General features: G+C 44.1%; 3 protein-coding genes and 1 pseudogene across 4 annotated transcripts; 1 reads left to right on the top strand and 3 right to left on the bottom strand.

Moving 5' to 3' along the window:
• Positions 1-28844: 28844 nt before the first annotated feature.
• Positions 28845-35927, bottom strand: LOC137095446 (AFG2-interacting ribosome maturation factor-like). Its single transcript, XM_067462124.1, has 3 exons — positions 35809-35927; positions 30847-31110; positions 28845-29431 (listed from the first exon to the last, which is right to left on the bottom strand). The coding sequence occupies exons 1-3, from the start codon at positions 35925-35927 to the stop codon at positions 29338-29340; spliced, it is 477 nt and encodes a 158-aa protein (XP_067318225.1). The 3' UTR covers positions 28845-29337.
• Positions 35928-86513: 50586 nt separating this feature from the next.
• LOC137095599 (threonylcarbamoyl-AMP synthase-like) lies at positions 86514-89086 on the bottom strand. Its single transcript, XM_067462373.1, has 2 exons — positions 88716-89086; positions 86514-87202 (listed from the first exon to the last, which is right to left on the bottom strand). Exons 1-2 carry the CDS (start codon positions 89084-89086, stop codon positions 87046-87048), a joined length of 528 nt encoding a protein of 175 aa, XP_067318474.1. The 3' UTR covers positions 86514-87045.
• Positions 89087-90486: 1400 nt separating this feature from the next.
• Positions 90487-116975, bottom strand: LOC137095132 (metal regulatory transcription factor 1-like). 2 transcript variants are annotated; one of them, XM_067461430.1, is made up of 11 exons: positions 116845-116975; positions 115225-115676; positions 101699-101937; positions 101083-101214; positions 100420-100493; positions 99885-100018; positions 98147-98224; positions 96605-96701; positions 95876-96420; positions 94747-94810; positions 90487-94440 (listed from the first exon to the last, which is right to left on the bottom strand). In XM_067461430.1, exons 2-11 carry the CDS (start codon positions 115636-115638, stop codon positions 93980-93982), a joined length of 2238 nt encoding a protein of 745 aa, XP_067317531.1. In that variant the 5' UTR covers positions 115639-115676; positions 116845-116975; the 3' UTR covers positions 90487-93979. The 2 variants fall into 2 exon arrangements, with proteins under 2 accessions (XP_067317531.1, XP_067317532.1); XM_067461431.1 differs by lacking the exon at positions 98147-98224.
• Positions 116976-144073: 27098 nt separating this feature from the next.
• On the top strand, positions 144074-243256 carry LOC137095600 (MAP7 domain-containing protein 1-like; annotated as a pseudogene).
• Positions 243257-274532: the final 31276 nt, after the last annotated feature.

The following is a 274532-nucleotide window of genomic DNA, read 5'->3' on the forward strand; positions in this document are numbered from 1 at the left end:
AGCTCCGTTTTTCTTTACCCAGCACATAAAGCAAACTTCTCTTATCAGATCGGAGACAGGAAAACTCTTCTTAAGTCAATCAATTTTTTCATCAGCAAGACAATAACTCAATGCCCCAGCTGGCTGATTCCCCCGGACATAGGAACACATAGTTTCAGGAATGTCATAATCCCATTACTCTCCATTGTCCCTGATAGTCCCGCCTCCTCTTCCCTGATTCGTCAATCCCCAGAAGCGGGGAAAGCGTCCTGATAGGCTCCCCAGAAGCGGGGAAGCCTTGTGATTGACCCAGGTTGAGGGCAGGCTGCCAAGCCTCCTCCCAGCTGTTCAAGCCACCAGCCAATCACCATCAAGCCGGGTGGGGAAGGGCGGGCGGGAAATTTGAAATCACTGTACATGTTTTGGCTATAAAAATGCTTGCAAACTTTGTAACGGCACGCTTGTGGGTGAGCTATCCCTGCAATTGCATCCGACTCAGCTGAATCGCTCAATAAAAAGCCTCAGTCACCATCTTCTTCCGCTTTGGTGAGACCTTTATTATTTTTGCTATTTTTATCGCTGGAATTCGTCTTCTCTGTCCTCGCCAAGGTTGTGGGCCCTCTTTGGTGCGGTGATATACCTCATTCAACATAGACAGATAGAACTAAACACTAAACATTTTGTGGGGTTTCATGAGAAGTGGCAGAGGGGGAAAAAAAGAAAGGGCTTGGCTGTTAGGAATTGTGGGAGTTGAAGTCCCAAACACCTGGAGCGCCCAAGTTTACTCATGCCTGCTCTATAAGCTCTGTGTACCAAATAATTCTTGAATCCAAAGGGTTTGTCCCCCTTGTTGCCAGTTTTAGGGACAGGGCACTCTTGGCATTGCTTTTACAACTCACCAGCCCTGATATCCCACCTTGCAAGGAGGCCATTTGTATTCTTGCCCTATTTGTCCCCTACTCCTCCTCCTAAGGCCCCCCACCCCACCCCAGGACCAGTTCATAGATACAGCAAAGCTCTGGCCCACATTCCCTCCGAAGTGGCTGTTGGGGGGGGGGATTCCATTGCCAGCTTCCTCATTGGGGAGGTGGCCCGCTGATTCCACATGATTCTGCACATTTCCGGGATAGCATAATAGGGGGCCTGGCTGCCATCCAGACACACTAATCCTGCCCCATTGTGTGCCATTCCAGGGGAGTTAGTGGCTCTGCAACCATAGCAGAAATGGTAATCTGGCCAAAGGAAATGAGGCACAGAGTTCACCTGGGGTTGGAGTGTGTGTTGCAGCCGGTGGGATCTTGCTTACCAACTGGTCATCATAGGAATTTTTTTTTAATCTGAGAGAAATAAGAAACAGGAAGAAAAGGGAGTGATTTGGGTCTAGTGAAACTCATCCCCACAAGCCAGCTTTCATTTCCCAGAATGGATGCTATTACCACAATTTGAGCATGGATACTGCATACATCACACTCTCCTTCTCCCTAGTGGCACAGCAGATTAAAATATTGAGCTGCTGAACTTGCTGACCGTAAGTTTCGTGCTTCAAATCCGGGGAGCAGGGGTGAGCTCCTGCTGTTAGCCCCAGCTTCTACCAACATAGCAGTTTGAAAACATACAAATTTGAGTAGCACTTCAGCGGGAAGATAATGGTGCGCCATGCAGTCATGCTGGCCACATGACCTTGGAGGTGTCTACAGACAATGCCAGCTCTTTGGCTTAGAAATGGAAATGAGCATCAATCCTCAGAGTTGGACACAACTGGACTTAATGTCAGGGGAATACCTTTACCTTTACTACTTTTAGCTTTATATTACAATTTGGGATACTGGATAGATTTAGAAATTTCACAATAAAGCACCTAGCAGAGTGCCGCCCAAATTGGGCCCTTGGGATCCCTTCCAAGAGTCAGACACGACTAGATTTAATGTCAAGGGAAAACTTTTACCTTTACCTTTTCTCCCTTTGACAAGGAAAATAAATATTTAATGAATATTCAAATGACTTCATTAAATAATTAACTCATTTGAAATATGGGTCTGGATGAAAGTGGGCTATGAAAAAGAGCAAATCACACCTGATATTGCCTTAGAAGCCCAAATGCTGAACTGAGGCTGTTGTACATTGAACATATAATGAGAAGACAGGTATCATGAGACAGAATGATAATGTTGCACAAGATAGATGGCTGCAGTAAAAGGGAGAGAGTGGATTGAAGATAGAGTGACTCGACCTAGAAAGCAATGGCTGGGTCTGCAAGACCTAAGCCAGGCAGGTGAGGATAAGAAGACATGGAGGTCTCTCATGTAACTTTCTGTTGTTGTCATGTGCCTTCAAGGCATTTCCAACTTAGACAGACCCCAAGACAGTTTCTTGGGGTTTTCCTAGCGAGATCTAGCTAGAGCAGCATTTTGCAACCTGGGGGTCTGGACCCCTGGATGACTCACAAGGGAGGAGTCAGAGGGGACACCAAAGACCATCAGAAAACAAAGTATTTTCTGTTAGTCATGGGGTTCTGTGTGGGAAGTGGAGCTGATGGGAACTTTAGAAGGGTCTTCCCCAGGGGGAGGGACCCTGGGACCCCACCAAAGAGGATTGCTACTTTGGCGAGCTAGAGAAGCCTGATTTCAGCAATTTTATTAAATTAAAAATTTGAAATAAACCTCACCAAAGTTGAAGAAGCGGCACCGAGGTGTTTTTATTAGCGATTCAGCTGAAAAGGATGCAATGTAGCAATCATTCTGTGTGGGAAGTGGAGCTGATGGGAACTTTAGAAGGGTCTTCTCCAGGAGGAGGGACCCTGGGACCCCACCAAAGAGGATTGCTACTTTGGCGAGCTAGAGAAGCCTGATTTCAGCAATTTTATTAAATTAAAAATTTGAAATAAACCTCACCAAAGTTGAAGAAGCGGCACCGAGGTGTTTTTATTAGCGATTCAGCTGAAAAGGATGCAATGTAGCAATCATTCGCCTACAGAGCATGTGGTTACAGAGATCAGAGGCATTTTTATAGGAATTTACAGGTTTGAAAGTTTCAACTCCCGCTTCCCGACTCCCGCCCAGCTCACTGATGATTGGCTGGCCGGATAAAAGCTGGGAGGAGGCTCGGCCGTCCTCCCCTCGCCAGGACCAATCACAGGGCTCCTCTGCTGTGCGGGAGCCTATCAGGAAGCTCCCACCACTCTGGCACTTCAGTGAAACAAGAAGAGGGAGGCGGGACGGAAAAGAAACAAAGTATCTATGATAGGATTATGGAATTCCAATGTTTCCTGCGTCCGGGAAATCGGCCAGCTAGAGAACCAACTTTTATTGTTATGTGATGGGTGGGTGATTGGTGTTGATTACTTGAGCCGAGTTTTCCTGCTATGATCAGATAAGGCACAAGATGAGGCTTGGGGTGGATGTTTGCTCTGAAGAGTTTTGAAAGAAGTAACAAAGTTGGGGAAGGCGACCTCCCGGGAGTCGTCTCACTCCCATTGTGAAATGATAAAAAAATTTGCCAAAGGAAATTCCAGTTTGACCGTCCCAACTCCGAAATCAAATAGGAATTTCAAGTTCTATTGTCTATGCAAGAGTTCCAAGATATGGGGTTCTTGTGATCACTGATTACCCTTTTCAGAGCCAAAGGGCAACTTCCTCATTGGCTCCCCCTTCTCAAAGAGGGGAAGGGGTTGGGTGCCAGGGCAAAATTAAGGAAAAATACATGGGGAAATATAGGAAAACCAAAGAAATTCATATCAAGCATACCTTCCCAACCCCTGCCCGCCAGAGAAATTGATTAAAATAATAATTTAAATAAAACATGTGTCCATAGTTCATACTGGGGAAGTTCAGATGTGAAAATGAGTTCTTTAGAGCCAAAAAGAAATTGAAGAAAGTCTAGCAGTCACAAAAGCTTGCTTGATGATCTCCACTGAGCCAAGGAATGGATTCTTGCAATGCCAAGATCAAGTTAGTACTTAGTCCTTGGGAAACTATAACTTCCTCCAAGGACTGGGACCCCAAGGCCAGGGTCTTCCCTGAAAGCCTCGTAGGGTCCTTGTTGTTGCTAGTGTTTTGGCAAATTGACCAAAACTTAACCCCTTTGTGCAGTCTGGTACCCTTGCCCTTTGCAGAACTATAAGTTACCATCCCTTATTTGGGGGGGGGGGGCATGCTCGACTTCAGAAGTTGGCCCAATTCTATTGTTGGTGGGGTTCACAATGCTGTTTGATTGTAGGTGAACTATAAATCCCAGCAACTACAACTCCCAACTGTCAAAGTCTATTTTCCCCAAACTCCACCAGTGTTCACATTGGGGCATATTGGGTTTTCGTGCCAAGTTTAGTTCAGATCCATCTTTGTTTGAGTCCACAGTGCTCTCTGGATGTAGGTGAACTGCAACTCCAAAACTCAAACCCATCAAACCCTTCCATTATTTTCTGTCTGTCATAGGAGTTCTGTGTGCCAAGTTTGGTTCAATTCCATTGTTGGTGGAGTTCAGAATGCTCTTTGATTGTAGGGGAACTATAAATCCCAGCAACAACAGCTCCCCAATGTCAAGGTTTATTTTCCCCAAACTCCACCAGTATTGAAATTAGGATGTATCAGGTATTTGTGCCAAATTTGGTCCAGTGAATGTATATCAGATATTTACATTATGATCTATAACAGTAGCAAAATTACAGTTCTGAAGTAACAACAGAAATAATGTTATGGTTGGGGGTTACCACAACACGAGGAACTGTATTAAGGGGTTGCAACATTAGGAAGGTTGAGAACCACTAGATCAGGAGTCCTCAAACTAAGGCCCGGGGGCTGGATGCAGCCCTCCAAGGTCATTTACTCGGCACTCACTCAGGGTCAACCAAAGTCTGAAATGACTTGAAAGCACACAACAAAAACAACAATCCTATCTCATCAGCCAAGAGCAGGCCAACACTTCCCATTGACATACTAATGTATATCTATATATATCTATATATATCTATATCTATCTATATAATAAAAGTGAAAGTTTTGTATGTGGCAGACACAAGTGTGGCGGTGTATGTGCCAGCTTTCTGATTGGCTGCCACCGTGGTGATATTTGCATGTGCTCTCTGATTGGCCAGTTTCAACAGGTCCCCTGGTGGAGAAAAGAATTCATGACAGAAATGGGGACATGAAAGAAGGAAATCTGAATGTGGTCTCTGATTGGCCAGCCTCAATTCCAAGATTCCGAGATGACAAAGAGAGGAAAGGAAAAGGCCAGATGCTGTGTCAGAAAATTACCAATACAGACCAAACTTGGCACACAGAGCCCCCATGACCTACTCTACATCCTACTGCAGTTTGGAGGAGGATGAACCATGGATGATGGGACTTGCAGTACCATCACTCACATTCTGAGACTGCTGTGAACCTCATCCAATGACTGATCAAGACCAAACTTGGCACATAGACCTCTCATGACCCAACTTATGTCCTGGTGTGGTTTGGCCGGGGATGGACCATGGATTATGGGACTTGCAGTACCTTTGCTCAATTCTTGAGACCACTGCAACCCTCATCCAATTAGCAATAAAGACCAAAGTTGGCACACTTAGTTTCCATGATGCACTCTACATCCTGGTGCAGTTTGGAGGAGGATGCACCATAGATGAACCCTCCTCCAATGCAACTGTCATCCAATGACCAATAAAGACCAAACTTGGCATACAGAACTGCCATTTCCCACTTTCTTTAATAATCCGGGCAGCGCCGGTTCCTCAAGCTAGTCTATATCTATATCTATATCTATAAAAATGGAAAGAGCGTTCAACGGGACAGCGAAACGCGAAAACCCCCTGATGAAAACTCACCAAATATGCCGTGCACATACCTTAACCCACAAGGTATGCACAACTTGAATCAAAATTGCAAACAACATTTCAATAAACTCACAATTATAAAAAGGAACTGAGCATGCGCAAAGGCTCCCCGCCGCAAGTCGCCCGGCATGTGCACATGGCCGGCCAACGCACCCTCTGCACAAGCCACGCCCCATCCTCCGTTGCCCTGCCCCTACCCTCCCATATGCCCTCTTTCCAACACACCCTCCTTCTTCTTCCCCTGCCCACGCCCCCCACGTTCGTGCCATGCCCCCACCCTCCCCCGCCCTGCCCCTAAAGGGGCAAAGCATAATTCATATAAAGAGATACATTCATACAATTCATAGGCATTACATAGCAATAGACCCCATCCCTACCCTACATTCCAAATATATTTAATAAAAGATTGCTTCCATAAGGAAACTTTTGAGTCCAGAGTCTTTGAAGAAAGTTCATGGGGAAATCGTGTTTTCTGAAGTTCAAGACAGGCAGCAGAGAGTCCTTGATCTTTGTGAAGGCTGGCAGATGGAACCCCAGCAGGGTTGCAGCCGATTCAGTCTTCGGTCCTTGGGAAACTAGAATCTCCACCCAAGGTCTGGAACACCTTGGCCAGGCTCTTCCCCGAAGTCCCATGGGGTAACCGCATCGAGTCCCCAGGTCCGGAGCTTGGCAAAGGCAAGTGGCAGCGAGTTGTAATGGAGCAGCAGCAATGGACCTGGCACTTTTGACAATCATCAGTTTCTAATAAAATATATTCTCAAAACTTGAGAGGTTATTTCTTGAGTGCAGGGACCCAAAATAAGAAAAGCGGGATGGCAGATAGGGTTAGAATTTAGCACAGAAAAATAAGTCATTAAAATGGAGCCGATCCGGCATTTTGTGGATACGGAGATCTGAAAGGAGAGATTCCGTATCCGCGGTTTGAAGCAACGTGGAAGCATTCCGGGCAGACTCGCAGTCTCCCGCGGCCTGGAAAAGGTTGAATTCATGCATTTTGATAGTTCAGGCAAGAAGTGACCCAAAGTATCAAGCTAGAGAGTTAAGAAGTTGCAATTTCAAGTACCTTTATTAGGGGAATGGTTACAAAGTGAGGGCTTGGGGGAAAGTGATAGAAAGGCATAGAGGCTGTGTGCAGTCCCTGTTTGAGCTGTCTGTTGGGGCACATTTCATCAGTTTGTCCCAATTATGGCTCCCAGGAACTGCGGAACTCTCCGCTGCGGGTCAGACCAACTTGAAAGCGGGGGCCTCCAATGCCCTCGATGACACTACAAAGGGAGGAAATGTGCCTGGCACCTGTGTGCTTTGGGTCATGTCCAGAAAAGCAAGTGACAAAGCCCTATTTCTCTGGAACCCCACCCGCCAATTAAGACATGGGGGAATTGCTGAGGAGCTGTGAGTGAGGGGAGCTGAGGCTCCTGTGGTCTGGAGTGGCCTTCGCTTGACCACACTTGGCGCATGGCTCCTCTATCAAGCTATGTCTTTGGGGGGAGGAGCCCCTCCCTCAGAGCCCCATCTTCATCCAGAGCCATCCTTTCACCTCCCAGCTGCTGCTGCATGAAGGATACAAATCTGCCAGTTGTGCTTAGCTCTAACAAATAATGGAAACCACACAATCTAGTTCCAGGGAAACTACTCTGCCACAATTTATTTTAGTGCTTTCAACCTCATGCCAAACTCTGTAGCCGCATTGCTAAATCAATGCGGGCTGCCTTTTAAATAGCCCTCTTCAGATCCCAAGCATGTTATTGGGGGGGGGGGGAGGACGGTTCCCTTTGAAACGTTTCCCACAGCTTTTCGGGCTGCACAGAGAAGGAGAAGGAGAAGGAGAAGGAGAAGGAGAAGGAGAAGGAGAAGGAGAAGGAGAAGGAGAAGGAGAAGGAGAAGGAGAAGGAGAAGGAGAAGGAGAAGGAGAAGGAGAAGGAGAAGGAGAAGGAGAAGGAGAAGGAGAAGGAGAAGGAGAAGGAGAAGGAGAAGGAGAAGAATGTGCCCAGCATCCCACCACTGCCAACATGTGGATTCCACATTTCCCATCTCCTTTGGGGAGGTGCTCAATGGGCAGAGGATCTTCAAGCAGCCTCAACCCCCCCCCCCAGGGGGAAATAGGGCTGGGGGGGCAAGGGGGCAGGAGGAACCCAATTGCTGTGGATGCCCCAGAGAGACAATACCAGAGCAGGGGGACAGGTGGGTCCAAGCAAGAAGGCCAGAAGTGGGCACCGTGGCCACACAAAAGGCCAAGAAGCCAGAAAGGGCAGCCGACATAGCCCCACTACTGGGGCTCAAGTTGAGTCAGAGGAGTATCATGGCATAGCCATGCATTCATGTCACGATATCATAGAATATGACTCTTGGAAGGGAGCCCAAGGGTCCAGTTGGGTGGCACTCTGCCAAGTGCTTTAGTTTGAAATTTTGTGAACTAGATTCTTTCCCTCCTGTATCCCAAATCAAAATATAAAGCTAAAGTTAGTAAAGGTAAAAGTTTTCCCCTGACATTAAGTCTAGTTTTTTAAAAAATATATTTTTATTGAATTTTCTGTGACATAGTTAAAAGAAACGGGCTGGTGAGGGGAAAGGTGGAGAGAAAATAAAATAAAAAAAATAAAAAATTGAGTGCAAGTGTAGGAAAGAGCGGTAGAAGAAAGAGAGAGAGAAAATGTGTAGCAGAGGGGAGAAAACAAGAGATTTAAAAAATTACACAAAATACAAAATAAAAAAAATTGAAGATCTTCGTGACTTCCTGAGTATCTTGGTGGAAGTGTCGTCCTTTTCTTTGTCTTCTGTCCTACGTTGTTTTTCTTTCCATATACTTCTCTCTTTCCTTCTTTCTAGGGTTGTCTTCTCTTATTTAAATAATTGTTCTGTGTTTTATCTGTTTTAAATAATCAGTAATTTTCTCCCAGTTTGTCTCTTGCATCGGATTGTCCTTGTTTCTGGATAATAAGAATGTAAGCTGGTCCATATTTCTAATGTCATACACTTTTTGTAGCCAATCTTCTATATCTGGTATTTCTTCTTTCTTCCATAGTTTTGCGTAGCACATCCTCGCCGCTGTTGTTAGCAAAAATAGTAGTTTGTCGGTGTTTTTTGTTTTTCCATTTTTGGTGTTATCATTCCCAACAGAAATAATTCCGGTTTTAATTGTATATTCATGTCTAGCATTTTCTGCATTATCTCGTGTATTCTTTTCCAATAACTTTGCTTTTTCACATGTCCACCACATGTGATACAGGGTGCCTTCCTTCTTTCTACATTTCCAGCAATTTGTGTTAGCATTACTATAACATTTGCCTAATTTATATGGTGTCATATACCATCTATGTGCCATCTTTAACCAATTTTCCTTTAGATCTGTTGCATACGTATATTTTAATTTCTTCGTCCAGATTTCCTTCCACTCCTCTATTCTAATATTCCTTTCAATATTTTCTTTCCATCTCTTCATATATTCCTTTTCCTCCTTCAGAACCTTGTTCCAGTCTCTTAGTTTCTTGTATATCTTTGTTATTATTATTTTTTCCGTCTGGCTTATGATATCCCAGAATGTTGTTTGTTCTTTGAAGCCCATCTTTTCATCTTTTTTAAAGCTTTCTCTTATCTGCCAGAATTGCAACCACGTGATTTTCCCATTGATTTCCTTCATCTCTTGCTGGGATTTTAGGGTTATTTTTCCATTTTCTTTTTTCACCAATTCTTTATATTTCAGCCAATCAGTCCATCCTAACTCCCTTCTTTGTACTGCCTCCAACGGTGATATCCACATTGGGGTTTTCACACAGATTTTTTCTTTGTATTTTTCCCAGACTTTATATATCGCCGATCGTATAAAATGGTTCCCAAACTTTTTTTCTTTTTTGACTCCCTCATACCATAAATATTTGTGCCATCCCAATCTTAAGTCTATTCCTTCTAGATTCAATATTTTCTCATTTTCTAATTTTGTCCATTCCCTTCTCCACATTAATGCACATGCTTCGAAGTATGTCTTAAGTTCTGGTACTCCCATGCCACCTCTTTTTCTTTCCTCAATCATATTCTTGAAGTTTATTCTTGGTTTTTTCTTTAGCCATATGAAATTCATCATATCTTTATTCCATTCTTTCAGCAATTTTTGATTTCTTATTATTGGCAAGTTTTGGAAGAGAAAGACCATTTTTGGTAATAATTTCATCTTCACTGTCGCAATTCTCCCAGTAAGCTTAAATTTAAACTTTTCCAATTTTCCATATCTTTTCTTATTTTCTTCCATGTATCTATATAATTATTTTGTAGCAGGTGTAGATTTTTGTTGTCAATATAATCCCTAAGTATTTTAGTTTTTTCACGATTTTTATCTTCCATATTTCCTCTATCTTCTTCTGTTCTTTAGTTGATATATTTTTCACTAATGCTTTCATCTTTTCTATGTTTATTTTGAATCCTGCTACTGTTCCGAATTCTATTGTTGCTAACCAATTTCCTAAATTTTCCAAAGGTTCCTCTATGATGCAGATTAAATCATCGGCGAGTGCTTTAATCTTGTATTCTTTTCCTTGACTTTTCGTACCCTTTCATTCTTTCTCCTCTCTTATTTTATCCATTAATACTTCCAGGATTAGAATGAATAGCAGAGGTGACAATGGGCAGCCCTGTCTCGTTCTTTTTTGGATTTCCAGGCTTTCTGTTTCGTGTCCATTTATCCAGATTTTTGCTTCTTGTTTTTCGTAGATGGCATTAATTATATTTTGGAAGTGAAACCCAATATCCATTTCTTCATTAAAATTTTAAGGAAATTCCAATTGACGTTGTCGAAGGCCTTTTACGTGTCTATGGCCAATAGCATCACTTTCTTTTGGTTTTTAATTTTGTAATATTCAATTAGATCCACAATTGTTCTCACTTTTTGATTTTGATTTCTCTTGGGTAAAAAGCCTGCTTGGTCCACATTTATTGTCTTACTTAATAATTTCTTTAATCTTTCTGCAATTATGAGGCTGAATATTTTATAATCTAGATTTAAGAGAGAAATAGGTCTATACTTTTTTTACATTATCAGGATGTGTATTTTCTCTGTGAATTAAACATATGGTTGCTTGCCTCCATGTTTCTGGAATTTTTTTGGTTTGTCTTATTTCATTCATGATTATTATTTTTTTAGGTAGGGTGTTAGCTCATTTTGGAAGACTTTATAATATATCGCTGTTAGTCCATCTGGGCCTGGCGCTTTGTTTGCCTTCAAACTTCTTATTGCCTCTTTTATTTCTTGTTCTTTTATTTCTTTGTTTAGCTCTTCTCTCTGTTTATCTGATATTTTTTTGATTTTTTTGTTTGCCCGGGTATTCTGTTATATCCTCTTCTTTTATCTTTTCTTCTTGGTATAAGTTTTTATAGAAATTCCTAAATTGGTTTCTTATTTCCTCCTCTTTAAGTCTAGTTTTGTCTAACTCTGGGGTTGGTGCTTATCCCCATTTCTAAGCCAAGAGCCGGCATTGTTTTTAGACACCTCCTAGGTCATGTGGCTGACATGACTGCATGGAGTGCCATTACCTTTCCATTGGAGCAAAACCTATTGTTCTACTCACATTTGCATGGCTAGTGTGACTGCATGGAGTGCCATTACCTTCCCACAGATTTTGTACCTATTGATCTACTCACATTGGCATGTTTTTGAACTGCCAGGTTGGCAGAAGCTGGACCTATCAGCGAGAGCTCACCCCACTTCCCCAGATTCAAACCGCCAAGCTTTTGGTCATTAAGTTCAGCAGCTCAGCAGTTTAACCTGCTGTGCCACCAGGAGTCCTTATTATTTATACTGTTGCTTTACATTAGGAGCCCCCAGTGGCGCAGTGGGTTAAACCACTGACCTGCTGAACTTGCAGACCGAAAGGTCGCCAGTTCGAATCTGGGGAGCAGGGTGAACTCTCCCTGATAGGTCCAGCTTCTGCCAACCTAGCAGTTCAAAAACAAGCAAATGTGAGTAGATCAATAGCTACCACTTCTGTGGGAAGGTAATGGCACTACATGCAGTCACACTGGCTATATGACCTAGGAGGTGTCTACAGACAACACCGGCTCTTCAGCTTAGAAATGGAGATGAGCACTATCCCCAGAGTTGGACATGACTTGACTTAATGTCAGGGAAACCTTTACCTTTTTATAAAAAACTAGTATCAATTTGTCCAGTGGTTTTTGAGTTCTGTTAATCCCACAAATTAACATTACATTTTCATTTATATAGATATACTATCCATCCCCTGCCACATGTTGCTGTGGCCCAGTCTGTGTATATGTGTTTTGTGTGTATATATATTTGTGTATATGTGTATATATGTGTGTTTGTATGTATATATGTGGTTTTGCACATGCATTATAATTTTTTTGGTTTTTTGGCTTTTTAATTCTCTTCTGCTGTGTTTTTCAGGTTTTTTTATGAGTAATGGTCAATTGTTAGCCTGATAGGTGAATTGGGTCCAAATTTGATGTCAATTCGTCCACTGGTTTTTGAGTGATGTTAATCCCACAAACGAACATTACATTTTTATTTATATGGATATGGAAATTCTATGTCAACAGGGAGGTAGTTGGACTAGATGGCCACTGGTGTCCCTTTAATCCTTTGTTGTTCTTCCCACCGCACTCCATGCACCACGGAGGCAGCGGGCCTTTCCTGCTGCACCCTCAGCACTCCCTCGCCTACGGAGGCTCCCAGGAACACAGAGCCTGTATTTCGTGTGTGTTCATGGGCACCTTTCTCTGGCGAGATAGCAATGCGCATAGCTATCATCACTACAGCACTCCCCTCTTTAACTTTCCCTTTTTGTCTCTTCTTCATCCCACAGTTCCTGGCTCTGCTTCCTCCTCCCCTCCTGTGATGGACAGCAGCCCACAGTTGAAGCCCCCCCCCCAAGCAGTGCTTCCCCCGCTTCCCACCTCCCACCTCCTTGAAGAGAATGAAATGTTATAAGTGTGAATTTTATAAGACTGAAGTTTTGAGAAAGTTAAAAAGGAAGATTGAGATAGGAGAGAGGAGGGAATTGGGGGATTTGAGAAGAGGATCTAAAGCTCACTCTGCCAGTCTCTGCTAGACAAAACAGAGCACTCAGGAGCCTTAGGTAGGTTAAGTTGTCATGGCTTGGGCGATCAAGAAAAGATTTGGTTCTAAACTCGTTTCGTATCTAGGGAACTCCCGCATTTCTAATCTGATAGGATTTCCAAAATTTCCAATTTTAAAATTTCAATATTTATGAAATTTTGTTAATATATACAAATCGATTCGTTAATGGTGGACACGATGCGCAATACACGAAAAAAACCTCCAAATGGGACAGGAGGAACTTCTGAAGCTTCCCTCTCCTTCTGTTGTTGACTGTTGGTGATAAAACTAACAACTAACCAAAACCAAACTCCAGTCTTTAAAAAGCTTTAAAATGGCTTGTAATAATACTACTACTACTAATAATAATAGTTTTAACCTTGGAGAAGGAGAGAGGAGAGAGAGAGAGGAGGGGGAAATCTCTATTCCGATTTGAAAATGCTTCTCAATAACAACAACAACAAACCCCCTTCTGCCTTCATGCAGGTAGTACACAATTAAAGCACTCCTAAAAGATGGCCATCCATTCTTAATAATAATAATAATAATAATAATAATAATAATAATAATAGTTTTAACCTCGGAGAAGGAGAGAGGAGAGAGAGAGAGGAGGGGGAAATCTCTATTTCGGTTTGAAAATGCTTCTCAATAATAATTATAATTATAATAACAAACCCCCTTCTGCCTTCATTCAGGTAGTGCACAATTAAAGCACTCCTAAAAGATGGCCATCCATTCTTAATAATAATAATAATAATAATAATAATAATAATTTTAACCTCGGAGAAGGAGAGAGGAGAGAGAGAGAGAGAGGAGGGGGGAAATCTCTATTCCGGTTTGACAATGCTTCTCAATAATAATAATAATAATAATAATAATAATAATAATAATAATAGTTTTAACCCCTGCCCAGGAAGGCAGGAGGTTAGGCAGGCACCAGGCAGGTCTCTGTGAGTGCTGGACTGCTGTGTCCTCTTTGCCCAATGCAGGCCAGAGTGAGGAACGAGGTGAGATGACCAGCAGGAGGAGAGGGGAAATTGATCCGCTTAAGCGGAGGCCAGGGACCCAGAAGTGGGGTAAATGCCGACTGCTTGCAACCAGGGAGAGGGGAGGGAAACTGTGAGTTTTTAAAACTTGCACCAGACATCTGAAATAATTACGAAAAATGGGGAAATTGTTTCAATTCTTAATTACTCCTCACACTATTCCTGCATGGCTTGATACTGGATCGTAAGCTAATTTAAGTATGAATGCATAACGAGTAACAAAAATAATGATCTGGATCACCCAAGCCTAGTCATGTCCTTTTGTGTGAAGCCAGGAAATTAGACCATGCCTTAGACCTGTCCTGTTCATGTTGGAAACAAGAGAGAGGGTTTCCATGAAAATGGGAGCAATGAGGGGCCAGGGTGAGGGATAGAAGCTGTGAAAGAAATAAACTGTCAGTTGGAATTTTGTTTTTGTACCACAATGTATGCTTTTCAAAATAAAGCCTTCCAACTTTCTTCGTAAGGCAATTTCTTTGTCGAAAATTACAGATCCGGACAAAAGTAGGTAAAAGGGTTCGAAAGGACTTTATGACCGGAAGAGAAAGGAAGGGGAGCTCAGAAAAGGGGAAGAGAGGGGGAAGTAGTTGTGGATAAGAGGCACCCAAGAGAAGTGTGAATGAGAAAAGGGCTTGCGCACAATCATATAAAAGCACAATCATGTTTTAGAAACATAAGAAACCTCTACTATAAAAGGGCTAAGTTGGTCACTGTCAGTTTTACCCTGGCCTGGCCCTTGAGTGCTCTAGCTGGAGGTCAGCTGTGACCAGTAGTGCTGTAGAATTTGAAGAGGCACGAATGGAGGGCGAAAGAGAGAAACATGTCAAGAGGAAGGCACATCAAGCCAAACCTGATCGGGACTGCCTTCCACCTGGAAACTAATGCCCACACTGCAGGAGGACATGCAGGTCAAGAATAGAGCTCTACAGTTATCTACATGCCCACCGCCAGGACACTACACTTGGAGGACAATCTTACTCGGACAATGAGGGATCGTCTAAGTAATTAAGTAAAAGTGTCTCATTGGAAGAAAGGATACCAGGGGCTCACCAGGCCCCAACATCTTGACAAAGTGAAAGAAAACTGAATTGTTGCATAATGGACTGCAGGGGCCTGAGCCACGGAGGCCCTGGGGCCCAAGGGCACTGATGTGGCTAGTCAAATTCTACAGCTGAAGCACTGCAGGGCCTTTTCTCCAGTGTTTCCCTTGCAGTCCAGTGTTTCCCTTGCAGTCATCAAGAGTGGGGTCTACAAGGAGAAGCCTTTGCTCCAGCCTGCCGCCCCAGTTCTGGAGCACCAGGACTTGGTCTTCACCTTCTTTGGCTCAAGCGCCGCAATCAGCCCATTTCCCATGCTCTGAGTCTCCCACAGGAGTTGGCCTCCTTGGCCAGGAGGGCTATTTTTTCATGTCAGAAGCAATTTGAGAAACTGCAAGTTGCTTCTGGTATGAGAGAATTGGCCATCTGCAACGACATTGCCCAGGGGATGCCCGGATGTTTTACCATCCCATGGGAGACTTCTCTCATGCCCCCAAATGAGAAGCTGGAGCTGACAGATGGGAGCTCACCTCATCTTGTGGATTCGAACCACTGACCTTCAGGTCAGCAGTTCAGCTGGCACAAGGGTTTAACCCAGTGTTTCTCAACCTTCCTAATGCCATGACCCCTTAATACAGTCCCTCATGTTATGTTGACCCCCAACTATAACATTTTTTTTCGTTGCTACTTCATAACTGTAATTTTGCTACCGTTGTGAAATTTAATGTAAATATCTGATGTGCAGGTTGCATTTTCATTCACTGACCCAAATTTGGCACAAATACCTGATACGCCCAAATCTGAATTCTGGTGGGGTTCGGAGCAGGTGGGGGTTGATGTTGTCATTTGGGAGTTTTAATTGCTGGGATAGTTCACCTACCATCAAAGATGATAGTTCACCTACCATCAAAGAGCATTCTGAACTCCACCAACGATGGAACTGAACCAAACTTGGCACACAGAACTCCCATGATCAACAGAAAATACTGGAAGGGTTGGTGGACATTGACCTTGAGCTTGGGAGTAGTAGTTTGCTTACATCCAGAGAGAACTATGAACTCAAACAATGATGAATCTGGACCAAACTTGGCATGAATACTCAATATGCCCAAATGTCAATACTGGTGGAGTTTGGAGAAACTAGAGGTTGACATTTGGGAGTTGTAGTTGCTGGGATTTATAGTTCACCTCCAATCAAAGAGCATTCTGAACCCCACCTACGATAGAATTGGATCAAACTTCCCACACAGAACCCCCATGACCAACAGAAAATACTGTGGTTTCTGATGGTCTTTGGTGACCCCTCTTACACCACCTTGAGACCCCCCCCAGGGGTCCTGACTCCCATGTTGAGAAACATTGCTTTAACCCATTGCATCACCGCTAACACTAGCCCTTCTCTCCCTTTGGCTTTTCCCTGGCCAGAGATGGAGGGAGGGAGAAGGCAGCATAGGAGCCCCAGTTCTAAATGTTGGGTGAAAATGGTGGCAAACGCTCCATAGGGAGGGGCATATGGACCCCTTCTTGCCTGGCGCACCCCTCTGTTCTTCTCATAGGATTAAAGGGCTGGACTTGGGGGTCAGAGAGGGGAGGGTTGGAGGTGGCTGGGGCTCGGCCCTTTGCTCCCGGACATCTGGCTCCGCTGATGGGGAACATACTATTTTTCAAATCAGCAGTTCGGCTGGTTCCAAATGTGAAACAGATCTTTCTGGTCCTGCTTAACATTTTTAACAAGTTTCAGTTTCAATGTTTTCATTGGAATTATTGACTTGTTTATTTAAGGAAAGAAAGAAAAACTCCTTTTTGTGGTTATTTTTTGGCATCTATGTACTCCCAAGATAAAATTTACAGTTCATCAAAACACACACATACTAAAACCTGGATTCTTGGGAAACGTGAAAGGTCAGCCTGAAGAAGAGGGGGCCCCAAGAGGTCTCTGAGATGGCAGTGCCACTGCTGCCTTTGGGGAAAACATCTATATTTCCTTCCCAGAGGTCAGGGGCCCTTCCCCAGTCCTCCAAGCATCCCACCTGCCCATTTGCAGCAATAGACGACTTTCTGATTAGAGCAGTGGTTCTCAACTTTCCTAATGCCGTGTCCCCTTAACAGAGCTCCTCATGTTGTGGTGACTCCCAAACATAAAATTATTTGTGTTGCTACTTCATAACTGTAATTTTGCTACTGTTATGAATCGTAATGTAAATATCTGATATGTAGGATGTATTTTCCTTCACTGGACCGAATTTGGCACAAATACCCAATATGCTCATATTCGAATACTGGTGGGGTTGGTGGAGGGATACATTTTATCATTTGGGATTTGTAGTTGCTGGGATTTATAGTTCACCTACAATCAAAGAGCGTTCTGAATTCCACCAACGATGAAATTAAAACAAACTTGGCACACAGAACTCCCATAACCAACAGAAAAAACTGGAAGGGTTTGGTGGGCATTGACCTTGAGTTTTGGAGTTATAGTTCACCTACATTCAGAGAGCACTGTGGACTCAAACAATGATGGATCTGGACCAGACTTGACACAGATACTCAATATGCCCAAATGTGAACACTGGTGGAGTTTAGGGAAAATAGACCTTGACATTTGGGAATTGTAGTTAATGAGATTTATATCTCACCTACAATCAAAGAACATTCTGAGCTCCACCAACAATGAAATTGAACCAAACCTGGCACACAGAACTCCAATGACCAACAGAAAATACTGAAAGAATTTGGTGAACATTTACTTTGAGTTTTGGAGTTGTAGTTCACCTACATCCAGAGAGCACTGTGATAAATCTGGACCAAACTTGGCATGAATACTCAACATGCCCAAATGTGAACACTGGTGGAGTTTGGGGGAAATAGACCTTGACATTTGGGAGTTGTAGTTGCTGAGATTTACCAGTGATATAATTGGGCTAAACTTCCCACACAGAATTCCCATGACCAACAGAAAATACTGTGTTTTCTGATAGTCTTTGGTGACCTCCCTGGCACCCTCTCGTGACCCCCCAGGGGTCCTTACCCCTAGGCTGAGAAATGCTGGATTAGAGGAAACATCATCCACATCTCCAAATTAAGCCTTTTCTGATCCAACCAGGAACAGATGTCCAAAGCAGATTGGAAACCTCTGGAACAACAACACAATGGAGGAAAGGTAAGTGTCTCTTTCATCGCTGTCCCTGTAAGGCCACCCCCCCCCCCTTGAGAGGGGTCCACAAGAAATACTCAGCCCCCCATCTGGATATGAAGGGGACCCTGCTCCGCTCTCTGGCTGCCCTTTTCAGACCCCCCTCCCAGGCCTTTGGTGGGAGGTGGGGGGCCCTGCCCGTTGCAAGGGCTACTGCAGTGCTGGCGAGCCTCCATTGGGAGCCACTCTTTCTCCCCTTTCCTTCCTAAGCCTCTTCCCATCTGCCTGTCCAGCTTCCGAAAGAATGTCCAACTGGATCCACCTTAACCTTCTCACTTGCCAGAAAATGTTTTGGAAGCCACGCTCCTTCTCTCTCCCTCTTTGCCAAGGCGGTTAGGGTTTCATAAAGGCTCCGTGGTAATAGGTTGCAAATGTACCTATAATTGTGGTGTTTCTTTCCAGCAGGATCCCTGAAGTCTCTTCTGAAGGGAAGGATAGGGGAAAGTCAACCTCACACTTCCCCCCTCTTCCATTCCAGAGAGCTTCAGGCCAAGAAGCTGACAGTTTAGTGGGGTTTTTTTTCTTCATCACATTAGGCAGGGAAGTATGTGGCAGAGGAGTGCAGAGAAGAGCTCAGTCTTACCCAGTTTTAGTGAAAGGAATATGTTACCTACCTTCTATCACACTGTTAAATGTCTCCGTTTCCCTTCAGTATTCTTTCACGCTGCAGAGATGTGGCCTTGCAACCATCCCCTCTCCCCACTCTCTTTCTTGGCTGCACGACAGAGAAGGTGTGGGTCTAGGAAAACTATAATTCCCAGGACTACATAGTATGGAGCTATGGTATTTAAAGTGGGGTCCAAAAGCATTCATTCCATAGTGTAAATGCATCAAGGGAAGGGTATGGACCTTGGGAAACTATAACTCCCAGGACCACATAGTATGGAGCTATGATATTTAAAATGGGGTCTGTAACACCAGGGAGGGAGGACACCAGTTTGTGTAAAGAAGCATGCACCTATGTGCAGTCTTCTGTCAACAATATCTGAATTGCTATGAGTGTTATAAAGCAGAAGCCTCTTGGCTTGGAAACACAGGCTTGAGTCTCTCTTGTATGAAACAAAGTATCAATGTTTATTCAAACATTCCAAGCTCCAAACGATTGTGGTTACAATTACTATTTTTGTTGCAAACTTGAGTTTCAGTCACGTATAATATACTTGTTGCACTTTCCTGAAATAGGCTTTCAATGTTTCTCATTTATCAAGATGGTATTTGCTTTACACATGTTGTTGTTGTTCATTCGTTCAGTCGTCTCCGACTCTTCGTGACCTCATGGACCAGCCTACGCCAGAGCTCCCTGTCGGCCGTTACCACCCCCAGCTCCCTCAAGGTCAGTCCAGTCACTTCAAGGATGCCATCCATCCATCTTGCCCTTGGTCGGCCCCTCTTCCTTTTGCCTTCCACTTTCCCCAGCATAATTGTCTTCTCTAGGCTTTCCTGTCTCCTCATGATGTGGCCAAAGTACTTCAGCTTTGTCTCTAGTATCTTTCCCTCCAGTGAGCAGTCGGGCTTTATTTCCTGGAGGATGGACTGGTTGGATCTTCTCGCAGTCCAAGGCACTCTCAGCACTTTCCTCCAACACCATAGCTCAAAAGCATCGATCTTCCTTCGCTCAGCCTTCCCTAAGGTCCAGCTCTCACATCCGTAGGTGACTACAGGGAATACCATGGCTTTGACTAGGCGGATCTTTGTTGCAAGTCTGATGTCTCTACTCTTCACTATTTTATCGAGACTGGACATTGCTCTCCTCCCAAGAAGTAAGCGTCTTCTGATTTCCTGGCTACAGTCTGCATCTGCAGTAATCTTTGCACCTAGAAATACAAAGTCTGTCACGGCCTCCACGGTTTCTCCCTCTATTTTCCAGTTGTCAATCATTCTTGTTGCCATAATCTTGGTTTTTTTGACGTTTAGCTGCAACCCGGCTTTTGCGCTTTCTTCTTTCACCTTGATTAGAAGGCTCCTCAGCTCCTCCTCGCTTTCGGCCATCAGAGTGGTGTCATCTGCATATCTGAGGTTGTTAATGTTTCTTCCAGCAATTTTCACCCCAGCTTTGCATTCATCCAGCCCCGCACATCGCATGATGTGTTCTGCATACAAGTTAAAAAGGTTGGGTGAGAGTATGCAGCCTTGCCGTACGCCTTTCCCAATCTTGAACCAGTCTGTTGTTCCGTGGTCAGTTCTTACTGTTGCTACTTGGTCCTTGTACAGATTCCTCAGGAGAGAGACAAGGTGGCTTGGTATGCCCATCCCACCAAGAACTTGCCACAATTTATTATGATCCACACAGTCAAAGGCTTTAGAATAGTCAATGAAGCAGAAGTAGATGTTTTTCTGAAACTCCCTGCCTTTCTCCATTATCCAGCGGATATTGGCAATCTGGTCTCTCGTTCCTCTGCCTTTTCTAAACCCAGCTTGAACATCTGGCAACTCTCGCTCCATGTATTGCTGGAGTCTTCCTTGCAGGATCTTGAGCATTACCTTACTGGCATGAGAAATAAGGGCAACTGTACGGAAGTTTGAGCAGTCTTTCGCATTTCCCTTTTTTGGTATGGGGATATAAGTTGATTTTTTCCAGTCTGATGGCCATTCTTGTGTTTTCCATATTTGCTGGCAAATGGCATGCATCACCTTGACAGCATCATCTTTTAAGATTTTAAACAGTTCAGCTGGGATCCCATCATCTCCTGCTGCCTTGTTGTTAGAAATGCTTCTTAAGGCCCATTCAACCTCACTCCTCAGGATGTCTGGTTCTAATTCATTCACCACACCGTCAAAGCTATCCTCGATATTGTTATCCTTCCTATACAGATCTTCTGTATAGTCTTGCCACCTTCTCTTGATCTCTTCAGCTTCTGTTAGGTCCCTGCCATCTTTGTTTCTTATCATACCAATTTTTGCCTGAAATTTACCTCCAATGTTTCTAATTTTCTGGAAGAGGTCTCTTGTCCGTCCTATTCTGTTGTCTTCTTCCACTTCCATGCATTGCTTATTTAAAAATAGTTCCTTATCTCTTCTGGCTAACCTCTGGAATTGCGCATTTAACTGGGCATATCTCCCCTTTTCACTGTTTCCTTTTGCTTTCCTCCTTTCTTGGGCTACTTCCAGTGTCTCAGCAGACAACCATTTTGCCTTCTTGGTTTTCTTTTTCTTTGGGACGTACTTTGTTGCCGCCTCCTGAACAATGTCGCGGACTTCTGTCCATAGTTCTTCTGGGACTCTGTTTACTAAATCTAGTCCTTCAAATCTGTTCTTCACTTCCACTGTATATTTGCTAGGAATGTTAGTGAGATCATATCTAACTGGTCTGTGTATTTTCCCTGATCTCTTTAGTTTTATTCTAAATTGGGCAATAAGAAGTTCGTGATCTGAGCTACAGTCAGCCCCAGGTCTTGTTTTCATCGACTGGATGGATGTCCGCCACCTTTGGCTGCAAAGGATGTAGTCAATCTGATTTCGGTGTTGACCGTCTGGTGAGGTCCATGTGTAAAGCCGTCTTTTAGGTTGTTGGAAGAGAGTATTCGTTATACACAGCGAGTTTTCCTGGCAGAATTCTATCAGCCTGCGTCCCGCTTCATTTTGTTCTCCCAGACCATGCTTGCCTGTGATCCCAGTTGTCATTTGACTTCCCACCTTGGCATTCCAGTCTCCTGTAATGAAAATAATGTCTCTTTTTGGTGTATTATCCAGTAGGTCCTGCAGATCCTCATAGAACTGATCTACTTCTGCTTCTTCAGCAGCTGTGATTGGGGCGTATATTTGGATCACTGTGATGTTGAAAGGCTTTCCTTGCACTCGAATTGAGATCATTCTGTCATTTTTTGGGTTGTATCCAAGCACCGCTTTAGCGAATTTCTTATTAATTATGAAGGCTACTCCATTTCTTCGATGTTCCTCTTGTCCGCAGTAGTAGATCTGGTGGTCATCTGATGTGAAGTGGCCCATTCCAGTCCATTTCAGTTCGCTGACCCCCAGAATGTCTATCTTTAGTCTTGACATCTCACCAATAACAACATCCAATTTGCCCTGGCTCATAGATCTTACATTCCAGGTTCCTATGGTGTGTTGATCTTTAGAGCATCGGATTCGTCGTTCGCCTCCAGTACCGTCGGCCGCTAGCCTTTCTTTCGGCTTTGAGCTAGCTGCGTCATCACATCTGGGGCTAGTTGAACTTATCCTCTGCTCCTCCCCAGTAGCATTTTGGCCATCTTCCGACCTGGGAGTCCCATCTTCCAATGGCATACCGACATATCTCTGGTTGTACTGGTCCATTTAGTTTTCTTGGCAAGGATACTGGAGTGGTTTGCCATTGCCTTCCCCAGGGATCACGCTTGGTCTGACCTCTCTGCCACAACCGTCCCGTCTTGGGTGGCCCTTCACGGTTTCGCTCATGACATCATACAGGGCTAAAATTACTTTCCGATTCACATACAGGGCTAAAATTACTTTCCGATTCAAGCACCACTGGCTTTTCTTTAGGTTCTCAAAACTTGTACTCTATTTGACTAGCGGCTTACTTTTCTAACAGGATTTATTAATTACCATTCATGAACAGGAATCCCTAACTCTCTGTCCTTCACAAACTGCAATCCCTACTCAACTAACTCTCTTTTTAAAACTCTCTCTCTAACTCCCCTCCTTTTTGAACTTAACTCCGCCCCTTTAGAATGTTTGGCCTTGCTCTTCCCAACTGTCATTTTGTCTCCCAACCTTTTGAAATCCTGGGGCTATGCTAATCTGCATATGACCAATCAGCCTCCATATGCAAATAAATCCGGTCCCTCTGTTGCTATCCTCTCTTGTCTCTAATCTTCCTTATCTGCCCCCTGCGAACATAGATCTATGCACTAAAATTTCATATAGAGTAACAAATTCGCTACATACGCCCCTTCCCTATAAAAATATTGCTGGAGATGAGTGTTTTTAACCTCATTGAAAGCAATATTGTTAACTTATACCTTATCTAACAATCCTATATTCAATTCACATTTAAAACCATATATTTAAATACTTACATTTTTATCATATACCACATGAAAACATTCTTTAATAATGATACTATACAGTTACTCTACCAATACAATTTTATATAAACATACACATTATATATCTTAACAACATATATCACTAATATACATTACCAATAGTCATCTTCTTGCACCCGGTTATTCTTCTGTCTCCTGTTCCTCATCCTTTCCTGGAATTCTAGAGAGCGCATCCGTCACAATGTTTTCTTTTCCCTTAATATGTCTTACATCAAACTGATAATCTTGCAGCATTAGGCTCCACCTTATCAGTTTGCTATTGGTGTTTTTTACCTGATTCAACCACCTCAGTGGAGAATGGTCTGTATATATTAGGAACTCTCTTCCCCAAAGATAAGGTCTCAATTTGTCAATAGCCCAAATTATGGCTAGACACTCCCTCTCAATCACTGCTAAATGTTGCTCTCGTTCTAATAACTTTCTACTTAGATATAATACAGGCCTTAAGTCTCCATTTATATCTACTTGACTCAACACCGCTCCCAGTCCTATCCTTGATGCATCTGTGGTGAGTATGAACTGTTTATCAAACTCAGGGACCTTTAATATGGGTTCATTTACCAATGCATTCTTTAACTCATCATAGGCTTTTTGACACCCTTCATTCCATTTAATTATATTAGGTTTGTCTTTTTGTAGACACTCAAATAAAGGAGAAGCAATAGCGCTAAAATTAGGAATAAACTTCCTATAAAAGCCTACCACTCCTACAAATGCTCTAATTTCTTTTTTAGTTCTAGGCCTTGCCCAATTCCTAATAGTTTCTACTTTGTTCCATTCAGGTATTATTTCTCCACTACCAACTACGTGTCCTAAATATTTAACCTTTGTTTTTGCTAATTGGCATTTTGCAGCTTTTACTGTTAACCCAGTTTCTTTAATTCTTCGTAACACTTTAGAAATATGTCCTAAGTGCATTTCCCAATCGGTACTGTAAATTGCAATGTCATCAGTATAAGCCTGAGCAAACTCTCTTAAACCTACCAACATTTTGTCAATTACTCTTTGGAAACTCGCTGCGCTATTTTTTAATCCAAAAGGTAAACGTGTGAACTCATGTAATCCCTCTTTTGTCACGAAAGCTGTTTTACACTGATCCTTAGGATCCATCCCCACTTGCCAATATCCTTTGGTTAAATCTAAAGTTGTTATAAATTTCGCTGCCCCAATGGTCTCCAATAATTCATCAATTCTGGGCATCGGGTATACGTCAGACACAGTTACTTCATTTACTTTCCGATAGTCCACACAAAATCTCATGGTGCCATCCTGTTTCGGTACTAACACTACAGGGGAGGACCATGGACTTTCTGATGGTACTATCAATCCTAACTCTAACATTTCTCCAATTTCTTTTGAGATGATTCGAGCTTGTTCTCCTGTTGCTCTATACGGGTGTGAAGTTACAGGTTTTGCATCACCTGTATTGATCTTATGAGTTACCAGCTCCGTTTTTCCTGACACATCCCTAAATACATCCTGATGCTTTATCAATACATCTCTCAGTTGACATCTTTGACTTTCTGACAATTCTAAACACTTAGACACATCAGGTATGATACTTTGTTCCCTTAATTCTCCCCATTCTGTTACTGAATATGCTTTTGCTTCTTTTGTTACTACCCTAAAAATCAAATTTGTTCTCACATAATAGGGTTTTATCCTATTAACATGCACACGCTTATATTTTCCTTCCTCCCCTACTTTCATTACCAGATAGTTCACATCAGACAGTTTCTCAAATATTACATAGGGACCTTCCCATGCCATGTCCATTTTCTTATGGGATTTAGGCTTGAGTAACAGCACTCTGTCTCCTTCTTTAAAATTCCGATGTTTGGCCTTCGCATCTCGACTTTCTTTCTGTTTTTGTTGAGCTGACTCCAGATTTCTCGATGCCTCACCCCGTACAATGTCTATATGTTCCTTTAGTTTCTCTATATAGTCCATAATATCTTCCTCCTGGATCTCCTCATCACCAGTCCAACTTGCACTTATGATGTCCATGGGTCCTCGCACTTTTCTATCAAACAGAAGTTCAAAAGAGCTATATCCCGTGCTCTCCTGTGGGACTTCTCGATATGCAAATAAAAGATGTTGTAACTGTCTATCCCAGTCATTAGGGTTTTTGTTGACATATGTCTTGATCATATGTTTTACTGTCATTAAAGTTTTCAATTAATCCATTGCTCTGCGGATGATATGCCGTTGTGTTGTGATGTACAATGCCACAGCCTTTAAATAATTCTTTGATCAGCTTGGACATAAAATAAGTTCCTAGATCTGTCACAATTTCCTTGGGAAATCCCACTCTGGCAAAAATATTAAGTAGTCCATCAGCTATCGTTTTAGCTTATAAGTCTCTTAAAGGTATTGCCTCTGGATACCTCGTAGCATAGTCAATGGCTGTTAAGATGTACTTATTTCCTTCTTTAGTGGCTTTGGATATGGGACCTATGATGTCAATTCCCATCTTCTCAAAGGGCGTTGTTATCACAGGCACCGATTGTATAAGTCCTTTAGTTTTATCGTTGGCTTTCCCAATTAGCTGGCACACTTGGCAGGACTGACAATATGCTTTGACCTCCTTTCCAATATTAGGCCAATAAAATTTTTCTTGAATTCTTGCCTTCGTCTTTTTAATTCCCAGATGTCCTCCGAATGTTGTGTCATGGGCCATCTTTAATATTCTTAATCTGTACTTCTCCGGTACTACTAGCTGTTTGTTCACTTCAACACTATCACCACTCTTCCTCCTTCTGACAGCTCTATACAATCTTTCATTTATAACTTGGAAAGAACTAGACTTTTCAGCTAATGGTCCACCAGCCTCACTTCTGGCTTGTTCCCATGACTCTCCTAAAGATTTATCTTTCTTCTGTTCCTTTAAGAACACTTCAGTCTGCTTATCTGAGAATTTCATTTGCATAAGTTCACCACTCTCTTCTCTGTCTTGTGAAGTACTTGCTTCAGCAGAATCACCATCCATCTCCTCTGTTTCTGATTTTCTAGTAATTACATTGACTCTTTGACTTTCTTCATATAGGTCATTTCCTATAATGAATGGAACTTCCAATTCCTTCATCACTCCCACTCGCCAAATTCCTTTGTATTTTTTATAAGTTACAGGGATTTCTGCTACCGAGGTCTTGAATGCTGGCCCATAGATTCCTTTTAATAGATATTTCTTACCAGGCACTATCTGCTCCAGGTTTATTAGTAGACTTTGGATTAGGGACACTTGAGCTCCTGAGTCTCTTAATCCCAATATTTTTCTTCCATTTATTATTATCTCCTCTCTATAGTCATACTCTTCAACCTCTCTCACTTTCCACACTCGGAATACTTTACTGGTCTCATCTGTGGATTTCATTTCACTCTTAACCTCCTCTGTATAGTGACCAGTCCCTTTATCTTTCTGTACCAGACAAATGTTTCTTGGAGGTGAAGTAACACTCTTCTCATTCCTCAACCTAGGGCACCTTGCTCTTATATGCCCTGGCTCTTGGCAATGGTAGCATGTGATCTTCACATCACCCGGTCTTGTTACTTCCTTATTATAGTAATTACTCTTTCTCCCATATTGTTGGTCTGCCTTGTCGCTCCCTTCTTGGTCTTTACTTTTCCATAATGGCTGTGAGGGACTTGTAGCATTTTTGTATATATATTTGTTTCCTTTTTCCTCATACGATCTCTTATACGCCATGCCCAAGTTTTTCATTTCGTAATCAGTTTCCAGTTCATCAAGGACAACAGCCACTTGAGACACACTCTCAATTTTTTTTATCTTTGACATACCAGCGCATGTTTAAGGGCACCATTTTATAAAACTGTTCCAACGCTACCAGATGTTTTAGCTGTTGGAATGTGCTAACCCGACTTCCTTCTATCCACTGGTCAAGGGCTTTGTCCAATCGAGCTCCCAACTGGACATACGTTTCGCCATTTCTTCTTTTTATCTCTCTAAAGTTCTTCCTGCACTGTTCAGGAGTGATCCCAAATCTAACTTTAACTCTTGCCTTAAACAATCTATAATCATTTATCTCATCATCCCTCATATCAGCCAATATCTGATTTAGCTCGCCAGATATTAAAGGCTTTAGATATGACATTTTATTTTCTTCTGGGATATCTAGTTCCAAAGAGGTTCGCTCAAATGCCAGAAGGAATGCTTCCATGTCGTCTCCCTTTTGGTACTTAGCAAATCTCTTCACTTTGGCAGAGAAGTCATTGTAACTATGCACACTAGTATTTTCACTAGTTCTATCTCGTTCCTGCATTCTTAACTGCATCATCAATCTTTCATGTTCTCTGGCCTTCTCTCTTTCCTCAGCCGCTCTCTCTCTCTCTCTTTCTTCAGCCTCCAACTTAGCTAACTGTAACCTTTCCTGTGATTCCATTCTGTTTATTTCAAACTGAATTTGTAATCTTTGCAGTTCTACCGATGAAACTGTCTGCTCCTGACTCTCCTCACGTTCTTGTGCTCCCTCCTCTACCACCTCTTCTTCAGTTCCAGCTTTCTTGCCCTTGGGAGGAGCCATTTTCTCTTACTTGTATTCTTTATGAGGTAAATTTTGCCTCTTTCTGATGCACTGGACCAGATATATTCTACTTATCCCTCAGCTTTCTGAGGCACTAGATTAGATGTATTCTACGCATCCCACAGCTGCCTCCATATGCAAATAAATCCGGTCCCTCTGTTGCTATCCTCTCTTGTCTCTAATCTTCCTTATCTGCCCCCTGCGAACATAGATCTATGCACTAAAATTTCATATAGAGTAACAAATTCGCTACAGGGTCCAAAAGCATTCATTCCATAGTGTAAATGTGCCAAGAGAAGGGTGTGGACCTTGGAAAACTATAACTCCCAGGACTACATAGTATGGAGCTGTGGTATTTAAAGTGGGCTCTCAGAGAATTCATTCCATAGTTTAACTACATCAAGGGAAGGGTATAGATCTTGGGAAACTATAACTCCCAGGACCATATAGCATGGAGCTATTGTATTTAAAGTGGGCTCCAAGAGCATTCATTACATAGTGTAAATGCACCAAGAGAAGGGTATGGACCTTGGGAAACTATAACTCCCAGGGCTGCACAGTATGGAGACATGGCATAATAATAATAATCATAATCATCATCATCATCATCATCCTTCTCTCCCAGCTTTCCCATGCAACACAAGGCACAGACATATCACAGAAGGAAGGGAAGGGAAGGACCCAGAAAAGCTATTTTCAAAAAAGAAATTGCTCTGGCAAAGTAAAAGCTCAATGAGCAAAATGTAATGCTTTCTCTAACAAGGGTAGTTTGGGCTCCTCCCACAATTTCCCCTTCCACAAATTGGGGAAATTTTTCATTGTAAACCTGGGAGCAACTAATGCCATCACATTACAGAAATGGCCAAAAATCCAGATGATTTCAAAAAATCCACTTCCCCACCACCTCATAAAACATTTTTAAAGAATGCTAGCCCTTATGTTTAAAATATGCAAAGAATGCTTTATCCTTTATTTGTGTCATCACACTAGAGAAAAAATCCACTTAAAATCCGGTCTCTGCCTCCTGCAGAATTCTGGGGTTTGTAGTTTAGTGGGGCTGTTAAAGGCTCCTCCCTAAACTACCAACCTCAGAATTCTGCATGAGGCAGAAACCAGATTTTAAGGGGATTTTTTCTTTAGTGTGATGAAGTGGTTGAAGTCAAACTAATGTGATGACAAGACTGGCTTCCTGGATTTTAAGTGTTGCACTCAGTGGAATTTAGTACATGTGATGAAATAATAAGAGGCACAGCAGAACTCCCCAAGATGGATCGGCAAAAGTTGGTCCCCTTGTCCCTGGGTTTTGGAGACACTGCCTGGGAACTTTTTAGGTTTGTTTCAAGGACAAGGGAGGAAAAGAAATTTGGGAGTGATTCTGGATTCATCGCAGCTTGGAAATGATCCTGGACTCATTGCTGAGCCTGGAACCCCAGGCCTCGGCAGTGGCTGGGAGAGCTTTTGCACAATTAAAACTTGTGCGCCTGCTGCGCCCGTACCTTGGGAAGTCGGATCTGGCCACGGTGGTCCATGCTCTTGTTACATCCCGAATAGATTACTGCAACGCGCTCTACGTAGGGTTGCCTTTGAAGACTGTTCAGAAACTTCAATTAGTCCAGCGGGAGGCAGCCAGAGTACTCACCGGAGCGTCATACAGGGAGGATACCACCCCTCTGAGAATTGGATTTTGGAAAATTTGGCTGTGGAAACAAGGACTGGGGATAAAACTTTAGCTGAGACACCTTTTTCCCATGATCATAACTCTTCCAGGAGTGAACTTCCCTTCTGAGGAGCAGATTCCTATCACTTCCTCCATTGTCATCACACCATTCTCAACGAGGAGTCTGATGTAAGTCAAATGTTTGTAACTTGAGGACTGTCTGTATAAACAACTAGTCAATTTCCAACCATGAAATTGGTGATTCCCATCACTTCCTCCATTGTCACCACACCATTCTCAGTGAGGAGTCTGATGTAAGTCAAATGTTTGTAACTTGAGGACTGTCTGTATAAACAACTAGTCCAGTGTTTCTCAACCTTCCTAATGCCGCGACCCCTTAGTACAGGTCCTCATGTTGTGGTGACCCCCAACCATAATGTTATTTTTATTGCTACTTCATAACTTTAATTTTGGCTACTGTTTTGAATCATAGAATCATAGAGTTGGAAAAGACCTCATGGGCCATCCAGTCCAACCCCCTGCCAAGAAGCAGGAAAATTGCATTCAAAGCATCCCTGACAGATGGCCATCCAGCCTCTGTTTAAAATGTAATGTAAATATCTGATATTCAGAATGTATTTTCATTCACCGGATCAAATTTGGCACAAATACCCTATATATCCAAATCTGAATAATGGTGGTGTTGGGGGCTGGATTGATTTTATCATTTGGGAGTTATAGTTGCTGGGATTTATAGTTAACCTGCAATCAAAGAGCATTCTGACCTCCACCAATGATGGAATTGAACCAGAATTGAACCAAACCCAGAATTCCCATGACCAAGAAAATACTGGAAGGGTTTGGTGGACATTGACCTTGAGTTTTTTGGAGTTGTAGTTCACCTACATCCAGAGAACACTGTGGATTCAAGTAACGATGGATCTAGATCAAACTTGGCACAAATACTCAATATGCCCAAATGTGAACACTGGTAGAGTTTGGAGAAACTAGACCTTGCTATTTGGGAGTTGTAATTGTTGGGATTTATAGTTCACCCACAATGAAATAGCATTCTGAATCCCACTGATAAAATTGGACCAAACCTTCCACACAGAACCCCCATGACCAACAGAAAATACTATGTTTTCTGATGGTTTTTGGCGACCCCTCTGACACCCCCTCGCAACCCCCACGGGGGTCCCAACCCCCAGGTTGAGAAACACTGAACTAATCAATTTCCAACATGAAACCTTCAAACTGCATCTTATTAGGGATGCAGCTGGAAAAAAAACACTCCCCTGCAGTGCAGACCACTACCACCACCACCACCATGGATGGACCTGCTTCTTGACAGGGGGTTGGACTGGGTGGCCCATGTGGTCTCTTCCAACTCTATGATAGAGGGCAAGTGATGCCCAGTCCAAGCAACATGTCCCTCCCACACACACTCCTTACAGCATCTTCTGGTGGAGCTGTCCCAGCAAGGCCTTTGCAGCTGCCCGGTGCTTGGCCTGTAGCCACTCCTGGCGTCCGGGGAAGGAGTGCAGGGGGCTCTGGTCCAGGTCTGCTACTTGCAGGGCCTGCGCCTGCTCCGCCAGACTGCCCAAGGAAGCCAGCACCAGGGCCACAGCAGCCAGGTCGCCCTCCCAGGCCCTATGCTGCTCCTGGACCCCTTGGAAGGCCTTCTGCAGGGCAGAGCACAGGGACTTGCAGGGCATCCTGGAGAAGGAAAGGGAATGAAAGGACAGAGGAATGAACTGTGACTTTTTAAACATATTATGTGTTTACTTTTGTTTTAACATTTGCCTCGTACCTTTGAATACGTGTATGTTTTAATATAGGGTATGCTGTGGTGCAGCGGATTAAACAGCTAAGCTGCAGAACTTGCTGATCGGATAGGTCGGAAGAAGAATATGCTCACTATTTCAACCTGCATGACTGTTATCTCAAGTACATTAACCTGAAGTCCTCGGAGGTGGGCTAGATGCCTACAGTTCCCTGGATGTGGGTAGGGAGCAGGGCATTGTTTGGCTTTTATTCCTTTCTTTCCGGCCCTACACTATCACTCACCTTGAACTAACAGTCTAGTGCTTTAGAGAAAGAAGTCCTACCTTGTCAATAATAATAATAATAATAATAATAATAACTGTAATCGTAGTAATAGTACCCCCTGGTGGTACAGGGGGTTAAACAGCTGTGCTGCTGAACTTGCGGACCAAAAGGTTTATTGTTTGAACCTGGAGAGTGGGGTAAGCTCCCGCTGTTAGCCCCAGCTTCTGCCGACCTAGCTGTTCGAAAACATGCAAATATAAGTAGATCAGTAAGTACCACTTCAGCAGGAAGGTAACAGCACTCCATGCAGTCATGTGGCCACATGACCTAAGAGGTGTCTACAGACAACGCTGGCTCTTCGGCTTAGAAATGGAGATAAGCACCATGCTCCAGAGTTGGACTTGACTAGATTTAATGTCAAGGGAAAACCTTTACCTTTTTATGTTTTAATATATGCTTTTGTGACTGCATTTTAACTATGTTTCAATATGGGATTTGATAGATCTGCCTGTGTTGTGCCTCAGACCAAAAGGAGAGACAGAAAATACAGTAGAGTCTTGCTTATCTAACATAAATGGGCTAGTAAAACATTGGATAAGAGATTAAGGAAAAGCCTATTAAATGTCAAATTACATTATAATTTTACAAATGATGCACCTAAACATTATGCTTTACAACAAATCAACAGAAAAAGCAGTTCAATACAGAGTAACGTTATGTAGTAATTACTGCGGTTGGTGGGGACGAGAGACAGGGCCTTCTCGGCAGTGGCCCCCTGTCTGTGGAACTCTCTCCCTAAGGATATCAGGTTGGCCACCTCCCTTTAGAAAACAACTGAAGACCTGGCTCTGGGGCCAGGCATTCGATTAGAGGCCAGCAACATGGATTCTACTGGCTCGGCTTGGTTTTACTGGCACATTAATCTATTAATTTATTTTTAAATTTTATTGATGATGTACAATGCTTTAAATGATTTTATTGTTAGTTGTAGTTTTTATGGTATTTATGTTGTTGGCATCCTCTGATGCTTATGTGAGGCCGCGCTGAGTCCCCTTTGTGGGGAGAAGGGTGGGATATAAATATATGAAATAAATAAATAAATAGCATGATTTTTATTTCTAAATTATGTCATTTTCTAATTGGTTCTATCATTTTTTAAAAATGGAAAAAATAATTTATTAAACTTTTTTGTTTCTGCAGGAGGGTCATCCTGCTATAGCACATTTGGCTCTAATTTTTCAGTGACTATCATCATAAGAGTCTCAACCAATTTCAACCTATTTATTTATTTATTTATTTTCTGTATTTGTATACCACCCTTCTCAGCCCTCAGGCGACTCAGGGCCGTTTACAGTGGCAACAATTCAATGCTCAAAACACCATAAAACATTTAAAAACATTAACACATAATATAAAACTATAACAAGAGTATTAAAAACATAGATTTGCGTCTCTTAAAAAAAATGTCCAATCTCGTCGTCCTAATTCCTATATCTTTTTCAAATGATTGCTCAAACAACCAAGTCTTGACTATTTTCCAAAATGTTAAGAGGGAGGGTGATCTAATGTCCCAGGAAGGGCATTCTAAAGCCAGGGGGGCACCATTAAGGCCCTGTCTCTTGTCCCCACCAAACATGTTTGTGACGCAGGCGGGATCAAGAGCAGGACCTCCCCAGACAATCTTAAAGTCCTGGCAGCCACAAAAATGAAGTTTCCAAAGTAGAACAACTCCTTTGAAAATAAGGATTGCACAATGAAACAGGAAATACCACTTTTGAAGCAGGAATAGACAATGGGTTGTTGTAGGTTTTTCCGGGCTACATGGCCATGTTCTGGAGGCAATTTTTCTCCTGATGTTTCGCCTGCATCTATGGCAAGCATCCTAGTAGGAAAAATGGGTTTATATATCTGTGGAATGCCCAGGGTGAGACAAAGGACTTTTGTCTGCTGGGGCTAGATGTGAATGTTTCAGCTGATCACCTTGATTAGCATTCAATGGCTTGTAAGTGCCCGGGGGGAATCCCTTGTTGAGAGTGATTTTATGTGCCTGTTTGTTTCCCCTCTGTTGTGATTTTTGAGTCCTTTAATACTGGTAGCCAGATTTTGTTCATTTTCATGGTTTCTTCTTTTCTGTTGAAATTGTCCACATGCTTGTAGATTTCAATGGCTTCTCTGTGTAGTCTGACATGGTGGTTGTGAGAATGGTCCAGCACTTCTGTGTTCTAAAATAATATGCTGTATACAGATTGGTTCATCAGGTGCTCTCCTATGGCTGACTTCTCTGGTTGAAGTAGTCTGGAGTGCCTTTTATGTTCCTTGATTTGTGTTCAGGCAATGCTGCATTTGGTGGTCCCTCTGTAGACTTGTCCATGGTTGCATGGTATATGGGAGATTTGTAAAGAGTAAAGATGAAGATCCACCCAGAGGAAAAGTGTTCTTGCCATACATCAAGGGAACCACTGACCGCATAGGAAAACTGATGAGGAAACACAACATACAAACCACTTACAGGCCCACCAAGAAAATCCAACAAATGCTACATTCAGCAAAGGACAAGAGGGATCCTCCCACCTCTGCAGGAGTCTACTGTGTACCATTCAGCTGTGGACAAGTCTACATAGGGACCACCAAACGCAGCGCCCAGACACGCATCAAGGAACATGAAATTTCAACAAAAAGGAAGAAACCATGAAAATGAACAAAATCTGGCTATCAGTATTAAAGGACTCAAAAATCACAACAGCAAAACAACAGAGGGGAAACAAACAGGCTAATCAAGGTGATCAGCTGAAACATGCACATCTAGCCCCAGCAGACAAAAGTCCTTGGTCTCACCCTGGGCATTCCACAGATATATAAACCCATTTTTCCTACTTCCAACAGACCTCACTACCTCTGAGGATGCTTACCATAGATGCGGGCGAAACGTCAGGAGAAAAATTGCCTCCAGAACATGGCCATATAGCCCAGAAAAACCTACAACAACCCAGTGATTCCGGCCATGAAAGCCTTCGACAATACAAGGAATAGACAATATTTCATTTTTTGTTACATAGTGTTATCATCATCATCATGCTCTGACCTACAAGAAGCACTGCCTGAACATCAAGCAAAAAATGGACGCTAGAAACAATATCATACGAAAGCTGACTGGCACAACCTGCGCATCACAACCAGACACAGTGAAGACATCTGCCCTTGCGCTATGTTACTCTGCTGCTGAGTACGCATGTCCAGTGTGGAACACATCTCACCACACTAAAACAGCGGATGTGGCTCTTAATGAGACATGCCGCATTATCACGGGGTGTCTGCACCCTACACCACTGGAGAAATTACACTGCTTAGCTGGTATTGCACCACCTGACATCCGCTGGGAAGTAGCAGCCAATAGTGAAAGGACCAAGGCAGAGACATCTCCAGCTCATCCCGTTTGGGTATAAGCCAGCACGTCAATTACTTAAATCAAGAAATAGTTTTCTTAGATCTACAGAGACACTCACTGGAACACCTCAGCAAGCGAGAGTCCAAAAGTGGCAGGCTCAAACCCAGCACCTCAGTCCGTGGGTGATACCAGATGTGAGACTCCCTCCTGGGCACACAGAAGACTGGGCGACTTGGAAGGCGCTGAACAGACACCACAAGATGCAGAGCCAATCTTAAGAAATGGGGCTACAAAGTTGAATCCACGACATGTGAGTGTGGAGAAGAGCAAACCACAGACCACCTGCTGCAATGCAACCTGAGCCCCGCCACATGCACAATGGAAGATCTTCTTGTGGCAACACCAGAGGCACTCCAAGTGGCTAGATACTGGTCAAAGGACATTTACTCTACTACCAAGTTTGCAAAATTTGTGGGTTTTTTTATCTGTTTGTTTTGTTCTGTTAGAAATGTAATACAATGGTATGGTTGCTGGTGACACAATAAATAAATAAATAAAAATCATCATCATCATCATCATTATTGGAAAAGTGCAGCAGAGGCCCCTTCTATACTGCCTTATAAAATCCAATTATTTGCTTTAAATTGGATTATATGGCAGTGTAGACCAGTATGGGTAAACTTGGGCCCTCTGGGTGTTTTGGACTCCAACTCCCACCAGTTCTAACAGCCTCAGGCCCCTTCCTTTTCCCCTCAGCCACTTAAGGAAAGAACCTGAGGCTGTTAGTAATGTGGGGAGTTGAAGTCCAAAACACTTGAAGAGCTGAGGGGGGAAAGGAAGGGTCTGAGGCTGTTAGGAATGGTGGGATTTGAAGTCCAAACACCTGGAGGGCCCAAGTTTACCCATACCTGGTCTACACTGCCATACAATCAATTTCAAAGAAAATAATGTGCCTAGATAGGCTCCCTTGACTGACTCACCTGCCTTCCGCCTTCTTCCCTTTCTCTAGCCGCCGCGGGGCCTGACGGGAAATGGAGTCCCACCGCCCTCCCGCATCCTCCGATGGGCGTAGCTTGCCCTGGAGTGACGTCACAGGCATCTGCAGGCGAGGCCACCCTTCCCTCTGTGGCCAGGCTCATAAAAGATCCACATTGCTTGAACTTCAAAAGCTTGGATCCAACATTGTCCTTCCATTCAGGCAAAGGGAAGGAAAGCTGTATTCTCTTGTCTCTCCCTGCAGCTTCCTGAACCAGATTTGAACACATTTGCAAAAAATAAAATAATAAAAATCACCCAATCCCATTTCATGGAGCATCCTAGGCTGCAAATGTGAGAAGACAGGAAAGCTGAATTTTGGGAATGTGAGCGTTGTTCAGTTTGTGGAAAGAGCCTTCAAGGCCATTGGAAAGGCAGGCCTGAGGAAGCCAGATAGTGCACTTCCCAGCATCCCCTGCCCTGCACTGGGCCCAGCTGGGATTCCCAGGGCAGCTTAAGAGTCCCACTGGGAAAACAGGCCAGGATTTCAAATGAAAATAATGTACATTATACACATATAATACATAATAATAATAATAATAATAATAAGTATATAATACAAATAATGAAATATAATACTTATATATTTATATTACACTAGCTGTCCCCTGCCACGCGTTGCTGTGGCCTAGTCTTTGTATATGTTTTGTGTGTGTATATATATATGTATATATGATAGCACAGTAGGTTAAACCACTGAGCTGCTAAACTTGTTGGCCGAAAGGTTGCAAGTTCGAATCCGGGGAGTGGCGCGAGCTTCCGCTGTTAGTCCCAGCTCCTGCCATCCTAGCAGTTCAAAACCATGCAAATATGAGTAGATCAATAGGTACCGCTCCAGTGGGAAGGTAAAGGCAGTCCATGCAGTCATGCTGGCCACATGACCTTGGAGGTGTCTACAGACAACACTGGCTTTTCGGCTTAGAAATGGAGATGAGCACCAATCCCCAGAGTCAGACACAACTGGGCTTAACGTCAGGGGAAAACCTTTACCTTTATGTGTGTTGCACTGTGTATATGTGTGCGTTTGTGATATATATATATATATATAGAAAGTGAGTGAGGTTACTGCAAGTTCCATCATCCATCTCCATTTTTTTCCAAATGACACCAGGACGTAAAGTGGGTCATGAGAGGTCTATGTGCCAAGTTTGGTCTTGATCAGTCATTGCATGAGGTTTTCAGAGGTTTCAGAATGTGAGTGAAGGTACTGGAAGTCACATCATCCATCGTCCGTCCTCCTCCAAAATTGCAGCAGGATGTAGAGTGGGTCATGGGGGCTCTGTGTGCTAAGTTTGGTCTTGATCGGACATTAGATGAGGGTTGCAGCAGTATTGGGGAATGGAGGTACTTGGAGTCCCATCATCCATGGTCTGTCCTCCTCGAAAGTGCACCAGGATGTAGAGTGGGTCATGGGGACTCTGTGTGCCAATTTTGGTCTTGATCAGTCAGTGGTCTCAGGAAGTGAGTGAAGTGACTGCAAGTCCCATCATCCATTGGCAAATTCTTCCCAACCACACCAGGATGTAGAGTGGGTCATGCGGACTCTCTGTGTAAATTGTGGTCCTGATCCATCATTGTTGGCAGTTGTAATGGTCTTAGGAAGGGAGTGCAGGTATTGCAAATCCATTCGTCCATGGTGCATCCTCCTCCAAACTGCACCAGGATGTAGAGTGCATCATGGAGACTCAGTGTGTCAAGTTTGGTCTTTATCGGTAATTGGATGAGGGTTGCAGTGGTCTGAGGAATTGAGCAAAGGTACTGCAAGTCCCATAATCCATGGTCCATCCCAGCCAAACCACACCAGGACATAAGGTGGGTCTTGAGAGGTCTATGTGCCAAGTTTGGTCCTGATCAGTCATTGGATGAGGTTAACAGCGGTCTCAGAATGTGAGTGATGGTACTGCAAGTCCCATCATCCATGGTTGCAGTAGGATGTTGAGTCGTTCTTGCAGGCTCTGTGTGCCAAGTTTGGTCTGTATTGGTAATTTTCTGACTCAGCCCCTGGCCTTTTCCTTTCCTCTCTTTGTCATCTCGGAATCTTGGAATTGAGGCTGGCCAATCAGAGACCATATGCAAATTTCCTTCTCATGTCCCCGTTTCTGTCATGAACTCTTTTCTCCACCAGGGGCTCCTCTTGAAGCTGGCCAATCAGAGACTATATGCAAATAGCACCACAGTGGCAGCCAATCAGAATCTTGTAACTTTCAGGCTGACCAATCAAAATGCTGGCACATACACCACCACACCGCACACTTTTGTCCTCTGCATACAAACTTTGACTTTTATTATATACTAGCTTGTGGACCCGACGCTGTTTGGGTTATTAGAGAAAGTGGGAAATGGCAGTTCTGTGTGCCAAGTTTGGTCTTTATTGGTCATTGGATAATGGCTGCATTGTTTTCAGGAAGTGAGTGAAGGTACTTGAAGTGCCATCATCCATGGTCCACCCTCCTCCAAACAGCAGCAGGATATAGAGTGGGTCATGTGTGCCAAGTTTGGTCTTTATCAGCCATTGGATGAGGGTGGTAGTGGTTTCAGTAAGTAAGTGAAGGTAATGCAAGTCCCATCATCCAAAGTCCATCCTCCTTCAAACTGCAGCAGGATGTAGAGTGGGTCATGGGGGCTCTGTGTGCCAAGTTTGGAATCTTCCGGTTAAGATGGCGGCATGCTAGCAGCAACCTTTCCACTTGGCTGGGACGAGAAACCTGAATCCGAGGTAAACCGAAGCCATCCACCCTCATTCTGACCTCCCTTCATCGGCTCTTCGATCGGCAACACCTCAGGACCCCGAAGGGGGCCTTGGGGAGTTGACTGGACCGGAGACCAGGGAGGAAGGTGGAAAAGAGGGAGAGGAAGGAGGTAGAGCGAAGACCGCCACCACTACCATCATCCCGGCCTGAGAACGCTTCCTTCTAATTCGCTTCGCGGACCATTCGGATTGCTGGACTTACCCAAATTACCAACCGCTAACTAGCTGCTGCAGCCCTCAGAGGGAGACCAGAACGACTGCACTGCTGCGCTCGGTGAGTGTGGACTCTCGAACTGCCCCCGCCCCAAGCGTGGCCTGGTCGACCCAGAGGCGGACCACGGGGCTGCCGGCGCCGGACCGCATCGCCAGTGTTCCAACTGCTTACTAGACCGCGCAGTTGCGGCTGCTAGCTGGCAACGGCTAGACTGCTGAGGCCACGAATTGCTGGGTTACCACCTCCTATCCCATCTTCTACCCAGCGTGTCCTTCGGCAGCACTACGGCGGCCACATGGGATTCTTCTGCGCGGCCTGAGCCACGATCCTTCCGCGGTTAGGCTGGGAGCTGCCTCTGCGCCTGGCGCTTCCATTCTTCTCCATTCTCAGTGGGGGCTCAGTGGGGGCTCCGGGAGCGACTCGGTTGGATTCCACGTGAGCCCGGTGCTGCGATTCCTCCGTGCCTCTAAGTGGCGCTACCTCTGCGTTTCCATCATTGGCGGAGGCCCCGGAAGTGACCTGGCTGAGCTCCCCAGCGCATCCTGGATAACGACACCTCTGCGCCTCTAAGTAACGCCACCGCAGCATTCTTACACCTGGTGGAGGCCCTAGGAGTGGCCTGGCTGGATTCCTCCCTGCCTCCACTGCCGCCTGAGAGAGCCGACAGATCCTGATCATCCTTTATCCCAGCTGCGATCTGTCATTAAAGAGCATTGTTACCACAGGGCTACTAGTCCATCTCCTGGTTAGCTGGAACTTTTGACACTACTGCTGTTACAGGATTGTCATCAGCCGCCATCACTGAATTGCCATCAATGAATTGCCATCTATTATGTTACCGCCTCCATTTCCGGAAAGAAACATCAACTAATTCAATACCAGATCTTGGATCATTGTGGCAATCCTTAGCTTGCATACCACTGATTCCCACAAGATCTGCCCCTACCCCCGGGAGCGATGTATTGGGGGGAGGGGGGCTAAATGGGAATTAAGATAGACCAACAAGACTGAAGACTGACTGAATAACTGCACTGTTGTTTCACTATTATTGCACTGTTAATACGACTGTCTTGGCCAAAGCTGCTAATCTCTCCATTTGCCAGCACTTTAACCATCAAGTATAACTGCACTTTAACTCCAAGCACTTTATTGCTACTAAGCCTCCATCATAGCACTTTAGTTAATGCTAGTTAACGTGATAGTCTAGTGCACTTTAATAACTTCAACTTTAACAACTAGCACTTTAATACCTGCTGTCACTTTGTATTATAGCGACCTGTACTAATGCTGTACCAACGCTGCCCACCCATGTCGGCTCTCATCCCTTGGTACCTACTAACAGTACTGTCAGTATTACTGGTGGATTGGGAAGGGGATGGAAGGTGGAGCGGGTGGGAGGGGAAGGATTGGAATGAAGCAGCATGGCACAAGGGAAAATCAATACAGCGAACAATCTGGAATAAATCATGGGATGAAGCTATGAAATTGAAGTGCAATATGGAAGAAGAGAGGTATTCCACTAGCCGAGGGGTCCCCATAGAAACCATAACGGGGAGGGGGAGATGCAGGAAAGGGAGACCACCAATTTCTGCCAGGGATGGGAGAAAGGTGGCGGTGTTGAGGAGTTGTCCATCTCTCCGTTGCCATGGACCAACCACTATCTGGTCAGATTTAGACTCACTGCACCTCCTAACCTCTGCAGAGGTGGGGGACCCATTAAGTTGGTCCGCCCCAGGAGGCTAATGGATCCGAATGGATTCCTGACGGCTCTTGGGGATTTTTCCGCCACCTCGGTTGGTGATTCTATTGATGCCCTGGTGTCCCTCTGGAATGAGGGAATGACTAGGGCAATAAACACGATTGCTCTGGAACATCCCCTAAACCAGCACCTTGGTTCAATGAGGAGCTGGCAGCGATGAAGCGAAGTAAGAGGAGACTAGAGCGCGTGTGGCGTTCGGATCCGAGCGAGTTAAATCGAACACGGTTTACTGCCCTTCTAAGGGCATATGCCGCGGCAATAAAGGCAGCTAAGAAATCTTTCTTTGTGGCCAATATTGTGTCCGCAAAGAACCGTCCGGCTGAGCTGTTTCGAGTTGTCAGAGGTCTATTAAATCCCACAACTCCGGATGGGAACCCTGACAACTCAAAGGCCCGCTGTGAAGCATTTGCTCGGTTCTTTGCAGACAAAGTCGCTTTGATCCGTTTTGACCTGGACACCATGTTAACGGCAGTCTCAGAGGATGTAACACGAGCACCTGCTTGTCCGATTTTGATGGATTCATTTCAATTGGTGAAACCTGAGGATCTGGACAAGATACTTGGAGGAATGAGGGCAACCACATGCATCCTAGACCCCTGCCCATCCTGGCTTCTAAAGGAGGCCAGAGGGGGATTGGCCGCGTGGGTGAAGTTGGTGGTTAATGCCTCCCTTCAGGAAGGCAAAATTCCAGCCAGCTTAAAACAAGCTGTGATAAGACCGCTGTTGAAAAAACCATCACTGGACCCCACTCAATTCGTCAACTATCGGCCTGTTTCCAATCTCCCCTTTTTGGGCAAAGTCCTGGAACGTGTGGTGGCCTCACAACTCCAGGTATTCTTGGTAGACACGGATTATCTGGATCCGGCACAGTCTGGCTTCAGGCCAGGACATGGTACCGAGACAGCCTTGGTCACCTTAGTGGATGATCTGCGCAGGGAGCTAGACAGGGGGACTGTGTCCCTGTTGGTTCTGCTGGACCTCTCAGCGGCCTTTGATACCGTCGACCACGGTATCCTTCTGAGACGCCTCGCAGGAATGGGCCTTGATGCCATTGCTTTGCAGTGGCTCAGGTCCTTCCTAGAGGATCGTACTCAGAAGGTGTTGCTGGGGGACAACTGCTCTACCTCACAACCATTGTCTTGTGGGGTCCCGCAGGGTTCTATATTGTCCCCCATGTTATTTAACATCTACATGAAACCGCTGGGAGAGATCATCCGGAGTTTCGGGGTGCGGTGTTATCTGTATGCAGATGATGTCCAACTCTGTCACTCCTTTCCACCTACTACTAAGGAGGTTGTTCAAGTCCTGAACCGGTGCTTGGCCGCTGTGTCAGACTGGATGAGGGCGAACAAATTGAAACTGAATCCAGACAAGACAGAGGTACTCCTGGTCAGTCGAAAGGCCGAACAGGGTATAGGGTTACAGCCTGTGTCAGACGGGGTTACACTCCCCCTGAAGACACAGTTTCGCAGCTTGGGTGTGACCCTGGATTCTTCGCTAAGCCTGGAACCCCAGGTTTCGGTGGTGTCCAGGGGAGCATTTGCACAATTAAAACTTGTGCGCCAGCTGCGCACGTACCTTGGGAAGTCTGATTTGGCCACGGTGGTCCATGCTCTGGTTACATCCCGCATAGATTACTGCAACGCGCTCTACGTGGGGTTGCCCTTGAAGACTGCCCGGAAGCTTCAGATGGTCCAGCGCTCGGCAGCCAGGTTGCTAACGGGAGCGGCACTCAGGGAGCACACCACTCCTCTGTTGAGCCAGCTCCACTGGCTGCCAATCTGCTACCGGGCATAATTCAAGGTGCTGGCGTTAGCCTATAAAGCCCTAAACGGTTCCGGGCCCACTTACCTCTCTGAACGCATCTCCTCCTATGAACTGACTAGGACATTAAGATCGTCTGGGGAGGCCCTGCTCTCGGTCCCACCTGCGTCACAGGCGCGTCTGGCGGGGACGAGGGACAGGGCCTTCTCGGTGGTGGCCCCTCGGCTATGGAATGCCTTACCTGTAGACATCAGACAGGCCCCTTCGTTGTTGGCATTTTGGAGAAAGATTAAGACTTGGTTTATGAACAAGCGTTTGGCTAAACAGTACGACTGAACACACAAAGACAGTAAAATTGAACATAGGAATGGCACAAGGATTATGAGAATGGATCTGATTTCATTGAGGCGTTATGATATGAGTTGATAATTGTTGATTTTGTCTGCTGTATATGATGTGTTTTAATTGCCTATGACATTGTTGTAATAACCTGTATTGTGTAAACCGCATTGAGTCTCCTGACTGGGCTGAAAAATGCGGTATAGAAATAAAGCAAATAAATAAATAAAGCAAATAGATTGGTCATTAGATGAGGGTTGAGCAATCTTGGGAAGGGAGTGGAGGTAGATGAAGTCCCATCATCCATGGTCTGTCCTCCTTCTAACTGCAGCAGGATGTAGAGTGGGTCATGGGGGCTCTGTATGCTAAGTTTGGTCTTGATCAGTCATTGGATTAGGGTTGCAGTGGTTTCAGTAAGTGAATAAACGTACTGCAAGTCCCATAATCCATGGTCAACACTCCTCCATAACTGCAGAGGGATGTAGAGTGGGTCATGGGGGCTCTGTGTGCCAAGTTTGCTCTAGATTGGTCATTAGATGAGGGTTGCAGCAATCTTGGGAAGGGAGTGGAGGTACTTGAAGTCCCATCATCCATGGTCTGTCCTCCTCGAAAGTGCACCAGGATGTAGGGTGGGTCATGGGGACTCTGTGTGCCAAGTTTGGTCTTGATCAGTCATTGGCGAGGGTCTCAGTGGTCTCAGGAAGTGAGTGAAGTGACTGCAAGTCCCATCATCCATTGACAAATTCTTCCAAACCGCACCAGGATGTAGAATGGGTCATGCAGGCTCTCTGTGTAAATTGTGGTCCTGACCCATCATTGTTGGCAGTTGTAGTGGTCCTAGGGAGGCAGTGCAGGTATTGCAAGTCCCATCGTCCATGGTGCATCCTCCTCCAAAGTGCACCAGGATGTGGAGTGCATCATGGAGACTCAGTGTGCCAAGTTTGATCTTTATCGCTAATTGGATGAGGGTTGCAGTGGTCTCAAGAATTAAGCAAAGGTACTGCAAGTCCCATAATCCATGGTCCATCCCCAGCCAAACCACACCAGGACATAAATTGGGTCATGAGAGGTCTATGTGCCAAGTTTGGTCCTGATAAGTCATTGGATGAGGTTAACAGCGGTCTCAGAATGTGAGTGATGGTACTGCAAGTCCCACCATCCATGGTTCATCCTCCCCCAAACTGCAGTAGGACGTAGAGTGGGTCATGGGGGCTCTGTGTGCCAAGTTTGGTCTGTATTGGTAATTTTCTGACAGAGCCCCCTCTGGCCGTTTCCTTTCCTCTCTTTGTCATCTCGGAATCTTGGAATTGAGGCTGGCCAATCAGAGACCATATCCAAATTTCCTTCTGTCATGTCCCTGTTTCTGTCATGAACTCTTTTTTCCACCAGGGGCTCCTGTTGAAGCAGGCCAATCAGGGATCATATGCAAATAGCACCACAGCAGCAGCCAGTCAGAATCTTGGAACTTTAAGCCTGGGCAATCAGAAAGCCGGCACATACACCACCACACATCCGCCGCATACAAACTTTGACTTTTATTATATACTAGCTTGGGGACCCGGCGCTGCCCGGGTTATTAGAGAAAGTGGGTAATGGCGGTTCTGTATTATTATTATTATTATTATTATTTATTTATTTCCTGCATTTATTAACCGCCGCTCTCAGCCCTAGGGCGACTCGCGGCGGTGTACAGCACACACAAGACAATTTACAATGAGCCAAGATGACAAAACCAACATATCACTACTACACATCATCTAATTACACTAAAATAATCCGCTCCGTTTTATCGTAGAATCATAATCCATCTCGTAGTCGTAGTCCGTTCCAGTTGTCATTTCCAGTTACTATAGCACTCAGTTAAATGCCTTCTCGAATAGCCATGTCTTCAGGCTCTTACGGAAGGCCATAAGGGAGGGCGCCTGTCTGATGTCAGCAGGGAGGGTGTTCCACAGCCGGGGGGCCACCACCGAGAAGGCCCTCTCTCTCGTCCCCACCAGACGTGCCTGTGAGGCAGGCGGGATCGAGAGAAGGGCCTCCCCAGATGATCTCAAGGTCCTCGTGGGCTCATAGGCCAAGATGCGGTCCGAGAGGTACTTTGGGCCGGAACCGTTTAGGGCTTTGTAGGATAGCACCAGCACCTTAAATTGGGCCCGGTAGCAGATCGGCAGCCAATGGAGCTGGAACAGCAAGGGCGTTGTATGCTCCCTTCGTCCTGCTCCTGTTAGTAACATGGCTGCCGTGCGCTGGACTAGCTGAAGCTTCCGGGCCGTCTTCAAGGGCAGCCCCACATAGAGAGCGTTGCAGTAGTCGAGGCGGGATGTGACCAGAGCATGTACCACCGTGGCCAAGTCAGACTTCCCAAGGTACGGGCGCAGCTGGCGCACGAGCCTAAGCTGTGCAAATGCTCCCCTGGTCACCGCCGAGACCTGGGGATCCAGGCTCAACGATGAATCCAGGATCACACCCAAGCTGCGAAGCTGCGCCTTCAAGGGGAGTGCGACCCCATACAGCACAGGCTGTAACCCTATACCCTGCTCGGCCTTGCGACTGACCAGGAGTACCTCTGTCTTGTCTGGATTTAATTTCAGTTTGTTCGCCCTCTTCCAGACCATTACAGCGGCCAGGCACCGGTTCAGGACCTCGACAGCCTCCTTAGTAGCAGGTGGAAAGGAGTGACAGAGTTGGACATCATCTGCGTACAGATGACAACGCACCCCGAAACTCCGGATGATCTCACCCAGCGGCTTCATGTAGATATTAAACAGCATGGGGGACAGTATAGAGCCCTGTGGAACCCCACAGGTCAAAGGCTGTGGTGTTGAACAGGAGTCCCCCAATAACACCTTCTGGGTACGGCCCTCCAGAAATGACTGGAGCCACTGCAAAGCAGTGCCCCCAAGACCCATTTCCGCAAGACGCCCCAGAAGGATACCGTGGTCGACGGTATCGAAGGCCGCTGAGAGGTCCAGGAGCACCAACAGGGACACACTCCCCCTGTCTAGCTCCCGGCGCAGATCATCCACTAAGGCGACCAAGACCGTCTCGGTACCATGTCCCGGTCTGAAACCAGACTGTGCCGGATCCAGATAATCCGTGTCTCTCAAGAATACCTGGAGTTGTGAGGCCACCACGCTTTCCATGACTTTGCCCAAAAAGGGAAGATTGGAAACAGGCCGAAAGTTGTCAAATTTGGTGGGGTCTAGTGATGGTTTCTTCAACAGCGGTTTTATAATAGCCTGTTTTAGGCTCGCTGGAATCTTGCCTTCCCGAAGGGAGGCATTAACCACCACCGTTACCCACTCAGCCAATCCCCCTCTGGCCTCCTTCAGAAGCCAGGATGGGCAGGGGTCTAGGATGGACGTGGTGGGTCTCATTCCTCCAAGTATCTTGTCCACATCCTCGGGCTTCACAAACTGAAAAGAATCCATCAAAATAGGACAAGCAGGTGCTCATGTCACATCCTCAGAGACTGCATTTAACATGGTGTCCAGCCCAGAACGGATCAAAGCGACTTTGTCTGCAAAGAACCGAGCAAATGCTTCACAGCGCGTGACCGAATTGTCAGGGCTCCCGCCTAAAGTGGCGGGAGTTAAAAGACCTCTGACAATCCGAAACAACTTCGCCGGACGGTTTTTTGCAGACGCAATAGTGGCTGCAAAGAAAGTTTTCTTTGCGGCTTTTATTGCCGCGGCATATGCCCTTAGAAAGGACACAAACCGTGCTCGATTTGGCTCGCTTGGGTCCGAGCGCCACACGCTCTCTAGTTCCCTCTTCCTTCGCTTCATCACTGCCAGCTCCTCAGTAAACCAAGGGGCTGGTTTAGCTCGGCTACTTGAGAGGGGACGTTCCGGAGCGATCATGTCAATTGCCCTGGTCATCTCCCCATTCCAGAGAGCGACCAAGGCCTCGACATGGTCAACTACCGAGGTGGCGGGAAAATCCCCAAGAGCCGTCAGGAATCAATTCGGATCCATAAGCCTCCTGGGCGGACCATCTTAATGGGTCTTCCACCTTTGCGGAGGTTAGGGGGCGCAGTGAGCCTAAATCTGATCAGGAAGTGGTCGGTCCATGGCAACGGAGAGATGGACAACTCCTCCACACCGCCACCCTGCTCCCATCCCTGACAGAAAACCAAGTCCAATGTATGTCCAGCACAGTGGGTGGGGCCAGTTATTTGTTGGGACAGCCCCATGGTTGCCATGGCAGACATGAAGTCCTGAGCCGCTCTTGTGAGGGTCGCCTCGGCATGGATGTTGAAGTCCCCCAGCACAAGAAGCCGTTGAGACTCCAACGCCAGGCTCGAGACCACCCCCGCTAGCTCAGGTAGGGAGACTGTAGTGCAGCGAGGTGGACGGTACACTAGCAGAATCCCTATTCTGTCCCGGTCACCCACCCTCAGGTGGACGCATTCGAAATTTGTGGTCTGCGGGATGGGACTCCTGGTCAGATGGATGGAATCTCTATAGACCACTGCGACCCCACCTCCCCGTCCTCCGGATCTCGGTTGGTGCTGTATGGAGAAGCCTGGAGGACAAAGCTGGGTAAGATTTACGCCTCCAGCTTCATCCAACCAGGTCTCCGTGATGCACGCCAGATCTGCCCGCTCATCCAGGATTAGATCCTGGATCCAGGTCGTTTTTCCGTTGACAGATCTGGAGTTCAACAGCACCACCTTCAATCCAGAGGGCCCGCTCACCTGGTTATACCAATTTACCTTAGGAGACCGGTTGGGGATTGTTAATGTAGATAAGCGGTCTGAATTAGGCCAAATTTGGGGTCTCCTTTTTCTGCATCTCCCCCTCCCCACCACGACCTCTATGGGGGCCCCTCGGCTAGTGGAACACCTCCCCTCCTCCATGCCGCAATCCAAAACCAAGGTCTTAATTTCTGCTTCGCTAGTTGTTTGGTCTGTTGGCCCTTGCCAACACCCTTGCTCTCCCTCCTCTCTCACCCTTGCTCTCCCTGTATGCCAAATTTGGTCTTTATTGGTAATTGGATAACGGCTGCATTGTTTTCAGGAATTGAGTGAAGGAACTTGAAGTCCCATCATCCATTTTCCATCCTCCTCCAAACAGCATCGGGATGTAGAGTGGGTCAAAGGGGCTCTGTGTGCCAAGTTTGGTCTTGATCGGACATTAGTAAGGGTTGCAGCAGTCTTGGGAAGGGAGTGGAGGTACTTTAAGTCCCATCATCCATGGTCTGTCCTCCCAAAAGTGCACCAGGATGTAGGGTGGGTCATGGGGACTCTGTGTGCTAAGTTTCGTCTTGATCAGTCATTGGCAAGGGTCTCAGTGGTCTCAGGAAGTGAGTGAAGTGACTGCAAGTCCCATCATCCATTGTCAAATTCTTCCAATCCGCACCAGGATATAGAGTGGGTCTGTGTGCCAAGTTTGGTCTTGATCAGTCATTGGCAAGGGTCTCAGTGGTCTCAGGAAGTGAGTGAAGTGACTGCAAGTCCCATTATCCATTGACAAATTTTTCCTAACCGCATATGGGGGCCCCTCGGCTAATGGAACACCTCCCCCCCTCCATGCCGCAGTCTAAAGTCAAGATCTTGCTTTCTGCTTTGCTCGTTGTTTGATTTAGTCTTGATGAGTCATTGGCGAGGGTCTCAGTGGTCTCAGGAAGTGAGTGAAGTGACTGCAAGTCCCATCATCCATTGTCAAATTCTTCCAAACCGCACCAGGATGTAGAGTGAGTTATGCGGGCTCTCTGTGTAAATTGTGGTCCTGATCCATCATTGTTGGCAGTTATAATGGTCTTAGGAAGGGAGTGCAGGTATTGCAAGTCCCATCGTCCATGGTGCATCCTCCTTCAAACTGCACCTGGATGTAGAGTGCGTCATGGAGACTCAGTATGCCAAGTTTGGTATTTATTGGTAATTGGATGAGGGTTGCAGTGGTCTCAAGAATTGAGCAATGGTACTGCAAGTCCCATAATCCACGGTCCATCCCCAGCCAAACCACAGCAGGACGTAAAGTGGGTCATGAGAGGTCTCTGTGCGAAGTTTGGTCCTGATCAGTCATTGGATAAGGTTAACAGCAGTCTCAGAATGTGAGTGGTGGTACTGCAAGTCCCATCATCCATGGTTCATAGTCCTCCAAACTGCAGTAGGATGTAGAGTGGGTGATGGGGGCTCTGTGTGCCAAGTCTGCTCTGTATTGGTAGTGTTCTGACCCAGCCCCCGGCCTTTCCTTTCCTCTCTTTGTCATCTTGGAATGTTGGATTTGAGGCTGGCCAATCAGAGAGCATATGCAAATTTCCTTCTGTCATGCCCCGTTTCTGCCATGAACCCTCTTCTCCACCAGGGGCTCCTATTGAAGCTGCCCAATCAGAGACCATATGCAAATAGCACCACAGCGGCAGCCAATCAGAACGCTGGCACATACACTTCCGCCCTCCCGCCCTCCACAATTCCTCTGTCCGATACAAACACTCTTCTTTATTATATACTAGCTTGGGGACCCGGCGTTGCCCGGGTTATTAAAGAAAGTGGGTAATGGTGGTTCTGTATGCCAAGTTTGGTCTTTATTGGTCTTTGGATAACGGCTGCATTATTTTCAGGAAGTGAGTGAAGGTACTTGAAGTCCCATCATCCATTGTCCACCCTCCTACAAACAGCAGCAGGATATAGAGTGGGTCATGGGGGCTCTGTGTGCCAAGTTTGGTCTTTATCAGTCATTAGATGAGGGTGGCAGTGGTGTCAGTAAGTGAGTGAAGGTACTGCAAGTCCCATCATCCAAAGTCCATTCCCTTTCAAATTGCAGCAGGCTGTAGAGTGGATCATGGGGGCTCTGTGTGCCAAGTGTGGTCTTGATTGGTCATTAGAAGAGGGTTGCAGCAATCTTTGGAAGGGAGTGGAGGAACTTGAAGTCCCATCATCCATGGTCTGTCCTCCTCCAAACTGCACCAGGATGTAGAGTGGGTCATTGGTGCTCCATGTGCCAAGTTTAGTCTTCATTAGTCATTGGCGAGGGTCTCAGTGGTCTCAGGAAGTGAGCAAAGGTACTGCAAGTCCCATCATCCATCTCCAAAGTTTTGCAAATAACACCAGGACGTAAAGTGGGTCATGAGAGGTCTATGTGCCAAGTTTGGTGTTGATCCGTCATTGGATGAGGTTTGCAGAGGTCTCAGAATGTGAGTGAAGGTACTGGAAGTTCCATCATCCATGGTCCACCCTTCTCCAAAGCTGCAGCAGGATGTAGAGTGGGTCATGGGGGCTCTGTGTGCCAACTTTGGTCTTGATTGGTCATTAGATGAGTTTTGCAGCAGTCTTGGGTAGTGGAGGTACTTGAAGTCCCATCATCCATGGTCTGTCGTCCTCCAAACTGCACCAGGATGTAGAGTGGGTCATTGAAGCTCCATGTGCCAAGTTTAGTCTTGATGAGTCATTGGCGAGGGTCTCAGTGGTCTCAGGAAGTGAATGAAGTGACTGCAAGTCCCATCATCCATTGTCAAATTCTTCCAAACCGCACCAGGATGTAGAGTGAGTTATGCGGGCTCTCTGTGTAAATTGTGGTCCTGATCCATCATTGTTGGCTGTTATAATGGTCTTAGGAAGGGAGTGCAGGTATTGCCCCGTTTCTGCCATGAACCCTCTTCTCCACCAGGGGCTCCTACTGAAGCTGGCCAATCAGAGACCATATGCAAATAGCACCACAGCGGTAGCCAATCAGAACACTGCCACATACACCGCCCTCCCTCCACAATTCCTCTGTCCGATACAAACACTCTCTTTTATTATAGATATAGATATAGATATAGATAGATATAGATATAGATAGATATAGATATAGATAGATAGATAGATAGATAGATAGATATAGATAGATAGATATAGATAGATATAATATTACTAATATAACAGTGTACTGGTATAGTACAATATACCAATATATAACACTAATATTGTGCTGTGCTAATATATTGTACTAGCTGTGCCCTGCCACGCGTTGCTGTGGCCTATAGTAAAACTTATCAAAGTTGAGGTAAATATCTGGACTATTATGAAAGAGAGGTACTTACCTATTCCTTCCCCCTTTCTCTCCTTTCTTCCTTCTCTACCTCTTTCTTTCTTTCCTTCTTTCACTACTTGGTTTCATCCTTCTCTCTTTCCTTCATTCCCTCCCCCTTTCTTCCTTTGCCTTTCTTCCCTCCCTGTTTGCTTCTATCTTTCGCTTTTTATTTCCTTTTATTTCACCACCATCATAACAATAACAATAATGCAATGCATTGCTTCTGGGACCTGACACCACTCCCATTCCCCCTAAAAGGGTCTCATAGGAATAATAGCATCATAATAATCATAGAAATAACAACCTTTACCCGCCACGCATTGCTGTGACCAACCTTCCCTCTTTCTCTCCTTCTTTCCCTCCTTCCTTCCTTCCCTCCCATCTTTCCTTCTCCTCTTCCTTCTCTATCTCCTTCCTTCCCCCTTTTTCTTTCTCTTCTGGCCTCTTTCCTTCCTTCTCTCTTTCCTTCTTTCCTTCCCTCCCTCTTTCTCTACATCTTCCCCCTTCCTTCACTCCCTCTTTCCTTCCTTCATTCCCTTTTTTTCTTTCCTTCTCTCCTTCCTTCCTTCCCCCTTTTTCTTTCTCTTCTGGTCTCTTTTCTTCCTTCTCTCTTTCGTTCTTTTCTTCCCTCCCTCTTTCTCTACATCTTCCCCCTTCCTTCACTCCCTCTTTCCTTCTTTCATTCCCTTTTTTCTTTCCTTCTCTCCTTCCTTCCTTCCCCCTTTTTCTTTCCCTCCCTCTGTCTCTCATTTCTTCCTTCTCTACCTCTTTCCTTCCTTCCCCCTTTTTCTTTCTCTTCTGCTGTCTCTCTTTTCTTTCCTTCCATCTTTCCTTTTCTTTCCTTTTCTTCTTCCTTCTTTCTCTAACTTTCCTTCCTTCCCCCTTTTCTTTATCTCCCTTTCTCTTTCTTCCTTCTTTCCTTCCTTCCTGTCTTTCCTAGATTTTGACAGGGCGGGAAGGGGTGCGGTGGGGTTTGGAGGTGGCGTGAAGTAAAAGGAGGTAAGATTGGGGCAGGCGAGTGATGGAGCGTGAGGTTGTGTGTGTGTGTGCGGCAGCGGGGGGAGTGATGGAGCGTGGGGTTGTGTGTGTGTGTGCGGCAGCGGGGGGAGTGGGGTTGCGCGTGTGTGTGTGGCGGTGGGGGAGTGATGGAGCGTGGAGTTGCGTGTGTGTGTGCGGCGGGGGGAGTGATGGAGCGTGGGGTTGTGTGTGTGCGTGCGGCGGGGTGTGTGTGTGTGCGGGAAGCGGCGCGGCGGGGCTTGGAGTGGGCATGGCTTCTGCAGAGGGAACTGTGTGCGCGCGCCAGGGAACTTGCGGCTGGGCACCAATGCGCATGCTCAGTTGTTTTGCCGTTTTGTGAGTGTGTTGTTGTGTTGTTTTTCATTTTGAGTAGATATGTTTGTACCTTATGGGTTGTGTTATGGGCATGGGAATTTTGGTTAAGTTTCGTTGGGGGGTTTGTGAGTTTTGTTGATTTGCCGTTTTGTGAGTGTGTTGTTGTATTGTTTTTCATTTTGAGTAGATATGTTTGTACCTTGTGGGTTGTGTTATGGGCATGGCAATTTTGGTTAAGTTTTGTTGGGTTTTTTTGAGTTTTGTTGTTTTGCCGTTTTGTGAGTGTGTTGTTGTGTTGTTTTTCATTTTGAGTAGATATGTTTGTACCTTGTGGGTTGTGTTATGGGCATGGCAATTTTGGTCAAGTTTCGTTGGGGTTTTTTGAGTTTTGTTGTTTTGCCGTTTTGTGAGTGTGTTGTTGTCTTGTTTTTCATTTTGAGTAGATATGTTTGTACCTTGTGGGTTGTGTTATGGGCATGGCAATTTTGGTTAAGTTTCATTGGTTTTTTTTAGTTTTGTTGTTTTGCCGTTTTGTGAGTGTGTTGTTGTGTTGTTTTTCATTTTGAGTAGATATGTTTGTACCTTGTGGGTTGTGTTATAGGCATGGCAATTTTGGTTAAGTTTCGTTGGGGTTTTTTGAGTTTTGTTGTTTTGCCATTTTGTGAGTGTGTTGTTGTGTTGTTTTTCATTTTGAGTAGATATGTTTGTACCTTGTGGGTTGTGTTATGGGCATGGCAATTTTGGTACAGTTTCGTTGGGGGGTTTTTGAGTTTTGTTTCCTCGTTGGATGCCCCTAACAAATTTATATATATAGATACATATATAATATTGATAGTAATATTATAATGTAACACAATATAATACTAATAATAATATATAATAATTATATATTTATATTACATGCAATATTACTAATAATAAACCACTATACTGTAATATTATTAGTAATATTACATGTAATATAAATACAATATAGTAATATACTAATATTGTGCTGTGCTAATATATTGTATAGGTAAAGGTTGTCCCCTGACATTAAGTCCAGTCATGTCTGACTCTGGGGTGTGGTGCTCATCTCCATTTCTAAGCCGAAGAGCCGACATTGTCCATAGACACCTCCAAGGTCATGTGGCCGGCATGACTGCATGGAGCATCGTTACCTTCCCACCGGAGCGGTACCTATTGATCTACTCACATTTGCGTTTTTTCGAACTGCTAGGTTGGCAGAAGCTAGTGCTGACAGTGGAAGCTCACGCCGCTCCCCGGAATCGAACCTGCGACCTTTCGGTTAATAAGCTCAGCAGCTCAGCGCTTTAACCCACTGCGCCACCGGGGGCACCTAATATATTGTATACACATATAAAATTGATAAAAATATAATGTAATACAATATAATACTAGTAATACACTATAATAATTATATATTTATATTACATGTAATATTACTAATAATATTACAGTGTAGTTTTATAGTACAACATAGAAATACATAATACTAATATTGTGCTAGGCTAATAATATCATATATTATATGTACAAATAACTTGTAAGCTTCTCTGAGTCCCCTTCGGGATGAGAAGGGTGGCATATAAATGTTGTAAATAAATAAATGACTATGTATTTTGAATTGAAATCAACAAGCATGTGGACAGTTTCAACAGAAAGGAGGAAACGATGAAAATGGAACAAAATCTGGCTAGCAGTATTTTAAAAAGTCTAAAATCAGGACAGTAAATAAAGAGCAACACTCAAAAACAAAGGAATTCCAGATAAGAATCAATCAGGGCCAGCTAACACATCCCAACAAAGGATCCCTCAGGCAGCAACCAGCCAGGCTTTGAAGCCGCAACGCCAATCAATGCTGATCAAGGTGGCCAATTGCAATACAATTCACACTTGCCTCTAGCAGACAAGTGTTCTTTTTCCCACCTTGGGCATTCCACAGATCTGTAAATCTCACTTGCCTAGTTTCCAACTGACATCACGACCTCTGAGGTGTCTGCCGTAGATGTGGGTGAAACGTTAGGAGAGAATGCTTCTGGAACATGGCCATACAGCCTGGAAAGCTCACAGCAACCCTATATCATCATACTCAGAAAGAAGGAGCTCCGGTGACGCAATGGGTTAAACCCTTGTACTGGCAGGACTGCTGACCAATAGGTCAGAGGTTCAAATCTGGAGAAAGCAGGTTGGGCTCCCTCTGTCAGCTCCAGCTCCCCATGCGGGACATGAGAGAAGCCTTCCACAAGGATGGTAAAGCATCAAACATCCGGACATCCCCTGTGCAATGTCCTTACAGAAAGCCAATTCTCTCACACCAGAAGCGACTTGCAGTTTCTCTAGTCACTCCTGACACACACACACACACACACACAACCCTCGGGAACTAACTGCAGAGTCAGAATGACAAGTTTCAGAGGATGATGAAACTAGAGTGCAATGCCTGATGTCTAGTGCAACCACGGTGCACTGTTGGGATACCATGGATGATGCAATAGAATATGTGATTGGTCAGATCTAGGATAACAGTGGGACAGCTAGCATGATGACTGTGGATGAGTGTTTATGCTGGTGTTGCTGAACGTTACAATGTTGGAAATAACAACCTTCAAGCCTCCACTAGGAATTTGTTTGTATATGATTCCATTTGCTTACTATGTTGTATATATATGTTTTGGTATGCAGCTTTCTCTTTACTGTTTCTTGAGGTTATGGGAGGGGCTGCAGACCACATGATCATATTTGAGAGTGCTCAGACCTCAGAATCCATTACACTCTCAGACTGTTAAGACTGACTCTTACCTGCTTGACTTTGGACTATTAAGAGCAAACTCATGTTGCTGTTGATTGTAAGACCCGTCGCAAACTAGGCTCCTGCGGGAGCAAACCTTACCAGCACGTCCCTGACGTCATGAGACTCCGCCTCTCGCCCCGCCCCTTTCTCCGTGCCAGCGTGGTTTTTCCTTTGCTAGGGCAGCATTGCCAGCGTACTCTCTCAGTTGGCAGAATTCAACTGAGAGAGAACGCTGGCAATGCTGCCCTAGCAAAGGAAAAACCAGTGGTTTTCTTCTCTAGCACGGAGAAAGGGGTGGAGAAAGGGGCGGAGAGAGAGGCGCAGTCTCATGACGTCAAGGACGTGCTCGCAAGGTTTGCTCCCGCAGGAGCCTAGTTTGCGGCGGCTCTAAGAAAGATGCCCTGTTATCTGCACAGAGTAACTACTTCAAACTTATCTGTAACTTGACAAGTTATGTACCTATATACTGAATACATGAAGGTTGTGAGTAAACTTTTAACAAAGTCTGCTTTATTTTTGTCTCTTGAGGGCATGATATAGAAACAAGATATTTTGTGGGAGATTAGATTTTCAGGCACTTATTTGTCGTGTCAGGGCAATCAGTCAATTATATTACATTTCTAACAGAACAAAGCAAACAAACAAACAGACAAAATACAAAATTTGTGAGTTTGGTAGTTGATTAAATGTCCTTTGACCAGTATCTGGCCACTTGGAGTGCTTCCGGTGTTGCTGCAAGAGGGTCCTCCATTGTGCATGTAGCAGGGCTCAGGTTGCATTGCAGCAGTTGGTCAGTGGTTTGCTCCTTTCCACACTCGCATGTCGCGGATTCCACTTTGTAGCCCCATTTCTGAAGGCTGGCTCTTAGGCCTGGGTAACAACGCAAAAATTTGTTTCTAAAATCGATTTGTAATTGGGGTTTTTTTTTGTTTCGATATTTAAAATAATTACAAAACTTTCCCAAAAAAAGTTTCGGTATTTACGAAATTTCGTAAATATTAACAAAACATTTTGTAAAGATGGCGCCCTTTTTTTTTCAATATTTTTAAAATATTTTTTAAATTTAATTATTAATTTAGTAGAATAGGGATTAATTATTATTAATTATTATTAAGGAGGGAAGGCAGGCACTCACTCTGGCGGGCCCTCTCGCTCGCCGCTCGCTCGCCCCTCTCGCTCCAGCAGACAAGAGTTCTTCCTCCCACCCTGAACATTATTCCACAGATATATCAACCCCACTTGCCTAGTTTCCAACAGACCTCACAACCTCTGAGGATGCCTGCCATAGATGTGGGTGAAATGTCAGGAGAGAGTGCTTCCGCCCCTCTCGCTCGCCGCTCGCTCGCCCCTCTCGCTCGCCCCTCTCAGCAAGCATCGGCAGGCGGCCATCTTACGTATTTCCGAAATGGACGGAAATACAAAATTTTTTGGCGCCTGCCGTTTCGATATTTAAAAACACTTCCAGGTTAAAAAAAATGTTTTGTAATCGTTTCGTAATTCAAAAAATAACGAATTTTTTAACGAATTACGAATTAACGAAACGAATTGACCAGCCCTACTGGCTCTGCATCTCGTGGTGCCAGAGCGCAGTCTGTTCAGCGCCTTCCAAGTCGCCCAGTCTTCTGTGTGCCCAGGGGGAGTCTCTCATTTGGTATCAGCCATTGGTTGAGGTTCTGGGTTTGAGCCTGCCACTTTTGGACTCTCGCTTGCTGAGGTGTTCCTTCGAGTGTCTCTGTAGATTTTAGAAAACTATTTCGAGATTTAAGTAGTTGACTGGCTGATACCCAAACAGGGGATGAGCTGGAGATGTCTCTGCCTTGGTCCTTTCACTATTGGCTGCTACTTCCAGGCAGATGTCAGGTGGTGCAATACCGACTAAGCAGTGTAATTTCTCCAGTGGTCTAGGGTGCAGACACCCCGTGATAATTCGGCATGTCTCATTAGGCACTGAAAAGAATACTTCTGAAGAATTGCTATATTTTATGCATTGGCGTTGTTTCTGTTCCTAACAGATAAAACAAAACCAGGCTATCAGCCTAATAACCAAATTGCTTTGCATAAGTACATGTGGTTATATCCCACACAAGAGAAGATTTTACTCAAATGATATATATTTTTTGTTCTTCTCTGTAAGATCATACTTTCCCAAAAGGTTATAATTTGAAAAATTGTTGTGAATGCCATTTATCTCCAAAAGGTCAGGGAGATTCTGGTTTTCCCAAAATAAGAGAGATCTACGTGAGAGAATTGCTGTGAAGATTGCTGAGAGGGGAGAGTGAGAAGATTTGGCTTTATACAGAGCTTTGCGCATATACATTGCTGGAACTGCAAGATAAATGACTTTCTGGTTGTGGAAAGAAACTTCTGCTGTCCTTGCCTGGGATTTCTGTTCGAATCAGGTACTAACAGATCACTAGAATATTTAGAGAACTCCCATCGCTCATAGATTGAGCTTAACACTCCAAACAAGACAGGCCTCTGGCAGCAAGGCCCAGGCAGAGGATAAGAGCGTGGCACCAGTAACTCCGGGCCACCAGCCACCTTTCCTTCCTTGTGGATGAGAAGTGTGTGGGAAGGGGGGGGAGGGGCTAGTGCTCATCACCTAGAATCAGAGTAGGAAGAAACCTCGTGGGCCATCCAGTCCAACCCCCCTGCCAAGAAGCAGGAAAATTGCATTTAAAGCACCCCGACAGATGGCCATCCAACCTCTGTTTCAAAGCCTCCAACGAAAGAGCCTCCACCACACTCCAGGGCAGAGTTCCACTGAAAAGCTCTCTCCATTGGGAAGTTCTTCCTAATATTCAGCTGGATTCTTCTTTCCTGTAGTTTGAAGCTATTGTTCCGTGTCCTAGTTTCCAGGGCAGCAGAAAACAAGCCTGGTCCCTCCTATGACTTCCCTTCACATATTTATACATGGACTTCATCATGTCTCCTCTCAGCCTTCAGGCTAAACAAGCTCAGCTCTTTAAGCTACTCCTCATAGGGCTTGTTTTCCAGACCCTTAATCATTTTAGTCGTCCTCCTCTGGGCACATTACAACTTGTCAACATCTCCCTTCAATTACAGTGCCCAGAATTGGACACAGTGTGATTACAGGTGTGATCTGAACATGGCAGAATAGAGGGGTAGCATGATTTCCCTGGATGTAGATACTATACACATATTTATGCAGGCAAACATCTCATTATTTGTTTGTTTGTTTTGCCACCACCGCTGCAAAACATAGTTGGCCCATATTCACTTTCCAACCCACGAGGACTCCAAGATCTTGTTCACACGTACTACTGTCAAGCCAGGCATCGTCCCCCATTCTGTATCTTTGCATTTCAGTTTTTCTGCCTAAGTGGATTATCTTGCATTTGGTTCTTGTGGGTTTTTTCGGGCTATATGGCCATGTTCTAGAAGCATTTCTCCTGACGTTTCGCCTGCATCTATGGCAAGCATCTTGCATTTGTCCCTGCTGAACTTTATTTTGTTAGATTTGGCCCATCTCTCTAATCCAGGGGTCCTCAAACTTTTTGAACAGAGGGCCCGGTCACAGTCCCCCAAACTGTTGGAGGGCCGGATTATAATTTGAAAAAAAAAAAGAATGAATTCCTACGCACAGTGCACATATCTTATTTGCAGTGCAAAAAAAAAAAAAAAACCAACCAAAAAACCCACACTTCTGTATAAATAAAAATGTAATGTTCATTTGTGGAATTAACAGAACTCAAAAACCACTGGATGAATTGAACCAATTTTGGACACAAGACACCTAACAACCCAATGTACATCCTTCACTCAAAAAAATGATTTTGTCATTTGGGAGTTGTACTTGCTGGGATTTATAGTTCACCTACACTCAAGGACCATTCTAAACCCCACCAACAATGGAATTAAACCAAACTTGACACACAGTTCTCCCATGACCAACTGAAAATACTGGAAGGGTTTGGTGGGCAGTGTCCTTTGGTTTTGGAGTTGTAGTTCACCTACATCCAGAGATCAGTGTGGGCTCAAACAATGTTGGATCTGGATCAAACTTGGCACAAATACTCAATATGCCCAAATGTGAACACTGGTGGAGTTTGGAAAGCGCTGGGGGAGGCAGAGGCCGAAGTGACTTGGGTGCCACTTCGGCCCCTGCCTCCCCCCTTCCCTAGCCTTCGGGATAAGGGCAGGCCATATCCCGGAGGCTAGGAAAGCGCTAGGGGAGGCCGAGGCCGAAGCGGCTTGGGCGCCTCTTCAGCCCCCGCCTCCCCCCTTCCCTAGCCTTCGGGATAAGGGCAGGCCGTATCCCGGAGGCTAGGAAAGCGCTGGGGGAGGCGGAGGCCGAAGCGGCTTGGGCGCCGCTTCAGCCCCCGCCTCCCCCCTTCCCTAGCCTTCGGGATAAGGGCAGGCCTTATCCCGGAGGCTAGGAAAGCGCTGGCGGAGGCTGAAGCGGCTTGGGCACCGCTTCGGTCCCCGCTTCTCAACCTTCTCCACAGCCTGCGGGCCGGATAAATGCCCTCGGCGGGCCGGTTCCGGACCGTGGGTCGTACTTTGGGGACCCCTGCTCTAATCTGTTAGATTGTTTTGAATTCTCAACCTTGTACACAACCCTGTTGCCCGTTACTTTCCTGGCCCCTTTCTCTTGCACAGGCCTCTTTCCACATTCAGGTCTTCAACAGACACAACTCCTTCTGCAGCAATGTCCACCCTACACACTCCCTCTCTGTAAAAGAAAGGACAGAGCCAGCAGTAGCACACGCAGCAGTCTGCAGAAAGTTTCTGTTTACTGAGATTGGTCCCAATACTGCCCCATGTCTTTGGGTTTCCACAGAGGCCTCAGAAGTTCAAAGGCCATTGGATGCCCCACCATCGTAGATAAGAGGTTGCTTACCTGTAACCATAGTTTCCTGAGTAGTCACCTGTGAATTCGCACATTGTGGTATTTCTGCGCAGGCCAGCTTCAGAACCTTCTAGAAACTTAAAAACATTGAATCCCCCTCATGACTCCACCCCCCCCCCACTCGGGTATATAAGGCCCAAGGGCAGAGCCAGCCATCAGTCCTCTTCCGCCACAATGCAGCCAGAAGGTGTGGCATGACACTCAAGGGGAGGTAGGGAGGGTATGTGCGAATTCACAGGTGACTACTCAGGAAACTACATTTACAGGTAAGCAACCTCTCATTTCCTGTCGTAGTCAACTGTGAATCGCACATTGTGGTAGATTAGCAAGCTTTCGCCTTGGCTGGTGGGGTCATGCCACCACCGAAAACAAAACTGCTCTACCAAAAGCAGCCTCTCTCCTTGATACACAATCTAATTTGTAATGGGAGACAAAAGTAGTAGGAGAGGCCCAAATAGCTGCCCTACAAACTGCATCCAAGGGAACACCCTTCATGAACGCAGTAGAAGCAGCTATAGCCCTTGTTGAATGTCTCCTAACGTGTTGGGGCAAGTCCTTCCCAGCCAACCTATAACAGGTCTTGATCGTAGAAACGATCCACACCGAAAATCTTTGCGATGACACTGGGAAACCTCTAGTATCCTTTCAATACTTTACAATCTCGGAGACTTCAGAAAACTAGAAGTTCTTTCCACATAAAATGCTAACGCCCTTCTTACATCCAGGGAATGCAAGCCCTTTTCCAAAGGTGTTTCTGGATTCTGAAAGAATGCAGGCAAAACCAAATCTTGGGATGTATGAAATCTGGTAGCTACCTTAGGTAAAAAAGCAACATCCGTGCATAAAACCACCTTATCCTTGTGAAACTTCAGATAAGGAGGGTCTACTCTCCGGGCACAAAGTTCACTAGCTCTCCTAGCCGACGTTATAGCTACAAGGAAAGCCACCTTTCAAGTTAAAGGCCCCAAATCTGATGTAGCCATTGGCTCAAAAGGAGGCTTCATTAAAGCTGAGAGTACTATTTCCAAACTCCATGAAGGAGCAATAGGGGCTACAGGTGGTCTGATATCTCCCAGACCTCTCAGGAAGCATTTAACCAGGGGGTCTGCAAAGCAAGAAGGAAGGCCAGATTTTCTTCTAAACCATGAAATGGCTGCTAGATAATACTTCAGGGAGGAGTTCGAAAAACCAGAGTCATAGAGTGTTGCTAAGAATTCTAACACTGTGGAAATAGGAGCAGTTTCAGGCTCCAAACCCTTTGATCTTGCAAATCCACTGAAACGATTCCATTTGAAAATATATGAGTGTTTCGTGGATGGTCTGTGAGCAGCTTCAATGATGGACACAACTGTTTGTGGAAGGATCATCCTCTGTCCTCCTACCAAGGTCAAATCAGCCGAGCTGTCAACTTGAGTAGATGCACATCAGGGTAAAGAACTTGTCCCCCCTGTGACGTCAGGAGGTCTGACCTGCACATGAGTCTCATGAAGTTCCCTCCCAATAGTTGTAATAGAGGGGCAAACCACGGTTGGCGTGGCCACCACGGGGTTATTAGGATACAGTGTGAGTGCATACATCAAGACTCCTCCTCAACTCCAGAGGAACGCATCTCCTAGGCAGCCCTCCACTTCGGGAGTCCGTGTCCTCGAGCAGAACTTTTCACATTTTGTGTTCTCCTTGGTGACGAACAGATTGACCACGGGGAGGCCCCATAACTGGAAGAGTCGAACTGCCTCCCTCTGATTGAGGGACCAGTCGTGATGTCCTAGAGGATTCCTGCTCAGAGCGTCTACTAAGGAATTCTCCTTCCCAGGGAGATGTGTGGCCTGTAGGTAAATCCCTCTCTGAATACACCATTCCCAAATCCGAATTGTGAGGTGCAACAATTGGTGGGAGTGCATACCTCCCTGTTTGTTCAGATAATACATGACGGTAGTGTTGTCTATTAGAATCTGAAAGACCTGTCCCTGCACTAACCTCTCGAATAATTTTAGTGCTCTTTCTACGGCTAGCAGTTCTAGAATGTTTATGTGGGATTTGGTCTCGCTTGGGGACCATTTGCCATGAGCGATCAGACCCTGCGTATGCACGCCCCATCCTGTCAGGGAGGAATCTGTCGTGATCACCCTGGTGGGGTAAGGCAACTAGAAGGGAAGGCCTGAACATATAAACTGGGCCTGCATCCACCATCCCAGGGATAAACGGACCTCCTCGGGTAACCCTGAGGGGGTTGAAGACCGAACCAAACCAGGACTGGAGGGGCCGCATACATAGCCGTGAAAAAGGGGTCACCGAGGTGGTAGACGCCATATAGCCTAGAAGAGTCTGAATCTGCAGGGCCGAAACTCGGGTTGCCTCGAGAATTGCCTTGACCTGCGTTTGTAGATTGGTGAATCGACCGGGAGGTAAGCCTTCCGTGAGGCTGCATCCAGGAATACTCCAATGAAGAGGATACCACGGGTTGGCTGTAGCGAAGATTTCTCCATGTTGACCACTAGGCCTAGAGACTGGAGGAGACATAAGACAACATAGACATGTTCCTGTAGTTGGGTGGATGACCGTGAGACAATAGACAATCATCTATATATGGATAAACCATGATTCCCTGGGTCTGCAATTGGGCTACCACCACTGCCATACATTTTGTGAATACTCAGGGAGTTGTGCTTAGGCCAAATGGAAGCACATTATAACAGAAAGCCCTGTGGCCTACCAGGAAAGTGAGGAACCGGTGATGGTGTGGCATTATAGACAAATGAAAATACGCGTATTTTAAATCAATAGTAGCAAACCATGCACCCTCCGGTAGTAGGGGCATGATTGATTAAAGAGTCACCATACGAAATTTCTTGGTCAAAATTGATTTATTTAGGGCCCTCAAATCAAGAATGGCTCTAAACCCACCTCCTTTCTTGTTTACAACAAAGTATCTCGAGAAGAAACAACTTGAAAACATTTCAGAACAAACCGGCGAAATTGCCCCCTTTTCCAGGAGAGTGTCTATTTCCTGTAGTAAAATTTGTGAAGGAGGTGTAGCCTTGACCATTTCCACTGAATGGGTTGTTTCAAACTCAATGGCGAAGACTTTTTTGATTATGGCCAACACCCATCTATCCGTGGTGATCTCAGCCCAACTGTTGTAAAAGGCCTCTAGCCTGTTTCCAAATAAAGGAGGCGTCACCGGGTCGCAACCTGGGGGTTGAAAAGTATAACTAAGGGCAACAGGCCACACAGAAACTTTTTTCCCTCGGGAGGTTGTTTTTCCTTCCTTCAACGAAAAACCTACAGTAGGGGCATCAAAGACGCTTCCTTGAGGCACCCTGAGGTTTTGGTTTTCCCTGGTATGAATAGTAAGAACTCCTTCTACTATTCTGGAATCTAGGGGACGATGAGCCCCTTCCCCGGGTAGGCCCTGAGTAGGAATTATTGAAAGTTTTACGATATTGATTGGATGCCGCCTGCCACCTAGGTATAATCTGGTAGTATGGTAGTGTAACCGAACTTGCCTGCAGCCTGGCGTACCTGCTGTTTTTCCTTCAGTGTCACATCAGTTTCAGGATTAAACAGACCTTCCTCGTGAAGAGGAAGGTCCTCCGCCAGGGCCTTCCCCTCCTCTGAGAGGTTGGCAGATCGCAACCACGCATGTCTGCATATGGAGGTTGCAGTGACGAAAAGATGACCTGCAGATTCCACTAAATGTTTAGCGAAGTTTTTCTGGACCTTAAATAAAAGCAGGGCTTCAGGCTGCAGCACTCTAGGGAAGTGCTGCTTCTCCAGTGGAAGCTTCTCTAAGGGAGTATTTTCGACCAGAGGAACGTCTGATAGCCGCTCATATACGTAGAGTAATGAGCCATGCAGGTAAATAGGTCTGCGGCCAGGTGTGCCTTCTTTCCCAGGAAATCTATTTTCTTTCCTTGTCTGGTGGAGCGGTCAGACATCCCTTAAGCTTTTTCGATTTCACGACTTCCTTCACTACTGTGTTGGGCCTTGGCGGGTTCGCAACCCATTTTGCAATTGCAAGGTCAATCCTGTAGAGAGAAACGACCTTCTTAGGAGTCACGGGCACGTTGGCGGGTGATACATCCAGAATTTTGACTAATTTTAGTAATTAGGAGAGCATGGGCAGAGACGTGGTCGGGACGTTCTGCTCCTCTGAAGGGAACATCGGGTCCTCGACGTGCTCTGGGGCCTTCGGGGCCGGTATGTCTAATGCCTTAATCATCCTGTCTATCAGAGATGAAAATTTATTGAAATCTGGGGGTAGAGGCGCTGTGTCCTGTGTCCCCTGGGCCTGAGGTGAGTCAGACCCCTCGGCCGAGGAGTCTGAGTCCTCGAGTTCTACCACATTCTGATCCTCTGTTGATAATGCCACCTCCTGATCCCTCTGGGGCGTGCAAGGTGGTTCAGGATTGACAGTAGTAACATTAGCAGCATCACAAACAGTATGATCAACACATATTATTATTATTATTATTATTATTATTAAACTTTATTTGTACCCCACTAGCATCTCCCAAAGAACTCGATGCGGCTTACAAAGGCCAAGGCCTCAAACAACAGACAATAACAATATAATACAAGCAAATTAAAAACATAAGCAATAACAACAACATTACACTATTATGCAATAAAACCAGGGCCGGGCCAATGAAGGGTACAGGTTAAAAAGTGCTGGGTGGAGGCGTCATGGCGGCAGCAGCAGGCTTCTGAGGCTCGGCGAGCCAGTGGAAGACCTGAGCATCCCCCAGTTGGGTTAGAGGGGTCAGGAACCCCACAAACCGACGGACCGAGGCCGGTTTGCATGCCAAGCCTTGGAGAATTGCGGGGGCGGGTGGAACTGCCCCCCCTCAAGGGGAGCGGATAAACCTGCCTGCCAATCCCAAGGCCGGCACCCAGGGGGACAGCACGGTTCGAAAACGCAGCCTGCCTCCACTAAAGCAACAAGTCAAGAAACACGAAGACAGAAGAAGAAAGGAAGAAAGAAATAGAGAAACGGAGCACCGGGTTCACTACCATATATTTACCAGGATGGAGGACAACAATAGCAAAACAGGAATTGAAGGCAGCAGAAGTTTGACAAAGAAATAAAACGTAGAAAGTGAAGAATTATTCTACCCTTCCTACCCACGCGTCATAGAGCACAGGGGAATAGAATAGGAGTGAATGAACGCAAGGTGAAAACGGGAAAAAACGTGAGTAGATATCTTTAACCTCACCCCGCTCCATATCCCGAGCTTAATAGCAGCATTTACATCAGCATCTCAGTCTGACGGTTTAGTCAGCTATATCTCTCAATGAATTGCAGAACCCCGTAACTAACTGCAATTTCTCCCCTCTACCGGCTATCCTCTCCCACCCCCCACCCATCATAAGACCCCCTTCCCAACCCGTCAGCCTCGCCTCCCCGCGCTTACCCACGAGCAAAAAGACAAAACAAACCTAAAGTAAACCTACCCATCGTGGCAAACTCCTCCCGCCTTCTCACGAGTAGGACTACCCCACCCGTCCAGCGGCGCCAGCAGCCGGTTGGGCGATGCACAGGACGCACAGAACGCGCCTTGCATCGCGCCGGCCGGCGCAGGCGCAAACCCCTCCCCAAATCTCGCGAAGTCGCTGAAACCAACGCGAGAGGTGCGGGGGAAAGGGGAAGGGGAAGGGATGGAGCGGAAGAGCTCCACACGGAGGAAACGAGAAGGACCTTCCCTACAGGAGGCAAGATAGAAAAGCGGGAAAGAGACAAGCAGCCGGCCCGACACAAGAGAAAAGCAGACGACCAGCCGGGAGGACAAGGTTGGACACCAAAATTAAACAAGAGTTGCAAGCGCGGCGAGGCCGCAGCGGGGAGGGGTCTGGGGGAGTGTGGAACAGAGCGCATGAAAGAGAGGCCCGAAAGAAATCGGATATCTGAGGCTTAGGGGGAGTGAGGGGAAGAGACCGGCGAAAGCGGAAAAGAAAGAACTGTGGAGTACAGAGGACAAAGAAGCCCAAAAGAAGACAGGGACTAGCAGAGCAAGCAGGGGACAACGCAGAAAGGACACAACAAGGACAAGGACAACTATGTATGTATATGTATGTATTTTTATATTTTATTTTATATTTTTAAAGTGAATATTGTATTTTTAAATATGTTGTAAACCGCAATGAGTCGCCGCACAGGCTGAGATATTAGCGGTATACAAGTGTACTAAATAAATAAATAAATAAATAAACCCATAAAAGAGACAAGTCGGGGAAGGAAGACGGAGTAGAACTAAGGTCCAGGAGAAGAACAACTTAAGTAACGTAGAAGACCAGGGAAACACAGAGAGACAAAGCATCCCAGGCATCAGCGGAACAGATCTGCTGGGAATCAAAACCACTCTTAATCTCGAAACGTCAGCTACCCCAAAGGAAGGGGAAGGAGCAGGATGGCGGAGAAAGCATCAACAGGAGGAAAACAAAACAAAATAATAAGCTCTACAACAGGCTCCACAACGAGTCACTTAACCACAACCATACCTGCCATGTCAACACCAGGCCCCACGCCCACCCCTGCTAGACGACTCTCAACACAACCGGAAACGATCCCGAAAGAAATAACCTTCAAAGACCTATTGCAGGAAATGATAAAGATGCAAGACAAAATAGAAAAAAAAATAGAAGACAGCCAGGAAAAAGTACAACAGAACATGGAGAAGCTATTTCAAAAAGAAATGGGAAAGTTAAGACAAGAAATGAAGGAAGACATGGCGCAATTACAAAAAGAGATAGGTGGCGCACAGGACGAAATAAAAGCCTTAAAGAAAGAAAATCTAAGCTTAAAGAAAGGTCAAGACAAATCAGAAGCCAAAATAAAGAAACTAGAGGAAGCGAAAGACAAACTTGAAAAACAACAAGAACTTTGGGCGTGTAAAGAGACTGACTACCAACTTAGATTTAGAAATATTGAAGAGAAAGAAGGAGAAAACCTAAGAGAAATAATAACGGAAATTTCCGCACGTATAATCAACATCACACCCGAGGAAATAAATAAGGAGATAGACACGATACAGAGAATCAATTCCAACTATGCCAAGAGGAATAAGGTCCCAAGAGACATTCTGGTTAACTTCTGCAGAAAAAGTGTACGAGACGAGATAATCAAGATGAAAATAAGAGATCAGAGCACATATAAGGGGGAAAAAGTGATAATACTCAAAGAATTCACGACGGCATCAATGAATAAGAGGAAGAAGTATTATTTCTTGACAGACGAACTCAAAAAACATAAGATCAAATTTAGATGGGAACGTCTAGAGGGAATCCAAGTGACATATAGAGAAAGTAAATTCTGGCTTACATCCGAGGAAAAAGCGAAAGAATTCCACAGGAGACTCCAAAAGGATTTGGACTTAACACCAAATGACGCAGGAGTAGCAGAACCGAACAAGACGAGTTGCGACACGATAAAGATCAAGAGCAAGGACGAGGAACGGAGGAAAAAAGACAAGAAGAGACCGAGACCAGAATCGCTGGACGACGAGGAGGGGGGGAAGGACATGGGACCTTCAGCCGGAGAGATTCAACTACCCAATGACGAGTAAAATAAAAATATATTCCAACAATGTCAACAGAATGAACACCACCAACAAAAGAAGACTAATATTCAATCTACTCAAAAAAGGCAATTATGACCTGATCGCCCTTCAGGAAACGCACATCATAGCGAAACACAGCACATATCTGACACAACCTCAACTGGGAAAGGAATTTCACTCACTAGCATCCCAAAAAAAAAAGAGGAGTAGTTATCTACGCAAGAAGCTCATTAAATGCAACAATGGCTTTCAAGGACGAAGAAGGAAGGATGGTGGGGATCAAAATCAGAAGTAACGGACAAGAGATCCTGTTTTGCAACATCTACGCTCCAATGGGTCCCAAAACAAACTTTGTAAAGGAACTTCGGAAAAAAATCACAGAACAGACCCAAGCAGATCTCATTATAGTTGGAGATTTCAATGGCGTAATAGACTGCAATATGGACAGAACAAGGAAAAACAGGAAGGACATCAACGGAGGGAAACTACCAACAAGCTTCCTCGAATTAAGAAAAGATCTATTCCTCCAAGATGCATGGAGAGCCAGGAATCCAGAAGGAAGGGACTACACCTTCTATTCGGACAGGCACTCATCATGGTCCAGAATAGACGCCTGCTGGGCCTCAAACACTCTAATGACCAAGCTGAACAAAATTCAGATCCTGCCCAGAACTATGTCCGATCACTGCCCTATTTTAGTAGAAATCCAAGGGCCCAAGCGACAACGGAAATGGAAGTTAAACGAATTCCTCTTAGGAAAGGAAGAAGACATAGATACTTTCTGAAAACACATCCAAGAATTCTTCGAACTTAACAAAAGTGAGGTAATAAAACCGGAGGTGATCTGGGACGCCAGCAAGGCAGTCCTAAGGGGGCTCTTTATTCAGAAAGGGGCAATTAGGAACAGGTACAGACAAGAAGAGCTAACCACTCTAACAGAAAAAGTAAAGGCAAAAGAAGCGGAATTCAAAAAAAAAAAGCCCAGAAATAAACGAATCAAGCTGGAGTTAGAAATTCTGAAGAAACAGCTAAACTCATTCCAACTTGAAAAACTCGCAAAAAATCTAAAATACATGAAAGCCAACTATTATGCCAACGCAAACAAACCGGGTAAATGGTTAGTCAGGAAACTGATGAAGAAAAAACAACAACAGCATATCACCAAAATTATAAGAAACGGGAAGACCTATCACACAGAAGAAGAGATCTTAAATCAATTCAAAGAATTTTACAACGAATTATATCAGAAAGATAAAATCAGAGCGGAAGAGATAGCAGAATACCTAGCTATGCACAAATTAGAAAAAATCAAAGATGAGCAAAGAGAACTCCTCAACAATCCAATAGCAGAACCGGAAATTAAGAAAGCAATAAACGATCTACCGAATAACAAAGCACCGGGCCCTGACGGATTCACTGCAAAATATTACAAAACATTCCAGGAAGATCTAATACCACATTTAAAAGTAATATTCAACAACATCCTACTGGAAGCTAGAATGCCCGACTCGTGGCAGGAAGCAACCATCACACTCATCCAGAAAGACACAACGGGGACAGAAAACATGAAAAACTACCGACCAATATCGTTGCTTAATACGGATTATAAGATTTTCACTAGCATAATCGCAAGCAGACTAAAAAAATTCCTAAGCAACACTATCAACGAAGATCAAACGGGATTTCTGCCATCAAGATATATGAGTGAAAATCTAAGAACGATTCTAGATATAATAGAATATTACGCAATAAATTCACAAAGAGAGCTAGGTCTGCTATTTCTCGATGCCGAGAAAGCCTTCGATCGAGTCAGTTGGGACTTTATGCTTCAAATAATTAGAGAAAAAGACATGGGATTTCAATTCACGAATGTGATTAAAACAATATACTCAAGACAAAGAGCAAAAGTCAGGGTCAACGGACAGGAAACAGAAGACATCAATATTGAAAGGGGCACCAGGCAGGGATGCCCGTTATCACCCTTGTTATTCGTTATGACACTGGAAATCCTGTTGGAGGAAATAAGAGCAGATAACAACCTGAAGGGAACAAGAATTAGAAAAGATGAATTCAAAATAAAGGCCTACGCGGACGACATCGTCTGTATAATTGAAAACCATCTCGACACGATCACAAAATGGATTGACAAAATAGACAGCTATGGGAAGGTCTCAGGGTTAAAGATAAACAAGGAAAAAACCAAAATCTTGACAAAAAATATGACTACAGCGAAAAAGGAAAAACTGCAAAAAATATCGCAATTCGAGATCGTTAATAAAATAAAATATCTAGGAATATATGTTACAGCACACAATGCGCAGCTGGTTAAAAATAACTATGAAACCACGTGGAGAGACATTACTAAAAAGATAGAGAGCTGGAAACAATTAAATCTGAGCCTACTGGGCAGAATAGCCATTATAAAGATGAGTCTACTCCCTAAAATGATCTTCCTGTTTAGAATGATCCCGATATTAAGAACTAACCACTGCTTCACACAATGGAAGAGAGACATACTAAGATTTGTCTGGAACAACAAAAAAGCGAGGATCAAATACAAATCGCTGACAGATGCAAGAGAAAGAGGAGGGCTAAACCTGCCAAACTTACAACTATACTACCAAGCCAGCATTCTGACCTGGGTGAAGGAATGGGCCACCCTCTCGAAAACAAGGCTGCTCAATCTAGAAGGTTTCGACGTTAGGAGAGGCTGGCACGCCTATTTATGGCATGACAAAGCAAAGATCGAAAAAAGCTTCACCAATCACTTTGTCAGGGCAGCCCTCCTTAAAGTCTGGGAAAAACACAAGAGAAACTTCTATCATAAAACGCCTCTGTGGCTTTCTCCCATCGAGGCCAATCACAAGAGAGAGTTCCCAAGCAACAGGTGGCACACTTATAAAACTGATTGAAAAGAAGGACAACCAGTGGAAGTTAAAATCGATAGAATCGCTCAGGAGGATTGACGAGAATCTGTCATGGTTCCATTATTACCAAGTGGCAGATGCATTCAAGGAAGACAAGAAAACGGATTTTGCCTCGCAAGACAACTTCTGGGAGTCAGTCATGGTTAAGGAGAAAAAACTGATAAAAATGATTTACAAAAAACTTCTGGAATGGGACACTGAAACGGAGCTAGTCAAAGAAAATATGATCGCTTGGGCTAAAGATTTTGAACATACCATCCTACTTCAAGAATGGGAAGACATCTGGAAGAAAAAGATCAGATATGCCAGTTCAGCCGCGGTCACAGAAAACTGGTACAAGATGACCTACAGGTGGCATCTCACTCCACAAAAAATATCAAGGTTTTACAAAGGAATAAACAGCAATTGCTGGAAATGTGGATCCCAATTAGGAACATACCTGCACACCTGGTGGCAGTGTAAGAAAGTGAAGAGATTCTGGGCGGAGATCCACAAACAGAGCCAACTAATAATTCAGATAAAATTCGATCTAAAACCTGAATATTATCTACTTCACTTACTAGACTTCAACCTGGACACCAACAAAGACAGAATTTTCTATCACCTCACAGTGGCCGCAAGAACGGTTCTAGCGAGCAAGTGGAAACAAAAAGAGCTCCCCACGGCAGAAGACTGGCTATTAAAAGCCAGGGACCTAATAGAAATGGACTCCCTTGCCAATCTAGTATACGAAAAAAATAAGAAAAGAAGGATAGATTGGGAACCAATAAGGTCATATCTAAGAGAAAAGAGAAATATAGCACAAGACTGATGGGCCTAAGGTAGTGGAAGTAAACAAGACGAGAATATGACACGAGACAACTCAATCTGAATTTCCTCCGCGGACTATTTTGGAAGTCAAGCTTTTTTTAACAATCAGTATTTTCCCTTCCCCTATATCTACCACCCTACTATTCCTACCCCCAGCCCACCCTTCTGTTCCACCACCCCTTTACCTCCCCTTTTCTCCACCCCATCTTTCCTCTTCCTACCTACCCCAACACCCATTACCTCTTGATGTTTTTGTATATGTCTCCAACCAAAAACGCAAATAAAGAATATTTTTTAAAAAAAGTGCTGGGTGTAAGAGGTGATATGTTAGGGTTCTGGGCAAGTGCAATGTGCAGAGAGTCTTAAGCTTTAATAAAGTACTTCTGGGATGTAGTGTTGGAGGTTATCCTATTCCGGAAAGGCACATCGGAATAGCCAGGTCTTCAAGTTCTTCCTAAAGACCGCCAACGTGAGTGTCTTTGGGGAGGGCATTCCAAAGTCGGGGGGCAACCACATAGAGAACGGTCTGTACAAGCATTTCGTTTAACACCATCAAGGCTTCTATCATTATGAACAGTTTGGTCAACACAATCTAACTGTCCATGTACATGGAGGAAACAGTCATTGGGGGCTGGACAGAAGAAGCAGAAGGAAACAGTATGGTGGAAGTACCACAACCCTCTGCTGTATGCCTGGAATAGCATCCATGTTGGCAAGGGGGGGCGAAGGGAGGAGTCAGATGCTGATTGTACATAAAATGACCTGGAGGGCCGATCTGCCATAGGCCAGGGAAAGGATATGGTCCAGTTCCATAGGAGCCCCATTGAGGAGCCCTGGAGTGAGACCTCCGTGAACGTCAGGACCTTCTCGAGCCTCTGGTCGAGGAGGAGGAGGACGATGAGGAAGAAGATGATCCTGACGAGGAGGAAGAGGAACAAGACGTGGATTGGCTCCCACCAATACCGGGAGGTCCTGTGCCGCTGGCTGCGGCGCAACGGGGATTGGGACCTTCTCCTCCTGCTCTCCCACATCCTGCGGCCCTCGGTAGCTGCACTGCAAGAGCAGGGAAGACAGCCCTGACAGCTGGTCGGGGAGAAAGGATTGCTGCTGCACTTGCTCCTTCCTCCTCCCCTCTGGTGGGAGGGGCATCCGGCTCCTGCGCAGAAGCTCCGCCTTCTGGGGAGGGCGGTCCTTCAGTCAGGGAGGCATCGCGGTTGGCCGAGATCGCGGCGGAGGCAGGCGTTGTTTCCCGGGCCTGAACCTCGACCTCTGGTTCTCTGGAGAAGGAGATCGAGGTCGGGGATGAGAGCGCCACTGTTGGGCCCTAAGCGGCTGCTGGCGAGGTCTGGCGCGGGGTCGACGAGGAAGGGCTAGCCTGCGTCACTCGATCTCCTGACGGTAGGGGGAGCATCACTTCTTTCTGGCGCTGAGAGGCGGCTGAGGTAGCAGTCGCTGGAGGCTTTCCCGCCCTTTTGGCGAGATTCTTTGCCTGCGCGCCGATGGCACGGCCATCTTTGGCCTTATCCTTTGCTTTCTTGGCCTTCTTCTGGCCCGAAGGGTCAGGTCTGGGCCGAACAGGTAAGGTCACAGCCTCCCCCACCACAGGAGTGGTGCTGGGAATTGCAGGCAACAAAGCTCTTCCATAAAGAGCCGCCTTTAAACGCGACTCTCGGTTCTTTCTTGTTTGCGGCGTAAAGGCCGCGCAGATGGTACAGGGTTGCGCCAGGTGCCCTTCTCCCAAGCAGGCTAGACATAAGATATGGCCGTTCGTGTCTGGGAGGACGTTAGGACAGGCTGAACACTTTTTAAAAGAAGTGGTCGCCATAGCCTGAGTAGAGCTCCAGGAAAAGAGAAGAGTAGTCCAACGTAGTCCGAATTGAGGGGGAATAGAGTATCTTGGAAATCCGTAAATCAGTCCAAGTCAAATACCAAAAGATCCAATAGAGTAAGATAGCAAGGTTCGCTACCTGATATGCTGACGGCGGAAAAAAAGAGGACTGATAGCTGGATCCACCCTTGGGCCTTATATACTCGAGTGGGGGGGGGGGGTGGAATCATGAGGGGATTCAATGTTTTTAAGTTTCTAGAAGGTTCCGAAGCTGGCCTGCGCAGGCACAGGAATACCACAATGTGCGATTCACAGTTGACTACGATAGGAAAGCAGCTCCCCTTTACTCCAGGATTAATGCTACCCCAATGTTCTCAGACCCAGACATCCCAGTGCCTCCTTGCAGGATCTGCCTGCCTTCCACACACAAGAGTCAGCTGCTCCAAGGAAGCAAAAACCAGCTCCTTCACAGTAAATGGTCAAGTGAGCCAGAGAGTGGGAGCCATTTGAGCAGGGAAGAGAAAGACAGGAGAAGAGGGTCTTCTGCACCAAAGGAGGGAGGTTCTGCAAAGTCCTTCCTAAAACAACAGCTGCTGAGAACAACACCACCAGCCCAAACCAGAGAGAGTCAGAGGGATAATTTTAGGGGCCAGGCGGTTCCAGAGTCAGGCCGTACTTGACTACCAAGATCTCTAGAGTCTGTGAAAGTACACTGCAGAAAAAGAGAAGAGATGAAGTGGGCAAGAGAAGCCCCCTTGCCAAGCCCCCTTGCCTTGCCTCGGTCTCAAGGGAGAGCACTTACTCATCAGGTGGCATGAAAGGCCTGCAGGGAGAGCCAAGCACTGTTGCTGCAGGCGGGTGGGGGGATTAACACAGCTGCCCCCCTGCCATCAAGGATATCAGCCCCACATACAGATGCTCTGGGGTCACAGAGTGCCCCCCCCCCCCCCGCATTTTCTCGTCAAACCAACAATCCTGGCCGGATGACTCTGAATTTGCCTGGGATGGTCGACGACCGTGGAGCCCAGGCGACTCTCTGGGCTGTGCATCCACCACCAGTGAGAGATGAGGCCACAGCTCCTGGAACTCCTTTGAAGCGAGAGGAAAGGTGCCATAAGGAGAGGTAGGGAAAAATAAATTATTATTTTTATTATTTCTACTACTACTACTACTACTACTACTAGCTGTCCCCTGCAACACGCTGTGGCCCAGTCTTTGTATATGCGCTTTGCGTGTGTATATATTTGTGTATATGTGTGTTTGCATACATGCGTGCGTGTGTATATATGTATATGTGTGTGTGTGTGTGCTATGTGCATAATGAGTACCTTAAAAACAAAAGAACCAATGAAAGAAATCACACCAAATTTGGAAACAAAACATCTCACTACCCAAGGAGTGACCATAACTCAAAAAAAAATTATGATTTTGTCATTTGGGAGTTATAGTTGCTGGGATTTATAGTTCACCTATAATCAAAGAGCATTCCGAACTCCAACAACGATGGAATTGAACCTAACTTGGCCCACAGAATTCCCATGACCACCAGAAAATACTGAAAGGGTTTGGTGGGCATTGATCTTGAATTTTGAAATTGTAGTTCACCTACATTTAGATGGCACTGTGGACTCAAACAATGATGGGTCTGGACCAAACGTGGCACAAATACTCAGTATGCCCTATTATAAACACAGATGGAATTTGGGGGAAATAAACCTTGACATTTGGGAGTTGTAGTTACTGAGATTTATAGTTCACCTACAATCGAAGAGCATTCTGAACCCCACTAACGACAGAATTGGGACAAACCTCCCACACAGAACCCCCATGACCAACATAAAATACTTAAGGCCATCCAGCCCAACTCCCTTTACCAGGGCAAGAAAATGTAATCAAAGCCCTCCTGACAAAGAGCCATCGAGCCATAGATATAGAGAGATATATATGACTCAAACACACACAGATATAGTATCATAGATTTGAAAGGGAGCTCTAAACAAGAACAATTCTATGTTGCGTACTCCAAAGTAGGCCAACCAGACAATCTCTACATCAACACAAACATAAAGAAATTAAATATATTAGAAACCAACACTTTCTCATTACTTTATTTTCCAGATCAGACTGGGCCACAGCAATGCATGGAAGGGGGAAGCTAGTATATATATATGGCTTTGAACATGCGTTGTGATGTATTTTTTCTTTTTTGGCTTTTTAAGTCTTTTCTGCTGTTTTAGTGTTTTATGAGTGATGGTTACTCGTTGGTCTGATATGTGTATTGTGTCCAAATTTGGTGTCAATTCGTCCAGTGGTTATTGAGTTATGGTAATCCCACAAACGAACATTTCATTTTTATTTATATAGACTAGCTTGGGGACCCGGCGTTGCCCGGGTTATTAGAGAAAGTGAGTAATGGCGGTTCTGTATGCCAAGTTTGGTCTTTATTGGTCTTTGGATAATGGCAGCATTATTTTCAGGAAGTGAGTGAAGGTACTTGAAGTCCCATCATCCATGGGCCATCCTCCTACAAACAGCAGCAGGATATAGAGTGGTTCATGGGGGTTCTGTGTGCCAAGTTTGGTCTTTATCAGTCATTAGATGAGGATGGCAGTGGTGTCAGTAAGTGAGTGAAGGTACTGCAAGTCCCATCATCCAAAGTCCATCCCCTTTCAAACTGCAGCAGGATGTAGAGTGGATCATGGGGGCTCTGTGTGCCAAGTGTGGTCTTGATTGGTCATTAGAAGAGGGTTGCAGCAATCTTTGGAAGGGAGTGGAGGAACTTGAAGTCCCATCATCCATGGTCTGTCCTCCTCCAAACTGCAGCAGGATGTAGAGTGGGTCATTGGAGCCCCATGTGGCAAGTTTAGTCTTGATTAGTTATTGGCGAGGGTCTCAGTGGTTTCAGGAAGTGAGCAAAGGTACTGCAAGTCCCATCATGCATCTCCAAATTTTTCCAAACAACACCAGGGCGTAAAGTGGGTCATGAGAGGTCTATGTGCCAAGTTTGGTCTTGATCAGTCATTGGATGAGGTTTGCAGAGGTCTCAGAATGTGAGTGAAGGTACTGGAAGTTCCATCATCCATGGTCCACCCTTCTCCAAAGCTGCAGCAGGATGTAGAGTGGGTCATGGGGGCTCTGTGTGCCAACGTTCGTCTTGAGTGGTCATTAGATGAGTTTTGCAGCAAGTCTTGGGTAGTGGAGGTACTTGAAGTCCCATCATCCATGGTCTGTCGTCCTCCAAACTGCTCCAGGATGTAGAGTGGGTCATTGAAGCTCCATGTGCCAAGTTTAGTCTTGAGTCATTGGCGAGGGTCTCAGTGGTCTCAGGAAGTGAGTGAAGTGACTGAAAGTCCCATCATCCATTGTCAAATTCTTCCAAACTGCACCAGGATGTAGAGTGAGTTATGCAGGCTCTCTGTGTAAATTGTGGTCCTGATCCATCATCGCTGGCAGTTGTAATGGTCTTAGGAAGGGAGTGCAGGTATAGCAAGTCCCATCGTCCATGGTGCATCCTCCTTCAAACTGCACCTGGATGTAGAGTGTGTCATGGAGACTCAGTGTGCCAAGTTTGGTATTTATTGGTAATTGGATGAGGGTTGCAGTGGTCTGAAGAATTGAGCAATGGTACTGCAAGTCCCATAATGCATGGTCCATCCCCGGCCAAACCACACCAGGACGTAAAGTGGGTCATGAGAGGTCTATGTGCGAAGTTTGGTCCTGATCAGTCATTGGATAAGGTTAACAGCGGTCTCAGAATGTGAGTGGTGGTACTGCAAGTCCCATCATCCATGGTTCATACTCCTCCAAACTGCAATAGGATGTCGAGTGGGTGATGGGGGCTCTGTGTGCCAATTTCAGTCTGTATTGGGAGTGTTCTGACCCAGCCCCCGGCCTTTCCTTTCCTCTCTTTGTCATCTCGAAATGTCGGATTTGAGGCTGGCCAATCAGAGACCATATGCAAATTTCCTTCTGTCATGCCCCGTTTCTGCCATGAACACTCTTCTCCACCAGGGGCTCCTGTTGAAGCTGGCCAATCAGAGACCATATGCAAATAGCACCACAGTGGCAGCCAATCAGAAAGCTGCCACAAACTCTTCTGCCCTACGTCCTCCCTCCGTCCTCCCTCTGTCCTCCCACACATACAAACTTTGACTTTTATTATATATATAGACATAGATGTAACACGGTTTTTGTTCCTGGGTTATATATATAATTTCCTAATTGGTTCTATCATAAAAACGTGGAAAATGCTAATTAAAGTTTGTTTTTGCAGGAGGGCTATCCTGCAGCACATTTTGCAATTGTTTTAAATGACTATCTCAGAGACACTCAACCAATTCAACATTAGGTTCTTGTGGGTTTTTTCGGGCTATAGGGCCATGTTCTAGAGGCATTTCTCCTGATGTTTCGCCTGCATCTATGGCAAGCATCCTCAGAGGTAGTGAGGTCTGTTGGAAATAGGACAATGGGTTTATACAGGGTTAGTCAAAATGAATAGGCCAATAAGAAAATTAATTGTACCCGAATGTATGTTTACTGTAACCAAACCACAGCTACGTAGCGACAGATAAACTATCAAAGTTTTTTTTGAGCAACACACATGTACGTTAATGCCGCTAGGCGTCGCTAGGAGTCGCTGTTTTCAAAATGGCGGAATCAGGCAAAGAGAAGGCGTTTTGTGTGATGACATTTGCTAAAACAATGTCAGTAATTACGGTCCAGCGAGAATTTCGAGCCAAGTATGGCAAGGAACCACCTCGTCGACATTCCATTGCGAGGTGGGTAAAGCAATTTGAGGAGACGGGCTGCTTATGCAAGGGTAAAACCACAGGACGACCGCGTGTCTCCGAAGACACAGTGGAATCCATTCGTGCCTCCTTTCAACGAAGTCCCCAGAAGTCGACAAATCGTGTTTCCATGGAATTGAACGTTCCGCAAAAAACTGTGTGGCGCGTGTTACGCAAACGTTTGCAGTTCAAGCCGTATAAATTGCAAATGGTGCAGGCTTTGAAAAAAGGTGACTATTCGAAACGACACGATTTTTGCGAATCAATGCAGCGAAGACTAGAGGAGGAAGGCTTTGCCAACAGACTGGTCTTCAGTGACGAGGCAACGTTTCACCTGTGCGGGAAGGTCAATAGGCATAATCTCCGCTTTTGGGGATCTGAAAATCCTCATGCCGTATTGGAACATGTAAGGGATTCGCCGAAGGTAAACGTTTTCTGTGCAATAACCAACCGTCACGTATTTGGCCCATTCTTTTTCGCGGAGAAAACTGTAACAGGCATAGTGTACGCTGACATGTTGTCTGAATGGTTGATGCCACAGTTAGAAGAGAAAGTGCCCGATTTCATATTCCAACAGGACAGTGCCCTTCCGCATTGGCACAACAGTGTACGCGAGTACCTCAACGAACACCTTCCCAGACGTTGGATTGGCCGTGCTGGAGTGACTGATCTTCCATTCCTCCTGTGGCCCCCCAGGTCCCCCGACCTCACACCATGCGACTTTTCTCTCTGGGGGTATGTGAAAGACACTGTGTTCCGACCTCCATTACCGCTGACCTTGGACGACTTAAAACAGCGCATATGTGCTGCATTCGATGCCATTACGTCGGATGTGCTGCAACGGATGTGGAATGAACTGGACTATCGCTTGGACGTCTGCCGTGTCACACGGGGCGCCCATATCGAACATCTCTGAAGGTGAGACAAAACTTTGATAATTTATCTGTCGATACGTAGCTGTAGTTTGGTTACAATAAAATACATTCGCCTAAAATTAATTTTCTTATTGGCCTATTCATTTTGACTAACCCTGTATATCTGTGGAATGGCTGGGGTGGGGCAAAGAGCTCTTCTCTGCTAGAGCTAGGTGTGAATGTTTCAACTGACCACCTTCATTAGCATTAAAAAGGCCTGCCTGAGCCTGGGAAAATCTCTTGCTGAGAGGTGTTAAGATGTGCCTGGTTGTTTCCTCTCTGTTGTTTTGCTGTTGTAATTTTAGAGTTTTTAAATACTGGTAGCCAAATTTTGTTCATTTTCATGGTCTCTTCCTTTCTGTTGAAATCCACATGCTTGTGGATTTCAATGGCTTCTCTGTGTAGTCTGACATGGTGGTTGTTGGTGTGGTTCAGCATTTCTGTGTTCTCAAATAATATGCTGTGTCCAGGTTGGTTCATCAGGTGCTATGCTATGGCTGACTTCTCTGGTTGAAGTAGTCCGCAGTGCCTTTCATGTTCCTTGATGCGTGTCTGGGCGCTGTGTTTGGTGGTCCCTATGTAGACGTCCACAGCTGCATGGTATACGGTAGACTCCTGCAGAAGTGAGAGGATCCCTCTTGTCCTTTGCTGAACGTAGCATTTGTTGGATTTTCTTGCTGGGTTTGTAGATTGTTTGTATGTTGTTTTTCCTCATCAGCTTCCCTATGCGGTCAGTGGTTCCCTTGATGTATGGCAGGAACACTTTTCCTCTGGGTGGATCTTCATCTTTATTCTCGTGGTTTGTTCTTGGTCTTAACACCTCTCAGCAAGAGATTTTCCCAAGCTCAGGCAGGCCTTCAAATGCTAATGAAGGTCGTCAGTTGAAACATTCACACCTAGCTCTAGCAGAGAAGAGCTCTTTGCCCCACCCCAGCCATTCCACAGATATATAAACCCATTGTCCTATTTCCAACAGACCTCACTGCCTCTGAGGATGCTTGCCATAGATGCAGGCGAAACGTCAGGAGAAATGCCTCTAGAACATGGCCCTATAGCCCGAAAAAACCCACAAGAACCTAGGGATTCCAGCCATGAAAGCCTTCGACAATACATTCAATTCAACATTGTATGTGACAACCACAAAAACTAAGTTTCTGGAGTAGACTACTTTCAAAGTAAGGGCCATACAATTAAATAGAAAGTACCACTTTCTGTTAGGGAAAACTACCCTAAAATATAGCAAAAATGAAACAAGATACATTAGCGAGCAGAGCGTGAAGGCCGTGTGCTGTGGCTGTAAAAAATTCAGAGCTTATAGGCCAGCGTTTCTCAACCTGGGGGTCGGGACCCCTGGGTGGGTCGCGAGGGGGTGTCAGAGGGGTCGCCAAAGACCACCCGAAAACACATTATTTTCTGTTGGTCATGGGGGTTCTGGGTTCTGTGTGGGAAGTTTGGCCCAATTCTATCGTTGGTGGGATTCAGAATGCTCTTTGATTGCAGGTGAATTATAAATCCCAGCAATTACAGCTCCAAAATATCAAGATCTATTTTCCCCAAACTCCACCAGAGTTCACATTTGGGCATATTGAGCATTCGTGCCAAGTTTGGTCAAAATCCATCATTGTTTGAGCCCACAGTGCTCTCTGGATGTAGGCGAACTACAACTCCAAAACTCAAGGTCAATGTCCACCAAACCCACCCAAACCAGTATTTTATTTTGGTCATGGAAGTTCTGTTAGTGGAGTTCAGAATACTCTTTTATTGTAGGTGAACTATAAATCCCAGCAACTACAACGGCAAAATGACAAAACCAAATCCCCCCCCCCCCCCCAACCCCACCAGTCTTCAGATTTGGACCTATCGGGTATTTGTGCCAAATTTGGTCCAGTGAATGAAAACACATCTTGCCTATCAGATATTTACATTCTGATTCACAACAGTAGCAAAATTACAGTTATGAAGTAGCAACGAAAATAATGTTATGGTTGGGGGTCACCACAACATAAGGAATTGTATTAAGGGGTCGCAGCATTAGGAAAGTTGAGAACTACTGTTATAGGCAAACATGCAGATTTCATAAAAAAATCACAAAAGGGTTATTTACAATAATAAGAACTAACTTACATTTCTTCATAGGTAAAAACTGGGTCTGAGCTACTCTAACACCCACTCTTCTGAGGTTTCAAAGTGAGAGAAAAACACCAATTACTACCTCTCTCCTGATACAAAAGCAGAGAGAGATCTCAAAGCACACAGCACATACTCTCCATACTACAGTGTAAGAAGGCAGAAGTCAGATTCAAAAAGCTTGCAGTAGAAAAGTATCCATTTTAAACAACCAATCAGAATGTGAGCAGAAACAGAGAGGAGAAGAAATACATTTCCAACTGAAGGACAGGAGACATGGGGGACTATTCTAAACTAACTAAACCATTCCTCATCGAGGACATGAGACTTGGGCAGTGTGGCATTGAATTCTAACACTAAGTAGGAACAGAAAATGTTTAAAATTTTGTTACATAGTGATATTATTAAGAGCTCAGTAACCAAGTGAGCAAGGAGCCTGGCCAGGAGCATGTGGATAGGTAAACTCAAGGGAGGTCTCCCCCTATTTGTATCCTGGCCTCCCGAATGTTTCCTCCCCTCCCCCCACACACATTCTCTGCCCCCAATGTGCGGGGCTCCTGTGCTGCCCACTGTGATGTTCAAGGTGCTGCCCCTATGGCTGGGGTTGGCGGTGGTCAAGGCCAGGGGGGCTGCACAGATCCTGGCCAGCTCCTGGACAAACCAGTGGTTGGGGATGCGAACACCCACCAGCTGTGGAAAAGGAGAGGAAGGAACACTACTTTAGTGGAAGGCAATACATCCTGCCTTTCCATTCCCCATCTCAAAATCACAAATTCCACCACAAATTAGCCAAAGGAAAGAAGGACAGGGAGAAGGAAGGCAAGGGAGTTTTCTTCTTAAACAGAATAACAATAACCTGACATAAAGACTTTCCTTATAGTTTCTAGGTTGTATGGCTGTGTTCCATGGCCACTGTTGCAGTAAAGTGTGCTGGTCAAGTTACAACTGGTAGTAGAAGGGGAAAGAGGGCTGCTCAGATGTTAGAGCAGGAGCAGCAAAGGAAGCGCATTAGGGAGATATTCATGACACCTACAGATACTGATTCGTTTGAAGGCTTCTCAGATTCTGAGATGGAGGAAGAGGGAGATGGGGGCAGAGGCTTGACACGGGTTACTCAGGAGTCAGATGAAGAATGGGAAAGGAAACGTATCCATGAAATACTTAATGCTCCAACTGAGGAGGAAGATTTTATGGGGTTCACGGGGAGTGATGGGATTGGGAGTGATAATGAAAAGGAGGATGGGCTGGACCCGTGTGCAAGAGATCAAGGACATATGTACACAGTTTGAAGGATTTTCTGGAGATTGGCAACCTGGTAATACATGGGGTCATCTAAGTCTTGATAGATGCTGGAAAAGTAGGAGGGATGGGCGGTGGCGATCAGCTGTAGAAGCTAAGGCAGCTGAGAGTGATGAAAACAGAGTGGAGAGCAGTTCATCATCTGATAATGAATTATAGGATAAAAGTAGGCATCAAACTTTGGGGACTTTGCAGTAGGCAAAGTGTTGTATTCGGGCTTGGGACTTTGTTGCTGCCATTACTCTTGAGCTTGGGTCCTGGGACTGCAGATTGCTGTGTTTCCGTGCTTCTACAGACTGGAATCTCGTAAGTGCTGGCTACTACTTGACTTCGGATTGTTTCTGGATGACGACATCGCTTCTTGGACTTTATCATCTGCTTCTGGACGTGCTTCAACTTTGGACTGGGTTTTGACGATTTTGCTTGCTTCTACCTTGTTTCCTTTTGTTTATTGAACTCTGTGTTTTTGAAGTAGTTTGCTAGAACTTTTTGTTATCCCGGATTATTTTCCAGTATAATCCGGATTATCGGCTAAGTTACGTTTTTACACGGCAATTTGCTGCAGACTTTTAGTTATTGCTAGGAACACTGAGTTAAGTGTTTCTAAGCTATTTTGGTTGTGTTAATAAACTTTGTTTGGACCTTACTTTGTGTCTGGCTCCTTTAAGGTATCTGGTCCATGACAGCCATACAACCTGGAAACCACACAACACCCCAGTGATTCCAGCCGTGAAAACCTTTGACAGTACACTTTCTGTATATATTTCAAATTTCAATATTGATATCAAAAAACATCAAATCGCTGCCGATTGTGAACCACCTTGAGCCTTAAGTCGCCCCTGGCTGAGAAAGGCGGTATACAAATGCAGGAAGTAAATAAATAATAAATAAACATGACATGACTTTACATAGGATTCGTGCTACATTAGAACAGTGAAATCAAGAATCACAAGTAAAATAAAAATAATAATAACCTTTATTTGTATACCGCTTTATCTCCCAGAGGGGACTCAGGGCAGTTTCCAACACAGTAAAGCATTGCAGTTACCCACATAAGATCATACAAAAATCATCATAAAAATAAACATAGTACTGTATAACAGTCATACATATTAAAAACTTAAAAACCTGTTCGGTACAAATTACATTGAACAGTTCAGATTCAAATGGCCAAGATTCCAAGGTGGGCCTTGATGACTACGAAAGGGGTGGACTAGGGCCCGGGGAAAGGAAAAGTGCAAGCATAGCCTAACTGATGGTCAGGGCGGGACCTCGAACTATTTATTTCCAAGGCTGTATAAGCACAAGAGGACTGGGCCAATGAGGAGTCATATGGCCAGGGAAATTGGTAAAGTGCATAACAGGGCCCTAACTAAAAGTCAGGGTGGCGCTTGGGCTCATTTCTGGAGCTAGTAGCAAGTGCTGGGAAAGTGTGTAGGGTGCAGAGCGAGGTCCTAACATAAAATATTAGATACTAGCTTGTGGACCTGGCGCTGCCCGGGTTATTAGAGAAAGTAAGAAATGTTTTGTATGCCAAGTTTGGTCTTTATTGGTCATTGGATAATGGCTGCATTGTTTTCAGGAAGTGAGTGAAGGTACTTGAAGTGCCATCATCCATGGTCCACCCTCCTCCAAACAGCAGCAGGATATAGAATGGGTCATGGGGGCTCTGTGTGCCAAGTTTGGTCTTTATTGGTCATTGGATAATGGCTGCATTGTTTTCAGGAAGTGAGAGAAGGTACTTGAAGTGCCATCATCCATGGTCCACCCTCCTCCAAACAGCAGCAGGATATAGAGTGGGTTATGGGAGATCTGTGTGCTAAGTTTGGTCTTGATCAGTCATTGGATTAGGGTGGTAGTGGTTTCAGTAAGTGAGTGAAGGTAATGCAAGTCCCATCATCCAAAGTCCATCCTCCTTCAAACTGCAGCAGGATGTAGAGTGGGTCATGGGAGCTCTGTGTGCTAAGTTTGGTCTTCATCAGTCATTGGATTAGGGTCGCAGTGGTTTCAGTAAGTGAGTAAATGTACTGCAAGTCCCATAACCCATGGTCAACCCTCCTCCATAACTGCAGGAGGATGTAGAGTGGGTCCCGGGGGCTCTGTGTGCCAAGTTTGGTCTAGATTGGTCATTACATGAGGGTTGCAGCAATCTTGGGAAGGGAGCTGAGGTACTTGAAGTCCTATCATCCATGGTCTGTCCTCCTCGAAAGTGCACCAGGATGTAGAGTGGGTCATGGGGACTCTGTGTGCCAAGTTCGGTCTTGATCAGTCATTGGTGAGGGTCTCAGTGGTCTCAGGAAGTGACTGCAAGTCCCATCATCCATTGGCAAATTCTTCCAAACCGCACCAGGATGTAGAATGGGTCATGCAGGCTCTCTGTATAAATTGTGGTCCTGACCCATCATTGTTGGGAGTTGGAGTGGTCTTAGGAAGGGAGTGCAGGTATTGCAAGTTCCATCATCCATGATACATCCTCCTCCAAATTGCACCAGGATGTAGAGTGCATCATGGAGACTCAGTGTGCCAAGTTTGATCTTTATCGCTAATTGGATGAGGGTTGCAGTGGTCTCAAGAATTGAGCAAAGGTACTGCAAGTCCCATAATCCATGGTCCATCCCCGGCGAAACCACACCAGGACATAAATTGGGTCATGAGAGGTCTATGTGCCAAGTTTGGTCCTGATCAGTCATTGTATGAGGTTAACAGCGGTCTCAGAATGTGAGTGATGGTACTGCAAGTCCCATCATCCATGGTTCATCCTCCAAACTGCAGTAGGATGTAGAGTGGGTCTTTTGGGCTCTGTGTGCCAACTTTGGTCTGTATTGGTAATTTTCTGGCAGAGACCCTGGCCTTTCCTTTCCTCTCTTTGTCATCTCGGAATCTTGGAATTGAGGCTGGCCAATCAGAAACCATATGCAAATTTCCTGTCATGTCCCTGTTTCTGTCATGAACCCTTTTCTCCACCAGGGGCTCCTGTTGAAGCAGGCCAATCAGGGATCATATGCAAATAGCACCACAGCAGCAGCCAGTCAGAATCTTGGAACTTTCAGGCTAGCCAATCAGAAAGCCGGCACATACACCGCCACACATCCGCCGCATACAAACTTTGACTTTTATTATATTCTAACTTGGGGACCCAGCGCTGCCCGGGTTATTTGAGAAAAGAATTATGTATCAAGGTTGGTCTTTATCAGTTATTTATATGGCTCACAGTGGTCTCAGGAAGTTAGTGAAGGTACTGCGAGTCCCATCATCTGTGGTCCATCCTCCTCCAAATTGCACCAGAATGGAGAGTGGGTCATGGGGGCTCTGTGCACCAAGTTTTGTTCTTGATCAATCATTGGATGAGGGTCACAGTGATCTCAGAAAGTGAGTTTAGGAACTGCAAGTCCCATCCTCCATAGTCTGTTCTCCCCCAAACCTCACCAGAATGTTGAGTTGGCCAAGGGGGCTCTCTATGCCAAGTTTGGACTTTCTTGGTATTTGGATAAGTGTCGCTGTGGTTTCAGGAAGTGAGTGAAGGTACTTGAAGTCCCATCATCCATGATCCGTCCTCCTCCAAACAGCATCGGGATGTAGAGTGGGTCATGGGGGATCTGTGTGCCAAGTTTGGTCTTGATCGGTCATTAGATGAGGGTTGCAGCAGTCTTGGAAAGGGTCCCATCTTTCATGGTCTGTCCTCCTCAAAAGTGCACAAGGATGTAGAGTGGGTCATGGGGACTCTGTGTGCTAAGTTTGGTCTTGATCAGTCATTGGCGAGGGTCTCAGTGGTCTCAGGAAGTGAGTGAAGTTACTGCAAGTCCCATCATCCATTGCCAAATTCTTCCACCCCGCACCAAGATGTAGAGTGGTTCATGCGGGCTCTCTGTGTAAATTGTGGTCCTGATCCATCATTGTTGACAGTAGTAATGGTCTTAGGAAGGGAGTTCAGGTATTGCAAGTCCCATCGTCCATGGTGCATCCTCCTCCAAACCGCACCAGGATGTAGAGTGCGTCATGGAGACTCAGTGTGCCAAGTTTGGTCTTTATCGGTAATTGGATGAGGGTTGCAGTGGTCTCAAGAATTGAGCAAAGGTACTGCAAGTCCCATAATCCATGGTCCATCCCAGCCAAACCACACCAGGACATAAGGTGGGTCTTGAGAGGTCTATGTGCCAAGTTTGGTCCTGATCAGTCACTGGATGAGGTTAACAGCAGTCTCAGAATGTGACTGATGGTACTACAAGTCCCATCATCCATGGTTCATCCTCCTCCAAACTGCAGTAGGATGTCGAGTGGGTCATGTGGGCTATGTGTGCCAAGTTTGGTCTGTATTGGTAATTTCCTGAAACAGCTCCTGGCCTTTTCCTTTCCTCTCTTTGTCATCTCGGAATCTTGGAATTGAGGTTGGCCAATCAGAGACCATATGCAAATTTCCTTCTCATGTCCCCGTTTCTGTCATGAACTCTTTTCTCCACCAGGGGCTCCTATTGAAGCTGGCCAATCAGAGACCATATGCAAATAGCACCACAGCGGCAGCCAATCAGAACGCTGGAACATACTCCTCCCGCCACACGTCCACCGAATACAAACTTTGACTTTTATTATATGTATAGATATAGATAGATAGATATAGATTAAAAAACAACAAAAAATTAAGGTATAAACATTAAACTATTTTAGTGCTCTGTTACTTCCACACATCGAGTGAAATGGTTTGAAATTGATATTTTAAAAAAATAGAAGTACATTCCACTTGACTTGAAATGCAGGAAGCTCATTCTGGCACAAGAATCCAGAAGGGCCTTGACTCCCAATGTGACCCTCCATCCTATCAAGTCTGAGGTGTGCAGGGTTGCGAAGGCTGGCTTGGCAGGGAGAAGAGAGCTAGATTGTGGCTCTAATGCAGATAAGGGCAAACCTTGGCCCTCCAGGGGGTTTAGACTTCAACTCCCACAATTCCTCACAGTTCAAAACCCCTGGAGGACCAAAGTTTGCTTATGCCTGCCTTAATGGGTCTGGAGTGCCTTTCAACTTAGTTGGCCCCTCAGAACCTGGGCCTTTGTTTCTCTAGGAGCCCCTTTGTGTATCCAGAAAGTGCCTGCTCTAGTCCTCAGTGCTGTCCGGATCCTCGGCCGAAGGCAGGTGGACCCACCGGGGTATAGGTGTTGAGGTCCGGGTTGAGGGCTTTGGAGCGCTCTAGGACCAGCGTCACAGGGCCCGGGAGAAGGTCCTGCAGCAACCCCTCCGGAACATGGACCTTGCAGAACCTGCAGAGATATAAAAAGAGAGACTCCTGGTATGAGGGCTCTGACCAAACACGACCCTGCCCCGGGGGTCATGCCTTTTGGATGGAAAGCAGGAGGCCTGAGTTGAGCCCCAGGAGACCCCCCCCTCAAGAGGGGCGGGGCGTGAAAGGGCCATGAGGAAGGGGAGGGGCCTTCCTTCTTCTCAGGCCCCGCCCCTCCCTTCCCCTCTCCTGGAGTGGGAACTGTGACGAAACACAAGGCTTGTAACTTTTTCGGGCTGTATGGCCTACTTTTGTGACTGCATTTCCTTCTACAAACCGACACGATCCCTTCGATCTTCCGGAAAGGCCCTTCTCTCGCTCCCATCCTTTTAGCAAGTGTGACTTGTGGGGCCCAGGGAGAGAGCCTTCTCTGTGGTGGCCCCTCAGCTCTGGAATGCCTGGCAGTCTTCAGAGCCTAAAAATCTGGCTGTTCCGGTGTGCCTTTGATGAATGAGCAACAATCCTTTACCTTGACCAAACCCTGGATAAAATGCCTTTCAATGCACTTTATCTCACCCTTTAGTGAAATTAAACCCCATTGTTTGTCACGCCTGAACCCCCCTCCAGATACACTACACTACTTATCTCACCTAGGGTTTTTTTTTTTAAAAAAATCCCTTGTAATTGGCCCCAACTTGTTCAATTATTGTGATTTTATGTTGTATCTTGTGTTTATTTTGTATTGTTCTCTTATTATTTTTATTATATTTATATTTGATCTATAATTGTATGTTTGTACATTTGCTTTGTTGTAACCGTTGGGCTTGGCCTGTCCCGAGTCCCCTTGGGGAGATGGTGGCGGGGGATAAGTAAGTTGATGTTATTGTTATTATTATTATTTTACTGACACAAAAACACAGTATGTCACAGCAAACGACATCTATATGCTAGATTTCATATCACAAAATCACAAGTCGAACACTTCCCAAGCATCTAGGACTGTGTGATGTATTTTTGAATGATGTGCGCAGATCCAAGTAAGGTGGCCTTTTGCAGTTGACAGATCATGATTTTGTCAATGTTTATTGTTTCCAAATGCTGGCTGAGATCTTTTGGCACGGCACCCACTGCACCAATGACCACTGGGACCACCTGTACTGGTTTATGCCTTTGCAATTCGATTTTGAGGTCTTGATAGCGGTTGAGTTTTTCCTCAATGCAACTGTCATCTGGTATGGCGACATTATTATTATTATTATTATTATTATTATTATTATTATTATGTTCCAAAAGCATTCTCTCAGGACGTTTTGCTTGCATCTATGGCAGGCATCCTCAGAGATTGTGTCAGGCCTCACAACCTCTGAGGATGCCTGGCATAGATGCAAGTGAAATGTCAGGAGAGAATGCTTCTGGAACATGGCCATACAGGCCAAAAAACTCACAGAAACCCAGTGATTCCGGCCATGGAAGGCTTTTAAGAATACATTGAAACACAAGGCCCTTCTCTAGATGACCCTGGGCTGCCCCCAGGCCCCGCCCCTTCCGCTCACCTGTGCAGGAGGTCCAGGTTCGGGAGGCAGATGGCGAGGAGCTTGCCGGGGTCGCGGCCCTTGAGGCGGTAGAGGGCCTCCAGCGCCCGGGAGTTCTCGGCCAGGCAGGCCATGCTGTAGACCGTGTCCGTGGGCAGCGCCACCAGACAGCCGCCGCGCAGGGCAGACGCCGCCAAACAGGCCGCAGACGAGGAGGCCTCCTCCGCCCCGACCACGCCTGGGGAGGAGAGAGGGTAGGAACCCCTTTTCCATCCAGGGAGACCTGCCCCTACTTCCTTCCCCTCCCCCGCCACCCACTCACCGTCTTCCCCCCGTGGAGAGAGGCGGGCCAGGCGACCTGTCACCCGCAGCATCTTCATCACCGCCGCCATCCCGTACCACATGAGGAGGACGCCGCGTCACTTTCGCCAACTCCGGGTATACACGGAAGTGCGGCCGTGCCAGCGGGTGATGTCACTTCCGGCAAGTGGAACCAGACCTGGAAGTGGGGGCTCAGCGAGGGCGTGGCCAGAGAGAGAGCGGGAGAGGGCCTCGACTTCTGCTTGGTTTCTGTCCCTTTTGGGGACCCAAGAAAGGAAGACCGGTCCCTGGGCTCAGATGGGGAGCCTTCTGCCTGGCCAGGGCTCCCTCAAAGGAGCCCTACCTTCCTCCGGGGCTGGGCAATGGTTCTAACCCTAGTCTCCAGTTCTAATCCAACACCGAAAACACACTTTACGCCTTAGTTAACACTAAGAGGGACTTCATGCCTATAGCTCAGTTAACACTAAGGCCTCATCTACACTAACATATAAAATCCAGATTATCTAACTGGATTATATGGCAGTGTAGATCCAGCCAAGCGGGAAACTGTGTCATTAGTTTATTTAACACTAAGGAAGCCATCCCCCTTGTGTGGCAGCAGGTTAAACCTCTGAGCTGCTGAAAGGTTGGTAGTTCAAACTGGGGAGCAGGGTGAGCTCCTGTTGTTAGCCTCTGCTTCTGCTAACCTAGCAGTTAAAAACATGCAAATGTGTGATCAACTGGTACCAATCAGATGGGAAGGTAATGGTGGTCCATGCAGTCATGCTGGCCACATGACCTTGGAGGTGTCTAAGGACAATGCTGGCTCTTCGGCTTAGAAATGAAGATCAGCACCACCACCCACCACCACCCAGAGTCGGACGTGACTAGATTTAATGTCAGGGGAAACCTTTTTATATTAGTGTAGATCAAGCCAAGAGGGAAATTGTGCCGTTTATTTAACACTAAGGGCCCTTCCACACAGCCCTATATCCCAGAATATCAAGGCGGAAAATCCCACATTACCCGAGTATGGACTCAGATAACTCAGTTCAAAGCAGATCTTGTGGTTATTCCTACCTAGATATTCTGGGATATAGGGTTTTGTGGAAGGGCTCTAATGGAGTCATCCCTGTAATTTAGTCAACACTAAGAGGAACTTAATGCAATGGGAACCAAGCCTGTTTCTTTCCCTGCCTGAGACTGGAGAGCCAAGAGAGACTACATGAAAAGGCTACACCATCCCACTTGCCTGCCAGCCCTGAAGGGACTGCCCTACTGGGCTTCCTTGCCCCCTTGGGCTGCCTCTTAGGAGGAGGCCCTGTCCCAAAGAGGGGTGGGCTGCCCTGTCTTCTGCTCAAGGTGCCGCCCAGGGAGGGGACCCTGGCTCACGGGGCAAGGGCTGGATGGGGGGCCTCACACATAGCCAGTCCCAGGAAGCCCCTTCAGGCCCCCTCCCCATCCCCGCTAGAAATGATTCTTCCCAAGGCACTGAGTTTAAACAAGCATTTAATTAGATCCTATTGGTATTAATATTGCTTCTGATTTAAAAAAAAATCAATTCCCACTTCCTGGCATGTGTATTTCAAAGTACAATATTAATCTTTTAATACAAAACAGAGCCGTTAAGCAAACACTGTTATTTGACATTTTACATTCTTCAAAAAAATACAAATCTATGTGTGTATTATGCTCTAAGGAGTTTGGAGAAGCTCTTCCTTTGGAAATACGGTACCTGTAACTCACATCTTCACATATCTCGCTCAATGCAAGGACATTTGTTCCCATTTTTCGGTTAAATTAGCACACACGTCAATGCAACACACGCAACTCCTGAGAGAAACTGGCTGCTTTGCCTCTTCATCATCTCCTCTTGGCCCTTCAGAAAGGAGGGGGGCAGGTGGGGGGCATCGCCCGCAACACCTCTCTCCCCTAGTGATGGGATGTGGGTGTCCAGAAAGGCACTTTGCAAAAGGTCTCTGAGCACCTTTGGGAGCCTGCACTGCCCCACATTGGGATGGAGCCACGTGTCCCATGTAGAAAGTGGCGTCTGAGGGGAGGGGCATTTGGCCCCCCACCAACCCATTTCTCCCTCTCCAGCCCAGTCTTCAATCTAACCTGTGGGACCTTAAACACCAGTGAAAGTCCCACTCTATCAGAGGCACCCACCCATCACACCAAATGCCCTTTTCCCATTTTGCTTCCACATAGGAAAGGCTGAGAAATCTCTTCTCCAAGACATGGCAGAGCCTTCATACCTCACAAAACTGCTAAAGTGAAGGGCAGCCCCTCCTGACATCTCCCCACATCAAGCCCCAGAAAAGAGAGTGGAGGAGCCTCTTCCATGAACAACACACTCCTCACTGAGAAGAACGAAAGGCCAAAACATCCATGTGCTGCTACGTATGAAGGGCCTTTGCTTGAGTGAATGGCCACTGCATAGAAGCGGGTTCTGGCCAGCGTGCTCATGACTGAAAACATTCTGTGGGTGAGACACCATTCCTACAAACACACCCAGACACACAGAGTGAATACATATCCAGTTTCCTTGGCTTTTCTCAGTGCAGAACCAGAGCCCAAGCCCCAAAACAGCAGTCACCCACATCAAAGGCAGAGGTAAGAGGGAAACCAAAGCAAGTGTGAAATAGGATTTCGAAGGAAAAGGTTGAGAAATAACACCCTGACTTTCAAAACAAACCTACACACCGCAGTTCATACCATATCCACATCACTGTCCCTGCTTCCAGGCATCTGCTGTGGTTTGATTGTGCTCCCCTGAAGAGTCAAGCTGCAGCTACTTCTGGGCCTGAGAGCTCTCCTGCCTTGGAAAGAGCGGCTGGACCCATTCCTTTTGGCTCCTCGCGGGGGTTTTGCATAGATGGGGCGTTGGCTTCACAATGCATAAAACAGGAGAGCAGCAGCGGAGGCCAGGGCTCCCACCCGAATCATTCCAGGGTGCACAGAGAGATGGGTGAACAAGGGTGCCCCTTCTAGCTACACATATTGCACAGAGATTAAGTGCTCTTTTTTTTCTTTCCTTGCACACCTGCCTTAACTTCTATCAGAGCAATGAGGGAAACTACCATAAGAACTCTGGATAGTTATTATTTACAAAGAAAATTGCAGCAATCAGCGTAAAAAGAGGACTAAAGTGCATTTCAGAGCCCAGCAAGTTAGTGTCAAAGGAACAGCAAAGAACTACTTCCCTTTGCTAGTTTCCAGCAGCAGCTTCCACCCAATGCAACAGACTCCAGGTATTATCTTCCTCCTCAAATCTGGGCTGGATAGAAGAGTGCCCCTCACCCTCCCAACAGAGCTATCCAGGGCCTGGTTTCTCAACATGACAGAAGCAGTGCTTCCTGAACAGGGAGGGGGATCTTTATATAAAAGGTGGGAGGGGGCCTCACTACATCCACTACAAGCAAAGCCTTCAGTATCCACTCCAAGGCTAATGGCCCAACACAGGGCATCCATGGCAAACCAAGGCAGATCTTGGGCAATCTTTGTCTTATGGGCACAAAAGAAGGACAGGGGGAATCATCTTCTGTCTGCTAGGAAGCCTCTGGGGAGGGCTAAGCATCGGCACACACCGGAAAGGGAAGTACCAAGGCCTGGGAGATGAACAGGCCAAAGGACAGCAAGACAGCCAACAAACACACACACACACACACACACACACACACTCAGCAAGGCCCCCCGCTGTGCCAACCAGTGCCTCGTGCCATCCAGAGGGACTCTTCCTGGCTGCGACTGCCTGATGACACCCTGACCCCACAGTCAGAGAAGGCTCTCTTTTCTCAGAACAGCAAAGGGGCAGATGCCTAATCAGATAAAGAGTAACAGGAGCAATGGGATCAAACAAAAACTAAGAAAATGGCAGATAAATAACAACATTTTTTTTTTAAAAAAAGAGACTTCTCAAGACCTTACAGGCTTCTGGGTGGGGCAAGGGGAGGCTGTGTTAGGAGATTTTTCCTGAGTAAAGTTAGAAGATAAAAAATGAATTCACCGACCTGAACAGAGGCCAGTGATCAGCAGGAGCAGATGGAGCCTTGGGAAGGGCCATAGGATGTCCTGGTGAGCATCCATCTGCACGGCGTAAAGGGGAGACGCTTGCTCAGAAATGGCGCAAGGACATCACAGGCCCAAGGACCCTGCCACACCTTCACTAGCCGAATTGTTCCCCATGGCAACACCAGCTCCCCTTGACCAAGACTAACATGCCATAGGGACTTCCACCAGCCGAGAGCAAATGCCTGCCAAACTTGTATGGGAGCCTCCCTTCTGTGCTACTGCCCACTGCAACGGGTGAGCAGTTCTGACAAAGCTGTGACAGTACAAACTCTCTGAAGTCCTGGGCTACTCATGTAAACACCCAGGTGGCTGCTCTGGAGAGGCAGCAGGGCGCTGCCTTTCGGCCAGAGACCTACCAAACGGAGGACATCCAGCAGTGACATGGAACCAGGCCGTGGGCCTATGTGCAAAAAAGAGGAGGCAGCAGGCTAGCCTGCCAGCCTCCTGAGAGCAACCCGGTGGAGTGAGGAGCCCTGGAAAGAGAGACCCATGGGGCTACTGCTGCCCTTCTCCCTGCAGCTGAAGCCAGGACACCACCAACACCAATACAACTGCCTTACAAAGTGCAGATGCCCCTCCCATGAGGGCCCTCTTGTGCTGTTTCCCTTCGCCCTTTTCTAGCACACACTCAGAGACTGCAAAGAGATCCTTGGGAGCTGCACATCCTCCCCAAACCCAGCATCTCTTCCATGGCAACAAGGTGCAACTCAAAAGAAGTCATCCCACAACATCCCCCTCTCAAAGTGACCGGTTCTATGACCAGTGGCACTGCAAAGGGCCAACATGACCAAAGAGTCCAGGTGGGGCTCTTTCCCCTTGGCCTCGGCCTTTTCCTCCTTCTCCATCTGGGAAAGATCCAGGCATTTCTCTCAACCTGCTCCTTGTGCCTTCCTGAGTCTGGAAGGGCCTCCTCACTTGGGGAAGCCACTTCTGGGTTCCAGTGCCCCATCCCCCTCCTCCACCACCCCTTGCAGCAGTGCCTCAAGGGGGATCAGGGCAGAGGGGCTCTCGGAGGGACTCTGGAGGGAGAGGAAGTTGGAGACATCCATGGCACTTAAGGACTGGTTCTGGGGGGAGTCCAAGGGGTTCCCTCCCACCAGAGCGCTTGTCTCAAACGCAGCTGCCAGGTGAAGCGATCCAGCAGAGGGGGCGCTAGTGGCCACAGGAGAAGGGAAGGCAGAAGGTGGCCCTCCCAGAGTGGAGGAGGAGGAGGGACAACTCTTGTTGCTGTTGTCACTGGTGCTGCTGGCAGCAGAAGCAGCAGCGGCTTTGTCCTTGGCGGAGTCGCGGCAGGTGCACTGGCACTGGCAGGCCTCCTCCTGCTTGATGATGATCACAGGAAGACTCAGGCCGATCTGCTGTACGGAGCTCCCTGCAGACACAGAGGAACATGGTCACTTGGGGTGGAAGGAAGCAGGCAAGCAAAGCTTGGGACCAGGCAAAGGAGCAGAAGGGCTGGGTGCCCTGCTAGCAAAACTGGGGCAGGGGCTCCCACAAGGCCTGCATACCTTCCCATATTGGATGCAACAGGGAGGGAGGGAGCTAAGGAGTGAGTCCTGGGCCCCACAATGACCCAAGGGGTGGCAGCAGTGGCTGGAGTAGCAAGGGGCTCCCAATACTAAGTGGGCAAACAGGCAGAGAGTGACAGCCTCTTCCTCCTCAATGGGTGCTTCCTTACCTGCATTGCCAGAGACGGGAAGGGCAGCTGTAAAGAAGACCTTCTCCAGCACCGGAGCCTGAGGCTTTGGGAAGAGAACAAGCCATTGGTATCTCTCATGGACAAGTTATACACAAGCCAATAATGTCATGCGGCAGCAAAAAAAAAGCCAATGGGAATTTGGCCTCCATAAATAGGAGGCTACATTAAGGGAAATAGGAGACTACATTAAGGGAAGTCATGCTACCCCTCTATTCTGCCTTGGTCAGACCACACATTATTTATTATTATTAACTTTATTTGTACCCCACTAGCATCACCCAAAGGACTCGATGCGGCTTACAAAGGCTAAGGCCTCAATACACAACATAAAAATACAACCTAAAGCAAATTAAAAACAATTAAAGCAATATTAAACAACAAAACAACAAGCAATAAACAATACATCAAAAACACAATAAAACTGGGCTGGGCCAGAGTAATGGGATCACAATGTGTCCAATTCTGGGCACCGCAACTGAAGGGAGATGTTGACAAGCTGGAATGCGTCCAGATGAAGGCAACTACAATGATCAAGGGTTTGGAGAACAGGTCCTATGAGGAGTGGCTTCAAGAGCTAGACATGTTTAGCCTGCAGAAGAGAAGGCTGAGAGGAGACATGATGAGGGCCATGGATCAATATGTGAGGGCAAGTCATAGGGAGATGGGAGCAAGCTTGTTTTCTGCCGCCCTGGAGACTAGGACACAGAACAATGGCTTCAAAATACAGGAAAGGAGACTCCACCTGAGCATTAGGAAGAACTTCCTGAGAGCTGTTCAGCAGTGGATCTCTCTGCCCCAGAGTGTGGTGGAGGCTCCTTCTTTGGAGGCTTTTAAACAGAGGCTGGATGGCCTCTGTCAAGGGTACTTTGAATGCGATTTTCCTGCTTCTTGGCAGGGGGTTGGACTGGATGGCCCACGAGGTCTCTTCCAATTCTATGATTGTACTCACGATGAGGAGGGCAAAGCTGTAAGCAACGCACCCCATCCTCTGGGAGCAGAGAGCACACAGCTGGCCCCACTGACCTTTCTGGACCTGCCCGGAGCTGGCCATGCACTCTCACCTGCCTCGTCTGAGGATCCCGGTAGCCCTGGCTCCCCCAGCACTCACCATCTGCTCCTGGTTCTGGGGCACCCCAGTAGCCCCATTCAAGATCCACTGAAGGTTCTGTTCCCCCATGACGAGGCTGGACTGAAGGAGGGCCGTGCTCTGCGAGGGTGTCAGGGTGATGGTGGGGCTGCCGGCCAGCACAGAGCTCCCCCCCAGGGGCACTGCTTGGATCTCAGTGGTGGCAGTAGCAGCAGCAGCAGCAATGCTCACAGCGGGAGCAGGGGCAGGCGAGGCAGGCCCTGTGACCACTGGGAATCCCACTTCAGCTGGCTGAGCAGACGGTGTCTGAATGTGCTGCAGGAAGTCCTGGGGATTGGCTGCAAATGGGGTGTTGTTAGAGGCAGGCACCTCAGGGGCCAAGCGGAGGAGGGTGGGTGTGCCAAAGGCCCCTTGCGGAGGGCCATCAGCCACAGGGACAGCAGGAGGCGCTGGAGTGGGAGGCTCAGAGATGCCCAGCTGCAGGACCAGCGATGGGGGTGAGGTCTCGATAGGGGGTGCAGAAGCATCCAGCTCTGTGTCGCCTCCAAAATCTTCGATCAAGGAGTCTACATCAAACAAGGAGGCAGTGAGTAAGAGCTCGGGTGGGAGGGGGGGGGAGGCTTATACAAAAGAGTCCAACTGCATCTCACAGTTCTCTGACTCTATGCTGTCCTTTCAAAGGGGTCTTTGCAAGGGGAAGGCTGCCTCTCTCAATGGCTGTCCTGCCCCAACAGCTCTGATTCTGCCTACCTGCTGGGTGGCAGTCCTCCTGGCTGGCAGCTGGCTCTGGGCTCTGGAATATGAAGATGCTTGCTGGTGAGATGGCACTCAGGTCTTGGCCCTGCATCTGGGTGCAAAGGAAGGGAAAGGTGAGGCACGTCCCATCAGTAGTCCTTACACTGGAGTTTGAGGGCCCTGCAACCACACACTCAAGGCCAGACAAAATGGTACAAAACTCCTGTGCAATTAGCTCACATAACAAGAACCTCCCCAAAACAATGTAGGCACAACTGTGGGAAAACCGAGCATATACACATGTGGTGGAATTGTGAAAAAACACCAAAGTTCAATAAAGTAATTAAGAAGGAAACGGAGGAACTATCAGGAATAAAATAGATTGGAACAAGACACAATTTTTCCTCCAAAAAATTGAAGGCAAAGGGGGAATCTTAAAAATTGGAGGGAATAATAAATTACATGTTAGATGCAATTAAAGCCTCAGTCACTTTAGGCTATTTATTTATTTTGCGCATTTCTACCCCGCCCTTCTCAACCCCCAAGGGGGGACTCAGGGCGGCTTACAAAAGGCACAATTCAATGCCAACATAAACAAACAATGGATAAAACATGTAAACAGCAATTATAACAATTAAGACAGTCAATCCATACATTAAAATCAATAAAAACAATCTAATGCTCAGCATTCGCCATCCCATAGTCCGTAAATTCATTCCACTTGTCAAGTACTCTAGATTCTGGTCATCATTGTCCTTATCTAACCGCCAGATTGCCTGAAAGCCTGGTCCCATATCCATGTTTTTAATTTCCTTCTGAAGGAGAGGAGGGATGACGATGACCTAATTTCCCCGGGGAGTGAATTCCACAGGTGAGGGGCCACCACCAAAAAGACCCTGCTCCTCGTCCCCACCAATCTCACTTGTGATAGAGGTGGGATCGAGAGCAGGGCCTCCTCAGAAGATCTCAAACTAGAAGGAGCAACAGAAATGGTACACAAAAACATGGCATAAATATTTAGCAGACTACCTCCTCCAAAACTATATTAGCAAAAGTTACAACACGATGGGCCAATTCAGAAAGTCATGGGAGGCAAAATGGAAAGGCTTAATTTACAGAATAAAGGGGAAAGATAAATACTGGGAATTAAACAATGACCGAACAATCGTAATAAGTACAGCAAAATTTGTAAACTGTTCCTGGGGAGGGGAGTGAGGGAGAAAGGGGAAATGATGAAAACATGTGTTACTAATGGAAAATGTTTTAAATGTTTGTATAATTTTGTGTAGCACTATTCACAATAATTCTGAAAATAAAAAGGCAACCCTCCCCCCCCCCCCCCACAAAGCAATAAAAACCAGTCTCTTCTGGAAAGAAAAACATTCAAGCCTGAAATGGGCATCCCTTGGAAGTGCTTCCTCTTGATGCCCCCAGCCCTAGAGAGGCACAGGAATACCACCTGATCTTAAGGGCATCGCAAGCTCACCAGCAAATATAATAAGAAGGCAGGCACAGCCTACAATGCCACCATCACCGCCACATGGGTGAGATACTCACTGGATTCAAATTATCCCGCAGTTCTGAATCTGTGGATATGAGGCTCAGGTCACTCAGGCAGAGAGAGTGGTTTGTGTCCTGGGCAGAAGAGAGGTGGCTGGTATTAGGAAGAACATTTGGCCTCCAGGGCCAGCAACCCCGCAGCCAGCATCCTGCCCTCCTTACTCAGGACTCCCTCCCCTTGGACTGTCTCTGGCAACTCTTTCTCTAGAACCCAGGCCCACTTGGGCTCTTTTCTCTGCAATACAACTAACTGAAGGGCCTGCCTGCAATCCAAGGCCCCTCTCTGATTGTGCAAAACTTTCATTTCTCAGGAATTCCTGCATGGAAGCTCAACGCATTACTGCAAATGGCACTACTACGTATGATGTCTGTGATGTTCAGATCAAGTTATTGTTGGGATTCAACCCCACACTGTCCAAGTCTCAAGTCCTCAATGAGGAGTAGTTAGTTTAAAATAGTCTGAGGGTTCCCCTTCCCGATGTCTCCTGAATGACAGCTGGGAATATATCTTTTTCATCTCTCTTCTCTCTTTTGCTCTCATTCTGATTATTTAGAATGGATACTTTTCTACTGCAAGCTTTTTGAATCTGCCTTCTGCCTTCTTTCACTTTAGTATGGAGAGTTTGTGCTGTGTGCTTTGAGATCTCTCTCTTCTTGTGTGTCAGGAGAGATGCAGTGATTGGTGTTTTTCTACTCTCTTTGGAACCATAGAAGAGATGGGTGTTAGAGTAGCTCAGACCCAGTTCTTGATTATTAAGAAATGCAGTTACTGTATATACTTGAGTATAAGCCGGTCCAAATATAAGCAGAGGCACCTAATTTTACCACAAAAAAAACACAAAAAACTGGGAAAACAAATTGACTTGAGGAGTAATCGCAGGTGGGAAATGCAGCAACTACTGGTAAATTTGAAAATAAAAATAGATACCAATACAGTTACATTAACTGAGGCATCAGTAGGTTAAATGTTTTTGAATATTTACATAAAACTAATTTAAGATAAGACTGTCCAACTCTGATTAAATTATTATTCTAACCTTCTTCAGTGTAAATGTACTTACGTATCCTTCCAATAATAATAAAGAGAGCAAATTAATAAATGTAATAACAATAATAGAGTAAAATAATAAATGCAATAATAATAGAGTAAAATGATAAATGTAATAATAATAAAATAATCAATGTAATAATAGTAATAATAAGAGTAAAATAATAAATGTAATAAAAATAATAATAATAAAGGAGTAAAATAATAAATAACCTTGACTCGAGTATAAGCTGAGGGGGACCTTTTCAACCTAAAAAAGGGCTGAAAAATTGGCTTACACTTGAGTATATACAATACATTATTGTAAATAAATCTTTTGTGATTTTTTAAAGATTGATCTCTGCATGTTTGCCTCCTAAGCTCTGAATTCTTTATAGTCACATCACACGGCACTTCACTCTCCTCGCTAGTCAGCTGATGCTCAACTTTTGTATCCTGTTTGTTTTTGGATGCTCTGCTTCATTTTAGGATAGTTTACCCTAACAGCTGGTCACAATGTTAAGGAGTGCCCCTGAAAACCCATTCTCCACAGCACAATATCAGTTGCAACGTATCAAAACAGGAGGAGTTCTCCAAAAGTCTTGGCAATTCCTTGCTCTGAAAGGCACCCCCAGAATAGAGCCCTCCGGACTAAAGATGGCACAGCAAAAGTATGTGACTTTCAAAGGGAAAAGTAGAGGCACCCACCTCCGAGAGGTTGGTGTTGGAAAGCAAGGTGTAGGAGGGCCCTTTCTCGTGTCCCTTCATGTGGCTCTTGAGGCTGTACTGAGTACTGAAAGCCTTCTCACAGCCATTGCTGGGGCAGAAGAAGGGTCTCTCGCCTGGAACAGGTAGGAGGAAGAGGAGGGAAGCATCCACAATGAGGAAGTATCAGCCTCAAAGTCTTAGGTTCGCTGCTGCTCATCAGTACCACTACCAGCAGCACATCTTTTGAAGAAACTGTTCTATAAACCTTCTCAATCCCTCTTACAGTTAAGCTATAACCCCACAGTTAAAAGCAGTATGCAACATAAAAACACCACATCCCCCAAAAAACAAACTATCAAAACCAGACTCTCACATCCCTAGATTGAGCTTTCTGTGACTTAAGCGATTTACCCTCCCAGATGCAACTAATGCAGGGACCAGGAAATGCCTCTGCCAGAGGATATCAGCACTCAGAGGACAGCATTATTTGGGACACACCATTAAGGCCAATGAGTCACTCTACCCCACAGCTTACCAGTGTGTGTCCTGACATGTGTCTTCAGGTGGTGGCTTGCAGCAAAAGCTTTTCCGCAGCCATCGTGGTCACACCTTCAGCAAAAGGGAGGAGAGCACAACCTGAGGCTCCCTGCAAAACCAGCATTTTTTCCCGCCAGCTTTAATTCCATTTAAGGGCAGAATAAGCCTCCTCAGAAGGGGAATGGACCCAGACCATTGACTGTCACCAAAGAAACCAGTATGAAAGGAGGAAGGGAACGAGGGAGGAAGCCAACTTGGGCCTCAGCTTCTAGACTAAATGGGGCTTTTTTACCACTCAGGGTCTTTAGTGTGGGAGCAACTTCCTCCCACACTGCGACTAACTACTTGAAGCTTTCCTCCTGAGCAAGTTGCAAAAGCTACAGCTAGTGGTTCTTTTAACTATATGGAACATAAATTCTATGGGGCCTCAGAGATTCTCATTTGCAAGATTACTCCAGAAGGGAACACTCTGGAGAGCCAGGATGAGAAGGTGTTCTGTCAGCCAGAATGTGGCCTTGCCTGGGAATCTACAGAGAATCATGGAGCTCAAAAAAGCTGTGGCTCAAGGCTTAGAAATGTCTGAGATCAAGGGGATGTCACAGCACATATTGGGAGTAACCTCCTCCCCCCACCCATCTCCGACCCCTGCCTGGAGAGTCACCTGAATGGCTTCTCTCCAGTGTGAGTCCGAATGTGTTTCCGCAGATCGCTGAGTGTAGTGAAGTACTTGCTGCAACCCTCTGATTCACAGTTAAATGTCTTCCCCGTGTGGAGCCTCTGGTGGGCTTTCAACCTACATGAGAAGAAGAAGAACTATTTTTTCTACCTCACCTACATCTTCCCGAAAGGACTCGGGCCAGCTTACATAGGGCCAATCCCAAACAACATACAATTAAAAACAAAACAGTAAAATATTAAAACAACATAAGAACAACATCATCATATACAATGATAGGCAAGAATCATAAGCAACAACATAGATATCTCTAGTCTCAGGGGAAAGGAGGATGGAAACAGCAGGGTCTCCTTTAATATGGGTCTGTTCTGCAGCAAGACTGACAAAACAAAGGAGTACCATGGCCAACAGGCACCCAAAGGCCAGGCTCCACTTGGCACCAAGAGAAACGCCAGACAGGAAAGCAGAAAGAAAAATAACCCACTAAGAGGGTTCTTATTTCACACGCTAATGGGGATCAGCTAAGAAAATACAGCCACAAACCTGAAGGAGGAATCCCTGAAGGGAAAGTGCCAGCTCTTGCCCTCAGGGCTTTTCATACCTGTACAGTGTATTGAAGGCCTTTTCGCAGCCCTGAACATCGCACTCGAAGGGCTTCTCCTTGGTGTGAACTCGGACGTGGATTTTGAGGCTGTAGGACGTGAGAAAGGCCTTCCCGCAGCCTTCTTGGTTGCACACAAAAGTGTACTCACCCCGGTGTGTCTTCTGGTGGGTGCGGAGGTTGCCTGCAGTACTGTAAGTGCGAGGGCAGCCCTCAAAGGTGCACTGATAGCGCTTCACCTGCAGACACACAAAGACACATAATACCACATCTCCCACACAACACAGCCAGGTGAGACAGATGCCATGGAGGATGGCAGGAAAAGGAGACAGCTCTTGTGGAAGAGATGCTTCAGCTGCCCTCACAAGACATCTAACTTTGGCTGGTGCCGTCGACAGCAAACCTGCTGGCACAAAGCTCTTATATCCACCAGGGAACAACAAACAGGACCCACTAGAGAAAGGGAGACACCAGTGGCTCTCCCATGCATTCCTGAGCACACAGCCTGCCTCTCTGACTGGGAGAACAAGCTGAGAACCAACATACAACTCTGTGGGTGTCCTAGGCACCACCTCCCCACACACCAGGCACTGATGCTCTTTAGGTGGCTGCCAGGCTGAGATCAGAGTCAACTGTCCTCAGGGAGAGAGGCCTTTTGCAGAACCCCAAAACTTTAGCAGACAGCTCTGTAGGTTCCAAAGCCTCACCCTGAAACCTGGTCTCCTGCAAGGGCCTTCCTTAGGGATTCACTCTTGAACTGGCCCCTCTGGGCAACCTCTCAGAATGCTCTGATTAGTTCCGGTAGTGGCAAGATGGCCTCCTTTGAGGCTCCTCACTGGAGCGACCGGCTAAACACCCCCTGGTTGAGCATATGCTCCCCCAACCTGGCAGCTAGAGCAGGTTGGTGCTTGTTTTTTTCTTTTTCAACTGGACTGACCAGCTTGGTATGATGGTGGAAGGAGAAGGAGAGGCCTAACCCAAGAGGTCAGAGGTTCAGTTGTGCGGGGGACTAGCAAGAACGCCCGGTTGTAGTGGCAACGCTGCAACGCGGGAGAGGACGCTGGCCGCTATTTTAAACCTGAAGAAAGTGTTAGTTAAAAAGAAAACTGATTTAAAGAAGGGAAACTCAAGCAGAGAAGGAATGTCGACGTTATCAAACCAGAATAATATATAATCAAAACACAAAACAAAAAAAGCCTCTGGTGAGAGTATAAAGAAAAAGATAAGGAGGAAAAGCCGCAAGGCGAGAGTCAACCCAGAATCCAGAATCGAAGAACAGATGCAAACCAGTGAGAGATGAATTGACTTGCCAACCTTCCAGGTCCCTGGTCTCTTCTGCACGCTAGAATACAGAGGGCTTAGCTGCAAGAGCCTGCAAGAGGCCCCCGCTAGCATTGAAGCTCATGCCCCATCCTCCGCCTCCGTCTCCCTCTGCCTCTCCTAAGAGCAGTGCGTCCTACTCCGACTGTGGCGGGCAAGAGGGGAGAGAAAGAAGGACCGATCGACTTCGCGAGCCGCGCGGAAAGAGGTGGTGAGTTCGTCAGAACTGCCGAAAGAGAGAGAGAGGGATCGAAGGGGAAGAGTGAGGATGCCGGACACCGGAGGCGGGAGAGGCAAAAGGAGCTCAAAGGCGGAAGTGAAGAGAACAAGGTCGGAAGGAGGAATGGAGAGCTAAGGGCAGAAGTGGCGGAAGTGACAGAGCGAGGAGGTACAAGAAAGGGCGGAAGAAGGAAGACGGAGATAACAACAGGAATGCACTAGGAATAAGGAACAGTGAGCAGAGGAATAGCGGCAGAGGAGCAGAGGGAGAAATGACGGGACGTAAGAAAGAAACTTAAAACGACCGTGAAGAACGACAGAGAGAACAGGGAAGGGAAAAGTGCAAAAGATATTCCTGGATTTACTTGATAATTATTGGTAAATGAAATAGACTAGAAGGTGGATAATAAATTGGACTAGGAGCTGATTGAACTGATTGGACTGGATTTACTTGATAATTATTTATAAATGAAATAGACCAGAAGGTGGATAATGAATTGAACTAGGAGCTGATTGAACTGACTGGACTGGATGGACTGGATTAACATAGGAAATAGGTATCATTTCTATATGTTATTTATATTTATATACTTGCTGTACTTGCTATTTATTGCTTAATAATAATTGCTATTTATTAATAACTGCTAATGTGGGAAGATTAGATAACTTAACAAATTAGATGATAGACAGAAATAGTGATTGATGTAGCAGTTGATATAGGATATTAACTATTTTATAAAGAAGTGGACTAGAGACGTATGAATTGATACAAGATATAGAATGAATTGAATTGACGTATGAATTGATACAAGATATAGAATAACAACGGGTTAACAAAGAAACAGATCTGGAACTGGAGTGAATCAATACAAGCTACAAGGACCTTTGCTATATAAGACTCTAATCAATTAACAAAGAAGTGGACTCAAACTCTAAAAGAACTGATTTAAAATATAAGGGTTGATATTATATAGGGGCAATCACAAAAAGAAATAGATTTGAACTTGGAATGAATTGATGTAAGATATAAGGAAGAGCATAGACAGCATATTGAATCTATACATTATACAATATATATCGTAATTCATTGGTTATATTAAAATTGACTTAGTAACCAACTGAGAAACTTAAGGACGTAGGTATAAGGATAACCAAGGACAACCAAGGGATAGCATTAGGCACCAATAATATATATAAGCTGTATAGATTAGCGCATCAATTCTTTGTTAATATCAAAAGGGATTTAGTAATTAATTAAGCAAATTAAGAATAAGTGATTTCTCAATATAAGAAAAATAAGAAATTGGAGTAAATTGGAGGGGGGGGGACTTTTATTACAAATATATAAGGAGGATGTCGGTACAAAAAGGGAAGATGGAGAAAGAGAGAGAAAAGGACAAGGAAAAAAAGGTACTGGAACAGCAAGAAAGGACTCACTCCCAGAGGAATTAAGCATTAAAGATCTTTTTAAAGAAATCTGGAAACTACAATCGGATGTTCAAAAGATACAGGAAAACCAAAAGGCGCAAAGTAAGACTCTCAAGGAGGAAATGCAAGAAATTAAAGGAAGAAATTAAAGGAAAAAATGCAGGCAACCATTAAAGAGGAGATGAGAGGAATAAATGAAGAAATAGGGAAACTAAAGCAGGAAAATAAAGAATTATCGAATAAAGAAACCAGGTACTGGCTGACGTCAGAGGCGAAAGCAAAGGAATTTTGGGAAAGAATAATTAAGGAAAAAGGAGACAGATTTTATTATTTATTTATTTATTTGGTGCTGGGGGAGGGGCGCTGATGTCACAGGGGACAAGATGGCAATGTCCTCCTGGCTCCCCTTCTTTATTCTGGCCCCAGCATGGCCGTTGGTGCTGAGGGGCGCTGATGTCACAGGGGACAAGATGGCAATGTCCTCCTGGCTCCCCTTATTTATTCTGGCCCCAGAGTGGCCGTTGGTGCTGGGGGAGGGGCGCTGATGTCACAGGGGACAAGATGGCAATGTCCTCCTGGCTCCCCTTCTTTATTCAGATGACCAAGAAGAAGAAGAAAAGAGAAGGAAAGACCAAGAGAAAAATCACCGACTATCAATGAAGAAGATCCAGATATGACAGAAACGAGCACAGACATGGCACCAGAGAAAGAAATACAAGAAGATCATGATGGAGGAAATTAAAATATATTCTAACAATATAAACGGACTGAACTCTCCAAACAAAAGAAGACAAATATGGCATGAACTGAAAAAAGGTAGATACGATATGATCTCACTACAGGAGACCCATATCACCCATAAACACGTTGCACATTTAGAACATAAGGCATTAGGGAAAACGTATTATGCATCAGGTCCTAAGGGGAAAAAAAAGGAGTGGTGATGTATGTAAATGAGAAAATATCATCTAGCTTGGCTTTCAAGGACCAGGAAGGAAGGATGTTGGGGATTAAAATAGCAATGAAAGAAAAGAATGTACTAATGTGTAATATATATGCACCTAATGATACTAAGAGTAAATTTATCGATAAACTAAGAAAGAAAATAGAGGAACAAGAATATGATGAGTTGTTGATTATGGGGGACTTTAATGGGGTGATAAATGTGGTGAAAGATAAATCTAAAGGAAACTATAAGACAAAACAAAAACCCTCAGGGGGTCTACTTGGAAAATTTATGGATCTAAAAGAGGAACTAGGTCTACAAGACATTTGGAGGCCCCAGCATTTCACTTTCTTTTTGAATTTCACTTTCACTTTCTTTTCGAATAGACACCACACACGGACATGCATAGATATGATTTGGGGAACAAATACGATACTAGATAAGGTGACTAAATCCAAAATACTACCAATGGTTGCGAGGAGGTGATCAGAGTGGAGAGAAAGCACACGCTGCAGTCGTGTGACAGGAGAGTAGAGGGAGATTTATTGTTTATTTCTCTGAATTCTGCCACCAACTGGTATAGTGGAGGCCAATTGTTATATGTAATCTATGGTAACTGCCACCAACGTGAGATATGAGGTATTACTGTGAGATATGGCAATACAGACGCAGAATGGATGGAGATGAGACTTTCTGCAACAAAAGATAACTCTACTCTTTCACTTCCACTCTTTCACTCCTCTCAGATACCAAATCAACTCCTGACTCTCAAACCATCTGTTTTCAAAACTCTCTCCACTTGGCTCCTCCCACTCCTCCTTCTGCCAGCTTGCCTTGGTCTCCATGGTAATGCTGACTGAGGATCTCTGAAATAGGCTGCTTCAGTGTTACTGTAGCCAACCTAAACACACACACACATATATACACAGTTTAAAACATGCAAACTATTAATAACTTCTGCACAATGGTAAATTCTGATCACGCCCCATTATTAATAACAATACAGGAAGAACACGGAAGAGGAAAAATATTCAATTGGGGACTCAATGATAACATACTAAAGGATCCTAAAGAACAGGAAAAGAACAAAGAATTATTACAAGAATTCTTTAAACTGAATACGGAGAAAGATACATCAATAGGTATCATATGGGATGCTAGTAAGGCATTCATAAGAGGTCACCTAATAGAACAAGTAGCGAGAGCAAAAAAATTGAGAAATACGGAGTGGGATAGAGATAACAAATTGGGAAAAACAAGCAAAAAAGAACCCTCAAGATAAAAAAGTACGCTATCAACTTGAGTTATTAAGGAAACAAATGAATACGATACAATTAGGGGAAATGGAAAAGAAACTTAAATTTGCGAAGCAATATCATTTTGAAAATGCTAACAAAATAGGAAAGTGGCTTGCAAGAAGGGTGGCAATAAAAAAACAAGCTAGAGATATAGTAAAAATTGAAGAAGTAGGAAAATATTACTACCAAACTAAAGATATAATTAAGCAATTTGAGGGATATTATAAGAACCTATATAAAGATGATAACATACCAGAAGAAGAGATAATGGAATATTTAGGATCATTAAACATTGTAAGATTGACAGAAGAACAAAGGGAGAAATTGAACAATAAAATCACACAAGAAGAAATAGGAAAGGCTATAAAAATATGCCGACAAACAAGGCTCTGGGACTGGATGTGTGACGATGTGTAAGTTTTATTCCTTTGGTTATGTGTAGTTTGGACAATGGTTTAGGGATGGTAAGTATGGGAGATTATGTTTTGTTGGCGAGAGTGGCTTGATGTTAGCTAAGTTGCCATAGCAACAGGGGCGGAGCCAACCGCCTCTTCAGGAGGCATCTGTGTTTTAAAAAAGTCAGTCAGTGGCCGGAGAGCTACTGAGAGGACACTGAATCTTTTGGTGGAGATTCAGGGAATGTGTCTGTAGCCAGTGTGCTATAGGGAAAAACTGAATCTCTTGGAGATTCAGGGAATCAATTGGTGACCAAAGTGGTTGCAGAGAAGGACCCGGTACAGGGGGTTGTTGATTCTGAATTAAGAATCAAGGTTTGGCTGGGTTTAAGCCTGTTGTGCCAGCTGTGAAACCTTATGAAGTGTTTGCCTGAGTTTACTCATGAAACCTTTCCAATGTATCCATCAAGATTTGTACCTCTTTTGAAGAACAGTTATACATTGTTATACTCCTGTTAAAATAAACTTGTTACTTTTTCCTCAAGCCTTGCCTGATACAGTTCCTTATAAGCTGAACAGCCTGGAATAGTAAAGTCAGGCCAGGAAAGTAAACGCTACGCTATCACTGAAACAAAGCCTTCTGTAATTAACAGTTCCTTTATAAAGTAGTTCCTAGGCTGATATTGATCGTTGCCCAGCTTCCCTCATAGATTAGGTGGCAGTGGGTGTTTTACCACGCGCACCTTCACATTTGGTGGCATTTGGTGGCATTAATACGGTCATCGTTACAATTGGTGGCAGCAGTTTGATAACGACTTCCTCACATTTGGTGGCAAGCGACGGGATTCGTTTAATATCTAATTTAGTGCCTAAGATCGCCTAAAGAAAAAATCCTGAGGTAAAAGTTGGAGCCAAAGATGGCGGCTAAAAAGCAAGGCAAAGTAACAAAGGAGGTTGAGGCTTATCAAGAAGAGGGAAGCTCAGACTCAGACAAAACTCCTATGTCTGAGTTACAGTATAAATATCAGATAGAGTTAAGAAAATTGGAAATTGAGGCACGGGACAGGGCGAGACAGGCAGAAATGGAGTTTGAGGAGAGGGAAAGAGTCAGGCAGGCTGAATGACGGAAAATGGAATTAGAAATTGAAAAACAACGTTTAACTCTCCCTCAGACACAAGTGAATATACAGGAGAGACCAGAGGAGATCCCTATGGATCATATTTTGAGAAAATTCCCAAGATACAATAAAGAAGACAATATCGAAAAGTTCTTAATTTCCTTCGAACGATGTTGTAAAGACTTCAATGTAGCTGAGGAAAAATGGATGGCATATTTAAGGCCACAGATTTGTGGTAAACTTCTGGAGATTTACAGCGACATGGCAGAGACAGAACATAAAGATTACTCTAAGTTTAAACGAGAAGTTCAACAGAAATTGCAGCTGACACCTGAATTTTATAGGATGAAGTTCAGGATAATCAAAAAAGAAAAATATGAGAGTTATTCTCAATTAGCTTCCAAACAAGCACAATACTTTGAGAGCTGGATCAAAGGCGCTGAGGTAAATGACTTCCAGCAGCTCAAAAACTTAATTCAAAAGGAGCAGTTTTATCAACAGGTCCCCCTTGATTATAAATGGATTATACAGGATAGAAACCCCGAAACTTCAGCACAAGCAGCTATCATGGTGGACCAGTTTATTACTTTAAAGGAAGGATTTAAAGAAGAAGAAGGAGTCAAAAAGACAATCCCAACCGCCATTTAAAAAATCCCCTCACAGTCAGCCAGGGAGAGGCTTTTCAGTAGAAAACACCGCCTGGACGATGGCAGGCGCCATGCAGCCTAACAGTGCTGAGGGAAATAAGGGCTGTTTCCATTGCGGAAAATTAGGACATTTTAAGTCCCAATGTAATCTCCTGAGAAAAGAGAAGTCCACCTTCTTCATTAGAGAAAGAAATACCCCTGGAAAAGAAATGGAACCCAGTGCTAAGAAGGATTGCACTGAGGTGGTTCAAAAGGGGGAACAGATTGAAAAACAGTGTTTGTTTGTGGTACTAAACACAGTCCCAAATGCCTATTTGGAACCCATCGAAATAGATGGAAACCTGTTACATGGATGGAGAGATACGGGTTCCGAAGTCTGTGTAATTCATTCAAAGATGGTACCTGAGAAGTATCAAGATCCTACTTCTCAGATTAATTTAAAAGGTTTAGGACCAGCGATTACTTCAAACGTGGTCTCTTTACCTATAAAATATGGCAATTGGACAGGCATGTGGGATTTTGCCATGAGTTCAGAGATCCCTTACTCATGCTTGATTGGAAATGACCTGGTCAGAAGAATTAAAAAAATATCAGAGTCACCTAAAGAGGGAAAAGACCTGACTGTGGAACAGACTGGAGTACAAAACACTTCATGTTTACCCATCTGTCAACCTATGGGACAGAAACCCGAAGCAAGCTCTATTATAACTGAGTTGGTTCAAGGGACGAAAGGAGAAAATGAAATTTCTAAAGAACAAAATTTCTAAAGAACTTCAGACCTTGTTTGATACAACTCAAGCCAAAAAGACAGAGTTAACCCCAGAGAAACCAAACCGGTTTGTAATAAAAAATGAAGTTCTATACAGGGAAGTTTTAGACCACAAGTCTCCAGCTGTTTCTTACATCCAAAGTGTGGTACCTCAGAAACATGATGAGCACCCAGATAGAGCCAGTGATGAGAATATAGAAACAGTGGTTCCTGCAGAACAAGTGATAAATTCTGAGGAGAAAAAAGAGCTGAAAGAATCGTTGACTTCCAAAGATATATTATCTTCAGCTACAAGTAAAGAAATTAACTTTGCCGAGTTCATTGACAAAGACAATGAAATACAATCAGAAGAAAAAACTGAAGAAAAGCGAATCCTTAAGGAGCCTATTTATTTGGCAATAGACATGGTGGGAATACAAAATATCAAAAAAACCTTCTGTAAAGCAGAGATCAACACACCTAAAAGACTAGTTGAAGTGAAGATAACTTCCAAACATGATTCGTTCACTATGGAGGTTCCAGATGATCGTACAAAAGAAGTTTTGAAGATCGGAACTGTGATTGAAGTTAAAAATCTAAGTGAAACTTATCAAAATGAAGAGAGACATTTTGCTGAGAATGAAACGTTGGATCAGCTTCTTCTTACTAAACCTGAACACTTCGAAATGCCTACAGATGAAAAGAAAGTAAGCAGAGAAAGAAGATCTCATCATATATCGGAGGAAGAAGAGGATAAAAACCAAGCTGATGGACTGTTAAGAAAAGTGATATACACTGACTATGTTATTCTTGATAAAAAGACAAATCTCCAGTCCCAAGGTTTAAAGGTTCATCCAGACAGCAGTGATGAGACTACAATAGAGAAAGACAATGTTCTTGTTTGTTCTTCCAACGATGGCGAATTCTCTTCAATACCAAGAAAAGATGTTCAAGGAACTATAAATTCTTCAATAAGACCTGATGATACGTTAAAGGAAGCCTTTATTCGAGCCTTAAAACTCAATGAAAGCAGAACTGTTCCTGATAATTGGAAGGTCAGGCTGAAGGAAGAAGCTCCAGCAGCAAAAGAAGAGAAGGGAGAAAATTTCCTACAACAGCGTGGTAACTTCGTGGAGGGCCAAGAGACTCTTGATTGTGAACAACCTGTGATTGACTATAGAGACTCAAATCTCTTCAAATTGTTCAAACTTGCTCATAAGTTTAAAGGACTTAATGATATTGTCAGACTGTTATATGTAAAAATACTGAGAATGTATGTCAGTGGAGTCACAGGGAAGCTGACCAGGTATATTGCAAAGGAGATGGGAGGAATGTTAGAGATGTGAGACTTTGATATTGCATAAATGGATGATATTGAATAACTGATCAAAATATGGTTTGTATATAGTTATATGATGTTGATATTATCCAAATTATTTTTGACCATTCTAGTCGGTAGAAAAGTCAAAAATAATCTCTATGGGTTGGGAGGTGTGACGATGTGTAAGTTTTATTCCTTTGGTTATGTGTAGTTTGGACAATGGTTTAGGGATGGTAAGTATGGGAGATTATGTTTTGTTGGCGAGAGTGGCTTGATGTTAGCTAAGTTGCCATAGCAACAGGGGCGGAGCCAACCGCCTCTTCAGGAGGCATCTGTGTTTTAAAAAAGTCAGTCAGTGGCCGGAGAGCTACTGAGAGGACACTGAATCTTTTGGTGGAGATTCAGGGAATGTGTCTGTAGCCAGTGTGCTATAGGGAAAAACTGAATCTCTTGGAGATTCAGGGAATCAATTGGTGACCAAAGTGGTTGCAGAGAAGGACCCGGTACAAGGGGTTGTTGATTCTGAATTAAGAATCAAGGTTTGGCTGGGTTTAAGCCTGTTGTGCCAGCTGTGAAACCTTATGAAGTGTTTGCCTGAGTTTTCTCATGAAACCTTTCCAATGTATCCATCAAGATTTGTACCTCTTTTGAAGAACAGTTATACATTGTTATACTCCTGTTAAAATAAACTTGTTACTTTTTCCTCAAGCCTTGCCTGATACAGTTCCTTATAAGCTGAACAGCCTGGAATAGTAAAGTCAGGCCAGGAAAGTAAACGCTACGCTATCACTGAAACAAAGCCTTCTGTAATTAACAGTTCCTTTATAAAGTAGTTCCTAGGCTGATATTGATCGTTGCCCAGCTTCCCTCATAGATTAGGTGGCAGTGGGTGTTTTACCACACGCGCCTTCACATTTGGTGGCATTAATACGGTCATCGTTACAATTGGTGGCAGCAGTTTGATAACGACTTCCTCACAGGATGGTCTCACAGCAAAATATTATTTCAGGATATCCTAATACCACCCTTACAGAAAGTGATAAATAGAGCAATGGAGGAATCAACTATCCCAGAAACATGGAAAGAAGCTACGATCACCATGATACATAAAGACAATATAGAAAGTACCCAACTTAAAAACTACAGACCAATTTCATTGACCAATGTAGACTATAAGATATTCTCCAGTATACTAGCTACTAGACTAAAAGATCTGTTGAGTGTAAGAATAGAAGATGACCAGGTGGGTTTCCTCCCCAAACGTCATCTAAGAGACAATATAAGAACGATAATGAATATCAACGAATATTATGAGAAGAACAATCACAAAGAAGCCGCCCTGATTTTCTTAGACACCCAAAAGGCTTTTGACCGGATAAATTGGAACTTCATCAAAGCAGTACTAAAAGAAATGGACTCAGGTTATTATTACATAAATGCAATAAATTCAATATATTCAAATCAGTCAGCCAAGGTCATTATAAATGGACAAACCTCAAACAATATTCCTATTCAGAAAGGAACAAGACAGGGATGCCCCCTGTCTCCACTATTATTTATTTTATCCTTAGACATATTGTTAATGAATATAAGAAAAAACAATGAACTAACAGGTTTAGGAATAAGAAATTATACATACAAAATCCGAGCGTATGCGGATGATATAGTCTGCATTGTAGAAGACCCAATAATCAAAATAAATAATTGGCTAATAGAAATTGAAAGATTTGGAGGTGTGGCAGGATTCAGAATAAATAAAGATAAAACACAAATCATTACAAAAAAATATGAACAAGAAAAGACAAGAAGAACTCCAAACTAAGGCTGGAATTAAAGTGGTAGACAAGACAAAATATCTGGGGATAATATTCACGTCCAAAAATACGCAGTTAATAAAGAATAACTATGAAAAAAAGGACAGAAATTAAAACAAGGATGAAGTCATGGGAACACCTGAATCTTTCTTTGCTAGGGAGAATATCGGTTGTTAAAATGAGTATATTACCAGAAGTCTTGTTTCTGTTTCAGACCCTTCCAATATTAAAGTCTAAAACAATGATAATGAAATGGCAAAGAGAGATAGGGAAATTTATCTGGAAGGGCGGAAAACACAGGATAAGTTTCAGGAACCTGACAGATGACAGGAAAAGAGGGGGGCTTGCCCTACCCGATCTCCAACTCTACTATGAGGCAGCTGCCCTAGTGTGGATAAGGGAATTGACAACTTTGGAGAAAAAGAAATTACTGACTCTGGAAAGTTTTGATTTAGTCCAGGGATGGCATGGCTATCTGTGGAGGGGGAAAGCAAAAAAGGAAAGAAACTTTAGAAATCACTCTATAAGAACTGGGCTCATCCAGGTCTGGGATAGGTATAAAGAAAATTTTTACATAAAAACACCATTATGGTTCTCACCTAATGAGGCTAATCATCTAAGAGATCTACCCCGAGAAAAATGGGTGACATACAAACAACTGATAAAGATAAATACACAAGGTTTCAGTATTTTCAAATTAAAGAGAACTTTAATGTAGACAGTAAATTAGGTTTTGAAACAAAAGAAAGATTCTGGGATAAGATAATAAAGGTCGACATAAAATTAATAAGTAGAATTTATAGACTACTATTATGGAATACAGAAATGGAGCAGGTAAAGCAAAACAAAGCAAAGCAAAGCAGGTAAAGGAAAATATGGTAAAGTGGTCTAGGGACATAAATCGATCAATATCTATGGCAGAGTGGGAAGAAATATGGCTTGAAAAACTGAAATATACCTACGCAGTAGAAATGAAGGAAAATTGGTCTACGCTATTTTACAGATGGTATTTAACACCAGAGGTATTGTCAAAAGGAAGAATCAAGGAAAAATGTTGGAAATGTGAGAAAAATATTGGGAATTTCATGCACATGTGGTGGAAATGTAAAAGAGTTAAAAAGTTTTGGTATCAAATAGGGAAACAAATGGAGACAATCTTAGAGATAAAAATCGATTTAAAACCTGAATTCTTCCTATTGGGAATCACGGATATCAAAATGGATAAGAACACCGATAAGCTATTCTTTTACATGACAACTGTGACCAGGATTACTCTAGCTAGAGTATGGAAGACAAAGGATATACCCACGATAGAACAATGGAACTTGAAATTCCTAGATATACTAAATATAGATAGACTTACTCAAAGAATAGCATTAAATGATGGGGTCTAAAAAAAACGGATTGGACAAAATTCCTAGACTACATTAAAAAAGAAAATAAAGAGATTTACATTAGTGAATTATAAAAGAGTCTCAAAGGATGCTTTAATAAGAAAACGGAGACAAAAAATAAAATAAAACAATACAACTAGATCATTAGTAAATGATATGACCCTCAGCTTGGTGAGATCTGGAAGTATACTCACCCCCCCCCTCTTTTTTTTCTTTTCTTTTTTCTTTTATAGTTGCGGATGTTGTAACCGTTGGAGTTTGCTGTTGTATGAGGTTTATTGTGGTTGTTGGTTTTTTTTTCTTCCCTTCCCTTTTATTCCTGAACTTTACTCTCTTTTTGGATTGTTCTCATGCTTTTTATGTAAAACATGGACAAAAAAATGAAGATGTGTATCAGCTTGACCATATGTATGAAGCTCCTGCACTTTGGGAGCGGATTATATTCTCAATAAAAATATATTCAAAAAAAAAAAAGAGAGAGAGAATGCTCTGATTAGTGAACAGCAGGAGGGAGATGAACTCCAGCTAGGTCTGCTGCTGCTAAAGAGCTGCTCTTCAATAAGGAAACTCTGGTAACAGCAGCAAAGCCTAGCCAATAAAGCAGAAGAAACATTCAAAACAGAAAGCTAGTTCTGCACTGCCACTTTTCAGAACAGGAAAACAGGCAAGGCATGGCTTGCAAGTAGATGGGCGTCTCAGGAAGTGGGTAGTAGTTTAACAGGGGTATGAATCCATCCAAAGAAACTCTGGGCCTGATACAAATACGCAATCCAAGCTGAGAGATAGCATTGAGACTTTTCTAACTAGACAGGGTGCACCAATGCCTCTGTGGCCCAAGGCAGCTGGTGCCCTTCTGGAGAATGGAATCTGCCACTCACCTCCTTCACCTTGGTCTCGGGGCACTCAGATTGCAGTGTGAGGGTGGCCCCTTCAATGTTGCGTGGCATGGGAGTGGAGCCGGGGTGGATGGTCAGGTGGATCTGGTCTGGGGAAATAATGTGCTGCACGTAGCCCTGGGAGACGCCCTCATGGCTGGCCATCAGAGCCTGGAAGAGGTCTTCGTGGCCCTCCGGCAGGAAAGGCAGGGTCTCTGGGTCAAGCCCCTCCTCCTCTTCCTCCTCTCCCTCCAGTGGGGCCCGGTCCTGCTCAATGAGGACGGTGGTCCGGTCATAGACCATCTGGGGTGAGGACGGCGCCAGGCCATTCTGGCCCACCAGCCTCAGCAACACGTCCTCCTCTTCATCCTCCTCCACCACATAATAGATGACATCCTCCGGGCTGTGCTCCCCCATGGCTCAGCAGCGCTCAGTGAGGTTCACAGGCAGTGCATCTGGAGAGGGACGAGGCAGGCACACAGTGAGAAGAGTCCTGCAGAAGGAGACCTGCTTCTCAACAGACCTGATATTAAACAGTGGCATGTCTATGTTTGGATGGCTCTTGAACTTCCATGTCCAAAACACCTGGAAGTCCAAAGTCTGCCCATGCCTGCATTAAATCTTTTGCAGACACTTCACAAACAATAGACTCTAACAATAATCCTGCCTGCCATAAAAGAAGGTGCCATCTAACCCCCACAGACAGATGGCCATCCAGCCTCTGCTTGAAAACCTCCAGAGATGGAAGGAGGCCCGGGTCTATATGAATATGTAACAAAATTTGAGAAAATGTCCTGTTCCTGGTTTGAAAGTGTTATTTCCTGTTTAAATGTGCAATCCTTACTTTGAAAGTAGTTGTTCCACTCCAGACACTTGGTTTTCATGGCTGCCACAAACTATATTTAATTGGTTGAGACTCGATGAAGAGATATTTGTTGAAAAAAAAAGTGCTCTAGCAGAATGTGCCTCCCGTAATAAACACAGTTTTGACAGTTTAACAAACTTTTCTCATGTTTTTATGACAGAACCAATCAGGAAATGACATTTAGAATAGAGGAACAAAAATTGTGTTATATAGTGTATTCCACTAGAGTTAGAAAAGACCCCAAAGGGCCATCCAGTCCAGCCCCTTTATGCCAGGCAGGAAAACAACATCCTAGGCCAGGCATCCTCAAACTGCAGCCCTCCAGCTGTTTGGACCTTCAACTCCCAGAACTCCTGACAATTGAACAATCTCGTTAGGGCTTCTGGGAGTGGGAAGACCAAACAGCTGGGGAGCCTAAGTTTGAGGATGCCTGTCCTAGGCCTTCCAAAAGATGACCATTCAGCCAGAGATATGACGGATATGATTAAGTGAAATGCATGTAAGAGATAGATCAATTTGGAAGAGACCTCAAGGGCCACCCAGTCATAAAGGAAGGCACAACCAAACCCACCCGACAAATGGCCATCCAGCCTCTGCTTGAAAATATCCAGAGAATGAAGCTTATGCCACACTCGAACAGTCCTCTCGTAACTGGATCTTAATGGTCGCCACACTCAAAAGAGGGCGAAAGGCCTCTAAGATAAAAAGGGGGTGTTGAATGGCGAGCACAGGAAAAATAAGTGGCTGGGTTCCCTCACCGGCTCCCGGGAAGAGGAGACGCGGCATCCGCGGCATCAATAACGCCCTCCGGTGCCCGGCCTCCATGGCCCACCGTTCGAGTAGCCCCTTCCCTCGTCGTACAAGCAGCCGCGCTTCCGCTTCCGCCCGGCGCAGCGCACGTCGGGAGGGCACCGCTCTCCGGGGAAGAGTGGCACTCCACTGAGGTCCCGCCCCTGAAGAGGCTGCCATGAAGGCGCGCACTAGCCAAGCCCTCCCGACAAGTGGCCACTTAGCCTCTGCTGGAAAAGCCTCTAGAGAAGGCTGACTGTACCCCGCTCAAATTGGAAGAGAACCCCAAAGGCTATCCAGACCAACCCCTTCCTGCCAGGCTGGTCGGCACAATTCGATCCGTCCCACAGATTGTCATCCAGCCACAGATATGATAGAGAAACAGATATGATAGATATATTGTTATTTTATTTATTTACAGGGGACTCGGTGGATTACAATGTACATATACATTGCAAACATTCAATGCCATAGACACACAACCAGGCCCGTAGCCAGGATTTCGTTTCGGAGGGGGGGGCTGAATTTTTTTTCAGGAGGGGATTCGGGGGGGGGGGCTGAGTTTCGGGGGGGGGGGCTGAGTCTGAGTGAAAGAGGGTCTAGCCTAGCAAACCTTTTGTATCATTACCCCAATACCCCCATGCATATGGGATATATTGAGTATGGTGATCAGATCATGATATGAAAAAACATAACAGTTTAAATAATGCACCATTAAGGCCTTTACGAGAACCACCATGAAAATTTCGGGGGGGGGGGGGCTGAAGCCCCCCCCTCCCCCCGCTACATGCCTGCACACAATACATATAGACAGACAGTCAGAGGCTATTTGACATTCCAACTTTTTCTGGCCAACAGGGAAGCAGTCACTTCACCGTCCATCTCTGACGCTGTTGAAGTGCTTCCTCATTCCCCGCATGCTTGCTGGAGAATTTTATGGCCTCATAAATTAGCCTCCCCACATAAGTGGTACCTGATTTTCCTACTTGACAGATGCAACTGTCTTTCAGGCTGCAAAGGTCGACAACAAGCTACACAAATTGGCCAGAAGGTCACTCCGACCTGGGCTGGCTTCGGACTCATGACCTTTCGGTCAGTAGTGATCTTAATGCAGCTGACTCCCAGCCAGCTTCGCCACAGTCCTGGTGCCCGGTGACTTTTCCTCAAGGTTTTCCAGATTACCCCATACTTTTTCATTTTAGTTTTGTAAATCTTGGAAGGCTAGCTCCCAAAGCCAGCTTAATTCACATTTTCATGGCAAGCAAGCAAGCATGCAAAGCAAAACACACACACACACAACTCCCATTCCTTGGTAAATCGGAATGGGATATATCACAGAATTGTAGAGTTGGAAGGGACCCTTAAGTGCCATCCAGTCCAACCCTATTCGGAAAACTCACAGCAACACACAATCCAATCCGTCCAAACAGATGGCCACTCAACCTCTGCCTAAGAACCTCCAGAGACTTAGGAGACTTAACCATCTCCAAGGCAGTCTGTATTCCACTAACCCCCAACGATCCCCTCCTGACAATCTGGATGACGCAATCCGATCCTTCCCGACAGATGGCCATCCAGCCACAAATATGATACATATATATCATTGATATATCTCAGAATCATTGATTTGGAAGGGACCCTCAGCGGCCATCCAGTCCAACATAATTCGGCCAGAGTTGTAGATTTGGAAGGAACCCTCAAGGGCCATCCAGTCCAACCCTATTCGGCCAGGCAGAAGGACACAATTCGATCCATGTATTGTCGAAGGCTTTCATGGCTGGAATCAATGGGTTGCTGTGAGTTTTCCAGGCTGTATGGCCATGTTCCAGAAGCATCTCTCACCAACCCTATTTAGTCAGGCAGGACACAATTCGATCCGTCCCAACAGATGACCACCCAGCCTCTACTTAAGAACCTCCAGAGAAGAGAACCCCAAAGGCCATCCAGTCCTACACCCCTCTCGGCCAGGTGGGACACCATCAAAACCTGACAGATGGCCATCTAGCTTCTGCTTGAAAGCCTTTACAGAAGGAAGGAGACTCCATTGTACTTCCAGGAGAATATTCAGCTAACAGGAAGTTCTCTTTGAGATTTCTGGAGAACAAGAGAAGTCCCAGCAGACTGGAGCAGGGCAAATGTCCCAATCTTCAAGATGGGGGGAAAAGAGGATCCAAACAATTACCATCCAGTCAGCCTGACATCAGTATCAGGAATGATTCTGAAGCAGATCATTAAGGACGCAGTCTGCAATCACTTAGAAAGGAATGCTGTGATCACTAAAAGTCAACATGGGTTTCTCAAAAACGTCATGACAGACTAATCTTATCTCTTTTTTTCAATAGTTACAAGCCTGGCAGATGCAGGGAAAGCTGAAGATGTAGCATACCTTGATTTCAGGAAGGCCTTTAACAAAATCCCCTAGGACCTTCTTGCAAACAAACTATAGTCAATTTTTTGAATTATTTTTTATCATGCCAGAAGCAAGTTGAGAAACTGGAAGTTACTTCTGGTGTGAGAGAGTTGGCCATTTGCAGATACGTTGCCCAGGGAACGCCTATGGGAGGCTTCTCTCATGTCCCCACATGGGAAGCTGGAGCAGACACACAGGAACTCATCCCATCTCACAGATTCAAACCGCCGACTTTCAGATCAGCAGTTCAGCCAGCCCAGGGGTTTAACTTATTGTGCCATCGTGGCTCCCAACTAGTCAAATATGGGCTAGGTAATGCTATGATTAAGTGGATTTGTAATTGGTTAAGCTACGAAACCCAATAGATGCTCACCAGTGGTTCCTCTTCATCCTGGAAAGAAGTGACTAATGGAGTGCCACAGGGTTCAGTCCTGGGCCCAGTCCTGTTTATTAATGACTTGGATGGTTTAGAGGATGTGCTTATCAAGTTTGCAGATGACACCAAATTAGGAGGGAAGAAGTCGCTTCTGGTGTGAGAGAATTGGCCGTCTGCAAGGACGTTGCCCAGGGGATGCCCAGATGATTGATGTTTTTTATCATCCTTGTAGGAGGCTTCTCTCATGTCCCCGCATGAGGAGCTGGAGCTGATAGAGGGAGCTCATCCGCGCTCTCCCCGGATTCGAACCTGCGACCTGTTTGTCTTCAGTCACCAGAAGCGACTTGCAGTTTCTCAAGTTGCTCCTGACACTACCAAAAAAAAAAAAAAAAAAAGGAGGGAAGAAGAGCACAGATAGATTATGGCTAATGAAAAGTGACTGAGATAAGGAGGGGCTGAAAAAACCAATTTTACAGACTTGATCGAGTGAGATATGTTTTTGCAAGGAAAAGAGAAGATTAAGGGAAACACAATTGGAATCTACAAATATTGAAAGGAATCTCATGGCGAAGATAGAGCAGACTTGTTCTCTCTTGCTTTACAAGGCATGATTAAGGTTGAAATCGCAAGGAAACAAATGTAAAATGAACACCAAGAAAAAACTCCTAAAGAGTTGTTTGACAAAAGAGTGGACAACCTTGGAGGTAATGAGTGGGCATTCTACTGGAGATGCTAAAGAAGTTAGCCTTCCTTCTGCATATTGCTGTTCATTCAGGATTTGTCCACTGCATAAGTGGCTAGATCAGCATTTCTCAACATGGGGAACTGGGCCCCTGGAGGGGTTCTGAGGGGGTTTCAGTGGGGTCACCAAAGACTATCAGAAAACATATATTTCTGATGGTCTTAGGAACCCCTTTGGCAGAGAACGCTGAAGATCTCTCCGCCTATCCTTCTTTTCCGTTTTGGAAACAGATAGCGAATCCTCTTACCAAAAGCCCTCTGCTGCTGTGATTGGCCAGCCTCTTAGCTGACCTCTCAGTCAAGGGGAGGGCTGTTTCTGAGACTGGTAGCGGGGAGAGGAGAGCAAGTGTACTCAGCCCATGGCAGGGTGGTATGCATGTGCAAGCGAAGGAGAATGTGCAAGGTTGGAGGGTGGCTCGCACTAGCAAGTCCCTTCAAGTCATGGGGGTTCTGTGTGGGAAGTTTCGCTCAATTCTATTGTTGGTGGGGTTCAGAATGCTGGGATTTATAGGTGAACTAAAGGTGAACTATAAATCCCAGCAACTACAACTTCCAAATGTTAAGATCTATTCCCCCCCCCCCCCCAAACTCCACCAGTGTTCACATTTGGGCATATTGAGTATTTGTTTGGTCCAGATCCATCATTGTTTGAGTCCAAAGTGTTCTCTGTATGTAAGTGAACTACAACTCCAAAACTCAAGGTCAATGCCCACCAAACCCTTCCAATATTTTCTGCTGGTCATGGGAGTTCTGTGTGCCAAGTTTGGTTCAATTCCGTCGTTGTTGGAGTTCAGAATGCTCTTTGGTTGTACTATAAATCCCAGCAACTACAACTCCCAAATGACAAAATCAATCCCCCGCTTCACCTCCACCAGTATTCAATTTTAGGCATATTGGGTATTTGTGCCAAATTAGGTCCTGTGAATGAAAATACATCCTGCACATCAGATATTCACATTATGATGAATAACAGTAGCAAAATTACAGTTATGGAGTAGCAACGAAAATAATGTTATGGTTGGGGGTCACCACAACATGAGGAACTGTATTAAGGGGTTGCAGCATTCGGAAGATTGAGAAACACTGGGCTAGATAGATAAAGTTCAAACTCTAAAGTTCAGCTAGCCTACTGCAATATCTATATATATATAAATGCTCATGACGAAAGGCTATTTCAACATGGGGATTCCAAGACTGACTAATACAAAATCCTGATTTTCGTCAAATAGTTTGACTTCCTTCTGAAGAAAGAAATGATGAGGAATCCTTTGTTGCTCTTTTGGTGTGACTTTCTTTTTTGTTATAGTGGAACTCCTGAGATGTGAATATTATGTGGATGTTTAGGTATGGTTCTCAAGAAAAGAAAAGGAAGGGAGAAAAGGGGGGAAAAAGAAAAGAGAAGGGAAAGAATTAAATAATAATAATAAAAAGAAATATGTAATACTATGTGAACAAGCTGGAATGCTATACAATAGAAAAAGAGATTCCTGGAAAAGTTATATATGTTGGCATAATGGTAATGAAACATTTGATTATGGTTTTGGACATCCTTCAATTTACACAAATTGGGTTTTTGCAGTAGTCCATGCCTGTGTATGTAAAATAGTCAGAAAGCTCTAGTCATAAGAGAGTACTTTGTTGCCTTCTCCCATTCTTGTTTTCTTTTTTATTGATGCAATATCAAGATGTATTTGGACATACTCTGAAACCATCTTGATCATGAAGATACATTTCTTGCCTTGCAAGGAATGCCCCCCCCCCCCCCAATACATTGGCATTTAATTATTTTTTTTTGCATATGAAATGGGCGTGGGAGTAGCTGATGACACTATTGCTGCTAGCTAGATAGACAGTTCTAGTTAGGAATAGTTTGCATGGATTTTCCTTTGAAAGTGTCTTAAACTCGAGTGAATGGTATGTTAGACTTACTTTGTACAAGTTGCTGTCTACATACAGATCTAGACATGTTCCAGTATTTCTGAATGTATATTTTCTGATTATATATGAGATTATGTGAAATAATTAATTTAAAAAATATTTAAAATATTTAAGAAAAAGAAAGAAAGAAAGAAACAGGATACAAATGTTATATAGTATGTTATTTTATAAGGTTAATCTCAAAAAGGATTAATATGTAAAAGAAAACAATTCTCATGGTGGTGGGAACTATAAATGTTGTGTATATATTAAAATAAACATATATAATTTTAAAAAATGCTCATGTCGTAATGAGTGGCTTAAAAACAAAAGAACCGCTGGGCCAATACCCACAAAATTTGCCAACAAAACTTCTCACCATACAAGATGTGACCAGCAATAATAAAAATTAGAAAAACATCGAAAACAACTCAGAAATCCTTAATAAAAGGAGAAGCCATCACAGTGCATGCGTCCAGCTGTGGGGGGTGTGCATGTGCATGTAAGAGCTCCTCCATCGTCTTGCGGTGGAACTTGTGGCGGCAACGGCTGCTGGGCCTCCCGGAGCAATTGCAGGCAGAGAGGACTTCCCTTCTTCCCCTTATCCTCTGTTTTTTAGGCCTGGGCGGTTTCGTTTTGTTAATTCGTAATTCGTTAATAATTCGTTAATTTTTCCAATTACAAAACGATAACGAACCATTCTGGAGCAATCATTTAAAAAAACGAATTTTTAAACAGGTTTTGTAAATGCTTCGTATTTCGTTATTGTATTAGTTTCGTTATTGTTCTGAGGTCGTTTCGTTATTATTTCCGCATGTCTGGGCCAGTTTTATGGTTTAATTAGTGAAAAAAAATTATAATATCACACCAACAGTCAAGAACAGAGGGAGTGGGAAGCTTCAGAAGTTTTTGGAGGTTTTTTAGCGTATTTCGCGGTCGCGTCCGCCATTAACGAATCGATTCGTTATTGTTTCGGAAATCGATTCGTTAATTTTTTACCATTTACGAAATTTCGTAAATATCGAACTTTTTAAAAGGAAAATTTTGTAATTATTTTAAATATCGAAACAAAAAAAACCCCCAAATACAAATCGATTTTAGAAACAAATTTTTGCGTTGTTACCCAGGCCTACTGTTTTTCCTTCCTTCCTTACTTTACTTTATTTTCTGATCTTTCCTCCCTCCCTTCCCTTTTCTTCCCTTCTTTCCCCTTCTGTCCTACCTTTCCTTTCCATTCTTCCCTTCTTTCTCTTATCTTCTGCCTTCTTTCCTTCCTTCCCTTCTTCCCCTTCTATTTTTCCTCCCTCCCTCCTTCCCACCCTTCCCCTTCCTTCCTTCCTTCCTTCCTTCCTTCCTTTGTTTCCTTCTTCCCCTTATCTTCTGTCTTTCCTTCCTGCCTTCCTTCCTTCTCTCCCTTCTTTCCCCTTCTGTCCTACGTGGAGTCAAAGAGTGAAGGGACCGTCGCCCCCCCCCCCCAAGCAACTCCCAAATGTCAAGGTCTTCAAACTCCACTGTGTACCAATTTTGCCATATTGAGTTTTCTTCCCAAGTTTGGTCCAGATTCATCTTTGTTTTGGTTCACAGTGCTCTCCGGATGTAAGTGGACTGCTATTATTATTGTTTATATTATTATTATTATTATTAACCTGAGGCTGGCTATCTGTCAGGAGTGGTTAGATTGTGCTTCTCCCATTTGCCAAAAGGGGCTGGACTGGATGGCCCCTTCAAGTCTCTTCCTATGCTAGCATTATTTCATTATTATTATTATTATCAGGTTGAATGGCCATCTCTCAGGAGTGTTTAGATTGTGCTTTCCCCTTATGCCAAAAGGGGCTGGACTAGATGGCCCCTGGAGGTCTCTTCCTCTCCATCATCATCATCATCATCATCATCATTATTATTAAACTGAGGCTGGCCATCTGTCAGGAGTGGTTAGATTGTGCTTCTCCCATTTCCCAAAAGGGGCTGGACTGCAGGTCCCCTGCAGGTCTCTTCCTATCCTAGGATTCATTTATTATTTATTATTATTGTTGTGTTGTTGTTATTATTATTATTATTATTATTATCAGACTGAATGGCCATCTCTCAGGAGTGGTTAGATTGTTCTTTTCCCATTTGCCAGAAGGGGCTGGACTGGATGACCCTTGGAGGTCTCTTCCTACCTGAAAAACCTACAACAACCCAGTGATTCCAGCCATGCTCTGTGCATAATAAGTACCTTAAAAACAAAAGAACCAATGAATGAAATCACACCAAATTTGGCAACAAAACATCTCACAACACAAGGAGTGGCCATCTCTCAAAAATTATGATTTGTCATTTGAGAGTTATAGTTGCTGGGATTTATAGTTCATCTACAATCAAAGAGCATTCTGAACTCCATCAACGATGGAATTGAACCAAACTTGGCACACAGGCCTCCCATGACCAACAGAAAACACTAGAAGGGTTTGCTGACCATTGACCTTGACTTTGGGAGTTGTAGTTCACCTACATCTAGAGAGCACTGTGAACTCAAACGATGGATCTGGGCCAAACTTGGCACGAATACTCAATATGCCCAAATATAAACACAGATGGAGTTTGGGGGAAATAGACCTTAACATTTGGGAGTTAGTCACTGGGATTCACAGTTCACCTACAATCAAGCATTCTGAACCCCATGAACGACAGAATCCGGGCAGACTTCCCACACAGAACCCCCACAACCAACAGAAAATACTTAAGGCCATCCAATCCAACTCCCTTCATCAGGGCAAGAAAATGTCATCAAACCCCTCCTGACAAAGAGCCATCCAGCCTTTCATATAGATAGATAGATAGATAGATAGATAGATAGATTAACAACAGAAAGATATAGTATCATACATTTGAAAGGGACCCTTAAAGAAGGACAATGATATGTTGCATGTTCAAGAATGGGCAAACCACACACTCTTCACATCAACACTGACAAAGACACAGCAACAAAAACTGTTTACTCACACACATAATTATATATATTAGATGACCACTCCAAAAACAAAGCTAGAGAAGGAGATTAAGGACCCTAAAGGTACCGGAAGAAGAGGATCTGGACAAGAAGAAGTCAACATGAAAGACATCTGGAAAGAACTTCAAAAATTAACAGAGAAGATCACGGAGAACCAGGAAGAAAATAAGAAAGACCTTACATCTATTAGAGAAAACCAGATAAAACAACAAGCTCAATTAGAGCTAATCAGAAAAGAATTCAAAGAAGACATTACTACAATCAAAAAAGACATTGCAAAGGCCTTCACGGATATCAACGAAAATAAGATGGAAAACAGTAAACTAGGAAAACAACAAAGGAAAATACAGAACGATCTGGAAGACCTGGTAGCTAAAAATGACAAATTATCAAAAGAACTAGAGAGTTTTCAAAATGGAGAACTGGAATATGCTCTGAGGCTGAGAAACCTCAAGGAAGACCCCCTAGAGGACCTAAGGGATATAGTAACTAAAATGTTAGCGAACGTGATCGGAACTCCTGTGGAAAAGACGGAGATGGAACTAGACCGAATCTACCGGGTTCAATCGGCATTCGCCAAACAAAATAAATTACCAAGAGATGTGATGGTCCGATTCATGCGCAAGCACACTAGAGACCAAGTGCTGAAAAACTCCAATCAAAATCCGATAATATATGGGGGAGAAAAAATCATCGTCCTCAAAGAAATTCAGAAACAAATTCTGGACAGACGCAAGAAATATACATTCCTGACCCAAGAACTCAAAAGACAGAATTGTAAATTTAGGTGGGACAAAACGGAGGGTCTTATGACCACGTTTAGAGACAGGAGATACTGGGTCAAAGACACCGAGAAGGCCAACGAACTCTTCCAACTCCTTAAGGAGCATAAGAATAACCAGAATTCAGATCACACAGTCGTAAAAGGAAATATGAGAAAAAGACCACGCCCAGACTCCCCCCCTAAAGAAGACGGAAAAGCTGACGAGACAACTGGAACAACCGAGGAAGTGGACGAAAGTAAAAAGGAGGAGGAAGCAAACGACGGACTAAATATACATGACTATGACTGAACGACAAATTAAGTGTTACTCTCTTAATGTAAACGGGCTAAACTCGGCGTGTAAAAGGAAAAGACTATTTGAAAAAATCAATAAAGATAATTATCAAATTACCGCACTCCAAGAAACCCACATTTGTACTAGACATGTTGCCCATTTGAGGCAAAAGAGACTAGGAAGGGAATTCTACTCAGCTTCCATTGAAAAAAAAAGGGGGGTGGTAATCTATGTCAAAGAGGACATACCAGCAGAATTAAGCTTCAGGGATCAAGACGGGAGAATAGTAGCTGTTAAAATTAAATTGGGCGGGGAGTCCACGTTGATTTGTAATATTTATGCCCCCAACGGGCCCAAGAGCAAATTTTTAGACTTCCTGAAAGAGAATCTATTGAAAACAGAATTTGACAGCCTGTTAGTCATGGGGGATTTTAACGGTATATTAGACATAAACTTAGACAGAAGCCAAGGCGCCAGGAAAAACAAAAATAATTCCCTTCTCCCCAAAAAATTCATCGCGCTCAAAGAAGAATTTGATCTTCAGGATGTATGGAGACACTGCTATCCCGATAAAAAGGAATATACATACTACTCACCCCCCCATAAATCATGGTCCAGAATAGACATGATCTGGGCCTCCAACTCAATAATGTCTAGAATTGAAAGAATACATACTACAGCGAGAGACACATCTGATCACTGCGCACTGGAGCTGCTAGTGTACAAAAAGGTTGAAGCAAGGAAGTGGAGGCTGAACGACAATTTACTTAAAACAGAAATAGACATAAAGAAAAACAAAGAACTGCTAAAGGACTTCCTACAGATAAACGACCTACCGGACACCTCACCGCAAATACTTTGGGATACACTAAAAGTGGTTATGAGGGGGTATTTAATCCAGCAGAACGCGATCAAAAATAAGAAGAAAAACCAGGAGATAAAACAGCTAGACAAACAGATCGCGGATAAAGAACAAGAACTCAAAAGAAACCCGGACAACCCTAAAGGTGAAAGGAATTTGAAGTGGTTAAAAAAAAGAAAACAACATCTTGAGATAGAGGCTCTGGAAAAGAAGTATAAATACATTAAGCAACAAGAATTCGAACATGCCAATAAACCTGGAAAATGGTTGGCCAGGAAAGTAAGGAAGAAAAAACAAACACAGCAAATAATAAAAATTAAAAAAGGAAACAACTATCTAACGAAGGATCCAGACATCATTAAAGAATTCCAGGAGTACTACGCAGCCCTCTATAATAAAGACGACACCCATGAAACAGAAATAACAAGTTACCTAGCCAAATTAAAGCTGGGAAAAATCACAGATTCCCAGAGAGAGGCCCTTAATAAAGAAATCTCAACTAAGGAAATCTCAGAGGCGATAGCAGGATTGCCCGCTAACAAAGCTCCGGGCCCAGACGGGTTTTCGGCCTGTTTTTATAAAACACTGAAAGAAGAACTCCTATCACCCCTCCAAAAAGTGATGAACTCTGCGTTGAGTTCGGGTCAGATTCCGGAATCCTGGAAGGAGGGCGAAATTGTACTAATCAGGAAAGGAAACGCAGAGCAATCAGATATACAAAACTACAGGCCGATTTCTCTATTGAACTCGGATTACAAGATCTTCGTCACTGTGCTAGCAAAGAGGCTGAAAGGATTCCTATCCGAATGGATAGGAGAGGAACAAGCAGGCTTCCTCCCAGGAAGAAGCACAAAAGATAACCTAAGAACGATACTTAACACCATAGAATATTACGATTATAATTCACAACAAAAACTAGCTCTACTCTCACTGGATGCCGAAAAAGCTTTCGACAATTTAAGTTGGAAATTTCTGAAACTACTTCTAGAAGAAATTGACATAGGCTATGCCTTCAAAAACGCTATCAACTCCATCTATGATAAACAAGGAGCGAGATTACTAATTAACTCCCAACGGTCGGAAGTAATAAAGATCACCAAAGGCACCAGGCAGGGCTGTCCTCTGTCCCCGCTACTATTTATTATGGCTCTCGAAACACTCTTAAAATCAGTCAAAGAAGACAAAAACATCAAAGGCTTGAAGATCGCCAAACAAAATTACAAGATCAGAGCCTATGCAGATGATGTCATCTGCATTATCGATGATCCCTGCAACAACATCCGGAGCTGGCTGGACAAACTAGAGGAATATGGAAAGGTATCGGGATTTAGAATCAACAAAAACAAAACAACCCTCTTAACTAAAAACATGACACCCGAAATGCAAGAAGATCTAAAAACTATTTCAGGCCTCTCACTCAGTAAAACAATAAAATATCTTGGGATTATGATCACGGCTTCTAACGCGCAACTGCTTAAAAACAACTACGAGAAGACATGGAAAAAGGTGAGGGAGGACTTATCTAAATGGAAGACACTGAATCTTTCCCTCCTAGGAAGAATAGGATTAATCAAAATGAATATCCTTCCCCGGCTACTATATCTTTTCCAGAACTTGCCTATCATTAGAAGCAACAAAGTCTTCGATCAATGGAATAAAGATCTATCCAAGTTTATCTGGAACGGGAAGAAGCCTCGGCTGAAACTTCGTATAATGATTGATAGGAAAGAAAAAGGGGGCTTCGGCCTCCCCAGCCTCAAAATCTACTTTGAGGCTTGCGCCTTAGCATGGGTAAAGGATTGGATCACCCTGAAAAATGAAAACATCCTAACGCTGGAAGGCTTCAATCTCAGAGCGGGTTGGCACGCGTACGTATGGTACGATAGAGCCAAAATAGAAGCAAATTTCGGAAACCACTTCATTCGCTCTGCCCTGCTCAGAGTCTGGAATAAGTATAAAAAACTTTTTCACGACAAAACCCCTCTCTGGCTGTCACCGTCCGAGGCTAAGCAAAGGCGGCTGTTGGGTTGGCAGCAGTGGCCAACCTATAAAGACCTCCTGGTGAAAAACAGAAATGATAACTCCTGGACCCTGAAACCTCAGGAAGAACTGTCCCGATCTTTCAGCTTCCTGACTTGGCTACAGTATTTTCAAATTAGAGAAACATTTAAACAGGACTTGCAGTCTGGATTTGAAGAAAAAACGTCCCCCGGGGAAGCCATTTGGAAAACAGGGAAAAAAACTATATCCAAAATATATAATCTGCTCCTAAACTGGGAAACGGAAACTGAGGAAATCAAAGAATGCATGATCCGCTGGGCTAAAAACATCGGCCGCCCAATAAGACTCTCGGAGTGGCAGCTAATCTGGCGAAAGAAGCTGAAGTACACGTACTCCTCTGCGTTGAAAGAAAACTGGCTGAAAACCTTTCATCGCTGGTACTTAACACCACATAAGCTAAGTAAAATGTATCCAAATTACCAGAACTCGTGTTGGAAATGCAAAGATCTCCCTGGCACCTACTTCCATATGTGGTGGTCCTGCCCCAGGTTACAGAAATTCTGGCAAGAGATACAGTCCGAATCACAAAAAATACTGAAGAAGAAGTTCCCTAGAAAACCCGAGTACTTCATTCTAGGAATAACTGATGAGGACTTTGCTCTCAACAATAATGAAGACAAAATCTGGACGTACATCTCCACAGCGGCTAGAATAGTACTGGCAAGACACTGGAAGGAAGAACAGATACCTAAAATGGAAGAATGGCTAGATAAGATCGCGGAAATTAGGGACATGGACAAACTAACGTTCCTGTTGAGAACATGCTCCGGTAAACCAGTCAATCAAACAGATTGGTCCCTTTTCGATGACTACGAAAAGCAGAGACACGATGTTCACATAACGGAGCAAAAGTAGAAGAGACACAGATTTTTTCGACTCACAATCCGTACGGTGCATACTAGACCAAGGGATCCAATTGGACCCCCGACAGGAAACCGAGACTACCCTGCGTGGAATCCAAGCGGAAGTCCTATGTTTGTTTTGTCTTTCTTTAATCCCCCCCCCAACCCCCTGTCAACTCGAGGGAGGCATTCGAGGTAGGCCTAGGGCAAGATTGGCTATGGAATAGTCTACTCTCTGCGCGGGCTGAAGTAATCAAGGAGAGGTATGACTGATTAACTTATTAGGTCGCTAGGAGGTGATAAACGGTCCAAAGGTTCTTTCTGAAGTTATGGATAAAATCAGTAAGGCAGTCACAATCCAACCCCTTAGCGACCGCCTGAAGGTTTATGAAGACTCACAAATACCCATTGTAACTCCCCTCCCCGCCCCCTCTCCTCGTCTATTACCCCTCCCTGTGTCCCCCTTTCCCGATCCCTACGGACCACCCCTTTCCCGAACCCCACCCCCCTCCTCACTGCCTTCCCCAATCCTGCTTTCCTCCCTTGTGTGAAGATTTTATATTTTGTATTACAAAATTTCAATAAAGATAAATTTAAAAAAAAAAAAAAGAAACCACACTTTCTCATTACTTTATTTCCCAGATCAACAGACTGGGCCACAGCAACGCGTGGCAGGGGACAGCTAGTAGACTATATATTTGGTATATATACATTTGGAAAAGAAACACTTGGTTGGAACTTGATACAATTTACAGCCAAGTGTGTAGGGCCCTATATTTTACTTAGTAGTGAGACTGGACAATCTATTTTGTCTTTTTCCCTATTATTGACATGACTAGAAGCAAGATCAGACAATCTACGCATAAATCTCCACTCAATAATTCCACAGTGACCTTGTCCTAGCATTCGATTTGCTTAGCAATTATGGGAAGAAAAGGGATAATTGGGCAGTAACATGACATTTTCTTTGATCCACAATGAATATAACTCCTGGTTTCAATTGGAGAAGGGCAAAAAACAAACCTGTTTTGGGTTGGTCTCCCATCACATGGATAGAAGGCTCGGCGAAAGCTATATTTACCACGGTGAGAGAAAGAATTTCATGGGCCTTAGTGTGTCGTTCTGCTCTGCCTCTAACTATATTACAGGTAAGATACCCATGTACACAATAAAAACAGAATTTATTTTTAAAGGTTCTGTTAGACCACATTACAATTAATCTTTTTAAAGATGAATAATCATCTTTTTAAAGATGAATGAGCAATTGGAATGGATGGACAAATCAGTCTGTTTCCAGTCCATGTCACTTTCACACAATTTCATTTCTGTGTATTTTCTGTGCCATTTTCATTTTAATCTGCATTTTTAAAACAAAAAAGGACAAATTCATATTTATACACACTCATGGCATTTCTAAATATATTTTTCCTCAAAGTCATATTTTTCCTGAAATTAAAATGACCACATTGTAAAAATCAGAAAGATGAGAAATCAAAAGGATAATTATATCTCAATCCATACAGTAATCTGACAGGTGCTATTTTTGTATACATGATCACCACATATGGATATATGAGCCTCACTCTTGGCATTATTCTCCAGCATTGATCTGAATGTTTCTCCTCTATCTGATTTAATCTAACTGGTGTTAAGTACCATCTCAATATTATTTTATATTTTTTTAAATTCTTATAGACATATTTTTAAGATGTATGTACACTATATTTTTAGATTTTTCCAGATCTAATTCCCATATTGCTCTGAGATGGTCCTGACTCTGCTCTTCTTCGAATAATAGTTTATAAATACCACTTATTGTACCTTTTATTTTGTTTCATTTTCTACCTTGATCTCTCTTTGGTGCTACACACACCAATTTTTTTTTTTAAGATGGTGCTTTTAATATGCACATCAGTTAAAAACCTGGAAGAAATGCTCTTGTATGCCTAACTTTTTCTGACCCAGCTTACTTATCCTAATGGTTTTGAACCGGCTTACCTATCCAAACTTATCCTTATGGTCCTTATGAACCATCTAGGACCTTAAGATTGTCTGGGGAGGCCCTGCTCTCAATCCCGCCGTCCTTGCTGATACATTTGGTGGGGACGAGAGACAGGGCCTCCTCAGTGGTGGCTCCTCAGCTATGGAACACCCTTCCCAGGGATATAAGATCAGCTCCCTCTTTTCTAACATTCTGCAAAAAGATTAAGACCTGGCTCTTTGAGCAAGCTTTTACTACTGGAGCATAATTAGACGAAAACTAATATATGGAACAACCGATGATGCAATTGGACAATGATTTTAGTAAGGAGATGCCAAGAATTATGCTTTTACAGGCTGTATTGTTTTTATATCACATTTTAAATGTTTTAATTGTCTTTATAATTGTTTTAACTGTATCTTTACAATTGTTATGGCATTGAATCGCTGCTGACTGTGAACCGCTTTGAGTCGCCTCTGGCTGAGGAAGGCGGTATACAAATGTGGTAAATAAATAAATAAATAAATAAATAAATACCAGCAGGAAAGTATTACTTAATTGACCCAAGTGGGAAAGCGCTACTTCATTTACATCCTATCTGTGTGCTTCCCATAGCCAACGCCATGGATAACGCCAGCTCTTCAGCTTAGAAATGGAGCTGAGCACCAACCTACAGAGTCTGACTCGACTGGACTTAATGTCAGGGAAAAACCTTGACCTTTTAAACATTTAATAGTTCAATAGATCATGAATCTCAGCTTTCCAAATATGCATCATATTTACTATTACATGCATTACTTATTTGTTTTCTTCTGCAATTTAATTTTTTAGGTTGTTATAAACAAGTAGACCCTGCATATACTGGATGTTTTAAAAGTGGAAAAATACCCACCCCTATTGGCAGTGAAAGCTTCCCCCTTGATATTGCTAGTGTGACAATAGCACAAGTAGAATAAAAATCCCACCTTCTTTGCTATTAAACATCCAATTAGCAAGAGACTCCAATTTTCATTCAGAAAAGTGCAAGCTGACTAATGCTGAAAAGTGTCAAGAAGGGAGTGTCCCTTGCCCCATTGGCTGCCACCGGGATCACAAAGGATAGAAAACCAAGATTTGGATCCAGGATCTCAGCTCCGAGCCAGAAATAAGGTGGAAGACGTGGAAGACCATTCAAGATAGGGGAAAATGCTAATTAAAAGAGACAGCTTATGGCCATATTTATTCACACGAATATCGGAATTTTATTTACCTCCACATAGCTAAACTGTGTCTCAGTCCATCAGGGGCTGTTGCAAATAAGCCGAGCTCATCTATATTTTTCGTAATAAGAGGAAACAAAATATTAGTGAATTTTCAGTGAAGGAGCTCAATGGCAGAACTGGCATAAGTGGCTGAATTTGTAGGGCACCCGCTGAACTTTCTACCCTGACTCCTGGAAACATCCACCTCTTCATTTCTTCATCCTTGTTCTCACCTCTGTTTGCCTACATGGAAGTAGTGATGAGAGGAAGGTGATGGAGAAGCATCTCCATTTGCCTTGGGATCTCCCATGGGCATTTAAGTTAGCATGGTCACAGTGGGAAAGGGAAAGAAGCAGTGACACAGACGAGGTGGCGGCAACCATAATTTATGGTGCTGACCATAGAAATGAGAGACTTGCTATAAGTTTGTGCGGGATTGTGTCTCTCTTTTCTTGAGCTGGTCATTGACCATAATAAAGTGAACTTGAGAGACTTGCTAGATCCCTAGCCCTCAGCCTCAAACTCTTGAAACAATCCACCTATACTCTTGAAACAATCCACCTCTTTTCCTATTGCTTTGTGCTTTACCAAGCATTGGGTTTTCCCCCCCTAATGGATCATGTTATCTCATGATATGTCCAAAGTATGATAGCTTCAATTTAGTCATTTTGGCTTCTAGAAAATGTTGATTTACTCTCAAATTAATTTGTTTGTCTTTCTGGCAATCCAGGATATTTGTAGAACTCCTTTCCAGTCCACAATTTCAAATTATTTGATGTCTTTTCTGTTAGCTTTCACAACATAGAATCATAGAATCAATCATAGAATCATAGAATCAAAGAGTTGGAAGAGACCTCATGGGCCATCCAGTCCAACCCCCTGCCAAGAAGCAGGAATATTGCATTCAAATCACCCCTGACAGATGGCCATCCAGCCTCTGCTTAAAAGCTTCCAAAGAAGGAGCCTCCACCACACTCCGGGGCAGAGAGTTCCACTGCTGAACGGCTCTCACAGTCAGGAAGTTCTTCCTCATGTTCAGATGGAATCTCCTCTCTTGTAGTTTGAAGCCATTGTTCCGCGTCCTAGTCTCCAAGGAAGCAGAAAACAAGCTTGCTCCCTCCTCCCTGTGGCTTCCTCTCACATATTTATACATGGCTATCATATCTCCTCTCAGCCTTCTCTTCTTCAGGCTAAACATGCCCAGTTCCCTAAGCCGCTCCTCATAGGGCTTGTTCTCCAGACCCTTGATCATTTTAGTTGCCCTCCTCTGGACACATTCCAGCTTGTCAATATCTCTCTTGAATTGTGGTGGCCAGAATTGGACACAATATTTCAGATGTGGTCTAACCAAAGCAGAATAGAGGGGTAGCATTACTTCCTTAGATCTAGACACTATGCTCCTATTGATGCAGGCCAAAATCCCATTGGCTTTTTTTGCCATACATAAAAGTTGGGACTACTATGCCATGGAAGATTCTTTTTTTGGTATTCAGTGGTATAGGTGGGTTAGATGCTGGGTTAGCTGTTTTGTTTTGTGGATTTTATTGCATGTTAACTGTATTTTAACTTAGTAGTTATGACACAAATAATGTTTTTTAATCTTTGTATTTGCCTTTTTTTTAGCAAGTCATGGTATTGTTAGCCTCCTTGAGTCCCTATGGGGAGAAAGGTGGGATAAAAATGATGATGATGATGATGATAGTGGTGGTGATGTAATGTTGATAATGCTGATGCTGATGATATAGCTTTATCCTTGTGGGACTTAGCAATTTCTTTATGGCTTCCCTTCCAAGTCTTCCTCTCCCATACCTGGATTTGGCTCTGATCAGCATCCTCAAAACTTCAGACCCGATTTCTGCAACTAATTCAGCATGAACTCACAGAAGGGGATATGAACACAACCACATATTTTATTTTATTTTATATTTATTTTGTATTTAATTTATTTTATATTTTATTTAATCTATATAAATAAAAATGTAATGTTTGTTTGTGGGACTAACATAATTCAAAAATCACTGGACGAATTGACACCAAATTTTGACACAGTACACCTATCAGGCCAACAAGTGACCATCACTCATAAAAACACTGGAAAACCCAGCAGAAGAAACTTTAAAAAGCCAAAAAACAAAAAGTACAACGATATATATATATATATATATATATATATATATATATATCTCACACACACATACATACAAACACACATTGTGCAGTCGCACGCTGGGCCTGTGCATTAGACTGTAGACAGGACATAAATTATGTGTGCCCAACAGGATGCCGGGGCTGCCTCAGATTAAAGGCCCTTACATTCCCCCAAACAGAGTCTTTAGATTGCTTAAAGTAAATCCAACAAAGTTTTTATTGATGAAAACAAACAGGTACTTTCAAGCTTTCTTAACAGTCTATTGGCTCTTGCAATCTTGTTCACTGGGAACAGGCACTATCTTCTTAACTGTAATTAACTAAGGGAAATCCTTAACTTCTAATCTGGGCAGTCTGTACTTGCCTCTGTTGTCATGGAGCCCCTGCACCCGGTACCAACTGCGTCTGGCTTCCGCGAGAGACCCTTACCAAGCAGAGCTTTGTAGACTTTCAGGGGAAAAAGGAGGAGTTCAGGTTTCAGTGATGGCTGGCTGAAGTCCCTCAGCAAAGGAGCTCTAAGGCTGCAAAATCCTCAGCCAAGCTGTGGGGTCTTTTCTCCCCGGCCAAGCTGTAGGCTGTATATCTCCCCGGCCAAGCCGTAGAAGACGAAGCTTTCTACAGAAGCTCTTCGTTTTATGTCCTGTGCGAAAGGCTTCTCTGTGTGGACTGATTCAAAAAGGCTCCTATTCCCTCCAAAACTCAAAAAGGGGCGGGACCAGGGAACCTAACATAATTGACAGGTGGCTTGCCCTATGATTGCAAACTATGATAGGAAGCCACTCTGCTGCAAAATCCCAAGCCTGGGATTGCAAACAACTGCGTCTGGCTTCCGCGAATGCAAAGCAAACAGAATTGGAGCTCCTGGTACACCTGTACCAGCACACACATATATACGTATACTAGCTGTCCCCTGCCATGCATTGCTGTGGCCCAGTCTGGTGATCTGGAATATAAACCAATGAGAAAGTGTTCATTTCTAATATATGTAATTTCTTTATGCTTGTGGGTAAATGTACTTCTTGCTGTTTCTTTGTCAGTGCTGATGTAGAGAGTGTCTGGTTTGCCTACTCTAGAACACATAACACATAATTGTCCTTGAGGGGTCCCTTTCAAATCTATGATACTATATCTTTGTGTGTGTGAATCATATTAATCTATCTATATCTATGACTGGATGGCTCTTTGTCGGGAGGGCTTTGATTACATTTTCTTGCCCTGGTAAAGGGAATTGGACTGGATGGCCTTAAGTATTTTCTGATCATGGGGGTTCCGTGTGGGAAGTTTGTCCCAATTCTGTCGTTGGTGGAGTTCAGAATGCTCTGATTGTAGGTGAACAATAAATCCCAGTAACTTGTTGTTGTTCATTCGTTCAATCGTCTCCGACTCTTCGTGACCTCATGGACCAGCCCACGCCAAAGCTCCCTGTCGGCCGTCACCACCCCCAGCTCCTCCAAGGTCAGTCCAGTTACTTCAAGGATGCCATCCATCCATCTTGCCCTTGGTCGGCCCCTCTTCCTCTTGCCCTCCACTTTCCCCAGCATAATTGTCTTCTCTAGGCTTTGCTATCTCCTCATGATGTGGCCAAAGTACTTCAACTTTGTCTCTGGAATCCTTCCCTCCAATGAACATTCGGACTTTATTTCCTGGAGGATGGACTGGTTGGATCTTCTCGCAGTCCAAGGCACTCTCAGAACTTTCCTCCAACACCACAGTTCAAAAGCATCTATCTTCCTTCGCTCAACCTTCCCTAAGGTCCAGCTCTCACATCCGTAGGTGACTACAGGGAATACCATGGCTTTGACTAGGCGGATCTTTATTGCCAGTCTGATGTCTCTACTCTTTACTATTTTATCGAGACTGGACATTGCTCTCCTCCCAAGAAATAAGCGTCTTCTGATTTCCTGGCCACAGTCTGCATCTGCAGTAATCTTTGCGCCTAGAAATACAAAGTTTGTCATGGCCTCCACATTTTCACCCTCTATTTTCCAGTTGTCAATCATTCTTGTTGCCATAACCTTGGTTTTTTTTATGTTTAACTGCAACCCAGCTTTTGTGCTTTCTTCTTTCACCTTGATTAGAAGGCTCCTCAGCTCCTCCTCGCTTTCGGCCATCAGAGTGGTGTCATCTGCATATCTGAGGTTGTTAATGTTTCTTCCAGCAATTTTCACCCCAGCTTTGCATTCATCAAGCCCCGCACATCGCATGATGTGTTCTGCATACAAGTTAAAAAGGTTGGGTGAGAGTATGCAGCCATGCCGTACGCTTTTCCCAATCTTGAACCAGTCTGTTGTCAGTTCTGACTGTTGCTACTTGGTCCTTGTACAGATTCCTCAGGAGAGAGACAAGGTGGCTTGGGATGCCCATCGCACCAAGAACTTGCCACAATTTATTATGATCCACGCAGTCAAAGGCTTTAGAGTAGTCAATGAAGCAGAAATAGATGTTTTTCTGAAACTCCCTGCCTTTCTCCATTATCCAGCGGATATTGGCAATCTGGTCTCTCGTTCCTCTGCCTTTTCTAAACCCAGTTTGAACATCTGGCAACTCTCGCTCCATGTATTGCTGGAGTCTTCCTTGCAGGATCTTGAGCATTACCTTACTGGCATGAGAAATAAGGGCCACTGTACGGAAGTTTGAGCAGTCTTTCGCATTTCCCTTTTTTGGTATGGGGATATAAGTTGATTTTTTCCAGTCTGATGGCCATTTTTGTGTTTTCCATATTTGCTGGCATAGGGCATGCATTACCTTGACAGCATCATCTTTTAAGATTTTAAACAGTTCAGCTGGGATCCCGTTGTCTCCTGCTGCCTTGTTGTTAGCAATGCTTCTTAAGGCCCATTCAACCTCACTCCTCAGGATGTCTGGTTCTAATTCATTCACTACACCGTCAAAACTATCCTCGATATTATTATTCTTTCTATACAGTAACTACAACTCGCAAATGTGAAGGTCTATTTCCCCCAAACTCCATTTGTGCTCATATTTGGGCATATGGAGTATTCATGCCAAGTTTGGTCCAGATCCATCATTGTTTGAGTCCACAGTGCTCTCTGGATGTAGGTGAACTGCAACTCCAAAACTCAAGGTCAATGCCCACCAAACCCTTCTAGTGTTTTCTGTTGGTCAAGGGAGTCCTGTGTGCCAAGTTTGGTTCAATTCCATCGTTGGTGGAGTTCAGAATGCTCTTTGATTATAGGTGAACTATAAATCCCAACAACTACAACTCCCAAATGTCAAAATCATAATTTTTTAGTGATGGTCACTCCTTGTGTTGTGTTGCCAAATTTGGTGTGATTTCGTTCATTGGGTTTTTTTGTTTTTAAGGTACTCATTACGAACAGAGCATTTTTTATATATAGATACACAAATATATGCACACACATATACACACAAAAAACACATATACACAGACTGGGCCACAGCAACACGTGGCAGAGGACAGCTAGTATTCTATATTATTGTTCTGATTGCATGCACAGTTCTCCGAATTTGACAGTACAGTTCTTGGCTCCAATTGTTCCTCCAATATTTTCTTTTCTTTTTGGTCTTCCTATGTATCTATTAGGGCTGGGCGGTTTCGTTTTGTTAATTCATAATTCGTTAAAAATTTGTTATTTTTTTTTATAACGAACCATTCTGGAGCAACTTAAAAACGAAACGAATTTTTAAATTCATTTCGTAATTGTTTCGGATTCGTTATGTATTCGTTTCATTATCATTTTGAAGTCATTTCGTTATTATTTCCGCATGTCTGGGGCAAGTTTTATAGTTGTTTTTTGTTTAATTAGTGAAAAAAAATTATAATATCACACCAACAGTCAACAACAGAGGGAGAGGGAAGCTTCAGAAGTTCCCCCTGTCCCATTTGGAGGTTTTTAAGCGTATTTCGCGGTCGCGTCCGCCATTAACGAATCGATTTGTTATTGTTTCGAAATCGATTCGTTATTATTTCGTATTTTTTTTTACATTTACGAAATTTCGTAAATATTGAACTTTTTAAAAGAAAAATTTCGGAATTCTTTTTAAAATCGAAATGCAAAACCCCCCAAAAAACGAATCGATTTTAGAAACAAATTTTTCCATTGTTACCCAGGCCTAGTATCTATATCTAGTCTTTGTTGTTATTATGTATCTTGAACTTGACTCCAACTTGTGTAAATTTGGGAGAATTGCTTACAAAATTGTGTATAATGCAGAAGATGGACATGATTTGTGTTCACAAGAGGAAACTGTATAGAAAAATGTGAATTTTATGTGTATGGGGACTTGTGAATATGAACAGTTATGTATAGATGCCAGTTCATCATCTCTGGCCCTTTTACCTTCCTTTTCTTACAAGTCACAGTAGCTTAACGGGGGAAAAAGTATGAGAAGCTGTGCTGTAACAAGCCATATTCATGCATGCTGAACTGTATCTGACTTAAATGCAGTTTAGAAGCATGAGAAGAATTAGTCCACAGAGTGTTTGACATTCAGGGCCTTTCTCGAACTGTGTTGTAGTACACTTGGGATCCCTAGCTCAGGAATGCTGCATTTTTATGCCAGCATTATATTCGGCTTGTTTTAAATAAGGAACTGAGCTCGTAAAGCAGTGGTTCCCAACCTTTTTTTTTTTACCAGGGACCCCTTGACCCGGGACCACTGTGACCAGGGACCACTTGGACCAGGGACCATTCTCCAACATTAGTTTCAAAAGCGTTATGAATCAGTTTTTGGTCAATTTTAGATTCAGTTTGGTTATTTGGGGTGCTGATTCAGAAAATTGTATTGGATAGACCACATCAGCTCTAGTTTCTGATATAAAACATATGACATCCAGTAGTCATCATCTGCTCAACCACAGAAAACCATATTTAATAACCTAGAGCTGATGTGATCTATCCAATGCCATTTTCTCAATCAGCAACCCAAATAACCCCAGGGGCAGGCCTAAAACAAAGACATCAAGTCTCCCCTGCTTCCAAGTGCCATATGAAATGGCTCTACTCAGAGGAAGGATGGAAAAGGGAAAGCAGCAGTCAGGAAGTTTGTTGTTGTGCCTTCCGTGGGCAGTCAGACTCTCCCCTCCTGATATTCCCATTGCCTTAGCACTATAAGAGGGTTTAATGAGACCAGTCACTCTCATTGCAACAATGTAGTAGGCCATTAACCATAGTTTGTTTCTTGGGAACCTCTGTTTCAATACATTTTGATAAATTCATAAATACAGTAATTACGTTACAATGTATTGAACTGTTTTTTCAGTCTATTTGTTGTAAAATAAGATGTTTTGGTGCTTAATTTGTGAAATCATAATGTAATTTGACATTTAACAGGCTTTCCCTTAATTCCTCCTTATTATCCAAGATTTTTGCTTATCCAACGTTCTTCCGACCTGTTTATGTTGCATAACCAAGACTCTACTATATGTGTAAAGTATATGCAGGAGGGAATACTTGTGACTCCTTCTGCCATTATTTCTAGAGTAGGAAGTAGCAGACTTAATGGAATAAAATAGGCTGAGATCACATTCACTGGCATATGGCTAAATTAGCAATGTGGCCACGCATGGGTTAGTCAGTGGATGGATAGTACTTTTCATGGGCAGTTACAATAGATGTGGTTGTGCACTCTCTGCTTGCACAACTACCAAATCAGTTCTCCAGGTAATAGTAAGAATTTACAGAAACACCTGATAAGTTTTCCTGGGTGTTGTAGGAATTGCACAACCCTAAATGGAACTATGTTCTTGGCCAGCCTCTAAGACAGCATTTCTCAACCAGGTTGGGACCCCTGGGGGGTTGTGAGGGGGTATCAGAAGGATCACCAAAGACCATCAGAAAACACAGTATTTTCTGTTGGTCATAGGGGTTCTGTGTGTGAGGTTTGGCCCAATTCTATTGTTTGTAGGGTTCAGAATGCTCCTTGATTGTAGGTGAACTATAAATCCCAGCAACTGCAACTCCCAAATGTCAAGGTCTATTTCCCCCAAACTCCACAAGTGTTCACTTTTGGCCATATTGAGTATTTATGCCAAGTTTGATCAAGATTCATCATTGCTTGAATCCACAGCTCTTTGAATGTAGGTGAACTACAACTCCAAAACTCAAGGTCAATGCCCACCAAACCCTTCCAGTATTTTCTGTTGGCCATGGTAGCTCTTTGTCCCAAGTTGGTTCAATTCCATTGTTGGGGGACTTCAGAATGTTCTTTGATGGTGGGTGAACTATAAATCCCAGCAACTACAACTCCCAAATGACAAGATCAATACCCCCCCCCCCAACCCCACCAGGATTCAATCTGGGCGTATGGAGTATTTGTACCAAATTTTGTCCAGTGAATGAAAATACATCCTGCATGTCAAATATTTACATTACAATTCATAACAGTAGCAAAATTACAGTTATGAAATAGCAACAAAAAAAATTATGGTTGAGGGTCACCACAACATGAGGAACTGTATTAAGAGATTGCAGCATTAGGAAGTTGAGAAACACTGGTCTACTTTAAGTGTCAGTGTGTATCTATCCAACACTTCAGACTAAATAGGTCTTCCCCATCACCAGCTCTTTTAAAATATACCAGACCATACTGACACCTTCTGACATTCAAATATAGACATGCAACTAATAGATGATCTGTCATTCTATTATTTTCCATTCTCCAAGGCCAGATTACTTTAAAGTCTGGGAAGAGTCAATGCATTAGACAATACTTAGCTAACTTTTGGTTTTGACTTAAAAAAACAACGTAAGGGTGATCTATCGAATGTTTTGTCCCGGAGAGATAGGGACCACAAACGAGTGACTCAGACCAGGAATACCTGCCAGGTGAGTTGGGGATGTTGAGCAAGCCAATTATCTTTGCCCTCATGCTCTTGCAAAAGAAAGGAGGCAAACAGCAGCACAAAGCACTGAATCACCATCAACAAATCCAGGACTTGGAGAATGTTCATTCCAAAAGCATTGCGTGGCTGGGAATGGCAAGGAATGGAAAGGAACAGCCATTCAAGGCCATGTGCATTGGGTACTTTCTAACTTAATATCAATGGGTGCATCTACTCTGAGCTATGGCAGTTTCCATTGGCTAATAAAGTAGGATCAAACCACTGCCAAGTGTGTAGATGCATATCCCATTAATGCTAGACCCCAATTCCTTATGGCCAGCTTCACACCATTTGCATTTCCTCTGGTCTGTCCTCCTCCTTGCAGAAGCTGGCAAGGAGCAGCACAGGCCTCAGGCAGGATAAAGCCTTTATAGTCTTCACTTCACTTTATTTCTTAATTAGTCGCTCTCCACCAAGGTGCTCCAAGCGACTTACAATCTAAAATAGCATTTACACAATATAAAAACATTCCACATAAAAATATTCAGCAGTGACTATTTGGCAAATTAGATCTGATTACTTAAATGCACAACCAAACAGCCAAGTCTTGAGTGCCTTTACAAAAGGTCGCAACTCCGACATTGCTCTAATGTATGGAGGCAATGAGTTCCACAGAATTGGAGCATAGGTTGAAAAAGCTCTATGCCTTGTAGCTTCCAGGTGTACCTCCCTAGGGCCCGGTATGTATAGGAGATTTTCCTGGGTGGATGGAGGTGACCACTGATGGGGAAAAGGAATGAGGCGGTCCCTAAGATATAAAGGTCCTTGGCCATTTTGAGCTCTAAATGTCAGGATCAGTATCTTGTAAGAGATCCGATGTTCTATTGGTAGCCAATGCAGTTGTTGTAGAATCGGTGTAATATGGGATCTTATAGATGATCCTGCTAGCAGCCTGGCCGCTGCATTTTGGACCATCCAAATCTTCTGGGTTGTTGACTTCGGAAGCTGGCATATAAGGCGTTGCAATAGTCCAACCTCGTGGTGACTGTTGCGTGGATTACTGTTGCCAGTGCTTCTACCGAAAGGTAGGATGCCAATTTCCTTGCCTGGTGAAGATGAAAAAAGGCCTGCTTACTTATGGCAGTGATCTGGGCCTCCATCATCAGCGATGAGTCCAACACAACCTCAAGGCTTTTAACAGTGGCAGATGGAACCAGAGCTTCCCCATTGAAATCAGGCAGAGAGTGGCTGGCTGGGCCAGAGTATCTCAGCTTTTTCAGGGTTCACTTTTAGTCTGCTTGCTCGCAGCCAACTTATCACTGCTTCCAAACACAGCCTAAAGTTCTCAGGAATTGCGGTTGTCCCCGGTTCAAGATGCAAGAGTAGCTGGGTATCATCTGCATACTGGTAGCACTCTATGCCAAAGCTCCGCACCAGTCCAGCAAGTGGCCAGATGTACATGTTAAATAACAGGGGCGAGAAGATAGTACCCTGGGGAACTCCACAGCAAAGGCAAGAGCTCTCAGAGCTTTGGCCTAACCACTTCACCCTCTGTCTCCGGTCCCAGAGGAACGAATTGAACCATTTCAGGGCTAAACCTCGTACACCAGACATAGCCAATAGATGAATCAACAAGTCATGGTCCACCCATGTGGCATTCTCCAGGTCTGCTTCTGGACATTCTTGATGCATTAGTTCATTGTTGTCTGCAAAGGCTGCTGCTGCTGCTGCTGCAATGAAGGTGTGTGTATGTATGTGCGCAGCATGACAATGGTGTCTGATTATATAATTGGGAGCAGGAGTGAGTAAATTTCTTGCTCTCTACAGCCCAGATACATTAGATTCTCCGTTAACCGGGACTCTCAAAAAACTGGCAAAAAATCAAAAGAAATAATAATTTAAATAAAAATTAAAATGTGTGTATAATATACTAAAGCTGTGTTACACTGAGTTAATTTTGTCTTAATTTGCTTTTAATTGCTGTATTTTGATATTAATGTCAATAATATAGTATTTATGGTGTAGTATAGTATGCAGTGTAGTATTAATTAGGCCTATTTTAAATAGCAAATCTTAAGCCACCAGAAACTATGTTTATCCAGCATGGGAGTGTGATGGAGTCTCTTCCTTTGGATGTTTTTAAACAGAGCCTGGATGGCCATCTGTTAGGAGGGCTTGAATTGTGTCTTCCTGCATGATGCGGGGTTGGATTGTATGACTCGGAATCTCTTCCAATGATTTTATGATTCTGTTTACCAAGCACCATAGGTGCCAGTTAATTGAGAATCTACTGTATATGAATGGAATTTTTCTACTATCCATACCGACCCACTTTCCTCCATAATTATGTTCACCCACTTTCACTGTATAAGGAATCAGTACCATATTCTGTTCAATGTTATTTTACCTATAGTTGTTTTTTGTTTTGTGTCCAGTATTGTTTATGTGTATTGATGTTATTCACTAATAAAAATGAATTGCAAAAAACACAGACAGTACATAAACCAGCTTTTCTCACTCTGGAGGGGTGGGACCCTTGGGGGGTTGCGAGGGGGTCTCAGAAGGATCACCAAAGACCATCAGAAAACACAGTATTTTCTGTTGGTCATGGGGGTTCTGTGTGGGAAGTTTGGCCCAATTCTATCGTTGGTGGGGTTCAGAATGCTCTTTGATTGTAGGTGAACTATAAATCCCAACAACTACAACTCCCAAATGTCTAGGTCTATTTTCCCCCAATTCCACCAGTGTTCACAATTGAGCATATTGAGTATTCATGCCAAGTTTGGTCCAGATCCACCATTGTTTGAGTCCACCATGCTTTCTGGATATAGGTGAACTACAGCTCCAAATCTCAAGGTCAATGCTCACCAAACCCAGTATTTTCTCTCAGTCATGGGAGTTCTGTGTGCCAAGTTTAGCTGAATTCCATCATTGGTGGAGTTCAGAATGCTCTTTGATTGTGGTTGGATTATAAATCCCAGCAACTACAACTCCAGAATGACAAATCCAATCCCCCTCCCAACCCCACCATTATTCAAATTTGGGCATATCAGGTATTTGTAGCAAAATTGCAGATATGAAGTAGCAACAAAAATAATTTTATGGTTGGGGCACCACAACGTGAGGAACTGTATGAAGGGGTCATGGAATTAGGAAGGTTGAGAACCACTGGTGTAGAAGAAGGAAATTTTGCAACACCTGCTCTTCGCTCTTTTAAAAACAACTACAAATACATTCCACATTGGCCAGCCTTTGACATTACAAGATACAGCCTCTATCCATGGCTTATCCTTGCACAGATTCTATTATCCATGGCTTCAAAATATTCCAGAACTATATATTCCAAAAAGCAAATCTTGATTTTGCTGTTTTCATATAAGGGACACCAATTTATAATGAAATCTGATACAATGAGACTTGAGAGCATACACAGATTTGGGTATAAGTAGGGTTTCTGGCACCAAACCCTAGGGCTCACTGTACAGGTGTTGTTACTTTCATATCTTGCTTTGCACCCATTTAAAGGAGTCTGCTGCCTTTAGAGCTGGCAAAAAATACACCAGCAGTACAGTACACTGTTATTGCACAACAATTCATCTTTAACTGCCATGCTTTTGGCTCCAGAGCTTCACCAAACTACAACCGTAGGGGTCCATAGAGATGTTGATTTGGAATGATAACCCTATATTTTAGGGCTGGGCGGTTTCGTTTCGTTAATTCGTAATTCGTTAATAATTCGTTAATTTTTCCAATTACAAAACGATAACGAACCATTCTGGAGCAATTTTTTTTTAAAAAAATGAATTTTTAAACACGTTTTGTAAATGCTTCGTATTTCGTTATTGTATTCGTTTCGTTATTGTTCTGAGGTCGTTTCGTTATTATTTCCGCATGTCTGGGGCAAGTTTTTTGTTTAATTAGTGAAAAAAAATTATAATATCACACCAACAGTCAACAACAGAGGGAGAGGGAAGCTTCAGAAGTTTTTGGAGGTTTTTTAGCGTATTTCGCGGTCGCGTCCACCATTAACGAATTGATTCGTTATTGTTTCGGAAATCGATTCATTAATGTTTTGTAATTTTTTCACATTTACGAAATTTCGTAAATATCGAACTTTTTAAAAGGAAAATTTTGTAATTATTTTAAATATCGAAACAAAAAAAAACCCCAAATACAAATCGATTTTAGAAACAAATTTTTCCATTGTTACCCAGGCCTACTATATTTATATGGTTTGAATGAGGCCTCTTGTATGCATTGTTGTTGTTCATTCGTTCAGTCGTCTCCGACTCTTCGTGACCTCATGGACCAGCCCATGCCAGAGCTCCCTATTGGCCGTCACCACCCCCAGCTCCTTCAAGGTCAGTCCAGCCACTTCAAGGATGCCATCCATCCATCTTGCCCTTGGTCGGCCCCTCTTCCTTTTGCCTTCCACTTTCCCCAGCATAATTGTCTTCTCTAGGCTTTGCTATCTCCTCATGATGTGGCCAAAGTACTTCAACTTTGTCTCTAGAATTCTTCCCTCCAGTGAACAGCCGGGCTTTATTTCCTGGAGGATGGACTGGTTGGATCTTCTCGCAGTCCAAGGCACTCTCAGAACTTTCCTCCAACACCACAGCTCAAAAGCATCTATCTTCCTTCGCTCAGCCTTCCCTAAGGTCCAGCTCTCACATCCGTGGGTGACTACAGGGAATACCATGGCTTTGACTAGGCGGATCTTTGTTGCCAGTGTGATGTCTCTACTCTTTACTATTTTATCGAGACTGGACATTGCTCTCCTCCCAAGAAGTAAGCGACTTCTGATTTCCTGGCCACAGTCTGCATCTGCAGTAATCTTTGCGCCTAGAAATAAAAAGTCTGTCATGGCCTCCACATTTTCTCCCTCTAATTCCCAGTTGTCAATCATTCTTGTTGCCATAATCTTGTGGGGTTTTTTTATGTTTAACTGCAACCCAGCTTTTGCGCTGTCTTCTTTCACCTTGATTAGAAGGCTCCTCAGCTCCTCCTCGCTTTCGGTCATCAGAGTGGTGTCATCTTCATATCTGAGGTTATTAATGTTCCTTCCAGCAATTTTCACCCCAGCTTTGCTTTCATCAAGCCCCCCACATCGCATGATGTGTTCTGCATATAAGTTAAAGAGGTTGGGTGAGAGTATGCAGCCTTGCTGGACACCTTTCCCAATCTTGAACCAGTCTGTTGTTCCGTGGTCAGTTCTGACTGTTGCTACTTGGTCCTTGTACAGATTCCTCAGAAGAGAGATAAGGTGGCTTGGGATGCCCATCCCACCAAGAACTTGGCACAATTTATTATGATCCACACAGTCAAAGGCTTTAGAATAGTCAATGAAGCAGAAATAGATGTTTTTCTGAAACTCCCTGCCTTTCTCCATTATCCAGCGGATATTGGCAATCTGGTCTCTCGCTCCTCTGCCTTTTCTAAACCCAGCTTGAACGTCTGGCAACTCTTGCTCCATGTATTGCTGGAGTCTTCCTTGCAGGATCTTGAGCATTACCTTACTGGCATGAGAAATAAGGGCCACTGTACGGAAGTTGGAGCAGTCTTTCGCATTTCCCTTTTTTGGTATGGGGATATAAGTTGATTTTTCCCCAGTCTGATGGCCATTCTTGTGTTTTCCATATTTGCTGGCACATGGCATGCATTACCTTGACAGCATCATCTTTTAAGATTTTAAACAGTTCAGCTGGGATCCCGTCGTCTCCTGCTGCCTTGTTGTTAGCAATGCTTCTTAAGGCCCGTTCAACCTCACTCCTCAGGATGTCTGGTTCTAATTCATTCACCACACCGTCAAAGCTATCCTTGATATTATTATCCTTCCTATACAGATCTTCTGTATAGTCTCGCCACCTTCTCTTGATCTCTTCAGCTTCTGTTAGGTCCCTGCCATCTTTGTTTCTTATCATACCAATTTTTATCTGAAATTTACCTCCAATGTTTCTAATTTTCTGAAAGAGGTCTCTTGTCCTTCCTATTCTGTTGTCTTCTTCCACTTCCATGCATTGCTTATTTAGAAATAGTTCCTTATCTCTTCTGGTTAACTTCTGGAATTTCGCATTTAACTGGGCATATCTCCCCTTATCCCTGTTTCCTTTTGCTTTCCTCCTTTCTTGGGCTACTTCCAGTGTCTCAGCAGACAACCCTTTTGCCTTCTTGGTTTTCTTTTTCTTTGGGACGTACTTTGTTGCCGCCTCCTGAACAATGTCTCGGACTTCTGTCCATAGTTCTTCTGGGACTCTGTTTACTAAATCTAGTCCTTCAAATCTGTTCTTCACTTCCACTGTATATTTGCTAGGAATGTTAGTGAGGTCATATCTAACTGGTCTGTGTATTTTCCCTGATCTCTTTAGTTTTATTCTAAATTGAGCAATAAGTTCGTGATCTGAGCTACAGTCAGCCCCAGGTCTTGTTTTCACCGACTGGATGGATGTCCACCACCTTTGGCTGCAAAGGATGTAGTCAATCTGATTTCGATGCTGACCATCTGGTGAAGTCCATGTATAAAGCCGTCTTTTAGGTTGTTGGAAGAGAGCGTTTGTTATACACAGCGAGTTTTCCTGGCAAAATTCTATCAGCCTGCATCCCGCTTCATTTTGTTCTCCCAGACCATGCTTGCCTGTGATCCCAGTTGTCATTTGACTTCCCACCTTGGCATTCCAGTCTCCTGTAATGAAAATAATGTCTCTTTTTGGTGTATTATCCAGTAAGTCCTGCAGATCCTCATAGAACTGATCTACTTCTGTTTCTTCAGCAGCTGTGGTTGGGGCGTATATTTGGATCACTGAGATGTTGAAAGACTTTCCTTGCACTCGAATTGAGATCATTCTGTCATTTTTTGGGTTGTATCCAAGCACTGCTTTAGCGGATTTCTTATTAATTATGAAGGCTACTCCATTTCTTCTATGTTCCTCTTGTCCACAGTAGTAGATCTGGTGGTCATCTGATGTGAAGTGGCCCATTCCAGTCCATTTCAGTTCGCTGACCCCCAGAATGTCTATCTTTAGTCTTGACATCTCACCAATAACAACATCCAATTTGCCCTGGCTCATAGATCTTACATTCCAGGTTCCTATGGTGTGTTGATCTTTAGAGCATCGGATTCGTCATTCACCTCCAGTACCGTCGGCCGCTAGCCTTCCTTTCGGCTTTGAGCTAGCTGCGTCATCACATCTGGGACTAGTTGAACTTATCCTCTGCTCCTCCCCAGTAGCATTTTGGCCATCTTCCGACCTGGGAGTCCCATCTTCCAATGGCATACCGACATATCTCTGGTTGTACTGGTCCATTTAGTTTTCTTGGCAAGGATACTGGGGTGGTTTGCCATTGCCTTCCCCAGGGATCACGCTTGGTCTGACCTCTCTGCCACGACCGTCCCGTCTTGGGTGGCCCTTCACGGTTTCGCTCATGACATCATTGAGGTGCTCAAGCTCCAGCGCCACAACAAGGCGGTGATCCTTTGCTGGAGCTTGTATGCATATGTGTGAGGAATTAGCAACCCTTTGAACTGTTTGGTCTTCTCTCTTTCAGCCGCTAAAAGGACGCCTCCAGAAGTGACACAGCTCTCCTCGAGTGAACAGAATAGCCACTTACGTGCCACGTCACCCCTTGCGAGGGAGGCAGATCCACACCAGAGGGACCGCTCTCTCCCAGTGCTATCTCCAGCAGCCACGGTTCAGTCCGCTGCCACCACTCCTTCAAATGCAGCATCGCCCACCCAAAATGGCCATCCTAGGGTCAAGACCACTGTAGTGTCCTCTGCCAAAGTGAAACCTCCCCTTCCAGCTCACCAGGAGAGCCTCCCACCCGTCACAACTCTTCCAGCCATGGAGACTCTGCCGCCTAAAAGTGACCTCCCACCGTCTATCGGGCCCCAATGCTGCCTCCTGTGGAAGAACCTCATCTTCAAGAAAGCCCACGACCGTCCCCGAAGAATAATGATCAGCTTTCCCCAACCCAGGGGTCTGCTAGCCCCTGGAGCAAGCAAGGTATGGATTGGGATCCTGTTGGCAATTTACTTACACAAGCATAACTTGTGGCATAAAATAAACGCGTAGTTCATGTTTGATCAGTTCATACATACCTTGCCAGAGAAGAAAAATATGTCATGCAGGTGAACAGTAAAAAACAAATAGTTTACTTTTTTTAGTTCAGAACAACATATGTACAGTGTGATCAGTTGCATCAGCTCACATAATGTCCTTTTATTAGAGGTTTAAAATAGTCTTTATTTTGTCCATATGGATAAACTCCTTCAGCAGCTCATGAAGCAAGAGTACACGCCAAACTCTGTCCCTCTCTGCTTCTCACTTCAAACTGTCTCTCTCTGCACTTGCATAACTCAAGCCCGAACAAAAATATAACAGTATCTAAAAGTCCCAGGCTCAACCATCTCGCCAGACATGCTTGACCAATCAGCTTCATGCACCTTATTTTACAGTTGGTACACACACACATTAACTGATTATTTGCATGCTCCAACATAATTTACCTGACAGCAATAGCTGGCTAGTGCGGAATGTTGAAGGTTGCAATAACAGATTGGTACATACAATGCCATTGCTCATGGAGATGCTCATGAAATTCAGATACACATAGCGTCTTACACATGTATAACTTGCCTGGCAGAAATGGCTATGCAATGCAAAATATCAAAGGTTGCAATAGCAGAATGGCATATACAGTGCCATTGCCTATTGAGATGTTCGTGCACATCTGGTGCACAACACATCTTGCACATTACATCTTGCACATGCATAACTTGCCCAACAGGAGTGGCAGGATAATGCAGAATGCTGAAGTTTGCAATACAGTGCCATTGCGTTTGAAGATGCCCATGCATATAAGATGCACATTAGTACTTTGCTGCATATCCATTACATGACATTGTCATTCAACACAAGGATTGCATTGCCCAATCGTTGCATAACTCCATATGCGGAGAGCTATGTTGTACAAAACCCAATGTGAGATGTCAGCCCAAGCTGCAGAGTCCATACACTAATTTTTTGGCTATGAGTCCTCTGTTTTTCTACTATCCCAACCGTCATAACTAGTACACGTAATAATATCACTCCCCTTGAGTGATTAATTGATTTAAATGAACAACAAATTAACTAAATTGTTAATAAATAAGGCATTCCATAAATTAGTCAAGGCTGGCTTAGCTTAAAATGCCGAAGGCACCAGATCCCATCTGACCTTGGGAGCTAAACAGAAGTAAACCTAGTTGGTGGTTGGATGGGAGATTTCTGATGGGCATTAGGTGCTATTATTGGGCGAGTGGCTTATTAAGAAAAGACCCTCTCAATAATGTACAGCAGAGTAACTTATTAGCAGCAGCATGACCCAGCACCAGTAGCCAAAAGTGATAGAAAGAACAAAAATACACAGACCAATGTTATCTCTTCCATAGGAGGCTTTTCTTTATAGCAAAATAACGTGGTTGGACCATTTACAAAATCAAAATTTCCATAACACAAATAAAGTTCTTTATACTTTCTTCTTTGCTTCCACGCTGGACTTCTTTCTCATTCAGATAAACAGCTTCATTCTCACAGAGCCTCTTCTCAAACTGTAGTTACATGGGAGCTTCACACAGTCACTGTTTACACACAGCAGACTTCACACATAGCAACCTTCAGCCTGGGAATTCTCTCACAAAAGATTCTCACACACCAGGCCTACTTCACACTGAGGTGAACCTCACACTGAGGACTTTTTCCCATTGAGGCCTTCTCACACTGAGACCTCTCACAGACTGAAGACTACTAAGCTACAGGGACACCTGCTTGTATTGAACTGCAGCTTTTGCTGAGTCATTGCATCCATTTAACCCTTTCAGTGCTTGACTCACATTTTTATAATTAAAAATGCCTAATTAATTTTTAATATTTCTGACAGCTATAGGCTACATTTTAGAGGAAGGCAATGGCGAAGCTTCTTCTGAATATTCCTTCCCTAAGAAAACTAAGTCATGACCAAGGAGGTATCTACAGAGTTGGATTTGACTAGACTTAATATCAGGGGGAAACCTTTACCTTTAAGAAAACTCTGGGAAAGTTATTGCTGGTACACATGTGCATGTTGTTATTTGCTTTCATTCCAATTTGGACTTATATGGCAATACTATTGTACACCTTTTTTTTTTTTGAAAAAATATGTTCAGATAAGGTTAGCTATTTATTTATTATTTATTATTTATTTATTATTTGCACTTGTTAACCGCCACTCTCAGCCCGAGGGCGACTCGTGGTGGTGTACAGAACATAGAAAAGACAACAATTTACAATAGATCAAGACCATAACACAACATCTAAAAATCCGCTTCGTCTAGTTTGGGGTCATAATCAATCTCATAGTCATAGTCCATTCCGGTGGTCATTCCAAAAGACATAGCACTTAGTTGAAGGCCTTTTCGAAGAGCCAGGTTTTCAGGCCCTTGCGGAAGGCCATGAGGGAAGGCACCTGTCTGATTTCAGCAGGGAGGGAGTTCCATAGCCGGGGGGCCACCACCGAGAAGGCCCGCTCTCTCGTCCCCGCCAGGCGTGCCTGTGAGGCAGGCGGGACCGAGAGAAGGGCCTCCCCGGATGATCTCAAGGTCCTCGTGGGCTCGTAGGCCGAGATGCGGTTCGCAGATGCGGTTGACTATATTCCTCTGAATATAGTCAACCGCAGACTCTTTATCATCTTCTGCCAAAGAATGATCATGCCTCATCAGACTACAGGATTTCAGGATTTCATAGCACTAAGCAATGGCAGTTAAAGTAGTTTCAAATTAACACTACAGTATAGATTCTCCAAGTTGTTAGGAATTGTGGGAGTTGAAGTCCAAAACACCAGCCCATGCCTGGATAGATGCACCACGCATTTCCTATAAAAGTTGACATTTCCCTGAAATTGGGATTGGATAAAACATATATTAATGAATAGCTAATGCAGTGAGGTTGTCTAACCTTTGAATAGCAAGTGGAAAATTGTCAACTTTCGAGTGCAAACAGTAAGAGAACATGGAATCCAACCATGTTGAGCACAAGCTAGATTCTCCAAGTTATTTAAAATAACTTGTCTGCAAATATCAAAGAGTTTTCTGGCGCCAAATGGATAGGTTGTGATGCATCCAAGCTGGAAAAGGGTAACCATTAACCACACCCAGACGATATGACACAAGGGATGCAGAAAAAGTATTTCTGAAATTTCACCAAAATGACTTGTTTGAAATAGGCATAACTGCTGATCTAGGAGACTGGAGGAGATGTTGAAAGAGATGTTTCGTGCTGGTATTTTGGAGGTTTAACATCTGTCTCTCTCCATCAGATAGACAGAAGGCTCAAGCCAGGCATAAACAGGCTCGAGAGCGGTGCGAGGAACGAACCAAGCATCTGGGTAAGAACCAAACTCATGCCTGTATTTGCAATTATGTGATCGAGGGAGGCTGGCACATAAATGCAGTACAGCCATCATATTTGCAGGAGATTTTCTTAGACTTATGCCTAACCATGGGTGAAAATGAGCCCTATTGAAATAAGGGGCTTCCAGCCCAAGAATACCGTAGAATTTATTTGGAGGACTTTGAAAATGCCTGGAAGGGACATACTCTGAAGATATGGGGGTTGTATTATATACTGTACTTTAGTATTCCTCCTATCCTTTGGAATATGTTCTCTAAGTTACCATGGAAACAGGAAACAGTGGATAATAATGAACCCTATGAAGATCTTCCAGTCCAAGACTGTTGAAGACCTAGAAAATGCCTAGAGCAGACTTTTTTTTTTCAGATTTGGGGGTCATACTGTATAATGTACTGTAACTAACTATTGTACTGTCTTCATATCTGTTGGAATATGTTCCTGAACTTACCATGGACCATGAAACCATCATAATGATCTCTGTTGAAATGAATGACTTCGAGCCCAAGCGGAAGTCATGTTGGAATACCTAGAAAATGCATAGAAGGGACATAATTTGCAGTTATGATTATTGTATTGTCCACTGTACTTTAACTAACTGTTCAGTATCACCTGCCTATTCTTTAGAATATGTTCCTCAACTTACCATGGAAACCGTGGATAATACTGAACCCCTTTGAAGGTCTTCCAACACAGGAATACAATAAAGTCATGCTGGAAGACCCTCATCATCACTAGAGATGACATATTTTGAAGATACAGGAGTCATAGTTTAACTAACCATATAGTACCATCCTTGTATCCTCTGGAATATGTTCCTGAACATATCATGGAGACAAGAAACTGTAGATAATAATGAACCCCTATGAAGGTCTTCCAGCCCAAGAATACCATAGAGTTGTACTGGAAGACCTAGAAAATGCATAGAGAGGACATATTTTGCAGATATGGGAGTTGTACTGTGTACTGCTTGGCAGCCAATCCTGTATCCAAAAAGATATGTTCCTGAATTTACCATTAAAACAGAAAACTGCATAATAGTGAACCCTATTGAAATGAAGGATTTCTGGCCCAAGGATTTCATAGAATCTCACTGAAGGACCTAGAAAATGCCTAGGCTGAGCCAGACATTATCATAAAGTACCCTCTCTATGGATTTGCTGGGTCCTCCAGGGCACTTTTCATCAGAATGATACCATAGAATTGCCTTGAAGACTCAGATAATTTCTAGAGAGGGTACTTATGGAAAATTTTGGCTTATTTTGTCAAATTGTAGAACTGCAGGTGCTGGTTCTATGTATACAGGGGTTGTACTACATTATATTTTAAAATCCAATTTAATAAATGGCTCCCTCTGTGATAGGGTCATTTTCCCGTTCTTGGAAAGGAATTCCCTTTATGTGAACAGAATTGTAGATTGGGTTGTTGTAGGTTTTTTCGGTCTATATGGCCATGGTCTAGAGGCAATCTCTTCTGACGTTTCGCCTGCATCTATGGCAAGCATCCTCAGAGGTAGTGAGGTATGTTGGAACTAGGAAAAAGGGTTTGTATATCTGTGGAATGACCAGGGTGGGACAAAGGACTCTTGTCTGCTGGAGCTAGGTGTGAATGTTTCAACTGACCACCTTGATTTGCATATAATGGCCTGACATTGCCTAGAGCAAACTTTTATTGAGAGGTTATTAAGTCCCTGATTGTTTTCCCTCTGCTGTTTTGCTGTTGTAATTTTAGAGTTTTTTAATACTGGTAGCCAGATTTTGTTCATTTTCATGGTTTCTTCCTTTCTGTTGAAATTGTCCACATGCTTGTGTATTTCAGTGGCTTCTCTTTGTAATCTGACATGGTGGTTGTAAGAGTGGTCCAGCATTTCTGTGTTTTCAAGTCTACATAGGAACCACCAAACGCAGCGCCCAGACACGAATCAAGGAACATGAAAAGCACTGAAGACTACTTCAACCAGAGAAATCTGCCATAGCAGAGCTGCTAGGTTGGCAGAAGCTGGGGCTAACAGCAGGAGCTCACCCCAATCCTTGGATTCAAACTTGCGACCTTTCAATCAGCAACTCAGCAGTTTTACCCACTACACCACTGGGGACCCCTTAGCAAGATAACCCAGATTTGCTGTATGTCCCCATAAAGACCAGAAACAACACAGAACATCATTACCTGAACCAGTACTTCAGCCATAATGTTCATATTGTTTGTTATATCTACTTAGCATCATAGTTAGTGATCCATTTGGTTTGCCACCTGTGCCATGTGCTATTTGCTGGTTCTCTATACAGCTCATGAAATTGTCAGAGCTGGAAGAATTAGGGTGAAGGAAGGAAAACATGATATCTAGATCTCAGCTTTCAATGTCACACTTGTGCCTTTTGATTTCACTATGCTCTTCATGGTAAGATTCTACAGAAAAGTATGTAGTTCTCCTTCTGTCCTGATTTCAGCTGGAAATTTATGATCGTCAGTAAGCACTTGCCTGACAATCATGTTAATATGGGATGTTTCCTGGTATTTGGCACCCACTTCCCAGTACTCCGCAGAGCAGGGCTGGAGAACAGAATTTGCCAATCCCCACTGAGACCACTTTTACTGGCTTGTGCTAGAGCCTTTGCAGTTTCTATCTTTAAATTCTCGTATTGTGGATATTATTATTATTATTATTTGAAATACCACAAGATGATTCCACAGCAGACACCCAGCTGGCTGTTGTATTGGATCGCACATCGGACACTTCCCAAGTGACTAGGACTGTGTGATGTATCAGTGAATAATGCATGCAGATCCCAGTAAGGTGGCCTTCTGCAGCTGGCAGATGGTAATCTTGTCAGCGCTGATTGTGTTTAAGTGCAGGCCAAAGTCTTTAGGCACTGCACCCAGTGTGCCAATCACCACTGAGACCACTTTACTGGTTTGTGCCAGTCTTTGCAGTTCGATTTTTAAATCCTCATATCGTGTAATCTTTTCCAGTTGTTTCTCTTCAATCCTGCTGTCACCGGGATTGCAACATCAACAATGCATCCATTATTATTATTATTATTATTATTATTATTATTATTATTATTATATGCTGCCTGGCAGCCCTTGCCCCAGTTTTCATTTATGAAATGTAGACTCATATAATGCAGTTCAATGCAGTTAAACGATATTATAAATATCTACACTGACCATATAATGTAGTCTGAAACAGTCTAGATGGGGTCTTTGTTCTGCTCCAGCTTGGCTGTTCTTTCCGGCATATCATCAAGTTTCAAGGCTTCCACCAAATTCTGTTTCTTTTCCATCCTGGGGGAAAATGGATGAAATAAAAACCACGCCGTGTCTGTGTAATGGGATATGCCGTAGGGATGTGTGAATGTGTCTGTGTCTGCAGACCAGGCTCAACGCTCTATTACTCCATCCCATCTGTCTTTATCTTTTCCTCCAATAGCATCCAAGCAGGCCCTGTGGCTGGAGAAGGAGGAGAAGGCAAGCGTCTTGTGGGCGAAACAGCTGGAAGAGCGGCGACGGCGGCTCAAGGAGCAGCGGATTCGAGCCGAGAAACGGCGGGCTGCCCTGGAAGGGCTGCCAACGTCAGAAGCTGGAGAAGAACAAGGTTGATCTGGGATGGGATGAGAACACTCTAGGAAGGCAGGGAATGGGGTTTGCCACAGGAATATATGAGTAGTAGGGAATAGAAGAACTTTGAGAGGAAGAGGAAAAGAGGGTTAGTTTAAGTTGCTGTTCCTCGTGCATCGTGGTCCTTTCACCCTCTGGTCAGACCTTCACATTTGCTGGGTTTCAGAGGTGTAGGATTCCCACAAAAGTGGGGGAAATGGGAATAAAAATGCCTCTGTAGTAATCTCAATAATTGTCCTTCAGTCATGCTGGAGATCCTAGAGATTCTATGTTAATTAGCTCCATGAATAATCAAATCCACAAAAGCCCAACTTGCAAATTTTGGAGACTCAACAGTACATGTTTATAGTACATACTGTCATTCCACATTAACATCCTATGGAAACCTGGGACTTTCTGTTTATGGAGGAGTGTTTTGATGAGATCTTGTAGCGGAAAACGCAGTTTCCAACCCAAACTTTTCCGGAATCTTACCAGTTTGCTATGAATCCAGAGCAGGAGTCCGAACAGTTTAGCAGACAAGCACAAGTTTATTCATATTGCGCAATAGGAGACAGACAGAAAGTCATGCATATACATGGCAATCAAAGTCCTGTCTGCCTCTCGGACCCTTTGGTCCTGGGGCTTATATAGAAGACTTGTTTACAACATAGAAGTTCCGCTTTTCCCTTATCGACAGTTTGGATTGAGCAAACACCTTCTCTTAGTAAAAAACACTTCGGGGAAATGTCTACCACAAACCGTTCCATATTTAGCAAGACCTTTTCCCTTCTTGTCAACATCTCCCATATACATTCATTATAGCATGACATATTGCATACAGTAACTGGCTGTCCACATCGGCTAACCACAAACTGTTCCTTGGAACAAGCTGACACTTTATTGCGACACCTGTTTCAAAAGCAGAGAGGCAAAGTTTACATTTTAGATTAAGAAGTTGGAAATATGCTTTTTTCTGGCACATAGTGAGATAGACAGCTCCAAAATGGAGTCACTTTGGTTCATGGCTCCTATCAATCTCATTGTAAATATTCATCTCTAAATGCAAATCCCAGGATTCCATAAGATGTCGCCCTGGCAGTTAAAGTCAACTCATAATGCTCTAAACACATAATGTGAAAAGACCGATTCCAGATTTCTTAGGTAGTTGCCATAACAGAGTAGAATCATAACATCACAGTTGGATCCTTAAGCAACTGAGTATTCATTTTTTCTTTATGCTTTAAGCTTCCAACCTTCTTAATTATAGCATATTTTGAGATTTGCTTTCAGGATTTGTCTCAGTTTTTATTTATCTGGCGTCTGAAATGACGTATGTTAGAAAACCAATAAACCTGTTGGTGGAGAGTGTTCCATACATTGCTTCCATCCACTCAAAGGATTTGCTGTTTCAAACCAATTCACAAATGTATTTCAAGACTGCAATACCTGCAAATGAGTCTCCATGCTGTCAATAACTTCAGTAGATGGGCAAGTTCCTGTGGTGCCCTTTATGTCATTCCCTTCTAATTCTTGGGCTAGGATGAGTCACAGATCTAAAACAAGCAACAGATTTTGACTGGTGGTCACGGTTTTGGACCACCAAATCCCAGATCACTATTTTTGGCCCACTAACTCTAACAAGCTTCAGCCTACTCACTCTCCACAGGATTACACTAGCTTTGGCCCACTAACAGGCTTTGGCCTACTCACTCTCCTCAGGACTACACTACCTTTGGCCCACTAACTCTAACAGGCTTCGGCCTACTCACTCTCCTCAGGATGATGCTAGCTTTGGCCCACTAACTCTAACAAGCTTCAACCTACTAACTTTTTCAGTTCTTGACTCACACTTTTGTAATCAAAAGTACTTAGTTAATTTTTAATATTTCTGACATATATCTCCCTAGGTATCATTTAAACATTGGTCACCTGCTTTCTTCCTTCTCCAGCTCTCAGAAGGCCTACTTCACAATGTCTCCCTGGCAACACCAGCTGGGCTTTCCACAGAAGTTGAGGAAGCAGGAACCCATTTTGTTTCCTTCTGCTTCAGGGTAAGCTTTGTTTAAATTTAACTGCTTTCAGCACTGCTTTGTTTGAGAGGTGGGGCTTCCTGAGTTTAAAATTAACTGCTTTGTTTGAGAGGAAGGGCTTCCTGAGTTTAAAATTCACTGCTTTGTTTGAGAGGAGGGGCTTCCTGAGTTTAAAATTAACTGCTTTGTTTGAGAGGAGGGGCTTCCTGAGTTTAAAAATTAACTGCTTTGTTTGAGAGGCAGGGCTTCCTGGTTATCCTATATAAACCAGTGTCTGAACCCAAGGAACTCGTACACTCAGTAACCTATACGTTCACCCCTGCATACAGACAACATCAAACACACACCAAGAGGAGGTCATTAGCAACCTCCAGATGGAACAAACACGAAAACTTCCCATCTCATGCACAAGCTGTGGCATGTTCAGTTTTTTCACACTACAATTACTCAATTACATCTGCCCCAAGTGTACACAGATCACTCGCATGGAACACAGGATACGACAACTCGAGGACCGTATTAACACCCTTAAGGACATTCAGGAACTTGAGCTGTTCTTAGACACCACACACCACACTGTCCTAGACACGCAGCCCATATCACACCAACATTACGGGGAGGCTCAACAGAACAGCACCTCAGATGTGGACAACCCCCAGGCTTGGAGGAATGTCACCCTTAGAAGGACGCATAGGACCCGGAAGCCTCCTCGGAATACTTACGCTCAGCTGCAGTTACACAATAGATTCCAAATTCTCACACAACTAGCACCTGACCAAGAAACACAACATATTGGGGAAGACCAGAATGGCTTAGATACTGATCAGTGGCTCATCCTTGATCAGTGTGCGGGGGATAGCCCTGACTGGGCCAACACTTCACAACATTCACACTTGCACAATCCTGCAGGTGTACCATCCCCAACCATAGACCAGGAGCAACAGGAACACATACAGGAGAACCATAGGCTCTTGGACGAATCTCAATGGATTGTCCTTGACGAATGCACCAGGATATCGAGGAGGAGGACAACACTTTTCACCTACACAATTCACACCAACAGGATCACTTTTCTGGAGACCTACACACTACATTGCACAAAAGGGGCCCTGTCATTCCTGAAAGTAAACAGGTCTTGGTAGTAGGCGACTCCCTCCTTAGAGGAACGGAAGCTGTCATTTCCAGACCAGATGGGATGGCTCGAGAAATATGCTGCCTACCGGGGGCAAAAATACACCATATCACTCAGAGGCTCACCAGGCTCCTCAAGCCCTATCACCGTCCTCCCCTCATGTTGATTCATGTAGAAACCAATGATACTGCAAGGCATACGTTTCAAAAGATCACAAATGATTTTCGAGCTCTAGGAGCAAAGCTAAAAGAATGTAATGTACAGGTGGTCTTTTCATCCCTCCTCCCTGTTGTAAGACACGGACCCAAAAGAGCCAGAAAAATATTACAGGTCAATGACTGGCTTAGAAAATGGTGTCAGGAGGAACGCTTTGGCTTCCTCGACCATGGCCTGCTTTTCCAGGAGGATGGCCTACTGGCAAGGGATGGGGTGCATCTCACACAAGTAGGAAAACACCTTTTTGCTCACAGACTCGCAAACCTCATTAGACACACTTTAAACTAGGTCCACCGGGGGAGGGGGACAACAGCCTTGTGAACACTACTTTACCCATAATGTCTGGGAATCGCCAGAAGGCTAAACTGAGGGCTGCACAAACACAAGGACCAAGTACCAAAAGCACAATAATCCCAATTAAACAGCTCAAGGGAAGATCCCAGGGGCTCACATGTCTTTACACTAATGCACAGAGCATGGGAAATAAACAAGACGAACTCCAACTTTTAGCACAACACCACAAATATGATATCATAGGGATCACTGAAACCTGGTGGGATGACTCCTATCGCTGGAATGTAGATATCGAGGGGTATAACCTCTTTCACAGAAACCGAACAAAGGGGAGAGGAGGCGGAGTAGCCTTATATGTCAAAAACTCTTATGCTGCAGAAGAGATTCAAGACAGCAATCTGGGAAACCAGCTTGAAATCATCTGGATAAGAATCAAGGGAACTGGGACTCAAAAAGATGTCGTTGTAGGGGTCTACTACAGACCCCCAAGCCAGGAGGAAGAACTTGATGAAGTCTTCTGCCAACAGTTGACCAAACAGGCACAGAAAAGAGATGTAGTAGTCATGGGTGATTTCAACTATCCCGATATTTGCTGGAAAACAAACTCGGCCAAGAGTACAAGGTCCAACAAATTCCTTGCTTGCCTTGCAGACAATTTCATGGTCCAGAAAGTAGAAGAGGCAACAAGGGGATTGGCTACTCTTGATCTCATCCTAACAAATGCGGAGGACCTGATCGATGCGGTCGAAGTGGTAGGATCCTTAGGGGCAAGTGACCATGTGCTCCTGCAATTTGAGGTACAAAGGAAGGCCGAAACTAAGACAAGTCAAACCCGCATTTTGGACTTTAGGAGAGCTGATTTCCAAAAAATGAAGGAAACACTGAGCAGCATTCCGTGGACACAGATACTAAAAGAAAAGGGAGTTACGGAATTTCTCAAGAGTGAAATACTCAAGACGCAATTGCAAACCGTGCCAACAAAGAGAAAAAATAGGACTAGTGCAAAAAGCCAGAATGGATGTCCAAAGAACTTCTAACTGTGCTAAGACACAAAAGAGACATGCACAAGAAGTGGAAAAAGGGAGAAATCACCAAAGAAGAATTCAAACAAATAGCCAACACCTGTAGGGAAAAGGTCCGCAAGGCTAAAGCAAAAAACGAGCTCAGACTTGCCAGGGACATTAAAAACAATAAAAAGGGCTTCTATTCTTATGTCAGTAGAAAAAGGAAAAACAAGGAGGCGATAGGACCTCTTCGCGGAGAAGATGGGGCAATGCTAACAGGGGATAGGGAAAAGGCAGAACTACTAAATACCTTCTTTGCCTCGGTCTTCTCACAAAAAGAGAGTCTTCAACCTCAGCAAGATGGAGTGGATGAGGGATTGGAGGACATCCAACCCCAAATTGGGAAAGAAGTCGTCCAGGAATACCTGGCCGCTCTTAATGAGTTCAAGTCCCCAGGGCCAGATCAACTACACCCCAGAGTATTGAAGGAACTAGCGGAAGTCATTTCGGAACCATTGGCAACCATCTTTGAGAGTTCTTGGAGAACGGGAGAAGTTCCAGCAGATTGGAGGAAGGCCAATGTGGTCCCAATCTTCAAGAAGGGAAAAAAGGATGACCCAAACAACTACCGTCCGGTCAGCCTCACGTCGATACCGGGCAAGATTCTGGAAAAGATTGTTAAGGAAGGGGTCTGCAAACACTTAGAAACAAATGCAGTCATCGCTAATAGTCAACATGGATTTATCAAAAACAAGTCATGCCAGACTAATCTGATCTCTTTCTTCGATAGAGCTACAAGCTGGGTAGATGCGGGGAATGCCATGTATGTAGCGTACCTGGATTTCAGTAAGGCCTTCGACAAGGTCCCCCATGACCTTCTGGCAAGGAAACTAGTCCAATGTGGGCTAGGCAAAACTACGGTGAGGTGGATCAGTAATTGGTTAAGTGGACGAACACAGAGAGTGCTCACTAATGCTTCCTCTTCATCTTGGAAAGAAGTGACAAGTGGAGTGCCTCAGGATTCCGTCCTGGGCCCGGTCCTGTTCAACATCTTTATTAATGACTTAGATGAAGGGCTAGAAGGCATGATCATCAAGTTTGCAGATGACACCAAATTGGGAGGGATAACCAATAGTCCAGAGGACAGGAGCAGAATTCAAAACGATCTTGATAGATTAGAGAGATGGGCCAAAACTAACAAAATGAAGTTCAACAGTGACAAATGCAAGATACTCCACTTTGGCAGAAAAAATGAAATGCAAAGATACAGAATGGGGGACGCCTGGCTCGAGAGCAGTACGTGTGAAAAAGATCTTGGAGTCCTCGTGGACAACAAGTTAAACATGAGCCAACAATGTGATGTGGCAGCAAAAAAAGCCAATGGGATTTTGGCCTGCATCAATAGGAGCATAGTGTCTAGATCTAAGGAAGTAATGCTACCCCTCTATTCTGCTTTGGTTAGACCACATCTGGAATATTGTGTCCAATTCTGGGCACCACAATTCAAGAGAGATATTGACAAGCTGGAATGTGTCCAGAGGAGGGCGACTAAAATGATCAAGGGTCTGGAGAACAAGCCCTATGAGGAGCGGCTTAGGGAACTGGGCATGTTTAGCCTGAAGAAGAGAAGGCTGAGAGGAGATATGATAGCCATGTATAAATATGTGAGAGGAAGCCACAGGGAGGAGGGAGCAAGCTTGTTTTCTGCTTCCTTGGAGACTAGGACGCGGAACAATGGCTTCAAACTACAAGAGAGGAGATTCCATCTGAACATGAGGAAGAACTTCCTGACTGTGAGAGCCGTTCAGCAGTGGAACTCTCTGCCCCGGAGTGTGGTTGAGGCTCCTTCTTTGGAAGCTTTTAAGCAGAGGCTGGATGGCCATCTGTCAGGGGTGATTTGAATGCAATATTCCTGCTTCTTGGCAGGGGGTTGGACTGGATGGCCCAGGAGGTCTCTTCCAACTCTTTGATTCTATGATTCTATTTATTATATTTTTATTATTATTATTATTATTATTATTTTATTTATTTGCATAAATATGTGTGTATATGTGTTATTTATTATTTATTTATTTATTTATTATTTAATTTTCTTGCCCTACTTCCGCATTGCTTCTGCCCTTCTGACGCATCACTCTCTTCCTCCCGCCCCTTCCTGTGACGCGGCTCTCCTAACACACATATATACAAATATATATATACACACACATATACACACACATATAGACAGACTGGGCCACAGCAACACGTGGCAGGGGACGGCTAGTGTAAAATAAAATGTGTGTAGTTCACATTGGATCAGCTCACACACTGCCTTTCCAGATAAAGAAAATATGCCATGCAGGTGAACAGTAAAGAACAAGTAGTTTACGCTTCTAAATTCAGAACAACATATGTACAATATGATCAGTTGCATCAACTCACTAAATGTCCTTTCATGAGAGATTTAAAAATAGTATTTTTTATTTATTTGGAGGCTTTTAAACAGAGGCTGAATGGCCACCTGTTGGGGATGCTTTGAATCCGATTTTCCTGCTTCTTGACTGGACTGGATAACCCACAAGGTCTCTTCCAGCTCTATGATTCTATATGAGAGACCTTCTTTTCTGCAGCCAAGAAGTAAAAACAGTCTGTTTCCCTCTGCTTCTCTCTCCTTCACTCTGAACACGAGCCTCAACAAAATTGCAACAATATCCAAAAGTTCCAGGCTCAGCCATCATCCTGTGCATCACCAATCAATCCGCTTCATATGTTTTACTTTACAGTTGACACACACACACACACACACTGATTGCTTGCATGCTCTAACAAAGCAGACATCCATCCATCCATCCCCTACCTTTTCCCATTTTTTGTATCAGTCCCAGGACTCCTGCTGGACTGCTGAAGGCTCGGTGACATTTCAAGCTCTTTGTCCTTCCTGATGCCTTTCTTTTCCATCTTTCTTAGGAGCGATATGAAGCTGCCATCCAGTGCTCCACAAAGAAAACCTGGGCTGAAATCAAGCATCAACGGTGGTCGTGGGCTGGCGCCCTGCACCACAGCTCCCCTGTTCACAAGGGTGGTGAGTGGAAACCATCTGGGCAGAAATCCTCTCCAACATACGCTTATGGGGAGGATTGCTAAAAGGTGCATGCAAGACAAGGCCAGCTTGACATTGGCACATGACGTTAGGGAGTTGGCATGGCAGCGTCCCTCCAAATGCTTTTGCATGTGCCTGAATTTGAAAGGGACCTTTGCACCGTGATTTATAACCGGAGATCAATGCAAGCTCTTTTATTTTATTTTGCATGGGAATAGCTGGCTGTGACTTTGTACCATTTGACGGGGCACATTCTCAAGTGCCAGTTGGGTCTTTCTATGGTGTTTTCCTTCCTTGGACTGGGTACAGTCAACCTTCCACATCTGTTTTCTCATCTCTGAGTAAGGTTATTAAAACATGGGTATAGTTAGGAGTTAATTGTGGGTTGTAGGGTGTTCTTGTTGCAAATCAGATGAATTCCATGTTTGTGGCCCCCAGGACCACAATAAAAACTATTTAAAAATATTTTATCCCAAACTATCCCCTCTTTTCCCTGCACCACAGACCATGGGGATGTTTTAAGCTTAGGAAGGCACTTTATTCCAACAGATAATGATCCAGATAGAGAGAGGACCTAATACATGCTCAAGACATAGGAAATACTGGAATTTAATTAAAAAATAATCAAAGTTGAGAAAATGAGCTGGCTCTGTGGGGTTTTCTGGGAGGCCAATGGGATCTCCTGTTCCACTTTGGTCCTCTTGTTGTTCCGGATTTTTTAACCTGCCAACCTGGCCACCAATCAGGAATTCTGGGAGCTGAAGTCCAAAACATCTGGAAGACCAAAGTTTGGCCAACACAGCCTTGGCAGTTGCTCACTCCTGGCTTAATCGATGGGCATTGGCAAGAGAAGCTAGGACAGGCATGAAAGTCAGTTTTTCCATTCTAAGAGCTTCAGACAGGTTTCCAAGAAGGTCTCTAGCCTTCATGCTAGTGGAGTGAAACAACACAACTTTCTAGATCAGGTATGGACAAACTTCAGCCCTTCGGGTGTTTTGGACTTCAAATCCCACAATGCTGTTAGGAATTATGGGAGTTGAAGTCCAAAACACTTGGAGAGCTGAAGTTTGCCCATGTCTGTTATAGAGGTAGTATTTGCTATTATCTGCAGTTTTCTGTTTTCACAGGCAAACCAGGAACATAACCCCCGTGGATAGTGTATATACCATATGTGAGTTTATCTTCATTTCTTTCCTGCTTCAAAGTTGAGGCCAGTTTATTTCGTGATGTACTGTCCATCTTCCCCACAAATAAAGAGCATCAGCAGCCCCTCCTGTGGCTTAACAGTTGCTTGTAGTGAACACACAAATGGTTGAACGACCAGGGTACTTCACCTTTGCTTTGATCCCAGGATTCTTCTTCCATTTTTGCATAGCTTGGTACTAAAGTAGCTGCCTTATATGAAGGCATTGGCCCAGCAGTTTTGTCAGGTCTGACCATCAACAATGGTTCTCTAGCGCTGGCAGTGGGATTATTTTCTAAAGATACACACAACCCCCTTGTTGTAATAGCTCTGCTGGGTCTAGTTTGCTTCCAAGCACAATTCAAAGTGGTGGTTATGAACTACAAATTCCTTTAATGTTTATCGTCTTTTGGTTTTAAATTATATATTGTTTTTACCATTGTTTTAAGTCTCTTTTAGAGAGAAAAGGTGCCATATTATTATTAGTAGTAGTAAAGGTAGGTAGGTAAAGGTAGTCCCCTGACATTAAGTCCAGTCATGTCTGACTCTGGGGTGTGGTGCTCATCTCCATTTCTAAGCCGAAGAGCCAGCGTTGTCCGTAGACACCTCTAAGGTCATGTGGCCATCATGACTGCATGGAGCACCGTTACCTTCCCGCCGGAGCGGTACCTATTGATCTACTCACATTTGCATGTTTTTGAACTGCTAGGTTGGCAGAAGCTAGGGCTGACAGCGGAAGCTCACGCCGCTCCCCGGAATCGAACCTGCGACCTTTCGATCAACAAGCTCAGCAGCTCAGTGCTTTAACCCACTGTGCCACCGGGGGCTCCATTAGTAGTAGTAGTAGTAGTAAGAAAAAGTGCCATATTATTATTAGTAATAGTAATAATAATAATAATTCAAAAATATATCACACAGTCCTGAACACTTGGAAAGTGTTTGAATTGTAATTTTTGTGAAACAAAATCCAGCATATATATATCTCATTTGCAGTTTCATACTGTATTTTTGTGTCAGTAAAATAATAATAATAACAACAGCAGCAGCAACAGCAGCAGCAACAACAACAATAATGTCATTCAGGTCTAGGCTATTTGGCAGATCATATCTCCCTGTCCAATTATTATTATTATTATTATTATTATTATTATTATTATTATTATTATTATCTTTAGTATCATTTGCATTAATGGGACATGAGGATCTGCTGATTTTGATATCCATAAATCCCCAGCAGATATCAAGGTCCTGCTGCAATAAAAATGGATCCACATAGAAGATACCCTGTTCTGTGTTTTATAACTAATGGAAAACATGGGAAGACAGTCTTCAGTTCCATGAAAATTGGTGTTGACAACTTCTGGGAATTGCAGTCCAATCATTCCTCGAAGAATTATACATTCCTGAGCAAGCCAAGTTGAATGCTCGTACTGCTTGTGTAGTCTTCTAAATAAAACCATAGATATATGTGCATATGTTGTGATTACTTATTTCCTTTCTTTTTAATACTTTTCAAAGTTTCACATGAAAGATATATTTGCAATCCTGCAAAAGACATTATAAACAGCTACAGTATTGCAAAAAAATATTTTCATTGCAGGCCTATGTGTTGGGTTTTTGTTTTGTTTTGCTTCCGGTAGCGGCCTTCGAGTACAGCTGATGGGAGAGCGTGGCATCAAGCCAGGGTGAAAGCCCTCATATGCCATAGGGGATGCAAGATATCTGCTGTCTTCTAGGCTTGGGCGGTTTCGTTTGTTAATTTCATAATTCGTTATTAATTCGTATTTAAATTAGCTTACGATCCAATATTGAGCCATGCAGGAATAGTGTGAGGAGTAAATTAGATTCAAAACAATTTTTTCAATTTATTTCGTAATTATTTTATAATTATTTCGTAATTGTTTTGTAATTATTTTGTAATTATTTCGTAATTATTTTGTAATTATTTTCACATGTCTGGTGCAAGTTTTATAGTTGTTGTTTGTTTTATCACACCAACAGTCAACAACAGAGGGAGAGGGAAGCTTCAGAAGTTCCCCCTGTCCCATTTGGAGGTTTTTTTAGCATATTGCGCAATTGTGTCCGCCATTAACGAATCGATTCGTAATAATACGAAATTTCGTATATTTCAAAAATTTTACAAGGAAAATTTTGGAATTATTTTTAAAAAAACAAAATGCAAGGGCCCTCTAAAAACAAAACAAGTTTAGATCCAAATTTTTCCGTGGTTACCCAAGCCTACTGTCTTCATTGATAAGGAAGGTTGGAACCGAGGCCAGATCTAGTTGTCACTCTGTGTCTGTGATACGTTGTTTAATAAGTGCTTTGGCTTGATTGTAATCCATAGCAAATAGTAGACTTGGAGAAAACCCAATGAGGAGATTTTTGATGCTACCGCCTGCTTCCATGTGGATTGGAAGTCATCCTTCATAATTAGTGGGGCAAGACCAAAGGGTGCATGGGATAGTTTGAGCCAGAGGTTGACTCCACGGTGCTGAATAACTACAGGCCAATCTCTAACCTCCCCTTTTTGGGTAAGGTGCTGGAGAGGGTGGTCGCCTCCCAGCTCCAGGGTTTCCTAGACGACACCAATTACCTAGATCTGTCACAGTCTGGTTTCAGGCCTGGTCATGGCACCGAGACAGCCTTGGTCGCCTTGGTGGATGACCTCCGCAGAGAGCTGGACAGGGGGAGTGTGACCCTGCTGGTTCTCTTGGACATCTCAGCGGCTTTCGATACCATCGATCATGGTATCCTTCTGGGTTGTCTCTCCGGGATGGGCCTTGGGGGCACGGTTCTGTCGTGGCTCCAGTCCTTCCTGGAGGGACAGACTCAGATGGTGAAGCTGGGAGACGCCTGCTCTGACCCCTGGCCTTTGTCCTGTGGGGTCCCGCAAGGCTCTATTTTGTCTCCCATGCTTTTTAACATCTACATGAAACCGCTGGGAGAGGTCATCCGGAGTTTTGGAGTTGGGTGCCATTTCTACGCAGATGACACACAACTCTACTACTCCTTTCCACCTAATTCCAAGGAGGCTTCTCAGGTGCTAGACGAGTGCCTGGCCGCTGTGTCGATCTGGATGAGGAAGAACAAGCTGAAGATCAATCCTGACAAGACAGAGGTCCTCCTGGTCGATCGTAAGCCGGATCGGGGTATAGGGTGGTCACCTGTGTTGGACGGGGTTACACTCCCCCTGAAGCCTCAGGTCCGCAGTTTGGGTGTCCTCTTGGATTCTTCGCTTACACTTGAGGCTCAGGTGTCGGCGGTACCCGGGAGGGCCTTTGCGCAACTGAGACTCGTGCGCCAACTGCGACCATACCTCGTGAAAGCTGATCTGGCCGGGGTGGTCCACGCCTTGGTCACCTCTAGAGTGGATTACTGCAATGCGCTCTACGTGGGGCTACCTTTGAAGACGGCTCGGAAACTGCAACTGGTTCAGCGTGCAGCAGCCAGGGTGCTAACCGGAGCTCATTATCAAGAGAGGTCTACCCCTCTGTTTAAGGAGCTCCACTGGCTGCCATTCATCTTCCGAGCCCAATTCAAGGTGCAGGTGCTCACCTACAAAGCCCTGAACGGTTTGGGACCACCCTACCTGCGTGACCGTATCTCCATCTACGAACCCACACGCTCACTCCGATCATCTGGGGAGGCCCTGCTCGTGATCCCACCCACGTCGCAAGCGCGCTTGGTGGGGACACGGGACAGGGCCTTCTCCGTGGCGGCCCCCCAACTTTGGAACACCCTTCCAAAAGATCTCCGACAGGCCCCCACACTAGCAGTTTTCAGAAGGAATCTGAAAACCTGGCTGTTCCGTTGTGCCTTCCCGGATTAAGAATCCCCATCCCAAGTCCTAGTAGCACTTTAGTACAATTAACACTGCTGCACACCGTACTTTAATTCCTACGCCCCTCCTGCCATTTTCAGCACTTTTAACCATGTACCCCTCTCGCCGGCCGAACCAGTTTTTAATATGTCTTGATGTATTGTTATTGCTGTTTTGCTAATTTTTGATTTGTTTCGCTTTTGATGTTGATTTGCTTTGTTATTACTTGTTATGTTTTCTATTGTATTGTGTGTTGTGGCTCCGGCCTGTGTAAGCCGCATCGAGTCCTTTGGGAGATGCTCGCGGGGTACAAATAAAGTTAATAATAATAATAATAATAATATGGCCACCCACACCCTGGCTTCCACTCTCATAAAGCCCATCTCTAGTCGCAGGGTGGCATTATTATATTATTAAAAATTATTGCTAATTCTGGAATCAGAACCTCTTTCATTTGTTTATAAAATTCTGCAGTAAATCCATTGTTTCCTGGTGATTTTCCTTTTTTAAGATTGTCTATTACTTTCTCAATCTCTTGGTATGATATTTTGCTCTGTATTTGGTTTTTTTCCTCCTCTCCTATTTTTTTCCTCACCTAATCTTCACATATTTTTCTCCTTTATATAATTCCTGATAGAAATCTGCAAATATCTCCCTTATGCTTTTATTATCCTTTATCAAATTATTATTTTTATCATATATTTCTTTCACTCTTTGTTTTTCCTTCCTTTTTAAAGATAATTTGCTAATCGTCTCACTGAATTGATATTTGTCCTTTGAAAATCATTTTTAACCATTAATTCTTTTTTCATATATCAAACTTATCAATTTTCTCCAGCTCTTCTTACAACTTATCTATTTCTTTTTTAGTTTTTTTATCATATCTATTCTGTAACTCCTTATATTTCTCTTCCATTTGCTTATATATTGTATTCCGTTCTAAATTTCTTATTTTCTTTTTGAATACTTCTTTTTTTATTAATAAACCTCTTACAAATGCTTTCATTGTATCCCATATAATACCTTCTTTTGCTGACTTTCGGTTTGCTTGAAAGTAATATTTAATTTCCTTTGCTATCTCTTCCCTATCTTTTTCTTGTTTCAATATTGAATCGCTGTATCTCCATTTATATTGAGATTTTTCCTCTATTAGTTGTATTGTTATTTGTACTGGTGCGTGATCTGATATTTCTATTTGTCCAGTATTGACTTTTAATATCTTGGATTGATTGGAGTCTTTGTCCAATCAATATAGTCTATACGAGTGAACATTTTATGCCTTCCTGAAAAATATGTTGGTTTTGGTTGTATGTTTACTTCTTTAAAACAGTCCTTCAATTTCCATTTATTTAAAATACTACTCTTATTCTGTATCAAATCTATATTGAAATCACCTGCAACAATTACTTCTCCTTCATATATTCCCTCCAACTTTCTAAATATCTTTTCTATATATCTTTTTTGACCTTTATTAAGCACATATATTCAAAATTGTATTTTTTATATCATAAATTTCTCCTTTAAAAATTACCCATCTTTCTTTAGTATCAACTACCAAATCATGTTGTACTACCTCGAAATTATCTTTCATCCAGATGGCAACTCCCTTTTTTTTATTTGCTCTAGCCTCTGCCACTATACTCCATCCTGGCAAATTTAGTAATTTTTCTGTGTCTTTCTTTGATCTATGTGTTTCCTGTAACATTATACAGCCAAAATTATTTATTTCAATATATCTTCTTAACCGTGCTCTTTTATTATTTAAAGCTAAGCCGTTAATATTCAAGCTAATTCATTTCAGAAATAATCCCATTTAAATGTGTGTTTTGTTTTGGGTTTTTTTGGGGGGGGGTCATTTTCCTCATTCCTTTTTCCCTTAGTTCTTATCAACTCCCTATATGCCCAATGTGGTTTTAGTAAGGGACTAACCTCCCTCCCCTCCATTGAGCTTCCTCGACCTCTGCATTTCCTTCTACCCCTCTCCCCCTTTCATTTAATATAATACCTCCATCAATGCCCTTTACCTTTTTCCTTTCATCTTATTTCCAAATGAAAGTTTCTTATATATATATTAGGGCTGGGCGGTTTCATTCGTTAATTTCGTAATTCGTTATTAATTCATATTTAAATTAGCTTACGATCCGATATTGAGCCATGCTGGAGCAACTAAAAATCGAAACGAATTTTTCAATTTATTTCGTAATTGTTTCGTAATTGGTTCGAAATCGTTTCGAAATCATTTCGTTATTATTTCCGTATGTCTGGTGCAAGTTTTATAGTTGTTGTTTGTTTTATCAGTGATAAAAAAAAATAAATTATCACACCAACAGTCAAAAACAGAGGGAGAGGGAAGCTTCAGAAGTTCCCCCTGTCCCATTTGGAGGTTTTTTTAGCGTATTGCGCAATCGCAATAATAATTTTTATTTGTTATTATATCAATTCGGCCATCCTAATAAGGGTATACCTTCTCAACCATACTGCTAAATTCAGTTCCGAGTTCTCAACCATAGTGCTTTTCCCATTTATTCTAACTTGCCTCTTATATTAACATTAATACTCAATAATCATAATACATAATAATACTTTTCATTTTCTATCACATGAGATTATGCTAACTTGCCTTTAAAGAAATATTACTACAATTCTCTCTCTTTTCCCCCCCTCTCCATAGTTCTAGGCCCTTTGTCAACCCTTTCAGCTGTGCAGCTGTGCTGATAAGGGTGTTTCCTCCCTATTCCAAAATCCTAATACAACCCTTTATCCTTTAATATTATGTTTTTAGTTTTACTTATAGCATATATCATTATGTACTCTCATTTTGTACTTTCATTTATCCATTTATCCATAAGAACTTAGTTTAACCATATACAGAAAAATACAAAAAACAAAAACAAAACCCCATTTCTAAATTAGATCTTAGTTCAACAGTTCATCCATTCTTCCATGGTATCATTGCAACTCTAAGGCAGGAAAGAAATATAGTTAAATAAAGTCATTGTCTTCTCCTTCTTCCTCATCCTCTCCTTCTTCCACGATTTCTTCTTCTTGGGGGGTTGCTGACATGACATCTGTCTCTTCACAACATTCACACTTGCACAATCCTGCAGGTGTACCATCCCCAACCATAGACCAGAAGCAACAGGAACACATACAGGAGAACCATAGGCTCTTGGACGAATCTCAATGGATTGTCCTTGACGAATGCACCGGGGATGTCGAGGAGGAGGACAACACTTTTCACCTACACAATTCACACCAACAGGATCACTTTTCTGGAGACCTACACACTACATTGCACAAAAAGGGCCCTGTCATTCCTGAAAGTAAACAGGTCTTGGTAGTAGGCGACTCCCTCCTTAGAGGAACGGAAGCTGTCATTTCCAGACCGGATGGGATGGCTTGAGAAATATGCTGCCTACCGGGGGCAAAAATACACCATATCACTCAGATGCTCACCAGGCTCCTCAAGCCCTATCACCGTCCTCCCCTCATGTTGATTCATGTAGGAACCAATGATACTGCAAAGCATACGTTTCAAAAGATCACAAATGAGTTTCGAGCTCTAGGAGCAAAGCTAAAAGAATGTAATGTACAGGTGGTCTTTTCATCCCTCCTCCCTGTTGTAAGACACGGACCCACAAGAGCCAGAAAAATAGTACAGGTCAATGACTGGCTTAGAAAATGGTGTCAGGAGGAACGCTTTGGCTTCCTCGACCATGGCCTGCTTTTCCAGGAGGATGGCCTACTGGCAAGGGATGGGGTGCATCTCACACAAGTAGGAAAACACATTTTTGCTCACAGACTTGCAAACCTCATTAGACGCACTTTAAACTAGGTCCACCGGGGGAGGGGGACAACAGCCTTGCGAACACTACTTTACCCATAATGTCTGGGAATCGCCAGAAGGCTAAACGGAGGGCTGCACAAACACAACAAGGACCAAGTACCAAAAGCACAATAATCCCAATTAAACAGCTCAAGGGAAGATCCCAGGGGCTCACATGTCTTTACACTAATGCACAGAGCATGGGAAATAAACAAGACAAACTCCAACTTTTAGCACAACACCACAAATATGATATCATAGGGATCACTGAAACCTGGTGGGATGACTCCTATCGTTGGAATGTAGATATCGAGGGGTATAACCTCTTTCACAGAAACCGAACAAAGGGGAGAGGAGGCGGAGTAGCCTTATATGTCAAAAACTCTTATGCTGCAGAAGAGATTCAAGACAGCAATCTGGGAAACCAGCTTGAAATCATCTGGATAAGAATCAAGGGAACTGGGACTCAAAAAGATGTCGTTGTAGGCGTCTACTACAGACCCCCAAGCCAGGAGGAAGAACTTGATGAAGTCTTCTGCCAACAGTTGACCAAACAGGCACAGAGAAGAGATGTAGTAGTCATGGGTGATTTCAACTATCCCGATATTTGCTGGAAAACAAACTCGGCCAAGAGTACAAGGTCCAACAAATTCCTCGCTTGCCTTGCAGACAATTTCATGGTCCAGAAGGTAGAAGAGGCAACAAGGGGATTGGCTACTCTTGATCTCATCCTAACAAATGCGGAGGACCTGATCGATGCGGTCGAAGTGGTAGGATCCTTAGGGGCAAGTGACCATGTGCTCCTGCAATTTGAGGTACAAAGGAAGGCCGAAACTAAGACAAGTCAAACCCGCATTTTGGACTTTAGGAGAGCTGATTTCCAAAAAATGAAGGAAACGCTGAGCAGCATTCCGTGGACACAGATACTAAAAGACAAGGGAGTTACAGATGGATGGGAATTTCTCAAGAGTGAAATACTCAAGGCGCAATTGCAAACCGTGCCAACAAAGAGAAAAAATAGGACAAGTGCAAAGAAGCCATAATGGATATCCAAAGAACAAAGTGGCTGAGCTTTCAGACAGGCAAAGAAGAAAGAATTTAAGATTGTCAGGCTTCCCAGAACAGATACCTGCAGAAAAGCTAGAAGCGGAATTAATATCATGGTTTCAAGGATTAAACTTGGAAATAACGCAAACTCAAATCGAAAGAGTGCACAGAGCTTTTCGCCAAGCAAGTGGGGGAGGCGTTAAAGACATCCTAATTGCCTTTACTTCAGAACGAAAAACGGAGGAAGTGTTTAAACATCTTAGAAAAAACAGAGACTTATTATACAAAGGGAAAAAAATAATTCCAAAACATGACTTGTCTCCTGAATCTTTGAAGATAAAAGCTCTCCTAAAACCATATGCAGACAGTTTGTTTGCTCATGGAATAAAGTTTTCCTGGGTGTTACCAATGGCCATTCTGATCTATAAAGATAAGGAAAAATATATTGCAAGAACTCCAGAACAACCCCAGAGAATGCTGGAAAAATGGGGTATTCCCTCAATACCAGAAACAGAGAAAAAAGGAGAAGTAAGCAAGTCAGAAGAAGGAGAGGAAGATGAAGATGAAGATGAAGATCCAACTGTTACAGAAGGATAACTAGTAACTGGATTAACAAGAACTTCAAAATGAACATGGACTATAACATTATTATAAGTACTAACTTTGCCTTGGGACTAAGTATGGGGGGAAGCAAGGGTGAAAGTAACTTTTGCTTTTTTCTTTATTCTCCTGGATTCCTATCGGAAGTTGTTTTTGGAATCTTTTCGTAAGATGATTGTAGGGTTGATGGGTTGTAATATTGGTATAAGAAAACTAGCATATATGGAGGGAAGGGGGTTGAAGGCGGGGTCATACAAAGGGTAAAAAATAATGAAGTAATGGGACGGACTGGAATAATAATACTAATAATAAATAAACAGGAGCTGGAACAGGGGGCGCAGTACTCTAAGAAATCTCAAATGAAAGGAAAGATAGATTTCCTTTAAAAAGCATTTGAGAAGGGGGAAGGGGCAACCACAGTTATAAGGCAAGGGATAATAGCAGATGAAAAGCCACAAATAGACAAAGATAATGGGTGATAATCTGAAAATGTGTTTTTTTAATACAAACGGAATGGCTTCGGATTTGAAACGCTCAAGAATAGCACAGTTAGTAAGGAAATTGCATTGCAACGTCCTCTGTCTACAGGAAACCCACAAACATAAAAAAGATAGCAAACAATTAATAAATATACCAGGTTGGAGGGTGATAGCAGAAGCGAGAGGTACAAATAAAGCCAGAGGAGTAGCAATAGCAATGAAAAATTCATTAAATTTGGAAATATTAGAAACAACAATAGATAAAGAAGGGAGATATATAGTGTTGATATGTAAAATAAATGGCAGGAAATATACAATAGGTAATGTATATGGTCCAAATAAAGGACAAAAGAAATACTTTAGAAAGTGGTTCAAGAAAGTACAAGAAATCTATCAAGGGGAGCTAATAGTTGGAGGAGACTTTAACATGGACCTTAGAAATAATAAAAAACTTTTAAAAGAATGGAAGTTGGAGGATGTATTTGAAGGAAATTCTATAAATCAAAAGCCAACATACTTCTCAAATAGTCATAAATCTTTCACATGGATAGACTACATATTAATAAAGAACACTAACAGGTCTAGAATTCTAAATACAGAAACACAACCAATCTGGATTTCAGACCATGCGCCTATTATAGTGGAGTTAAAGTTAGACGAGCCAGATGAAACAGAGGTAATAAAAACTTGGAGATATAAAAATTTGATAATCAAGACAGAAAAACTTAAAAAAGAACTATTAGAAGAGATAAAAAACTATTTCAAGGAAAATAGAGGCTCAGCAAGTATAGAAGTAGTCTGGGATGCAGCAAAAGCAGTTATTAGGGGTTATTGCATAGCAAAAGAAGTGGCAGTAAAGAAACGGCAAGATAAAGAAAGAAAAATAATGGTTAAAGAAATAGAGGAAACACAAAAGCTATTGCAAAGTAAATACCAAGTGCAGGTGAAAGTAAAGTTGGAAAAATTAAAGAAACAATTAGAAGAAATGGATAATTTGGATTTGTGGAGAAAGGAGATATTTCTTAAAAATAATTTCCAAAGACAAAATACAAATACAATGAAAAAATTGGCTAACTATTTGAAAAATGCGAAAGAGAAAGGAAGAGTCACCCAGTTAAAGAATAAATATAATAAAAAGGTAAATTCAAATAAAGAAATAAGAGAAGTATTTGAAGATTTCTACCAAGGCTTATATAGAAAACAAATACATGGAGAAAGCTTTAATGAAAATATACCAAAGATATTAGATAGAGAGGACAATAGGAAACTAGGAGCAGAAATAACATATCAAGAAATAGAGCAGGTGATTGATACACTGAAAAATGCAAAATCCCCGGGATGCGATGGGTACACTGCAGAGTTTTACAAAGAAACAAAAGAAATAATAATCCCAGAATTGAAGATTTAATAGTATAATGATAGGAGGAAAGCCCCCAGACACATGGAGAGAATCAGAGATAATAACAGTGAGAAAGAGCGGGAAAGATCCAGAAGACCCTAATTCATATAGACCCATTAGCCTCCTAAATCAGGATTACAAAATATTCACGAAAATATTAGTCAACAGAATAGAAGGGATTATAAGTAAAATAGTAAAGGACGATCAATACGGATTTATAAAAGGTAGAAACATCGCACATCCTATAAGAAATGTATTAAACATTCTTAATCATAACAAAAAAAGAAAATTTGCACTCTTAAAGTTAGACATATACAAAGCTTTTGATTCACTAAACCATGATTATCTGTTGCAATTAATGGGTAACTACGGATTTGACATTTCATTTACTAAAATAATAAAAGAGTTATATAGTAATATGAGAGCAAGAATAAGAGTAAATGAAGGACTAACAAAATTCTTGAAAATAGAAAGAGGAGTAAAACAAGGCTGCCCTCTATCTCCATTGTTATTTGCATTAGCAATGGAACCTCTGGCAGACAGAATATGAAACAATGGCAGGATAAAGGGCTATCAGATTAAGAACGAAAAACTGAAGATAAATCTTTATGCGGATGACATTTTATTAATAATGGAAAACCCAATAGAAGCAATAAGGGAAATACAAATAATTCTAAAAGATTTTGAAAGATACTCAGGATTGAAAGTCAACATGAGCAAATCAGAAATGCTTATATACAATATGGGGAAAAAGGAGCAGAAGGCGCTGCAGGCAAAAATGGGAGAAATAAAAATAATAAGAAATAGAATAAAATATTTAGGCATTACTATTACAAAAGAAATAACCAAGTTAAAAGTGGCCAACTATGGGGCAATATGGAAAAAAATTCAGGAAAAAATAAAAGCCTGGAGGGATAAGCAATTAAGTATCCCACGGAAAATACAAGCTCTGAAAATGTGCATAATTCCCAAACTACTTTATCTTTTCCAAACTTTATCAATAAAAATAGAATATAAACAATTAAAAGAATGGGACAACACTTTGAGAGAATGGATATATGGGAAAAAGAGAAACAGAATAATGAAAAAGATTCAATATACCCCAAAGAGAATTCTTGGATGGGGGTTTCCAAATCTACAATGTTATTATGAGGCTTTCCAATTAAGGGCACTACTAGAAATAAGTTTAAAGGGAGAAGATAAATGGATAAAAGTAGAGAATGAAATAAATCTAGGATGGGGAAAATACGGGCTATACACCAGAGATATTAACAAAATAAAGGAAAATCTAACAGGGCCGAGAAAGGTAGCATATGACTGTTGGCAAAAATGGCAAAAACTATGGGCATATAAAATATCAGGAAAGACCCCTATTAAGAGCATGGGACTCCCCAAAAGGTTAGCAAATAACTTAGAAGAAAAGGGATTAAGGAGGGTACAAGATATGTGGAAACAAGATGGAGAGATAATTAATTGGCCAGAATTTTTGGAAAAGGGGGGGAAAGAAAATTGGTTAAAATTAAGAGGGATTTGGGAAAATGTAAAAAAAGAGGGTGCAAAACCCACTGAAGAACTAAAGGTAGATAAATTGCTAAATGCAAGAGAAAAGACAAGTAAAGGAACAGTGGCAAAAATATATAATTTAATGGTAGAAGATAAAGAGTTTATGATTAGAGCAATAAGTAATAAATGGATTGGAGTTAAATCATTACAGACAAGAGAAATAGAGGAAATAATTAGGAACATGAATAAAATAAAAATAGAAAAATATAATGAATTAGAAAAAAAAGATGATATTAAGATGGTATAGAACTCCTGAACAATTGGCTTATATGTTAAAAGGAAAGAATTCGAAGTGTTGGCATTGTAATAAAGAAAAAGGTACTTATTCACACATGTGGTGGGAGTGTTCTGAAATAAAAAAATTCTGGCAAATCATACAAGTAAAAATTCAGGAGATATTCCAGATAAGAATTCAAATTAATAATGATTTGCTACTTTGGGGAGTGTTGGATCATCCGAGTATAATAATTAATTGCCAGGAGTTATTTAAGGTAATGATAAGAGCAGCCCATGCAGTGATTGCCAGAGGATGGAAAGACAAATCGAAATGGACGTTAACTAATTGGAATGACTATATGTACGATCAAGTGCTGTTAGACATTACGGGAATTATGACCAAGCAAGCACCAAGAATGGACAAAGAAAAGATCATTACAAATAGATGGAAGGTCTACTTCAACTGGGTGAAAAATGGAGGAGCCAACGATCACATCAAAGAAAAAACACAAAGACTCTACCAGTGGCTGGATCTGCAACATTAGCTAGAAATATACTGTGGTTGAAGAGGGAGGGAGGGTGGGAGGGTGGGAGGGTGGAGATAAGGTAATATACACCAGTCTAAATTAGTATAATATCTTTAATATTTGTTGAATTATTTAGGTTTTATATGTGTAACACTTGGAATTTGGCTTATTGATCTGTGTGTATAATATAATAAAAATATCTTTAAAAAAAAAAGAAAAAAAGAAAAAATAGGACAAGTGCAAAGAAGCCAGAATGGATGTCCAAAGAACTTCTAACTGTGCTAAGACACAAAAGAGACATGCACAAGAAGTGGAAAAAAGGGAGAAATCACCAAAGAAGAATTCAAACAAATAGCCAACACCTGTAGGGAAAAGGTCCGCAAGGCTAAAGCACAAAACGAGCTCAGGCTTGCCAGGGACATTAAAAACAATAAAAAGGGCTTCTATTCTTATGTCAGTAGAAAAAGGAAAATTAAGGAGGCGATAGGGCCTCTTCGAGGAGAAGATGGGGCAATGCTGACAGGGGATAGGGAAAAGGCAGAACTACTTAATGCCTTCTTTGCCTCGGTCTTCTCACAAAAAGAGAGTCTTCAACCTCAGCAAGATGGAGTGGATGAGGGATTGGAGGACATCCAATCCCAAATTGGGAAAGAAGTCGTCCAGGAATACCTGGCCGCTCTTAATGAGTTCAAGTCCCCAGGGCCAGATCAACTACACCCAAGAGTACTGAAAGAACTAGCAGAAGTCATTTCGGAACCATTGGCAACCATCTTTGAGAGTTCTTGGAGAACGGGAGAAGTTCCAGCAGATTGGAGGAGGGCCAATGTGGTCCCAATCTTCAAGAAGGGAAAAAAGGACGACCCAAACAACTACCGTCCGGTCAGCCTCACGTCGATACCGGGCAAGATTCTGGAAAAGATTGTTAAGGAAGCGGTCTGCAAACACTTAGAAACAAATGCAGTCATCGCTAATAGTCAACATGGATTTATCAAAAACAAGTCATGCCAGACTAATTTGATCTCTTTCTTCGATAGAGCTACAAGCTGGGTAGATGCGGGGAATGCCGTGGATGTAGCGTACCTGGATTTCAGTAAGGCCTTCGACAAGGTCCCCCATGACCTTCTGGCAAGGAAACTAGTCCAATGTGGGCTAGGCAAAACTACGGTGAGGTGGATCTGTAATTGGTTAAGTGGACAAACACAGAGAGTGCTCACTAATGCTTCCTCTTCATCTTGGAAAGAAGTGACAAGTGGAGTGCCGCAGGGTTCCGTCCTGGGCCCGGTCCTGTTCAACATCTTTATTAATGACTTAGATGAAGGGCTAGAAGGCAGGATCATCAAGTTTGCAGACGACACCAAATTGGGAGGGATAGCCAATAGTCCAGAGGACAGGAGCAGAATTCAAAACGATCTTGACAGATTAGAGAGATGGGCCAAAACTAACAAAATGAAGTTCAACAGTGACAAATGCAAGATACTCCACTTTGGCAGAAAAAATGAAATGCAAAGATACAGAATGGGGGACGCCTGGCTCGAGAGCAGTACGTGTGAAAAAGATCTTGGAGTCCTCGTGGACAACAAGTTAAACATGAGCCAACAATGTGATGTGGCGGCAAAAAAAGCCAATGGGATTTTGGCCTGCATCAATAGGAGCATAGTGTCTAGATCTAAGGAAGTAATGCTACCCCTCTATTCTGCTTTGGTTAGACCACATCTGGAATATTGTGTCCAATTCTGGGCACCACAATTCAAGAGAGATATTGACAAGCTGGAATGTGTCCAGAGGAGGGCGACTAAAATGATCAAGGGTCTGGAGAGCAAGCCCTATGAGGAACGGCTTAGGGAACTGGGCATGTTTAGCCTGAAGAAGAGAAGGCTGAGAGGAGACATGATAGCCATGTATAAATATGTGAGAGGAAGCCACAGGGAGGAGGGAGCAAGCTTGTTTCCTGCTTCCTTGGAGACTAGGACGCGGAACAATGGCTTCAAACTACAAGAGAGGAGATTCCATCTGAACATTAGGAAGAACTTCCTGACTGTGAGAGCCGTTCAGCAGTGGAACTCTCTGCCCCGGAGTGTGGTGGAGGCTCCTTCTTTGGAAGCTTTTAAGCAGAGGCTGGATGTCCATATGTCAGGGGTGATTTGAATGCAATATTCCTGCTTCTTGGCAGGGGGTTGGACTGGATGGCCCATGAGGTCTCTTCCAACTCTTTGATTCTATGATTCTATGATTCTATGATTCTTCCTTCTTTTTACCTTTATCCCCTTTTTTCCTGATACCAAAAGATTTCAGCATTTCCTTGGCTTGCTGTGGTGTTTTGGCCATAAATCTTTTCTCTTGACGAAAATGGATAATTGCCATCGGGTAACCCCAGATAAATTGAACTCCTTCTTTATATACATTTCAGCATATGGTTGTAATTGTTGCTTGATTTTCAGTGTTTCAATAGATAGATCTTGTTTCACTATAATTTGCTTGTTTTTGTAAAGGGGCTTTCCCCCCCTTTAATTGTTTAAAAACCTCTTGTTTTTTACTCTCTGTAGTAAACTTTATGATAATCTGTCTGAGTCTTGCCCTTACTCTTCTCATGCTCTGATGTAACCTGTCAATATCCATTATTGACACCTCAATTTGGTTGTGTTTTTTTTGTAGCCATTTCACTATTTCTTCAAGTTTTCTTCTTTATCTTTCACTGGCCAGTTTCTCAGTCTTAAATTTGCATGTCTGCTTCTATCAGCCAGGTCTGCTAATTGGCCTTTCAGTTTTGCAATCTCTTTCGTGTTATCCTCCATTTGTTTTTCCGTAGCTTGAATTTTGTTTTCTAGTACACCCATCCTCTCTCCCATTTTTATCATAGTCTCATTTATTGTTTTGAGGTTGTTTTGCAAATTTTTTCCCATATCTTCAGTTGCTTTCTTGTTGCCCTCCAAATCATCCCGTGTTAGTGGTGGTTCTTTTGGAGGCATTTTAACTTTACTAATAAGCCTTATTAAGGTTATCTCACCTTATAACAATCCCAGGGAATATCCACTTATTCTTTTGAAGTGTCTTCCAACTTCTGGTTCAGTTCAGATAACTCTCTTTTTTTCTTTTTTTAAGGCTTTCAGATTATTATTCTTTTGGGGAGAGAGGTATAGATGCAACTGCTCACTCCAGCCGCATGCGCAAAAAGCCTCCAGGAGGCCTTCTCAACAATCCTGTGAGGTAGGTCACTTTGAGAGAGGAGCTACAAAACTGTCCCGGCCTGGTTCGACACTTTAAGCACCACATTGGATCTTCATGTGTTTATCATGGAAACATCTCCGTATTATGCATGAGTGGGATATTTGGCCTCAGGTGACCCATCTTTCTAATCCAGATCCTACAATCTCTTAAGGTGCTCATCATATGTTCCTGAAAAGACACATTCTTGCTTTCTCCTGCTTTGTTTTCCTTCTTTTTCCTCCCTTTCCACTCACACACTAACATTCCAAGTCCCATTTGCTCTGGAAATCCCTTTTGTGGCTTTCCTCACACTTTCTGGAAACGCATAAGAAGGAAAATGGGTTCATGCTGTAGGGTCACATTCTGCACCACGGGTTGCGCTCACTCCCTACAGGGTTTGCATTCATTATGGCTGGATAGGTTAAATTACAATGTTAAGTGTCTTGATACTTCAAGGAAGGGAAAGTCATAGAGCAGTTTAACCTCACAGATTTTCATCGAATGACATTTTAGAGGCAATGCAGATGATCCAACGAACAAGTTGGACAATGTGACTGGATAATGACTGGTAATGAAATGCGAGGACTTATGGTTTTTATTGTGTTACTGATGTTAATTGTAATGAATTTTTACCTGTGTTAAATGTTTTGAATGTTTAAATTATTTTTGTACTGTTGTGGGCATTGAATTGTGCCATTTTGTAAACTGCCATGAGTCGCCCTTGGGCTGAGAATGGCGGTATAGAAGCATAGTAAATAAATAAAATAAATAATAAGTCAGCAAAGTTTAGAAGTCCATTTGGCCCTCCATATTTGTAGGTTTAACAATTGCAGATTTTATTTGTGGGTTTGATTAAGATGTTCCCTCTACGAATCTCTTGGTCCTTCACAACGAAGAGGTGTCAGCCTTTGGGATAGGATTATATGACAGTGTAGACTCAGTGTAGACTGGGTGGCCCACAAGGTCTCTTGTAACTCAATTCTATATAATCCAGTTCAAAGCAGATAATGCGGTCTGCTTTGATTATCTGAATTCTATGGAATTGTAGAAGGGACCTTAGAGCCATGCTGGAGGATCTAGAGATTCCTAAAGGGATTACTTCTCTAGACATTTCTAGGTCCACCAGTGTTAATCTGGGGTCAATTTACTCCACACGTTAACCACAGATTTGTGCTTGAGAATTTAGACTCTATCTAGATTGCTATATAATTCAGATTTTTTTAAAACTGGATTATATGGTAGTATAGACTCATATAATCCAACTCAAAGAAGATAATGTGGATTATCATCTTTGATAATCTGTATTATAAGGCCATGTAGAAGGGGCCTAAAACTGAATCGTCATTGCCATATAATCCAGATTATCTGTTTTACACTGGGTTATATGGCAGTGTAGACACATACAATCCAATTCAAAATAGATAATGTTGATTATCATCTTTGGTAATCTGGATTATATGGCCATGTAGAAGGGACCTAAGACTGGATCAACATTGCCATGTAATCCAGATTATTTGCTTTGAACTGGATTATATGGCAGTGTAGACTCATATAATCCAACTCAAAGTAGATAATAGTTATTATCAATAATCTGGATTATATGGCAGTGTAGAAGGGGCCTAAACCTGGATCAACATTGCCATATAAGATAGATAATTTGCTTTGAACTGGATTATATGGCAGTGTAGACTCATATAGCCCAACTAAGATAATGATGATTATCATCTGCTTTGAACTGTGTATTATATGGCAGTGTAGACTCATAATCCAGTTCAAAGCGATAATATGGATTTATTTGCTTTAATTCTCCGGATTATATCACAGTGTTGATCCAGCCTTAGGCATTCCTAGAGAAATTTAGAAATTAGGTTACAAATAAATCGTGTATCATTTTCTTGATGATTTTATGATTTTTCCATCTAACCACCTGCAAAAGTGGAGGTCTACCATGACTAGTTATATACAACTACTTGTAGTAAATTTATTTATGCGAGAGCAAAGAGATAAGTAAGTTCAAGTGTGGTTGCTGAGCCTGGACTGACACATGCAACAGATACGTGGTATTGTGCCCCTGTGCAATCAGGGCAAAAGTATGATGCCGGCACCCTCTCCCCTGCTACCGCTCCCTCTCCTCCTGCTCCCTCTGTGGCATGACCTCTGCCGCTGCATGGCGCATGACCACCCCACTGCCCCTAATGCCCGTCTGTCTTTCCCTCTCGTAGGTGCCAGCAGGTGTTCCCTTTCTGCTGTAAACCTCCCCAAACATGTGGACTCTATAATCAACAAGCACCTCTCCAAATCTTCTGCCACCCTCTGGAACTCACCCAGTAGAAGTAAGAGACCCCTTGGGGGTCAAAGAGCAGCGGAAGGGGAGGTCGCGGGGGGTCCTGTTCCTAACATCCCCATCCCTTCCTACCCCAGAGGCTCAGGGCCGTGTCCTGTTTTTGAAAATGGTTGCCATCATTGCGTGCCTTCAACTCTTTTCTCACTTATGTGATCCTATCACTGGGGCTTTTGGGGCTGAGTGTGTGTGACTTGCCTATTTGGTTTCCATGGCCAAATGGAGAATGTAACTCTCATCTCTAGCTTTGTAGTCCAATGCTTAAACAGCTACTCCACATTCGCTGTAGTTTATAGCTGTGCAGAATTGGATACTTGGCATAATTTAGCATATCCACGTTTAAGTTTGTGTTTTTAAAAAGCAACTTTCTAATTTCCATAGCTGCCAGATGAACTACGCACATGTATGTTCAGATCAAATCTCAGAAATTTGAGGTGGAACTTGGTAGGATTTCCTTTGTAGTGAGAGCGCCTTTCTTCTCTCTGTGACATGTGCACAAACTTAGTGCAAATCAGTACTACTACTACTACTACTACTAATAATAATAATAATAATGCTTTATTTATATTCCACCCTATCTCCCCAAGGGGACTCAGGGCAGATCACAGTTACACATGCACAACTAACATTCAATGCCGTTTGAACAGACAGAATAGAGATATGTTGTGTTGACATACAGCTTTTACTCCCCTTGGAGTCGAATCCAGCCACAGGGGGGTCCTGTTGTGCCATCCTCTATGACAAAGAGCCAACCTCCTTCCTCCTTCCTTTTGGTTGCTGGGCATTTTCTGATCTTTTCTTTTATGGTGTTGTAAATTACCTCCGGAGCCCCTGGTGGCACATTGGGTTAAACCGCTGAACTGCTGAACTTGCTGATCGAAAAGTCATAGGTCCGAATTTGGGGAGCGCAGAGCTCTGAATGTTAGCCCCAGCTTCTGCCAACCTAGCAGTTCTAAAACATGCAAATGTGAGTAAATCAGTAGGTACCGCTTCTGTGGGAAGATAGCAGGGCACCATGCAATCATGCTGGCCACATGACCTTGGAAGTGTCTATGGACAACACTGGCTCTCCGGCTTAGAAATGGAGATGAACACCAACCCCCAGAGTCAGACATGACCAGACTTGATGTCAGGGGAAAACCTTTACCTTTACCTAAAATACCTTCCCCGCTTTTTAGTGGTACCTAATTTCTCTACTTACAGCTCTGAGCAGTTCTCAAACTGCTTAGGTAAACATTGAGCTGGGATGACAGTCGGATGCTCATGCCGACCTGGGGCTTCAAACTGGCAACCATTTGGTTGATAGATCTTATCGCTTGCTGGTGATTTACCAGCTGTGCTAAAGTACAAATAAGGGGGAGGGGTGTTCAGTGTGGTATCTCATATGGAATTTGCACTCACTTTGATGCATGTGCTCACACCGAATATTCCTCGGTTTTGCTGCAGGAGTTGGAGTAAATTTATTGTTAGCTGCCATGAAGTTGACTTCTCATGACCACATTTATTTATTTATTTATTTATTTATTTATTTGGGGTTCTTTTACCCCGCCCTTCTCACCCCGAAGGGGACTCAGGGCGGCTTACAAAAGCAAAGGCACAATTTGATGCCTGCATCATAAAAACAATCATACACAAAATTACATCAATACACAGTTAACAACAAATATGCATTAGAACCATAAAATCAATAAAACCAAATACAAACCCAGTTTCTCCTCTTACATGGTCAGCGTTCGCTACTCATAGATCTAGTTTTACGTTCCACTTCATCAATCCTGCTGGTCTTACTCGCCTGGCTGTCTGATTTAATTGCCGGAGTGCCCAAAGGCCTGGTCCCATAACCAAGTCTTCACCCTTCTCCTAAAGGCGAGGAGGGATGATGATGCCCTGATTTACCCTGGGAGTGAGTTCCACAAGTGAGGGGCCACCACTGAGAAAGCCCTGCTCCTTGTCCCCAACAGCCTCACTTGTGACAGTGGTGGGGTCGATAGCAGGGCCTCCCCAGATGATATCAGACTCCGAGGTGGGACGTAGAGGGGGATACATTCGGACAGATACACTGGACCAGAACCGTACAGGGTTTTGTAGGTCAAAACCAACACCTTGAATTGTGCTCGGAACTGAATCGGCAGCCAGTGGAGCTGGCACAGCAGGAGGGTGGTATGCTCCCTGTATGTCGCTTCGGTGAGCAATCTGGCTGCTGCTCGCTGGACTAGTTGAAGTTTCCGAACAGTCTTCAAGGGCAACTCCATGTAGAGTGCATTGCAGTAGTCTATTTGGGATGAAACAAGAGCGTGGACCACCGTGGCCAGATCAGACTTCCCAAGGTACAGGCGCAACTCGTGCACAAGTTTTAATTGCGCAAAAGCTCTCCCGGCCACCGCTGATACCCGGGGTTCCAGGCTCAGCGATGAGTCCAGGATCACTCCCAAGCTGCGAACCTGCGTCTTCAGGGGGAGTGTAACCCCGTCCAGCACAGGCTGTAACCCTATACCCTGTTCGGCCTTACGACTGACCAGTAGGACCTCTGTCTTGTCTGGATTCAATTTCAATTTGTTAGCTCTCATCCAGTCCGACACAGCAGCTAGACACCCTCCTTGGTGACAGGTGAGAAGGAGTGACAGATCTGGACACCATCTGCATAGAGATAACATCTCAGTCCAAAACTCCAAATGATCTCCCCCAGTGGCTTCATGTAGATGTTAAATAACATTGGGGACAGAATTGAACCCTGTGGGACTCCACACAACAACAGTTGTGGGGCCGAACAGGTGTCACCCAGTAACACCTTCTGGGACCGTCCCTCAAGAAATGACTGGAGTCACTGCAAAGCAGTACTCCCAAGACCCATGTCCATGAGGCGTCCCAGAAGGATACCGTGATCGACGGTATCGAAGGCAGCTGAGAGGTCCAGCAGAACTAACAGGGACACACTCCCCCTGTCCAGCTCCCTGCGAAGATCATCTACCAAGGCGACGAAGGCTGTTTCCGTTCCATGTCCTGGTCTAAAGCCAGACTGTGCCGGATCAAGATAATCAGTGTCTACCAGAAATCCCTGGAGTTGTGCTGCCACCACACGTTCCAAGACTTTGCCCGAATAGGGGAGATTGGAAACTGGCCGATAGTTGTCTAATTGAGTGGGGTCCAGTTATGGTTTTTTCAACAGCGGTTTGATAATAGCTTGTTTTAAGCTCGCTGGAATCTTGCCCTCCTGTAAGGAGGCATTAGCCACCACCATCACCCACTCTGCCAAACCCCCTCTGGCTTCTTTTATCAGCCAGGATGGACAGGGGTCTAGGATGCATGTGGTGGGTCGCACCTCTCCAAGGATCCTGTCCACATCCTCAAGCTGAACCAATTGAAATGAATCCAACAAAATCTGACAAGCAGATGCTCTCGTTACATTCTCAGAGACTGCAGGTAAAGTGGTGTCAAAAACCGACCGAATCCGCACAATTTTATCTGTGAAAAATCTAGCAAACGCTTCACAGCGAGCTCCAGAGCTGTCAGGGATCTCGCTTTTCGGCGGGTTTAACAGACCCCTGACAACTCGGAAGAGCTCAGCTGGATGATTCTTCACAGATGAAATATTGGCAGCAAAAGATGTTTTTTGTGCTGCCGCTATTGCCACATCGTAGGACCTTAGAAAGGCATTCAGATATGTTTGGGCTGATTTGGTCGGACTCCTGCGCCACACGAGCTCTAGCCACCTTTTCTTTCGCTTCAATGCTGCCAGCTCCTCAGTAAACCAAGAGGCCGGGTTAGCTCGGTTACTCTAAAGGGGGCATTCCGGAGCGATTGTGTCGATTGCCCTAGTCATCTCGGTGTTCCAATGAGAGACCAAGGCATCGACAGGGTCGCCAGTCAAGGAGGTGGGAAACTCCCCAAGAGCCATCAGGAAACCATTTGGATCCATAAGCCTCCTGGGGCGGACCATTCTAATGGGTCCACCACCCCTGCGGAGGTTAGGAGGTACAGTAAGTCTAAACCTAATCAGGTAGTGATCGGTCCATGACAATGGAGCGATGGTCAGCTCCTCCGCCCTGACACTATCACCCCATCCCTGAGTAAAGACCAAATCCAGTGTGTCCAGCAGTATGGGTGGGACCAGATACTAATTGGGACAGCCCCATGGTTGTCATGGCGGCCATAAAGTCCTGAGCTGCACCTGAAAGGGGGGTCTCGGCATGGACGTTGAAATCCCCCAGGACTAAAAGTCGCTGGGAGCCCAGCGCCACATCCGAGACCACACCTGCTAGCTCAGGTAGGGAGACTGTCGTGCAGTGGGGTGGTCGGTACACTAACAGAATCCCTATCCTGTCCCGGTCACCTAACCTGAAGCCGGCACATTCGAATGATGATGATTGCGGGATGGGGTGCCTGATCAGGGGGATAAAATCCTTATAGACCACTGCAACTCCTCCTCTCCGCCCTCCGGGTCTTGGTTGGTGCTGCACACAATAGCCAGGTGGGCATAGTTGGGAGAGATTCACCCCTACCCCCTCGTCCAGCCAGGTCTCCATTATACATGTCAGATCAGCTTGTTCTTCCTGGATTGGGTCTCGGATGATGGATGTCTTTCAATTGACCGACCTGGCATTGAGCAGCACCATCCTTAATCCAGAGGGACCACCATCCTGACATCTCAGCTGTATCTTGTCAGGAGAGTCTTTTGGAATTGCCAATACATTCTTATTATTTTCAGGCCGAATAGTTTTTTGAGTTGTGAGATGGATAATTTTTGGAATCGCCAATGTTCTATTGAAAATTTTGGGCCGGATTTGCTTACGTCTCGGATCATTGCTATAATTTGGGTTTGTTGAATTCTTATTGTAAATTTTGGGCCGAAATGAGTGGTTTAGTCTCCTTTTCCCGTATCTCCCTCTACCCGTCACCACCTCTATAGCAGCCCCCCCACCTGTGAACCCAACTGCCCCGGGAGCATTTCCTCCCTGGTCTTCATTTGCTATCTCAGTTGCTAACATGTAATGACAGACATTGTTATAATTGTAGTTGTAAATATCTGGGACCTGTGGGTCCCGCCCTTCAATTCTTCCTAGTCCTTCCAGTGTGCCACAGATCATAAAGTGCACTTGTGCGTTATCGGGAAGGACAGAAGGCTGTTGACATAACCGTGTCAACAGAAATAATACAAATGAGAACATCAATACTTTGATGGTAAATCACAGCAAAGGCCTAAGGCCAGGTAAATCACAACGTTTGTCTAAAGCGCTGTAGTGCAATCAATCTAGCAGCAGTAATGATGGTTTGGGACCAGGCAAAACCAGACGAACTAAAGTGCAGGCTAACAGTGCAATGTTTGATATTATCTAAGACATAGTACTGATAGGACCAACAAAATTAAAGTGCTGGGTTAAAGTGCTTAACAGCAATGCTTGATATTATCTAAGACACAGTACTGATAGGATCAACAGACTTAAAGTGCTGGGTTAAAGTGCCTTAACAGAACAGTGCCCTCGCTGATTCCTAAAGTCACTCAACTAAGGCAGTCGATTCAAAACAAAGGACCCAGCTGCAGGGCCCGTGAACGAGCAAGCCGGCACGCTCAGCCTGGACCCCGTATCTTCTCGACTGTCCAGGAGAAGAGATGGTACAGTTAGTGGGAGATGGTCTTTATGACGTGGGCAATGGCTGAAAAGCGTCGCACCATTTCCTGCAGCAGAGTGGATAATATTGCTGTTATTTACACCTCCAGCCAGAGATGGCAGTGTTGGCAGATGTCGAATGTTCCTATGAGTTCGATGGCAGTGGATAATATTGCTGTTATTTACACCTCCAGCCAGAGATGGCAGTGTTGGCAGATGTCGAATGTTCCTATGAGTTCGATGGCAGCAATAACAAATGCTAACCAAAACGCTGGATCCAGAGAGGCGGGTGGGCCAGCCTCGTGGTGATGTAATGGGGACTCCTCTTCTGTAGGCCAAGCCAAGCCTCTTTTTGGTGGGCCCACGGAGCGCTTCAAGCTTCAGCTCCCTCTGATGGTATGGGCCCGACAGGAAGGAGGGCCGGATGGAAGGGCGTCTCTTTGGCAGGCCTGCGGCGTGTCTTTGCCAGGGAAGGAAGCGAGGCCCCGCAGAGGCAATGGTGATGGTGGGGGGCCCCCGCCATCGATTGGCCTGCACTGCAGCGGAGAGTTCCGCAGTTCCTGGTTGTCACATTTGGAAGAAACTGATGAAATGTGCCCCAGCAGGCAGCTCAATAATAAGAATGCCTGCAGCCTTTCTTTTGCTTTCCCCTTCTCCTTACATTGTATCATTCCCCTAATAAGGCACTTGAAACTTGCAACATTTAATCTTTCCGCTTGATACTTTTGTATCTTTCCTGCCTCAGACTAATTCAACATTAAAATAACCCCTTTTCCAGGCTCCGGAGAGCCTCCAGGCACCCCCCCCCCCCCGGACCAAGGATCTGTGTTCGCCCAATTCGCGGATACTGAAACCGCCATTTTGGACCCCAGTAACCACTAAAACAGTAATATGGCGGATCGGCGCCGTTCTAATTTTGTATTTTTCTGCTATTAATTCTAAGACTAACTGCTATCTCGCTTTCCTCATTTTGGACTCCTGCGCTCGGGGAATAATCATTTTGTTTAAAGTATTATTATTAGACAGCAAACAGCTGATTGCCAAAACTCTGCCGGCTCGGTGAAAGCAGCCTGTTTCTCCTTTGCTACCTCTCGTTCCTGCTCGGCCCTGCCATCAAGGGCTTGCTGTGGGCTCACATAGGAAGCCCCGGAGAAGCGGCCAGGCGGGAACCCTGGCCCCAGCTCGGAAGATCTAGTTCGCCAAGGGCCGGGCAATGGACTCTGTTACTACCCAACTCAGCGCCCATCACTGGACTTCTGCCTTTTCTTATTGACTCTCTGCTTCATGAACTGAACTGTTTATCATATCCATGACCACGAACTCTCTATTGGTGCCTGACTTGAGATGCAGACCGCCTCCGCTTCCGCGGATCCTCTTCAGAGCTTATGAAGCCTCCAGTTTGTGCCATAATAAGATCAAACATTGTAATAAACTTTGCTGGGGATGGGGATGGGATTTTGTTAATGAAATATATGAAAAGTATAGAATGTATATAATGAAATATCATATGGAATGTACTCTGATTCCCCTTCCCGCCTTTCCCTCTGACCCTTGCCCCAAAAGAATGTGACCTGGGGATTACTGCCGTAGAGAGGAACTCCTTTGTCCTCCTGAAACTGTTCCTATTTACATTTGCATGGGCCGCGCTGTTGATTCCTTCCCGACCCTGACTTTCAGAGCAGACAGTGAGGGGAGGGGGAGTCAACAGAAACTCAGGAAGAAAAGACTGATTAAATCATTTTGGATATTGTTGATCCCCCCTTTTTTGAGGTCCAATATCGCCGAAAGCTTCTTTTCATACTTCCTCCCAAATCCCATCACAGACCAGGAAGCTCATTGTTCCCCTATCAGACACCCCGCCAGGTGAGGACAAAAGCCTCACATACCAGCTGATGGATGCCCTTAAAGCTGTCATTTCCTCAGTCTTTGTCAGGCTTCGTCCCGCCTCCTGGCTGCTGATTGGTCCATCTTCAGAGGCGCTAGGAAGGCACTGATTGGCCTCCCAGAGGCAGCAGAGCCCGCTGATTGGTCCGGAGGCGGGGCGTGCTGCCAAGCCTCCTCCCAGCTGTTCCGCAGCCAGCCAATCAGCACGGAGCCGGCTGACAGAGGGCGGGTGGGAGTTTTGAAACTGTTTTCCTTTGTCTGTGTACTATAAAAATGCTTGGAAATTCTGTAAAATCATGCTCGTAGTGGAATGATTCCTGCAATGCATCTGATCTCAGCTGAATCACAAGAAACCTCGGTTGCTGAAAAAAAAAACTTCTTCCACTTGGATGAGGCATTATTATTTATAATATTTTTACTCTTTGGATTGGCTCTCGCTGGCCTCACCAAGGGACCCAGAGCCCTTTAGGCGCGGTCCTCGGGCTTCTCTTTCTCAAGGAGACCCCACTAAAAGCAGCTTGATATCATTGGCTCGCCAGATATTAAGCGGCACGACTGTTTGGGCTCGGCGGGGAGTGAGCCCCGGAGGTCCCGCCAGAGATGAGCCCCGGAGGTCCTGAGGATGATGGTGTCAGCGATGGTGAGGGGCGAGGGCCCAGAGTGGAAGTCAGCCGGGTTGAAGCAGGGCTGGAGCAAGGGCGAGGGTGACAACGGCGCAAGCCTATAGCCCCAGCAGTAATGGCGGCTGCAACAGCAACTGCTGGAATATCGGTGCGAGAAGCCCACCGTGGCTGCTTCCCTTAGCTGTCCCAAAGCAGCTTCACCGGTTTATGTTGACTTGACTCTTGGAGCTCCCGGGGCTCCCAGGGTCCCGGACATCAGGTAAGATATTATTTATGAGGGAGCCTGCCGAGATGTAATGGCGGCGCTCTACCTTGTTGCCCCGCAGCCTCGTTGCCCCCTCGGCTTCTTTCCCTTTCCTCAGGCCGATTTGGACCATCAAGGTCTCATTCAAGACCCCTAGTTGTTCCAGATCCAAATCTCCTTACACTGGGAGGGTTGGGGAATTGATCACCTTAGGTTTCGCTCGATTAACTCCTCAGCCGGCACAGCTTGAGATCTTATAGCTGTTCGCCAACCGGAACCGGAACCTGCTGTGGGAGATCTCCAAGTTAGGCATTCCTTGGTTGAGTCCATCCATCTGGAATGCAGGCTTCATCTTTTACCTTTCCAAGCATTATTACCTCATGATGTGGCAAAGTATGACAACTTGCCTTAGTCACCTTGGCTTCTAGGGAGAGGTCAGGTTTGAGTTGTCCATTCATTTGTCATTCTTGTTTAAGCCAATTCCGTCCATACCTATGTGTCCTAGGAATAGATTGACAGGACCACTCAGCTAGGAGTTGCATATGTGAACAGCTAAGTACTTTGTCAATTTCAAACATTGCTTAAGAGATTCTGTGGTTTGGATCCAACTGCAGCTTTTGTTTGGTTGAGTACAGCCCTGCCACTTAATGAAATTAATTATATCTAGAAGGTGGGAGCATTAACCACACAGTGCTTAACACTCATAAGAATGCAAGGGTCCCTTTGGGAAGAGAAGGAGGGTTATAAAAAGTTATTATTATTATTATTATTATTATTATTATTATTATTATGCAGTTCTTGACTATAATCAGAGGGGCTGGGCCAGATGTCTCCCTCAGGCCCCTTCTACACTGCCATAAAATCCAGATTATCAAAGAAGATAATCCACATTATCTGCTTTGAAATTGATTAGGCTGGGCTTTAGCACAGTTGGGTAATCACAAGCAGCAATGGATAATTACCAACTGAAAGGTTTGCAGTTCGAGCCTAGGTCGGGTTGAGCACCAAACCTTCAGCCTAGGTTATTGTCCACCTAAGCACTGGGAATTTCTTAAGCGGGGAGGTATTTTACGGGACCATAAGAAGCCAGCAATCAAAGAACAGGAATAAAGTCTGTGATCATAAGAGGCTAGTCATCATTGAGGATGGAGCAACAGCACCCCCCTGTGGCTGAAATTGAGCATAACTTCCAGAACACCAAAGCCAACGCACACTTCTATCTGTCTGCTTGTCCTGTATATCTAACGGCATTGAATGTTTGCCATGTATGTGTTCTGTGGTCTGTCCTGAGTCTCCTTCAGGGTGAGAATGGCGGAAAATAAATGCTGTAAATAAATGAATTATAAATAATACAAGTCTGCACTGCCCTATAGGAGCCCCCGTGATGCAGCGGGTTAAGCCGCTGAGCTGTTGAACTTGCTACCGAAAGGAGCAGAGTGAGCTCCCACTATTAGCCCCAGCTTCTGCCAACTTATAAGTTTGAAAACGTGCAAATGTGAGTAGTTCAATAGGTACCACTCCAGCGGTAAGGCAGTTATGCCGGCAAGTGATCCAGGAGATGTCTATGGACAATGCTGGCTCTTCAGCTTAGAAATGAAGATGAGCGGACTTCCAGTGAAGGCACAATGGCAGCAGCCACGGGTTGCCGAGCCTCTTAGCTTCAGTGGACTCGCTCCCCTTCCCAAGTGGAGGGCATCTAATAGAAGACACCCGAGACTGGTGATAAGAGGCCAGTCTGGTTGCCAACCTCTCTCAAGGGCACCTGGACAGAGGACGGACTTTCCCTCAAGGAGGCCCATGGACCCTCCGGGGAGCCCAGAGAGGTGCATCCATGGAAGAAGGTGTAGGGCTCGCAAAGAGCCCCTGCAGGGCCAGCCACCTTCACTTTTAAAAGATAAAGAAAATAGATAAAGAATTAGAAAGAAATTCGAAGAAAGGAAAGGAAGCAACGAGAGAAGGAACGGCGGCTACTCCTTTAAGGAAAAAGAGAGAAAGAGCAGCAGAAAAGCTGAGAAGTAAGAAGAATTATTAGATATTTCTTACAAAAGAAGAGATAAACAAGCGGAGAAGAAAGCTGACTTACAGTGAGAGGAAGAGGAAAAGAGGAGAACGATAGAAAGAGGAGAACGATAGAAAAGAAGAAGGTGAAAAATAAGCAAGAAGAGAAAGAGTCTTGCAAACAACCAAACTCGCTTCCCACCTGCTCTGTGCCTTTAAGAAAAGAAAATTACCCGTAAGAGAAAGGAAACAGCGAAGTTAGGAGAGCCGCGTCACAGGAAGGGGCGGGAGGAAGAGAGTGATGCGTCAGAAGGGCAGAAGCAATGCGGAAGTAGGGCAAGAAAATTAAATAATAAATAAATAAATAAATAATAAATAACACATATACACACATATTTATGCAAATAAATAAAATAATAATAATAATAATAATAATAATAATAATAATAATAATATAATAAATAGAATCATAGAATCAAAGAGTTGGAAGAGACCTCATGGGCCATTCAGTGCAACCCCCTGCCAAGAAGCAGGAATATTGCATTCAAATCGCCCCTGACAGATGGCCATCCAGCCTCTGTTTAAAAGCTTCCAAAGAAGGAGCCTCAACCACACTCTGGGGCAGAGAGTTCCACTGCTGAATGGCTCTGACAGTCAGGAAGTTCTTCCTCATGTTCAGATGGAATCTCCTCTCGTAGTTTGAAGCCATTGTTCCGCGTCCTAGTCTCAAAGGGAGCAGAAAACAAGCTTTTTCCCTCCTCCCTGTGGCTTCCTCTCACATATTTATACATGGCTATCATATCTCCTCTCAGCCTTCTCTTCTTCAGGCTAAACATGCCCAGCTCCTTAAGCCGCTCCTCATAGGGCTTGTTCTCCAGACCCTTGGTAATTTTAGTTGCCCTCCTCTGGACACATTCCAGCTTGTCAATATCTCTCTTGAATTGTGGTGCCCAGAATTGGACACAATATTCCAGGTGTGGTCTAACCAAAGCGGAATAGAGGGGTAGCATGACTTCCCTAGATCTAGACACTATGCTCCTATTGATGCAGGCCAAAATCCCATTGGCTTTTTTTGCTGCCACATCACATTGTTGGCTCATGTTTAACTTGTTGTCCACGAGGACAAGAAGTCCTCGTACTGCACGTACTGCTCTCGAGCCAAACATCCCCCATTCTGTATCTTTGCATTTCGTTTTTTCTGCCTAAGTGGAATATCTTGCATTTGTCCCTGTTGAACTTCATTTTGTTAGTTTTGGCCCATCTCTCTAATCTGTCAAGATCGTCTTGAATCCTGCTCCTGTCCTCTGGAGTATTGGCTATCCCTCCCAATTTGGAGCCGTCTGCAAACTTGATTATCCTGCCTTCTAACCCTTCATCAAAGTCAGGGGTCCCCAAACTTTTTGAACAGAGGGCCGGATCACAGTCCCGCAAACTGTTGGAGGGCCGGATTATAATTTGAAAAAAAAATGAATGAATTCCTATGCACTCTGCACATATATTATTTGCAGTGCAACCCCCCCCCCCCCCAAAATCAAAAAACAAAAACCCACACTTCTATATAAATAAAAATATAATGTTCGTTTGTGGGATTAACAGAACTCAAAAACCACTGGACGAATTGACACCAATTTTGGACACAAGACACCTAACAACCCAATGTATATCCTTCACACACAAAAATGATTTTGTCCTTTGGGAGTTGTAGTTGCTGGGATTAATAGTTCAACTACAATCACAGAGCATTTTGAATCCCACCAACTGGAGGGGACGTGGTTTTAAAAAGCGAATTTTCATATATTTCCCCAATGCCCATATGTCATGATTTACTGCCATATTGGCCTATTTCTGCAGTAGGCCTTTGTTCACAGAAAATGCTGATTGTTTGAGAAATCAGTGCTCCAAAGAAGAAGTTACTATTCAAGGGTAACAACATATCCGGACAAAACCAGCTAGCTGTTTGCTAGATAGAACCCCCAAGTTTCCCAGTCGCTCTGAAGCCATGTTTGCAACAGACTAACAGATAAGATACAGTCATGGTCAGAGAACAATGGACCATAGTTATGTTATAGTTGTGCCATTGTTAGGATCCCACGTGTGCTATAATGTCAATCAAAATCATAAACAACTAATGAACAACTGCATAGCTAACTTAGACCAATGAAATGATTTGTCTTTGGGAACCAATGAGATGATCGATTTCTATGTACCAATCAAACTGTTTTAATGAAAGTCATATATAATCAATGCAACCAACTTTAGGTTGGACAAACCCCTTTATTGCATTTCCATATGCATGTTTGTCACTATTGCTTCAGCTGTGCAATAAATAGCATTTTGCAGTTTTAAAGATTCAACTTTCGTGGTGTCCTTCCTCGCCCTCCTTGGGAAGGGGCAATCTGCTCTTGGATTTTGGATTTGTAGATTACCTGTTTGGTGTTTGCCCCTACATTTTCTGGAGGTTCCACCGAGATGTTGCATATTTGAGGGCGTTCTTTTTGGAGGGCACTCGCTGAGAGAGGCATTTGGGGCCTCCGGCTCAGGTGCTTATCTCTTGGCGGCAAGAGAAGAGAAGGAGTCATCTGCGTGAGAGCTTGGGCCCAACCGCTGGATTTTCCATCTTTTGGCTTGCCGCCCAAGAGTGGGCCGAGCCCGGTTGAATTACTGCAAAAGCTTCGGGGAAGGGTAAGTATGAGATGAATTGAATTTGTTGAAGCTATGAGATGAATAGGATTGTTGATTTTGGTTGAGACCACACTCGTAGAGTTAGCGGGAAGTTTCTATTAGCTGCAGTAAAAAAACATCCTTTGGACTGGAGTGTGGGGGAGAGTGAAATCGGATGCTCTGACTTCACTTCCCAAAGAAACTAACTTTTAGTACTGACTGGAGAAAAACAAAAAAAAAACCCAAAAATCCATCAAACAAAACCCAGCCAAAATCCTATAGGAATGTGGGGTGAATGGCCACTTGTGTGTGCGTTTCCATGTGCACAAGGCTGTCTTGTCTTCACACCACCTGTCTTGTTTCCATACTTATGTGGGGGGGATTTAAGATTGATGTGATGCTGAGTTAAAAAAAATGACAAACTGCCTATGCTGATGTTTTTTACTAATGTTGATGTCTTAAACTTTTGTGTTGAAATGTATTGCAAATGCTGAGATTTCAAATTCATCTGTACTGATTTCAATGTTATTGCAAACTGTTAAATTGTGTGGAGGTGCTGATTTAGTTGAAAAGGTCCTGTGTTTAATCTTGAGTGTGCATTCTGAGGCTGGAGAGGGCTTCGCCTCAGTGATTCTGGAAAGGAAAGAATGAGAGAAGCTGTTTTGATGTTGTGTTGTGTGATTTGAATTTTCTGCAAAAACTTTGGATTCTAGCCACCTGTTTGAAAGGGAGAAATAGTATTTGTGTTTGCTTGAGTCAAAGGGTGACAGAAGCAGTGAGATTTTATAAAAGACATGAATCTTGCATTTTTAGGGGCCCTTCCTTGAATGGAACAGCTGTTTGCCTTTTTCTGTACTCCAAGAGATCCCCTGCATAGAAACACAAGCCTCCTTGTTGCTTTCTTATAACAGCTCAGCAGCCAGCCTTCAGTGGCTCCCAGCTCCCACAAGCTCCAAAAAGCGACCTCTGTCACACAGTAGCACCGGCTTCCTTTTACCATCAAAACCCCAAGGAAGTCACCCACAGACGCAGCCAGTCAGGATGGGATCACAACAAAGCAAAACTCCTAGCCCCTTACATTGTATGCTAGAACATTTCAAAGAATTTAAAGAGTTGGTTCCAGCCCCAAACAGCTTGACAGCTTCTAAATTAAAACATCCATGTTCTGTGGAGTGGCCCGGATTTCAGACAGTGCCGTCTTGGCCTCCTGCAGGGTCATTTCACATCACCCCTATCAGAGAAATTTTGAAATATTGTACACTTAAACAGCCATCGCAATTTTACTATGCATCTGCGTGGCAAATAGCAGTCTCTACTGCTCCCCAATGGTTGAAAGACTACCAAGTACGCCACTCAGAATTTCTAACATTGACTGTCAGAGAAAACAAACAGGTTCATCAGTGTTATGAAGATGAGGAACCCCCACCACCTTACCAAGACCTCTATGCCAGGGGTTCTCATAGATCACGTGATCCTTCAGCAGCAGGTCATTATCAAAGACCTCAGAAAAGATTCCCCAAAACTTTAAATCTTCTTAAAACTCAAGAAGTGACCCAAGGCAGGTTTGAAGGCCCGGGTGCATATTTAGAGAGACATTTGGAGGCATACAGAACCTACTCACCTTATGACCCAGAATCCCCAGAAAGCCAACAGACTGTTAATACTGTATTTGTAACACAAGCTTCTCCAGATATTCGCAGAAAGCAGCAAAAACAACCAGGGTTTGCAGAGATGAATGTAAATCAGCTTGTGGAAATTGCCACTCAAGTTTACAAAGGGAGAAAGGAGGATGAAAGAAAGGAGAAGAAAAAGGCTAAGCAAGAAGAATATAAAATGTTTTTGACAATGTTGGATGAGAGAGATAAAAGGCAAGTTGGAACAGGAAGAGGAAGAAATAGAGGATGGTACCGAGGAGGATGGGGTCAAGGGAGTCAGTTGGATCGTGACCGGTGTGCACATTGTGGGAAGAGAGGGCACTGGTGACGAGACTGTCCATTGTTGAGGGCCGGAGAAGGGCAGATGAATCGGGGAACAGGCCGTGGAAGTGGATTTAACAAAGGGAGAGGTCCATATAGACGGAATCAGGAGCCACCACTACAGCAGACCATGCAGCAGCCTGCACTCCCCCTTGGGGACTTTGTCGGCATGGCCGAGTGGGATGAGAGTGAACTTTTCTAATTGACACTGGAGCTGACAGATCGGTGGTAACCCAACCTATTGCTCCAAAGATTCAAGACAAATTGAACATAGTGGGAGCCACCGGACAGTGAAAACAATATCCTTTGCTAAAAAATAGACAATGCAATTTCCCTGAATGCCCAATGAAACTGTTAGGAAGAGACTTGTTATGCAAGATGAGAGCAATTCTAGCCTTTGAAAGTGATAGGACCATGGAGATGGGAGTTAGAGGAGACAACTACACCCTTACCTGCCAAATACAAGAAGAATGGAGACTGTTTGACCAGGTGTATGGGCGGGAGACAATCCCCTTGGGTTGGCCATCTGTGTCCCACCAGTAGTTGTTGAAGTAAAACCAAGTGCAATGCCAGTTTCCATCAAGCAATATCCAATAAGAATCAATTCCCGATTTGAGAAAATTATGCAAGATACTCCCTGGGAATTGTCAATTGTAAGAAATTCCCTGGAAACTAGGTTCTGTGAGACCTTGTGTTGTAGGAGGTATTTGTGATGTGCACATGTGATCTTGAGTGAGTGGCAGCAAAGATTATCTATGTGTTGTAACACTGGGTTGAGATTTGTGCAAGCACCGCTGTGTAAAAGAATGAGTACCTGATTTAGTTTTCCAAGAGTGCTGAATGAAAAGATTTTAAAGAGAAACTGAGAACTGTTTTGTGTGGATGGATTATTGTTGTTTCAAATGAGGACTCGTTGTTCAAGTGCTTGGAAGAAGATAGGAATGTGGAATACAATGATGTGTCAAAAGAGAGCTTTGTGTCCTGAATTTTGGCACGGAAAAAATATATAAAAAGTAAGACTGCCTGAAAAGTTGGCAGGTGATTTGGCTATTTTGACCTTGTATGTGTGCCTAAATGATATGGGACTGAGTTTGAAATTCTGCATATTCCATTGATGAAATGAAGGCTGAGAACGAGAGACACTCAGACATGTTGAGTTGAAAAGTAAATATAGAATGTTAATTGTGTTTGAAGGATTCCAGTAAAGAGAGAGAAGAAAGGCCTGATTCAATGGGAAAAGAATTTATGTTCGAAATGTGTCTTTTTGATATTTAGCAACACACCCCTAATGCTGCAATTTGAAAATCTGTGTTCTTAAAATGTAAGAAGAATGTGTATTATGACAAAATGAATGATCTTTAAAAGTTTGATGTTTTCAATAATTATTTTGAATTTTTATGTTCTGTTCTGTGTGCTGTTTTCAAATGATGTGTGTGAATGCAAAAGAGGGGAAGTTGACCTTGGGAAGTTTGTGTGTGTGTGTGTGTGTGTGTGTGTGTGTGTGTGTGTGTGAACGAGGTTTCTCTCTCTGTGTATGAATGTGTAAAAGTCCTAACCACTAACCACTAACCAGCCTATCCTTTGCAGATTGAATGTGTGTGAATTTGGAGAATGAATATTATGCTATGTGACATTTTCTGAAATGGTTAAAATCCTGATTTGTTCTGTGTCTATGGGGAAAAAATGAGTCTTGCATTATGAATATGTATCTTTTGAAAACATGAAAAATTGCCCGCATGGGCTGTATAAATAACTGTGGGAAAAAAAGAGCAAAAAACCTGATGTCAAAGGTTTTTGTGTCAAGGGTTGTGACTGGCCAAAAGAGTTTTTCAAGCACTGAAAGAGGCCAGGGCACATCAAAACGAAAATTTGAAGACTGATAGAAACTCATTGTCTGTGTTAAAAATGTTTAAAAGCAGGCTGTTTAAGAACTGTTAGAAACTGATGTTTTACAATGCCCTGAATGTACAGTATGTTACAGAGATAAGAACTTAGATTGGTACCAGCCAGGATGAGATCAAATGAAATGGATTGACTGTGTTTTAAGAGTGCATTTTTAAAACTGAAGTTCTAACTTTATTTTTTGCTCAAGAAAATGGAAATAATTCTTATGTTTAAAGCAACTGTATGTCATGAGAGAGTGAAATCATGTGCTGGAGTTTTAAAATGTTTTTTTTAAGAGCTGTTTTAAAATGGATGCTATGTGGAGGGCTCTTGCTTTACAGAGCCAGAAGAGAGATAGCGAGAAAAGAACATGGTGTTCTCTTGCCATTCTCTGGCAGAAGAGAGAACAGTGGTTATGAATGGTACATTTTAAAAGTATCTAATACCATTTTGGATTTTTTGTGTTCAAATTTATGAATGCTTACCAGAGCTCCTTGTAGCTTTCTGGTTCAAAGGGGAACATGCTTCATTTTGCCCTCCCTTCTCTATGAACTGCTGATGGACATTAACTCCTTGCAGGTTGGGACATTTTGAGGCTTGTGCCGAAAGGGGAAAGTTACATCTGTGTGTGGACAAAGTTTAAAGTTTGGGTTGTTATAAGTTTTTCAGGCTGAATGGCCATGTTCCAGAAGCATTCTTTCCTGATGTTTTGCCTGCATCTATGGCAGGTATCCTCAAGGTGCCCCCGGTGGCACAGTGGGTTGGACCCCTCTGCCGGCATGACTGAGCTCCCTCTATCAGCTCCAGCTCCTCATGTAGGAGCATGGGGGGGGGGCCTCCCACAGGGATGATAAAAACATCAAATCATCTGGGCGTCCCCTGGGCAACAACCTTGCAGACAGCCAATTCTTTCACACCAGAAGCAACTTGCAGTTTCTCAAGTCGTTCCTGACAAAAGTTTAATTTTGTTTCCCAGCAACCCTTCTTGGAAAGAGGCACAGGATTTGTGTCTAAAATTGTTTTGTACCAGAAAGTTTTTGGTTAGAAAGTCTGATTTTGTCCCAGAACAACAGCTTAATAGAGGTTGTGGAATTTATAAATGCATTTTCTTTTGAAGGAGAATCCAACCCCTCCTTCCCTATCCTCTGTTGTCATTGGAGGATGGCCTTTTCTTCAGATGGCTATGAAATGACTATAGTACTTTTATGTTAGAAATAACAGAACTCTTTACATTGTTTTTGTTTGATATTTTCTTCAAAAGAAAACTTATAATTGAATTTGACAGCAGAATTGATTTTTTATGTGGATACAATAACGTTGGACATGAGTTATAGTTCTTAGCCCAAAGTGACTAACTTCACAGCTTTTCTTCAAACATAGGGCAAAGTACCTCTACAAATTTTGCTACTTTGGCCCAAATTCCTCTACAAAAGTTACTGAAAGAGGTAATTCTGGAACGGGACATTAGAACAGGTAGATAGGGCAGCTTGCCCTGGATTTTTGCCAGATTTAAGAGACAATGCTTAGCAAAAGGCCCCAGAGATTTTTACCAAATTTGTGAGATATTGCCAGTAAACAAGCTCAAGAGACATTTTTACAGTTTACTGTTTTGATTAAGTTGGAAAAGCAGGTCGCAGATGGAATGGGCAACCGAGAGTGCCAGTATACATTGCTAAATGATTGCTTACAGCAGATGGATGGAGGAACTATGAGATAAATCGTGGAGAGGAACCATGAGATGAATTGTGGGGAAAACCGTGGAGAATTGTTTAAAAAGGATGAAGATTGGTCGAGAGGACTTCGGAGTGGGAGATCGTAGAGGCCCGCCAATGGATGTAGAAGCGAAGGATGTTGATGGAGCTGACGACAGAACTGGTCAAAAAGACTTCAACAGATGGGTAATCAGTATCCCCCTCCCCCTTTCCTCTCACTATCTTTCTGCTTATCTCTTTCAGCTCCTGAGCTCCTGTATGGGACCCAATTCCTAAAAATTGGATGAGACCCTGTTCCTAAATTGGATATCCGAAAGGCACCACTGCCAGCCTGGAAAGCCAAGCCTACCCAAACCATCACCAACTGGGTAGAGCGAGACCTAAAAGGCACCACTGCCAGCTGGAAAGCCTAATGGGAGTCCAAAACACAGGAGCCAAGCCCACCCAAACCAGGAGTGCAAAATGCAGGAGCCAAACCACCACCAACTGGGTAGGATGAGCTAAAAGACTTGTGATATATGAAGATTTTATTTTACAGACTTTCCTGGATACAGACTTTCTTTACACAGAGACTGACTTTAGAGCTAGAGACTTTGCTAGTTACAGAGACTTTTTGGACTTAGAGACTTTCTTCATTTTGCCTGGAATTTAATAGACTCATTTCTTCAATCAAGAAGGGGAACACACCCCCAGTTTGACTCAGATTGTTTTTGTATGCCAGAGACTGAAAGGACATGAAAGTTGGATACAGATGTGTGTGGCCACGTTTGGGCCTGATGAGGACTGGATTTGATACATACGTGCATGGCTGTAAAGAACCTCCGCCACTGGTAATGAAGCTGCCACCAATTGTAGAGACGCTACCAACTAGTGAGGAAGCGCCTAGGTTTAGGAGAGAGGAGCCACTGATTTGTAAAAGGCTCTGGTATTAAAGGCTCTGTTTGTGTTGTGAGGTAATTTTGGTAGAGTGGGTGCACCGAACGTAGAATTAATGGAGATGAGGCAGTTTTAAAAACCAAAGAGAACAAGTTTATTTTTAAACAAAGCGTATGGTTGCAGTATGAAGATGTTAAGCTTGGCAAATACTTGATGGTTACATGTAACTTGGTTGCGATACAATTCAGACTTTCGATGTTACAACTTATGAACTCTTGCTATGGTGAAGCGCTTTATTAACCAGTGTTCCCTGCAATGAATAGTCTTTCTGTTTGATCTATACTTGATCAAATCACAGATCTCCAGTCTTCCTCCGACTAGCGATCCTAGCAAGCCTCTGTTAGTTCTTTCTAATTAAAGCAACTAACAAGGTTTTCCCCTTCAGCTTCCTAGCTGAAGAAATCTCTACTATTCACGAACACTAAAACCTGGCTCTTCACTTCTTCACTCCTCAGAGTCTAAAACTGACTCTGCTGCTCTCTCAGAGTCTTTCTCCCTGACTGACTCTAACTGTCACTTTTTTAAACCTTCACTCTCTAAGCTCCTCCCACCTCCTCTTCTGCCTCGTTTCCATGGTAACACATTTCTCACAGCTAAGCCGCTCCAGCCTTAGGGCAACCAATTCAAACATAAATACAGTTATAAGCTGTAGAGATGTGTTCATTATAAAGTGTTATTTATAATGTGTTTAAAACTGTATTTGTGGTTTACATTTGTTGCCATGGCCTAGCTGTGAGGGATAGGTTGCCATGGTGACAAGACAAGGCAGCAGAGGAGGTGGGCGGAGCTAAAGGAGTAAAAGGTTTGAAAGTGGCAGTTAAGCTCCAGTCCGGTGGAGGAGACCCGGAGAAGAGCAGGGCCAGTTAAGGGCTCTGGAAAATAGCAGAGTCAAGAAAGGACTCTGGGGAAAGTAGTTTAGTCCGGTGGAAGAGACCCGGGGAAGAGGATAGCCAGTTAGGGCTCTGTTGTGAAGCTGTGAGAATTCAGTAATTCCTAGAATTCGTGAATATTTCTTCAGCAAGAGAGCTGAAGGTGTTACCTTGTTAGATTGCTTAGGTTAAAAGAATCTAACAGAGGGGGTTTTCAGGATTGCCAGTAAGGAAAGACTGGTGATCAGTGGTTTGTTCCGAGTATAGGGCAAACAGTGTGGACATTCACAATAGGGAACTCTGAAGTAGTATAAGCACTTCACTAAGAAGAAGTTTGTAGAATTGTATCATCAGAAGCATGTATCTCAAACCAGCCATTTTGTAACATCAAGCCTTGTGCCAAGTTCAAATTCTCAAAACTGCAACAATTACGTTCTGTTAACAATAAAACTTGTTCTCTTTATATTTCAAACCTGCCTCCTCGATTGCTGTCATGCTTGGTGCATTCCACACTACCAAAGTCACCTCACAACACAACTAAAGATAAACAGAGACCTAAACCAGCGTCTCTAAACATATTGGTGGCAGCTTAATTGATATCTAAAAGAAGGTTCCTCACAGAATATTAGTGGCTATAAAGAAGATTAATACTTCCTCACATAATTTTGTTGACAAGCGGTGGGATTAGTGCTTCTTTACATAAGCATATTATTATAAACACTTCTGTACACCTTCCCCCCCAGAAAAATTATTTTTGGACCATTCTCAATCCCGGAATGGCAAAAATAATTCTACATATTATCCAACAGTATATACATACACAACATTTCTGAAAGGCAAACATATTATGGTTAAAAACATTACAATTTATACATACATACATACAAACCTTTAACCTTACGAAATTCTAGATAAGGCGTCTGCAACTATGTTCCGTTTACCTGAAACATGTTTAATTTCAAATGTACTAACACTATGGGTGAAGCCCAAGAGCTAATTGATGGAACAATGATACCTAGGTCCAACATTTCTTTAATCTCCTTTTCAATACACTCATTAATTCTCCCCGTGACCCTGTAGGGTGGAGATACTATAGGAGTTGTATCACCGGTGTTTATTTGATGCTGGACTCCCTGGACCTTTCCTGGCAAATCTGAAAATATGTCTTTATATTTACTCAAAACTTTCACAACCTCTCCTCACTGTGGTTGGGACAATTCTATGTTCATTTCTACTCGATCCAAATTTTTGTACTGTTCACGATCACCCTCCCAAAAAGAGAAGGGACCGGATTCTTCTTCCGAAACAACAAAACATACATTAGCAGACCTTCCAACATAAGGCTTTAACATGTTTACATGAACTCTTCTTTCTACATTGGAATGTTCATCATAAATATCATAGTTTATTTGGTTGTGCTTCCTGGTGATCTTCCAGGGTCCCGACCAATCCAATTGAAGTTTGTTGGTTTTGTTGGGAGATAAAAATAAAACTTCATCTCCGATGTTGAAGATCTTTGGTTTAGCAGTAGAATCATAATAGTCTTTTTGTCTCTGCTGAGCCGCAAGCAAATGTTCTTGTGCAATGTCCCTAGCCAGTTGCATTGTTGATTGAAGATCCTTTAAATACTCCGACACTGGAACTGGATCTGTTGCCGGATTTTCCTCCCAATATTCCTTTATCAGGTCTAATGGACCACGAGCTTTCCTTCCATATAGCAATTCAAATGGACTGTAGCCAGTACTGTCATGAGGGACGGTCCTGTAGGCGAATAACAGTTGTTGCAATTTGACGTCCCAGTCGTATGGCTTCTTTTGACTGTAAGACTTTATCATTTTGACTAAAGTCTTGTTCAGATTTTCAACTAGTCCATTTGTCTGTGGGTGATAAGCTGTTGAAGTCAGGTGTCTGATTCCACATAATTCAAGCAATTTCGACATAAGTCTGGAAGTAAATTGAGTTCCCAAATCCGAAACCAATTCTCTAGGATAACCAGTTCTTCCCCAAATAGATAACAGTGCATTTGCAATCGTTGTTGTCTCGATGTTAGTTAGAGCTACAGCCTCTGGATATCTTGTGGCGTAGTCAATCATGGTTAAAATGTATCTGTAACCACGTCTGCTTGGCTTACAAAGAGGACCCACTATGTCAATGCCCACTCTGTAAAATGGTTCTCCAATTATCGGCATAGGGATCATAGGAGCTTTAATTTTATCCCTTCCAATACTCAATCTTTGGCAGATATCACAAGACTGGCAAAACTCTTTGATCTTCTGGAACATGCCAGGCCAATAAAAGTTCTTAGTGATTCTCTTTGTGGTTTTCCTCACACCCAAATGTCCACCTTGAGGGTTTTCGTGTGCCACCCTCATCAGCTGTTCTCTAAAACTTTGAGGCACTACAATTTGATTACATGTCACTGATCCTTCTGTTGACTTCACATTTCTGGTTTCTCTATATAAGACACCATTCTTTAACACAAACTCGGAGGGCTGTCCTTTTGCCGATACTGTGGGGTTTTGAGCCAAAGCGAACAGAGGTTTAAGAGATTCATCGGCTCCTTGTTCCTGCCGAATTTCTCCAACTCCTCCCGTCTTCTTAACAAGCTCAGCAACCGTAGCGCTGGATTCCGGACTCTCATCCCCATCCTGTTGTATGGCAAAACACATGGCTTTTTGATCAGGGCTTTTGTTATTATATTCTTCCTCCTCACACGTCATCCTCCAGCTTTCAATCTTCTTAGCCAGATCATTTCCAATTAAACATCTGTATGGTATGTCAGGACTGACTGCAAAATCCCACATACCCTTCCATCCTCCATATTCTATTGGCAAAGTCACCACTGCTGTTGGTATCGCAGGTCCCAAACCTTTTAATCTTATTTCAGAGGTAGGCCGCTGAAATTTCTGAGGTATTATTTCTGGATGTACTATACATACTTCGGAGCCTGTATCTCAAAGTCCTTTTACGTCTTTGTTGTCAATGGAAATGGATTCTAAGTAATCCTTAGATGGGTTGTTTGACAAGATGAACCAACATTGTTTCTCTTGAGGCTCTGATTCTGAACTCTCCTTTGACAAAGTATCTGGTTCTGCCTTTTGTGTTTCTTTTACTTTATTCACAAAGAGGGTTGTTTTCTCTTTTCTTAACAGGGGACATTGATACTTTATATGGTCCCACTTTCCACACTGGAAGCACCTTCTTTTTCCCTCAGGAGCAGTTTGACTTGTTACACCTAGGCCTGTTTGATCAAGAAAAAAATTGTTTCTAAAATCGATTTGTAATTGGGGTGTTTTTTTGTTTCGATATTTAAAATATTTACAAAACTTTCCAAAAAAATGTTTTGTTATTTACGAAATTTCGTAAATATTTACAAAACATTTTGTAAGTGTGAATGTTGCAGTAATGGTCACCTTGATTAGCATTGAATGGCTTTCATTTCTCCCACCCTGGACATTCCATAGATAAACTCCATTTGCCTAGTTTCCAACAGACCTCTGAGGATGCCTGCCATAGATGTGGGCAAAATGTCAGGAGAGAATGCTTCTGGAACATGGTCATACACTCATACAGCCCTGAAAACTCACAGCAAAAGAGCCTGGATGGATGCAGCCTTCAATTTGTGGCAATCAGATGGTATTGGTCTCATCTCAGGCGGGCCACGGAGGCAGAGCCGGCGCTGCTGGAATCCCCTCCCCGGCTCCTGCGCTCCGGCTCCTGCGCCCTCCTCCTCCTCCTCCTCCTCCCAGCTGTTTTGCAGGAAGTGCCAGGAGGAGGAGGAGGAGGAGGAGGGCGCAGGAGCCGGAGCCGATTGGATGGCGCGCGGAGGCCGGTTGTAAGGGTGAGCGCGCGCGCGCCATCCAATCGGCTCCGGCTCCTGCGCCCTCCTCCTCCTCCTCCTCCTCCTGGCACTTCCTGCAACACAGCTGGGAGGAGGAGGAGGAGGAGGGAGCAGGAGCCGGAGCCGATTGGATGGCGCGCGGTGGCCGGTTGTAAGGGTGAGCGCGCGCGCGCCATCCAATCGGCTCCGGCTCCTGCGCCCTCCTCCTCCTCCTCCTCCTGGCACTTCCTGCAACACAGCTGGCCATATTGGCCTATTTCTGCAGTAGGCCTTTGTTCACAGACTAACAGATAAGATACAGTCATGGTCAGAGAACAATGGACCATAGTTATGTTATAGTTGTGCCATTGTTAGGATCCCACGTGTGCTATAATGTCAATCAAAATCATAAACAACTAATGAACAACTGCATAGCTAACTTAGACCAATGAAATGATTTGTCTTTGGGAACCAATGAGATGATCGATTTCTATGTACCAATCAAACTGTTTTAATGAAAGTCATATATAATCAATGCAACCAACTTTAGGTTGGACAAACCCCTTTATTGCATTTCCATATGCATGTTTGTCACTATTGCTTCAGCTGCGCATTGTGGACTCAAACAATGATGGATCGGGATCAAACTTGGCACAAATACTCAATATGCCCAAATTTGAACACTGGTGGAGTTTGGGGAAAATAGAATCTTGACATTTGGGAGTTGTAGTTGCTGGGATTTATAGTTCACCTACAATCAAAGAACATTCTAAACCCCACCAACGATGGAATTGAACCAAACTTGGCACACAGTTCTCCCATGACCAACAGAAAAGTTTGGTGGGCAGTGTCCTTTGGTTTTGGAGTTGTAGTTCACCTGCCTCCATAAATCACTGTGGATTCAATGATAGATCTGGACCAAACTTGGCACTGATACTCAATATGTCCAAATGTGAACACTGGTGGCGTTTGGGGGTTGTATTTGCTGGGATTTATAGTTCAATCAAAGAGCATTCTGAACTCCACCAATGATGGAATTGAACCAGTCTTGGTACACAGAACTCCCATGAACAACAGAAAATACTGGGTTTAGTGGGCATTGACCTTGAGTTTTGGAGTTGTAGTTCATCTTCCTTCACCACGCCGGCGTTCCCTGGCCACGCCCACCCAGCGCCGCTCCGTCAATTGTGGACATGCAATATTCCTGCTTCTTGGCAGGGGGTTGGACTGGATGGCCCATGAGGTCTCCCAACTCTTTGATTCTATGATTCTATGACACCCTGCTCCAGCCGCTCTCCTCTGCAGAGGACCCACCTGGGAGGCTTCTCCCTCCCATACAGGCAGAACGGCCAGAGCAGAGGGTGTCCGGGTGGGCGTGATCCAAAGTGCGCCGGCACAGTTGCTTCTCCTCCCCGCCCACGCAGGCACGCGCGTTCCTCTCTCCTCCCCCGCCCCTTCTCTTTCCCTGCCCATGTGACCGGGCCCGCACTGCGTGCTTTCTCGCACGCTCCTCTCCAACTACCCAGAGCCCTGAAGAAAACCTCTTGTCCCAGGCACCCGCGCGCGGCCAAGAATGCGGCCGGCGTCGCCAAGCCAAGACTACATTTCCCAGAGAGCCCTCGTTCTGCACCTGCGCGGTCCGTCCCGGCACTCGGGCCATTTAAATGTGTGTGATGGCGAAATGGCTGCGGTGCGCGCTGTGTCCCAAGGCGCGGCAGAGATGCCTTCGCTGCCGCTAGGAGAGCGGCCTGGCCTTCCCTGGCCATGGCCACCCGGAGCGGCACCGGGTGGGCGTGGCCAGGCCAGGCCAGGCCACGCAGGCTGGAGAAATGCCCTCGGTGGGCCGCATATGGCCCGCGGGCCGTAGTTTCGGGACCCCTGATCTAAGTCATTAATAAAGATGTTGAACAGGACCGGGCCCAGGACAGAACCCTGCGGCACTCCACTTATCACTTCTTTCCAAGATGAAGAGGAAGCATTAGTGAGCACTCTCTGTGTTCGTCCACTTAACCAATTACAGATCCACCTCACCGTAGTTTTGCCTAGCCCACATTGGACTAGTTTCCTTGCCAGAAGGTCATAGGGGACCTTGTCGAAGGCCTTACTGAAATCCAGGTACGCTACATCCACGGCATTCCCCGCATCTACCCAGCTTGTAGCTCTATCGAAGAAAGAGATCAGATTAGTCTGGCATGACTTGTTTTTGATAAATCCATGTTGACTATTAGCGATGACTGCATTTGTTTCTGTTTGCAGACCACGTCCTTAATAATCTTTTCCAGAATCTTGCCTGGTATCGACGTGAGGCTGACCGGACGGTAGTTGTTTGGGTCATCCTTTTTTCCCTTCTTGAAGATTGGGACCACACTGGCCCTCCTCCAACGTGCTGGAACTTCTCCCGTTCTCCAAGAACTCTCAAAGATGGTTGCCAATGGTTCCGAAATGACTTCCGCTAGTTCCTTCAATACTCTTGGGTATAGTTGATCTGGTCCTGGGGACTTGAACTCATTTAGAACGGCCAGGTATTCCTGGACAACTTGTTTCCCAATTTGGGGTTGGATGTCCTCTAATCCCTCATCCACTCCATCTTGCTGAGTTTTTGTGAGAAGACCGAGGCAAAGAAGGTATTAAGTAGTTCTGGCTTTTCCCTATCCCCTGTCAGCATTGCCCCGTCTTCTCCTCGAATAGGCCCTATTGCCTCCTTGTTTTTTCCTTTTTCTACTGACATAAGAAAAGAAGCCCTTTTTATTGTTTTTAATGTCCCTGGCAAGCCTGAGCTCATTTTGTGCTTTAGCCTTGTGGACCTTTTCCCTACAGGTGTTAGCTATTTGTTTGAATTCTTTTTTGGTGATTTCTCCCCTTTTCCAGTTCTTGTTCATGTCTCTTTTGTGTTTTAGCACAGTTAGAAGTTCTTTGGACATCCATTCTGGCTTCTTTGCACTTGTCCTATTTTTTCTCTTTGTTGGCACGGTTTGCAATTGCACCTTGAGTATGTCACTCTTGAGAAACTCCCATCCATCCATAACTCCCTTGTCTTTTAGTATCTGTGTCCACGGAATGCTGCTCAGTGTTTCCTTCATTTTTTGGGAATTAGCTCTCCTAGTTTCGGCCTTCCTTTGTACCTCAAATTGCAGGAGCACATGGTCACTTGCCCCTAAGAAGCCTACCACTTCAACTGCATTGATCAGGTCCTCTGCATTTGTTAGGATAAGGTCAAGAGTAGCCAGTCCCCTTGTTGCCTCTTCTGCACCATGAAATTGTCTGCAAGGCAAGTGAGGAATTTGTTGGACTTTGTACTCCTGGCCGAATTTGTTTTCCAGCAAATATCAGGATAGTTGAAATCACCCATGACTACTACATCTCTTCTCTGTGCCTGTTTGATCAACTGTTGGCAGAAGACTTCATCATGTTATTCCTCCTGACTTGGAGGTCTGTAGTAGACCCCTACAATGACATCTTTTTGAGTCCCTGTTCCCTTGATTCTTATCCTGATGTTTTCAAGCTGGTTTCCTGGATTGCTGTCTTGCATCTCTTCTGCAGCATAAGGCTACTCTGCCTCCTCTCCCCTTTGTTCAGTTTCTGTGAAAGAGGTTATAGCCCTCGATTTCTACATTCCAGTAATAGGGGTCATCCCACCAGGTTTCAGTGATGCCTATGATATCATATTTGTGGTGTTGTGCTAAAAGTTGGAGTTTGTCATGTTTATTTCCCACACACTGTGCATTAGTGTAAAGACACATGAGCCCCTGAGATCTTCCCCTGAGCTGTTTAATTGGGATTGTGCTTTCGGTACTTGGTCCTCGTTGTGTTTATGCAGCCCTCCGTTTAGCCTTCTGGCAGTTCCCTGACGTTGTGGGTAAAGTAGTGTTCGCAAGGCTGTTGTCCCCCTCCCCCGGTGGGCCTAATTTAAAGTGCGCCTAACGAGGTTTGCGAGTCTGTGAGCAAAAAGGTGTTTTCCTACTTGTGTGAGATGCACCCCACCTTTTGCCAGTAGGCCATCCTCCTGGAAAAGCCATCCTCCTGGAAAAGCAGGCCATGGTCAAGGAAGCCAAAGCGTTCCTCCTGACATCATTTTCTAAGCCAGTTATTGACAAGAAAAACAAGAGAAAATACAGGAGAACCAAGATAAAATGCAAGAAAGGCTGGAAAAGGTTCTGCCAGACGAAATGTGGAAATTAGGAAGAGAAGTTAAGGAGGAGATATCCACAGTCAAAAAAGAATTTAAAGAAATTCAACAAGAGATAAAAGAGATTCAAAAGGATAAACAAATCTTAGCAGAAGACTAACCAGAAAATTACAAAATTAGAAGAATTAAGTGAGAAACTGGAAAAACAATAAGAACAAATGGCAATAAGAGAATCTGAATTCCAACTTAGATTCAGAAATGTAGAAGAATCCAAGGGAGAAGATCTGAGAAACATAATTGTAGAGATAATGGTGAAAATATTAGACATCTCCAAAGCGGAGGTGGATCAGAACCTGGACAGATTGTATAGAAGTAACACCAATTATGCCAGAAAACATAAAGTGGAGAGGGATATCGTAGTGAATTTTGGAAGGAAATGATCCGTGATGACATTCTCAAATCCAATTCCAAAAAACCTACATATTACAAAGAGAAAGAAGTAATTGTATTAAAAGAAGTCCCCCCATCAACAATGTATAAAAGAAGAAAGTACTACCTCCTAGCGGATGAACTGACAAAACACCAGATCCAATTTAGATGGGAAATATGAAACAAGAACTTACTAAACTTTGTCTGGCAAGGCAGAAAAGCAAGAATAAAAAGACTCAATCTAATAGATGACAAAAGGGGGGGGGGGGTTCGGCTCAAGTTGTATTATGAAGCCAGTGTTCTATCAACTATTCATAAAAAGAAAATGCTATCTCTGGAAGGGGTAGACCTTCGAAGGGGTTGGCACGCCTATATTTGGCACGGGAAGAGAAAGATTGAAATCAGTTTCACCAACCATTACATAAGGGCAGGTCTCATTAAGATTTGGGAGAAGTATAAAATGAGATTATACACTTAAACCCCTCTCTGGCTGTCACCCCTGGAAGCGTTCCAGAGAAGAGAGCTAGGATGGCAAAACTGGCCTACATACAAAGACCTCCTGAAGACAGACAAAGGCAAAATAGAGCTCAAGGAAATATTGTAAATTAAAAAGGACTTACTCCAATTACTCCTGGTACCAGGACAGACAAACAAGAGAATTCTTCAAAGAAGATGGAAAATTAGGCTTTGCGGATTCAAACTCCTTCTGGGACAAGATCATGGAATCTGACAACAAAGTGATAACCAAGTTATGTAAAAAAACTACTGGAATGGGAAACCAAACCGGAACAAATAAAAGAGTGCATGATTACTTGGGCCAAGAACATAGGTCATCCAATAAAACTAGAACAATGGGGGAGGTTATGGAACCAAAAAATCAAATACTCTTACGCTGTTGAGCTAAAAGATAATTGGATGAAAATGATATATAGGTGGTACCTAACACCTCACAAAATAGCTAAATGTTATAAAAATGCCTCCGACAAATGTTGGAAGTGCCGTCTACAATCAGGAACCTTCTTCCACACATGATGGTCATGCCTGGAAGTGAAAAAATACTGGTTGGAAATTCATAAAGAGACTCAAAAAATATTAAAAATTAAGATAACGAAAAAGCCAGAATACTACCTATTAGGAATGTCAGACATAAACAAAGATAAGGATAAGGACATTCTCTTTAATTACCTAACTTCAGCAGCAAGAATTGTCTTTGCCAGAACATGGAGGCAGAAAGAAATTCCAAAAAAAGAAGATTGGCTAACCAAAGTACTAGAAATAATGAATATGGACCAACTCACTTACTGGATTGCTCCAAACCGAGGGCTCCCAAAGAAACACACAAATTGGAGCCTAGTCAAAGAATATCTTAATTAACTAAAATTCAACTTGATAATATAAGCAAAGTGCAACACGCAGAAGACTTGATGACACAGGGATGTTTAATTAAATCATCAAACAAAGACCTCCTTTGGAGGTCAACAAAAATTAAAATCACAACCACTAACCAATAGATAGGAAGTCAACCCCTCCCCCTCTTTCTTTTTTCTCTCTCCCTCCCCTATGCCAGAAGCTCCTCTGAGCAACCAAAGCTGGGAGGACAATCAGGCAGGGCATACTCTCAGATACTCTTCCTACCTTTCCAACCTTTCCTATGCGACAATTATTCTCACTCTTTTGATGTACCAACCTCTTTATCCTCAGTGAGGAAGAAAAAGGGAAAATCCATCTAACCGGTGGTTGCTATTCCTGCTCGGGTCTAGTTTTGTTTTGTTTTTTTTCTTCCCCCTTCGGTCCTCTCCTCTCCCATTCCTCTCTTACCCTTACCTTGTCCACTACCCGTTCCTCATTCCTACTTTCCTATACCTCACAATTGTTCCCCCAATTTCATTGTTAATTTAAAAAACTCAATTAAAATATTACTAAAAAAAAGCAATTTAGATGGGAAAGGAATGAAGGTCTAATGGTCTCTCTTAGCGATAAGAAATTCTGGCTAACATCCGAGCAGAAGGCAAATGATTTCTATAGAGAATATCAAAAAGAGATAGAAAAAGGAAAATGACAAGATCTGGGTGATAAAGAATTCTCTACTAGACCAGACCCAGATGGAAGGAAAAAAAGAAACAGGCAATTTGGGGGGGGGGGGGACAGAAAAAAGACCAAGAGAAAACTCACCAGAAGAAGAGGATGGGCCACTGGAAATGAAGTTGACGAAACAGGATTTTTTGGAAGAAGAAACCAGCAATAATGGTGAAAGTCTTATCTAACAATGTTAACGGTCTGAACAGTCCAAATAAAAGAAAACCAATATTTAATCCATCAGACTGGCAACAAAGATCCGCCTAGTCCAAGCCATGGTATTCCCTGTAGTAACCTACGGATGTGAGAGCTGGACCTTAGGGAAGGCTGAGCGAAGGAAGATCGATGCTTTTGAGCTGTGGTGCTGGAGGAAAGTGCTGAGAGTGCCTTGGACTGTGAGAAGATCCAACCAGTCCATCCTCCAGGAAATAAAGCCCAGCTGCTCACTGGAAGGAAGGATACTAGAGACAAAGTTGAAGTACTTTGGCCACATCATGAGGAGACAGGAAAGCCTAGAGAAGACAATTATGCTGGGGAAAGTGGAAGGCAAAAGGAAGAGGGGCCGACCTAGGGCAAGATGGATGGGTGGCATCCTTGAAGTGACTGGACTGACCTTGAAGGAGCTGGGGGTGGTGACGGCCGACAGGGAGCTCTGGCGTGGGCTGGTCCATGAGGTCACGAAGAGTCGGAGACGACTGAACGAATGAACAACAACAATATTTAATCAGTTAAAAATGGTAATTTTGATTTTATTGCATTGCAGGAAGTACACAATAAACAAAAACATGCATCATACCTTATTCAGAAACAACTGGGAAAGGAATACTACTCGTTAGCCCAAGAGAAAAAGAGAGGAGTTGTATTGTACATAAAAGAGAAATTTAAACCAGAACTGGCTTTTAAGGATCAGGAGGGTCGAGCTATAGGAATAAAAGCATGAATCAACACTCAGAATATATTATTATGCAATATTTATGCCCCGGTTGGTCCCAAAACCAAATTTGTAAAATACCTAAAAAGAAATATCCAGGAGAAAGAATATGAAAATTTGATAATTTTGGGAGATTTCAATGATGTTCTAGAAAACCAGATAGATTCAAAAAAAAAAAAAGAGGAGGAGAACCGAAAGCTGGACAGCTACTGTTAAAATTCCTGCAACTGAAAGAAGATCTCTGCTTACAAGATGTCTAGAGAATAAAAAATATAATGGCAAAAGATTACACCTATTATTTGGACTGTCATCGGTCGCGGTCCAGGATTGACATGATCTGGGCCTCTAATTTGATCGTTACAAAAGTGAACAAAATTCAAATTAAACCGAGATTAAATTCAGATCACTGTGCAATGGAGATGAAAATAAAGGAAAAACCAAAGTTAAGGAGATGGAAACTTAATATCAAAAACAGAATATGAGATTGAAAAATAAAGGAAACTACTCAAAGAATACTTTACGATAAATAATAACAAAGAAACAAAAATAGAAAAAATTTGGGATGCCAGTAAGGCGATGATGAGGGGGTATTTTATCCAGCAAGGCGCCAGACAAGCAGAACAAACAAAACTACAGGAAGACTTAAAAAATAAAGAGAACTTGCTTAAGAGCATACCAGGAGACAAGGAAAGAAAGTTAGAAATAGAATTAATTAAGAAACAAATAAATACATTACAATTAGAAAAAATGGCCAGAAAGTTGAAATTCCTGAATGCAAATTACTTCACAAATGCAAAACAAACAAGGCAAATTGCTTGCTAAGTAACTGGAAAAAAAACCAACAGCAATATATAACGCAGATAATAGAAGATCGGGGTATCCTTCACATCAGACGAGGACATTGTGAGAAAATTTAAAACCTTATATACTAATTTATATCAGGAAGACTTAATAAATAGAGAGGATATCATATCCTATATTTCAAAGCAGAAATTGGAAAAGATTATAGAAAAGCAAAGGGAAGCGCTAAACAAACAGATTACAGAGGATGAGATTTTTAAAAAGCCTTCCTAACAATAAAGCCCCTGGTCCCGATGGGCTAACTGCCAATTACCATAATTTTTTCAGGATGCCCTGATCCCGCCACTAAAAGATATAATGAATAACACCTTGATTACCACCAAGATCCTGGAATCATGGCAGAACGCCAATATAACTTTAATACCAAAGGGAGACTCAATGCGATTGAAGCTATCTACTCCAAACAAAACGCCAATATAATAATAAATAATTCAAAATCAGGAAGGATACCTATCCAAAAAGGGGTGAGACAAGATTGCTCCCTTTCTCCTCTGTTATTCATAATGGTATTGGAAATACTACTGGAGGAAATCAGAAGGGATGAAGAATTAAAAGGTACGAAGACTCAATCCATAGAATTTAATGTAAAGGTCTTTGCAGATGATCTGGTCTGCATAATAGAATCTCCACTAGAAACAATACAAAAATGGACAAAGAAGATAGAGTACTTCAGAGAAAGAGCGGGGTTCAAAATAAATAAAACTAAAATACTAACTAAAAATATGTCCAACATAAAAAAAAGAAAAACTTAAAAAATATATCAGGTTTTGATACACCAAGTAAGATAAAATACTTAGGAATACAAATTACTGCTCACAATTCACAACTTTCAAAAATTAATTACGAATTAACTTGGAAACACATAAAGAAAAAAAATGAAAGGTTGGAAACACTAATTTATCATTGTTAGGCAGGATTTCCGCCATTAAAATGAGCATTCTTCCCAAGATGATATTTTTATTTCAAATGCTACCAATCTTAAGAACTAACCATTGTTTTAAGAAGTGGAAGAAAGATATTGCGAAGTTTATTTGGGACAAGAAAAAACCCAGAATAAAATATGATTCTTATAGATTTGAGGAAAAGGGGAGTGCTATCATTTCCAGGCCTGCGGTCTGTGCTATCTTGGGTGAAGGAGTGGGCTACACTATCAAAATAAAATTGAATCTGGAAGGGTTTGATTTGCGCAGAAGGTGTCACGCATACCTTTGGTACAATAAAGCCAAAGTTGAAAAGAATTTTACACACCATTTTATTAGGACCGCCCTGCTAAAGGTATGGGAGAAATATAAAGGGAGACTTTACAACAAAACTCCATTATGGCTTTCCCCCATGGAGGCACATCATAAAAGAGAGATACCCTCAGAAAAAATGGCTTACCTATAAACATCTTCTGAATAGACAAAATAACATCTGGTCATTAAAATCCTTGAAAGAGATAAGACATGAGGGCTATAATTTAACCTGGTACCAATACAGACAAATAATAGACTCATATAAAGAAGACGGGAAGGACGATTTCAACTTACAAGATTCTATATGGGATATAATCATGAAGAAGGAAAAAAAATAAGGATAATATATCAAAAAATCCTAGAATGGAATACAGAAACTGAATTGATAAAAGAGAACATGATTAAATGGGCTAAAGATGTGGACCACCCCATAGTTTTAGAAGATTAGGAGGGAGTGTGGAAAATCAAAATATAATTCTCCAAGTCTTCAAAAGTCATTGAAAACTGGTATAAAATGTTTTTTCGGTGGCACTTAACTCCAGAGAAACTGGTGAGATTTTACAAAAACCAAAATAACAAATGTTGGAAATGTGGAGAGGAGATAGGGTCATTCTTCGATTTGTGGTGGTCCTGCAAAAAAGTTTTTAAAATATTAGAAAATATTACACAGTCACACTAAAAAAATATTAAAATTAAAGTTCAACATGAAACCAGAATCCTATCTGCTAAACTTGACTGATATGGAACTCGACAGAAACAGAGATAAAATCTTCTGCTACTTAACGACTGCAGCGAGAACTCTGCTAGCACAGAAATGGCATTCAAAAGAAATTCCTACAATAGAGAATTGGATCGCCAAAGTGAGAGATTATATGGACATGGACTCACTAACATTCCTGCTCAATAATCAACCAGAGGGGCACAAGACAGATTGGTCCCTGCTAAAAGAATTTCTGAAGTAGCCGAAGCTAAACTGCTCTGAATAAAGGACATAATTAATCATACTAAAAAACACAAAAATGAGGATGGATATATATACTCCGTGCTTGCTGAGCTAGAAGACAACTTTTTTTAAAATTCCCACCCCTACCCCCAACCTTCTTTTCTCCTTCCCTGCCTTACCTTCATCCCTTCACCATTCCTTCACCCCCTCAAACCTTCCCTACCTACATCACCCATTACTTCTTTTCTTTTATATATATGAGTGTGTGTGTAAAAAATCTATGTTATCTTTCCAATAAAAATCATTAATGGAAAAAAGAGAAAAGAAATGAAGATGAACACTACCCCCTTGACTTAATGTCAAGGGGAAAACTTTAACTTTTACACTGCCCTATAATTCAATTCAAAGCAATTAATCTGGATTTTATACGGCAGTGTAAAAGGGGCCTTGGTTGCCCATGAATGCTCTTACTCAGTCCTTTGGGCCAAACTGCATAGAAGTCAAAGGAATGTAACTTAGTGCCAGCCTTGAACTGAGAGAAGGAGTCAGGCAGAAGTGTACACTGATTTGCTTTTTTGCAACTCAAGTTGCATTTTATATGGTTGAGATTTGGCTGAAAACTGCAAGCTAGCTTCTAGTTCAGTGGTGTCCAACCTTTGGTCCTCCCTAGTATTTTGAACTTCAGTTGCTCATAAGCTGTCCTTCAGGATCTAAAGAGTCCTAGAGAGATTTCTATTAGGTTTTTTTTTAAAAAAAGAGTGTTTCTTATTATTTGCATTTTTGCAGTGGGCTTGTGACTCTAATCCACCAAAAGTGGAAGGCTGACCACGTATGCTGCCTTGAACACTTGTAGGGCAATGAATTGAGGGAGACTTTTCCAAAGAGATTGGTCAGAGATTGGTTTTTTTCTTCCCAAACCCCAGCTATTTCACCCTGAGACCTTTCAGATGTTGACAAGTGAAGCCAGTTCTTCCGCATGTACGGAAACCACATATCTGCCTGATAGCTCTCTGAAAAGGCACATCTTCCTCCATGACAGAGTAGGCTTGTTTTCTGCTGCCCTGGAAACTAGAACTCAATGGAGCAATGGCTTCAAATTTCAGATTTCTCTTGAACATTAGAAAAAACTGTTCAATAAGAACTGAACTGTTCAGTAGTGTTCAGTAGTGAACTGTTCAGTAGTTGAACTCACTGCCTCAGGGTGTGGGAGAGGCTCCTTCTTTGGAGGCTTTTAAACAGAGGCTGGATGGCCATCTGCCAGTGGCACTTCGATTGTGCTTTTCCTGCATGGCAGGAGGTTGGACTGGATGGCCCATTTGGTCTCTTCCAACTCTATTCCACAAACATATGTGTTTTCATTGAGTTATATTTCCATGGCACTGTATCTTCATTGGTCCTGACCTATCAGGTCTGGGACCTCAGGCCCTGACCATTGCAAGCAGATCTAGCCACTCTAGTATCAGTTCCTCTCCAAATGATTAAAAATGCTCTGGGCATCTGAACAAAATGCCAGAAGAGGTGAGAGGGAATGGCAAAGCAAGGAAGGGCTAACGCGTCTGAGATGACTGAGAGCGTCACTGGCTTTCATAGATATGGAATTGGGTGGGACCATGTGATAGAATCATTGAGATAATTCCTCCTTAGACATGCACCACACAAAACCCTTTGTGCAATTGACAGCGAGATTGCAGCCTTTGGAGCATCATTTTTTTTCCAGTTAACCATAATAGATGGCATCCTTGAAGTGACTGGACTGATCTTGAAGGAGCTGGGGGTGGTGACGGCCGACAGGGAGCTCTGGCGCGGGCTGGTCCATGAGGTCACGAAGAGTCGGAGACAACTGAACAAATGAACAACAACAATTTCTAACGAACGAACTCTATAACCTGGTGGCATAGTTGCAATATTGTGTAAACTTGTGACCCCACTTTCTCCTAGTTTCCCTTGACCCGAATTCTGTTAACAAAACCTGTCTTCTTTCGTGTATTTAATATGGTATTTTTAATGTGATTATTCAGTGGGCATGAGCTTTAAAAGATACAATTTTTTAATCGTGTCAGGAGTGACTTGAGAATACACTGCAAGTCACCTCTGGTGTGAGAGAATTGGCTGTCTGCAAGGACGTTGCCCAGGGACACCAGATATGTTACCATTCTGTATGAAGCTTCTCTCATGTCCCCGTATGGGAAGCTGGGGTTGACAGACAGGAGCTCACCCCTCCTGCAGATTCGAACCACCAACCTTCAGGTCAGCAGTTCAGCCGACACATGGGTTTAACCCGGTGGTTCACAACCTTCCTACTTTTGCTCTTTGAATCCCACTTATAACAATAGAGTTTAGATCAAAGAGGGATGGTGAGAGGATGAGACATTGTAAAAAGAACAGAGAAAGTGGGACAGCAAAGGAATATTTGGGACCGTCCCTGCAAAATTAGGACAGTAGGGATATGTGACGAACAAAAGTCCCATTCTTTTGCATGGATCTACTCAGTTGAAACTGATGGTAGAACCACCCAGGAATAGGCTTGAATCCCCCAAAACACCCAGCCAAGCAGGATTTGGGAGATGCACCCCATGGACCACATAGCATCATAGCATAGGAAGAGACCCCAAGGCCCATGCAGTCTGGCTCTTTAAAATTGTCCTAAGTCCCATCTTCCCTTAATTCGGTATTTCTCAACCTTCCTGATGACACAACCCCCAACCATAACATTATTTACATTGCTAATTCATAACTGTACGTAATGTTGCTACTGTTAGGAATTGTAATATCATGTATTTTCATTGACGGGATCAAATTTGGCACAAATACCCCCACATGCCCAAATTTGAATACTTGTGGGGTTGGGAGTGGATTGATTTTGTCATTTGAGAGTTGTAGTTGCTGGGATTTATAGTTCACCTACAATCAAAGAGCATTCTGAACTCTACCAATGATGGAATTGAGCCAAACTTGGCACACAGAACTAATGTGACCAACAGAAAATACTGGAAGGGTTTGGTGGGCATTGACCTTGAGTTTTGGAGTTATAGTTCACCTACATCCTGAGAGCAATGTGGACTCAAACAACTATGGATCAGGACCAAACTTGGCACGAATACTCAATATGCCCAAAATGTAAACACTGGTGGAGTTTGGGGGAAATAGGCCTTGACATTTGAGAGTTACAGTTTCTGGGATTTATAGTTCACTTACAATCAAAGAGCATTCTGAACACCACCAATGATAGAATTGGGCCAAACTTCCCACACAAAACCCACACAAGCAACAGAAAATACTGTGTTTTCAGATGGTCTTTAGTGACACCCCCCCCCCCAACACTTCCTCGCGACCTCCCCTCCAGGGGTCCCAATCCCAAGGTTGAGAAACACTGGTTTAACTCATTGCGCCACCACATATGATAAAGACAGTACAATCCATCTTACTAAATCTAAGGATGACATTGTTGAAACCAATTAAAATCTCACTTTATTTCATCTGCCTTACTTGAAAATGAGGGTTTCTTTCTGAAATAGGCTCTTGAGTCCTGATAAATTACCAAAAAGATGGAAATCGTTTTTTGGGGGGCATGTTTGGACCATACCTTTTGCTTGTTCTTCTCCCTCCCTCTTTTGGCATGAGAAACGCTCCCCCCTGTGTCCATTGTGCAATACAAATGCTAATTCCAGGGGGCTTGGTGTCAGTCCAGTTTGTAATATTGTGCACTTCTCTCATGGGAATCTGCTTGAATATAACCCTTTGAGCAATAAATATCTCCTGTTTGATATGGAAGACAAGACCTGTCTCTTTTTGGCTTTCGTATTGTTCATTCTTCAGTTCAGCAACACCTAGAAGTCAAAATGCCTGGCAGAAAGCAGGCTTTTTTCCTACAGTATTTTGTTTTTGAGGACAATATAACTCTGGAACTTATAAGAACATTAGAAAGGCAGCCTAAAGCCCTGTCTAGTCAAATATTCTAGTCCACACAGTAGCCAACTGAGGCAGGGGCTCCTTCTACACTGCCATATAATCCAGTTTCTGAATCCAGATCTGCTTTGAAGTGGATTATATGAGTCTACACCACCACATAATCCAGTTCAAAGTATATAATCTGGATTCAGAAATTGAATTATATGATAGTGTAAATGGGGCCTGAGTCTCCTCCATCTTGTGTCTCTGATCCTGGAGATAATATACAGTCAGCCTTCCACATGTGTACATTTCACTCTTGAGGATTTGATTTCTCATGGGATTCATTCATGGGATTCATGTTCTCCCCAGGAATATCTAGATCCTCTACTGTTATTCTGTGGTCAACCTCCTTTGGAAATTGACTCTAGAACATGCTGGAAGACCTGGATATTCCTAGAGAGAACACTTCTATAGGCATTGGAGGTCCACATGTGTAGTTCGGTGGTCAACTTCAAGCAAACGTTTGCCATCTAGTCATGCTGGGAGCCCATTGGAAATTGACTCTAGAACATGCTGGAAGACCTGGATATTCCTAGAGAGAACACTTCTCTAGGCATTGGAGGTCCACCTGTGCAGTTCTCTGGTCAACTTCAAACAGATGTTGGCCATCAAATCAAGCTGGGAGCCCTAGAGATTCCTAGCAGAACACTTATCTAAGCATTTGTAAGACTTCCTGTTTGGCCCCTCACTCTTGTGAAAGTGGAAGGACTACCATATCTAAATCATGACTGGTGGCCATCAAAGGTTGTCTTTTATTTTGTTTTTATTTATACTGTGTTTTCAGATGGTCTTTAGTGACACCCCCCCCCCAACACTTCCTCGCTCAACACTTCCTTGAGCCGACCCTATGATGAAGAGACCTCCAAGAGCCCCAGTCATCAACTGCTCTGCTCTTGAGTTACAAACTCATGATTGCAGCTTCCTTGATTGAACCAATCCATCTATACATGTCCCTCTTTTCATACTTCTTTCCACGTTTCTGAGCATTAATAATATTTTCCCATTAGTCATATCATCTCATGATATGTCCAGAGTATGACAGCCTCCTTTTAGTGATCTGTGGAAGAAGAGGGAAGGCCCTCTTCTTTAATTTTTTCCAGTCCCACTTCAGTTTTACTACTTCTTATGATAGTGAATCCCACAATCTGACTGTGCATTGAGCAAAGAAGCTCTTCTTTTCATCTGGCCTGCTTCTCCCAGCTTGAGGGAATGAGGTTGGGTACAGTTACTGTTGTCCCTCCTCTGTATTTGCAAATTTGATTTTTGCAGAGCTGATAATAAATGGAATAGTCTCTCTAGATCAGTGGTTCTTAACCTGTGGGTCCACAGATGTTTTGGCCTTCAACTCCCAGAAGTCCTAACAGCCAGTAAACTGGATGGGATTTCTGGGAGTTTTAGACCAAAACACCTAGGGACCCACAGGTTGAGAACCACCGCTCTAGATCCTTCTGTATGACTTGATGTTCAACCTCCTTAAGTTATGCTGGTGGACCTGGAGAATTTTGGAAGGAACACCTCTCTAAGAATCTTGAAGTGTTCCAGTACAATTCTAAGGCCAACTTCTGGCAGACAGTGTCCATAGAGTCTTACTGGAAGACCTAGAGATTCATAGACAGAATACTTCTCTGAACATTTGTACATCTTCCAGCATGATCACTGCTGGTTTTTCAGTTTCACTGGAGTCCTGTGCTTTTAACCCTCCAAAATGTGTAGGGAAAAAAGCTTCCCCATCTCAATTTTCTGCAAGTACTGGCCTCAAAAATCCCGCATCTTGTCCAGACTAGAATAGACTCAATTAATCAATGGGATATGTTGACTCACCATGTCACAGTTGATTCAACAGGTCTACTCTAGTTGAAACTAACCCAACAGAATTTCAGACAGTGTGTAATATTTGCACAATATTTATCCTGTCTCAACATTACTTCCAACCATTTCCATAAGTCACATTCTCAAATAAAAGACCTGAGGGCCAAATCCAATCCACCACATCATTGTATGTGGTCCACAATGATTTCAAATCCAGGGCAAGATAATTACTAGGTTGTTGTGAATTTTCAGGCTGTATGACCATGTTCGAGAAGCATTCTCTCCTGATGTTTACCTGCATCTATGGCAGGCATCTTCAGAGGGCGTGAGGTCTGTTGAAAACTAGGAAAATTGGGTTTATATTAATACTAGCTTGGGGACCCGGTGCTGCCCGGTTATTTGAGAAAGGAACTGTGTATCAAGGTTGGTCTTTATCAGTTATTTATATGGCTTGCAGTGGTCTCAGGAAGTTAGTGAAGGTACTGCGAGTCCCATCATCTGTGGTCCATCCTCCTCCAAATTGCACCAGAATGGAGAGTGGGTCATGGGGGCTCTGTGTGCCAAGTTTTGTTCTTGATCAATCATTGGCTGAGGGTTACAGCAATCTCAGAAAGTGAATTTAGGTACTGCAAGTCCCATCATCCATAGTATGTTCTACCCCAAACCTCACCAGAATGTTGTGTTGGCTAAGGGGCCTCTCTGTGCCAAGTTTGGTCTTTTTTGGTATTTGGATATGTGTTGCTGTGGTTTCAGGAATTGAATGAAGATACTGGAAATCCCATCATCCATCGTCCATCCTCCTCCAAACAGCATCGGGATGTAGAATGGGTCATGAGGGCTCTGTGTGCCAAGTTTGGTCCTGATCGGTTATGAGATGAGGGTTGCAGCCGTCTTGGGAAGGGAGTGGAGGTCCTTGAAGTCCCATAATCCACGGTCTGTCCTCCTCAAAAGTGCACCAGGATGTTGAGTGGGTCATGGGGGCTCTGTGTGCTAGGTTTCATCTTGATCAGTCATTGGCGAGGGTCTCAGTGGTCTCAGGAAGTGAGTGAAGTGACTACAAGTCCCATCATCCATCGTCAAATTCTTCCAAACCGCACCAGGATGTAGAGTGGGTCATGCGGGCTCTCTATGTAAATTGTACTCCTGATCCATCATTGTTGGCAGTTGTAATGGTTTTAGGAAGGGAGTGCAGGTATTGCAAGTCCCATCGTCCATGGTGCATCCTCCTCCAAACTGCACCAGGATGTAGAGTGAGTCATGGAGACTCAGTGTGCCAAGTTTGGTCTTTATCGGTAATTGGATGAGGGTTGCAGTGGTCTCAAGAATTGAGCAAAGTTACTGCAAGTCCCATAATCCATGGTCCATCCCTGCCAAAACCACACCAGGACGTAAAGTGGGTCATGAGAGGTCTATGTGCCAAGTTTGGTCCTGATCAGTCATTGGATGAGGTTAACAGCGGTCTCAGAATGTGAGTGATTATACTGCAAGTCCCATCATCCATGGTTCATCCTCCTCCAAACTGCAGTAGGATGTAGAGTGGGTCATGGGGGCTTTGTGTGCCTAGTCTGGTCTGTATTGGTAATTGTCTGACGCAGCCCCTGGCCTTTTCCTTTCCTCTCTTGGGCATCTCGGAATCTTGGAATTGAGGCTGGCCAACCAGAGACCATATGCAAATTTCCTTCTCTCATGTCTCAGTTTCTGTCATGAACCCTTTTCTCCACCAGGGGCTCCTGTAAAGCTGGCCAATCAGAGACCATATACAAATAGCACCACAGCGGCAGCCAATCAGAATCTTGGAACTTTCTGGCTGGCCAATCAGAATGCTGGCACATACACCGCCACACGTCCGCCGCATACAAACTTTGACTTTTATTATTTTAATAGATAGATAGATAGATAAATAGATGGAATGTCCAGGGTGGGAGAAAGAAGTCTTGTCTGTTTGAGCTAAGTGTGAATGCTTAATTGTCCACCTTGATTAACATTTAATAGCCTAGCCATTTCATTGCCTGGGGGAATCCTTTGTTGGGAAGTGAATAAAAAAATACAGGGGAATTATTGACAAGAAACAATAAAGGCCAACTAATCACTTCCCAACAAAGGATTCCCCCAGGCAGTAAGAAGTCACACCTTGAAAATTGCTAGGCCATTAAATGCTAATCAAGGTGGCCAATTGAAACATTCATACCTACCCCCAATAGCGTTCTTTCTCCCACCCTGGACATTCCACAGATATATAAACCCCATTTGTCTAGTTTCCAACAGACCTCACAACCTCTGAGGTTTGCCATGGATCAGTAGTTCTCAACCTGGGGGTCGCGACCCCTAGAGGGGTCACCGGGCTATTTCGGAGAGGTCACGGCGCCATGTCCATTGGCCCTGCCCCCTCCACAAGGCTGCACAGTGCTGCCTCGCTCGCCTGGCTTTTGCTGGCTTTTGTCACTTGCCAGGCCTGACAGGCGGCACGAGCCAGGCAAGGGGCTTCCCGTGAGGCCAGGCCAGCCGGTGCTGCCTCCCTCACCTGGGTTGTGCCGCCCGCTGGGTCTGGCAAGCGGCAAAATCCAGGAGAGGGAGGCAGCACCGCGTGACCTAGCCTCGCTGCTTACCAGGCTGCTTGGGCGGCGCGAGCCAGGGGAGGGGCTTTCCATAAGGCTAGGCCACACAGTGCTGCCTCCCTCTCCTGGTTTTTGCCGATTGCCAGACCCGACGGGCAGCGTGAGTCAGGCGAGGGATAAGAAAGGAAGGAAAGGGAGGGAAAAGGAAGGAAATAAAGAAGGAGAGAAGGAAAGAAAGAAACAAGGATGGAAAGAAAGAGAGAGAAGGAAGGAAGAGAGAAGGAAAGGGGAGGGAAAAAAGGAAAGGAAGAAAGAGAAAGAAGTGGGGGGGAGAAAGAGCGAGGAAGGAAAGAAAGAGAAGGAAGGCAGGCGCCTGGGGTTGCAGGGCTGGCAGGCAGCGGGAGGCGAATCCGTCTCTTCGCCACGCTCCTAGTCTTTGGCCACTCTCCTCTTGCTGCTCCTGTTGCCCCCGGATGGGAAACCAGCAGCAGCCAGGCCAGCAGCAGGGCCAAGGGGCAGCAAGAGGAGAGCAGTCGAAGACTAGGGGCATAGTGAAGAGAGACAGATGCGCCTCCTGCTGCCTTCCAGCCCTGCAGCCCTAGGTGCTTTCCTTCCTCGCTCTTCCCCCCCCCCCCCTTCTCTTTCTTTCCTTCTTTTCCCCATCTTTTCCATTTCTTCCTTTCCCTCCCTCCCTCCCTCCCTCCCTTCTGCCATAATCCCTTCCCTCCTTTCACCTTTCCCATCCTTCTCTTCCTTCTTTCCTTCCTTCCCTCCCTCCCTCCTTCATTCCTTATTTTCCTCTGCTCTTGGTCACTCCCTCCCTCCATTCAGATCCAGCTCCACCCGTCATCCTCGCCCTCAGCAGCCAATGGGGGAGAGAATGGTAGCAGCAGGGCCAAGGGGCCACAGATGCAGGAATCTCATCCCTCTGCCTCCATGCGCCTCTCGAGCGCATCAGTATTCCAATTCCAGCATATCAGGCTTTTGTGCCAAATTTGATAAAGATCCATCATTGTTTGAGTTCACGGTGCTCTCTGGATGTAGGCAAACTACAACTCCAAAACTCAAGGCTAATGTCCTTCCATTGTCTATTATTGTTATCATTATTATTATTATTATTGCTCCTGCAGTAATTCTATCTTCCTGTGTGGCAGAAAGAAGGGGCTGGATTACATGACCTTTGGGGTTCCCTTTCAGTTGTATGAGTCTTATAATACTACATAATAATAATAATACACTAATTCTATATTCCTGCCTGGCATAAAGGAGGGGGCTGGACTAGATGACATTTGGGGTCCCTTCCAACTGAGAATAATAATAATAATAATAATAATAATAATAATAATAATAAAAAAATAGTAACTTTTATTTTCCTTCCTGGTATAAAGTAGGGGCTGGACTAGATTACCTTTGGGTCTATCTTCCTGCCTGGCAGAAAGAAAGGAGCTGGACTAGATGGCTTTTGGGGGACACTTCCAACTGTTTGAGTCTCAATAATAATAATACTTATTATTATCTTAATAATAATACTTATTATTATTCATAATAATAAATAATAATATAATAGCAATTCTATCTTCCTGCCTAGCAGAAAGAAGGGGCTGGATTAGATGGCCTTTGGGGTTCCCTTCCAACTGTCTGAGTCTTATAATAATAATAATGTATAATAATAGTCTCCTGAAGTGATTGCAGGTGCAATAAAACCCTTCTGGTATTTTCTGTTGGTCATGGGAGTTTTGTGTGCTCAGTTTGGTTCACTTCCATCATTGGTGGAGTCCAGACTGCTCTTTGATTGTAAGTGAACTATAAATCCCAACAGCTACAACTCCCAAATGTCAAGGTCTATTTTCCCCAAACTCCACTAGTGTTCACATTTGGGTATAATGAATGTTTGTGCCAAGTTTGATCCAGATCCATAGTTGTTTGGGTTCACATTTGCTCTCCGGATGTAGGTGAACTATATCTCTCCTAAATCACTGCCAAACCCCTCCAGTATTTTTTTGTTGGTTATGGGGGTTCCGTGTGCCAAGTTTGGTCCAGGTCTTTCATTCGTGGGCGGATCTCAATGGTCTGTGGAAGTCAGAGCTGAATCTGTTGAAGGTACTGCAAAGCCCATCATCCATTGTCCATACTTCCCCAAACATATTGTTTTGGTGATTAATCTCTATGCTTTAATTATGTTCAATTTGTAATGATGAAAATACACTACATCCTGCATATCAGATATTTACATAATGATTCATAACAGTAGCAAAATTACAGTTATGAAGTAGCAACAAAAATAATTTTATGTTGGGGGGGGGTCACCACAATGTGAGGAACTGTATTTAGGGGTCACGGCATTAGAAAGACTGAGAACCACTGCCATAGAAGCAGGCGAAACGTCAGGAGAGAATGCTTCTGGAACATTGCCATACAGCCCAAAAAACTCACAATAACCCAGGATTCTAGCCACGAAAGCCTTCAAAAATATAAGATAGTTACATTTATCCAGTCTTACAATTGCAAACGGTCCTTTGAAGGCAACCATAAGGCTGATGTAACCCTCATTGAAAATGAGTCTGACACCTCTGCCCTAAGTGATAAGGTTCCAGATATTATACTCTTTGCTCAAGCAATGTTAAGGCTCCTTCTTGCTGAGAGCTTGGTCAGGGTTGAAACTAAGATGAATCTTGACTTAACTAGACCTTCCTCCATCTGTCTTTACTTCTGCCAGACCACCGTCTGCAGCTCAGCCCCTGGGAGAGCAGCATTGTGGACCGGGTCATGACCCCAACACTCTCATTTTTGGCATGAAGCTGGAGTGCCGTGACGCTTGCCGGGAATGGCAAAGACCAAGTTGGGTAGGGGCTGGATTGAGTTTAAGCGGAAGCGCTGCCCCAACCCAGTATCCTTTCACTGTATCTCAATATCCTATGGGAGTCTGGGAATTGCAGTGTGGTGAGACCCTAGAACTCTCTGGTTAAACTGCCATTCCCAGGATACCGTGGCAGTTGAAGCAGAATCATAGCGCTACAACTACCTAGTGTAAAGGGGCCCCTATCTTGATATTTTTAATCCAAGTTTCTTCTGTTTATACTTTGTTCTGTTGTTCTGGTGTCTCCTAGTTTAGAATTTGAAAACAGAGATCTCCAAATGTTTTGGACTGCAGTTTCCATAATCCTGTATCTTTGACTGTTTGTCTCAGGGCTAAAAAGAGACATTGGATAATAATAATCTCTCCTTGCTACTCTCTCTGATCTCTATACCTTTTTACTATCTGCTAATTTACTATCTGTTAATATGATTATTCATATGAAGGGATTTTATATTTAATTTCAGTTCTCAGAGTACATCTACATTGTCAAATTCATGCAGCTTGACACCACTTTAACTGTCATGGCTCAGTGCTATACAATCATGGGAATGTGGTTGTTTTATAGTGTCTTTTACCTTCTCTGCAGGCATGTAGCGGGGGGGGGGGGGGGCTCGGGGGGCTTCAGCCCCCCCCCCTGAAATTCTCATGGTGGTTCGCGAAAAGGCCTTACCGGTGCATTATTTAAACTGTTATGTTTATTCATATCATGATCTGATCACCATACTCAATATATCCCATATGCATGGGGGTATTGGGGTAATGATACAAAAGGTTTGCTAGGCTAGACCCTCTTTCACTCAGACTCAGCCCCCCCCCGAAACTCAGCCCCCCCCCGAAACCCCCCCTGAAAATTTTTTAGCCCCCCCCCCCCCCCCCCCCGAAATGAAATCCTGGCTACGGGCCTGCTTCTCTGCTAAAGAGGGCCTCATCAAATTATGTGGGGTTTCACAGCATTCAGCCATGACAGTTACAGTAGTGTCAAACTACATTAAATGTATATTGTGCGTGGCACTCAAGGCCCGCAGGCTGATTTGGCCCATCATGTTACTTTGTGTGGCCCTCTGGATGCTGGGCTACAACTCTTGTATTCCTCTTGTATTCCTCATCATTAGACATCATAACTAGAGCAGATGGAAGTCTGCAGTTCGTTCTGTTTAGTTAGGAGAGTGGGGTTTAGAGACAAGGCTTGTAGATAAGACTTTAAAATGTCCTTTAACCTTTCTTTCCCCAAACCTCAGAGCCTAAATGGCTGTTGGGTTGCAATTCCCATTATCTGTATAGGGCAGGTATGAGCAAACCTAGATCTGGGGACTGAATGCAGCCCCTTGGGCTCTTTTCTCAGGCCCTCCTCTCTCACACCATCCTATCCTATCCTTCTCTCTTTCCTTCCTCCTTCCCTCCCTTTTTCTCCTTCCCTTTCACCCTTCCTTCCTTCTTTCTTTCCTTCCTCATTCCCTTCCATCCTTCCCTCCCTTTTGTCTTTCCTTCCTTCTCTCATTCATCTCTCCCCCCCCTTTCTCCTTCCTTTTGTCTTTCCTTCCTTCTCTTTCCTTTATCCTTCTCTTCCTTCCTTTTATCCTTCCTTTCCACCCTTTCGTCCTTCCATCCTTCCCTCTTTCTTCCCTCTCACCCTCTTCCTCCCTTCTCTTTTCTCTTTCCCTTTTCCTATATCCTTCCCTCTCTCCCTCTTTACCCTTCCATCCTTTTCTTCTTCCCTCCTTCCCTCTCTCCCTCTTTCTCCTTCCATCCTTCCCTTCCTCCCTTTCCTTTCCTTTTGTCTTTCCTTGCTTCCCTCTTTCCCCCCTCTCTCCCTTTTTCTTCTTCCATCCTTCCCTTCCTCCCTTTCCTTCTCTTTTTCCTTCCTCCTTCCCTTCCTTCCTTCCATCCCTCCCATCCTTTCTTCCTTCCCTTTTGTCTTTCCTTACTTTCCTCTTTCCTCACTCCTTCCCTCTCTCTCTCTCTTTCTCCTTCCATTCTTCCCTTCCTCTCTTTTGTCTTTCCTTATCTTTTCCCTCCCTCTGTTAGGGCAGAGAGAAGGTTTGAGGAAATAAGACAAAGAGAGATCCAGAGTACTGGAAAGCACGCTTTATTCTCGGTTGACGCCAACCGGATATGGACCCCCTGGTAAGCCAGGAAAGAAGGGTACCAAACAAAGGAAATGCTGAGTTTATATACATTTTTTAAAATAAGTATTCATGCATCACAGAAACATCACAATGTGCGTCACAAACATCTACTCTTACATTGTCTTCAAAAGCATATTTTGAAAATCAACAAGTTGTCAATCTTCATTAGTGTACTATCTAAAGAGTGGCTATTAATGATCTTCCAGCGCCAGGATGTCTCTGGACCTGCTCCATCCATCCTGAGATAACATTCCTGAAACCTCTTAATGGACACTTCATTAGTCAAATTTACGATAAGGTGCATGGTGCCTGGTGCCTGGTACCCTTATCTTATGGCCTCTTGAAGTGCCAGGCCCCACATTCCTTTCCTGGACGCTGGGTTTCTAATTTTGCAGCTTTTAAGAAGTCAAGTGAAAATGGCCATGCATACATACATTTCTCTTATATATATTCTAACCCCTATTTCTAATATGGTTATATCAAATATATTTTCCAATATGTGTATTATGTATTTTCATCAAGCCTTCATCAAATCCCACCTTTGATGCTCTGAACCGGAAGGGGAGGAGCATCATCTAACTAAAGCTAATAATTGTATTTCATCTTGTTTATCATTTATCATCTTAGATATGCATCTTTTCAGCATTTGGAAAATAATAGGCAGAATACATAACATTAGTAACACTACTAATAGGATTATACAGAAAGCAAAAAACAGTTCCTTTAACCATTGAATCGATGGTAGCCAGCTCGTGAACCAATCAAAAGGATTTGAAACCCCATGTGTGTTGTTCTCTATTAAATCTGTCATTTGATTTAGTTCATCCTCAATTGTTTTATTCAGATCATGAAATCTGACTTTGCAACCTTCTTTCATTAGTTTACAGAAACCTCCTTGTCTTGCCAACAAGTAGTCCAGTGCCATATGGTGTTGTAAGACAATTTGATGTAACTCTTCTACTTCATTTTGCATGGCCCTAACTATGAGTCCGGTGGCATTTATGGATTTTTCCAATCGGCAGGTGAGGCCTAGGATACTCTTTCTATTTTCTTGGGCCACTATGCCTGGGTAGCTTCCAAGCGTCAGTATGCCCGTTAGCAGACCTCCAGCCACTCTGCCTCCTTCTGTCTCAGATAATTGTGCTCCTATTATTACCTCATCTGAGCAGGCCGGGCCTAGGGGTGCTGATCTGTCTCGCTTTGTTCTTATGCGGCGAGAAGCAACCTGGACTGGGAATGTAAAGTATCCAATGCCTGCACACTGGTATCCACCTGGATGGAAATTTGAGGCCCAACCATCATAGAAAAACCACAAATTGGGATAATATATTTTCCAGTCATTACATGTAAGAATATCCCCTTCAGTTGTCATGCTTTTTCTCATCATTAGGGCTCTTAAGTCTTTCAAAAACTCTTCAAGTGTATTATATCGTTCCATAAACTGTGAAAATAACCCAAAGGAGCTATCTTTCATGATTTCATATTGTTCTCTGGCTTTTTTGTAATATTCATCCTCTCCCTGAGAGGGGTCGCTGTATTTTTCTTGGAAATATAAACTGTGCCAATACCCTGATGCTTGAGAAGCATTATGTTTCCCATGAAGGTAAAACTTCTCAGTGCAGTGAGAGTAGTTTCCCACACTGAGAAGGATTTCCCTCTCCTTTTCTGGGATACCCTTCCACCCTTTCCGATAACCTTCTGGATAATGACAACAAAAACATTTGCCAGGGGTGGTCTTTGAAACCTTTATCATCCTATGCCGTAGCCCATTTAGAGAGGCAGGGGGGTTAAAGATTGTAGGTTTGCCTGTTTTCTCTGCTAAGAGAAGAGTGGCCAAAACCACAGCGTCCTCATTGATCAAAGCAGGCAAAAAGGAAAACTCACGTACTGTTTCAGGGTGTTCATATATCAGAGTGGCATTTCTCCCATATTGATCAAACATAAATTTGGCATGCTCTTTGAACCAGTTACCATCTTATTCTAAAATTGACACACACATTAACACACATATCACCCACAAAATTTTCATTCTTCTGGAATCTGACCGTATGTAGAGCAACCGTTCCGGTAGGCTGCAATAGGGTCTAGTTCCGTCTTCTATCCTCTCCAGTTGGGGTCTGACAGTGCATAGAGCTTAGTCGCTTCCAGGTATGGACTTAAGCCGCAGTGTCTAGCCCATATCTTCTCATCCAACAGCAGGGGCAGATCTGACTTTACGCAGGGCAAGACAGCTTCCTGGTATGTGTCTTGCAGTATGTCTAGTCTGAGTCTTCTTATTTACCAACGCCTTCCTTTTGGTTAGAACAACCAAAGTTTCGAGTTATTTTAAGCTTTAGTGGGTTTTTTGGGTCTGGAATAGCTTGCCAACTGGGAGCAGCCTTTTTAATTCTAGTCCAGTGAAGCTAAGGTTTGATTTCTGCTACCTTGCACTGGGTGATGTAAGAATTACCACATAAGGTCCCTTCCATTTGGGTTTCAAAGTTTCCCCTTTTCAATCTTTAACCCACACCTCATCCCCTGGGTGAAACAAGTGAGTGGGGGTCATGCGAATGGGCGGCCTGAACTCATAGGCATACTGTCGTAGCTCTTGCAGTGTTTTCCCCAAAGCAACCATTTCCTGTCTCTTTGCCTGGGCCCCTATCTCATGCAGTTCCCCTTGCAATCTGGGAAACAAAGGAGGGGGCCTCCCATAAAGCATTTCAAAAGGAGACAGACCAATGGTCTTAGTGGGGGTGCATCTAATATGTAACACTGCTAGAGGAAGAAGTTGAATCCAACTAAGTTCTGTTTCTTGGCACATTTTAGCTAACTTAGTTTTCAGAGTTCGATTCATTCTCTCAACCTTGCCTGAGCTCTGAGGCCTATATGCACAATGCAATTTCCAGGTTATTCCAAGAACCTTAGCCAAGCTTTGAATGGTGGCTTTAACAAAAGCAGGGCCATTATCTGACCCTATGAATGCTGGCATCCCATGCCTTCGGATTATGTCTTTCATGAGTGCTCTTGCCACTTCCGTGGCCTTTTCAGTAACAGTAGGGTACACTTCTGGCCATCCAGTGAAGGTGTCTACCATCACCAGTAGGTAGCGGTATCGCCCTACTCTAGGCATTTCAGTGAAGTCTACAACAATGGCTTCGAAAGGTACATTTCCACAACGTTGGATGCCTGGGGGCTGGTGCGGCCCTTGGCGTGGATTGTTCTTAGCAAAGGTGTGACATCTAACTGAAGCTGCCATTGTCAAAGAGTGGAGTCCATCTATGTACAGTTGCCTTTCTAGTAGTTTAGCTAACGCCATTTTTCCTAGATGTGTTGACTCATGGGCTCCTTTTACTACCTCCCATGCCATGGTTCTGGGGACAATGATTTTTCCATCCGGAAAGGCTAATCAACCAGTAGAGTTCGCCAATTCTACTGCTCCATTGTCCTGGGCCCATTGTTGTTCTTCTTTATTATAGGTAGGCTGCACCTTGGGATTGGGCAAGGGGAGAAGGATAGCCACCTGAAGGGGTCTGGCAGCGGCTTCTTTGGCTGCTGCATCGGCCCTTCGGTTCCCTTGTGCTACTGGATCTTGCCCTGGTTGATGTCCCTTGCAGTGCATCACAGCTACTTGTTTTGGGGCCCATACAGCTTCTAGGAGATGTTATATCTCTTCTGAATGTTTGACTGGTTGGCCTGCTCCTCTTTCTTTGTAAAGTGTACCATGGGCGTGCAGTACTGAGAAGGCATACTTTGAATCAGTGTATATGTTAACTCTTTTTCCCTTTGCTATCTCCAGAACCCTGGTGAGAGCAATGAGCTCAGCCTTTTGAGCTGATGTATTTGCTGGCAGTGGATTTGCTTCCAATACTTCTTTGATAGTAACTATTGCATATCCTGCTTTTCGCTCCCCTTCTTCCATATAGCTACTGCCATCTGTGTATGGTGAGCTGAGCTCCTTGCAATGGAACATCAGTCAAATCAGGTCGACTGGCATATACTGTGTCCATTACTTCAATACAGCTATGATGTTTCTCCATATGGGGATCTATAGGTAGGAGGGTAGCAGGATTCAAAGTAGTGTATTGCTGAACTTTAATGTGAGGGTTCTCACATAACAACGTCTGGTATTTCAGCATCCTGGAGGTGGTAAGCCAATGGTGTCCTTTGTGCTCTAACAATGTCACTACCTCATGCGGGGCCTTGATGGTCAAATCCTGTCCTAGGGTCAACTTCCGGGCTTCTTCAGCTACTAAGGCAGCAGCTGCTACTGCGCGTAGACATGGGGGCCATCCTTTTGCTACCATGTCTAGCTGTTTAGACAAATAGGCCACTGGTCGTGGCCAGGAGCCCAAAGTCTGAGTTAAAACGCCAATGGCTACACCCTCTTTCTCCGCAACATAAAGAGTGAAGGGTTTAGTTACATCAGGTAGGCCCAAAGCTGGCGCTGTCATCAGGGCTGACTTTATTTGCTGGAAAGCCTCGTCCTGTTCTTGTGTCCACTTAAAGGGTTCTTTTTCACCCCCCTTTGTAACTTGGTACAAAGGTCTTGCCAATACTGCATAGCCAGGAATCCTGCCCCTAAAAATTCGTGGACTCTCTTCCTCGTAGTGGGGACTGGGATTTGGCAGATGGCTTGCTTTTGTTCAGTTCCTAGGCTTCTAAATCCTTGTTTTATTTGGAATCCTAAGTATTTGACCTCAGTCTTGCACAGCTGGGCCTTGGTCCTTGATACTTTATATCCCTTGTGGCAAAGTAATTGGAGTAGCCGCTTGGTGGCACCCAACTCTCTTACATTGAGGTGGAGGCCAAAAGTAAATCATCTACATATTGCAAAAGGACAGTGTTTTCTGGGTCAGAATGAAAGTCCTCCAAATCTTTTGCTAGGGAAGTTCCAAATATCGTTGGTGAATTTTTAAAACCTTGAGGCAATCTTGCCCAAGAATATTGTTGTTTTGCTCCTGTGGCTGGGTCTTCTGACTCAAAAGCAAACAACAACTGGCTTTGGGGGGCTAACCTTATGGAGAAAAAAGCATCTTTAAGATCAAGGACTGTAAAATGTGTGGCCTCTGCTGGTATGAGTCCCAATATCACATAAGGATTTGGCACAACTGGGTGCAAGGTAACTGTTGCCTTGTTGACTTCTCTAAGGTCTTGAACAGGGCGAAAATCATCTTTGGTACCTGGCTTCTTGATGGGAAGGAGTGGTGTATTCCATGGAGACTGGCATTTTGTCATAATGCCATGCTGCCACAGTCGGTCCAAATCTGGGTACAGTTGTGCTGGGGCGATAGGGTGCGTTGGAGGGCTTACTGTTGCTGGATCAAGGGCTGGATTTGCCTGGGGGGCTATGAGCTCCCCAGTTGAATAAGGAGGAGGTGCATTTATTTCCTCCTCAACAGGGCATGGCAGAATAGGAGCTTTAGTTTTCTGTGCTAGGAGAGTTTTGCAATGTGCTAAAGCACAAGGCTTCAGCCATTCTGGCATTTGGCGCACCACATCTCCCCAAGCTAGGATATATGGGATATGTGTGGGATAACTTCCCTCAAAAGGATTTGCTCCTCTTGCTCTATCATAGACACTAGCAATGATTTGTTGATCAAGAGTGCCCTCTTCTGGCCAACCTACATTAAATTTAACCCATTCCTTCTGGCATAAAGTTTGCAACCTACTGGGCCTCAGTGGTTCTCCTCAGTGGTTTTCCAAAGCTTTTGTCAAAGTGTGCTAACATGAGCTCTAAAGGAGTTTTAGGCTTGCTGCTAACAGACCCTCCCATGTCAGACAAATAGACAACTAATACACAAAAAAGGGGAAAAGGTACGGATCTGACCATCCATTTTCATCCAATCCCTGACTCGGACAGTCGCCCGTCTACAAGAACTGCAGGGAATTCCTTTAGAAGGAACGTCAACCCCAAGGGGATGACTTGGACCACACTTCCCTTCGCTCACCACTCTGGGATTCTGTGATCCCCTGTGACCAGCCTCTTGGCCCTTTCATACACCAATCACTCACACATTCATCCACCACGAGGTACTTATCTCCCCAACCCCTTTCCTTATTTCTCTAGGCAGTCGGTTTCCCTTTTCCGGTACACAAAGCAAACACAAACCCCAAAAAAGTCTACTAGGGACTGCCTTTTTCCAGGTTAATTACTCCTGGGGCCTTCAACAAAATGCTAAGGCTTTTCCTGACGTCTACACTTTCCTAAAATGTCATTGTGCAATTCATACTCGCCTGATCTGTGGTTTTCACAGCCTCTTAGGTGAAAGGATGGAATTTCGTCAGAAGCAGCAGTTTGCCTTCACCTTCCCGAGGGCTCCCTCCAATGCCAGCCGGTGAGAGTGCTGTCAAAGTGGTGCAGCCAGCCTGCTGCCCCGGAGGAATCTTCCCGGCCTCCCAAAAGGCCTCTGTCTTTAATCTTCTTTCCTGCAAACCCCTCTTAAAATCTCCTGGCTGGCTCGCCAAAATGTTAGGGCAGAGAGAAGGTTTGAGGAAATAAGACAAAGAGAGATCCAGAGTACTGGAAAGCATGCTTTATTCTCGCTTGGCGCCAACTGGATATGGATCCCCTGGTAAGCCAGGAAAGAAGGCTACCGAGAAAGGAAATGCTGAGTTTATATACATTTTTGAAAATAAGTATTCATGCATCACAGAAACATCACAATGTGCGTCACAAACATCTACTCTTACATTGTCTTCAAAAGCATATTTTGAAAATCAACAAGTTGTCAATCTTCATTAGTGTACTATCTAAAGAGTGGCTATTAATGATCTTCCAGCGCCAGGATGTCTCTGGACCTGCTCCATCCATCCTGAGATAACATTCCTGAAACCTCTTAATGGACACTTCATTAGTCAAATTTACGATAAGGTGCCTGGTGCCTGGTACCCTTATCTTATGGCCTCTTGAAGTACCAGGCCCCACATTCCTTTCCTGGATGCTGGGTTTCTAATTTTGCAGCTTTTAAGAAGTCAAGTGAAAATGGCCATGCATACATACATTTCTCTTATATATATTCTAACCCCTATTTCTAATATGGTTATATCAAATATATTTTCCAATATGTGTATTATGTATTTTCATCAAGCCTTCATCACCTCCCTCCCTCCCTCCCTCCCTTCTTTCACTGGGCAGCCAGTCTTCCTAGGAGGGAGTGCTAGCATGTAGCCCCCAAGTTTGCCCAAGTTTGCCCATGCCTGGCATAGTGGATAATCAAAAGTGACAGGAGTTGTTGTGCAAAGCCATCTGGGCACCCAAACGGAATAAAAACTAAAGAGAACTAAGCACTTTGTAAAGAAAAACACCTTATAGTTAGTTCCCTGTATCCATGGATTTTCCATATAAGGATTCAGTAGCCCTTTGAAGACAACCTTAAGGTGGATTGGCCCTCCATAAAAATGAGTTTGACACCCCTGTGTAAATGCACCCTAGAATTCTCAAAATCCCCAATCAGTTTTTGAATAAGCCCTGCTACCCCGAAGCAAGGTTGTGGTCTATCTACCAAGATCAGAATGATGTTTGTAAGGCCGTGAGCAGAAATAACACAATCTCTATACCACATACAACTCCTGTTGGATTCCATTCCCAGACTTGATTCCTTTTGCTCTTAGCCTTGGGTCAGCTGACTGTCCCTCTCTCCCCATTACCTCCACAGTTGTGCCGGTCTGTCCCCGCTCTGCCTCCACCTGCCCCCTCAGCCCTTGCAACAACCACTGGACGCACCATCACTGCTCAGAGCAACGGCAGCCAGCCACCATCAGTCCTGATGTGACACCCCAGCACAAGGCTGCAGCTTCCCCGGGAAGTTCCTCTCTTCTTCACTCCCAGTAACAGCAACATTTGCTTCACACATAACAGCCTTCACACTGGAGCTTTACACACAATGGCCTTCCACCTGGGCTTCTCTCATTGATTCTTCTCTCACCAGGCTCTCTCAAACTGAGGCCTACATACTGAGGCCTTTCTCCCACTGAGGCTTTCTGATACTGAGGCCTCTCCCAGTCTGAGGCGAACTAACACTGAGGCCTCTCTCAGACTGAGGGTTGCTAAGATATAGGCACCCCTGCTTATATTGAACTGCAGCTTTTGCTGAGTCATTGTATCCATTTAACCCTTTCAGGGCTTGACTCACATTTTTGTAATTAAAAATACCTAGTTAATTTTTAATGCTTCTGACAAACTATTTATTTGGTTACTGAGGAACTTCTGTTGACATGGAAACCAAGAGGTATATGTAGGATTTCACGACGTTTCTATCCCAAAACAACCGGCTAACTTTAGGCTCAGTGTATCTTAACTTGGAAGCCATAGCTGCCCCAGTCTGCAAAATATCTTGAGAAAGAAAATGCCAGCCATTCTTCAAGCTGTTGCAATCTAGGACAATGATATATGCCCAACTAAGTTTCTCTAAAATGGCCATGAGCTTATTATAACCCTCCAATTAGTGAAAAATGCTGGGAATTAGAATCCAACAATATCTGAATGACCTAAGGCATACCCAAGTTCTCTCATTTGAGATATAATGATGGTGATGGTGATGACGACGACAATGATGATGATCCTTACAATACGGAATAGGGTTAGTTACCTATTACCTATACCCAGATAACTGAATTCTAAGTGTTGAGTAGTTACAGCTGAATTACACGTGGAATAGGTTCGGAATCCATGGTATCAATTGTTTTTGGACTAAAGAGTTCCAGAATCCCATAACTACAGTATGTTGACTGGAGAGTTTCAGATGCTGTAGTTTAAAAAAAAAAAGATGTAAATTTCCCAAGATCTGCAACAAGGTCTTGAGCCGAGCTTTAGCACAGCTGGTAAATTACCATCAATGATAAGATCTATCAACCAAAAGGTTGACAGTTTGAAGTCCTGGGTTGGTGTGAGCTCCCGAATGTCAGCCCAGCTTACTGCTTACCCAAGCAGTTCAAAATAGCTGGAGTTGTAAATAGAGAAATTAGATACCACTAAAACAAGTGGGGAGGTATTTTAAGGCACCATAAAGAAAAATATCAGAAAATGCCCGGCGACCAAAAGGAAGGAGGAAGTCCTGATGACTCTTTGTCATAGAGGATGGAGCAACAGCACCCCCTTGTGGATGGGTTCAAGCACAACCTCCAAAGCACCAAAAAACTGGATGTTGATACAGCATACCTCCATTCTGTTCTATCTGTCTTTGTCCTGTCTATCTCCTTGGGAAGATAAGGCAGAATATAAATAAAATGTTGTTGTTGTTGTTAAGGTCTGGAAGCCATGAATTCCTATGAGGAGTGACTGAGGTATGCTTAGCCTGGAGAAGAAAAGGTTAAGAGGGGACATGACAGCCATGTTGAAATGTATGACAGGCTGTTAATTTGAAAAGGGAGCCAGCTTGTTTTTTCCTGCTCCACAGACTAAGACTTGGAGCAATGGATTCAAATTTGACGAAAAGGGAATCCACCTAAACTTTAGAAAGAACTTCCTGATTGTAATTGTGTTTGACAGTAGAATAGAATGCTCCTCTGAGTCTCCTTCTCTGGCAGTGTTTTAAACAGAGGCTAAATGATCATCTTTCGGGAGTACTTTGATAATGTCTTCTGTTGGTAGGAATGGGGTTGGATTGGATCCCTTGGTGGTCTCTCCCAATTCTATGATTCAATAACTATCTGGCCTGGCAAACAATTCTTAATAATCCCCATTTTTCCAATTTGTCTGAGTCTGACCGCTGTTTGTGCCAATCTGCTTTCATTTTGCATTCTCAGAAAAAGAAAGAGAAGAACGACAAAGACCGGGAAAATGCCCAGGAGAAAAGTACCCTTGCCCTAAGCAAACGCCAGTCTATGCCTTTGGGTCAGACTCGAAAGCTGCACACACCAGAGAGCAGGTAAAAGACATGAGGCAAATAAGAGGTACTTTCTGTTGCACCATCCTGGCTTGGGATCTTGGACCACCACTTTGATTCAGTCTTTCAAGCAGAAAATTCTGAATACTGTCAGCCCTCCATATTCACTAGAGTTTAGGGCAAATCTATGGTCCACTTCTACTATCAAATTGCACTCGAGGACCTACAGATCCTTTCTTCCTAGAGAAAACACTTAGAAAAGTGTTTTCTCTAGGAATCTCTCGAACCACCAGTGTGGCTCTGTGGTCAGTTTCTGGCAGAAGTTGACTACAGAGTCACGCTGGAGGACATAGACTTTCTAGAGGGAACATATTTATTTATTTTATTTATTTATTTGATGCATTTGTTAACTGCCATTCTCAGCCCTTTAGGGCGACTCATGGCGGTGTACAACATGTAAAAAGTCAATTTACAAAAGGCAATTACAAAACAACATATTAGCAATACAACAATTACAAAATTACACTAAATAATCCGCTTCGTCTCATAGTAGAATCGTAACCAATCTCATATTCCGTGTTCCATTCCAGTCATCTTTACCACATTGTTATAGCACTTAATTAAATGCCTTCTCGAACAGCCATGTCTTAAGGCTTTTTCGGAAGGACATAAGGGAGGTCTGATGTCTGCAGGGAGAGTGTTCCACAGCCGGGGGGCCACCACCGAGAAGGCCCTCTCTCTCGTCCCCGCCAGGCGTGCCTGTGAGGCAGGCGGGATCGAGAGAAGGGCCTCCCCAGACGATCTCAAGGTCCTCGTGGGCTCATAGGCCAAGATGCGGTCCGAAAGGTATTTTGGGCCGGAACCGTTTAGGGCTTTGTAGGCCAAAACCAGAACCTTAAATTGGGCCCGGTAGCAGACCGGCAGCCAGTGGAGCTGGGACAACAAGGGCGTTGTGTGCTCCCTGCATCCCGCTCCAGTTAGTAGCATGGCTGCCGCGCGCTGAACCAGCTGAAGCTTCCGGGCCGTCTTCAAGGGCAGCCCCACGTAGAGAGCGTTGCAGTAGTCAAGGCGGGATGTGACAAGAGCGTGTACCACCGTGGCCAAGTCAGACTTCCCGAGATACGGGCGCAGCTGGCGCACGAGCCTGAGCTGTGCAAATGCTCCCCTGGTCACCGCTGAAACCTGGGGATCCAGGCTCAACGATGAGTCCAGGGTCACACCCAGACTGCGAACCTGCGCCTTCAAGGGGAGTGCGACCCCATCCAGCACAGGCTGTAACCCTATACCCCGTTCGGCCTTGCGACTTACCAGGAGTACCTCTGTCTTGTCTGGATTTAATTTCAGTTTGTTCGCCCTCATCCAGACCGTTACAGCGGCCAGGCACCGGTTCAGGACCTCGACAGCCTCCTTAGTAGCAGGTGGAAAGGAGTGACAGAGTTGGACATCATCTGCGTACAGATGACACCGCACCCCGAAACTCCGGATGATCTCACCCAGCGGCTTCATGTAGATGTTAAACAGCATGGGGGACAGTTATGGAACCCTGTGGAACCCCACAAGTCAAAGGTTGTGGTGTAGAACAGGAGTCCCCCAATAACACCTTCTGGGTGCGTCCCTCCAGGAATGACTGGAGCCACTGCAAAGCAGTGCCCCCAAGGCCCATTTCCGCAAGGCGCCCCAGAAGGATACCGTGGTCGACGGTATCGAAGGCCGCTGAGAGGTCCAGGAGCACCAACAGGAACACACTCCCCCTGTCTAGCTCCCGGCGCAGATCATCCACTAAGGCGACCAAGACCGTCTCGGTACCATGTCCCGGTCTGAAACCAGACTGTGCCGAATCCAGATAATCCGTGTCTCTCAAGAATACCTGGAGTTGTGAGGCCACCACGCTTTCCATGACTTTGCCCAAAAAGGCGAGATTGGAAACAGGCCGAAAGTTGTCCAATTTAGTGGGATCCAATGATGGTTTCTTCAACAGCGGTTTTATAATAGCCTGTTTTAGGCTCGCTGGAATTTTGCCTTCCCGAAGGGAGGCATTAACCACCACCGTTACCCACTCAGCCAATCCCCCTCTGGCCTCCCTCAGAAGCCAGGATGGGCAGGGGTCTAGGATGGACGTAGTAGGCCTCATTCCTCCAAGTATCTTGTCCACATCCTCGGGTTGCACAAACTAAAAAGAATCCATCAAAATAGGACAAGCAGGTGCTCTTGTCTCATCCTCAGAGACTGCATTTAACGCGGCGTCCAGCCCAGAACGGATCAAGGCGACTTTGTCTGCAAAGAACCGAGCAAATGCTTCACAGCGCGTGACCGAATTGTCAGGGCTCCCGCCTGAGGTGGCGGGAGTTAAAAGACCTCTGACAATCCGAAACAACTCCGCCGGACGGTTCTTTGCAGACGCAATAGTGGCCGCAAAGAAAGTTTTCTTTGCGGTCTTTATTGCCGCGGCATATGCCCTAAGAAAGGACACAAACCGTGCTCGGTTTGACTCGCTTGGATCCGAACGCCACACGCTCTCTAGTTCCCTCTTCCTTCGCTTCATCACTGCCAGCTCCTCAGTAAACCAAGGAGCTGGTTTAGCTCGGCTACTTGAGAGGGGACGTTCCGGAGCGATCATGTCAATTGCCCTGGTCATCTCCCCATTCCAGAGAGCGACCAAGGCCTCGACATGGTCACCTACCGAGGTAGCGGGAAAATCCCCAAGAGCCGTCAGGAATCCATTTGGATCCATAAGCCTCCTGGGGCGGACCATCTTAATGGGTCCTCCACCTTTGCGGAGGTTAGGGGGCGCAGTGAGTCTAAATCTGATCAGGAAGTGGTCGGTCCATGGCAACGGAGAGATGGACAACTCCTCCACACCGCCACCCTGCTCCCATCCCTGGCAGAAGACCAAGTCCAATGTATGTCCAGCACAGTGGGTGGGGCCAGATATTTGTTGGGACAGCCCCATGGTTGCCATGGCAGACATGAAGTCCTGAGCCGCTCCTGTGAGGGTCGCCTCGGCATGGATGTTGAAGTCCCCCAGCACAAGAAGCCGTTGAGACTCCAACGCCAGGCTCGAGACTACCCCCGCTAGCTCAGGTAGGGAGACTGTAGTGCAGCGAGGTGGACGGTACACTAACAGAATCCCTATTCTGTCCCGGTCACCCACCCTCAGGTGAACGCATTCAAAGTTTGTGGTCTGCAGGATGGGGCTCCTGGTCAGATGGATGGAATCTCTATAGACCACTGCGACCCCGCCTCCCCGTCCTCCGGATCTCGGTTGGTGCTGTACGGAGAAGCCTGGAGGACAAAGCTGGGTAAGATTTACACCTCCAGCTTCATCCAACCAGGTCTCCGTAATGCACGCCAGATCTGCCCGCTCATCCAGGATTAGGTCCTGGATCCAGGTCGTTTTTCCGTTGACAGATCTGGCGTTCAACAGTACCACCTTCAATCCAGAGGGCCCGCTCACCTGGTTACACCAATTTACCTTAGGAGACCGGTTGGGAGTTGTTAATGTAGATAAGTGGTCCGAATTAGGCCGAATTTGAGGTCTCCTTTTTCCGCATCTCCCCCTCCCCACCACGACCTCTATGGGGGCCCCTCGGCTAGTGGAACACCTCCCCTCCTCCATGCCGCAGTCCAAACCCAATATCTTAGTTTCTGTTTCGCTTGTTATTTGGATTGTTGGTCCTTGCCAACTCCCTTGCTTCCCAACTCCCTTTACCAATTAAATCAAATTGGTAAATAATTAAACCTGCAAAAGTTGAACCCGCAAATATGGAGAGCTGACTATACCTCATGACATTTCACATCCCAGGATTCCTTAGACGGGAGCCAAGACAATTAAAACTACTATAATTACACATTGCACGTTCGTCCTAGCAATTACCATTTAAAACATAGACTGCACACAGATTCCAGAATATTTTATGAACTATTGTTTATACAGCTAGCCCTCCATACGCATAGATTTAACCATCCATGGCTTGAATGTGTGTGTATGTGTGCATCCAAAATATAAGCATTGATTTTGGCATTTTGGTGATATTATTTTACTGCAACCCCCTGGTGGTGCAGTGGGTTAAACCACTAAGCTGCTGAACTTGCTGACTGAAAGGTTGACCATTCAAATCCGTGGAGCATGGTGAGCTCCTGCTGTTAGCCCCAGCTTCCGCCAACCTAGCAGTTCGAAAACATGCAAATATGAGTAGATCAAAAGGTACCGCTCCAGCAGGAAGGTAATGGCACTCCATGCAGTCATGCCGGCCACATGACATTGGAGGTATTTACGGACAATGCTGGCTCTTTGACTTAGAAATGAAGATGAGCACCAATCCCCAGAGTCGGACATGACTCGACTTAATGTCAGGGGAAACCTTAACCTTATTTTACTATGTCATTGGATATAATAAGACTTGAGCATCCATAAATGTTGGGACTTTTAGAAGATCCAGGAACCAAATTCAAGTGGATGCCAATGACTTTTATTTATTTATTTATTTCTGGTATTTCTACCCCATTCCTTCTCAGCCCCCAAAGGGGGAATCAGGATGGCTTACATTTGGCAAAAATTCAATGCCACTACATATAACAAAAAATATAATAACAATTAAAAACAATTAAAAATCATTAAAAACAATAAAAACAGTATTAACAGCCATATCATCATTCCAGTCGAATTCCATATCCAAAGTGCTATTTATGCCTTTTGTCCAAAAGCCTGGTCCCAGGACCACAACTTCAGTTTCTTCCTGAAAGACAGAAGGAATGAAGCTAATCTTACCTTGGTGGGTAATGAGTTCCATAGGTGGGGGGCCACAGCTGAGAAGGCCCTGTCTCTCGTCTCCACCAGCATTGTTTGCAATGCTGATAGGAGCGAGCAAAGGGCCTCCCCAGATGATCTTAAACAGCGAGGCAGGATGTAGAGGGAGATGTGTTCGGACAAGTCAGCAGGGCCAGAACCATATAGGGTTTATAGGTCAAAACCAGCACTTTGAATTGCTTTCGGAAGTGGATCGGCAGCCAGTGGAGATGGCACAACAAGGGGGTGGCATTTGTCGCTCTAGTTAGTAATCTGGCTGCAGCCCTTTGGACTAGTTGTAGTTTCCGAACAGTCTTCAAAGACAGCCCCACGTAGAATTCGTTGCAGTAATCTATTTGGGATATAACAAGAGTGTGGACCACTGTAGCCAGATCAGACTTCCTAAGGTACGAGCGCAACTGGCGCACAAGCTTTAACTGTGCAAAAGCTCCCCTGGCCACTGCTGAAATCTGGGGTTCCAAGCTCAGCGATGAATCCAGGATCACTCTCAAACTGCGAACCTGCATCTTCAGGGGGGAGTGTAACCCCACCAAACACAGGCTGTAATCCTTTGCCCTGTTCGGCCTTTTGATGGATTGGGAGGACCTCTGTCTTGTCTGAATTCAACTTCAATTTGTTAGCCCTCATCCAGTCCGACACAGCATAGAATCATAGAATCATAGAATCAAAGAGTTGGAAGAGACCTCATGGGCCATCCAGTCCAACCCCATTCTGCCAAGAAGCAGGAATATTGCATTCAAATCACCCCTGACAAATGGCCATCCAGCCTCTGCTTAAAAGCTTCCAAAGAAGGAGCCTCCACCACACTCCGGGGCAGAGAGTTCCACTGCTGAATGGCTCTCACAGTCAGGAAGTTCTTCCTAATGTTCAGATGGAATCTCCTCTCTTGTAGTTTGAAGCCATTGTTCCGCGTCCTAGTCTCCAGGGAAGCAGAAAACAAGCTTGCTCCCTCCTCCCTGTGGCTTCCTCTCACATATTTATACATGGCTATCATATCTCCTCTCATCCTTCTCTTCTTCAGGCTAAACATGCCCAGTTCCCTAAGCCACTCCTCATAGGGCTTGTTCTCCAGACCCTTGATCATTTTAGTCGCCCTCCTCTGGACACATTCCAGCTTGTCAATATCTCTCTTGAACTGTGGTGCCCAGAACTGGACACAATATTCCAGATGTGGTCTAACCAAAGCAGAATAGAGGGGTAGCATTACTTCCTTAGATCTAGACACTATGCTCCTATTGATGCAGGCCAAAATCCCATTGGCTTTTTTTGCCGCCACATCACATTGTTGGCTCATGTTTAACTTGTTGTCCACGAGGACTCCAAGATCTTTTTCACACGTACTGCTCTCGAGCCAGGAGTCACCCATTCTGTATCTTTGCATTTCATTTTTTCTGCCAAAGTGGAGTATCTTGCATTTGTCACTGTTGAACTTCATTTTGTTAGTTTTGGCCCATCTCTCTAATCTGTCAAGATCGTTTTGAATTCTACTCCTGTCCTCTGGACTATTGGCTATCCCTCCCAATTTGGTGTCGTCTGCAAACTTGATGATCATGCCTTCTAGCCCTTCTTCTAAGTCATTAATAAAGATGTTGAACAGGACCGGGCCCAGGACGGAACCCTGCGGCACTCCACTTGTCACTTCTTTCCAAGATGAAGAGGAAGCATTAGTGAGCACTCTCTGTGTTCGTCCACTTAACCAATTACAGATCCACCTCACTGTAGTTTTGCCTAGCCCACATTGGACTAGTTTCCTTGCCAGAAGGTCATGGGGGACCTTGTCGAAGGCCTTACTGAAATCCAGGTACGCTACATCCACGGCATTCTCCGCATCTACCCAGCTTGTAGCTCTATCGAAGAAAGAGATCAGATTAGTCTGGCATGACTTGTTTTTGATAAATCCATGTTGACTATTAGCGATGACTGCATTTGTTTCTAAGTGTTTGCAGACCGCTTCCTTAACAATCTTTTCCAGAATCTTGCCCGGTATCGACGTGAGGCTGACCGGACGGTAGTTGTTTGGGTCATCCTTTTTTCCCTTCTTGAAGATTGGGACCACATTGGCCCTCCTCCAATCTGCTGGAACTTCTCCCGTTCTCCAAGAACTCTCAAAGATGGTTGCCAATGGTTCCGAAATGACTTCCGCTAGTTCCTTCAATACAATGGGGTGTAGTTGATCTGGCCCTGGGGACTTGAACTCATTAAGAGCGGCCAGGTATTCCTGGACAACTTCTTTCCCAATTTGGGGTTGGATGTCCTCCAATCCCGCATCCACTCCATCTTGCTGAGGTTGAAGACTCTCTTTTTGTGAGAAGACCGAGGCAAAGAAGGCATTAAGTAGTTCTGCCTTTTCCCTATCCCCTGTCAGCATTGCCCCATCTTCTCCTCGAAGAGGTCCTATCGCCTCCTTGTTTTACCTTTTTCTACTGACATAAGAATAGAAGCCCTTTTTATTGTTTTTAATGTCCCTGGCAAGTCTGAGCTCGTTTTTTGCTTTAGCCTTGCGGACCTTTTCCCTACAGGTGTTGGCCATTTGTTTGAATTCTTCTTTGGTGATTTCTCCCTTTTTCCACTTCTTGTGCATGTCTCTTTTGTGTCTTAGCACAGTTAGAAGTTCTTTGGACATCCATTATGGCTTCTTTGCACTAGTCCTATTTTTTCTCTTTGTTGGCACGGTTTGCAATTGCGCCTTGAGTATTTTACTCTTGGGAAATTCCCATCCATCCGTAACTCCCTTGTCTTTTAGTATCTGTGTCCACGGAATGCTGCTCAGCGTTTCCTTCATTTTTTGGAAATCAGCTCTCCTAAAGTCCAAAATGCGGGTTTGACTTGTCTTAGTTTCGGCCTTCCTTTGTACCTCAAATTACAGGAGCACATGGTCACTTGCCCCTAAGGATCCTACCACTTCGACCGCATTGATCAGGTCCTCTGCATTTGTTAGGATGAGATCAAGAGTAGCCAATCCCCTTGTTGCCTCTTCTACCTTCTGGACCATGAAATTGTCTGCAAGGCAAGCGAGGAATTTGTTGGACCTTGTACTCTTGGCCGAGTTTATTTTCCAGCAAAAATCGGGATAGTTGAAATCGCCCATGACTACTACATCTCTTTTCTGTGCCTGTTTGGTCAACTGTTGGCAGAAGACTTCATCAAGTTCTTCCTCCTGGCTTGGGGGTCTGTAGTAGACGCCTACAACAACATCTTTTTGAGTCCCAGTTCCCTTGATTCTTATCCAGATGATTTCAAGCTGGTTTCCCAGCTTGAAAGTCCCATCGTCCATGGTGCATCCTCCCCCAAACTGCACCCTCCGCACTTCCTCTTTCCTTCCCATACAAGCACTCTCTTTTATTATATACTAGCTTGGGGACCTGGCGCTGCCCGGGTTATTTGAGAAAGGAATTGTGTGGTCTTTATCAGTTATTTATATGACTCACAGTTGTCTCAGGAAGTTAGTGAAGTTACTGTGAGTCCCATTATCTGTGGTCCATCCCCCTCCAAACTGCTCCAGGATGGAGAGTTGGTCATGGGGGTTTTGTGTACCAAGTTTGGACTTGACGGTCATTAGATGAGTATTGCAAAGGTCTTGGGAAGTGAGTGGAGGTACTTGAAGTCCCATCATCCATAGTCTGTACTCCCCCAAACCTCACCAGAATGTTGAGTTGGCCATGGGGGCTCTATGTTCCAAGTTTGGTCTTTATTGGTTATTGAATAAGTGTCGCTATGGTTTCAGGAAATGAGTGAATGTACTTCAAGTCCCACCATCCATCGTTCATCCTTCAAACAGCACCAGGATGTAGGGTGGGTCATGGGGGCTGTGTGTGCCAAGTTCGGTCTTGATCAGTCATTAGATGAGGGTTGCAGCAATCTTGGGAAGGGAGTGGAGGTACTTGAAGTCCCATCATCCATGGTCTGTCCTCCAAACTGCACCAGGGTGTAGAGTGGGTCATCGGGGCTCCGTGTGCCAAGTTTGGTCTTGATTAGTCATTGGCGAGGGTCTCAGTGGTCTCAGAAAGTGAGTGAGGTTACTGCAAGTCCCATCATCCATCTCCATTTTTTCCAAATGACACGAGGACGTAGAGTGGGTCATGAGAGGTCTGTGTGCCAAGTTTGGTCTTGAGCAGTCATTGCATGAGGATTGCAGAGGTCTCAGAATGTGAGTGAAGGTACTGGAAGTCACATCATCCATCGTCCGTCCTCCTCCAGAACTGCAGCAGGATGTAGAGTGGATCATGGGGGCTCTGTGTGCCAAGTTTGGTCTTGATCGGACATTAGGTGAGGGTTGCAGCAGTCTTGGGGAGTGGAGGTACTTGAAGTCCCATCATCCATGGTCTGTCCTCCTTAAAAGTGCACCAGGATGTAGAGTGGGTCATGGGGACTCTGTGTGCCAAATTGGTCTTGATCAGTCAGTGGTCTCAGAAAGTGAGTGAAGTGACTGCAAGTCCCATCATCCATTGACAAATTTTTCCAAACCGCACGAGGATGTAGAGTGGGTCATGCGGACTCTCTGTGTAAATTGTGGTCCTGATCCATCATTGCTGGCAGTTGTAATGGTCTTAGGAAGGGAGTGCAGGTATTGCAAGTCCCATCATCCATGGTGCATCCTGCTCTAAGCCACACCAGGATGTAGAGTGCATCATAAAGACTCAGTGTGCCAAGTTTGGTCTTTATCGGTAATTGGATGAGGGTTGCAGTGGTCTCAAGAATTGAGCAAAGGTACTGCAAGTCCCATAATCCATGGTCCATCCCCGGCCAAACCACACCAGGACATAAGGTGGGTTATGAGAGGTCTATGTTCCAAGTTTGGTCCTGATCAGTCATTGGATGAGGTTAACAGCGGTCTCAGAATGTGAGTGATGGCACTGCAAGTCCCATCATCCATAGTTGCAGTAGGATGTCGAGTCGGTCTTGTAGGCTCTGTGTGCCAAGTGTGGTCTGTATTGGTAATTGTCTGACTCAGCCCCTGGCCTTTTCCTTTCCTCTCTTTGTCATCTCGGAATCTTGGAATTGAGGCTGGCCAATCATAGACCATATGCAAATTTCCTTCTCATGTCCCCGTTTCTGTCATGAACTCTTTTCTCCACCAGGGGCTCCTCTTGAAGCTGGCCAATTAGAGACCATATGCAAATAGCACCGCTGCCCAGCCAATAGGAATCTTGGAACTATGAGGCTGGCCAATCAGAGACCACAGTGGCAGCCAATCAGAAAGCTAGCACATACACCGCCACACTTTTGTCCTCCGCATACAAACTTTCACCTTTATTATATACTAGCTTGGGGACCCGGCGCTGCCCGGGTTGTTATAGAAATGGGGTCATGGAGGCTCTGTGTGTTAAGTTTAGTCTTTATCAGTTATTGGTTCAGGGTCGCAGTGGTTTCAGTAAGTGAGTAAAGGTACTGCAAGTCCCATCATCCATGGTCAACCCTCCTCCAAACAGCATCGGGATGTAGCGTGGGTCATGGGGGCTCTGTGTGCCAAGTTTGGTTTTGTTCAGACATTAGATGAGGGTTGCAGCAGTCTTGGGAAGAAAGTGGAGGTACTTGAAGTCCTATCATACATGGTCTGTCCTCCTCAAAAGTACACCAGGATGTAGAGTGGGTCATGGGGACTCTGTGTGCCAAGTTTGGTCTTGATCAATCATTGGCAAGGGTCTCAGTGGTCTCAGGAATTGCGTGAAGTGACTGCAAGTCCCATCATCCATTGTCAAAATCTTCCAAACCGCACCAGGATGTAGAGTGGGTTATGCGGGCTCTCTGTGTAAATTGTGGTCCTGATCCATCATTGTTGGCAGTTATAATGGTTTTAGGAAGGGAGTGCAGGTATTGCAAGTCCCATCATCCATGGTGCATCCTCCTCCAAGGCACACCAGGATGTAGAGTGCGTCATGGAGACTCAGTGTGCCAAGTTTGGTCTTTATCGGTAATTGTATGAGGGTTGCAGTGGTCTCAAGTATTGAGTAAAGGTACTGAAAGTCCCATAATCCATGGTCCATCCCCGGCCAAACCACACCAGGACGTAAAGTGGGTCATGAGAGATCTATGTGCCAAGTTTGGTCCTGATCAGTCATTGGATGAGGTTAACAGCAGTCTCATAATGTGAGTGATGATACTGCAAGTCCCATCATCCATGGTTCATCCTCCTCCAAACTGCAGTAGGATGTCGAGTGGGTCATGGCGGCTTTGTATGCCTAGTCTGGTCTGTATTGGTAATTGTCTGACGCAGCCCCTGGCCTTTTCCTTTCCTCTCTTTGGCATCTCGAAATCTTGGAATTGAGGCTGGCCAATCAGAGACCATATGCAAATTTCCTTCTCATGTCCCCATTTCTGCCATGAACTCTTTTCTCCACCAGGGGCTCATATTGAAGCTGGCCTATCAGAGACCATATGCAAATAGCACCACTGTGGCAGCCAATCAGAATGTTGGAACATTCAGGCTGGCCAATCAAAACACTGGCACATACTCCTCCCGTCGCACCGCCACACTTTTGTCCGCAGCATACAAACGTTCACCTATATTATATACTAGCTTGGGGACCCGGCGCTGCCCGGGTTATTAGAGAAAGTGGGTAATGGCGGTTCTGTATGCTAAATTTGGTCTTTATTGGTCATTGGATAATGGCTGCATTGTTTTCAGGAAGTGAGTGAAGGAACTTGAAGTCCAATCATCCATGGTCCACCCTCCTCCAAACAGCAGCAGGATATAGAGTGGGTCATGGGGGCTCTGTGTGCCAAATTTGGTCTTTATCAGTCATTGGATGAGGGTCGCAGTGGTGAGTGAAGGTACTGCAAGTCCCATCATCCATCTCCAAAGTTTTCCAAACGACACCAGGACATAAAGTGGGTCATGAGAGGTCTATGTGCCAAGTTTGGTGTTGATCAGTCATTGGATGAGGTTCGCAGAGGTCTCAGAATGTTAGTGAAGGTACTGAAAGTTCCATCATCCAAAACTGCAGCAATATGTAGAGTAGGTCATGGGGGCTCTGTGTGCCAAGTTTGGTCTTGATTGGTCATTAGATGAGGGTTGCAGCAATTTTGGAGAGTGGAGGTCCCATCATCCATGGTCCGTCCTCCTCGAAAGTGCACCAGGATGTAGAGTGGGTTATGGGGGCTTTTTGTGCCAATTTGGCCTTGATTGGTCATTGGATGAGGGTCGCAGTGGTTTCAGTAAGTGAGTAAAGATACTGCAAATCCCATCATCCATGGTCCATCCCCCTTAGAACTGCATCAGGATGTAGAGTGGGTCATGAGTACTTTGTGTGCCAAGTTTGGGCCTGGTCTGTGATTTGTAGGGGCTACAATGTTCTGTGGGAAGTGAATCGGGTGAAGGTACTGCAAATCCCATCATTAGTGGCCCATCCTGCCCTGAACTGCACTGGAAGTCCCATCTTCCATCGTCCGTCCTTCTCCAAACAGCATTGGGATGTAGAGTGGGTCAAGGTGGCTCTGTGTGCCAAGTTTGGTCTTGATCGGACATTACTAAGGGTTGCAGCAGTCTTGGGAAGGGAGTGGACATACTTGAAGTCCCATCATCCATGGTCTGTCCTCCTCGAAAGTGCACCAGGATGTAGAGTGGGTCATGGGGACTGTGTGCCAAGTTTGGTCTTGATCAGTCATTGGCTAGGGTCTCAGTGGATGTAGAGTGGGTCATGTGGCCTCTCTGTGTAAATTGTGGTCCTGATCCATCATTGCTGGCAGTTGTAATGGTCTTAGGAAGGGAGTGCAGGTATTGCAAGTCCCATCATCCATGGTGCATCCTCCTCCAAACTGCACCAGGATGTAGAGTGCGTCATGGAGACTCAGTGTGCCAAGTTTGGTCTTTATCGGTAATTGGATGAGGGTTGCAATGGTCTCAAGAATTGAGCAAAGGTACTGCAAGTCCCATAATCCATGGTCCATCCCCGGCCAAACCACACCAGGACGTAAAGTTGGTCATGAGAGGTCTATGTGCCAAGTTTGGTCCTGATCAGTCATTGAATGAGGTTAACATTGGTCTCAGAATATGAGTGCTCGTAGTGCAAGTCCCATCATCCATGGTTCATCCTCCTCCAAACTGCAGTAGGATGTCGAGTGGGTCTTGCAGGCTCTGTGTGCCAAGTCTGGTCTGTATTGGTAATTGTCTGACGCAGCCCCTGGCCTTTTCCTTTCCTCTCTTAGTCATCTCGGAATCTTGGAATTGAGGCTGGCCAATCAGAGACCATATGCAAATATCCTTCTCATGTCCCCAATTCTGCTATGAACTCTTTTCTCAGGGGCTCCTATTGAAGCTGGCCTATCAGAGACCATATGGAAATAGCACCACCGCGGCAGCCAATCAGAATGTTGGAACTTTCAGCCTGGCCAGTCAAAACGCTGGCACATACTCCTCCCGTCGCACCGCCACACTTTTGTCTGCCACATACAAACTTTCACCTTTATTATATACTAGCTTGGGGACCCGGCGCTGCCCAGGTTATTAGAGAAAGTGGGTAATGGCGGTTCTGTATGCCAAATTTGGTCTTTATTGGTCATTGTTTTTAGGAAGTGAGTGAAGGAACTTGAAGTCCCATCATCCATTGTCCATCCTCCTCCAAACAGAATTGGGATGTAGAGTGGGTCAAGGTGGCTCTGTGTGCCAAGTTTGGTCTTGATCGGACATTAGTAAGGGTTGCAGCAGTCTTGGGAAGGGAGTGGAGGTACTTGAAGTCCCATCATCCATGGTCTGTCCTCCTCGTAAGTGCACCAGGATGTAGAGTGGGTCATGGGGACTCTGTGTGCCAAGTTTGGTCTTGATCAGTCATTGGCGAGGGTCTCAGTGGTCTCAGGAAGTGAGTGAAGTGACTGCAAGTCCCATCATCCATTGTCAAATTCTTCCAATCCGCACCAGGATGTAGAGTGGGTCATGTGGGCTCTCTGTGTAAATTGTGGTCCTGATCCATCATTGTTGGCAGTTATAATGGTCTTAGGAAGGGAGTGCAGGTATTGCAAGTCCCATCGTCCATGGTGCATCCTCCTCCAAACCACAGCAGGATGTAGAGTGTGTCATGGAGACTCAGTATGCCAAGTTTGGTCTTTATCGGTAATTGGATGAGGGTTGCAGTGGTCTCAAGAATTGAGCAAAGGTACTGCAAGTCCCATAATCCATGGTCCATCCCCGGCCAAACCACACCAGACGTAGTCGGTCATGAGAGGTCTATGTGCCAAGTTTGGTCCTGATCAGTCATTGGATGAGGTTAACAGCGGTCTCAGAATGTGAGTGATGGTACTGCAAGTCCCATCATCCATGGTTGCAGTAGGATGTCAAGTCGGTCTTGCAGGCTCTGTGTGCCAAGTCTGGTCTGTATTGGTAATTCTCTGACTCAGCCCCCTTTGACTCAGCCACACTTTTGTCCGCCGCATACAAACTTTCACCTTTATTATATACATAGATATAGATATAGATAGATATAGATATATAGACATAGATAGATAGATAGATAGATAGATAGATATAGATAGATGATAGATAGATAGATAGATAGATAGATAGATAGATAGATAGATAGATAGATAGTAGGCCTGGGTAACAACGGAAAAATTTGTTTCTAAAATCAATTCGTTTTTGGGGGTTTTCCGCATTTCGTTATTTAAAATAAATCCAAAATTTCCATTTTAAAAAGTTTGATATTTACGAAATTTCGTAAATATTTACGAATCGATTCGTAAAGATGGCGCCCGCGTTAGCGCATGCGCAAAGCATTTACGAAATTTCGTAATTTTGTCGGGGAATAACGAATTGATTCGTTAAGATGGCGCCCGCGTTAGCGCATGCGCAAAGCATTTACAAAATTTCGTTATTGTTGGAGTTCGCGCTAATAACGAATCGATTCGTTAAGATGGCGCCCGCGTTAGCGCATGCGCAAAGCATTTACGAAATTTCGTTATTCGTAAAAACGTTAATAACGAATCGATTCGTTAAGATGGCGCCCGCGTTAGCGCATGTGCAAAGCATTTACGAAATTTCATTATTCGTAAAACGTTAATAACGAATCGATTCGTTAAGATGGCGCCCGCGTTAGCGCAATGCAAAACAAGAAACCATCAAACAAAAACATTTACAACATATACAGCTTCATAATGGACATTTAGATGGGACATGGAACTCATTTTCTGTTTTTTTTTTCATATACATTACAAAATGAAAGATATTGCATGAGCAGAATAGAAGGGAGTCAAATTTTTTTTTTGGATTTATGATTTTTACCTTTTTTTCTCCCTTACCCTCCCCCCTTCCCCCATATATTTTCTCTTGTCATCCATGGGTGTTATGTCTTTGGTACTTAAAAAAAATGTAATAATTAAAAAACATATCTTAATAAAATAATCTAATAACCATAACTAGTTAAACATAAACAATAATAACAATAATAATAAAATAATCAAATAGAATATAAATCAAATAGAATAAAAAATTAAATAAAAAATTATAATAAAATACAGTTGCTAAACAAGAAGCAAGGTAAGAAATTGAAATTAAATTACTTAAGATTGTAATAAAATATAATACATAAAAATTGTAATTATCATATTTTAACATAACAATATACAAAATATAAATTATTTATTTATAATATATATTAAACAAGTTATAATGTTAAAAATTACAAATTAATTTTTAAAAATGCAGAAAGTAAATTAAATAAAAAGAAGAAAGTATCATAAATTGCACTTTGAAACAACTATGAATATTAAATTATGGGCAAATTATCTGGCTGGGCGGTTTTGTTCGATAATTTTGTAAATCTTTTTTTTTATAACAGAACAATATCAATATTTTTTTCAAACCCGGAAGTGTTTTTTCTAAATCGAAGCAGCATCCGCCATCTTTTTTACGGACTTCCGCCCGTTCATAATCATAAGATCCAACCTAGCCATATTCTCCGGGTAATCAAGCAGTAGCTCCCCGGAGGCAAAGGAGATTAAGAAGGAAGTTTGTTATGGATGGTCATCTGACAGTTAGGAGTTCCAGGACCAGGGTGGTGGGGAAGGGTGCAAGAGTTACTGCAGTGTGAGCTCTTGGGATGGCAATTTTCATTGCTATGCGGTGTAATGGGTTGTGGTGAGTAAGTAGGCAGGTTGAGTGATTGGAATGAAGATGACAGCAGGATAATAACGCTGTAAAGAGTGCAGAATAAATGCTGCAGCTGCTCCCTGCAGATCCCCTCCCTGTTTTTTAAAAGTTTTGATAAAGGTTTTTTTTTAAAAGCAATTATAATGAGGTAGTTGTTTTATGAGGTTGTTGTTTTATGAGGTAGTTTTTATAGAGGTAGTTTTCTAATGAGATTACTTTTCATGATATAGCTGTAGCCTCATTTCTGTCCTCCCACTCCCTAAGTCTGTACGGTAAACAGTAGCAGTGGGTTTCCAGGTGAAAGCAAGGGCAAGTTAGAAATACCCCAAGGACAGAACTGCTTTCATCGCTATCAGAAGGAACACGAGCAACAAAGCATTTGAGTCCTTCGCACTAAAAACTATAGACCTTAATGTCCCACCAACACTCAGCAGACAACCAGGTAGACAAACGGAAAATTTAAAGACAGGTGGGAAAGGGCACCTCACATGTGGAAGAACTTAAGGTTTCAAAGTCGCATTGTCAAGGTTGCAGGTGCACGCATTGAGCAGAGAGCCGTGGGTGCTCCCGAGGGTAGACTGTGATGAAGTACTGGCCTACACTCAGCAACCAGGAAGACAGTTACCACCCTCAGAAAAGAAAAAAGGAGAATCACAGAACTGCCCTGCAAGAAATTGTGACTGAGAAAAACAAACGAATATGTATGCCAGTCTTATCGCTAACCGGAATCTGTCTAAATCTCTTCCTCTAAGAACGATAGATGTCCTCCACAGAGCAGTGGAGTGATACCATTGAAAAAGGGTTTTGAGGTTAAGATTACTCCAAACAACCCGTCCCATAACACGCATAACCCTTGTAGTCGCAAAAAGCTTCCCAAATACACCTGGAAGGTATATTGGGAATAGGGAGTATGCAACGTAATCAGTCTCTATAAAAAACTTTGCAGACTCTGAACAAGCAGGAAGCAACAGCAACCATTAAGCAGAGGGTACTGTAACGGTTTATTCCAGATGAAACTCTGTGAAAGAAGAACTGGCCTACACAAAGCAGCCAGGCAGACATAACCCTTGGGAGATAACATGTTACTAACGAGTGACAGAATAATTGTAGTGTTTGCTCTTGGGATGGAGATTTGAATTGCAGCACGGTGGAAAAGGTTGGGGTCTGTAAGAGCGCAGGTAAATTGTTTTGAAAATGCAGAAAACGGGTGCAGAAAAGGGTGTTGAAGGAAGCAGATAGAAGTACTTTGGCCGCCTCATCAGGAAAGGGGAAGTCAAGCTGGCCTTTGAGAGGGAGTGTCCGCCCTCGATGGAGAGGTACGAAGGGGAGTTGGGGGGGGGGGGGGAAGCGTACACAGGAGTAGAGTGGCGAGGTCAAGCTTGCTTTCAAAAGAGAAACTTGCCTAAAAGTCACCATTAAAATCATCAATAAAAAGAGGTGCTTCCACGAAAATGTTGAGAGGACGGCAGAGTCCTCTACCGCCTGTCCCATCCCCTGCCTCTCTGCGCTCCCCCGAATGAGTGTCTCTTGAATGAGTGTCTCAGGGTTCCGAAGCATTTCTGAAACTCTGTGAAAAAAGAACTGACCAACAGAAAGCAGCCTGGCGCACTTAACCCTCAGGAGTGGGGAAGTCAAGCTGGCCTTTGAGAGGGAGTGCCAGCCCTCGATGTAGGGGGATGACCGATAGGCAGTGAAAGGTAAATGCACGCATGACAACCGGAAAGGAAGGAAAGGAAAGGAAAGGGTGTATGTTGGGGGAAGCTGACAGTAATTTTTAGGCCTAAAAGTCGCCATTAAAATCATCAATAAAAAGAGGTGCTTCCACGAAAATGTTGAGAGGAAAGGGGAAGTCAAGCTGGCCTTTGAGAGGGAGTGCCAGCCCTCGATGTAGGGGGTTGACCGATAGGCAGTGAAAGGTAAATGCACGCATGACAACCCGAAAGGAAAGGGTGTATGAAAGGGGAAGCATTCGCAAAAGTAGAGGAGTGCCTCTTTTCCGGGCACCCCAGAGGCAATGCCCAACAGGCAGAAAGGGGACCGGCAGGGAACAACTGGGGAAAGGGTGTATGAAAGGGACTTGAGAGTTGGGGGGAAGTGCACACACAGGAGTAGAGGAGTGCCTCTTTTCCGGGCACTCCAGAGGTAATGCCCTACAGGCGGAAATGGGCCCGGCAGGGAATGAATGGGGAAATGGTGTATGAAAGGGAGTTGGGGGGGGGGAAGCGTATACAGGAGTAGAGTGGCGAGGTCAAGCTTGCTTTCAAAAGAGAGACTGTGTCAAAAACAGCCACAGGACACGCAAGAACTGTGCTAATGTGCAGTGTATTCCTTTCTTTCAATATTTTTTTTAAAAAAACCAAAGTACACATGGTGAACAATAAGGGCAATGTTCCCGCATTCAGCAGGCAGTAGTAATTTAAGGCAACACAAAGCAAAGTACACATCAGGGCAATGTTCCCGCAGTCAGCAGGCGTGTAAATCATTACAGCAAACAGAAAGCAAACAAAAATTTATATTTAATAAGTGCTGGACCACAAAGGGACAATGTTCCTGCAGTCAGCAGGCGTGTAACTCATTACAGGAAACAGAAAGCAAACAAAAATTCATTTTTAATAAGTGCTGGACCACAAAGGGACAAAGTTCACGCAGTCGGCTGGTGTGTAACTCATTACAGCAAACAGAAAGCAAGCAAAAATTCATTTTTAATAAGTGCTGGACCACAAAGGGACAAAGTTCAGGCAGTCAGCAGGCCTGTAACTCATTACAGCAAACAGAAAGCAAGCAAAATTTCATTTTTAATAAGTGCTGGACCACAAAGGGACAAAGTTCACGCAGTCGGCTGGCATGTAACTCATTACAGCAAACAGAAAGCAAGCAAAAATTCATTTTTAATAAGTGCTGGACCACAAAGGGACAAAGTTCACGCAGTCAGCAGGCCTGTAACTCATTTGAGGAAAGAAAAAGCAAAGTAAAAATGATTTTCAATAACTGCTGGACCCCAAAGGGACAATGACAGACTAATTAGAGGTACTACTTTGTGGTACTAATTGGAGGTAAAAATTGGAGGTTACGGACAGTTAGGTTAAACTGATGATGCAGCAAATAATGAAGAATGCGGGTGAAATACTCCGTTCCTCACAGATTCATTCAACAAAAGAGATGGGACGTCCTCTGCCGATAGATTCAACCTTGCCGTATTCACCGGGTAATCAAACAGTAGATCCCCAGAGGCAAAGGAGGTTAAGAAGGAAGTTTGTCACGGATGGTCATCAGACAGATTGTAGTTCCAGGAGCAGGGTTGTGGGGAAGGGTGTGAGAGTTACTGCAGTGTGAGCTCTTGGGATGACAATTTGCATTGCTATGCGGTGTAATGGGTTGTCGTGAGTAAGTAGGCACGTAAAGTTTTTGGAATGAAAATGGCAGCAGGAAAATAACACTGTAAAGAGTGCAGAAGAAACGCTGCAGCTGCTCCCTGCAGAACCCCCCCCCCCATTTTTTAAAGTTTTGTTAAAGGTTTTTATTAAAAGTAATTTTATGAGGTAGTTGTTTTATGAGGTAGTTGTTTTATGAGGTAGTAGTATATGAGATAGTTTTCTTATGAGATTTTTTTTTCGTGAGATAGCTGCTTCCTTACTATTGTTCTCCCATTCCCTAAGTCTGTACGGTTAATGGTAGCAGTGGGTTACCAGGTGAAAGCAAGGGCAAGTATACCTCAAGGACAGAACTGTTTCCATCACAAACAGAAGGAACACGAGCAACGAAGCATTCGAGTCCTTCGCACTAAAAACTAGAAACCCGAATGTCCCACCAACACTCAACAGACAACCAGGTAGACAAGTGGAAAATTAAAAGACAGGTTTCAAACTCGCATTGTCAAGGATGCAGGAGCACACATTGAGCAGAGAGCAGTGGTTACTCCCGAGAGTAGTCTGGGATGAAGTACTGGCCTACTCTCAGCAGCCAGGAAGACAGTTAGCACCCTCTCAAAATGTTATTCCAGCCTTGTATGAGGGATGCGAGCAACGTCTCAGAACCCTGGTGTATGAAAGGGAGTTGGGGGGAGGGTTCCAGAGTATAGGTCAGGGATGGGGACCAACTTACAGCTGGCATGAGAAAAAAAGGGAGGGGTAGTGTCTCTCTGCAGTCATCTTTGACAGCATATCAGTCGCGCTCCAGTGAGACTGCCTGCAAGGGGCAGCTGGTAACGACTGGGGAAAGAGGAGGGGAAAGGGTGTATGACAGGGAGTTAAGGGAGGTAATGAGGAATTTTTGACCCATTACAGATGTCATACTTCGATGCCATGCAAAGTCAATTTTCAATTTGAGTCCTGGGGTTCCGAAGCGTTTACTTTGAAAAAACTAGTGTGCTCAAAGCACTTTGTGTTGGGGAGGGGGGGAGGAAGCGTACACTGGAGTACAGGAATGCCTCTTCTCCGGGCACTCCAGAGGCGATGCCCAACAGGCTGAAAGGGGACTGGCAGGGAATGACAGGGGAAAGGGTGTATGACAGGAAGTTATGGGAGGTAAAGAGTAATTTTTGACCCATTGCTGATGTCATCCTTCGATACCATGCAAAGTCAAATTTCAATTTGAGTCCTGGGGTTCCGAAACGTTTACTTTGAAAAAACTAGTGTGCTCAAAGCACTTTGTGTTGGGGGGGGGGGAGCGTACACTGGAGTACAGGACTGCCTCTTCTCCGGGCACCTCAGAGGCGATGCCCAACAGGCTGAAAGGGGACTGGCAGGGAATGACAGGGGAAAGGGTGTATGACAGGAAGTTATGGGAGGTAAAGAGTAATTTTTGACCCATTGCTGATGTCATCCTTCGATGCCATGCAAAGTCAAATTTCAATTTGAGTCCTGGGGTTCCGAAGCGTTTACTTTGAAAAAACTAGTGTGCTCAAAGCACTTTGTGTTGGGGGGGGGGGGAAGCGTACACTGGAGTACAGGACTGCTTCTTCTCTGGGTACCCCAGAGGCGATGCCCAACAGGCTGAAAGGGGACTGGCAGGGAATGACAGGGGAAAGGGTGTATGACAGGAAGTTATGGGAGGTAAAGAGTAATTTTGGACCCATTGCTGATGTCATCCTGCTGCTGTGCTGTGCTGTGCTGTTATGTCATTGCTGCTGTGAGAAGGCCAAAACCTTCCTGGCCCTTCCTGGCCCTCCATGCCCTCCCGGGGGGGGGGGGGGGAATTGGACATTCTAAGCATCTTTCACTGCATCTTTCCAAGCATTTCTGCCGTCCCCCAGTGAGACAGACTGTAAGTCCTCCAGGGGTGGGCTCTTGACCCTGGCCCCCCCGGGATTGACTGCCTTTTTGTCTGCTGAGAGAAGGCCGATACCCTTCCTGGCCTTCTCCCTCTCATGCCCTCCAGGGAGGACATTGGTCAGCCCCCCCCCCCCCGGGAGTGTCATGGTGTGCACTTCCCTTTCACTGCATATCGGCCGTCCCCCAGTGAGACAGACTGTAAGTCCTCCCGGGGTGGGCTCTTGACCCAGCCCCCCGGGATTGACTGCCTTTTTGTCTGCTGAGAGAAGGCTGATACCCTTCCCGGCCTTCTCCCTCCCATGCCCTCCCGGGGGGACATTGGTCAGGGCCCCCCCCGGGAGTGTCATGGTGTGCACTTCCCTTTCACTGCATATCGGCCGTCCCCCAGTGAGACAGACTGTAAGGCCTCCCGGGGTGGGCTCTTGACCCTGCCCCCCTGGGATTGACTGCCTTTTTGTCTGCTGAGAGAAGGCCGATACCCTTCCCGGCCTTCTCCCTCCCATGCCCTCCCGGGGGGACTTTGGTCAGCCCCCCCCCCGGGAGTGTCATGGTGTGCACTTCCCTTTCACTGCATATCGGCCGTCCCCCAGTGAGACAGACTGTAAGTCCTCCCGGGGTGGGCTCTTGACCCTGCCCCCCGGGATTGACTGCCTTTTTGTCTGCTGAGAGAAGGCCGATACCCTTCCCGGCCTTCTCCCTCCCATGCCCTCCCGGGGGGACATTGGTCAGCCCCCCCCCCCCGGGAGTGTCATGGTGTGCACTTCCCTTTCACTGCATATCGGCCGTCCCCCAATGAGACAGACTGTAAGTCCTCCCGGGGTGGGCTCTTGACCCTGGCCCCCCAGGGTTGGCTGCCTTTTTGCCTTCCAGGCAACATGCAATCATGCAGTATGGTGGAACGGGAAGTTTTTCGCTGATTTGTTCAGTTCACCTCCTGGCACCATGGTACAATACAATATCCCGAATCGCAAAACTCTCTCGAACAGTCATTGCAGCTTTGTTCGAGTGATGAGTACTTGCGAGAGATGATGAGAGACTGGATACGGCATACTCATTCCGGTGGTACTAACTCGGGATTCATGGTGACAGACGCAGGAAGGAACATGATCCGGGCGGTCGAAAGTGCCGGCTTCTCAAACATAACATGCATGGCGCATTTGCTGCATAACTTTGTAAAAGATGGCTTCAAGGAGCCCGATGAGAACACCACCACCGCTGTCACTCAACTCATTGACCGCTGCCGAAGAATCGTGGGCTTCTTCCACTGTAGCTCTAAGTCCGCAAAACTGGAGTGCCTCCCACAACACCGGTTACTGCAGGATGTCACCACCCGCTGGAATTCCACCTACATCATGTTGGAGCGCATGGTGGAGCAACAGAGGGCAGTCCACGCTGTCTCACTATCAATTGAGGCTCCGATAAACAAGCTGGTCCCCAACAACCAGGAGTGGATGACCATAACTCAGCTGGTCGAGATCCTAGAACCATTCAAATTAGCCACCGAACATCTTTCAGCACAGAAAGCACTACTCAGCCATGTGGTCCCTGTCGTCCTGCGTTTGAAGAGGCATTTGGAGTCGCTGGGTGGACAAAGTACATTGCAATCGTCACCCTCCAACGTAACTCGCTCGACCCCCTTGCTGTGGAAAAGCTGGTCTTCTTGAAGGCCAACTTGCCAGTTTTGGGCTATCCTCAGATTGATTTTGATAGCACGGACCCGTAGATCACTACAGCCTTTTTTTTTGGTAAGTCGCTGGGTGGACAAAGTACATTGCAATCTATGGCTGGGCCCCTGTTGACTCCACAGGCTCAGGAGGTGGTCAGAAAGTTGACTTTCGCCATCCGTAAACGTCTTCACATTTGTCTTTGGCGAAACAAAAGCTGTTTCACCCAGTTGTTGTGTGTCCTGTGGCTGTTTTGCCCCACTACAGGGCAAGCATTTTGATAATTTTCTTTTTTAAAACTTTTACTGCTAAATATTTCTTTTATTCTTAAAAAAAATTAAAAATATTTTTTTAAAAAGAAAACACTGCTGCATATTTGTCTTTGGTGAAACAAAAGCTGTTTCACCCAGTTGTTTTAAAACACAAAGGTTTTAAAATCAGAAACTAGTAAGTATCAAAACAGTTTCAAAGGACAGTGTGAAGAACAGTCAGATAAGGATATATCTTCATGGGAAATTGAAACTGGAAGCTATTACCACTCCTAATCCTTATCAATTCCCTCTTTTCTCTATGCTATAGCAAAGCCTATTATAATTCTAAATTATTATAATTATGTATGTATGTATGTGTATAATATGTATATATTTACAGCATTGATATTCGGCCCTTCTCATTCCGAAGGGGACTCAGGGCGGATTACAGAACACATACACAGCAAACGTTCAATACCATTAAACAGACAGGATAGACAACATATAGAGGTATTATATGGTATGATCCAGACTCACCCAGTAAACAAGCAGTAGTTGCCCGGAGACAAAGGAGGTAAAGAGGAATTTTTGTCCAGGACGGGGGAAAAAAGAGGGTGACCGTATAGGTCAGGGATGGGGACTTACAGCTGGCATGAGAAAAAAAGGGAGGGGTCAATGGCACTCCGTAAAAATTCAGGAGTACGTTCCTTTATTGCGGTCAATTCTGGGAGGGATGGGCATGCCAAAGCAGTTACACGCGTAGAGCAGAGAGTTGTGGAGTAGAGGAGTGCCTCTTTTCCGGGCACTACAGAGGCGATGCCCAACAGTTAAGGAGTCAAAGGCCAATAATACCCTTCCCAGCCTTAACCAAGTCCTCCCGGGGGGGGGGGTCATTGACCCCCTGGTAGTGTATCTCTGCAGTCATCTTTCACAGCATATCAGTCGCGCTCCAGTGAGACTGCCTGCAAGGGGCAACGACTGGGGGAAGGGTGTATGAAAGGGAGTTGGGAGGGAAGCGTAGGAGGAGTGCCTCTTTTCCAGGCAACCCAGAGGCGATGCCCAACAGGCTGAAAGGGGACCGGCAGGAAAAGACTGGGGAAAGGGTGTATGAAAGGGAGTTGGGGGGGGGAAGCGTACACAGGAGTAGAGGAGTGCCTCTTTTCCGGGCACTCCAGAGGCGATGCCCAACAGGCTGAAAGGGGACTGGCCAGTAACGACTGGGGAAAGGGTGTATGAAAAAATATGTATGTAAAATAAGTTTCCTGACTATGAATTTATATATATATTGCAAAATAATTTTCCTGGCTATGCATTCATTTTTTTATGGAGTTGGGGGGGGGGGGAATCGTACACACAGGAGTAGAGGAGTGCCTCTTTTCTGGGCACCCCAGAGGCGATGCCCAACAGGCTGAAAGGGGAAAAAGGAAAAAAAAAACAGGGGCACAGAGAGATTGAAGCCAAGAATACAGTGGCCATGCTGTAGGTATGCTGCAGCATTCGATCGGAGGAGAAAACAAACACTGTTTGGGAGGTCAAAGAGAAGAGGAAGAAACCAGGCGCCAGCCATGCATATGTCATCCAAAGACAAAGGAAACTTCTGAGAACATCACTGTGTGGCAACACAAAGCAAAGTAAACTTGATTTTCAATGTTCCCACATTGATTTTCCTGAATTGATTTTCAAGAAGGGCAGGAAAACAGTGGGGCACTGAGGGCAGGAAAACAGTGGGGCACTGTATTACAAAATGATACACTGCAATAAGTAAATAAAGTAAGTAAAAAAGTAGTTTCCAAAAAGCACTGATTGCCAGGGATAAATCCCCTTGGCAACCACAACAAAGGATCAACACTACACTACTAAAGTACTAACTACTTATTTACAATTATTTGTAATTTTTATTTGTAATATTTTTTTATTTTTTGGGGTAATTTTTTTAATTAAATAAAAGTATTATATAACGCTAAAATAAATTGTTAAAAATAAAAATCAACAAAATGCTTGCTGGCGGTCTGCAGTGAGGCAAGCTAACGCCAGTCCCAGCCCCTGCCTCTCGGCGCTCCCCCCGTGCTCTTAACTGAGTGTCCCTGTGGTCCGAAGCGTTTACTTTGAAAAAACTTGCCTAAAAGTCGCCATTAAAATCATCATTAAAAAGAAGTGCTTCCACGAAAATGTAGAGGACCGAAGCGTTTACTTTGAAAAAAATAGTGTGGTCAAAGGTGGCCGCTTGCATTAATCAAGAACGAAAGTCGGAGGTTTGAAGACAATCAGATACCGGAGGAAAGGTGTATGGGGAAAGGGTGTATGACAGGGAGTTAAGGGAGATAAAGAGGAGTTTTTGTCTCACTGCCATGCAAAGTCAAATTTCCATTTAAGCGGGCGAAAGGGGCGGCAGAGATACTGTGAAAGCTAAATGCACACATGACAACCACAGGGCAGCCGGTAATGACTGGGGAAAGAGTTGGGGGGGGGAGCGTACACAGGAGTAGAGGAGTGCCTCTTTTCTGGGCACTCCAGAGGCAATGCCCAACAGGCTGAAAGGGGACCGGCAGGGAACGACTGGGGAAAGGGTGTATGACAGGGAGGATGCTGCTGAGGGAAGAGGAGGAGACGACGACGACGGAGGAGGAGGAGGAAGGAGGATGAAAAGAAGAGACGGCGACGCTGTTGCTGCCAGGGGCCTGTTGTCATCGCCGACGCCGACGCCGTCGCTGCTCCTCTCCGCGGCGGCTCGGCCCAGCAAGGACCCGGAGGAGACCCACGCCGGCGCCCAAACAGCTACCTTTTTGCCTGCTGTGAGAAGGCCAAGACCTTCCTGGCGTTCTCCATGCCCTCCCGGGGGGGGGGGCATTGAACATTCACAGCATCTTTCACTGCATCTTTCACAGCATCTCAGCCATCCCCCAGTGAGACAGACTGTAAGTCCTCCTGGGGGGGGGGGGCTCTTGACCCTGGCCCCCCAGGATTGGCCACCTGCTGCTTGATTACTTGGTGTAGGCCAATACCCTTCCCGGCCTTCTCCCATGCCCTCCATGCCCTCCCGGGGGGACATTGGTCAGTGCCCCCCAGGAGTGTCATGGTGTGTGCACTGATCTTTCACAGCATATCAGCCGTCCCCCAGTGAGACAGGCTGTAAGTTCTCCCGGGGGAGGGGCATTGGACATTACCCCTCCCTGGGAGTGTCATGCTGTGCACTTATCTGTCACAGCATCTAATCCCAGCCGTCCCCCTGTGAGACCGACTGTACAACCTCCCGGGGGGGGGCCTTGACCCTGGCCCCCTGGGAATGGCTGCCTGCCTGCTTTCTGAAGGCCAATTCCCTTCCCGGCATTCTCCAAATCCTTTCAGGGGGGGCTCTTGACCCTGGCCCCCCGGGATTGGCCGCCTGCTGCTTGATTACTGGGTGTAGGCCAATACCCTTCCCGGCCTTCTCCCATGCCCTCCCGGGGGGACATTGGTCAGTGCCCCCCCGGGAGTGTCATGGTGTGCACTTATCTTTCACAGTATATCAACCGTCCCCCAGTGAGGCAGTGAGACAGACTGTAAGCACATGCATACATTGCGTCTGAATGACCTCTGCAGTGATGGTGCCTGGTTTCTTCCTCTTCTCTTTGTCAATCAATGCTGTGATGACACCCCAAAGAATCTCTGGCTGTACAGGAGGTCAGGGTATGAATATGCCCATGACGTAATTGGGCTGGGCGTTTTCGTTCGTTATTTTCGTATTTAGTTATTTTTTCTATAATGATAGCACAACGATATCGATGTTTTTTTCAAACCCGGAAGTGTATTTTCTAAATCGAAGCATCATCCGCCATCTCACAGGGAGCTTTTTTTTGGGAGGGGAAGCATAGGGTTACATTGATATTTTATTATTATTGGTTTTTTAAATATTTATAAACAATTACAAATTACTTTTAAATCATTACAACGAAATAATTTCTTCTTTTTCCCTAAACTGGTGGAAGTCGTTTCCAAAATGGCAGATGCTGTTCCTCTTTTTTGGTGCCAAGGGGATTTCTCCCTGGCAATAAGTGTGTTTTGGAAGTCTAGTGTTCTTTGCTTTTCTGTTAACTCAAGGTAGTTACAACCAGTGACTGTCTGCGGCCTTTGTGGCCCATTTTGGTCCAGCCCTTTTTAAAAATCCACTGTTCTTAGCAGTGGCAGAGCAAGATCGAACTTGGCGCACAGAGCCAACATAACCCACTCTACATTCAGGGGACGAGTGGAGAATGATTAACAATGCATAATGGGATTTTATTTGCAGTACCTTCATGAACTGATAACCGATAAAGAACACCTTTGTAACATAATGCCTTTCTCAAGTAATCCTGCTTGTGCCATGTCCCTAATGTAGTTTTTAATAAATGTCAATTTGTAACACCACGAACGAGGAAAACAAGGAAGCATTTAAGTGAATTTATGCAGCACTCCTTATATCGGGAAACACCAAAAAAAAAGACAAAAAGGTAACTCATCAAGGAATGTCGAACAGAGCACAGATTCATAGAGTGCAATCAGTTTGCAAACTGTGAGCAAGTAAGATCCACTAACACCCTTAAAGCTGAGGATGATGGTTATTCAGGAGGCAAATCTGGGGTGAGACATGATTTTCTTCACCAAGGGTCTTATGACTCTTATTCATTAGAGAAACGTGATGGTTGTACCATCAAGGTACATCCTCCGCCGATAGATCCAACCGATCCACACTCACCCAGTAATGAAGCAGTAGTTGCCCGGAGACAAAGGAGGTAAAGACGGAAGTTTATTATGGGTGGATAGCAGACAGATTGGAGTTCCAGGAGCAGGGAGGGAACAACTGGGGAAAGGTTTACTAAAAAATAATAAGGAATAATCGAAATGCATGCCGACAACAACTGTGCAGTGTATTCCTTTTTTTCAGTATTTTTTAAAAAGAATAAAAGAAGTATGTGCAAATGTGCGGTGTTTAATTTTTTTTGAAATACTTTTAAAAAAATTTTTAGAATAAAAGAAATATTTAGCAGAAAATTATCAAAATGCTTGCCCTGTAGTGGGGCAATATTTTTTAATTTTTTTTAATTAAAGAAATATTATTTAACAGTAAAATTATCTAAATACTTGCCCTGTTAAAATAAAAATACAAATAGTGGGGCAAAAACAGCCACAGGACACACGACAACTGTGCAAATGTGGAGTGTATTCCTTTTTTTAAAGTATTTTTTTAAAAAAGCAAAAGTACACATGGTGATCAATACGGGCAATGTTCCCGCATTCAGCAGGCACTAGTAATTTAAGGCAACACAAGCAAAGTCCTTTTTTTTGGTTTGTTTTTTGGGTGGGTTTTTTTGTGGATTCTTTTGTGGGTTTTTTTGGGTTTTTTTATGTGGTTTTTGTGTTTTTTTGTTTTTTTGGGGGGGGATTTATTTCTTGTTTTTTGTGGGGTTACGATTTTTTGTTTTTTAAATTAATTAATTAATTAAATATATATAAATAAATAATAGCAGCAGTTTTTTTGGCGAGTTTTTTTGTTTTCCTTTTTAAAATAATTAAATAAATAAATAATAGCAGCTGTTCTCTAATACATTTTTGTTTGGTTTTTTTGTGGGTGTTTTTTGTTTTTTGGGGTTTTTTGTGGTTTTTTCAGGTTTTCTTGTGGGTTTTCTTGTGGATTTATTTCTTGTGTTATGTGGAGTTTTTTTGTAAATTAAATAAATATATAAATAAATAATAGCAGCAGTTTTTTGGTGAGTTTCTTTGTTTTCCTTTTTTAATAATTAAATAAATAAATGATAGCAGCTGTTTTCTCTAATAAATATAAAAATATAAGTCCCTTCATTTTTAATGGGTTTTTCATAAGTTTTTTTGTGTGGTTTTTTGTCTGGTTTTTTTTGGTATGAGGTAGGTAGTTTGTTTATGGGTAAGGGAGTGGGGGGGGGGGAAGCGTACACAGGAGTAGAGGAGTGCCTCTTCTCCGGGCACCTCAGAGGTGATGCCCAACAGGCTGAAAGGGTACCGGCAGGGAATGACAGGGGAAAGATGGGCAGAGATGCTGTGAAAGCAGAGTGCACAAATGACAACCCCAGGGGCGGTAGGAAACGACGGCTCCCTTGTTATGAATGCCCTACGCAGGCGCCCTCTTTTCCGGGCACTCCAGAGGCGATGCCCAACAGGCTGAAAGGGGACCAGCAGGAAACGACTGGGGAAAGGGTGTATGAAAGGGAGTTGGGGGGCCTACACACAGCAGCCAAGAAGACATTTCAAACCAGAGAATTTGTACATTTTCCGAAATGAGCACTGTCTTATAGCACTTTGTGTTGGCAAAAGGAGGGCACTTTTCTTTTTTTAGAATATTTTTAGAATATTTAAAAATGGAAAAATAACAAAATGCTCGCCCTGTTGTGAAGCGTACACAGGAGTAGAGGAGTGCCTCTTTTCCGGGCACCTCAGAGGCGATGCCCAACAGGCTGAAAGGGGACCGGCAGGAAACGACTGGGGAAAGGGTGTATGAAAGGGAGTTGCGGGGGGGGGGAAGTGTACACTGGAGTAGAGGAGAGCCTCTTTTCCGGGCACCCCAGAGGTGATGCCCAACAGGCTGAAAGGGGACTGGCAGGAAACCACTGGGGAAAGGGTGTATGAAAGGGAGTTGCAGGGGGGGGGGAAGCGTACACTGGAGCAGAGGAGAGCCTCTTTTCCGGGCACCCCAGAAGCGATGCCCAACAGGCTGAAAGGGGACCGGCAGGAAACGACTGGGGAAAGGGTGTATGAAAGGGAGTTGGGGGGGGGGGAAGCGTACACAGGAGTAGAGGAGTACCTCTTTTCCGGGCACCCCAGAGGCGATGCCCAACAGGCTGAAAGGGGACCGGCAGGAAACGACTGGGGAAAGGGTGTATGAAAGGGAGTTGGGGGGGAAGCGTACACAGGAGTAGAGGAGTGCCTCTTTTCCGGGCACTCCAGAGGCGATGCCCAACAGGCTGAAAGGGGACTGGCCAGTAACGACTGGGGAAAGGGTGTATGAAAAAATATGTATGTAAAATAAGTTTCCTGACTATGAATTTATATATATATTGCAAAATAATTTTCCTGGCTATGCATTCATTTTTTATGGAGTTGGGGGGGGGGGAAGCGTACACACAGGAGTAGAGGAGTGCCTCTTTTCCAGGCACCTCAGAGGCGATGCCCAACAGGCTGAAAGGGGACCGGCAAGGAACAACTGGGGAAAGTTTGTAGGAAAGGGAGTTGGGGGGGGGAGAGTTCCAGAGTAATTGCAGTGCTTGTATTTGGGATGGCAATTTGCATTGCATTGCATTGCATTGCATTGCATTGCATTGCATTGTAACATGGGATGAAGTACTGGCCTACACACAGCAGCCAAGAAGAGATTTCAAACCAGAGAATTTGTACATTTTCCGAAACGGCAAGAGACGACTCACAGAACTGCCCTGCAAGAAATCGTGCTTGCGAAAAAAGAACTTGCCTACAGAAAGCAGCCAGGCAGACACAACCCTCTGGGTACCATACTACTAAAGCGTTAGGAAAAATAGTTTCTTAGGAGTACTCCTTTTTTTATAAACAAAAAGAAATTAGGAGGCCACCCAGGAATTTTACACATAAGGTGATGTGAGGCAATCAGAGTAATTCCGGATGACAGCGCATAACACAGAACTTTGTAATGCATCGGAAGATGGGAAAGACGATTACAGATTTCAGAACTAACGATCACGTAGTGGTCCAGGAGGGAAGAGAAACGGAGATTGTAACACTTGCATCAGACATACTTAAAAGTAACAAAACAATTACAAAACTTGGAGTCATTAATTTGATTCTTCATTGATCCACAAATTATTACAAAATGGCTCTATATTCGATTGTAAAATAATTTAAATACAAATAATTGACGAAATACAAAATTACCGAATGAAACTGGCCAAGCCTAAGTCTTTCGAGGAAACAGAAAGCAAAGTAAAATTGATTTTCAATAAGTGCTGGACCCCAAAGGGCCAATGTCCCTGCAGACAGCAGGTGTGTGTGTGCGGGCAGGGGCTGTGGGAAGGGGCTCCGGGAATGCCTGCCTGCTTGCCTGCAGCTAAATGGATTTTGGGATCGAGCTGGCGGTCCACCACGAGGCGAGCTACCGCCTCTCCCAGCCCCTGCCTCTCGGCACTCCCCCCATGCTCTTAAATGAGTGTCCCTGTGGTCCGAAGTGTTTACTTTGAAAAAACTTGCCTAAAAGTTGCCATTAAAATCATCAATAAGAAAATGTAGAGGACCGAAGCG

The sequence above is a fragment of the Anolis sagrei genome, chromosome Y, assembly GCF_037176765.1.
Source record: "Anolis sagrei isolate rAnoSag1 chromosome Y, rAnoSag1.mat, whole genome shotgun sequence".
In the NCBI taxonomy this organism is placed as follows: domain Eukaryota; kingdom Metazoa; phylum Chordata; class Lepidosauria; order Squamata; family Dactyloidae; genus Anolis; species Anolis sagrei.

What these genes read in the sequence shown, in the direction of transcription:
- LOC137095132 (XM_067461430.1), bottom strand. Translation starts at nt 115,638, where the DNA reads ATGGGGGAGCACAGCCCGGAGGATGTCATCTATTATGTGGTGGAGGAG. An exon ending in CCCAGAACCAGGAGCAGATG is followed by an intron (nt 94,811 to 95,875) that starts GTGAGTGCTGGG and finishes CTCTTCCCAAAG; the next exon opens with CCTCAGGCTCCGGTGCTGGA. An exon ending in TCCCGTCTCTGGCAATGCAG is followed by an intron (nt 94,441 to 94,746) that starts GTAAGGAAGCAC and finishes CTGTGTCTGCAG; the next exon opens with GGAGCTCCGTACAGCAGATC.
- LOC137095446 (XM_067462124.1), bottom strand. Translation starts at nt 35,927, where the DNA reads ATGCCTGTGACGTCACTCCAGGGCAAGCTACGCCCATCGGAGGATGCG. An exon ending in GGGAAGAAGGCGGAAGGCAG is followed by an intron (nt 31,111 to 35,808) that starts GTGAGTCAGTCA and finishes TTCCTTCTCCAG; the next exon opens with GATGCCCTGCAAGTCCCTGT. An exon ending in CAGCTCCACCAGAAGATGCT is followed by an intron (nt 29,432 to 30,846) that starts GTAAGGAGTGTG and finishes TTGTTTCCACAG; the next exon opens with CCAAATTTTCCAAAATCCAA.
- LOC137095599 (XM_067462373.1), bottom strand. Translation starts at nt 89,086, where the DNA reads ATGGCGGCGGTGATGAAGATGCTGCGGGTGACAGGTCGCCTGGCCCGC. An exon ending in AACCTGGACCTCCTGCACAG is followed by an intron (nt 87,203 to 88,715) that starts GTGAGCGGAAGG and finishes ATATCTCTGCAG; the next exon opens with GTTCTGCAAGGTCCATGTTC.